Here is a 220,026-nt window from a genome sequence, read left to right as displayed (position 1 = left end):
TTGAGCCTAACCTTTACTAAATAATGGATTGTGGCTACGCATCATGTGACACCTCAGAAATTAGAAAAAAAATATGAAAATCCAGCAGCTGTTAAAACCGTGGTGGTGTGCACATTAGTGGACTCTGTAATTCACTACATTGATTAATGACAAGAAAACAATACAAGAGCCTAAGTGACTGCACAGGCCATTAAAATAGTAAACTATAGTCGGAGCAAGTATTTATATCCATAATCTTACTCCTGAAAAGGTTGGTACAGCATGAGTTGCTGTGATTTAGCAGATGCATGTCAAATGCACAGTATAGAAGACAGTTATAATAATTGACAGGACATGGGTGCAAAGTTTTTGTGTAAATAAATGTTTTTGTGTTAATCTTCTGTCTAACGCTGTCCTCTGTGCAACGAGATACATCATCCCTCATAGCGTCATCACAATGAGACCCGGGGGTGCAGCAGCTGTGACCTTTCAAAGTTTGAAATGTGACCTTTACATTTTCTCCATAATCACAGTGATTTGTAAATCGGGCTGGATGTGAGGGGTTCAGTTCACTTTTTTATTTTCCTAGAATTGTGTGAAAACTTTAATGGAGAAAAAAAGAAACGCAAATTGTCGGCATTATCATGCTTGTCCTCGTTATGTCGCTGTGGCCTTGAATGCATTGATCTGTGTTCCAGCGACATTCTTCAGCTCCATGAAAATGATAAAGGCAAGAAATATTTAATCAAAAATCAGACTGTGTTAAGGTTTTTAATATGTTTTTGATTTTGCCAAATGTCAGAAATTGGTGAATTTGCCTAAATACAGACGACAGAACACTCAGATTTTTATTTGTCAATCTGTAGTAATTACCTGACTTTTGTTTTGTGACATGGAGCATTATCCTGCTGGAAGGATTACACCAGCAGCAGCAGCCTGGACTGTTGACACAAGGCAGGTTGGGTCCATGGATTCATGCTTCATGGACGTCAAATTCTGAAACTGCCATCTGCTGCCTGAGCAGAAATCCAGATTCATCAGACCAGGATATGTTCTTTCCAACCTTTCCTCGGGGATGCTGCTCTCTGGATGTTTTTTGTTTTCTGCATCGTTCTGTGTGTGAAAATCCAGAAACACTCAAACCAGCTCAGCTGACACCAACAATCATGTCACAGTCAAAGTCACTGAGATCTCGTTTTCTCTCACACTGATCTTTGATGTGAACATTAACTGAAGCTCATGATATAGATCTGCATGAATTTATGCATTGCACACATGATGGCTGATTGGATAATTGCATGAATAAGCAGGTGTACAGATGTTCCTAATAAAGTGCTAAGATACTGTAAATCAGCATGTAACCACGATACCACGAGATTGTGTCAAGTAATGTTTTATCATTCTTGAAAAAGAAAGAGGAAGGAAACAGGATTGTGACTCCCTGAGTGAAAGGTTTCTCACTGGTACAACACATTAACCACTGCTGCAAATATCTACATTATTACAGTATGTACAAATCTTTACTGTAGAGAAAGTACAGGTCAGGTCTTATTAGAGCTGGAAATGTACAAATGATGGTCTCATAATGGTACATCTGTGAGCATGCAGCTTAATCTTAAGTCCTCCTTTTGCTGCAATATTAGCAGGAGAGCCGGTTAGAGTGGTTGTAATCTACATTGTGCTGTTCACCTTTGTGATGTGGAGGTTAGTCTACGCTGTGTGTTGCCTTCATTTTTATGAATTCAATTTTTGGCAAAATAACATGCTATTGCATTGCCCTTTTTCCAGTGAGTGTTGGCGGTGATGACTGAATTCTTTACAGTTGTGAACTATTTTCTCTTTCTGTATGTCTCCACAGTTTGCCTTGCAAAAGAAACAAGTAGGTCAAAGCGCCCGGGGACCCTGTACGCATTTTGACAGACTTCCAGATCTCCTGGAAGTTGGTCTCCAGAGGGGTGAAGGCAATATTTAGGGCAAAGCCCTGCACAGTATTCTCCTTCCTGCAGTTAGTGCAATACTGCAGCTGCAGCACTGTGTTTGAGAGAGGATTGTGTTTTCAATATGCTTTGTTTGGATTTAGTACAGTAGAGTTACTGCATAGTCAAAGCCTTATGGGAAAGCATCATCTACCTCGTCACTGTCTCTGTTTCCAGACAACAGCAACACAAACTTTGGCAATGGTGGCTGAGAGAGAGAGACAGAGAGAGAGAGAGACAGAGAGAGTGAGAGAGAGAGAGAGAGAGAGAGAGAGAGAGAGAGAGAGAGAGAGAGAACAAAGCAAAGGAAGTTGCAGGAAAAGAAATGTCTCAGCCAAGCTGAATGGCTGGGCATTTTGTCTCAGGGTGTCTCAATGGGCGGCCTACAATGTGTGTTAATTCATCCTTCACAAAGAGCCCTGAAGCGCGGCTTTCCCAAACCAGCAAACAAATCACTTCCCCAGCTCAATTGGTATTCTGTAGCTGCTTCTCCGGTCTTTATGTTGTTAAATGAACAGTGGAATAACAAACAGATTCAAGTTATAGGTGCACTTCACATACTGAGAGGTGACTTTGACTCAAACTTCTCTTCGTGCACACAGAGTGACCTGTCCTTCCTTGTTTTGGCCTACTACATTTTTGTTTTTACCCACGTTCATTTTTAACAACCCTGTCTCCTAGAAATGATGTAACTAAACTGCAACAGCTATACATTTAGTAGGAAACAGATGGATTATGTCCAGAGGCAACGTGTTTGTGAACTGCAGCAGAGTCACCAGGAAGTGGTTGGGGTGAACGGCAGGTGAACAAAGCACACGACTGACAAACCAGAGATTGAGATTCACGCTCACACACTCTGTGGTTCAGGCAACAAAAGCACTTTGGCTAAGTTTAGGGAAAGATCATGGTTTTGGTTAAATGGAAATAAACATGTTGTCTGTATTAAACCAGACCAGGATCTTTAGCTCAAACAAGCGCTGAGAGTCTCAGCAGAACCATAAAAAAGTGTAACATTGCTGGAGTCACTATACGTGGATGTTATTCTGTAACATCGGCTATTTTGGTGGAAAAATGTTTCAAAATGCTACAAAACATATTAACTGTTGCATTTTTGTTGCATAGAAACATCATTTTTTAGAAGACTGGGTGGAGACTGCAGTTCTTTGAATGGCCACTTGAGTATAAATCCAACTTTTCAACAGAAATAGTTTTTACCTTGGTGGAAAACGTAGCAGCCAGTGATTCATGAGTTTCCCTCAAGAATTAGTGGGAAGCAGAATAGAGCTGAGTGAATATTGGACTTGACCAGAAATACGACTCCAAATGAATAATGATGCTCTACTGTATAAGTGCAGAATGTGAATGTGTAGATAACTGTTTGCTAACACAGAGCTCAATCACCTTGGTTGGTTTTAAGTGGAAATCTTGAAAATTTCTATTTGAATAAATGTCTATTACATCACTCTCTTTTGTTAGATGAGGTAACACAATGATCACTGAGTCTATGGCCCGGTGAAGAGAGTTTTATATATTTGCAGTAGTATGAACTGGGTGTCACATTCGCAATAGACTTCACATTAAAAACATTTAACTTTACTTTTATTATCATTGAAGTAGTCACAGGAAATACAATATGTTTGTCGGTGAGCTTAGCACCGCCATCCTTCATCAGAAATACATCTGTAAAACAAGACGATGGTCATTTTGAGCGTTTCCTGACAACAGATCAGTTTGAGATACTGTAGGGAGTAATGGAAGAGCTGCAGGCTTCAACCCGCAGCCAGGTAACCAGCTCCATCCACCGTGCCCTGCTGTTTGCAGACTCACGCTGTGTGCAGTGTAAAATCTGATCACGGTCGCTCACGGAATGATGGATAAAGGCCAACTATTGCCTGATGTCTTTAGTCAATTTGTTTTGCTGCTCCCAGGAGTCTGTGACCTGTAGTATTTGGACCTACAAGTTCATATAGCAGATGAGGCTGAGCTACTTGCATCACAATCACTAAAACACTGATATATTTTACTTATTTCTCATTGTAGGAGCCTCAAGTTATAGAAAGCACTTACCAATTACCTGGAGACATCTACGGTTATATGTAAAGTCCTGTTGGAAATTATACATCTGCAAAATGTGTCTTTATGGTCCACATTAAAACAAGCAGGATTTTAAGTGGCTGTTTTGTCTGGAGGTGTGTCTGACGCTCTTAATGCTTCTCTGGAGAGAAAATGGCACTTTAATTTAAAGTATGGCTATAAAACGTAATGCAAACTAAAGTGGATTATTTAATTACACACCTACAACAAATGCTTGTGTAAAAAAACTGATCTGAATCAACCTGCAGGGATTGTTATTTAGATATGCTTCTTATATTCACTGCAGTAAAATCACAATGAAGCTGACATTCAGAAATTCCTGTACTTTCATTTTTTGAACCAAGGCTCGGCCCAGGGTTATTTTATATTGTAGTATGAATTATAAATGAACCAAATGGCCTTGCTTCATTATTCAGTAACAAACGGTGCAAGACAACTGTCCGTGTCCATGTTGATGTGTCATGGTTTTAGGGTTCTGGAAGAATCTTGTAGAGCCCTCAGTGGGGACAATGAATATTTAATTCAAGAAGAAAAACTGCAGTATATTTGATCTGTAAACTGTATTTTTTAATTGATCTGGTTATTGTTTTTGCCTAATCCCTTCTTAGCTATTTGTAATTTTTTATTAGGACCTTCCATAAAAAAAAAAATCTTGTCTTATCTGATAGCCGTTTGAAAAGCAAAACAAAACAAACTTCTTTATGTTTGATACTGTGATTGTTTTTTTCAGTACAACCTTTTATTAATTACTGCTGATCTTTCACCATTTGTGTTTGAGAGCAGGAGTGAAATCCTCTGCATGCTCACTTGATCCAGTGGCTTCCAGTTTCTAATGAAAAACATATAAGATCATTCAATTCCCTGTTGCTTTGAAATCTTTTGAGGTGTCCTGCTGGTGTTAATGTGACTGTGGCTGCTTCTTTTCCTCTGCACGTTGATGTCAGTCACACACTTCATGTGAGGGACAGAGTTAATGCTGCAGGTCATGTAGAGTTGTTTCACCCTTGAGTTACCCCTTACACTTTGTTTGTCTGTTCCCATATGAAAATGTAATTCAAGTATTGAATTTCCACATATGAAATATATGTACATATATAAATAAAAACACATGTGTCAAAATTATATATGAAACCAATTAGAAATTGGAACAATTTCATATGTTGAGGTTTATGTTTAACTAATACAGATATGTGTGTTTCCCTATCTATTCTTATACTGTGGACATACGTGTTGATGTTATAAACTGTTGGCTCCAAAAGTCTAACACTCACTTTCCCAGATGTGAAGATAGACATGTTTAAAATGAATAAGAAATGATAAAAAAACTAAATACAGTAAGCATAAAGACCTTTTATATTAATGTTGTTTATCCCCTTATAAGTGACATTCACTGAGAGATGTCAAATAAAGGTTAAATAAATGTCTGTATACTTGTGTCTCTGCATTTCCATGCATGCTTGGTTTTACATCATACTTTTTTTACTGCAGAGTTTTATAAAACCTATTGTATGTAAGCTATTTATATGGATTTTAATATTTCATTCACGAATATACTCTTATCAACAGAACACTTTGAAGATTACCATGCAGCATGAATTTGTTTACAGTACAGTATATGTGCATTTGTGATTAGTTACAGGGAAATCAACCCAAAGTAGATTTCTTTCTATCATAAACACATTTGTATTCCACTTTTACCGTTTCTTACATGCCTTACATTTTATGAATACAACTAATATGAATTATACACTAAAATATGTTCAATAATACATGCAAAGTGGACAGAGTTTAAATATAAAGAATATTGAGGAGAGGTGTTGTCCCTGCTTTGCATGAAGGTCATAAATACTTGATGTTTTTCCCCTTCACTGTTGCCTCACTGTCTTCCCCTTGTCAAACCTCTGAAAAGGTTTTTAATAAAGTTCTTATATTAACTTCGCTGTGATTGTTTGCTGTTTCTGCAAAATCCTGAGTTGCTGTAGAGTCAACAGAACCTGCTGCACTGCTGCCGTCCTGGAAAATGATGATGGATGATGGATTTTTGGTTAATAAAGCTGCGGCTGTTACTGCAGAGTAACTCCACACTGGATTATACGTTCCTGAGAGAGAAGTGACCCAGCGAACCACATCTACTGGATCTGCCTCTTAATGATTCATTTGAATAAAACATAGCACCGCAGTTCCCACACGCTGATAGGACCCTCTGTGTGTGCTTACAAATGTGATGTATCCTTCACTGTAAACACATTTCATTTATTTTCCTGTGGACACAGGGACTTTTGTGGTAATGCTGTTGATAGCTGCACAATAGTGAAGGAAAGATATTAAACAGAGAACAGCATCAATTAATCCTTGGCCTAAAGAACATATCATATATATATTTATATGGAACAACTGGGTTGCATTTGTGTATGATATTTGCTGTTAATAAAGGTGCCTTACAAACATACAGTGTGATTTAGCTCTCTGTAAAACTGGTCAACAACAAATGTTTTGAGCAAAGTTAACAAAGGTCTCCTTGGATTTATATGCAAGGTTTTAATATCAGGAACACACAATGGTTCTTATCACAAACACTGTCACAATGACAACTTAAAGCTAAGCTTAAGAATTTTACAGCTAATTGTGCTGAAAAAGAACCTGCACTGAATTACACTGATCAAATGGAGCAGAGGAGATTTAAAAAAAAAAAAAGGAAAAAAAGAAAGAAGATTAACTACATTAAGTGGCAAATGGATAAATGTGTTCCTCTGTCCCAAGGAAACAATTCAAGTTCATTCTTAATTCAGTGTTCAGTGGAAATTAATGCAGCTCTGGTCATCCTTGAAACCAGGAGAGATAAAAAGCAAGGATGTGTCAGAACTGTGTAACAGGCCTTTACAAAAACTGCAGGAAATAGGAAAAAGCTAAAAAATCCTGCTGTGATGAACAGGTTCAATTTGGATTCACTACGCCTTCATTATATTGGTCCGACCATATAGTGTATAGTTGTACAACTTCTAATGAGGTCCACTTTCTACATATATGTTTAAACTCTGTACATACAACATCTATGGCATGTCTGTATGACTGCTTTGAATGGGGGGGGGGGGGGGGGGGGGGGTACTAGAGTAGTGCTGACAATACTGCTCTCCCTGCTGAATCCAGTTTTGATATGGCCTGACCAGCCAATCAGATATAAATGAACTTTCAGTATTTGAATGGGGCATGTTTATCCTAAACATGCCCCATGGAAGAACAAGAACAAAATAAAATACTTTTCAGTTATTTTTTTAATTTTGGGATGAAGCAGCATGACCCCCCCCCCCCCATGCCCGTGCCTAGAGCTGGGCCCAGATCTCTCCTCTGATGCCCTCCCTGAGGTAACGTTTTGTCCTTTTCAGACCACAGGTGTAACGATAGAGGAAGACATGTGGTGTACAGATTGTAAAGCTGTTTGAGTAAAACTTGTTTGAGACTTGACATCAATCCCCCGCATCCCTCCTCCCATGTTTTCCATATTAGAGTGAGGGTACCTGCATGAAAGTACAACTCCAGCAGAAATCAGATCCAGTCATTCCCTCTTCACAGGCTGGATTAACACTTCATGTGACATGAGTGGTGGTCAGAGCTCAGACGTACTGTATGACGGGGTCATTCATATGGGCAGCAGTTGTATGAGGATATTGTCTTAAAGCAAAGTACCGCTTTTAAAGAGCTTGTATAGTATGTATCTAAACAATTTAACTGATCATGCATAGCCCATATCTAGGTATCCATTTGCTGTGTGAAAAGTACAGTGTGCAGCTTACAATATGTTTAAAGATGCTACTCATAAAAATGATTACTGTATTAAAAATACAATATGTAAACTGCACCCCCGGCCATGTCTGCTGTCATTTTTCTTTATGACATTAAGGCTGATCGTTCGAACAACACACAATTTACACTTTACACCACTGCAGCATTTTAAATTCAAATGCTGATACCAGCCTCATCCCTAAAGCTGCTCTGTAAAACAAACACCAGGGAGGAGCAGGAGAGACGGCAGCAGGGACAGTGGGAGGAGAAGCAACATTAATTGTCTTCATCATAGTCTCATTTGTATACACTCATTTTTTTTTTTTCCAAAGAAGCTCAGTGAACTTGACAGTACAGTGCACTTGTGCTGAAAACTGCTTGCGTAGCAGCTTTAAAAGCACCAGTGCACCAGCCTCGTGTCACCCTTTATTACCAGACAACAAAAACATACAAAGCCTGGGAGCGCCTCTCTGCAGCCACCTCACTCCTTAACTGGCTAAAGTTATGCACATGCCCGAAATGAAGAAGCACCACATTAAATCAGACCCTTAGCTTTTATTTCCAAGTCCTCCCACAACGCAAGGAGACAAACAACCTTGTGTTTAATAATGAGAGCCCGAGCTAGAAGACCTTTATCTCTGGAGGAGACTGCAGAAATAATGGCAGTAATTAACTGAGCGTTACTCCTCAGTGAGACCTCCTGAGAACCCCCACAGTTATTCCAGCCCTCTCTGTGCCACCTCCTCCTCTGCCTAAATTGACACCGCTGCCTAGTTTGACATGCTTACTCACAACAGTGGTTGTTTGCAAAGCTCCGAACAGGAAACTATTTTATTACAAAGCTGGGACTGCACTGTTCTTAATGCAGTTAACATTTTCTTTTATGCTATTTCACTTTACTTCACTATCTGCCTCAGCAATGATACAGAGCTGCAATGAAATACAGAATTCATTCTCGCATTATGATCACTTTAATCATTATAATGGCATGAAAAGAAACCGGTCATCACCTCACACATAACTTTTCATTTAGTGCTGTGTGACATGTTCATCTGCAGCCTTCGTTTCCAGGGGTTGCTGCTGCACACACTTTGTGCTGCTATGACAGGGTGCACTAAATCACTACGCCTCGATAATTCATGAATACGAGCAAAAAGGAAGGCGTGCTCTGACAGCTCGCACAGCTACTATACACAGCACATACAGTACATTAGATCAGCCAGGTCAACACCTTCATCTTGGCCCTTTGCCATGACGAATTGCAGTGCACACAGCTGCGGGGCATCGTTTTCTTCTTCTGGCCTTCGTGATAACATCTGCCCACATTGTATTGCTTATTGTATTGGATTTCAGAGACACGTCATGAAGCAACAATCAGCTTTGCACATGTCCTTGTAAGTAACATCATGACATGGGATTGTAACATGCATTGTATTTTCCTCCTTTTTTTTATTTTAAACTTGTGCAACCAATGGCAAAACACTGCACTTGTTTGAAAGGAAGTAAAAGTAGTAAATCACAAGACAGCAACTTGAAACCTCAGAGGCTGATTGTGAATTTGCTTGGAGGCCTGGTTTGAAATCAGCTATTGAGAGGCAGGTTATTTTTGACAGGACAAAGAGCCCATGAATGTCTCTGCTATCGATGGTGAAAATTGGTTCAGAAATCAACCTGACATTTCCCTCCCACTGCAAGTGGCTTTCTGCTCGAACACATATTCCTAATCTACTGTTCTGCATCATCGTTGCCCTGGCTGTCTCTTAATTGGCTTCCTGGAAACTGTTGATGTTGTTGAGTCACACATAGAGACTTACACTGTTCTGTCATTTCAATAGCATCCCTTGACTCCTTCATCCATATGATTCAACCAACAGTATTTTGTTATAACAATCATCTTTTTATGTCAGCTCACACACTGTCACCATCGGAGGACCAGTGTGTAGGATTTAGTGGCATCTAGTAGTGAGTTTGCAGATTGCAATCTTTCCTTGCAACACTTTCCAGGCGTGCAGGAGAAGGTGGTGGCCTCCAGGTAACAAAAAAAATGCAAAAGGCCCTCTCTAGAGCCAGTGTTTGGTTTGTCCATTCTGGGCTTCTGTAGAAACATGGCCTGCTCCATGGAAAAGGCCCATGCTCCCTTATAGGTTTGAAGGGCTCATTCTAAGCTAATGATATGATGATGAATAATAAAAACATATTATATTCCATTTATGTCAATAGATCCCCTTAAATCCTTCACACGGGTCCTTTAAGCCTCTTTAATATGAGCAAAATATATTCCTAATACAAACAATCTCAAATGTCTCTGTATCACTTCTCACTAAAGCTCGTCTGTTCGACAGCAACGCTCCTCCTTCCGCTGACTTCAAACTGAGGTGTAAGCAGTGAAATGAGACAGAAGACACGCTCTCCTGACAGCCCTCACATCACTGGCTTGACAACAGACGAGTACAGCGGGTGTGACAGGTATGATTTCCCTGGGGGGGTATTACAGGGGTGACAGATTGAAATAAAAAATGTTTAATTATTTCGCTCTTAAAGTAATAAGATAAAAGTAAGATTGAATTTCTTTTGATATTGGGACAGCATTGCAATCTTCATGATGTTGTATCTGTCATTTACTTATTTTAGGCAACAGGTTTAAACAACATGTTGGTGGCTCCACATATGAATTCTGCTCTTACATGTCTATATTCATAATACAGATGTTCATTTGAAATATTCTGCAGAGTCTGTAAACAGCATTTTCATCCTGTGATAGGCGGTTTAAAATACCCCTTAGCTCACAGGTGATGTTGCGGTATCTGGTGCAACAGATTATTCCCAAGCCTCTCAAAGGCCTGTGTGATCCATTCTTCTCCACATGACTGTCCGCCATGTCACATGACAAATAACAGTGTCATTTTGGGGCCAACTGGGAGAGTGGTGGGCTATATATGGAAACATGCAACAACAAAAATAGTTAGACAACAGGTCTGTGGGACTCATTCCTGCACCTGACAGTGATACTGCCTCACTGTCAAAATGATTCATCCAAGTCCTGACTGTGGTATAAATCACGTCTGGGATTGCAAATGTTACAAAGAAACCTGTTATCTGGCCATTAAGAAGGTGCTGAACAAGGTGGAAGTTCTGCAGCAGCAGCAGCAGCAGCAGCAGCACATTAACCTGTTACTACTTGTAGTAGCATCAATATATGTGTGCACAACTGTACACAAGCAATCCAAGCACTTGCAGGGTAGAGATGACACTCTGGCAGTGTCAGACAGCCTCTCTTTTCATTCGTCAGTCGACCGAGCAGAGGCTCAGTTATAAAGTGCATGTTGACATGTTAGCATCGGGACATCCCTAAAAAAAAAGTCTTGTGTGTGATGTGATTAACTGCTACTTTTTCCTGTCTTCTTCTGGCTGGATGATTATGAAAGATTTGAGCTAGGTTTGGAGGGGTCCATACACATCTCTCTGATGTTCAGAAGTGGGGAAGCCACAACAACAATTATTGTAAGGCCACACTCCGTCCGGCCCCCTCATTCATTTAAATCAGTCCATCGATGCAGCAGGGGCGTCGATGCAGAGGGCTCCGGTGAGGAAAACAGGGTGGCCTGCCTAAAAAGTTGAACCTGGCTCAGCAGTTATCTGATAAGGCAAAATGGACAAACAAATAAGTGCAAGCACATATACCTATTAGATTATTTAGTAATTACCAAGGATTCTGTGAAGTCAGGGGCGCAGAGGCAAGAACCCTCTGGAGGGAGAGCAAGGGGCCAGTGGCAAAGGCAGACCCCCTCCGGAGGGAAGGCACAGCAGCACAGGCCAACAGGCAAAGCTGAGAACCACATGCATCTACAATGGAGCTGGTAACTGGAGCACCAGGCAGGCAGCCTGATAGAATGGTGGTTCATCCTCAGCTAGGAATACAGCCCATCAGGAGAAGGCTGCCTCTCCTGAGGGCTGATAGAAGGCATGTCCTGCTTCAAACAGGTATCCAGTGACTCACACAGTCCACACAGAGACATCAACAAACGATCCAGCTACTGATATTAGAAACAGGGCTGATATACATTTAACAGCAGATAAGTCCTACCAATGCAACAGTTAACCAATGTTGTATATTAATGAAATATTAATAATTAGTTTGACCTACTAGTATTTCTGGTGCTGAATAGTGAGGGTGGCAACATTTATTTGTTTAGTCGACTAATCACACACATCGCTAATGGTGATGTCATTATTTAGTTTGTCTACGTTGTCCATTTATTGATTTGTATTAAATCATTTCATATTATTTTCCAACATGTACAAAAGATATTAATCTCATACAAGAAGAAGACATGCTTTGTACCAGATTTATCAACTTTCCATCTGCAGTCCTTTGTCAGGAAAATGAATGGGAATTTCATTCCCTGGACATGTTCTTGTTTTCCAATTCAAAGTCTGTATCTTTTCATTCACTGTTAATGGCTCAGGGCTGTGCAGAGGAGGTAGAGCTTTTAGAGCTTTTGTTGGAGGAAAATGGCAGAAGAGAGAATGAGATATGTAACATTGCCGTGATCCGAGCTTGTCCACTCCAGATTTCATCATATATGGGGTTATAGTTGGCGACCACATCTCCGGATTCTGGGGTATCTTGCACAGTATGTCACTCAGATGTGTTGCTTTACAAAAAATAAAATATTGATTGTATTTAAAGGGACCACATCAACTTCAAATCTCAATATATGTGTGTGTGCATATGGACACTCTGTGCCTGATCTTTTCTCATGAAAATCTAGAGAATGCACCAATAGATCTTAACACAGTTCATCAACCTCTTACTGCAGAACGTGTGTATATGCAGGTATAGGTCACACATACGTGTTCTAAATGTATATGTTGATATATTAATGCACTTTATTTTGTAGCCTATAGGTGCTCTTTAATAATGCTGTACAACATTGTCATAATACTCATATAACATTTTCAGCAGAACATCAGCTGAGTGTACTGAGTACACACTGCAGGTTCAGCTGCTTCTTTAATACAGAAAACAATCAGCTGTGCATATGGATACTCTGTGCATGCAAATAAGTCTAGAAGAGGGTGATTTACTTTTAATTTCTTTGTCTTTTGGCATCCAAGGTTGAGTGTGCTCGACTCAGAGTAACTTTCCCATCTTGTGTAGCTGCATCAGTACATTAAGTGCTGTTTTTCATTATAAGTGGGTCTGTTACATAGTGATTTCTGAACAGTCTGCGTCTGTGGAAGAAATTTGAGATGAATTCTTACCTGTTAACTTAGATTACCAAGCATCATAATTATCATTTCTCATTTATACAGAGATGTTACATTGCATTAAACTTGTATTAAGTATTCCTCAAAACGGAGTTAACTTTGTCACAACTCTTCACACGGTCAGCACAACAGCAGCCAGTACTTTGACACAAAATGCATTAAGTGCCCATGTTTTTCAAAATTCATGAACAAAATTCACAAAAACCTAAATTCAAAACTTAGCAAAACACAAAATAACTGAGAAATCTGACAAAGAGATTTGAGACAAAGTGAACAGAAATATTGAAAGTGTGAAAATCACAGCTATTTGAGCAAACACTTGAAACGCTCTTTAACAAACTCAGTCACCACTGTCATGTCATTCAAAGATAGTTTCCAGAGGAGACGGTTTTATCTCATTCAGATAAAGTAAAATAGGAAAGTTAGTCTTTTCTGTGAGATCAGCAAAACTCTAGAATGGAAATGTGGAGCTACAGTTCACACATTTCCTTTTTAATAAAAAAATGTAAAAAAGATCTAGTCGGACATAAATGATCTGAAGCTTTTTTTAAAGTCATTCTAACTTGTGCTGTTTTATTCTTGTCTGATTGTGTTGTTGGTTATGACTGTTAGGACAAAGTGTTGCGATACCGTTTCATCCAGTTTCCTATTATCTTTGCAACTTTACTTTGCATTAATGCTTTTTGTCATTTGCCAGTTTTTAGTTAGTTGTCAGGTCTGTTTAGCTGTACCGCTAACCCCAGCACATTTACATTGATGCTGTAATTGTCCATGCTGATTAATTTGCACTGTTCAAATAATACTGCTGAGAGAGGTCTTACAGCTGGACAGTCAAACTTTTATTAGCTTCAAATAATCAAACAAAAAAATGACAACCATGGCTTAGAAACATTTCTGAGCAGATGGTCGAATCTGAAAACAGTTTCCAAAGATTATTTATTTTATTAATAAAAATGAAAATTGCAATCAGTGTGATTAAAGTGACCTTTTCTCATGAACATCCAGAGAATTCACCAAGAAATGTTTACACATTTCATCAGCCTTATCCCACAGAATATATATCTCATGCATATTCTACAAGCACTCATCTGTGTGGGTGTCTAATTCTTATTAGTTCTCACGTCCATGACAAGGTTGAGCTGCTGGAATTGAAATGATAAATCGGTTCTGCAGTATCAGGAAACGTTTTCTTATTTCCACCTTTGACTCACAGAGACTCATTCTAACAGAGTCTGCAGCATCGTCACTAGTATTCAGTTTTAGTACATACAAAAGAATCTAATTTCACTCATGACATTTAACATGTCATTTCTTTCCTTATTAGTCTCTTAAATTTATCAGAAAACACAATGATGAATAAAGTTTAACAGTAAAGTAAGTATCACTTAACCGCTGTGTTAGACCCACACCAAGCTTGACATTATTTTCTGAGCTTTAACTGATGGCTTGGGATGTAATGCTATTTTTAAATTTAAATGGGTTATCTTCATTAGGCTGGTATGGATAGACTGTAATGCCAAAAGCCCAACACATAAGAGCACCCTTAATATTCATTACAGTTTACTTTGTGAGATTAGCTGAAATCCTGTGATTATTTCAAGCCAGATAATTTCTTTCTTTCTTTCTTTCTTTCTTTCTTTGATAGAATTAAAAGGTCTGAAAACATATTTTACTTAAATTGTATATTTACTCGTTAGCTCACTAACTGCGCTTTACCATTTGTGGTAGGCTGATTTCTCTCTACCTTTGGAGAGAGCTAGTCCTTATGCTAAGCTACACTTAGGGGTCAGGTTGTAGCTTCGTATACAGGTGGTATTGATCTTCTCATCTGAACTTTCTGAAAGTGAATAAGAGTTCAAAATGTCAAACTATTCCTTTAATTTTTTTTAGTCATGTTCACACCCTCCCTCTACGTCGGCCTGTCGGTCAAATCCACTAATTTGGTCTAGACTGAAATATCTCAACTATTGGATGGATTACTGCAAAATTTGATAGATATCCATAGTGCCCAGAGGGTGAATCCTAATAACTCATTTTCATCTAGTGCCATCATCTGGTCAAACTTTTAAGCCTAACTTTTTATCAGCCGCAGCCAACTTGGGTTTAGTTCTAATTAGCTAATGTTAGCATGCTAACACTAATATAAATGGTGAACATGTTAACTGTTGAAACTGAAAAACAACATCATGTTTGTATTGTCATTGTGAGCATGTTAGCATGTTGGTGTTAGCATTTGGTCGAAGCGCTGCTGCGCCTGTGTCCCGCTTCACAGATCTGCTGCTTTACTGTCGAGGTCTTGTTAAAGACTCATCTACTTTTCACATCCATTTTTCTAAGTGCAACAGTGTAGGAGGGAAAATCTTTTCTTCTCGTGTAACAGCTTCTATAAATGTCAGCTCGCTGCTGCTGGACAGAGTGACAGGTCTAATTTGTCAGTTTAACAAAAAAAGGAGTTCATTGTGTTCGTGTGACATTCAGCCACTCGTGTTGGAGTCAACGCTGCTAACAGTCTCCTGGCAGGCCATACCACGTTCCTGACTGACATTTAAACTAACCTCCTTGTTTGATCAGTGTAATGGGGACACACTCTGACTCGACACTGTAATTATATGACAATATAATTTCTCTCTGCACGCAGTGATTCACTGCTTTATGATTATTAAACCAGGAACAAGCTCCTCTCGTGTACGTTTCACTGAGATTGATTGTTTCATAAATGGTGAACTACAGAGTACAATTCAGCAGCATTAAATTAGATGAGAGATGATCATGAATGTGAGGGTGCGAAAAAAGTGGTTCTGTATGTGTCTTGACACAAATAGATTTTTAGAGAGAGATATCTACTCTCTACCACTCTCTGGAGCATTATTATTCCATGTTATCATTCACTCCCACTTTCAGTAATTTTCTCAATAATTTATTCTGTTGAAATTTACATAACACTTGTGCCAGCCTGTGATTTTACTGCATAATTTAACCATGGTTGACTAATTTATGATGGTGCAACTATCCAGTAATTAAGGTATAATCATAATTGTGCTGTTTCCTGTTTATCATTACAGTTGCATAGAGAGATTTTATCATATTATTTGATTTTATTATAAGTGATCGGCCTCTTCAGTGCATTTCACTCACACACAGCCACACTTTATTACAATATTACTAGTGTTGCACTGATACGACCATCCAGCCCCATGTCATCACTGGTTCTGTTCGTATCCAATTACATGTTCACAACCAACACACCAGGGTTTAATAGTTCAGGAACCTAATACCAAGACCTGCTGCCTCAATAAACAATCACCTCAGCCCATCAGCGTGCTCATAGCATCCAATTACCCAAATGTTGCTCTGCAGATCCTCAAATTGCTTCTTACAGCTCTTGAGAGAAATTTCCATTTTCATTAAATTTCCATCTTGTGTTTCTGCTTTTTTTTTTTTTTTTTTTTTTTGCCACAGCACCTGTGATCTGCTTTCTCACCTGCCGTTGCTCTCTGCCCTGTAGCTCTAGGTGCTACAAAGGAGGAGCTTCCTTTGAGAGATGAACCTCCAGCTGAACATCAGTTGCTTAGTGTGTCCATCTGCCTTTGATGCAGAAGAGAGGCTTTACTTTAAATATTTTATAGATACAGGCATTTTTTTGGTATATATATATATATATATATATATATATATATATATATATATATATATATATATATATATATATATATATATATATATATGTATTTTTTTTTTACAATGAACCTTCAGTAAAACATATGCATACACCCCCCCATGAACACAAGCCTCCTCAGGCCCAGATCAACCAGTTTTCATATAGGATCATGTATATTGCATCATGTGTGTTTTAACCCATTTTCTCTGTATATTTTCATTTCAGTTTGTAAGGTTTCATCAACTTCCCATTCCAATCACCCCGTTTCCCTCGGGAAAAAGCCGATGAGATTTCTCCATTGGAGAGTACACATTATACTGTACATACATAATACTGGAACAGAGTTTATTCCCTTCTTTCTCCTTTCAAAAGAGAAAAGCCATTTTACAAACATCTGTAAGATGATAGAGACATTCTGTACAGTCATGCTGCTGCTGCTGCTGCAACCCTTAAACCACCGGACACCATTTACCACAGATTGCCATCCGATTGATTTCTACCTGTGACATCTGTCGCACAAGGGTCAGAGGTCATCACTTACATCTAGATAGCATCAGCCTACTTGTATTTTCATTTATTGATCATGACATTTAAGTTGCCCAGATATTTAACATCCTTAGTTAAGTTGAAAGTGATCGACCATGACACTAGATCACAGGATAGAGACACCGATCGATGTATCTGAGGCAAGTTTTATAAGAGTGTGTCCTGAGCCATCAGTAATGCAATTTAAAAGTTATTTGTACTTTCAATTATTGTCCATGACTTTGCGGCTTGACTAACTCAAAAAATACACAGATCAGCCAGAACATCAAAAGCAGTCACCTGTTTTACTGTTGTGCCACTGCAGTAGTGTTTGAACATGGTTGCCTCCCTGATGACCAGCATATAAATTGTGTATGTATCGTGTATTCTAAAGAAGAACCTTATTGTTATTTGATGCAATGCAGTAAACTCTCTGGATGCTGCACTGTCACTCTGTCCAATAATCAATGCTTCCAGTCTGCAGTTACACACTAGCGAGACAAGTGAAAAGCGATTTCCCAGTGATTTTTAAAAAACCCAAAATGCTCCTAGTTTTACGTCAAAACAAATACTGTCATAAGACAACGCAGTTCAAATTGTCTGTCATTGTCAACATGCATTCTACCACAAAACCAAAGAAGATTTGTATTAACTAAACACAGCTTATGATTCCCCAATAACTACCTTATGTTGTCACCAAAACAACATATCAACATACAACATGACAAATGAAGCTGGTGTATGCGTGGACCATGTATGGGTGTGTGCTATGGACTGATCTACAGGTGGACTGTCCATCGGGAGCACCGGGAGAAATCCTGGTGGGCTGTCACATTGGTGAGGCTGGTCAAAAAATCCGAAACGTCAGCAACTGGAAATGAGACAATATGTTTACTGCAGCGCGTCAGTAGGCCTGGAGGAAATATAGGGTTTCTGTCCGCTGAAACGTTTGAGGGCTTTTAATTTGAAATAATTATGACTGAAAGAGTTATTAAAACATAATGCTTTAACTTTAACAGGGCAAACGGGAGCGTATCAAAATGAGGCATCATATCACTCTTCTTTTACATTTCACATTGTAGCTCTTTGTCATACCTTTGCATGGTAATAATTTGGGGTTCCAGTTTATTTTGGATGGTAATGGTGAGTTATTTATAAAGCAAAAACAACAAACATTGTTCAAAGTGCTGTACAGAGAGTTGAAATTATGGGATTATTTGATTGATGATTCCAATCAAACAAAAACAAAGGACAACTATGATGTCATCATCATAGTTTCTGACAGCAAATTTGATCAATTGAAGTCAATTGAATCCATATAGCTATTGATTTTTTTGGTTTGTTGGTTTTTTTTTATTTGCAGTGTAAACCATCAGGTGTAACTCCGTCCTCTGCAATTTCTGGATTTTAAAGAAAACTTAAATTTACACCAAATTTCACACCACATACCACAAAATGACAAATAACATAACTGTGAATGTCTGACACGATATGAACAAATGAAATCGCCGGCCCTCTCAGCTGCAAAGGTTTCACTCTCAAGACAAACAAAACAATCAACAGAAGAGCACGCACGCACACACACACACACACACACACACACACACACACACACACACACACACACACACACTCACTCAACCAACAAGGCATGACAACGTGGAGAAAGAAAGATACTATTTTGTTCATTTGAACTGATCTCTCTCCATAAAAATGTCTGTAAACCTCCATATTATTCTGAAGCAGGTTCACAAACACTTGATCCGTTAAATTACACATGGAGAAATGTATCCAGTGATACATGTCATTCTAGCATGCTGTGTCCACCTGCAAGTAAAACATTACAATCACTCCATCTGCTGGCAAGAAGTGTCTCTGCATGAAAATGACTAATGGAAAAGGTAAAGCGAAGAGAGAAGAGGAGAATAGTCACTGAAGAGTTTATACAAAGACAAGGTCACGATCAACCCTCTATGTTGGAAATGTATCTGGTAGTAATTGAGAGTACACAGAAATAAGCAATGAACAGGTGTTTTTAGTCATGCTGCTCATTCTGCTCAGGATAAAGATGTTCTGTGGGAATTACTTGAGATCACTGAACTCAATGTACTGTGCTGGAAGAGCAGGTCTAATCAGCTGCATTAATTGAAAACATCTGTTTGGGTGGTGTGTGTAGGGCCTTCCAGATTGGTAACAATAAATTGGTCATTAACCATGTTTGGTATCTGTTTGGACTGTGGTACAATATGCATAGCACATTTTGTGTTATGTTCTGGCCAAACAAGCATTTTCCTTTATGAAAACTCACTCATAATGACTGGATGGATGACCTGGATAAAAAACACATTTTACTCAGTGTTTCACAAAAACCATACCAGCGACGTCAATGTGCAACTTTCAGAATCATTGTGAACAAATAAAGAAAGAACAAAGGAAGCAGTGTTTTGTCCAGTTTTGTCTCATCTGTCCAAAGGACATTCTCCCAGAAGCTTTGTGGCTTGTCAATATGCATTTTGGTAAATTCCAGTCTCGCTTTTTTATGGTTTGCTTTCAACAGTGAAGTCTTCCTCGGTCGTCTTCCATTAAGTCCACTTTGGCTCAAACAGCGACGGATGGTGCGATCTGACACTGATGTACCTTGACCTTGGAGTTCACCTCTAATCTCTTTGGAAGTTGTTCTGGGCTCTTTGGTTACCATTCGTATTATCCGTCTCCTCAATTTGTCATCAATTTTCCTCTTGCGGCCACGTCCAGGGAGGTTGGCTACAGTCCTGTGGACCTTAAACTTCTGAATAATATGTGCAACTGTAGTCACAGGAGTATCAAGCTGCTTGGAGATGGTCTTATAGCCTTTACCTTTAACGTGCTTGTCTATAATATTCTTTCTAATCTCCTGAGACAACTCTCTCCTTGGCTTTCTGTGGTCCATGTTCAGTGTGGTACACACCATGATACCAAACAGCACAGTGACTACTTTTCACCCTTTAAATAGGCAGACGGACTGATTACAAGTTTGAAGACACCTGTGATGCTGATTACAGGACACACCTTAGTTTAACATGTCCCTATGGTCAAATTATTTTCAATCTTTTCTAGGGGTACCATCATTTTTGTCCAGGCCAGTTTCATTAGTTTGTTTTTTAAAATGATTCTGCTGAACCACAATTCAAAAGCAATGTCTGATTTTCATTAGTTAATTTTCAGTAATTTTTTTTTTTTATTTATTATTACTTTTGTCAGTTTCAAGTTATTTCAGTGACCATTGTGGGTTTTTCTTTCTTTAACGAAAGGGTACCAACAATTTTGTCCATGTGTGTATTAGAGGTGCTTCCAGTATTCAAAAAGCTGTTCCCATATTCACATTCAAGTGATTGGGACAGAAGTTTCTTGGACCTTTGGATGTCACTGTATAGCCTACATATATTGGAGAGGTTCATTTGAAGGCTGGGAAAGAATATATATACAGTAGTTATCTTAATGGGGATAAGTTTTATCCATACAAAAATCAGTGTAAAAATGACAAGTTGTGCTGCTGCTCCCAGCATTTATACTAAATTAAGATAACCATCTCCTGACTCCAGTTTCATATCTAACAAAGAATGAGACTGAAAAATATGGAGCTCATCTCACTCCTGGCAAGAAAGCAAATGAGTCTGTTTCCCAAAGTGTCTATTCATTTCACTGAGGTGACATACTGCAGATCTCCCAAGGCACAAGGATTGTTGCACATTAACAAAAGAATTTCCAACAGTTCCTCTGGATTTTCTTTTGTTGCCATCACTGTTTGAGTTAGCAGGATAATACTGAACTCATAAAACCCTGAAGAGTTTTTTTCAGTTCACAATCATGTTGTTTTTCAGTTCCAGATCTGGTGGAGTTTTACCTTTGTCCTCTGCTGTTACCCATCTACCCTCATTAATCCTGCTTTGTGAGACAAGCCCCAGATGTTGTGTATGAGGACATCCCACTCTGATGCCTTACACACAGGAGACAGGGTTGGCCCTTGGTGATATAAGCTTTGAAGGTGACATTATGAGGCATCCTTCCAGCTGGCAATGGTAGATAAGGTGAACCTGACAACTTTGGTTGCACTGTCTCTCTGCACCAGCTGTATTATACTGGTTTGACTTAAAAACAACAATTGACAATGTACATGTGACACAAAATTATAACAAAATATAACACAAAAAAGTCACATGCCAGAAAAAAAAACCATCTGAGGTTATTGCAAAAAGTGCTTACTTGTTCACAGGTCACACACAAACCGCAAAATAAAATACCCCAGTATTCATGGGAATGTGATGGAATGTCAGCTTTGGTTTGGTGTACAATAATTGCTTAAGTATGGTCATGGTGATTCTTCCTCAGGCACCCCTGGCTTTTGCGCATGTACTAAACAAAGGTCAAGTGTCTGGTGAGGACTGCCTGATAAATGCCTTCACAGTGAACAGGGTGAAAGAACAGGGCTTAACATGGATAAAATAAAAGTCAGAAAACTCAATTTTCTTTTATGGCACCAAAATGTTTGTAGTTTCAGCAGTTAACTACACTATGCACACATGGATGTAGCAGAACTACAAGCAAGACGCTAAAAAACTACTAATTTAATTTCATGTAGTTCACTACTGAAAATAGACCCAACACTGAATATAGACCTTGTTTTCTCGCAGACACGTTGACCTCTCAGAGCAGGAAAAACACGGGTGAAATAAATGTTGTTAACTATGGCTCACTTTCATCCAGCATCTCAATAAGCAATGCCCGTGAGCCATTGCAGTGTGTTCAATGTTATTAGCCCTTTCGTGTTGTGACAAGCTAAACGCCGGCTGTGGGAAGGTGTGTAGAGTTACACTAAACCTGCACACCTTGTAGAATCAGCACAGCATTGGATTCAACCGACAGAGGGCAGCAGTGAGCGGTGTGCGCTACATGTTGAGATGTTACGGTCAAAAATAGATCGTCGACTGTGCCGAGATAATCTGCTGGGCCCAGTCTTTCCCGAAACAATATGTGAAAATGAATTACATTATGTTGCCGCTGTTGTGATGCATCACACATTTAAAATCACAGATATTTAACTAGAGTTTTGCGGCGTGAGAAACGACGTCTATTTCAGCCACATTAAAATGCATTCATGCATGGGTCGTAACCGTGCTGTAACATTGGAAACTATCCTGCAGCAGTTTGTGTGGGGTTCTTTTTTTTTTGTTTTTTTGCCACGGTGGCTCTGTGTCACGGCGGCGCGCTCAAGAGCTGCAGACTCAGGAACGCGCGTCGTCCTTTGGCATGGAGGGGATCAGCAAGAGGGACGCGACTGAAAGGTAACCAGCTTTACAGGCTTTTCCTCGTTCAGGCCGGCGGCAGTGAGGTGGACCGCTGTATCAGGCGGCGTCGAGCATCGACGTGGCTCGCTTTATATCGGCATTGGGTGAAATATAGGCCCGTGGGACACTCGAATACACGGACCGCCCTCAGATCAGTTCGCCACCAGTAACTCTGAGAATACTTTGCATCAGCGTTAGCAAAGAGTGGTCCCGTTTCGTGGACAAAATCACTACATTGTTATTTGCTGTGTTGCTGTAAACGCTGTGTCCGCCACAGGCCTGTGCCGGTGTGAGTTGTGAGTGGGCACCCAGGGGAGCACGTATCATCTAAGTGTCAAAGCTACAGCACAGAGCAAAAATGTTGCTGCTTGTGACCGGAGAACATCCTTACAGATCAGTTAGTGTCATCGTGCTTCCTCTCGAGTTACACTTCTAATTTCTTTTCTTTCAAACTGGCTACAACCCGGTCGATCGTCTTAAGTTGAAGTTCCCCCGACACCTGATATTTTTAGGGTTGCTGACTGCAGACTTCCACACCATATGCCCGAGCCAGTTAAAGGAACAACTTTGACATTTATATGACAGGCTGTTAGAGAAAGTGACGTGTAGCAGAAAATCACTTTATCCTGAATCTGCACCTGGTGATGTAGGAGGGGCTGCAGCTGTATAACAAGATGGCCAGGTCAGCTGACCTCACACATCACAACCACCAACATGGAGACAAATCTGTATCTGAACAAAAGCAGCTCCAGATACTACACTGCTGTGAAAATTAAGTTTGTACTGTTCAAAACATAAACACTTATTTCTACCTGTTAACTGCTTTTTAAAAAGGGGTTAGAGCACTTTGATTGCTATGTCTCTTTAAATAATTGTGTTTGGCATTGTGATATTTAAATGATCCTTTATCTGACCTTGTAACCCATTATAACTAAGTGACTAGAATGACCAGTTGTAATTGCTTCTGCCTTAATTTAAATAACATTTGTTGTGTGGTTTTCATTTTCAGGCTGGTGTAAGGTTTCCTTCCTCTGCCCTCACCTCTACATACAGCAGGCTCACAGACAGACGGAGCCACCAGCCTGCAGGAAGAGTGCTGCCCAGCCAATGTTTCATATCGCCATTGTCCCAGTGCAAACAGTTGACTGCTGATAACTGCAGTCCACTCAGCTTGATTGGTTATAATCTAGATGCCACAGGACCCAAATACAAGAGTCTGCTGAAGAAAAGAATCTGAGGATATAATTATCGTTTTTCCTCGTCATCCTTGAAGTTTTCTTTGGTAGTTTTTTCTTGGACCAAGTGCAATCATGGGGGCCACGGGCTACGGCTACTATCGCGTAGTCATCTTCATCTGCATGTTCATCGGCTACTCGCTGTACTTCTTTAACAGGAAGACCTTCTCCTTCGTCATGCCCTCTGTGATGGAGGAGATTGAACTGGACAAAGATGACCTGGGTAAGGCAGCAACATTAACTGTGCAACAATTAGGTCTTTAATGAGACGCTTATTAGACAAAAACATTGTGCAATAACGTATAAATCTGGCTTATTTAAGCCTGCCCAAAAGTATTAACATGCGCTGGGGCAAAACTGCAGGAAACTGACATGAAACTACTTCCAGTCATTTAAAGTATATTCACCCAATGCTGTATTATTCATTGAAGTGCTCCAGTTGTCCGTTTCACCCTCACCCACCTTCAGCCTCCACCTTCTGTTTGTGTATTCATGTCTAATACAGCACTTTGCTATGTGAAGTGTTGTCTCCTCACCTCACTTGACTTCGATGCAGAGTTGTAACACTTTGCTAACAGCTCAAGGGAAATAACCAACAGTTGAGAGTATTATAAAAGACAAAGAGTCTGCAGCCATGATGGCACCTGTGAGTCTGTACTGAGGCACAGGGAAGTTTGTAACTAATGCCATCATATTTAACAGGGTTGGAGAGTATTCTATTACTTCTCCTATTACTTAAGGCTGATTTTATATTATTAGCAGTGAAACAATGTGATTCTCAGTTGTTGACGTATGTATAGTTCATGTTTGTTTTCGTAAAGTCTCTCTCTGCACATGTCTGCAGGTCTGATCACGAGCAGCCAGACCATGGCCTACGCCATCAGTAAGTTTATCAGCGGCGTGCTGTCAGATCAGATCAGCGCCCGCTGGCTTTTCTCCATCGGCCTCTTCTTGGTGGGCGGCATCAACGTGGTCTTCTCCTGGACCTCCACTGTGTCCATGTTCTCACTGCTCTGGTTCATCAACGGCCTGGGACAGGGCTGTGGCTGGCCCCCGTGTGGGAAAGTGCTGCGCAAGGTATTACCACCTCATGAAACACAGATTCCTAATTCAGTTTAGTTGTGATGTTCAGAGCCAAAGGAAGTCCCGCTCTCAACACGCGGGATCCTCTTGATGTCTGATTATTCTGGGCAGCTAGTGAAAGGGTGTAACCCCAGAGTGGGAGCCACCTGCTGCAAGACATATTCTGTGTGTTTGCTCTCTGTTCTCTGAGAAAGTGGAACTGTGTTCAGAGTTGTTTGCAGGAGTCCTGGCCTGTGCTGTCAGACAGTACTGATCCTGAGGCCGTAGGCAGTGCTGTCTGGTTTAAAGAGATATCAGCTGTATGACACACTAAGGCAGAAGTAATGATATCAGCAGTGTTGGAATTACATTTTAAATTTTTTTCGGATTTCTTTTATTTAAAATTTTGGTATAGTTGAGCTCTTAGAGCAGGGGACTTTATGCATTATAGGCAGGACTCTGATAGTAAATACTCTTGGAGCAAAGCCTAATGCGTTCTTCTGTATGCCTTGTGGCTCTTAAGAAGCATGTTCAAAAGGTGGGGAATAAATAGCCTTGGCATGTGTTCAGTGTGCGGTAGGGGATCAGATTACAGGACAATGTATTTTTAGAAGATCCTCAGTAAATCTTTCCAAAAGAAAACAACATCGACCAAAGGTGTTTTCCTTCTCTAGTGAGAGGAAAGTCAAGTCTTTAAGCAGTTTGCTTCAGCTCTGCAGCTCCTGCTCCACAGCTGAGTTCATCGCTACACGCTGTGGATTAATGCAGCGTTAAATCAGCCTGTGGGCTGCCTCAAGTGTTTGCCCAGTGGATTCTCAAGTTATGGGTTACTGGGCTGCTGTGTTAGGAATGTTTATGGCCACCCTCAGCTGTATTACATCATGATAGGGTGTGGCTCTGATGTCATTTAGCATGAAGCAGTAAAATAAGAGAAGAATGTGAACAGTGTTGCACATTAGAAGTGTTTCTGCTTCTTTAAATCCGTCTTAATTGTAATTAAATTCTGTGAAATGAGAATGTTCCTTCAGGAAAGTAGAGCATGAAAGTAAAGAACAATATGTGCAACATATGATAGTTGTAAACATGCACATGAGGGGAGATAAGTCTTCTTTCTTTGACTCTGCCTGTTGTAGTATTTTGGAAGTGTTGAATATTCTCTGCTTGTTCTTGTTTCTTTTCCTTCAGTGGTATGAGCCCTCCCAGTTTGGAACATGGTGGTCAGTGCTGTCCTGCAGTATGAACCTGGCCGGGAGTCTGGGTCCAATCCTGGTCACGGTGCTTCTGCAGTACTACGACTGGAGGGCTATCCTGACCATGTCCGGCATTTTCTGTGCCGCCTTCTCATTTGTTTGCCTGGTGTTTGTTAAGAATGAGCCAAAGGACGTGGGCCTACCCAGCATCCAGCCAGCAGCCAAGAAGGGGGCGAAGGGAGGTAAGCAAAGAAAGAGAGAATTACAGCAAGTAGAGAGGCCACTTCCTGTGTAGCGCAAAACATGTCAGTCACATGATGCCGTGTTGACTTCCTTTAATTTACAACTTCCCAACATTGGGTCTGTGTCAGTACCCTCACTTGCAGTACTGGCCCAAGTAACCATTAACACTGCAGGTGTGTGTGGGTTTATCAGATCATCCTGACCTGTTTTACAGCTCATACGTGGCTCAACTGAGGCCAGATGCTTCAGTTGAGCAAAAATGCCAAATACTCTGTTACTCACATTTGAGAAGCTGGAATATTTGCTGCTTTTCTTTGTATTACAGGATAATAAACTAAATGTCTTTGGGTTTTGGACTCAGGCAACAGCATCATTTTATCCCACCAGTGTGAGATACTCTTCATTTGATTAGCTGGAGCTCAGGCTTGGTTAAATCTTAAAGCTATCAATGTAATGTTATACATCAGCTGCACATCAGACACCAATATTCAGATCTTACCAACATCTTCAGACTAGATCTCCTCCATTGGAGATCTTCCTCCTCCATCATCACTGCTTAACCACCTCAGTGAGGAAGATTATGACTACCTACACAGTCACGACTATAACCCAAAATCTGTTACCACCATGCATGAAGTAATTATCCACATCAAGGAGAGCAGGTCATTGATAATGATTCGGATCCCAACAACAAACATGTCCACACACGTCCTACACACAGGCGGAGCAGTGAATCAAAATCTCAATTTCTCAGTAATATTCTGTTTTCTCCTGAATCTCTATTATTTAAAAATATCATTGCTAAAAATGTCAAATCTGGCGTGCCCCAAGAAAAATACTGTTCAATATGTAGTTGCAATATATACAGCATATTGCAACTACATACCACCACCATTGTATTAATTCTTCGAATGTCTTCTTATTCTTCACATCCATGAACAGATATTTACTATCTATTAGTAATTCTTTCCGCAGCAATGTCACAAGACTTTAGGATACCATCTTTTTTTATAGGGTAGACAGGGTCACATAATCATTTCCTTGTTAGTACATGTAACAAGTGGAACAATTTCAATAACCAACAACAAACTCTGCTTCTAGCTACAGCCTTTCTCATCATGATTACATCCCAGACAGTTTTCAGGGATTGCTAAAACTCTGAAGACTCTGTTCTTCTAACAGGACTTAGGACTGCAGCTGTGTGGTGATGCTTTTGGAGAATTCTCCTCAGATCTCTGCTCTTTGTCATCAGATCGTGGCGGTGTGGATGGCTGCAAATTACAAGATGTTTCGGGAGTTTTTAAAAGATGTGTGCGACTCTTTGTGTTTGGATATTTGAGAACTGATGTAGTATAATCAGTCAGATACTAATATCACCAACATATCACCATGTGACTGGTATACTGTGTAGAACATGTGACTAACATAGTTGTGTTAGTCTATGTAATTCTGCACTTACTATATCCTGAATGTATTCAACAATGATCTCTTTTTAATGTGACTCTTGAACGTACCACTCGTGTCTGTGCTCCCCTCACCAGGCAACAGTGAGAGCACGCTGAGTGAATTCCTCCTCTCTCCTTTCCTGTGGGTGCTGTCTCTGGGCTACTTGGTGGTGTTCGGGGTGAAGACGGCTGCCACTGACTGGGGACAGCTGTTCCTCATGCAGGAGAAAGGCCAAACTGCTCTTATGGGTACGTGTTTAATTGTCCTTTGCTTCTCATTGGTTTTTCATACAGTTGCAACGGGAAGTATTCACCAGAAGGCAACAGAAACTTGTCAGCACTTCCTGAAATTGTTTCAGGAAGAGGTTGAAGAGGTTATGAAGAGGTTATGAAGGCAATGCTCCACCAAGCACTGAGTTTGGGGGTTGAATAATAGTGCACGTGGACATTTGTCTAGAAAACTAAATGTTTTTCATTTAAACTCAAAATTATGTCAGCTTATGTTCTCAAAACTTCTTGTATGTATCAATAAATACTCTATTTAATTCTCTACACGTCATCATAATACCTTTTTAACTTGAGGGGTTGAATATTTCTGGTTGCAGCTGCGTAATGTGACTGGTTAAAGGTAGTGACCTCAGCTGTGTTGCTAACAGGTAGCACCTACATGAGTGCCTTGGAGGTGGGAGGTTTTGTGGGCAGCCTGGCAGCAGGCTTCATCTCAGACAGAGCAGTAGCTCGGGTGAGTAACAGACGCAAGTTAATTAGACAAAAACTTGATCGTCGATTAAATGACAGTGTTATAAACTTCCCCCCCTTTGACTTTCTCCAGCAAGGCTTGGGCACCCACGGCAACCCTCGTCACGGCCTGCTCATTTTCATGATGGCTGGTATGTACGTGTCCATGTACCTCTTCAGAGTCACAATCACGCCGGAAATCCCAAAGGTAATTCTCTGTTGTATTACCTAAAAATCGCTGTGTGAAAAATGTGAAATTTACATGACTACAAGAGTTTTTCTTTGGTTCAGGAGGCTCCTCTTTGGGTCCAAGTCATTCATCCTGTGTCCGTCCTCATTGGTGTGTCAGAAAAAGAGGTATGCTCAAAACTTCTTAAATTCAGGGGTTAATGGAGAAATCTTTCACCAACACAGTGGTTCACATTTTGTTTTTGTCCTTTACAGATCTGGATCCTCTTCCTTGGTGCTATGTTTGGATTTTCTTCTTATGGACCAATTGCCTTGTTTGGCGTGATAGCCAGTGAAAGTGCTCCTTCAAATTTCTGTGGAACCTCTCATGCTGTTGTAGCCCTGATGGCTAATGGTAAGCTGCAGGTGCACGTGACAAACTAAGCATCAGTATTACTTAAAGGTACCCTGTGTTTGTGGTAAACAAACATTAGTTACTTTTACATTGAATGGTTCTCACAAAAACAGTGTGTGTGTCCTTGAGGACTAACAAAACACGCTGAATGCATTTCCTTCCTCATAAAACATCCATGTGTGTGTATGCACAATACAAACAACAGAGGGCCCACTTGTGAAAACATTCTCCCATAGCACTACTTTTTGTTCTAAAGTTTACATGGTACCTTCAATATGATATTGCAGCATTGCCTGTAATCCATCTTTCTCTGTTACAGTGGGGGCTTTCATGGCGGGGCTTCCCTTCAGCACTGTTGCCAAACGACACAGCTGGGACATGGCTTTCTGGGTAGCCGAGGTGGTAATGGCCATCGCAACCATCGGGTTCTTCCTTGTACGCAACATGCGAACCAGAATGGGACGAAGCGCAGAGAAAATGGACTAATGCACCTGCCTGAAATGAGCCAACTGTCAATGTCCTCTTATGTGACTGGACAGACTGTGTTTTTGCACTGTTGAGTCCTCTGTGTGCAGAAGACTGCACATTAATACAGATCCAATTAGACCAAACTAAACCACGGTCAAACAAAAACTAATCTGACATTATGTCCTGACTTGATGTAGATGCTCAGGGCGGGTGTAGGTTGTTAAATCACTTTAAATTCACAATCAGGTCTTTTTGTCTCACACTTACTCGCTTTTGTTTCATACTCAACAGTACAGTAAGTACAGTAGATCGCAATTGTTCATCACACGATCACATTTTAGTGCTTCCTCTTGATCCTAAAAAAACAGTTTTCATATAGGGAAATTTAAAAGTTGCTTTATGACAGCTGTGTGCTAAAGAGGCGTGAAAGTCTGTAAAGGTTTGGGTGGATTTTGTTGAGATGAAACTAGTTGCTCACTGCATACCCTCCCTGCCTTCAATGGAGGTCGGTTATATTTAACATATTGAATGTTTACTGACGGTTCTGTAATTTATAGACTATTATTTGTCTAGGTATTTGCACAAATGTTGTAGCATGTATCATGGTCATCGATCATTTTACTGATACCTCAAGTATTTGTAAAATTGTAATAGTTTCATTATTTCACTGAAATGAAGTAACTGGAGAACATGTTATTTTTATACACAGTTCTGTGATAAATGATACAGATACACTATGATGCAGTAATCTGAGACCATGTCAGCTTTTGTGATCTGATGTGTTTTTAAGGGTCTATATAAATCAAACCTTTACTACAGGTGTTTAATCACTGCCATTGTAGTTGTGTACAACAGTTACAACCCTGGATTATATATTGTTACCTTTCTCATCTCTAAAATCTGCGAGTCGTGTCAACTCTATTAATAAGGGATCTACACTCAGTGCCACATTGGCAAATTTCTATCTTACAGGAATTGTACCATGGACTTGAAAGATTAAGGAAACCTAATAAATGTGAAGTGTACTTTGGTGATTTTATATTTAAACTGTCAGTAATTCAATTTAGCACGTACACCCTTACTGTGAGATTCGTCTGTCATGGACAAAAAGACTTAAAGCCTTCCACAAGCTGGGAGGACCATGTCCGTGTCTATATAACCCACATGGTGAAAGGACTTTTTTTTTCAAGTCCATCATACAGTAATACTCTCAAGCAACTCAAGAAATAGTAACTGCTGCCTGTGTAAAAGTTTGGATGCCATTCTATTTAAACTTCACTAGGTGGTGGAGTGAACTACTGATTTATTCTATCACAATGTATTGAACAAGATGATTATGTCATATTATTTCTTTTGTCCCTTTATTTTATACCCATATTTTTATTTTATTTATCTACATCTGAATAGTAACCAGTAACTTTAGCTGTGGAATAAATGTATTTGAGTTGGAGACTTTACACCACTGCAAACATCATAATAACATGTAGACCTTCATAAGGAGAAATATGCAGTTGACTGGGGCGTCTTGATTTCCAATTTGAGTTGCAAACCTGTAATTTTACCGGCTCACAGAATGATGCGTGCAAACAGACCCCTCTCGATGGGTGCACACTTCAATAACCGGAAATCACCGGTCATGCATTTCTCCATTCGCTGTAAAGACAACTGGAGATTTAACGTGTAAGCCAGCGGTATACACGGTGATAGGAAACATAAACTAGACAGGGGTGTGTTTGCAGTGTGGACTCCAGTAAATCATTTGACAGCTTCGTTGGTAAATGCCAAAGGTTCTCAGGTGAACGTTTCACGTACATTTCTCTTTGCTTTTTCCCCGGACCGATCACAACTCATGTTGTGAAAGCAGCGCGGAAGAGAACGTGGAACCGGAAGTGCATGGAAGATACGTAAGGACGTAAGACGTTATCGGTTTGTTTACTAACAAAGAAGCTTCATACAATTTTATGGAAACGGGTTTAAATGCATCATGATGTGAGCAAAGGTAAAAGACGATACAGAGAAAACAGCGGCAGATGAACGTCGGTTCAGTGTGAAACTGTCCATGGTGCTGAAACTGGTCGGTCATCTGGTTGCAATGGACACAGCTCCTATAACCATCATTTTGAGACTGGCTTTACAGGTGACTGAGAACACATGAATCTTAATATTCTTTAACATGGGTGGTTAAAATGCTTTAATGCTTCCTATAAAATGTTTTTGTGTTAAACCATAGACCTGACCAGTTAAAGAATGAATCTGACCTGTCTTTGAACTTGTCATCAACTGGGACATTTCTTTTAATATCTGCACCAAACTGCAATTTTTTTAAATAAAAGTTTAACCCAAATTATATTGATCAGCCAACAAGTCACAACAACCTCCAGAGTGTGTTCAGCCTGTGACTTTGATCTTTGTACAGTTGTACCCTAAATGAACTGATCGTTCAGTGGCTTATTACTAATATATAATAATATTTATAGTTCATATTTATAGATACTTAGGACTATATACATTGTATACATGGTTGCAAGAATTGCACCACTGCATTTATTATGCACAGTTGACCTATTGTCTAATGAATTGTAATGAATATTTTATATGTAGCTCTTAGGTGCAACTTTTTTCTTTTTTTAATTTAAATAGGTCTTTATCTGTTTTGTTTGGTTTAACATGAATTTTCTCTTGGAGAAAGTCTTACTAATATTACTATGAATACTGAATCCTGCAGTGTATTCTTTCTAGCAGAATATTTTTTCCTCTTAATAAAGTCTCATTAGTTAAATTTCATCTTATCCATTCTAAAGATGAACTACACCTTACCTTTTACTCATAATGTAATGTTTCTAGTCTTGTATCTGTAACCCAATTAAGTGACTTTTCAGAATGAAACAGCATAACAACTACCAACTGAGTTTTATTGGTTTGTTGATAACAATCATTACACAGGTACATCTATAAACAGATAAAAATAAACTGCACACTTGTACTTGATACAGATACCTAAAACCCACATGAATATTGCTACTGCTGGTATGCATTTGACATCTCAAATAAATGTACAGTTTGACTGTTGGCCTTTAAGAAACCAGTCTCAACAGTGTTTTTTATATGGTTACACACCTGATTAGCTTTACTAAGAAAACAAATTCCATTTTACCATCCTTACAATGTACCATTACACACTGCATATAGAAAGATTGAAAACCCTTTTCACAGCAGCTATACAAATTTATTGCGATGCTATCACAGAACAGAGACACAACCAACACACGCGATGCAGTTCTGATAAGGAGAGCTCCAGTACTAGGAATTTTAGGTTTATTGATCAGATTCGTTAAGAAAACTGCATGAGTACAAGAGTTAACATATAGGAACAAAGCTTACAAACATTCTAAAACACTGTTCTTCATTATAAACAATAAAACAATGAGTTGCCCTGTGACTTTGTCCATCCCCACCCCAGCACAGATTACATACACTGTCCCTTATAAAGCATATGGAATGTAATCCACGCAGGCAAGCTCCTCCGGTTGTTGCCCCTGCTCCTGTGAACGTCGTGCTTGCGTGTTGACATGGTAACCTGTCCTCCACCCTCCCCTCCTTCACATTTAAAATTGAAATGAAATCCACTGACAGTAACAACAATGACCGCAATATTTATGGCGATGCAAAATTGTGGGATGTGATGAAATTCCCGTCTCCAAATTGACTTTTTTCTTTCATTAAAAAAAAGTGTTCTCTACAATCAAACTACTAAAAAACCTGTATTTAGAAAATAGTTGATAAAAATATTCCCCTGAATTGTACAAGAAAAGAGGTACAGGGAGCACTGGTAAAAGACGTGGTTTGAGAGATGTTATTCTGCTGCCTCATCTTTTTCTTCAGCTGTGTCCGTAGCTGGTGCCTGTAAGACAACATTTAGAGTCAAAGTTACATTATCAAGTATATGAGCTTTATTTTTCTGTTTATATATGATGACATGAACTCTTACCTCTTCCTCAGCTTTGGCTTCGCCATTCTCAGCAGGGGCTTCTGGTGCTTTCTCCTCAGGCTTGGCCTTCTCTACCTCCTTAGCTTTTTTAGGCTTAGCAGGTACCTTCTGCAAACAAAAATATAAACTCCATTTGTCACTGACAATTAACAGTACAGAGTTCAATAAATCAGAAGTAATCAAAACAATGCCCCACCTTTGGCTTAGGTTTGGGCTCTGCCTTTGCAGGTGCAGGTCTCTGTGGGGAAGAGCAGCATTAACGTCGGCACAAAGAATACAGTGAACAACATGCATATTGTCTGTGTTATCTTTGCTTATTGTACTTGTAGTCTTTTACTTACATCTTTCAACCTGAGAGATCTCCTCTTGGGCTGCAGAGAGGGGCAACAGACACTGTGATTACTTTTAATATTCAGTATCAGACAGTCGTTCTCACTTATGTGATGTTACTGACCCCTGGTGGATGCACAGACTGTTTCATTATTTTAAGGATGAATAAAACATGGATCAATCCAAAGCGTGTTATTCTGTTTATTCCTTACCGCTGAATCACCTCCTGCAGCTGCCTGTGAGAAAAAAAAGAGACAGAATCAGGTTAATGAGAACGTCTGTATTCTACTGCGCCTATGGTGGGTTTAATTGCTGGAGGGGAATGGAGCATGGGCTTTAAGTATTAGTTATGTAATTCACAAGTGGGCGTTTCCAGACAAAATATTAGCCAATGGCTGCACGTCCAACTTCATACATGATTTAATTCAGACAGATCACTGTGATTGACTGAGATAAAAATCTTGCACGGTGGACCTCATTTGCATGCTCAGTACATAAAAACACCACGCTGTTGTATGTGAATAAGACCTACTAATTAGTCGGCAGGATTACAGCCACTGTATCAGTTAGAAATAATGTTAATAATAATGATAATAATAATAATAACAACAACAACAACGGGAAAATGTAGTTTAAACGGCATCAGGTTGTGCTTTCCCTGCTCCTGCAAGTGATTTGCCTACTGTAAAACTCCGGTGGAGGAGGGGGCGGACTCCGCCTCCTCACGACACATCCATTCATTGGTAATAAATGGGATTGCCAGTGTAGGGAGAAAACCGAGCAGTGTAGTGAGGGTTCCCGCCATCAATTTGAAAAGAGTCACTCCGAGATGCTCAGCGACTCTGTCGGTCTGGTAGCAGAATCTACTAGAACCCCCAGCAACAGGAGCAGCGCTGTGCTGACGGAGGCTCGCCATTGCATAACCTACAACTGGCCTGAGCCGACAATACACATAAAGACACAGGGCTATCGCGACGAACGCCTTCCCACAAATGCATTTTTCCATCGGTCAAAATAATGCACGGACACTACATTAACAGAAAAAAACCAAAACAAAAGACACATGCACGTTAGGTTTGGGAAACAAAGTCGCTGATGACATCATTAAAAGTGTTTTTGTTCCACAAGAAAGCCACAAACAGGACTTGGTGCCCGCGCAAAAATAACAACCCCAACATTACAGTTAAACTCCCACCAAATAACACGCTACTACTGAGGTTTGCGTTTTCAATTCGGGTCCCATTTTCCCTCCGAGAAACTTTAGTATCCAGCGTGACGACCCCCATAGGAAACAATCAATATGCCGCCAACTTTCTCTGCAGAAAAGCGACCGATCGACGGAGAGAACGACCCTGCTTTGTCCTACACTGCAAGTAAATGTATTTAAACACTAATGCAACTGTGCATGTCAACCACTCTGCGGTAAAAAAGAGAAAACCGGCACACTGAAAATCGCTTGGCACAAAGATAATCACTGCACAAGACATAAGAGCAAGAATCAGCCAGTTCAGAAAATCAAAACAGACGCTACATACCGACCAAACTCTGGGCTGCACGGCGCAACACTGTTGACATTCACTCGGTGCAGAAAACCAACATTTGTAGCAACATTTCAGCAACTCTGACCGCCAGCTGTAATCAGCCCGTTTCACAAATTGCACTCGTGGGGTACAAACACTGTATTTCTGAATGCATGAAAGATATCGGTCTACTCACTTTGCTCCTTTTAGGCATGGTTGGTTTGTGTGGGGGTGTTTTTTGAAAAAAGGAAAAAAAAGAGCTGAATGTTACTGAATACAGGAGAAAATTCAGTGGTATATTCTGGATAAAGCTGTACCAGTACAGTTTAATACAGCGCTGCGAGACTTAATGTTCCATTGGAAGAAAAACTAGCTCAAACCGGATTGGATTCTCCCCCTCCCTCCCTATTCAAACCGTTATAGTTTCTGCATGATTGACGGGGCTATGCCCCTCCCCCACCGCCCGCTGATTGGACGACACAGTGGTCAACAAGGAGATTTCAAATCTCGGCTCCTACCTGTGTGGGTACGTCACACGTCAGTCAACAAATATGGCGAGTTATTTGTCTTCACTGCAACCATCTGCTGTAGCAAGGCAAAATTGTCATCAAATCAGCCTCTCAGCTCGCTCACAAACGCTTTTATTTTCCCCGTAAATGACATATCTTGACGTCTGCAATCGTTGCTTTTTGCTGTATGTTAAAAGCAAATCCATTTCGCGTCTTTAGCCCTGCCGATAAAGGGAAATGTGGCATGTGTAATGGCAGAAGACTGAGAGAGGGGTGTGTTCTCCCCCAGCCAAGTCTTTTGTATTTTAGCTTTGGGTACAGCTATTAGCATGTGTTCTCTTGTGCAACCTTCCTCCAGTGTTGCCACCGTCCGCTTCCTCCATTGTGAGGGCGCAGTCCAAACATGACTTCAGTGGAAACAGCCGCGGTGGAGCTCCAGCGTTGTGCTGAAGTCATTTCAGACATTTCAACACGGAGACATTCATTCATTTCCCCTGAGTGAACGATACAGACACAACCCTGACACTGTTACTTCCTACATCCCACCATTGCCCTGAGAAACTGCAACCTACAACACTGAGCACTGTGTAGTTACTGCGGATAAACTGCCCAGAGAATCAGAATAATTAAATAACTTATATATTTTTACATTACATCAGAATAAATTCTGGCCATATACTCTGCATACAGATAAAAAAAGTATATATGCTGCAGTTAAAATAGATAATGTGAGATCTCTTCTATGTGTAGCTCTTACACACACCAATGCCAATTACCTTGTTTTTGATAAACTAATTTAAATGCATTTAACACATATGAAGTGTTTATTTTTCTAGAGAACAAAGGTTAAAATTATGAGGATGCTTTTTATTTTAACCTGGGCTTGAAAGCTCTATTTCTACATTATTCAGCTCTTTTCGAGTGCACACCAAATCGATGGTAAAAGCGCAATCACAAAAACAAGCTAGACAAACACTTTAGGACATGTTTTGGACAATGTCTCTTTATTACATATTATTACTGGGTATGTTTGGACATAATTACAATAACTATGATCTGTAGTATATTAGACATAAATATAATAATTCAATCCTGCAGAAACATCACAGATCAAATAATCAAATAAAAATGCTGTTCTTCTCTCCTTCTAAATGCATCCTCTTTCAGTTGGACATAGTTCACATAGTTAAGGAGACAGTATGCTCTAAACAATGCACTTATTTAAATTAATAGGAAGCACTTGAAACACAACAGCATTAATCTACTTGCATTGCAAGTCAAGTGAAAAAAGGAAGATGTTCTCAAGCAGAAGAAAATTTACTCAGCTCTTATATGGCCACAATGCAAACAACACAAATCATTTTCATTCAAACCTGCCAATTTTTCATTAAATGTTTCTCCAGTTCACGATTATTGTAGAGGATGCATAGTCACTTTTATTTTCAAAAGAAAAATTATTTTTTTTCTTTTTGAAATATAGAGAGTGTTTTTTTATTTTCAGTTTGGAAAAAATAACAACCATGTGTGAAGGTAATGCCAAAACTAATACTGTGAAGAAAAAGCAGATTTCTATTGCATTTGATTCACCTCAATACACTCTCACCTCAGACTGATCAACATTGTCATGTGATTGGTTGTAAGCAAGATAGTTCTAGGCAGTCCATCACTCTGTTAAGGCCTGAGGCCTGCTTCTTGTTTGAGACGTTCTGCTGCTACTAAAACCTGGAGCTCCTTTATCGGGTGTGAACACCATTAAACAAACAGACCTGAATTCACAGTGAACTGGCATTTCCTGCAGGGTTGCATTCAACAGCAGTCTGAGAACACACCAAATTTGATTTTGTTTGGAGTATTCTCCCAACCCACGTCACACCTGTCTGTGACAGTTTACTGCTAACAAATGTTAGAATACATACAGCTCAGATTTCTTGTTCTCAACCACCAAGGAAATGATCCAGGTTCAAAGTTTTACAAAATACTGGGCTACTTTCATGGTAGATTGGATATAAAGTTCTGGTGAATCATCTCTACAAAGATCACAACATTTTCAAAATCCTGTATGAAAATGATTTGCTGTTGTTGATTTGTCCAAACAGTGAACATGTGGCCTCTCCAAAATGCATTACTCCTCCTAATGATTCTTTTACTGTCAGAGACGCACGCTCATGAGGTCTACGTTCATTTAATGAGATCTGGAAATGATAATGTGGTGGTGCGGAACCCATGTCTGAACTACACTGGAAGATTCAGAGACGTACAGGCGGGGTTAAGTTTTCACATGTGGCAACAGCATCATACTTTCACACAAAGTATTTCAGGTAAACCAAAATGCTCATACAAGTCAGACACATTAAATTGAGACCCACACTTCCAGTTACAATAGACAAGGTTTAATGTAAAGATTTATTTAAGTGGGTTGCAAGTTTGCAGAAGAGACAAACAATCCACCACCCCCACCCCACTTGACACCCTGTAGATTCACCCAGTTTGTCTACATAAAAGGCCTCTGCCTGCTCCCTGTGGGCAGAGAGGTGTAAACAATTAGGCCAAGTCACATGCTGATGCTTGCTCGTATTATTATGGTAATGACATCAGAAGTTTACTTCAACGCACTGCCCCATTCAGCAACACAGGGGCAGGGTGAATGATGCATAAATTAGGTACCTGTATCTCTTGTTGCCACTTAAAACAACCAGCTTCATGGAAGCATCAGCAGTTTGCATCAGAATCATGGTCTGTAGTAAAATCTTGATGACAGCAACCAGTTCCACAAGTTTCTCCTCTTTGTATTGGCTACTTGACTGAGGAGTGTAGACATACACAGGGGTTCTTCACCATCTTTGGAGCTTCAGGGGAAACTCAGAGCTGGAGTCCTGCCTTACACGTTTTTAATGTAATCTACATTGAAACATACCCAAAACTTACTGAAGAAGGACATGAGCTTTCTTTTATGGCACAGATCTGGTTAGTGATGCAGATATGTGACACAGAGATAACTGTGGCCCTGGGATACTATACATTGGATAATAAACATGAAGGGCCCTATATGGCTGGTTTATGACAAAGAACTGTTATGAGAAATATCTTATAGCTGATGGAAAGACAGGCCTTCATACTCAATTCATCTACCACAAGGGCCATAAACAGGCTACAGTACAGTTGGAATAAAATCTAACACTATTATATGTAGTGGTGGAAAGTAGGTGGAAAGAACAAACTGTATTTAAGTGCAGTTTTATTACTGTGTTTAATAACAACTTTGAGGGCTGGTATATGAATAGATGATGAATGAGAATAGTAATGGGAGCAGTAGTAAAACACAATTATAATAAAACTAAATATGTCTTTATAGGAGTAGTCATAGTTCTTCACAAATACTGTATATTAGGCCCAATAAACTTTAAAAATATTCCAGCTGCATTACAGTGTGTTATACATCACTTGTTAGATCATTATATACCAATCACCAATTCTATGTGCAAAATATATAATAAGCTAAAATACATACATTCTTTTAAAATAAACTACCGAAAAGTACATGAAAGTAAAAATGTAATTACCTTTTCCACCACTTATATAGTTACATAGTCCAGTGTATTTATACAGTGCTGTACAAAGACCCATTACTTGATGCTCTTTAATATGATAAAATAAGGATCAAATATGGAAGAAATGTGGCATTAGGAGCTGAGCTGGCCCACCACACAGGTACAAGTACTGTTGGCAGCATGACAGCAACAATGATCTACTCTGTGCTCAAAATGACTGTGTGTTCACAGCACAACCTGTTTTTCCTTTATGTGAGCAACTTTTAAAATGGAAGGACAGGTAAGTAAGTGAGTTACTACTGAGTTAAAGTACTGTGGCAAAAACATCAAAAACCCCTTTGTATGATATGACCACGCAAGCTCTTCTACCTCTGAACTGAAAACCCACATGCAAAGTTGTGGTTTGCACAATAGGCTTTACAGGACAAACAAATTCAGTATGTTAAAGAATGTCCTGCAGTTCTCTGCAGGGGTCTCTGTATAGATACTGTCTCTCTCTCTCTCTCTCTCTCCCTCTCTCTCTCTCTCTCTCTGTCCATATATATATACTGTATGTGTGTGTGTGTGTGTGTGTGTGTGTGTGTATACATATATAAATATATATATATGTGATAGAGGGAGGGACAAAAACAAAGGAAAGGCAGGAGGAGGGAAAAGGCATTAGGAAGGTGTCGGATAACAATGCTGTTGTTGTGTTGAGTATGGAGGAGCCCTTCCATCACAGCTGCTGCCTGTTGCTGTCCTTTCCCTCCTCTCATTTTCCCTCTTGAATCATTTGAATACTGGGAGGAGAGAAGGAGAGACTGGAGCGGAGCTGTTAATTATCTGGAAAATTATTGTTTTAACTCACAGTTTATTTTATTTTATTTTATTTTATTTTTTTACAACTTCCCTCCCAGGATCAATACAGTACATCTATCAAATTCATATATTTGACTTTGAAGAAAGAACAAATAGAGCACTGAGTTGCCTCAGAGGTAACTGGAACAGAAACACATAATCCTCAGCGGAGGGTGACAGGAGATGAAGGTAAAGGTGACCTCATCCAAAGCTTCTTTGACAGAGGGCAACTTGTTCATCTATCGTCTTCACTCACTCATGCAATTTACACTTGTCAGTAATTACTGGTTCAGTCTTGTAGACCAGGAACAGGTGCGACTGAGCAACTGTGTTGTGCACAAACACACTTTTATCTCACTACACCGTCGGCCTGTGCACAGTCAGTTGTTAGAGAGGTGACAGAGATGACAGTGAATGGATCAGCTGCATGTAAGGAAAAGCTGAGTCTCTCCCTCTCCCTATTTCTTACTAAGTGGATTTCTCCCATGCAGCGAATGGTGGCCTTCCCATATGGAGTAGCGGGTAAAACCAGATTACACCAGTTTGTGTGCAAGGGGCTCCGGCACCACCACCAGAACTTACAGCATGAATCCACACAGACTAGTATTATAGTTCAACACTGCACAGCAACTGTCCGGGAATTTTGTGCCACCACTTCAAAAGCAGTAATGTGTATGTTATCAGTGTTTATTATTGAGATAATCAATATCAAAACCAAAACTTACACTCACAGAGACTGGTTTGTTTTCTACCATTACAGATGCAAAATCTAGTCTGTCTGAATTACAATTGTTTTCTTCCTGAAAATGATTTTTTAGGTTCATGTGCATGAGTCTTAAGAATATTTAATGATCATATATAAAAAGATGATATAGAAACAAAGTAGAGTGACAAAAGTTAAATGTCTTTGCTAAAAGTAAGATGTGTGTGTTGCATTGTCCACTCAGCAGTCACTGTGTTGCAGTCTAAGGAGGGGCGTGCCCATGACCTGCCTTTAACACAGTCATTTACATGAGAGAGAGGGCGGAGGCTTGCCCCAGTGGCAACATGTCCTAATAAGCTCAGTAACAATAAACCTTAGTCGGATTTAACCATTGATTAGCCAACTGCTGACACCACAAAAACAAATCCCACAATGGCGATTAATACATGCTCTGAAGGCGTGCCTTTTTGTTGGAAGGTGTTGCATTGTATGGTCTTATCTTATTCTCTCACAAAACGGGGTATTTGAATGGAACTAATCTACAGCTACAAACAATGACATAAAACAATAGGCTGGTTCAGTCAAGCAGCCAATGCAAGGATGAACAAGTATGATGACTTATGACTGATGATCCCTGACACAGTGGGCTGTCGCGGCAGAGGAGGCCTCTGAATTACCTCCATCGCAGGCCATATGCAGGGGATCAGAGGACTGCTATTGCTGACCCTCCCCCACTATCTACTTCCTGTTTTTCATGGTTGTCTGCTTGCTTCTGCCTATACAATACCAGCTGTGTCTGGAGACATTCCAGCCAATACTATACTGCTGCCCTCATAAAACCATGACTGTGGGCCAGAGGAGCTTATAACCAGAACAGTGGAAAGACAGCTCGCATTGCCAGCTTCTCCACTGCATCATATGAGACCTGCTAATCAGGAGGCTGTTCCACTAAAGGCCTTTTGACATGCTTTATCTACCAATTAGTTCTCCAGCTTCAGTAGACAGGTTTTTGTTATTTTAAGCCAGGTTTTAACACTGGAAAATAGTCGAATAAAAACACAACAACTTGAAACCAGGTGGTATAAAATTTGTTGAATATATTTTATATTTTCATAACATATAGATAAATAAATGCAGTCAATTGAGATGACAATGAATCCAAGTGAAACATGTAGTCAGATGTGAAAAGTAAGAAAGAATATTTACTCAGTTTTGAGGTACTTGTACTTGAGTATTTTCAAAATATGAAACAGTGTTATATAAAAGGACAGCGGGGTACAAAAGTCTGGGACCACTGTATATAGTGCATTTTGGCCACTTGGTCTTAATGCACACAGAGAACATGCGCTATAATGAGCTGATAATTGGTAAAGATGTATTATACTTGTCTGTAAAGCTTCTCCGCCATCCAGGTCGAAGCTCTTAGAAATGTATTATTCCTATAACCATGCAGTAATTCATGATTATTAACATGGTAAATACATTTGTAAAATGTATTTTCTAATCGTAATGTCTTCAAATCACATTGATGTCTGCAGTTAATGATGCTTTACTGTAGTTCATGTAAAACTTACCATATGGTCTATATACCAAATTTTTTAAGGGAAACTATCACATGGCAAAGCTGTTCTGAGTTCATGTGCTAATAAAGTAACAAATAAAAAGGTGTATTAAAATGCATATATATATATATATATATAATATATATATAAATAATATGCGTTTCTGGACTAATAGAGTGCAGTGTTTTATATAAGCACAACATGGTCCTCTAGTGACCTCTAGTGGTCAACATGTAAACCATCACTAAGTTATTCTCAGCTTTATTTGAAAGTGGTTCAGCTCAATGCAGAGCAGTGGAACTACATTCTTCATGCAGCAGCCTGTGCAAATGACCTTGGTGAGGATGATCTTGCTGCAAACATCCCACTGACAGTCATCAAGACTTATCACAGGTCCACAGGCCGCCCCACAGTAGGAGTGTCAAGTCTTGTTCACAAGTAAATTTCCTCCTTCGCTCATTAACCTGCTGAAGAGCGGCTGTGGCAGTGAGGAGACAGTGTGTTCGTGATCTGTGCTTAGAGCAGTGGTGTTGGGGCAAATGAGAGGCTGGTTAAAAATAACTGTAATAATAGTGAAAATAGAGTTCACCCTCTTCCCTATTTTCTCCCTACAGAGAGGTCAAAGGTCAGGATTCACTAAAATAAGGAAGATGCTATCAGTGACTCTGTTGTAAGAAAGTTACCTTTATGAGCCTGTTTACACTGACACTATAAATAAACCTGATTTGAGTCTGGGTCACTCATAAGCCAGGAGCTTAACTACTTTTTCTGTAGTCTGAAGAGCTTAACTCAGTGTTCATACACACTCGTGTATTTACCACAGTGGATAAAAGTGGACTGGTTGAGTGAATTGTCTGATAATGTCTAAAAGTTACTGTGTCATTGTGCTGAAATGAGGCCGTTATTAAGACTCACTCGCTGGTAAAAGTAGCAATAAATCTGTTTAAGAACACTCAAATACAGGTCAAAGTGCTGTATTCAAAATCTAAATGTAAATACATAAGTATTATTGGGTAATAACATACTACTTATTACCAAAAATGTCCCCTGTTTGATAACGGTTGAATTAATATCTGATCAGCAATTTAATATTGCAGATGGTCTTGGGGAGTTTTGTTTGCGTTCATTTTGTTTGCGTTTCCCAGAACACATTGTGTGTTTTCATCAGATTTAACAAATATGTCTAATGCGTTTCCTCATTAAAAAGCAGTCAAGCTGATTTTAAAAATATTTCAAGTTCCTGCATTGTTTACGCCCATATTTCTTTAAGTCTTTATTTACTGCCACTAATTGTCAGTCAGCAGGATTGTGTGAAACAATCAGAAAGCGTCTCTTCTGTTGTCATTGTGAATGAGCTCATTCATGTGTGTCCTGGTTTTTCATGCAAATAGGCCCCAATTATAAAAACACTGCTCCATACCAATACAAGTATTAAACAACAATTCACATTGTTCCTTTAGTTTCTTTAACATTCATAACTGAACAAAGTATTAAAAGAGAGGGAGAGAGAAAAAAAAATCAGTTTATAACTCATCAAAAATATCTTAGCATGTTAGCATGCTAACATTTGCTAAGTAGGACTAAACATAAATTGGAGCTGAGGTTGATGGGACTGTTGTTGGTTTTTCAGGTGTTTGATCAAGAACCAAAGTGTTGCATCAACTGAAATTGTGACGAGATTATGTCGTTAGAAGAGTGATGGGCCGCTGGTGAACCACGAGCACTAACTCATTTAATCTGCTTCGTAAGGACTGTGGGCGTGTGGGTGACTGTAACCAAACAACCTACAAACTGTCATCAGATTCTCATTCAAATATTGTTAAAGGCTGATTGGTGCACTGACGTAAATGTCATCACCTTTATCAAACTGAGTCCCACCCACTTCAAACCAGGGAGAAGAGCACATACACAGAAAGAGAGAGAGAGAGAGAGAGAGAGAGAAATCCACAAATCTCTAATGTAAAAAAGCAAAAGCTGCAGAAGTTGTCTGAAAACATTGCCTTCATGTACGACTCCATCCCTCATGATAAGAAGTTGATTGAGAAAATAAGTTTTCAAGGACTTTAAGAATCTTTATTCTGTTTTTCTCTTATTTCTCATTTTAGTTGTTGTTCTCCCTTCTGTTTTATTCTGTGACGGGATAAATTAAGATGTTGGTTGTACAAGAGTAAAGTGAACAGATGGAAACAGAGCCATGGTGGAGAATAAAGAACAGAATGAAACAAGACTATTTTTTTTATGAAAAAGCATTGAGTAATAAAAACAGACTTAAGCTGCCTGACTCACATCCGTTCGGGACAATATCACTCACTGACAGGTATAGTGTGGAGATAATGGCTTGGTTTCAGTGGCCAGACCTGAACCTTGCTCCCTGTAAGAGTTTCACAGCCACAGGTGGAGTCCTGCTGCTCACCTGCGGTTTCAGGAAATGAAGCTTTGATCGGTGCCACACACCTCGGCGGGAGCTGTCACGCAGTAAGTGTGTTTAACTGAAGATGCTGTTAAATCTGAGGATTATTTTGTTGTGAATGAAGAGGTTTGATGAACTGAGATGATTTATTAGTTATATGTTTTGATATCAACACTAGCAAAGTATGGAAAACCAGCATGTGCCGCATTAACCATCTGGTTTTACAGAGAGGAAGTAACAGTAGTTTGGTCATTTGGTTAATAGAAGATCGTGTCTCAAACTGAATAATATAGCTTATTTATTTCATGTGAATGAGCAACAACATCAGCTATTTTACCATTGTTAGCATACAGAAATATGAGACAGACTTGAAGAAGAAAGAAATGTTTCTTTAGTTCCTTTGGGCAATAACAACAAAAACACAGCAGGAGTAGCTTCCTGGATTTACATGATTTATCACTGTATCGTCATCGGAACCTGCCCACAAATAAATAAATAAATAAATAATTCATACAGATCATTTTAGTTTCTGTCCAGTAAGCTCTCGGGAGCTAAAGCAGATTAAAAAGATATGATTATCTTTACATATACTCGCCACACACCAAGAATGACCTCTCTGTCGCTAATTTCCTGGAAGGATTTAAGCCACGGTGAAAAAAAGCCGGGGGTTTATTGTGGCCTAACATAAGTGCTAAAGGTGACACAGTCAAGTATCAGCTCAACTAGACATCACAACTCAAAATGTGCAACTGCTGAGAAAAACCACTATGGGATTAAAATTCAAATAATGTCAGTCAGTATCTGGAGAAGGAAACGACTCTGTAACTGAGGACGTTGTCAGCAGGTGTCGTTGTGCCTCCACTTTTTCAACATCTGATGGCCACTGATTGTTTTTTTCCTGCTTTTCATTTGTGTTCATTTGCAACAACATATGTTCACTTCACAGACATCATGCACAGGGCACTTTTCTGGACATTTTAGAGGACAGTGAATTTGTTGCATCTTCTTTCATCTGTGTCTCTCTCTCTCTCTCTCTTCTCTCTCTCTCTCTCTCTCTCTCTCTCTCTCATCTTTCAGGATAACAACACTAACATGACTGTGTCCTGGAAATCATGGTCCAACCTCTTCTGCATCTGTTTATTACTGTTTGCAGCTGAAGGTCAGAATTCATTCTTCAAATGATAATAAAGTCTGTGTAAACCTGCTGAAGTGGATTTAGAAACAAAGAGTCTGTTTGATGAGGTGAAGAAGAATAACGTTTGTGCATTCTTCCAACGTTTGCAATTTGTTGTCCAAATACTTACAGATGAATATCTTCTTTCCTACACACTGTTTATGATAATTGAATATTTATATCTAGCATTGCACTTGCAAACTGCCTAATAACAGCAGTTCAAAAAAACCTCTGAATTGAAAGGTGTAACAATGAGGATTAGATTAAACTATAATGGTCTTTTATTCACTACAGCAGTATAACTTGAAAGCTTCTTGTCTGTACTGGATATTTACCTCTCACTTTTTTGTCAACTGATGCTCATCTGACATGAGGAGTGATTTTCAGACCTGTGTGGTGATGCTCTTCATCATCAGTGTGATTACCTTCTGTACAACATATCAGGTCACATCAGGTTTTACTTTGTCTTCTTCTTCTTATCTATCATTCCTTGAAAAGGAAAAAGCTAAACCAAACCAAAGTGTCCAATCAGTCATCAAGTGACTTTTTAAATTCTGCTCACTCAAACTAAAACGCAACAATAGCGAGAAAAACAACCGAGGAAACATTCACAAACTCTGTGAAGGATCGGTCCAGATTAGTGTTGTGTTTGAGTTTCAGTCAAAAGCCAACAACACAAAGCCAGTGCCCTTGGTAATATTTACGTACCTTGAGCAAACTCAAGCACCGAGTCTTACGTGCTTCGATAACATGCAGGCCCAACCAGTGTCCCGAATCAAGCCAGTTTTCTCAGACTACGTTCCAGAGTATGATTCACTAATGTTATTGCGTCACAGGCAGATTTGGGCTGCAGTTAAAAATATTTTCACTAACAGTTAACAATAGAATAAGACAAAAAAGAAAGAAAAAATCACACAATGCAGCAATTGTTCCAGTCACAATTAAAGTGGATAATTTAATGTTTATATACTGTATAGCTAACATGAAATGATCCAGATTTATCACTCCTGCCATCAATTCCATTACTTACAAAATAGAACAAAAATTAAAGGGGGCACTGATAATCATGTTGCAATAAAATAAATTTATTAATATGTATGTTTTATATGACCTAATATACATGTACTACACACCAGCAAACTCTTTTATCCCTATGCATCCCAACTTTGCTACAAACCTCAAACTGCAAACTTGACTTCAGGAGGTGGAGTCGGTCTAAAGAGCAATGACCAGTCAGGCTCAGACATCACAGCACAGATGACAGCAGCTCTACATGTTCAGTAAAGTAAAATGTGCATTTAAACCCAAATCAAGTCTTTAATGTTGCTCCATAATACAAGAAGATAAAGAAGCAAGATGCAGCAGCACAGGCGCCCCCCCCCCCCCCCCCCCCCCCCCCCCGCCAGGACTAAAATAAAGAGGCATGTGTCATAATAACAACAACCAAAGAATGACTTCAGCTGTGAACTTTATTGCTTGTATCTCATTCTTTACTTATCATCTCTGTATGTTCAGCGCTGGCTCAAGATTTCCATCTGGCGCCGGTGAATTTAACAGTGCTGCAGGGCACTAGTGCGCTGTTCAGAGCCAAAGTGACGGGAAAATGGGAAGTCATGACCTGGACCGTCGGGAAGCTTCTGGTTCTCACTGTCTCACTTCCAAACGGGAACTCAACCTCATTCCCAGGACAGTACTCCAGCAGATTCTGCTCCAGTGCTGACACCAGCTGTGTGGAATTCATCATCCATAACGTGAACCGCAATCAGTCCGGGTCGGTCGACTGCGCTGTGCAGGGGGATTATGGACAAAGGACTGCGCAACTTAATATTCAAGGTAAGGTCATAGACATATATCAGGCTGTAAGATACCTATATATGTTTGAGAGACAGCTGCAGCTTTGAAGCACGCAAAAAGGAAGATCCTCTCTGGAGCCATTGATGCTGAGCTGTATGCGCACTGTCCTCAACCAAATATTGTACTATTAGAGAAATCAGTTCAATATTTCTACATCCATGCTACAAAGAAACCTCTCTGTAAGGATGGTGTAGTGAGTGGGATGCACTGTGGAGGGCAGCAGTGCGCTCCTTTTATCCTTCTTCTTCACAGCCTCTGATCACAATAGGATCAAATATACAGAACAAGAACAGACATGCAGCCTGAGCTCTCTGAGCTATGTTCATGAGATACTGGGCTTAACGGGCGGAGTGTACTGATTAAAAAGAAATGACTGAAGAAGCTTTAAAGATCAAATAAAACGCCAATAAAGGCAAAAAAAAAAACCCCGGTATGTTCATCCCATCAATTTACAGTCATTTTCATCCACACTGAAACAAGAAGAAGAAACGGCAGATTAACGGCTTTTAGTTCAGGGAGAAAGAGAGTAACTACAATTTGCTTCTGTGATGGGGGAAGTCGAATTGTTGGAGAGTGAGGACAGTCTAACACAATCTTTACAGCCTGCATCAGAGAAGTGGAATTACACAACACAACAAAGTAAAACAAATACAACATCAGAAAAAATCATTTGAAGCACCTTTTCATTGTTATAAAGGAAGCCAAAGAAATTATTTAGGGAAAGCAAAACCAAAGAAAACTGCAGTTGGTCCACCACTTAGTTTCCAGTATCTGTGTATGTAACCACTTCTTCTGAGATGAATCTGTTTTTAAAACAGAGAGATATGACCATCACAGATATAGACCATAAATGTGTTGCAGTAGCTAACAACATGTTGTAGTGTCATGAATATGTAATATATGTCTGCAGGGATGCTTATTGTTCTGCAAACACTGTCTTATAAATATTGTAGCAGTGGGACATGTTTTGACATCAGATGATCAAAAATGGAGACGTGGGGCCTGAGAGAAAACCTCTGACACAATTGTTCTGATTAGAGTTACTCCCCCTTAAAACAAAATCGAGAAACATTTTGTTGTTACCACCAGAAGCAACACTTCCCCACGTCAGCTCTGCTCTGACCTCCGTTCATCAGTAGCTTTGGCCTCGATCTCTGGATTAGATTCCAGACGCAGGGGGAATAATGTGCAACATTCCCATTCCCCAATAAATAGTTGCACGGCAGTTTAATCCACAAGCCTCAAACCATTGCATTTACACAGCAGTGTAAAGTAAATCCAGCGAATAACTGCCTGCTCCCCTCCATGCACACACAGCTAAACCTGACATTAATCTGAAGGTAATCTCACTGTGAAACATCTGGGCTCCACTCCCTGGCTCTGAATGGATATTGATTGTGAAGATGCTGGAGCTCATGCTGCTGATTAGGACCTGCATGATTACAGATATATTCTCATCGCATGTAGCAAAGCCCGCAGCTAAAGCGAATAAATCCACTTAATAGACCTGCCAGTTGAGCAGACTGATTCCTTTTCTGCAAGGGAGGGATATTAATGATGAACACTGACAGTTCAACAACAGTTTAACAGCAAACTAAAGAAAGTCTCATATGAGAAGACACTTTACAGTGAATAGCATTATCTGAAATGTTAAGACTTGACATACAGTAAAACATTGGTAGATGTCTTGTTATTACACAGAGTAAAGATTTATCTAAAAACCCATTAAAATTACCAGTTATATTTAGCTTTGTATTTTTCCATTTCATGGAGTATTGTGTTCGTTCAGTCAGGGCACCGAGGTCACACTTACATGATCTGATTGGCATCAGCTGATTTATTCATGCCTCACCATCACTGCCTCATTCATCAGCCGCATGGCTATGGGCTGACTGAATTATCCAATCATAGTCATGCAGGTGTGAGTGGTGACCTTCATGACCTCATTTCTCATTGAATACTCAACTGACACCTTCATGCCAACACATTTTGTGGCCGCAGCTCCCTTCAACCCATCTTTAGTACTGTTCATTTTAAGATCCAATGTACTTTATTTATCCTGTATGTGTGTGTGTTTAAAGTGGAATTCATTATCTGAGGAGAATTCCTGTTGCTGCTCTGATTCTTTGAGATCCCTCTCGGGGAGTGTTACTTGCCAAAAATACCATTTGCAATAATTAGCCATCTTGACATAAATGTCTGTGGCTGAACAAATCCCACGGAAAGACCAAAACCAACAATGATTCCAAACATAATGTGCTATTGTTCAGCTCTGAGACCATAGTAAAAAGGGGAAGCATGTATAATATCTAACCTTTCTCCATTAACATGTCTAAAAATGACTAGACTATATTTTGTTGAGTGTTGTTGCGTCCCTACTTTATCCCTAAAGCTTCCCGTATTTTTCAAACCAAAAGAAATCTTTCAAGGTAACGTCCCGTTTCATTTACTCGCCTGTCAACCGTGTCATATCCCCTTTCTATGTGCCAGTGTTTTGGTTGTCTACCAGCAGCAGTCAAAATGGACTTTTTACCCAGTTTTAAACCACATTCTTACAATGAACATTTTTAGATCTTTCATGGTTTTTAACCATGAATTCGAACCAGATGAAGGATTTTGTTCATCAGATCATCAGATCAGATCATCAGATCTTAAATGATCAGAGAAATAATTTGAGCAAACATTAGCAACAGCTCAGCTCCCGGCCCCTCTGACATTAAACAGTGTCTGCGTGGATAATTCAGCTGCCACGTAAAAACCTCCTGAACGATTATATTGATGGAATCCAAAAGCTGACAGCAATGATGGTGAAACAAGTCCCATGATCCCAAGCTACTTCATGACATCATAAAACTCCGTCTTTTGTTATCGTTTTGATTGAGGGACCCCTAGTGGCAGAAAATTACATATTGTGCATTTAATTAAAAGAAAGGAATTTTATTTAATACAGATCAAGTTTGTTTAATTTATGTAATAAAAATGTCAATTCCAACTTCTGACTGGGAAAACAAAGAACAGAACGAACTAAACTCTAAGATAACACAAGGTGGTACCATGCGAGGGGGAACCTCCAAACTACCAGTGGAGGGCAGGTGTTATACAACCTGGAGACAGTGGCCAGTGGCACCCAGTTCCTCTGGCTCCACCACAACCTGTAGTGCTGAAAGACAACACACACACAGTAGCCCTGGGTCTTTCAGCCCCGATCCTGTTGGTTCTCACAGAGCACATTGTGTGGCGCACTAAAACCAAGAACTTAATGGGTCCACAACATACTCCAGCTTAAAAACATACTGTACTCCTGACTTAACCTCTCCATTGTCCTGGTCTCTGTTTGTCAGAGAGTGGTACAGTCAGCATCATGGGAGGGAACCTGACCGTGGAACAGGACCAGCAGGTGGAGTTCCAGTGTGTAGCAACTGCTTGGTTCCCCATACCCACTGTAAGCTGGAACCAAAATGGCCAAGCTGTAAACAGCAGCCTGTACAACACCACCAGCATGGCCGACGGGGATTCCATCAACTCCACCAGCGTCCTCAAGTTCCAGGCAGTCAGCAACACCACAGTGGAGTGTCAGGCAACTGTGTCAGAACTAAAAGACCCACAATCCAGCTCTGTCTTCTTGGTGGTTGGTAAGAAAGTCTTTAACAACTTCATATCTACAGTATCTAGCAAACAGCGTCCTCACACCCTTTCTGCCTCAGTGCTGTTTGACAAATTGAAAAAAGATATGAGCTAAAGGTTTTGTCATTTCCTTCTTTGGCTCCCTGTGTTGGTAAAAACAACATAAATTCTTTGTGGGACCCAGATACAGTGGAAATCCATGCAGCTTCAAGCATAATTCACAGGTTCAAAAAGAATGGGAGATGAACTTTCAGTGCACTAGAATTTATTTCAACACCAAAATATAGGAACAATCCAATCTATTAAATCAAACACTTTAATTACACATGAAGTTAAAAAGCTTTATTTTTTCTTTAAACTAACAGAGGAAAATACTTATGAAGAGCAAACCAAATAAATCAAATCCTCATCCAAGGGCTTGCTGTAGCACGACACATGCTCGATATACTGTACCGCTACATACTTAAATTTACACTGAAAATCCACAGTTGTTTTGGTGATCATAGTGAGTGGCATGGAGAATGCAGCTAAATCACATGCATAGACTGGCTCCATGCAGCAACACACCCAATGATAACATCAAAGAATTTCAACAATGTTCATAAGCATGAAACTGGAGATACCTCATAACCATTCAATAAGAGGGAACAATCTAGACTAGCAAACAGTTTTTAGGCCACAATTTAATTGTATTTGACCTTTTTTTAAAATTAGAATTTACTTGTCTCAAGTGGCCATTTCAGACACCCACTAAACCATGACAGGCTCAAACAAAGGGAGGGCTGGTTAGACACACTCGTCTGAGAAGAGATGGACTGAGAGACATTCCTGCAAGGAGGTGGTGTTCTCCATATAGAACCTATGTAGAACACCACCCATCACATACTGTACAGAGAGTGGCTTAAACTAGTATTACTCTCTTAAGGGAGTAAAGTAAAGGGGTAAAAGTTAGACACATTACTACTTGACTGATTTCTGTGATACCTAGATCTACTGCATGAATGTAAGTCCATGTCTTATGAATGTCTGAGAATCCACAGACAGACATTCTCTACACCTAACATTAACATATAACAGGCGTAACTGGAGAACACTCAATAAAATCAGGTTTTAATTGAGTGAAAAACCCATTCAACACATGAGGTATAGCAATGACATTACCAGCAATAAGTCTGAGTGTAAGGTTTCAACCAGGATGTGCACACAGATAGCAGGGATCATACTGTAACACTAACAGGAAGTAAGAGTCCTACAGCAATCTACAGTTTGCAGGAGAGAGAAACATGAGTTTAATGTGTATGACAGAGAGGTTTTGTGTTTTATCTATGGACACAGTCTGGATGGGAGACATATCATATATTAATGTAAGGGGTTATAGTGGGAAAGAGCTGCTTCTGGATCATCACCATCAGCTGAGTGACTGAAACCTCAGGATGGCTCAGAAGGTGACACTAAACTCTCATTAACATCTTCTGTTCGCGCAGTAATGACATATATTATAATTCACATATAAAAAAATAGAACATCACAGGCTTTTAATGTGCAGTGTGTTTTTATGTGAATATTGTGCTTCCCTCTTCTTTTAGATGTGTCCAGTATTTTGATTTGACTGTTTACTTTGACTTACTTTGACTTTAGATCTTAATTCAGTTTTTTCCTTCTGCAACAGTTCCCAAGCCTCCTGACTGGACTGTGCTGATCGCTGTGGTCGTGTCTTTTGGAAGTTTAGCTCTGCTGGTTTTACTCATCATTGGAATCATCTTCTGTTACAAACGCAGGAAAGAAAAACGTAAGGCCCTCATTATATCAGCTCATACAGCATGCTGGGAATCACAGACGTCACGGTAGTAACCTTTGTCCGAGGGTAGAAAGTCCTGGAAAATATTAATGGGAAGAATGGGACAGTATCCTCTTCATTAGATGAGACGAAGCAGAAATGTTGAACTCACTGGTTCTTTCTTAAAAATGGTAAATGTTTGCGAACTGAAATAGTTGCAGAACAGACTTTGAAAAAAGACTGAGTCACAGTTGCTGTTCAATAATTATTACACTAATGGCTTTTTAAGATTAATTTATAATTTATCCTGACATTAGTTATTAGTACTAAAAATCAAAACACTGACTAATAGCCCTCGGCAAGCAGTTATAAATGTCCTGTTTACATTATATAACAACCTCAAATATTTATTTGCTAATTTATTAAGTAATTTGTTATTTCCCAATCCCGCACAGAACGCAACTACCAAGATGAAATGAGGTGAGAAGCCACAAAAATGATAAATATTTAATAATTACTCCTGAAATCTTCCAGCTCAGCAGCTTCTGCATGTTCCTGCGTACAGTAACATGCTGTGTTGTCCGTTATTGTGTGTAGCAAGAGAGTGAGGACACAGAGCCAGAGCGTTGCCAGTGCAGCTGGACAGAAACAGGGTCAAGTGAACGCAGGATATGTGGCGGACGGTCGAACAAGTAAGACGAATTAGTGCAAATACACAAACACAAACATACACAAGCTTTAAATGACAATATTTGACAAATTGTTGTTCTATGTATCGCTATCATATATTACGCTACTGTTTTATACAGAGCCATTATCAACTTGAGACACAATAAAGTCCAAACTCTTATCTCTGGTCTCTCTTCTCTGTTCGCAGGTGTCACTCCCAGTGATCTCACTGACAGCGGCTTTGGCCAGGTAAATGGCTCCAATAGCTATGAGGTAAGGTTGTGGTGCTGTTCTGTTATACACAATGATGAGCAGTAGAAAATGTTTGCATACATGTACAGAGAGCCTTTTAGGTCATGAGAGCAAGAATAAGGAAGTAGGTCTGTGATAGAGATACTGTGTTTGGTGGAAACAAAGAGCAAAACTCTGTTACAACTTCAATTATTTACCTTTTATCTTAAGGTGGAACAAGTTGTACCAAATATATTTTGAGATGTATCTATGTATGAGCAGAGGGTCTTGGAATTAAAAAAAGAAAAAGAGGTAAATTTCAGTCCCCCCCGTTCAGTTACTAAATTGGTATTATGTAGGATTGTCTCTCTTTCAGCAGTAAGTCTATAGCTACGCTAGCAGCTCTGTGAGGCTGTACCTAGACACAGCTATGCTTTGAGCTAAATGCTAACGTCAACATGCTAACATGCTGATGTTTAGCAGGTATAGCGTTTAATGTTTATTAGTTAGCACTGAACATAAATGCTGTCATTAACACAGCAGGTGTTAAATAAATAAAAGTGTTGGACAAATAAACGTGTCCAACACGACCTGATGATGGCGCTAGATGAAAAGCCAGGTGATCAAAGTTTTTTCACCTCAACCTCATGGTGGCAGTAGAGCAAAAACCAGGGGACAGCCGTGGTCAGTGTGGTTCGACCTCTGGGGACTAAAATCTTAAAATGACAATCTCATGGTGGCCTCAGAGAAGTGAACTGACTGACCAGCACTGCTGACTTTGCCATTCATATAACCACTCATTAGTATGGCTACAGAACTTCTGAGTTGTTATTTGAAAGTAGCATATTGGCTATTGTATAATGTTATGTCTGCTCTTCCTCACACTGCGCCCAAACTGCCACAGTCCATACACAATCCTGAGTAAATAGAGTCACTAGATTAGTCAAACACACTTAAATCAAAATGTTCTCGAGATCTTTCTGGATGTCTCTACGTGCCTTTAGAAATCCTGAGGTGGTGATTTATATCAATCACTTTGCATGACTCCTGCAAATGAAATAAAAAAAATTACCGACCATGTGAATTTATCATATTTAAATCTGAAGATACTAATCACTGAATGTGTCATTTATCAGCCGTTGTACATATGGATAATTCATTCAACTAATGAATTTAAGTAATAAATGAGGGAGCTCATAAACAAATATGTTATTCAAGGCCGCAGTCACAGCTTGGTAATTTCAAGCTGATTGCCTTTTCAGTCGAGCAATATACAGTAGCTACATATTTTATGTGTTATATAAACTTTGTTTTGAAATAGGGAGTGTGCACTGTTTTAACTGCGGATCTATTTTGAGAAGAACATTAGATACATTATTAATGTGACTTGCTCTTGATTTTTAGATGCCTGATGTTGTGAACAGTAACCAAGCAGGAAATGGCTACAATAGCACCTACAACACTGTGGATGACTCAGGCTTCAGGAAACACAGACATGTCACCATTGTGTAAAGACACACAGGCCACAAACTACAAACTTGCACAGCAGCCTGAAGCCTAACTACCTTGGGCTCTAAAGATAAGAGAAAGGCGGGAAGACGGACCAAACCTGCCCAAGCCAGAGACTGATGAGCTGGATAATATGTCGAAGCTGGATGTAGAGGAGAAAACCAACATTCATGTTATTCTCTGCCTGTATAAAGTTGATTCAAAACTTTAGAAAGTATATCGAAAATGCATTTATATTGCAAAACGTCTTGACTGAAAGTGCTTTCAGTTAAGACAAAGCAGCACCATGAGAGGCCAAATGAGCGCAATGAACAAATGAATGGCAAACAACTGGAGCAGCAAACTCCTGTGTTTGTTCTCATATGGTGAACTAACAGGACTGAGCCTATATTTTTAATTCCTGTTTATCTAATTCATACTAAACCATATACAGCATTTTTATTGAGTGGTTATAAATCTGAATTAAATTATTCAAAAGCAACCATTTTAGACCTCCTTTGTTCTCCTACATCTGTAAATGTCTTGTTTTACTCATTAAATGTAATAGTTCATCCACTGCAGAACATATATTTTCCCTTTGTAAGGTTATAGTTACTGCATTTTCTGTGGAAATGGGAATGGATGAATGGATGGATGGATGGATGAATGGATGAATGGATGGATGGATGGATGGATGAATGGATGGATGGATGATGGATGGATGGATGGATGGATGGATGAATGGATGGATGGATGGATGATGGATGGATGGATGGATGGAACATGAAACTGAAATCTATCTAATCTATCTATTCTGGCTGACCCTCTGCTCCCCTTACATTTCAAGTAAGACCTTTACAACCTGACTGAGATGGACTAGATATTAAATGTTCCCATTGTGTCCAGTGAGATGAGCTGTTCACATGTCGCTTCACACCAGGAACATATCTTTTCCACAAAGGTAATGTAGCTACTTGTATTACATACCTATGACGTGTTGTCATGAAAATTCTTCTTGTATGTTCGAGATTCCTCCATCTTTTTTTATTTTGGTCCTTGACTTTGTAAGATCCTTTTGAATCATTGTGAGTGTGTTCAGTCGCATATTGAATTCCTTCCACAAGTCATGGATGCAAATTACAGATGCACTTTAGTACAGTGGTTTCCCACCTGGGGGTTGGTAAGCCCTTAAGGGGTCATGAGATAAATCGGAGGGGTCTCGACATGATTAACAAGACGGGAAAGCCGAAAATACACATTTCTGCCTCAAAGTTATTTTTCAGAGTCTGAGTCTGTGGAGACAGAACACACTGCTGACCTGATGGTGGCACCAGTAAACCAGTTTGTTGTTTTCCAATCACAATGAAACTCTCAGTTCAAGTAAACAATGTTTGAGAGTTAATGTTTACCTGAATTTTTGATCAATGAAGAATGTATGAGAGTTGAATCAGCAGATTTCCAACAGAAGTTTTGAAGTTCTTTAATGTATATCTTTTCAGATTTTCCCCTGATCTTTCATGATTTTCTTCTGAATCACTGGATTATTTTTTTTTTTTTGGCAACTCACATAACACAAGAAAAACTTACTACTAAAAACACTAATTCAAAAAGTTTGGGAACCACTGCTGTAGCACACTGCACGCATATCCTTTATAGAAATACATTCTGTTGTCTACTCTAGAATGTACCTCAGTAGTCAGGGTTCAGTCTCAGCAGTTAGTCAGCTGAATCCTGCGCTTGGCGAGAAAACAAATTAAACTGGATTTGTCGGCCAAGATGCACCAGCAGGGAACAAACTCACCCTGGTTGAGCCTTAGGATCAGATACAAGCCAGCGATGGCTTCACTCAGCGTGGATCAATTAGGTGACATGATGTTCACTGTGCTGTGGCAGAGGTCCTCATTATCACCTGTAGCTAATTAGCGGTTTTAATTTAATTCGTGATTGGACTTAATGTGGCCTTTTTTCGAATAGCCACTGCACATCTGAGATGAGGTTTGGAGGGTCTGCCTCTGGTTATAAGTTTGTGAATGAATGTTTCAGCCAACGAAAGTTGTAGAAGCCTTTGATTATTATGTTTGACTAATCAGCAGTTTCATGAGGGATCCTGGAAAAGTTCCTGAAGTGGAAAAGTCCCATCACTGAGGGAAATGGACATGTCTTTTGTGATACATGACACAGGCAGCAGGAGTCAGGAGTAATATCCACAGGCTAACAGGCTAACAGGCTAACTGGCTAACAGGCTAACTGGTACTGAGGCTACCGTGACTCTGGTACATGAATGAATGCGGCAAGTTGCGAAGCTCACAAGTGGTCTCTTGTCGGCGGCAGTTCAAGTGTGGAGTGCTGATATCAGTAGAAGCTGAGTCAAGTTGATTATACAGGCTTGTATACGGGTCTCAGCAGGGAGTGCATACAGCTATGGTAAGCCATGAGGGGCAAACCTGAATCAGTCAGCCACCACCTGCACTGCTTGAAGGAGTGTGGATGTGAGAAGGTATATACGGCTATTTCCTGGAGGCAGTTCACACCAGTTTAAACTAGATTTGCATTAAACTCACAAAAAGAAACAGTAGCAAATACGCGACCATTCATTTTTTGCCAGCACTAGCCTACAGATGGAACTGTGGACGTGACCCCCAGTCTCAGGTGTGACAGTCATGTGCTATGGACAAACAACGGGAGTGACGCAGGGGAGTGACACACGCGAGTGATGCAGGGATGTGTCAGCCTGCCACGCTGAGGATGAGTGTCCTCTGTCTTGACAGGGAGTGAGGCTGTACTCTTACAGCCTGCTGTAAAAACCCTTCAAGTCTGGGAAACCCAACACTAAATCCGATTACCTGCTCTGTTTATGTTTCCATATTGGAAATCACATTAGTGCCAGTGATGTTCTCCTCCATTTAGCTTCTTTTACATGGGTTAACTGGCATAAATATGAAAGAAGATCCTGTCTGTCTTACATTTTATTTTCTCTACTGTGAAACGATACTGCTTGATGTTACTTTAGTTGGGTGTTGAGGTTTTCTTCTGTAGCTTATGTTGGCCTGTTTATGTAATGCCTGCAATTTACGGCTTTGTAATTTGACTGTGTTTTGATCAAAGAATCAGTGTTCTTGTGGCTCTCTGAAATATAGATAATTACTTAAGCAGCAGGCTGACAGTGGCTGAAAGAGTTAATAAATAGAACCAATAAAATTAATGAATAGAGCTGTGGTAATTACTATTGATAAGCCATATATAGTTTGGCTTGTCAAGCCATGCTGGCTTTTAGGGCCCTTCCCTAAGCAGTTTTACCATTACATAAGGAATGTCTAGCAAATTAATCTCCCAAAGCAGACTTCAATCATCAAATTGGCTCCGTGCAGGGAGCTGGGAGGGCACACATGTCTCCTGCTGGCATAAGCCACAGGCTGGCAGGACATAATGGAAAGTAAAGTGCTGTATGTTGACCAGACACTTTTAATTTGTGAAATATTGGCCACTACTGATGATTTTCAGTAAGTAAAAGCAACAATATCACCTTCAAAATCAGTAACCAAGCTCTCAGTTCTTTCACCGGCTAAAACTTCTTCTTTTCTTCCTTCATAGATTTTATCTTTTAGTCTTCTGTCATAAATCTCACTGTGCTGCACCAATTTCTAGGAAATGTCATTGTGCAACACAAATCAAGGCTGAGGCAACAATTTATCTCGGGGAGCAAATTTGCAGTGCAGCATTGGCAACATGTATCACTACATACTGTACATAGCTCCTACAGAAATGAAGTGTGCAGAATTTATTTTATTTGTTATATAACCAGGATTGACTGAGGTCAGCAGTGATCAAAGACAACTATTTTTGATTTTTTTTACTACATCATGTTGTGACTCATCATAGCAATGCAAATAGGACTGATTTGCCTCATACAGTAAAAAACTTTAAAAGATGATTCTTCAGAGGAGCAATACTAAAAATAGCAGGTCTTAAGGTAGCAGCTATTGTGCTATAAATGCCTCAGTAATATTATCAGAGTCAGAATGAAGCTGGAAGACTGTCATACTGAGGGAGAAAGGGAGAGGGAGAGATGGGGTACCTGCCATGAATCTAATGGATAACCCTGCAACTTAGCTTGCAAAGAGAGAACCCAGCTGAGTGCTCACTTTGTCAGATTGTCGATACGTCTTCAGGACTTGGAGCCAGAGTAGATTTGGAGTTTAGAAAGAGTTTGCAGTTTTGATCCCTGCAAAAGCCAATATGTTCACCACATGCAAAGCACTGGGTTCATTCTCACTCAGACGCATGTGCACTCTCTGTAGATACATGTCTGTGCAAATCCAATATGCTGTAAGTGGTCGCCACATTTCCCATAAAGCCTCCTACTCCCTGATTCCAGGGAGGAGCTTATATTTGAAATGTATTTATTGTCATTTCCTGTCAAGAAGATAACTGTAATTTTAATGTCTCAAAATGAATGTGATAATAAATATTGGTGTCAAAACATGGCACTATAATGAAACCTCACGGCTTCTCAGTGTCCTGTTGTTCACATCATTATGCTTTTTGTATTTTTATGTGTCCAAGCGCTTTTAATGAAATGAAAACATGTCTGAGCAGTGTAAAGTAGTCCTGTGATTACCTTTGATTCTTTCCAACAGCAATAATGACTCAACATGCGCACAGACGTGTGTTTACCATAATTGAGTTCACCAAAATAGATATCTGCCTGGTTTCGGAGCTCTGAGTTGCTGCCCACACCTCAGATTTTTTTCAATACAAACAACAAACAACATTTCAGTGCCGTTATCAGGCTTAATACATACTGTAGAGTGTAAGACAAAAGGAACATGTTCCCAGAAACTATACACATTTTACACATTTTATCTGAGTGTCAATGGCTGGACTATCTTCATCCTTATTCCATGACGTGGTTGAATACTGTCAGTCCATGCGGCACAAAAGATACATTAAAGAGACTTGAAGTGAGTCTCATTATGATAAAGGCTACACAGTATTACCTGTCACAACAAATTTCCTCTTCAGACATGTTTTAAATTATGTAAAATACTCTGCTATGATTAATATTTTGTTTAACGCGGTTTTCCCACATAAAAAGTGAAAATTGGGGTTGGAGGTTCATCTACTCTTATTTCTTTACTGAAAAATCTGGAACAGGCCTTATTAGCTTCTGCTAATACAAACTCTCAGTCTCTGTACTGACAAGGGTTTGGGTTAATTTAGCCCCGCCCCCCACCCCCACAAGTTGACAGGATTGGTTCCTTAGGTTTGTGACATATGAAACCCTGGCTGTCTGAATCTGTTTTTATGTCATTGGTTCACTGCAGTTCAAGGTGGAAACACTCAGTCATGGTGCTGATGATTATTTCACTCATGACGTGTCTTGCATTGCATGAGAAAAGACACTGTATGGATGTTCACGAGGGGAAACACTTGATTTTTTTTGGGGGGGGGGTTAGTAACTGATTTTGTGGCCACATGGCGGCAGTGTAAACATGTCACTGTCACCTTTAACGGACCGCAGGGACTTAGTTAGAGTTTACGTAGGGCAACTGCATGATAGATGGCATTCATTTAGAGCTGCCATATAAATGTAAGTCCAACATTCACTTTTTGCTCTCCACCAACACCTGGCTCTTTAGTGGCCATCCACACCAAAGGTAATACAAAAGTTGTTGATTGCTCCAGGATTAGTCTCAAGTTTCAATAGCAGATCTATGAGTTTGAAAACTTATCACATGTCAAAAGACTGCAAAACGGTACGTCAGACAAGATACCAATCTGGAAAGTTAGCATGACAGCAACATTGCCATGATCACAAGGAAAACAGTAGAATTATGCTGTTGACTCTACAACATGATCTACTGAGACCGTTGCACTTGATTGGTCACAGCAGTATCTTCAACTTTTTTCAGTTTCAGCGTTTTTGCTGAATAACAGTTTTTTGCTGTTTAGCCAGAGCTTTTGCATTGCTGGAATGGTCCTTAGGCAATGAATAAGAGGGCTGCCTTTTTCTCTGAAGCAAGGTAGAATACAATGGGTTTTTACAGCTATGTACCTAAGGTCTCATTAAAGTTACAAGTGGAAAAACTAAAACAATGAGCTCAAACACACTAAATAACTGAGCTGAGAAGAACTAGAGACTTAGAGGTGATAACTCTGTGAGTTCGTCAAGACAAGCGATATCGTTCACATAGTAGTCATACATTTAGTCATTGATCCATTGTTAATATGAAAATATGGAATATAGCTGTTTTAAATATCAAGGTAACACTGCTAAGTGATAAAGTGTGAGTCACAAAGAAATCTCGACTTCCATTATCCCCCTGCAGACGAACAGTGGATTAAGGAAAACATAAACAGTATAATCCTGTATAACGTTCAAGCATTTTCAGTATATATATGTTTGTAGTGCAACAGAATCTGTAACCTGTTAAAAGTATGGAAACATTACAAAATGGCTGTTTATGATAAAGTGTCTTGCCAATTCTGGAGCCTTTCTCTTCTTTGAAGAATTGAACAAAAAGACACAGAACAGCTTTAAATAGAAAAACGCTTTTCTACAAGAAAATATGCAAAACATCAGCCCTTTGTGTACTTTTGACAAGCAGTGGGTTCAAAGACTTACAAACAAAATAAACCAAAAAATAGTGGTACACTTTTTTAGCAGTGGGAGCTGAGCACACAGGCTGCTCTGAACGCACACCACATGTCCCGCACTCACACAGCACACTGAGACGCTAATGAAGTTTACATTGGCCAAAGAGTTAAGAGCTATTACAGAGAATATGACTCTTGTTAAACGTGTGAATGGAAAAGTAATTAGAGAATAATCTGAGGGGCTGTGTAACAACATTTATCATGTGAAAAACATAACAATATGATAAATGGGCATAACATATTTATTAAATTCCATAATAATAATGTGAGCTCCCATATACACTTTGCCTGTGCATTGCTCATGAGTTAATCTTTGATTCAGGGTAGTCGATGAGATTCTGTGTCCATGGACAGTCCAAATAAATCAATTCTCAGACTGACTGGTGATCAATTAGTCCCAAAACGTGGATCCTGAGGGAAGCCGGCTCTGCTGGATCTGTGAGCAGCTGAGCGCTCTGATTAAAATGTGACTGATTTAGAGTAACTCAGCCTGATTAATGACTGTCCACAAACACAAACATGCACATGTGTGGAAAGATACAGGTGTCCTCTGCTAAATCAATAGAAGCATTTAAAGAGAGCTGCCGACCTGGAAAAACAAATACCTGCAAAAAAGCTTTGCTGCTGCTTTAGGATGCTGCACTTTAAGGCACAGGAGGTCTTTTCTACATTTTGATGATTTATGTTTACAAATTAATATGTCATACCTTTGAATTAATAACCACCAAATGATCAAACTCCTTCCCTCACATTAATGATTTGTGCTCTAAGCATTAAATAATTATAGCGGCAATAACTGAAGTTACAGATTGTTGTGTCAGTCAGGGGGGAGCACCCAGAGTTTCATCCACAGATGAGAAGCTTTGTTTGAGTGTAGAGATGCTCACAAATGATGGACTTAATTTTCTCAAATTAAAACTATTATCACATCCATTTGTCCGTTAACACGTCCTCTCTCATCTAGTTTTGACAGACGTTTCCGAGGAGAAATATAACAGTGTACATTGAGGTAATCTCAAATATGCCTCTTGGTTATAGTTTCATTTTATGGTCTTTAGATAAAAAATAGGCTTTAAGTTTTAGGTATGTTTTTGTCTTTTTTTTTAAGGTGGGATATTGCTTATCCCTCTGTGCTATAGAACTCCACTGTGGACTAATAGATTACACAAGGATATAAAAGAGCCAAACGGTTTCACTGGGTGACAAATGCTTTCATTACAGTCCATATGGCCTATGTGGTTTATTCTGAAACAGCTAAGCATTTTCATTCTCTAAACAGCTGAAAGCCTGGAGCCATCTTTCTACTGGGTTTACTGATAATAGAAAAAGACAATATAGCACCAGCTCTATGGTTACTGTTAAAATGACAGACAAATGTCTTCAAATGTGTCCAATATTAAGAGAAATTAAAAAAAAATTGAAATAACTGATTACACAGGTAACCTGTTCATTCATTCAAGTCAATGGTCAGAGGCTCACAGCCAGTCTGTGTAAGGTCTGAATCAGTGCTGCGCATTGTTACACCGCAGTCTTACTTAGTTCCTCTTTGTAAATCTGTTCAAGCAACAAAGGCTTTGTATCTGTTCTTGTTTTGGCTTTTTGCTTGAGGTCCTGGTCACACTGGAAAATAAATCTGATAGAAAGTCGCAGTTCTCTGCAGTTTTAATTTCCCCTCTGCCTACAATAGTGTTCCAGCTTCCCGCTGCAGCCGAGCATCACACTGCGACCATCAGGCTTCATCATCACCACCAGACTCACTGCTGGGAGAGGGCTTCATGCTGGGGATGGTGTAAGCCTGCTGATGTGCTGATGTGGAGCCCTCTGAATAGCACCTGCTTGGATGGCATGGTAGTTATAGCAGCAGCTGTAAAGCTTCAACACTCCCATCACCAAGGCAACAGTTTTATGCACACCATCTCCAAATCTCTTGCAGCCATGTAATGCTGCAGCTCCTACAGAGGGATCACAGGCCTCAGTAGCGTCTGTCACTCATGCACACTGTGGACAGTCTGCACTGGGACGTTCAAGTTTTTTGACCTGACTGTTCTTCAGGGCCTCAGACATTTTCTGTGCTCAGTGGTGGAAAATAACTAAATACATTTACTCAAGTACTGTACTTCAGTAAAAACTTTTAGGTACTTGAATTTTGCCCAGTTATTTCTTTACATTTCAGGGGAAAATATACATTTTCTGCACTACATTTATTTGTCAGCTGTAGTTACTTGTCACTTTCAAAACTGAAGCCTCTGCACACTCATGGAGGTGAAGAGTCCTAGAGTAACATGAGTGCAAATGCCTGTGTGAGTGCGGGTGTGCAGAAGCTCTAAGATTTCACAGGAAAATATATGATCACTTTATAAAATATGATACTTTTCTATTGGTCAAACTAACAAACTGTCTAACAAGTGGTTAAAATGTTCTATACTTCAACCACTTCAAAATACTGCTCAAAGTACTACTTAATATTGTAAAAAACAAAACAAAACAAAGAAAAACACAACTATTAATACTTAAAGTAGATTTTCATGACAATACTTTGTACTATTACTCAAGTAATATTTTGAAGACGGGACTTTTTACACTGTATTGTTACTCGACTCCTTCTTCCAGCACTGTCCTTCATGTCCTGATTGGTAGTTTCAGTAAAGATTTGTTTGGAATGTTGCTTTGTCTTTATGAAGCAGATTTACTACATATTCATGTGGCCTATCATCCCAACGGACGTGATTTAAAGGACAGTAAAGAGGGTGAATCCAATCAGTCATTTTGTGTTTCATATCTGGATCAATTTCCTGTTGAACTCTGTCACAAAATCCTAAATATGTCCACTGAGTCAACGGGCTACAGCAATGCAATATGCATGATTAGTGTGTATAGACACTGATGTTCAGATCCAGTCAGAAACAGCAACAGACCCTCTGTGACTCATTTGTACTGTAGCTATATGAGATGAAGCCAAATGCTCCACAGATATTCAGTGTTTGTGGTGCAGATTGTGATCAATATATTTCACACTAACTGGTCAATTTGTTCAGATTAACTTCTTGCTTATTCAAAGGGAGGATGTATTTCATTATTTTGCTTACAGTTTCATCACCCCACTGACAACAGAGACAGACGCGAGGCGGATTATTCAAAGGCGGGTATTCAGCGTATAGAGCTGGGGACGAGGAGACCCGCGGTGGGGAGCGCGGGGCTGTCCGTGCTATAAAAGCAGCCTGTGCGCGTGAGCGGAGCGTCTTAGAGAGGACTGTACCTTCAGGCAGCTGACCGGAGCGCACCGCTGATACCTGGGATCCACACACAGACACTCGCAGCGGAGCCATGAGTGAGGTAGGTGCTTCTTTAGGCTGAAAACACCTTTTTTCCGCTGAGAGTTATTCTTCAGCATCACGGCAACTGATTTAAGACAAAAGTTCTCAGAGCAGAAGCAGCAGGAGGAACTGGAGATATTTGGCGACGCTTAATTCGCGCTTTGAGCGACAACACGCACTGAACTCTTAATTGCTCATTTTTCCACGCATGTATATAATTGTGTGTTTGACCAAACGATGAGAGTAAAGAATGAAGTGTGGCTGTGTTTAAAAGATCTTTGGGGATTAGCAGGCTCCCCACATCTCTGCGTTTCACAGAACAACCGAGCGTTCCGGATTTAAAATGCCTGTGTAATTATAATATATTAATATAATAATAATGATTATTATTATAAAATCTGTGAGAACCAGTTCACAAGACTATTGAAAACATCTGTGCTGGTAAATGTGTCTTAACATGTCTTAACTTTGACATTTCAAACTAAAGCTCAATCCAGCATGAGCACATGCTGGATGAAGCAGAGGCAGTATTGACCTACAAGGCTGGTCTACGCATCACTTGATGAGGCTGAGCCACTACAGCTGGTACTTGGACCAGAGAGAGGTGATGAGACTCTGATAATGTCAGAGTGGAGATTAGAGAAAAGCAAAGAATCTTCTCTGAAAGACAGTCACTGGCAAAGAGAACATCCTATAGTCACTGAATTATTCAAGGCTTGCTGCTAACCCACAGAAATAAAGCACAGTGTGCACGAGGGAGCACAGGCTCCAGGAAGACCTCATCATGAGTTTGTTTACCCCAAGGAGCTGGACTGACTAAAAGCATAAAATATGTACTGTAACTCTGCCTCCTGCTCTACATGTTGATCTGCCCGTGGTGGATGACGTCCATCACACCATCTCCCCACAGTGTTGAGACGTTCTTCACTAATATGAAATAAAATGACATAAATTGCTATGATAACTGTAGAGCGTGGAGATATTACCTCTTGATCACCCGACATCTAAACTGCCATGAACACGGCGGCCTCTTCTATCGTTATGAATCTTTTATTGCAGACATGCAATGTCTTTTTGTACAGTGTGACACACGACGCTGACTTCTTCTCTACCCTCTTGTGTACTGCTTCCACAGTGAAGCTGGAGTCTCATAAATTAGACATTACACACAGGAGAAGTGAGGAAATTCACTTGCATCTCATGTCAGTGATGGATTCATGAACCTATGAAGAGCTGAGGCCAAGACAAGAGGTTGTTGCTCTGAATGAATAATTAAATCAAAATCAATCCTAATCCACACTCCAGTGATCCTCCTCACCTTTACTCTGTTCGGACTCGCACAAAGTTTTAATGCTCATCAGGATAATTGGCCCTTCAGTCCAGTTCGAACCATTTTCTATACAGAAGAGAGAAATCTGGCTTAATTCATCACACCCTTCAAAGCCTGACCAATTATGTAGCATCTTTACCATGTAAAAGGCACGTACAGGCAGTATAATAATATTATCAAAATTCATTATTATACTGTGCTGTGATTAACGTATAGAAATGAGGCCATAGCTGAGTCTGTGCTGCAGCTGATTCATCTCTGCTACTGTCCATAAACATCAGGCAGTTTCAGGCTCCTGTGGTGAGTGTAGCTTAAATATGAGGCCTGTCACCATAGTAATGAACAATTCAGCTTTTCCAGGCTGCTCTACTCAGCCAATCATGGGCTTGCACTACAGGCTGCATTTCAGCCATTTCACTGTTTATGCTCCATATTTAGAATAATCTTAAATTACCTGTTTGTGTAGATATTTCTGAGAATCAACCATCATGTGTTCTTTTGCCTTTGACATATATAAAAAAAAGCATCTTCTTTACCAATCTGATGTGAAGATTTGAAGGCAACGCACTGTCATTAGTGGCTGCTGTTGTGTTGTTTGGATGGAATGATGATCTGGAGACTTATTCCCCCTGTTCAAGCCTCAGGTTGTTCAACAAAACTATAATTAGATGGCACTCAGTGGAGAAGCTTCAGCCAACTGTGTGCACTTGCCAAGATGTCGGTTCTACCTTTTACTTTTTCAGCAAAAGATAATGATTTGTTCTGTGCCCCATCACCAGTTCATTTCTCACCAGGAGTTGCACCTGCACCAACATCCTGCTGCTCATGTTGGAATGTGGATGTTGTCTGTCATGCATCATCTCTTTCCTTCTGTATTTTAGTAAAAGAAAATGTCCAAAAAAATAAGAAAAAGGATATGAGTGTCAAACTCAGTGGCTGACAGATAGTGGAAGGTACAGTTTGTACAGTAGACTGTTACAAGGAGGCAGATAAACAGAGGAAAAATACAGCTAATGGTCCCAACAAGAATCATATGTGTCTCAATCAGCTGGAATCACATCCTGCAAAATAATCAATCTGTTATTTTTGAATTCACCTATAGTTAAAGCTTTAATCAGCGTCTTTGCTCTGTCCTGTCTTCACCCTCAGCGAGAGCTGGTCTGTGAGGATGTCACTGTCGCTCAGTCGTACTCGAATCACTGTGGTCACACGGAGTGTGAGCAGCAGCAGCAGCGCAGCCTGCAGGGCCCCAAAGGACTTTAGACTATTTAGACTGAAGAAGACTTTCATAATGTTTATCTTCCGACTGATTCAAGTGTTTAGTGGTGAGTTTACATGAACACAGAGCTTCAGTAACAAATATTAATTCAGGATTTTTTTTTTCAGACAGGTAGTAAACAAGTCAACAGATTATCTCAGTCTTTTGTTTGGAAAAAAACAAAAGGGAGGGAGCTGGAAATGTCACTAATAATTCCTCATTGTGCAGGAAACTGTGTGCACAAGTAGCCTACAGTAAGAGCCAGAAAGTTGGTCAGTAGACTGTGATGGATGTTTAGGAAACACAGTTGACAGTTTTCTGACAGCTCATGTTTCTTGCTCTGTCCATCCCCACATTTCCAGATGTCAGCAGTTGTCTTGGTGATGTACAATGTTGTGATGTACAGTCATAACCAACAGGAAGATGTCCAAAAATGACAAAAATAAGAAGTTCTTATAAACTGAAATTATCCCTTAATTTCCAGACATCTGACACTGTAGAATTTCCCATTCCATCAGTGTAAAACACGAGAGTAATAGATGTCACACTCTGTAGCACATGAAGGCTTTTAGTGGACGACTCCAGCTGCTAAAAGCTGATGCAAATAAGACTCAGAATAATAGAAGTGGAAATGTGAATTTCTTGTAATACCTCTGTAATTCTGCAGCTGGTTAATTGCAGCGCAGCGTGCTTAAGTGCTGCTTGACATTAGATTTTGTGGGATTTGACTGGCCTTCAGGATATAAAGTCATTTACATGGTGATGAACTGCCATCTGTATGTTGGTGGGAGGGCAGCGTTTGAATAATTAAGTGGCAATTCCTTAGTCATCAGTATAAAATCAGTCTGAAAATTTAATTATTGAAAGACTGCCATACGCAGAGTTATAATGTTTTACAGACGACCTGTCCTTCAATCAATGCATCAGCATTGAAGTGGTCTTTCACTGTTTCACATAGCCCATACTTTAATTACAGTGAGAGTGGTGGCTACGGGGGGCTACTTGGCAAAGCCATTTGTTTCATCATCCAAAGTGGACCAGAGTCCTTTTTATTAAATTAATGAGATAAGAGCGTTAAAAGTTGCTGATCAATGTAAAAAGGACAGCAAACTAAGATGGGGAAAGTGGTCGGGGATGGATTTTCCTTAAAACTCCCATTTGCTGACTTAACACTGATTAAGTGATTGAGATCCAAACTAAAGTGGTGGTTAGAAAAAAAAGCCCCGGCAAATCTAGAGGAAACGTTCAAAGATCATCTAAAGCGTGTTGATTTAATATGATTTTCTTTCTTATTGACCTGAAATATAAACACATTTTAATCTGCGACTCTCCCTGATTTGTTGTGAGGCATGTTGTCTGACCCTAATCCTGCTTTAAACAATGAGCAGAGATTACATTGAAATAATCTGTAATCCATCTAAACTGGCAGCAGGCTTTGGTGGTGGTGCCTTCACTCACTGTAACCCGGCCTCCGGGGTAATCCAGGCTTCTTCCGGGCTTTGCAGAGAGAAGACGACAGACATCAGTGAGTGAGGAGTGGGATGTGAATGGTCAAAACAAGAGAAAATACAGCAGATTACATTTAAACTACTAAATCGGGATCAGAGCTATAGTAGCATTATCACCTTTTGCATATAGGACCTCACAGAACAAGGCTCTTAAAATGTCACACATCATTTCTCTCAGGAATTGTGAGTGATCTCGCAGAAGGAAAAGTGTGTTTCATGACACACTTGAGACCACCACCTGATTTCAGTCTGCAATATTACACAGTCACCTTGAAGAGATACTAAAAAAATCTGTTAATTTACCTCTAAAGTGATAAAATCATCCAGTGTAGATTTCACTTTCACATTCCTCTGGTTTACAGTGAGGATTAAAACAATAAATCCAAAAACAGGATTTTAGAATCAGCTGTGTTAATATCAGAAGGAATAGTAAAAACTGCCCCGGACTTCACCTCACCTCCCCACCTGTCTCCTCACGCTGTGGCTGTCTGTTACTGACGCAGTGAGCCAGCTAATTAAAGCAGAGATCCAACAGACAGACACACAATGCATCCGAATAAAAATACCTCCCCATCATGAATGGTTTTGGCTCGAGATATAATGCACTTTTGTTTCTGTCACTGAAATGACTTACCACACCACTCAGTCTGAGCGCTGCCCTCAGTCTGTGAGCAGATAACATCAGTATCTGTGGAGCGTTAAATTCCACAGGGTGTTTGTTGTACCTGGTACAGGAAGGAATGTGAGCTGGATCGAATTGAATTCTGATGATAGTCAACAGAGCAGTACAAATGCTGCTTATTCCCCCTTTTAATTATTCCTTCAGTGAGTTAACAGTTGCTTTGTGAAAGAGAGAGCGAGAGAGAGAGAGAGAGAGCGAATACTCTCTACACTTTAATTTATGCTGCTGGGTGACCCACACTGCTAATGCATGCTCATGTTCTCCAGTAAAAACCTGCTTCTTTGCCATTAGTTTTACTTGAATAAGTCCAGCTGGAAGGCAAACTGTACCTTCCTAATATTGTAATGATGCTGTTTAACAGTCAGTTGCTGCTGGGTATAGCACAGCTGTTCAGATTTAAAGGGACATGTCAATCAAATTGCAAAAACAACAACAACAGCAACACCAACGACACAACAACAAATCTCACTTTTGGTACATGTGCATGCAGATGGTCTTAGATTTCTACCCCCACCTCAGCAGAGTGAAAATGAATGGAGCTTTGTGGCGGTCACAGCATTGAACAATCACATAAACAAAATCAACCACATCTATTGTAATTCTGCATACTCTGGATAATGCGCAGACCTCACTGGTACAGTTTCCATAGAGACTATTTCTTTGGTGTAAAATAGCTCTAGTGCAACCTGCATGAGAATGTGTTTTGTGTCTTGACCCTTTCAGCAGGATGACAACATTTGTCTGTGTCTTCCAGAATCATTACAAACTGCTATTGGAAAAATAAGCCTGTTTTTTATGGGGAAAGACTAAAGTTAGGGTTTGGTTGTAGGTTTACAGAAGGATCCTGGTTTGGTTTGAAACGACTACTTTGGTATAAGGAGAGTAGCTTTATCGTCACGGTTACAATGATAACCACTTGACTGGTTGGGGAACACCCGTGGACAGAAAGATGTTGACTGGCAGCAGGAATTGGAAATAAACAACAAGCTCCCAGGCAAAGCCCCAGGTTTGGTCACCTGACTTCCTCCTTTGCTCACAATGGACAAGAGTCATAGTTCGTACGTCCGCTGGAGAACTTTGTCACTGCACCATGAACATATGTCACTGCAGAGCGTGTGTTTTGGGGCAGCTGATGCTGTCGTTTTTTTGACGGTCTTGCATTATCCACAGTAACAGACACAATTGTTTTACATTTTGTAATTTTAACAACAAAATCCATTCACCTGCAGTTTACTGAGGTGTGAGCTAAACCCTAAAAAAACAATTAGTCAGTGAGATGCTCAAAAGAGATTTCTACATCAAGCCTCTCTACTTGGTTCAGTCTGTTGACATCTCATTAAATAAATACAATTAAAGTTAAAGTAAACTGTTGAGTAGCTAAACGCAATGCCACTGGAAAGTGTCTTATTGAACTTAGCCTATAGAAACTTAACCAACCATCCTCCAATTAAACTGAAGTCTGACTCAGTTTGATTAGTGGACACGTCAGCATGAGAGAGAATAAGGAAGTCAGCTTTCATATTCTAACTCTGCTGCCTAAAACAGGAGTCTTAATGCATGAGAAGAGGACAGGTCATTATTCCACATCAACATGTCTTCTATCATTAGATTAAAAAATATATATAAATAATAAAAACCTACTTAGAGTCAAAATAAGTCCCTGAAGAACAGGTAATTAATTAGAATTTCTTGTCAATATTTCTATATTACTGATATAAGAGGTAGATGAAATGATTACCCTCTTCGCTATGCACAGCTAATGTGTTGGAAACTGAACAGGATACATACATACAGGAGAACAATGAAACTCAAAGTCTTCACTTGAATTAATTAATCATCAGAGTCACCATCTTGCTAGTACCTGACTGGCGAGTTACATAAAAATTCACCCCCCGTACAGTTGTCATAAAGGGGGAAATTAGCTGTAGAGACAAAACATATAAACTATAAACATGCTTATTTCTGCTGTAAAGCTAGGTATTTTAACAGGGGAGTCTATGGGGATTGACTCTCTATTGGAGCCAGTTTCAAATGGCCGTTTGAGGAACTGTAGTTTTTGGCACTTTGGCTTCATTTTTCAGGCCTGCAGGTCGTTGCTTGGTTAGAATATGTTTGTATTCATCTCAGCAGTATTATTTAACAGCGCTGTTACTAGGGCTGTCCCTAAGTTCTTCTAACCGAGGGGTTGTCATGTTCATTTTAGGACAAGACTCTGCTGTAAAGTTCACTGTCTTGCTCTATCTAAAAAAAAGGTGCAGTGAGTCGACTCACATTTTGTGGTCTTCCTGACTCATTTTAAAACTCTAGAATCATGACAGCAGCTGTTTTTTCTGTTTACTTTTGTCACAACAGTGAGATAAACAGCAGAAATAGTGTGTTCACGTTACAAAGTAATGTTCCGGTGAGGTGTGCTTGCCTGTATGTGATTACAACACTTTGCCAGATGATGTCTTGTTGTGTTGTTGCTAAAAAAGTGCTGCCTGACTGCCTTCATTCAAATAAGTGAGAGGACAGAGCTAAAGTCAGTCTTAACACGGCCTTAGTCGTGTTTGAACAAGGGTTTGTTTTAACAAATGTTTTAGATCAATTATTCAAAAAAGTTCTATTTTAAACTTGGTTGTACCTGCGCTGGAAATACCTCAGTGTCCTCGACAGCATGTTGCATCATCAAAGAAACGTAGTGGAAAGCTGTTAACCTGCTTTTAAATTAGCCACAGAAGACTGATTTCATCAGAGTAGAAATTTTATTTTAATTACAGTGTACAGTCTGGTCCACCATGATTTACACCAGTGTGGCATTACACAGTGCTCGTTCATCTCTTAGAGGTGTCACTCTTCCATGCTGTCTTCCCTGTTTCCAGTCTGGTTCTGGGGAAGCTGCTAAGGAGTTGTAATGGTTCTGGATGAGCTGTCTGTGACCTAGTTTTGCTGTCTCCTCGTTAAATTGTTAATAGATCCTGAGTGCAGCATGGAGCCTCTCTGGGGAGCCCGAGCTGCCATAAAGAACCAAAAATAGCCCCCCACATACTGGGAAGGTGATTTATTTATTTTACCAATTCCCTCCATGTCCACGCCAACCCTTCATGCCAGTGCTGTGTTTTATGAACTCAGTCAAAGAGAAAAATACATGAGGAAGCAGTGATGGAAATCCTTACAAACTGCACCAGTACGACTCATTCTGTCTGTGAATGCTAATTTGAGACTTTGCTGACAGCAAAAATCAATCTGCTGTATATAATTCATTTGTATAGATGCACTCTCTCCAAGTATCACAGCTCCTGTTCTAAATCAGACACAGAAAAGATAAAAATGTAATGAAATGAACTCAGTCAACACAAAAAGTTTTCCTCTATTTCCATTGATTTCAGCCCAAAACATCACTGAAGATCACAGTGACTGAGATACTGCTCTCTAGGACCCGTTTCATCTCACAGCAGCATTTTAACAGCATTTTAAGCCATTTGAATCACTTTTCTCAGTTATAATATAATTCATGTGTGTCGTTTATCTCTTGTGCTCTGATGTAGGGTCATACCATATGGACTTACAGGACTGATACTGATCATTTGGACCCCTGGCTCTTTGTGACAGCTGCTCCATGTCACATATCTGAGCACAAGACCGAAATGCTTTATAAAAACATTGCTACAAGACATTAGCGCTGAGTCTGATCCAGAAGCTCAAGGGTGAACAAAATAATTTTGAGTGTTTATCAAGCTTTGTACATTGTTAGTCAGCCATGGCAGACAGAACCATGCGGCACATACACTGTGCAGAAGGACATCATCATTAGCAATGTAATTATCATCATTGCCATCCATTTGTCAAGCTCCCTCTGTCTTCAGCATATGGGAGAGGGAGCGGGCAAACACCACGGTTTCTCCTCTGGGACTGTGACAGCACGGCATCTCTGCACAAGCTGAACACAAGCCTCGCTCAAACAGCGGCAGCCAGCAGCTCTGTGTTAGGTTCAGTTTAGCTCACCATGTTATTGGCACTGAAGGCCTGGGAGGCTCATGAACTCCTCTCATCCAGCGTCCTAATGAGGAGCTGTCCTGTTTGGCAGGACTGAAAGAGTGTCTGCTCCCATGGATCAGTGTGTGTTTGTGCATCAGTCTGGAGTATATAATGAGTATAATCACTATTACAGTAAGAGCAGACAGTAAACTGTAGACTGGATCTGCACCACAAGGTTAAGATTCAAGGCTTAATACAATAGGATTAATGATGTTGTAACAATTAACAATGATGCTGACTCCACAGGTTGATTAGATACAATATCACCAGACAGGAAGAGGTAACTGTTCGAAATCCGAGCACATCAATTACCCAGAAATCATGTGAGTTGTCAGTATATGAAATATATTGTTCATAATGGCAGGTGAAGGAGGATGTGGACTTCAGTCACACAAAGGTCTAGGTAACACAGTGGATATTAGAGATGTTCAGTATGTACAAATGAACTGACTACAGTTAATCACCACTGACACTGAATTAATTACTTCCTCATTAAAATCAGATTCAATGACAGAGAACGCCACAGAAACAATCTTAATCTGGTCGTTCCATTGTAAATAGTTGGCTGCTGAGCTGTTAACCATGTGTGCAGTGATTGCATCGGTTAGGTTTGTACTGAACTGAATGAAATGGCAACAGACTGAACCACTGAACTGAAGACGGTCAGAATCAGAATCTTATGAGTCTTATGAGCAGTGATGTGTGATATGATAGTGCTGTACCCACCTGAAGTGCGTCTGAACGACACGTCTGTGAGCTGACGTGAATGAAATGATTCGATGAAGCCATGAACCAAATGCAGGCTGTTTAACTTCATCACAGCTCACTGTGAGACACAGCTGGGAACTGCAGTGACTCCCCTCTGTTCAGGAGACAGTTTTGTATTGTCACTCAATACATCTGTGGCACTGAGAGGATTTTCTGTCACTTTACACTCAAATATACATTTTTGTAAAAACTCAAGGGTCACAGTGAAGGGATGCAGTTCTCGGTCATGGTCACACTGGGTGATATAGGCTGATGCAGTGGTGGTATTTCTACATAAAATGGTGCTCAGTGTCGTTTAAATACATGGATAGTTCTGACATGTCATCACATCACACACCTTTTAACCCTGTGTGAGCCCAGCAGGTTCCTACTGGTTCCTCCACAAGCCTAGATTAAAAGCATTTAGTCCCAATTGGCTGCTCTCAAACAGAGCTCTGAGTTCACAGCGACCTGCCTGAGAGGCTTAGCCAAATCTCATCTTTCAAATTGAACTTCAAAACTCTTTTTTTAAAGACATAATCACTTAGTTTCACTTTACTTTCCTGATTCTTCAGCTACTTATCTCTTACTGTTGTTGAGTTTATTCTGGTTTCTAAAAATCTTTTGTAAAGCGTTTCACAAAGCTTCTTTAAATTGTGGGATTTTTAAAATTGCTGAAAACGTTCTTCCTGTTGTTCTCTCTTTCTAATTACACACAAAACAAGCTCCTGTGGCACCTGCTCCTTCGCCAGTGTTAACAATGGTGATAGCAGCTTCCCAGCTTGTTGTCCAGCTCCTGTGTCTCGCGTGATGCTTTAAATGTGACAGAGACGGGTTGAAGTGAAGGTCACAGCTGACGGGTGTGAGGGTTAATGAAAAGTGGACGGCCACAGACTGAGAGGAGTTCAGATGTTCTACAGTGACAGCTGATGCTTGTGCGCATCATTCTGAATCATTTGACCTGCTCTCGTTCAAGATTCCTGCATCATCGTTTGTACTGGAGCTCTGCAGACAGCACAGAGGGGAGGGCTGGTGACTCGTTGGGTTTATTTTGTCTAGTTGACACCGTTTAGTGTAGGTTTTTCTTGTGTTGTGCTTTCTGAGAATTAACATTTCCAATGTGTGTGGCAGACTCCTTAAAGTTACAGTGAAATGCAGTTAGAGCATCTTTAGCTCCTGCAATGTTTCCAAGTCAAACTGAATATGTGGAGGGAAGATTTGATTGGGATTGTTTAAAAGTGGTTTAGGAAATACAGTAGCTAATGAGACTGAGCTGTAGAGGACTGTCGGCCTCCACCCACACCTTCTCCACCCTCATTATTTCAGGTGGGAGGGAGGATAGAAATGAGCAAATTAGCCACATTTTCTGGAAATAAATTTTTTTGCCAAGTGACATCTGATAAAACACAAACCTGGCAGCTAGTTGGCTCAATTCACATTTAACAGGATATGTTTATGTATGTTGCGATGACAGGGAAAGAAGCCACCACTTTAACCACTTTACTGATCATTTTGTTCAGTTCAGGTTAATTAGCAGTCTCTGATTATATTGTTTGCTCACTTCTTTCCTTAAACTGCACTCAGCTGACACCTGAATATTTATGTGGCTTTGTGAGGAAATAATCACATCTAAGCCGACAGTGGATCATTCAGTCACTAGCGAGAGGAGCTCCACTGCTAAAGCTACAAACACCACTAAGAAAAACACTAAATATCTAAATAACACTAAATAAAAAAGACCTTTTTAAAATATATTTCAGTTGTATTTTATATTTTACTTTGTCTTTAAATCAGGAATCAGAGTCTTTAGTCCAAAAGATGACTCTTATGGGACACTGTAGCATACATAGCTAATGTTCGCTAGCATTAGGTAAAATCAGCCAGCTCCTGGTCATACCAGGACAGTTATCCATTAAACCATCCAAGAGGCTGCGCAGTGCTCGATATGAGGAAACATCATTCAGCTCTGAAATTCTACAGTGTATTTATACAACCACACCTGCTCAACTGATTTTCCTAAATAAATTCAGATATTCCTCCTAGAGATGCCAAGAGAGAGAAAAAAAAACCTTGGCTGCTAGAAGTGCGCAGGTGATGGGAGTCAGAGCCAAGCTTGAGCAAAGACTGAGATGGGCCATCGCAAACATCTGATTTGAAATTCTTCCACTGCCTCTGAAAAAATCCTCATGTGGATTTTTATGTAAATGCTCATTTCTTCTCGCTGTTTCCTTCCGTGTTTATCAGGCACTTAAAAAAATGTGCTGAAATTAGTGAGATGAAACCTGGATTTCAGCTGAAAAGGGGAAAGTGGAGGAAGGAAAGAATAGCTTTATATATTTCATATGTGACCTTTGACCTCTGACCTCTTAAATGGGAAAATCAGAAATTAAAACATTAAGTTTGTACACCCACGTATTTTACTGCATCACCAAGCAATATATGGTTCATATCTTCTCTACTAATGTAGTTGAATGTATTGTTTATCATACACTTCAGTCTTAATGTCACATGATGAAGATGAATCTGATGCCTCATTTCCAAATACATTTATTATTATGTTTTCTAGATATTCTTGCGTTAATTTTGGATAAATACAAACCACAAACTCCTTCTCTGATGCTTGACTTACTGGAGATGTTGGAGACAAAAATAATCTTACTCAGGATACTTTGATCACAACATAGTCCCTCACCAGAGACACAAATAGCACCCACACCTCCTCCCGGTGTGATCAGGAAGATTTTTTTAAAATCCCTTGTGAATCCTACAAATGTTTTATAGCTGAAATGAGATCTAATATGGAAGAAGAAGAAGTCTTTAAACTTGGATTAGCAACTCTGTAAAAAATCTGTTGTTGCATCAAAGGCCTTTGATGTGAGAGCTGGTTGGAGCTAAAGGCTAAAACAGGAGAGACAAAAAGGATGGAAGAGAAGGGAACAAAATGAATGTGAGAATGAAGGAAAATGGAGTCAAATGACAGAAACAATGCTTAGTGCATTTGTCTTGATTTCTCAATATTGCACTGCATCTTCTAACTGCACGGAGACAATCACTCAGACATTATTGTCCGTCCACCCTTCCTGCTGCCACTGACTGCTCACTTGTGTGCTGGTGGGTGGAGGTGTGATGTATGGCACCATCACTGCGTGGCACTGCTGCTGCCCCGCTGAACACCAGAGCACAATCAAGCAGATGAGAGTCAGCGTGTTGCTGCGAATCCCAGTGGCATTTACTCTCTTTGATTCTGCGTGTAAACAGAAAAACAGATGGCCTCGCTGCCGAACAAGTTTCTCTTCCACTGACTCTCGTGACGGCACATGGGACACGAGGAGGAAGTTTCTTCAGCCAGTTTTATTTTTGCTTCCTTCCCGCTTCGCTCAAATCCACCAAAACTGCTTTGCCGTTTGAAATTCATCGGGATTCATAATTCAATCCGAGCTATGATGGAGAGATGGTCCCTGCTGTGGAATACAATGTGCTATAAATCAAATCCCACCCACATCGCTCAGCTGTTTGAATTATGCTCTCATACTTGGAACACTTTGATTTTAAATGTTAAGTTAGAAGAATATCATCTCTCCACTAAAGCTCAGTGTAATGCAAAATTATCTTTCTCCAAGCAAACACGTTTAAGATGTGAGTGATGCAGCTGAGACAAACCCACACCGTGGTGTGGAGCGTCTTATTTTGGGAGCTGAGTTCAGCTGGCGCTGTTGCAGAGCAGCAGCAGCCTGTCAGGGGAGAACAGTTGGGAGCTGGTAGAGCAGAGAGATCATGCCTCTGCTGCAGAAACATGGATTATAGATCAGCGTGTCGCGTCCTGACTCCCTTCACACAGAGCAGAGGCTGCCTCTGACATGCTCACTGTTCACTTCGGTGTGTGCATGACTTCCCATGATGCTTTCTCTGGCAGGAATATGAGACATACTGTATTGTTGAAACTTGTTTTCTGATCACTGCGACTTTAAATGACCACAAACGAGCATTTTGTGGAAGAAATAAAAACCAAATCTAATGGGAGGAAAGTTTTTTTTACTCCCCTCTTCACATGTGGTGTTCTTCTCTCACCTTCAGAAACATGACGATCATATTTTCTTTTCTGTTGTCTTTGCAGAGACAAGCATCTGGAGCAACGACTGGAAACAGCAAACCATCTGCTGGCCAAGGTATTTTCTACCCATTATGCTCAAACCATGAAGAAAATACGCTGCAGTATTTCCACTGTGCTGTTTTCATCACATTAGTTACAATGTAATAGAACAAAACCTGCTAATTTCTCCCATTTTGTAAGAATGTACAACACAAGTCATCACCGTTATTGTTGCACATGTATCATAGCTGAAGTAGTTTAGTAGAACATGTAACATGAACATGTATTATAGCTGAAGTAGTTCTACTGATCAGTTCATTTCGCAGCTCATACTGATGTTAGATAATTACACGTGACAGTAATTCAGTAAAAGAGAATGAAAACATCTCAAATCCCCCCGAGGGAAAGCAACCAACTGTAGCAAGAGATGTTTAAATGTAATATTACCATTGTACCAATATACTGAAACTCTAATTCTACACTATTATACCTCACTGATTGTAATTTGAGTTTAATATAGTTTCTGGTAGTGGGGGATTTTTCACTGCAGTAAAATTAGCAATATTAAAATTTGAAGAATACTCATTATAAGTAAAAGTCCTGCATTCCAAATCTTGAAAATCACTGTATTTTATATGTTCATTATCAGTTTTATGATTTTTTTTTCTTTGAATTTTTGCACATCCACAGTTGGATACATAACAGCTCAGTAATACTTCCATAATATATCTCAAATCTTCACAAAAAGTCGAGTAACTACAGCTATTAGCCCATGTGATATGCTCCACGGCAATGCTCACAGTCATTCGCTGAACACATATCGGTAACACCAAGTTAGCCGACGGTATCATGTCTACAATAGCCGGTCACTATTGTAACATTATGAACCAAACAGTTACCGACACATGGAGGAGAAGAAAAGCCAGATCTAAGTCTAAGTTTCTGAAGCCTTTTTAGAGAAAAACGTGGTTTCTTCTTCAGTGGAGGAAATTCTGGAAGGTCGGTTTCACCTGAAAGCTGCCTACTGTCCCTGTGTGTTTATAAACGTGGGGAAGACAACCGGTTTAACAGGGGGGATTCACATGCACACGTACGTGCACTAACATACTACGAGGCCGGCTACCTAAACAAGCAACAGAGAAGCTCAGATCGCAACACACACGGGGGGTGGGGGGGGGTGTGTGGCTTCATTCTCTGCTCAGCACGCCGTGACTACACTATATCTTTACATAGAACATATTTTCTTGCTGTTATATTATTGTCTAAAATCTCATTTACAGAATCTTTGTTGAACAGTGTTGACCGTCTGACTTGACGATTATTTCTTATTTGCACAATCATACACTGAGAGTAAAAACCAGTGAAAGAAAGTAAAAAAAAAAAAACCCTATAGTAAGAATTTGCAGGAAGACCTAATTTTACAAACTAGGCCACGTTATTGTGGCATAATAATGTAATTCAAATCCCTTGAGTTGTAAACAGTAAAAGTGAGCTCACAGTTCTCAGCAGGATCCATTGTATTTCATAAATGGTGTTAAGTGCAGAACCATCATCCTGCTTAAATTAGAGAAAACAAGAGAAAAAGTCTCTAACGAAGCTCAGAGCAGCGAGTCTCTTTGTTTTCATGACGTCAGCTCAGGCGAGACGGACGTGAATCACTTTCCTCTCTGGTTTTTAGAATGAACAGATCCTTATGAAGCTTTGAGAAAAGCTGCCATTTTATCGTGAATATACATGTAGCAGGTTGTTGTGCTACTACAGATACTATAAATCCATAAGGCGCTTTCTGCAGTCTACACGTTTACTGAGTTCGGTTTCATGGCAGCATATGATACAATACACTGAGGGATGGCTCAATGTAATCTCCGCTCCTCACAGTCAACCCTCTCCTCACACAGTGGATGCAGCAGGTTAATCGGAGCCTCATTCACTGCAGAATGGCTCCGCAGCCTCATTCAGCACATAAAGCAGCTCCTGCGCACCTGGAGACTATGTGTCACCTCTCCTCTCTCTCTCTGGGGCTGCTGATAACACTGTAAAGACCTAGACTGAAATGGATTTCTGTCCCAACTTCTGGGATGATGAAGTGTGTTGCAGCTCAGGCTCAGTCCAGAGGGAAACACCCCGGCAGTGATTGGGAGGAATTTTAGGCAGATTAATTGAATTTGATGGAGGCGTGAATTGCATTCACTTGACATTTGTCCATTTTCATGCTCTTTTGTTCAGTCTCATTCCATTTTTTTTCCCACTTTCCATTGTTTTACTGAACCTTAACTCACTTTAATAGTGGCAGTATAGGAAATGCACTTTTTACATAGTAACATTGTTCAGCACATAAAAGAGAGAGATAGTCATATAACAACCGATGACTTATACTTTTAAGATTTTTCACACATCTACACACTGTCCCTCAATTAGTGTTGTGCAGAGGAAAATCCACATACTGTATTCTACACGTCAGGAACCCTCCAGTCCAGTTCCTCTTCCCTTGGCAGGTGGTCACTTCATCAGAGGCAGCGACTGATACATAAAGCCGTTGTTATTTCCTTGTCATTTATTTTGGCTGAGCCATCTCTCTGTGCCATTGTGTTACAATTCTGTGGGTTTTTCATAGATCCAAATAAACTGTAATTATTTTTGTTTGTGCAGCTGCTCCAAGTTTCCCTCTTTCAGTGGCAGCTCCAGTAACAACTGACTGGCCCAGATCTTCACAAATGTGTCGCACAATAACACTTGAGATTACAGCCTGAAAATTATTCTCTCAATATTTTGTAAACACAGGGCACCAGTGAAATACTTGCTGCGCACATACTGTTAGTTCCAAGGGAATAAATATGTAACAAATTTGCATCGAGGAGGGAGTTAGAGATAAATCACACTTTTCTTTTATTATTACATGGAACAAGCCCAAAGTTTTGTTCCAGAGCAGCATTAGAGCAATAACAATGTAAACTATGTTAAGAAGAAGCATTCTGTATGTAAAAACTTTACAGTATCATTTCCGTAAGTAAATTATTTTTACATACGTATATAATTACATTTTTTAAGTATAGTAAATTATATCATCCCTAATTTAATTATGATATCAACACTGTTACCCTCTTTTCCCTGTTTTTCCTTCCTTGTTACTCACTGGCTGAGCTCTGGAGTCATTTCACTTCCTGATTTAAAATACACTTAAACACAAAGTTGGTTCCTCCTCCTTTCAACCATATCAACTTCTTCCCTTGTAGTTACGTTTTTGTCACTGTGCAGGTTTTTTGTCTGAAGTGAAACCAATAATCATCTTTTCCCTTCATTTGACCTGAACGTAGTGATATTTAATCAACTTCAAAAAATAATACATGTAAGTTCCAGCTGTCAATTTACATTTAATAGTGAATTAAAAATATTTAATCAAAAAATAATTTATATTTGTTAAAAGGAGAACAAAAAATGGAAGACTGAATACATTTTCATCAGAAATATTATGAAGGATACTTTTGATGACAGGGAGTAAATGTGTCCTTGAGTTTCCACTGAGTAAAACTTACAGTCACTGTTTGGCTGCACAGGTCAGCTGTTTGTAGTTTTGTTGCTCAGTGTTTTCTCGACTGGGCCTTCATCAATCACTGTCCATGTTGCCTTAAATCTCACAGAAACCAATTTAAACATGACCTTTCACGAATCTCTTATGGAAATAATCACATCATCCATTGTGGCAAATTTGATTCATTCATGCAGCAGCAGAACACGTTACTGAAAGTGTGATGTTCCAGGCTCATAAAGTCTGCTGCCCTCTGTGGTGTAAAGGGCGTCGACCCTGTAGAGCAGTTGTGACTGTAGAGCAAGACGCTGTGTGTGTGTGTGTGTGTGTGTGTGTGTGTGTGCAGGGGAGACAGAGAGGTTTGTGGGGCTTCTGCGATCATGAAATATGAATTTGTTTTCATTGTCACATGTGTCATTCAAGGGCTTCAAAGTCAACCAAAGGTTCCAGCCAAACGTAAGTAGGTCATTTGGAAAAGTCACTGTTTTTGCTGGAACACACACTTTGCACAGCAGGTCAGCACAATCCTGCACGGAGCACTGTACTGCATGACGACTGTGCTGCTTGAATAAACTACTGACCTTTGGTATTAATGAGCGAATGATTAGCAATGTGTCTCAATACATCTCTTTTTCATTGAGACCTTCAGTTTCACCCTCCGTCTGCTTTCTGTGTGTGTGAGCAGCCAGCACTGGCTTGACCTCAGTCTTCACTGCACACTCACTATTCTGGCGCTTCAGCACTGACGATGGCTGTGTGTGATAATGTGTTTGTGATATTGAACCTTTAAATAAGCAGCATTTGTTTCTCTAGTGCAGTACGAGTAATAATAAAAGTAGCTTGACAATACAGTCTGTTGCAGTTAATCTATAAATGGAGGGTTAGAGCAGTTTATCTCCTGTCATAAAAGACCAGAGCAGTTGCCTTGTTAGCATTGTTGCTTCACACATGGGCTTCTGTCACTCCTTTAACACTGCAACAGCGTGAACTGCCTGTAAACCCTGCAATGAAATTTTATTGTCCTTGCACATTTTATGACTCCATTTATTTGTTCACTTATTTTTTAAATATAAAATAATTGTTGTTTTATAGCGTTTACACTCTCTGAATATGTGATGCAGCATCCTGAGCTTTACTGTGAGATAAACTCAAGAATAAACATGAGGAAGGAAATGTACAAGATTTGTAACTGAGTGGAATGAAAATAGAAGATCAGCATGAAATACTAACCATCAGTAGCCTTTAATAGTAAAGTGAGACTAAGACTAGGCGACCGTGCTTCCTCTGGTCACCACCATCATTACAACAGCTCAACAAGCAAGTCGTAAATACCTCCATCAAGCAGGTCATGTTATTTGTCAGCAGGATTACACAAAAAGTACTAAACCGATATTCACTGCAGTTGGTGGAGTGATGGGTCATATGCCAGGGAACAACCCTTTACATTCTGGGGCAGGTCATTTTTTTCTCTGAAGTCTGGTGTATGTAGTTTTACATTGACCTTGGCAGAGGTCTGCACCCTCCGACTGCTCTTCTAGTTACAACTGTGATTTTATTTGTTGTTGAGAGAACCGACATATCCAACATGGCAGCTGAACTGTAACATCAGCATGCTAACAATGCTGACATTGACGCTATTATTAGGTATATTGTTAATGTTATTGTTCTCCATCTTAGTTTAGCGTCTTAGCATGCTAATATTTAGCATTTCGTCATAAACAAGAGTATTGGTCACAATGAAATGTTTACTAAATGATGGTTCCAAAAATTACAAATGAGAAGACAGGATCACCAACATTATTACAATTTAGAATCGTAAATGTCTGCATCAAATTTCCTGGCAATCCATCTAGTAGTTGCTGAGGTATTTCTCAGTCTGGACTGAAATGGCGGAACCAAGAGATCATCAGACACAAAGGGAAGATGGAATCGCCGCTTGACGTCAGCAACACAGCTTGAACTGTTGTGATCATCACTAGCATAGAAAATAGTTTGAAGAAGACATTTATGAATCTCACTCCTGAAGGTTTTCTCACCCACTCTCCCTCTCCTCTCCGTAGATGAAAAGAAGAACAACCTCCCGCAGGACTTCGACATCGACATGGAGGACCCTGAGACGGAGAAGGCTGCTGTTGCCATCCAGTCGCAGTTCAGGAAATTCCAGAAAAAGAAGCAGGATGTGAAGTCATAGAGCGAGCGCCGTCAGCTGCGTCTTCACCTGATGTGGGCCTGGTCTTGCATGTCAATCAAACTGCACCGTCATGAACTGAAAAGGAAGGGTGGGGGTGGGAATTCTGAGGGTGGAGGGTGGAGGTTGGAGGTTGGGTGGTCTGGGGGCTAAACAGTATCTTTGTGAGAGTCTGTGTATAATTTATAACTTATAATGACTTATATACAAAAATGGTACATTATCATAATCTGGGTGTATGTATTTAAATCTTTCCGATAATTTTGCTATTTCTGTTTTTTACTTCGATGACACTTGTGTATCTGCAGTAGAGCTTAGCTAATAATAATGTTTCTTATGTCACCTGCAGTGTGTAACATACCCATGTAAACAAACTGACGTAAGCCTTCTTATGACGTGTCAAACTGTTGTTTTCTTTAATTCAGGGCCAAGATAAAACCACAGCATCTTTGTGATTGACACTTAAATTCTTAGCGAGGCGTCATAATCACCAGATTTCGGGGCTCTGCCAGAGGTCTGTTGATTTCCCAAAATGATCCCATACAGCTGCCAGTAGTTTCACACTGTGTGACTGTATGCTTTTAAAAACAAATCAACATCAATAATTTGTATTCGGACGCCAGAGAGTTCCCCTCCGTCATGTCTCTTCACCTGACGACATGAACCTCACTGAGTCGTGTGTCTCTGTAGAGAATCTAGATGTTGTGCTCGTGTTTCTGTCCTTGTTCATGTTCCAGTGTGATTTAATCTATATCATTGTTCAATTGGCTCACACATGTATACTGTACAAGCACACACACTTATGCATGCGAGCTTGCACAGATGTACACACACACACACACACACACACACACACACACACACACACACACACACACACACACACACACACACTCATATACACTCATACAGAAACATAAATAAAGAGTTGTAAAGGAGTGTTGAGTGACTTTCTATCATTTCACAGTGTTCAGGCTGCAGTGAGTCCTGTCCACCATATTATTTCAATAAGAGAGTTCAAATGAAAGTGAATAACAACATATGTTGAGATAAGAGAGTTTTGGTGATTAGACTCCATTAATGTGAAGCGTCTTCATTTAGCATAGACCCATATGGAGCTAGAGACAGGACAGGATCCCTCATAGCAGAAGCGAGTGATGGTGGTTGATGGAAGGTGTCCCCAGACATCATGGAGGTTACGGTGGCGATGGAACAGTAAGTCTGAAAGACAGACAGGCAGAATTGCAATGATACTGAAGAATGTCATCCTGTAATTGATTGGCTCAAGGAACGCAGGCAGAAAGATCATTGGTCAGATTTGGTGATGTCATGTGACAGGGTGAGTAAGAGAAATAGATCAGGAATATTAAGCCAACGTTAACCCGTAGAGGAAGAAGGCGGAGCATCAGGGAAGATCTTCCTTATTGAACTTTCACCAAAGCTTCGTAGGATTAGAGTTTGTGCAGCAGTAAATCAGACTGAAATAGATTTGATGTTTATACAAAAATCTGTTACGACTTATTAGAAAATAGGTCAAACAAGAGGCTGAATATGGATTCAGGATTAATTAACTGATATTTGATCTTTTCCCGGCAATGACCTTACAGCGACCTCAATCACTTTGATGCAGTAGATCACCATATACTGTCATCCGTACAGTTAGATCCTAATGGACCAAGCTTAGCAAACTGAGGACATCTCTGTGTTAGTGCAGGAAGTGCAGTAACAAGTCCTCATACCAATATACCTCATAACAGTGAGTGTGTCCTGAACTGTTGCCCCTATGGTTCACTTTGTTATTACAGCATTGAAGTTATAGGGAAAGGCTGTGGTCATGGTTAACACACACCAGCTCTGTATATCTTGTGCTTACACACACCTCTCTTACACTTTGCTGCAGTATAAGAAAATCAAATGATTCATGCTTTGCACATTTTTGCCTCAAACTGTCAAATCTCAGGTTTTCAGAGAATCCCCCAAGGAGCTGGGACAATTTTAACAAAGATACACTTTGACTTCGGCTTTGATCAAACTAACAGCAAGACTTCAGATAGATGTCTTAATGAACCTGTTACAGACGACTATTATTACGGAGGACTAATTTGCAGTTCGGCTCCCTTTTCTCCAGCAGAACATGTTCAACCTTTGGAAAAATTCAACAGTTACAAGAACATTTTACTAAGAAAATGCAAGAGAATAAAACACTTCCAGCAGCAGAAAATGTCAGTGCAGTGGAGAGCTGTAGCAGAGCAGAGCTGCTGTGGCTTCTTAACGTGGCAGGATGCAGTTTTCTGTGGACTCATCAGTCAGGTCAGACAGAAGAAAGCGACTGACAGTACTCACTGCTGTAGATTTCCTACAGGTTACTGCTCTCTCTAAAATCTCTATAACCTCTCATTACTCACTCAGAACATCGTTAGCAAGCCACAGATTAGGAGCCATCTTTTCTTCCTTTTTGTCATTTGGTGTCACTGATTGTTACCATGGAAACATGGGTCTTAGCTAAGAGGGTGGGGTAGGGTGGCTAATTAAAATAAGTCAGTTTTCTTGTTTGTTAAAACTCTCTAACTCGCAATAAACTAAGAGCAAATTGAACAACAGTCTAAAATATCTTTGTGGATCCAGCCACATACACACACACACACACACACACACACACGAGTCTCTGCTCCCTGTCAGCTCTGGGGAATCAATAAATACATGAAATAAATAAAGGAAGGCATGAACAATGCCAGCTGTCAGCTGCAAATTGCTCAGGGAGGTATCCGTGGCCCTTGCTCCGGTTTTGCATTGGAACATGCATCCATGTTTATTACTGTACATTTTCACAATCATTTCCCCAGCAGAGCCGCTGACAGCTTCACATTTCTCCAGCTGATCAGAGGGAAGAATTCAGTTCAGCCTGGACCTTATTTATGACAGCGGTTATTAACCACCAAGTGTGGCGGCCAGTAAATCTCTGTCACCATGCTTAATTTGTTGTGGACTTCAGAGGAAGACGGCTGATGTAGTTGTCACGCTGGGTAATACGACCTCCTGCTAAACCCCCGTCTTGTGATATAAAACCATGGAGGCAATTTAACAGGCAGGACATGTGAGGCTCAGGCAAAAGCTTCAGAATGGCAGCTCGGAAAGTTTTCAATTAATAAACCAGTTCAGGGAGGAAGTTCTTTATAAAGCTTAAAATGATATGACTACACACTTTACACCTGTGGTAAGATTTAGAAAGAATCTTTATGAGTTGCTGGTGTCATTTATAGAGGTGACATTTTAAATCCTCATCGGCTTCATTAAAGAAGAGATTCGCCCTCAGACAGTCTTAAACTAATGGATTTAATCAACCTGTTCAGCACATTTTGTAAATCATGGTTGTAATTCACTTTTACCCACTGTGGTATATAAAAGACATGTGAAAATGCTAAACCAGAGAAGACGGTATTCTTACACCACTTGTGCATCACCTGAAGGAGGCGCTAAGATGTTTTGGGCTCAGCTCAAGTGAAGACGCTGTCCTGGCTCTTATAAAGTAGCCATCAATGTTCATCAGCTTCTCTATCTATTGTTTTTTAAATTTTCATCTAAGATATATTCCCGACAATATTCTGTGAGATACAACACCCACTCTCACTCAGCCCTGCTCTGTCATTGCCTACATTTCCCAGAACGCCCTTTGAAAGCTACCGCATAAAGGGCAGAGATCAAGGCCTGTCGCTGTGCAACAAAGCATTTGAACAGGAAATGCTGCCACTTCAACTTAACAAAAGATTTTTCAAAAATGTTTTTTTCTTAGGATTCATCACTATCTACAATTAGTTTTAACAACCTGGAGAGGCTCCTCCACTTCCTGTTCGCACTTCATATCCATCAGCAGCACACTCAAAAATCTGTTTGTTTTTTTACTCTGCACACTGACTGTTCGGAGTGTATTTTATTTTGTCTCTGTTCCACAGAGAACACACTGCAGAATTAGCATGTTGTATGGATTTGACACACACCGGTTCAATTAATAATAAAGCCCCATGTAATACAACGCGTCTCTAGTTCCATTGTATTCTGGTGTTTTGAGGCTTTGGTGGTGGTGAAACTAATTTCTCAGCTTCCTCTTTTGCCGTTTCTTCTGACACAAAAATGACTTGATGTTAAGACTCCTGATCCAGGCGACTTGTAACCTTGTAAAATACTTGTCATAGGTGAAATGGTGTCTTAACCTATTCATTTTCCAATTTCTTCAAGTTTACAGCGGGCTGGAGAAATTATTGGTGGCACCAACCAAATAAGAGAAAAGGTCCAGAAATGCAAGACGTTAAAGGTTTCTGTGTAAATGTAGCTTTAGACCATAAAATGCTTGGGTCCTATAAAGATGTCAGGTTAATCTGGTCGTAACAGAGAGGCAGATTCCAATTTGCACTCGAACAGAAATTTAAGTCTCCACACAGCAGGCTGGTGTTGGCTGCAAGGGCTTGAGATGAAAGTTAAATGAGGAGGATGGATTAGAGAGCGACACAACTCTTTACAACACCGCCACCTGCAGGCGGGACAGCTACACAGTCACAGAGGGTGAGAACTCAATGATCCGAATGACCAACATCAGAAATGGCCGAGACACTGCCGACAATCTTCAGGACGTCTCTCACCGCGATCACGGTGAATCTACGGCGAGGCACTCTGGGTCTCCTGTCGACATTTAAGACCCAACGAACAGCCAGAGAGCAGACACCTGCTCTCCGCGCCTCCGCTTCACCTCCACACCATCATCAGTCACTCATGTCAAACCCGTGGAGGACACTTTGGGGAACAGCCATTTTATTAATCAAATTTGAACTTTGTGTTAGTTTCTCTTTATTCCAGTGTCACCATGGTGAACACTCATGTTAAAAATAAAAAGTGACATTTTTTTTTTCTTGTTAAAATGTATAATCATAATGAAGACAGTTAATCATAGAAACTAATCATAGAAACTGACATAATGACCTCACAGCATTTTGGATCAAACTCTTCTCCCTTCAGGCTAACTCAAAGAAACAGAAAGAACAGAAATGGGCCAGGGCAGACAGGAACAAAAACAGCTTCTTACGTATATCCACATTTTTTTTTTTTTTAGATATTTCCCATAGACATTATAGGTTTGGTTTGAAGGGGGGATTCTGCTGGATTGTCTCACGTTTTTTTTTCCCTGTAGAGAAGAATCACTGCAATGCAGCAACAGTAAATCTACTGAGGACAGTGAGAGCCTTGAAGACTCTACCTAGTGCACTGAGAGTAGGGGGATCTATCTGGACACACTTGAGTTGGGGTGTTGTGAAGTGCAAACCATTAGTTCTCTAAACCCTCCCTGTTCTAGCTAACATCATTTACCACCCTGGCAAACAAGCAGTGGTAAACTACACCTGAATACATAGCTGGAGTGTGTCCGGCCCTGTAAGTATACTCACAACATAGTTATTTTTCATCATTACAGTACAGTATAGAGCAATAGTTTTCATATACTTTTCATATCTTTTTTCATATTGCACCATCAGAGAATGGGACACAGAGAAAGATCAACAGAGACTCCATTTCCTAATTAAAACGAGATATGTGCAAACATGACTAAGGACTTTATTAACCAAATCAATTCTTCCCTGTAATATCCACAAATAAAAGTGATTTCTCTTTTTATATATATATTTATAGTAATAAGAATAATAAATCTTCACATTGGATCATTTCATAGTGTGACAAAATGCTCGACTGGGCTGTCCAGCCACGATCGTAATCCTCATTGTCTTTTAATTGGTCAGTCCCCATGCATCCATAGGAAATAGATTTTTTTTTTCTTCAAAAAAAGTAACAATTGGAGAGCAGCTGAAAAGTTTGGACTGGTGTCAATTGCTTTCATTCCAAGATTTCTCCCAAGTTTCATTCAATGTTTCAGAAGGATATTCCATAGGAAAAAAATGACTCCAAATCGTCATCTTCCACTCCAGAAAAAAAACATGTCCGGGTTCTTATGAAAACATTGTAGTAATGGTGATAATAGATCATTTGGTAATCAATAATTAATGATCATTAATAGCTGACAACTAACAATTAATAATCACTGATTAATTATAAAGAATTAACAAGAATCAAGAATAAATAATGCTCCCTCGTTACTCAATTAGTTTGGCAAAGCTCCGACTGGAGTCATTTCCGATGAGTGAATTTTTTCTCAAGTGAAACAAAAGAAATAAAAAGAAATACAAACAAGAGATAAAAGAAAGTTCTAAAATAAATAAAAGGAGATTAGTAAAAGTGACCCCGCCCTTGGAGGGAGGGGACATATATACAGAACTGCGTGGTGAAAGTCAGTTTACTGCACTTGAGTGTTAAGTCCAGTGTTAGAGTGAGTTTGTAGTCTCGCCCTAGGTGCTCCTGCTGTTATACCAGCGTGTAGGACTTTGCGTAGGGGTTGCTGCTCTGTTTGAGATGTCCTCGCGAGTCCAGCAGGGACTCCTGGGAGGTGCTGAGCTTGGCGGCCTGGGCCAGCTCTGAGCCCTCTCTGTGGGGGAGTGTGGCTGCAGAGCCAGGCTGCCACTGGGCCACTGGGTCCCTGCTGGCCTGAGGGGCCTCTGTGGGCGTTGGGGGCGCCATGCGAGAAGGTCGCTTCAGTGAGCGACTCTTCTGGGGCTCCAGACAGGCCTGACCCATGGCAGCTCTCTCCCCACTAGCTGTCCCCCTGGACGACCCCGAGCAGGACATGCCTCGGTTCAACAGGAAGTCCATGCGCAGGTACGGAGGAAGGTGAACCAGCTCGCCCCCTGCAGGACGACACAGACCATCAGAGTTAGATATGAGAGAACACACATGGACACATGCCTGTCAAACATCACCTCATCACCTTGTCCACAACTTTATTATTATTTATTGTTTATCACTTATTTTTGTCTCTTTGCCATTTCTTGGCTGATGAAAATTCACCTTTGTGAGTTTATCAAAGTAAAACCAATAGAGTTTATTAAGTGTGATCACACAGACACACAGGCTGATATTTGTGCCTTTGCCCTCCATCCCATCACTGCTGATTTCAATACACTCACAATATTAAACTAGAATATTTTTCAAAAAATGATTAAGTAATATCACAGCAGAGCAGGCAATTTATGTTAATCCTATCAAGCCTGATTTTCAACAGTATCACATTTACACACGAGGACTGCCACTTGTTAAATGTAGATTTTGCATATTTGTCACTTTTGTCACTTATCAAAATTCAATTAACATGAATTTCTTCAGCAACCAATGAACGGTATTTACAATAATCTAAATAATGTTTGTTTCAATTGTTTGTTTCTCCTGAAAAGAAGATGTTGGATCTGCCACACTGACAGCAGATATGGTTGAGGTCATTTTCTGGCAGCAGCGTCTCATTTAGAGCTGTTATACACGTAGGCACAAGAAATACATTTACAGTTTCAACAGTGCAGCTACAGTTTCCTTCCCCAGACTCTTACTTACCAATGTTTATAATGAGTTCTCACAAATTTTTTGTTAGTGTTTTGAAATAATAGTTGTCTCATATCTTGGAACGTCCTATTGTTTTTAATTCAGATTGAATTTTTTATTTAATGGCTCCACATTTTCTCTAAAAAAAAACTGAACTGAGACAATCATCAACTTGAATACATTTTTAACACTTCATTTGGATTCAGTGTCAGAGTTAGAGTCACAGTTAATGTTTGGATGTCAACATTAGACACAAAGTTAAGTTTAGTGATTAGTGTTATCAGCATCATAATGAGGCTGCTGGGTTTCAGGCAGACAGAACTGTGGTCTTTGAGCAGCGTGGCCTCACCCGGTCTGTGGGCCTTGGGCACGGCCATGTTCATGACCCGGCTGACGTCCTGAGGCTTGGGCGGGGAAGCAGTGAAGCGGCAGATGCCTGATTCGGACGGTGTGCTGGAGGTCAGGCTGTCGGTGTAGTCGTTGGTGCCCGCCGTCATCTGCTCTGAGGAAGTGTCAGAGATGAAGCATTCGGTGATGGTGAATTTGGCGTGGCGCAGCTGTTCCTCCATCTTGGCGTGCTCGTAAGCTCTGGCAAGCTCCTCGTAGGTAGAGGAGGCGCTTTCTGTTGACACCATGCTGCTCCTCGCTCGGTCTGGACGTGGGCCGGAGTTAGTGGAGGGATTAGTGACAAGAGTTAGCAGCAGAATTGTTAAAGTTGTAAAACAGCTGATACAGGTTTGTTGTTAAAGATGAGGAGCGGTGTCATAACGTTATAAAGAAGCTGCATCCAGATGAGCTGCTCACCTGTGTCCTGAGATGGGCTGACGCTGTAGCTGTCACTCTCCTTGTCAACTGAGCCTGCGACTCTGGGTGTGGGCAGCCTCCAGTCAGTGCTGAGAGTGTGAGAGGAGACAGGGGGGTGTGGCCGGTTCAGGGTCCACTGGCTGGCATAGCGGTTGCGGGCAGCCGGGCCGGCTTTGGCTGTGCGGCGGGCGGTAGGGTCTGAGAGGAAGGAGGAGAACGTGCTGTGATTATGTAAATCGCAGGAAGGAAGGTTCGATAAAGTGGAAGTGGTCATGGTCAGGAAGGTAATGGTAACAGAGCCCCTGCACCCAGTATCAATTCTGCAACCTGCAAAAAAAAACGACTTCTGGACACAAACAGAGATTTTGCCTGAAATAACTACAACTGCAGGTCACAGCAGACATGTTACCATGTGACAAATACAGGAGTAATATAAACAGACATGCTGGGGATAAAAAGTGGAAATAAAACCAGATAAACCCTCATGTCATACTTTCTACAATGTTATCAAACATGACACTATGTTTTTTGAAGGAGGCTGAAGGCTCCATGCAATTAATTATTTTGTGAATGTAAAATTTTGATTCTCTGACTCCGTCGCTCACTACAAAGAAACACTAAACTCAACACAGCAGGAAGTGAAGATGATTTCTCGCCCTGAAGTGGAACATAGACTCAGAGGCAACAGGTGGATGCTGGGGTGAAGGCGGGGCTGATGAAATGCTATAAAAACAGCAGCAGTAGAAAACAGCGGCAGAGCTCTCAGGTGAACTGTGAGGCAACAGGCATGCAGCAGAGGAGCGACAGCTGGAGAACACCTCCATGGTGCACTGGATATGTGTTGCAGTGACAGGAGTCTAACATGTGAGTGTACTGACGGCTCGAGTTGACTTCACTTTGTTCTGTACAATCACCAAAACATGCAGCAGTCACCAGCCGTAGAAAAGCCACGCGAAGGAAAAGTAACAACAGTAAAAACAAAAGTAAAAGCTGCTGGGCAAAGGAGCATGGCTGAGAAAAGAATAGAAAAAAACACAACCACATGTGCATTTTATGTTATGAAGTTAAAAAAAGGAGTCCGTACTGGACTTACTGGTTCCTGGTCTGGCATCGGACACATCGACCAGTGGACCAGTGGCCTGGGACAGGGACTGGTAGTGGACTGTGTGGGTGACTGTGGACGACTTCTGTTTCTGGGTTTCCCCAAAGTCATTATCAGTCAGTAACACAGTGGACCTGTCGTCTGTGGGACAGCAACAAAAACATAACCAGGTTCATTTCCTGTATGAAGTAAAAACTACAAGCTGCTTACTGTATAGCAGGAGTACACAACCAGCAGTGTGCTTACCAACAGTCTCCATGGTGTCTCTCTCCTCTATCAGGAGCTGGGCTCGGGGGATGTCGATGTGCATGCGGAGCGTCTGCTGCTGTTTGTTAATTGGCTCTGCTGGACGTGTGTTTTTACTGAAAAGCACAAAACAAAAACATGTAAGTTATCAGAAATTCTTGCCTCTGTTCGGGTGACAGTATTGCATTGTGACAGTATTGTGTATTGCGTAATAGCAAAGCAGTGAAGTTGTTTTACCTCATGAGCATCTCAGCCAAACTTTTTGCATCTGGAAAACAAAGAAAAACATCATGTGACTTGTTAGATACTGCGTGCGAGAGAACAGAAGCAAACATCTATCTATATGTGAGAAATAAAGTTGCCCTCATCTCACCTCGGAGCCTCTTCAGCCTCTGCTCCCGCCTCCTCCTCCTCAGCACCAGCAGCCCGATGAAGATTACAACGATACCCACCAACACACAGGAAATGGTCACCATCATCTTCAAACCTTCGCCGCCCCCTGAGTTGTCCTCACTCACATTGGGTGCCTTCACCAAAGGTGCGATGGTACCTGTGCAGAGGTCACATGTTATGTATTATGACAGACACTGGTGCTTCTGAATGACAGGTATCATACTGTATAAAAGCTGATTAAGACCATCAGGAGCTTAAAGCTTGAGAGTTCAACATCTGTTCCAAGTAATCATGCACAGCGTTCCACCACAAGCCGCTGTTCATATCAGCTCTTGACCTTTTGCCGAACTGGCAGTAAAACCTGGCTCTCATTCTGCCAAACTGCGCTTAAACAAGAATAAACACATTCTCAGCCTGATTTCTCTCTTCAGCAGCTGTGGGCTGTGATTGAAGGTGGCTGGTCTTCAGAACTGGTGGTGGCAGAGCAACACTGATCTCCCAGGGTACAATATGAGCTGGCAGTGCGAGCATCCTTTATTTCAAAGGAGGATCATGAACTTATTTCACTCTGGTGGTGGCATTCAGTGAGCTTGTGATGCAGGTGTCATAACCAGCAACACACAAACTGGCTGCAGCCACTGGAGTCAGCATGAAATGTGTTTTTTATTAGCCAATTCATCAAGGGAGTCTCAATCTCCTCAAGCCTCAAGCGCTGCCATTAACAGAGGAAGTGATTTATCCTCTTTGCCTAACACTATCACTGTTAGCCAGAGTCAGTATGTTACAGTTACTGAAACTTAGGTCTTTTATCACTGATTGAACTTGTTCAACAGTCAGTGTCAGTGTTCACTTTTCTACTGGCTCTGGAGCAGCTGGTGAATCAAACTTTCCCTGTCAGTTTCAGCAGGATATGACAGATATTTCAGTGACTCTGTTCTCTTAAGAGAAATGAGTATATCGTCGGCCTCATCCCATGCCCTTGTGTTAACTCACTTCCATCGTAGCTGAGTGTTGCAAACTTCACTCTCTTCTCAGCGTAGCCGGCGCTGTTGTAGACCTTCATCTGCAGCTCGTACCAGGTGGCCTCCTGCAGGTCGTACAGGATGTAGCTCTTGGTGAGGGAGGTGCGCTGTGCTGTGGTCCACGTGGGCGAGTCCACAGGCCGATACTCCAGGGTGAACGAGGTGATGGGGCATCCACCGTTATTCCAGCCGTTCAGGTTTATCTTGACCCGAGTGGCGTTGATGCTAGTGAAGAGCTCCTGTTCTTTAGAGTACTGAGGTTCTGTAGAGGGAGGGGGAGGAAAGCCTCAGTGTGTTAGGCCAGTGAGAACAAACCTTTGAGAAAATAAAAAACACCAAATCTTGGACAATATCTCTGTGTAAAATATCACTTACAATAAGCTGGAAATTGTATTAGTAAATCCAAGGACTGACACTGATAAGGGGCTTTTATATTGTATTGTGAACTGGTTAATCTGATAATCAATTATATATCAAACATTTTTATCTAATACTTTTTCTGGAGATACAACTACCAGTATATGATTTATTGTATTGTTTTTACCCATTCAGAGTGACATTATATAATATCTTAAACAATTATTAAACTGCATTTATACTGTGTTTATTACATTATCAGTTGCAACACAAGCCGAGAAAATAATCTGATGGGTATTTGAAGCACAAAATATTACAAACAAATAAATCCTCTGAAAAGTATGATTCACATCTGCACACATCATCCATGTTTCAACATTCAAATTTACATTTCAGACACATGAATACTCCACTTATACAGATTATTGAATAACTGTAATACAGCAATCGACGAAAACTAACCTTTCCCATGAGTCTTTGCTTCAATGATCTCACTGATGCGTCCTGGCCCCACTGCATTCTGGGCAGTGAGGGTGAACTTGTACCAGGTGCCACACTTGAGGTTCTCCAGCCGATAGGAGCGCTCACTGGGACTGATGGCAAAGTTGCCCCACTGCTCACTGTTGTCCTCCGAGTACTGCAGGATATAACCTGGAGGAGGACACAGGTCAGGCGGTGAATGTGGATCGAGACGGGAGGAAAACAGAAAAAGAAACAAAGCACTGAAAAAAATACACTGTGACGAGTGTCTGACCTCTTATAGAGCTGCCTCCGTTGTCTCCTGGGATCCAGGAGAGGGTTATAGAGGTGGTGGTCGTCTTGGTCACTGTGAGACGAGGCTGGTCAGGTGGAACTGCAAGAAAGAAAACAAACAAAGCTCTCAAACGACTTTGATTATGATCAGGACTACTCTCAGGACTAAAACAGTGTGAACTGAATGGTTCATTTGGATCAAGTTGTGTAAATGCATTAACTCCCATCCACCGGTGCCGCATCCTCAACATGTCACCTGTGTGCAGGTGTTTCAGATGGGCACCTGTTATTGAGAACTGGTACAGATGTGCTGTTGGTCCATATGTTGTCTTTCTTACCTTGAACCTGCAGGTTGAGGACGATCTTGTCTGACCCAAAGCTGTTACTGGCCACACAAGTGTAGTTCCCAGAATCCTCTGCTTTCACTGTGCGGATAACAAGGCTGCCATTACCGTGGACACTGCGTCGGCTGTCAATCACAACAGGTGCTGGGGTACCATTGCTGAAACATAGATGAGTTTATATTTAGCTTCATGTTTTCTGTGTTAGTGGTAACTTCGAAAAGACAAAAATAAATAATTTAGTTCATGTTAAAACCACTGTCTGAAACTGTTGTACTCACATCTCTTTGAGCCACTTGATGGTTGGGGATGGATCACCCACTGCTTTACAAGGCAGCACAATATCCCTCATCCAGGGGGTGGTTACTGTTCTGTTGAAGGTCAGAATCCGAGCTGGAGCTACAAAAGTACACACATGCTTCATCAGGCCACACAGGAGATGCCGCAACAAATAAATGTTGTGTTGTTTTTTAAATGATTTCACACTGAGTTTTTTACTTTTGTTGTCCTCTCTAACCTATAACCTCACTGAGTCAGAGATACAGGCTCAGGAGGCAGAGTCTGATGGGGGTTCTCCCTCCATCTGAGCAGTGGAGCAGAGAAGAGAGGACATCCATCACCTAGACCTCAGACAAGATGTGCATGTCCTGCTAGGGGCTGTGGGTCCTGCCTCCAGGCACCAGGGGGGCTATCGGCATATGCAATCAGCTTATCAGCTCTCACCAAGCATGTTAATGCTGACAGGGCCAAACACTAGGTTATTTACATGCAGCTGATGCTCCCCTGCCTGTCTTCTAATGAAGAGATACTGGGAACAAATGGATACTTTTTCGTTGGTGAAAACAGGTGAAGCAGGGTGAAGCAGGGTAATCCTTATCAAGAGATCATGCTAGTTTGAACTCACGCTGTGCATTTATGTCCTGGTAAACCCATAAAAATGCATGATGTAATCTACTGTCAGTGTTACTGACTTCACCTACCCTCAGCCATGGGTTTGACGGTGATGATTTCACTGCCGTTTCCACGGCCTGCAGCGGTGACAGCCACCACCCAGATACTGTACTGCCGGTTCCTGCTCAGGTTGGGGATGCGGTAGAAGAACACGTCTGGGGCCGCCTCAAACTCACTGCTCACCTGGGTGATGGAAAACATTCAAGACTGTGTCATGTGCTACTGCAGATAATTTTCCATCTTCACTTCATTTTAAAGATGGGTCTGGTGATATTCTGTATTTTTCTTATCATCAACAAATCCCACGAAAAGACCAAAACCAACTATAAATGTACCTCACTAACAAGTACTGTCTCTAAGCAAAGCCAGATATATCATATTTATCTGTGCCATAGATCTCTATTGTCCAAAAACTATTAAAAACACATCAATGAGTTATGTGGCATACGGCATGACTCATTTAAAATTATGCAGTCACCTTCATATTAGCATTCATTAGGAGCCATGTCTGGCTACCTGGTGAATCTAAGTCCAACATTCACTCTGTTTTTGGTCTCCTCCAGCTCCTGAGGGAAAATATCTGTCTCTTTAGCTGCTGAATTCTCTGTTGTGTTCACAGGCCTTTGGTGCTGGGCAGTTACAGGGATATTTAAAGCTTTTTAGCTGAGAGGTTTTTTGAATGAAAACGATGCTGTGAGCAGTGAGAGCGAATTAAAACAGTAAAGCTGTGAGCCATAAAACCAAAACAATGAGCTGAAGGACATATAAGGGTCCATAGAGCTCTGGGAAACTGCAGAGTTGGGTAATTATTCTCTGTGGTTTGTAAATACAACAGACTCCTTTCTCATTACATACAGTCTATTGATCCATTTATATTAATATATTATGTTATATTGATTATTGATGCTTTATGTTTTAACAAATGTTTGCTAAAAAAAAAAAAGTCCACCTGTGAAAATACTTTAGTAGCAAATAGCCACAGAGACAAGAGAGACGGACAGAGAGTGAGGAAGTCAGAAACGATTGAGAGACAGACTAACATACTGATGGTTTTGGTCTTTTCATGAGATTTTCTGTTAATCAGAGAAATATAAGGTAATGCGTGTTATGTCCTTTAAATTATGTTAATTAAGTTATATACACTTTATGGCTCAATGATCAGTTGACTCTGATTAGTTCACTTTAAATTCACCCAATTCAAAATGCAGTGAAACTGCAATGATTATAAAATCATCACAGTAGGATTTATTCTAAATTCTTTACACTTTTAATTCACAAACTTAAATTTAAGTTATTCATTTATTTTATTTGAAAAAAATGAACATCTCATTAAATAATTTTTCAGTGTGTTACCGTGGGGTGTGGGTTGGAGCAGAAAACTGTGTATTTCCTGATGATGCCGTTCACTTTGAGAGGAGGAAGCCATGACACAAACACCACTGAGTTGGATGCAGCTGCTGCTTTCACACCTGCCGGAGGACCAGGAACTGAAAGGAAAAGATGATCTAGTTGATATACTTCACACATTAAGACAATACTACTACTCACAGGATTTTTTTATGGTGCTACACTGATTATAAAACAAGACAGCTTATGGACAAATGTCTACAGGACCTTCTGCTTCATGCTAGATTTATATGAGATCATGTTTACCACAGGGATGCATTCATTAGCTTAAATATTCTCAATTTAACAAAAATGAGTGGGACTCTACTTCAGCATGAGTCTGAGGTTATCTGTAGAACAGCTTTAGTGAGACACAAGTTTGCATTACACATCATCTGATAGCTGCCCTTGTGCCTTTTATTAGGAAAAGTGACATCATTTTCGTACCGTCCTCCTTGGTGCGAGTGTAAATCTGTTCACTGCGAACACCATCTCCAGCTCTGGTGAAAGCCAACACCTGGATGCTGTAGTTGGTGTACTTCTCCAGTCCATCCAGCTCCAGAGAGGGCTTTGAGGTCGTAACGTTCCTGATCTCTCCGAGCTCTGATGGACAGCATGGGGGTGGGGGGGAGTAAAATGTGTGAGGAAAAAAGACCTTATCCAATGCTAGTCTCTTATTGTAAATAATCCAGTGATAAGACAAGCTGACACAGGTCCATACATGTGACTCATATATTATATAGTAAATCACATACATAAAGTAGTTGTCAGGCCCTTGGGTGTCATATCAGAGCTTTGGTTATAAATTCATATTCAATCACAAAGTTTAAACAGCCCTGCATCCCAGGTCTGCTGTGGTGGCGGGCCTTGACTGGCAACCTGCTACTTCGGCTGTTAGGGTTTAAATTATTGATGTCACTGCTCTCTGTACATATCCCTTCTTCATACCATTTACTCCTCCCTGCTTTCTCGCCTTTCACTTCTCTCCAGAGATTACGAGACCAGCTGCATCGCTTCTTCTGACTTTTAATGAGCAATTAAAACACCTGGAATACCCATCACACAGACATTTTACTACACGGTAAATGCATTTAACGCATGGTTGTGTGTGTATATGTGTGTGTTTGCTTATTCTCTTGATACCAAGACACAAAAATAATAACACTTCTACATCTGAAAGAATCAGACGATGAATCAATCAACAATAAATTCTGCATCTGCAGCTTCTTTGATAAATCAATATATATAATATTGTATTGTATTCTAATACGTAATATAACCCCGAACTCTTATTGTCTGAGCAGTAACAGTGTTTGCAACCACACTGATTCCAACGTCACTGGTGCAACCTGCAGTTAGAGAGGGCTTGTATCCCCCTCTGCTGGTGAATGAGATTATATTCTCTCATACTGATGAACTGCAGTAGTGTGAGATGGCGTGGTATGGAACAATAAACCATTGAATTGCAAAATGTGCATTGTACATGTGAAGTGTTAGGAATTATATATGTATGTATCTGCATTCGATATAAGCCAAACCATTTACAAATAAAGCATGTAAGTTCAGGTTTGAGCATTCACCCACTGAGCTACAGACTGTTACCATGCAAACTAATCCTGGCTGTCAAGTCCTGAGTGTTCATGCTCTACAGGCAGGCCAACATGATGTGACAGTGCAGGGGTCAAAGGTAATCGTGCTGTCACAACCGATCCTACTGACACAAACACGGCATGTGACAATGGCATGCCATGCTGTCTCACTTCCACAGGACCATGAAGACTTTTGGCCGACAGTAGAGGTTACCTAAATACCCAGAATCCACTGGAAGGAACTATAAGCTACAGTTTACTCATTACCATCAACAGCAGTCCGTATGAGGTTATTACTTTATTACTGAAACACAGTGTGGTGGAGATTTTAGCTCATAGCTTTTTACATTTTGTAGAGATTACTGGACAAATAAATACTGACTCACATGAAGTCAGCAAACTGGCATAAATTTGATGTAAGATAATTTTAAGTATTTATGCTGCAGTTTGACGCACTAGAGCCGCCAAGGTAAGTCACTATCTCTAGTCTGTTCTGTTTGGCAATCTCCAGTGGTTTTTTACATGCACTGGTAGTAAAATAAAGACTGGATGGCTGGTCAATAACCAAGGTACTTTAAGCCCTTTAGGGAAAATAATAAATCATTTAATATTTTCTATCTTTCCATTTTTTCCATCTAGTATTTTTTACGCAGTAGTTTGGCTGTCTTAGCTGGGTCCATTTTGTGTCCACTGTTGCATAATTTATGTTGCTCATTTATTCCATTTTACTGAATTTATGTGATGCTTTAAATTCAATATTTTCTTGATGTTTTCTAGCATTTTGGATCATATACATGGTGTGTATCAGACTGTAGAGTCTGACTGGTCCAGCCTGAAAGGAGACTCTTAATCATGCTGATCACAACCACCTGAGTGATGAATGTGATTTTGCCTGTATACGTTCCTCGTTCTGCTTTGTAATGTTGATGATAGCTGGTGAAGGTCACTTTTATATTGAAATGTTGCTGTGTTGAATTATATTTACTGAAGCCTTTCGTACAGTGTGCAGATCTTTTGTCTGAAATGTGTGTTTAGAAAACCTGCAGTCACAGAGTCTGGTAGTTGTATTCCAAGAACACTTCAGTTCCTGCTGAAAATGTCTTTATTTTTCCTAAATATTTTGATGACAGTTGGAGATTCCTGAGGACTGTGGCTTTTATACCTACTTATGTAAAAGAGTTAATGTTAATGTTTATGTGAACACTAATGCATACACACTGTATTTCTCTATGCCACAGACACAATGACTCTAATGGTTTTGTCTTTGAGTAGTGTCCAGGTGTTAGTGTGTACCTCCATCAGGCAGGTTGGCCCAGTAGATGACCCTGAAGCCCAGCAGGTTGCCGTTCAGAGCGTCTTTGGGAGGGGTCAGCCAGGACAGAGAGATGACCTCTGGAGACGTGGCTGTGGCCTGGACGTTCTCTGGAGGACGACTGGGCACTGAAGGGGACAAACCGGGGACAGAGAGGCTATGAGAACACTGGAGTTTCAGTAGACACTGCAGGGCTGACAACATGTGGCAGCACCCTCTGATCTCCACTAGGTTGTGATATATCCTCACAGATCCCTCCAAAATTAAACCTCGCTGTCTGTTCCTCAGAGCGCAGCATATTCACAGCTGAAGAATACACAGGGGTAAAGAGAAAATTAAATAAATACATCATCGTATGTTTGTTGCAGTGAACACTTTAAATATAATCTTTTTAAAATTAAATTCAGACTTGTTTTGTTATTTTTTTTATTTTTTATTATTTATTCATAATTTTTTTATTTATCATTATTTAAATTTTACTTCAATGTTTTTCTCATTATTGTTTTATACGGACACGGCGACTACACTGAGCTTGAAGCAATCTTCCCTCCAGTCTTACCGTCCTCCAGTGTGGTAGCGGCCACCTCTGTGGAGGAGGGCCCTGTCCCGGCGCTGTTGCTGGCTTGCACCACGACTCCATACTGGGTGAACTTTTTCAGGTTGTCCAGCACCAGGCTTTCTGCATTGTCCCCTGTAGTTTCCACGCTGATCACGCTAAACTGGTAGTTTCCACCTGAGCTGTACTCTCTGTAGCCCACTTGGTAGCCTCGGATGGCCCCGTTCTGGAGGTGTTTCTTGGGCGCCTGAGAGAGGAATGGCAGAGATTATGTGAGACAGTAGAGATAAATATCCCTGTACTTTTTTTTATAAAACATGACACTGACTTTGCACTCACTGCTGGTATCGTCCTAAGTAAGATAAGGAAAGCTTTAAATTACAATTTTTCCAATAACATGTTCGTAAGTCCAGGGAAGTGCCCTCTTTTCACCTTTGCACCTGACGCCTCCTGTTCACACCTGGCAGGCTGGCAGTAAAATGTAATGGGTTATCCAATCACATGCAGAGAGCTCTACAAGCCTGAATACACCCAAAATGCATTGAGGATGAATTCAGATCTGATTGGTCAATGTGTCCGAGATGGCAGCACATACTGGATTGTAGTGTAGCATGAATACAAATACATTCCAGACATACTAAAGTACAGTATGTGAATAGCATTATAATCCTTCCAAACACTGTTTTCTTTGTCACTGCCAATAACTCAGTAAAAGAACCAAAGTTGGCATCAGAAATGAGGCAGCACATATGGCAGCCAACAACAATCCTCTTCTGCCGCTGCACGGATGAGAGGAAATATCTCTGTTAAACAGCACTCACAGTTTTCTGTGTTAAAACAGAATGAGGCAAAGTAAAATGTGAGTCTCATGTGAGAAGTATATTCAGATTCATTCAGTATTCCTCACACAATCTGCATTACTCTGCAACACAATATCGAAGGTTTAAAGAGGGCCAAAATGCACACAATGGAAAAATAACCATTACATGTAGAAAATGTGTTACCTCACGTAAAGACTGTTAACGCACACACATGCTACTCTCTAACTGTTTATTCAGGAACAGCCAACTGAGCAGGAATGCTGTTTGCCTCCAATATCCTGCTTTAAATTCATACAGTAAAACAAAGTCACACCTGGGAGCTGACCAGCACAACAAGCAGCAGCAGGTTAATCGTTTAGTTCAGAGTAATTGATGTTGAGGAGAGAACAGAACTGATTTACTGTGCAGTTTTAAAATAGCTATTTTTAGCCACACAAACCAAACCTCAGCACTGTCAGCTCTGATTGTAATTGTCTGGACACAGCTACGTACGTACTCACACACACATTTTTAACCCACAGGGTTGGATTAACTTACCCTCCAAGTGACTCGGATGCTCTGAGAGGAGAGGGCTTCCAGCTGCACGTCCTGAGGTGGTCCATCAGGAGCTGAGATCACATCACCAACACATGCATCTTATTAAACTGTACACATCCAACAGCTGGCTCATAGATTAGAGTGAGAGAGTCTGGCTCTGGCTATTTTAAAAAGAACATGATGGTTGTATTCATAGACGGCTGCTCTGTGGGGGGAGACGAACACAGAGGGGTTCAGCCTCAGTCTATTGACCCTAGTGTGACATTTACTACTGAGGCTGCTAATTGAAAAGTTCTGCTTTTAGTGCGGGGTCAGCGTGTGTTCAATAATGCAACAGAGCCAATGGAGCTGATGTCACCAGGCTGGTAATGAATTGGCTCAGCTGGCCCTTTACCCCTTTTTGACTTTTGTCTTTCACTCACAACCTGCACTCACATTTTTCTCACTGTTTTTTTGTTACTCTGATTTGTTGGGTAATAACAAAATTAAATGTTCTCTCATTACTGTAACTGCTAATCGTTTGTGTATTTCAAAATAAGAGTAGACAGTGATTGTCTGTAACACTCGTGTGTGCAGAACAGACTTGAGGGTGGTTGCAGAAAGAAAAACATCATCCTCCAACGGTTCATCCTCACCTGCTTCATCAGTGGTGATGGTGAGCTCGTTGCTGGCCTCACTCTTGCCGATCAGGTTCTTGGCAAACATGCGGATGTTGTAGGTGGAGGAGGGGTGCAGGTCGATGATGGTGGCCTGGTTGAGCTGAGGTGAGACATCTTTGGTCTTCTGAGCGGTGTCCCAGGAGGCTGTGGAGGAGAGAGGGTAAGGTTTATTGGGGTTGCTGAAGTCAGGGGAAAGGTCAAATCCAGCTAAGTGCATTAGGACAGGCTATATTACATTTAAGTGCTGAGACAAAGGGAATGCAGGGATCAATTCACCAGCCAAAATACTCGATTTTCAATAAGCTTTGAGATTTTAACCTAATAATTAGTATTCAGTCTGAACTATGAAACTGAACTATGGTCATACCATCTAATAATGACAGAAAAGAGTTTTCTGTACCTGATTTGTTCTTGCTCTCAATATCGAAGCCTGTGATTGGGCTGTTGCCATCAAAACCCATAGTCCAACGCAAGGCAATGGTCCTGTCCTTCACTTCTCTGATCTCCACCTCTGGGGGGTCCGGGGGTTCTGCAAGGCACATAGTTGACAAAAATGTTGTTATTTCACTCAAACTGCCATTTTTTAAGTGAAGGAAGAAAAGTTCTGTTTGCAGTTTATGAAGGTGCATCTGTACCTTGCACTGTGAGCTGTATGATTCCTCTGTCTTCACCAAAGGAGTTGATGGCGTGGCAGGAGAAGAAGCCGGAATCCTCCCTCACCGTAGGCATGATCTGATGGATGCACAGGGATGAGATGAGGTTTACATTGAACTGATGTAAAAGAGAATATATCAGGTACATGTCCTTTGGTCTATTAGTGATATTAATGTGGATTTTCCTGAAGCATTATTTAGATGAGGTTCAGAGCCGTTTTGGCTGGTGACCCCTTGAATGTAGTAATGACTCTCATTAAGTTTCATTTTATTTCATTTAGTTCAACTAAAGATAGAGTTTTCTTTCTCAGGTTCTTTCATTAGAAGGATTTTTAGAGACCCGAGGAAGTAAAAGCATCCAGCGTTCCAGGAAAAGCGCTTTCTTAAATATCTTTAATTATCTGATTCATCTCGACACCCACTGAGGGGGCATTCTGACCACCAGGTTGGGAACCACTGATTTAGACTCACAGGAAATTCTTTGCATGTGCTTCACGTATTTAATAAACATGAGCAATCCAATCTATGGTCCCGACTCGCATTTTACACATTTTGTGAGTTGCACATGCTCCTACCTGCAGGGTGGAGATGACTTCATCGCCCACCTCCTTGACAGAAACCACATAGCGGCTGGTCTCAGGGTTGATGATGCGTTCCTCCTTCTCCCACCGCACCATGATGGGCTTCTCGCCGTGCGCCGTGCAGCTCATCTTCTTCTCTTCACCCTGTGTGGCCAGCGTGGTGTTGGGGTAGGATGTGATCATGGCTGGGACTGGTGTAAAAATAAGGTGAGGACAAAGAGAAGACGATATGTTGTAAGATTTATTTCACAGGTGAACCTCACAGATGTGTTGAAACAGCCCCAGCAAAGGACCAAACCAATGACGCCTTCATTTCAAATAATAATTAGTTTAAGATAGTGTTTGATATTATAATTAAATTAAATAATATTAAAAACATTATCATATGAATAAATGGTCAATTTATAAATAAACCAATAAATAGTTTTTTTTAATTTCATCATTCTGGTTTTCAATATGACAGTTTTAATTTTATTCCATCATATTCATTTTTTTTTCAAAATGATCCATTCTTTTAAAAGCCTTTATTTATCTAATGATGATTTTTCCTTGGACATTCTTCATAATGTCATTAGTCACCAGTCACCGCCCTCTCACCTTTCCACCAATCACCTGTCCTCGGCCTCTTTTAGCAAACTCAACAACTGCTCCCCTCCTGTTAGCTACAGCAACAACAACAACAACAACAGTAATTCTGACTCAACCAACTACAGGCTGTAAATAAACACAGTAACTAATCTCTCGACAGTGTTAGCAACAGCAGCTAGCTGTTTAATTCCTGAATAATTGCATTAGTCCCTTGAAATCAAAAGACATTAACTCAGAGAAAGACACACAACTCTGAAAAGCATAAACACATTCGTCTTTCTCTTTTGGTTGTTGTTGCTAACAGCAGCTAGCTTGTTTGCTAGTAAGTTGTTGAAGCTGCTGAGGAAGGCAGAGGGTGTATGAGTGGTTGAAAGGTCAGGGGCAGCGACTACATGAAAAAAACAGAAATAAAACAATAACAATAATAAATGAAAAACGCTGTTTTTCTAATTTTGTGTTTCATAATGTCATATTTATTCAATATGGAGCACTGGGGCTCCAGTAGTGTTGATTTATTGTTTAAGCTACGTCTCAGTTTGGTGAACAATCAATAATCAATGATGGCTTGTGGCATTTTAATCACAAGCAAATTTCCTGCTTTGCTATAATGCAAAAATACTTATTTGTCACTATTTGTAAAATTTAAATGTAAACCTTTTCAAAGGTTTTGGAGCAAAATTTGAAACTTTCTTAAATTAGAGACAAAAAGTATCATGAGCATTGTCAATAAACTGTGACTGAACTTTCATGTTGTGTTGAAAGCAAAAAGCAGTCTTGGTGTGTATCTTGTATCTGAGTGTCCTAAGTGGTACAGTGATGCTCTAACAACACTCTGAAGACACCACAATAAACACACACTAACTATATACATGCCTCATTACACCCACAGTAGAGTGTATAACAATCCCCTGTTCCCAGATGCTCACACACACTCAGACCCACATACACACACACTTTCGTGCATGCACACAAATGTGTGTGCTTGTTCTCCTTTTTTGTCTTTTGCACACACACGCACGCGCACACACACACACACACACACACACACACACACACACACACACACACACACACACACACACACACACACACACACACACACACACACACACAGTCACACAGGCACACAAAGCGTGACTCCAGTGATGTGATGGGAAGTGTCAGGCAAGAGGTTGCAAACATTTAAGCCTCATCTCTTATTCACTCTGCAGCCATTTGGGGCTCGGCTGTGGAAAAGAACGCTGATTTATTTTGCATGACAAGTATGAATTTTTTGTGAGACACATTTGGATAAGTGAGGGGGAAAAAATAACTGCTCAGGCTTTATGTAAACGTTATCGTTTTAGAGCACAGCTACTTTCATTTTGCCGTGTAAGTGGCTCAGAGGTGGCACAGAGCGATGTTGTTGACACACTGGCAGAGTGGGATACTGTGCTAGGTGACAAAAAGTGAGGATGGTGAGAAGATCGAGACAGCTCCACCCGTTAGGTGTGTAGAGCCTGTCTGTACTGTAAACATTAAAGCCATTTCAACATCCAGGATCTGGAGGGGAAACACATTAAAGCTACAGAAACAGCTTTTTTTGTTTCATAGTTCCCTTGTCTTTTATACATTACAGCTCAACAGATACTGTTTATTGATATGATGATACAATAGTCTGATAGTGGCTTAAATGTATAGTAATGACTAATAGTACAGAAGTGCTGCACTGCTGCAATAATCACAAAAACATTACTGGCAATATTGTTGGTGATTAAGTTTTTAAGAGGAAAATATTTGCTCAAAGAAAATAAAAAACAACAAAATATATTGTATACAACAACATTTTGTTTTATATTTGAAAAAAAAGGAATAAGTCTGAGCATTATCAGCTGGTGAGGTAGAAATGTGAACTAACTGGAATCGACCACTCATCTTAGGTTTGGTTTGCGTGTCTGTGTGTGTGTGAGTGAGGTGGGGGATTGGGGGGGGGGTTCTTTTGATCTCACAGCCAATCAGAGCAGTGGCTTTTCCTGGCTGAGCTGCTACACACCCGAAAGCAGCTCTTTAGTTGGGAGAACTACAGATAATCAGCATTCACTTATTGATTGAAACACAAAATAAGCATTTGATGTTTTTAGACTCAAGATAAAAAATATGTATTGTTTGTATGTTTTTATATATAAAAACATACAAACAATACATTTATAAACATATATAAATATATAAAAACATCCATATTTTAGAATAATAGAACACTGAAGGACACAAAAAGCAGACGCAATATGAATTTTCAAATTCACCCTATGACTAGAGAGGCACTGATGACAATACATGAATACATGCCAGCAATACAGCTTTTTACATGTTTTTGAGGTCAGACTGATGCATATAAAAGATAAATTTAAGCTACACAAACGTTCACAACAAACATTTTCAAAAATTGTCTGAAACGGCAGATTTTCCAACAGGCAGTTGAAGGAAATATTACTTTAAAGCTGTTCATTTCTTTTCCTGAATCTGTCACTAGAATTGTTGCACAGAAAATCATTTCCTGGATTATCTTTATTTTATTTCAATAACAGCAGCTCTGCAATTAATATGTTGCAACATTATATTGAATTTATTTTTACAGCAAACATCTTGAGACGAGACTAATGTCTACGAAGGCAGAGACACAAAAGCAAACAAATACCCAGCACTGGGAGTGTCTATGCAGCATGAGGCAGGCTCAGAGATGAGGCGCATGCAATTTGTATGTGTATGTGTGTGTGTGTGTGTGTGTGTGTGTGTGTGTGTGTGTGTGTGTCTAAGTGTGTTTGTACATGCATCAGCTTGTGCCTGTGCATATGTATGTGTGTGCAATGCGGGTGTGTTTGTGTGTGCAAGCGGCCCAGCTGAGCCAGCCCTGAGGCACACTTTGTGGCCCTATAATTGTTGTGTTGATGTATTTCTTTAATATTGAGTGGAATTATGGGAACAAGACAACGGGGAGGAGTAAAGAGAGAGAGAGAATAAAAAAAGGGTAAGAAAGAAAACGAGAGGTGAGATGGAGGAAACAAGGAGCATTAAACACAAGAAATGAGACCAGACACAGGGTTTAATCCTAAATCTTGCCCTATGTTGAGTCACTTTGTCCCTTATTATTATTATATCAATACTTTTCTGTATGCACATGTAAATATCTGGAAAGACTGGAGGGAACATTAGATACAATAATGTGCACAAATGAACCATAAGTAGATGACTAAACAGAGCTCGCTGTCCCGTAAACACGTACAAGAAAAACACTCATGCAATACTTCTCTTTAGAAACCAATGAGATGTGATGTGTTTGTGATGAACAGGGGAGGACGATGACAGGGAACAGTGTGAATGTCAGTGTGTTGCAGTCCCAAACATGTCTGTTTTTCATCCTAAGATTATTCCTTGAGATCTGGAGCTGTATCTGTAGCTTACATTAGTGTAAAGGGAAAATAAAATAAAATGTCAACACTGCAGCTTTTGTAGAACCAGAGAATAATAGTAGAGTGCTTTTTGTGTTTTTCTGCACAGTACAGTGTGTTTTCTATGTGGAGGTGAGGAGAGCCCTGTTCCTCCACAGCAACCCAGAGGGCAGTGATGATACGTTTAAGCCTGCAGGGGATTGTGGGGGATAGGCTGGCTGCTGATAGGCTACTCCCGTGAGACAAAAGCCCCCCCCCCCCAAACCCACCCTCCTTCTCCCAGGCTCCCTTTCACCTGGCCAGGTTACCATGCCAACCAGCATCGGACAGTCTCTCCTCTCCTCTCCCCACCTCTCCCCACCTCGCCTCCCCCCTCACTCTCTCTCTTCAGTCTCTACTCTTAGAAAAAAGGGCCATTTCTAGTAGCCAGGAATAGAACATGGACCTGCCATTGATTTTCACAGTAGTATATGATGATGATTATTACACAATCACGCCCTGAATGTCGCAATGCAGGGCCAAAAGAAAACAAAGCACACACACACACACACAAACACACGCACGCACGCACGTACACATGCGCACACACACACACACACACACACACACACACACACACACACACACACACACACACACAAAAAGAAAACATATCTACCTGACCATATGTTTCTACCTGACAGAGTTATGTGATGAGGAAAACAGAAAACAAAGCTATATGGCGGAGTCAGGAGAATAATATCACTACGTATTACATCAGAGTGGCTACTTACACTTACACAGCATCGCACAGGTTGAATGAAATGTGACGTGATGAAAAGGCATCACATTCATTTCAGCATCCTTTGAGCTGGATTAATTGTTATTAGTAAGAAAAAGTGCTGAAACATCAAGTTCCACTTTGGAAGCTTATCATTCAGTCCACCAAAAGATTGAAGTTACTGCTTTTAGGACATCTTAGATTGGATTTATTGAATTGTTGGTGATTTCTCTAGAGGGCACTATTTTCTTGATTGACTGATCAGCCATGGCAACTGTCAAACTGTCAGAATCCGTGTCTGAACTGAGGTTGTTTTTTTTAAACATTTTATTAAATGTTGAAAATGTGTAACGTAACTTTCCTAGTGTGCTATCTGAGTAGCTTCATCAGAGCATCTCAGAGTTGAGAGCAATGAGATGCTAGTCTACATTTCACCCCACACTGTCACTGGCTGCCTGGCAGGCCTGTGTAAGCCATAGGGCGCCCCGGCTCAATGGGTCCACGAGGGGCAGACAACAGACGACGAGCTGAGATGTGCATAGCTCCCTGCCCCGGAGGCGCACTGTAAATGGGCGCTGGGGAAGAGACGGTCTGGATGGGGGGAGGGAAGAGTGCTGCGTGGCGATCTCACAAAGATGACTGGTTCACTGGCTGCCTGCAATGTACTGAAATAATTCCCTTAGCTGCACAATTGGCTTGGACATGGAGCATGATACCAAATGAATGCCTGCAGACTGGGTGGTGCAGAGGTGGGAGGGAGGGGGATGGATTGCAGATGAGTAAATAAGATAAAAGAAATAGAGATCAGAAGAGGGGACTTCCTTATGGTTGTGTGCTCAGTGACCACAAGACCATTTACCACTTCTCTTCAGTGAAGCATCATTATGTGCTCTGCCCTCATCACTGTGTCTGCTGACATTATGATGTCTAATAGGCTTGATTGGTCTTAATTGGACCTGATAAACATTGAGTGGCTGTTGACTGACTCTGATAGTATCCACGGTGGACTGGTAATGAATTGACTGAATTGCATCTGTTTTGGAGGTAGGGATGCTTGACTGGAAATTGTATAAATATCATTTGTTTAAGCCTCCGACTGCAGTCGGGCTCAAGACAATGTAAAAACCACTACTGCTCATATAAATGAGCTTATGAAAGAAAAATAAATATAACATGTTTACCTATGCACACATGCAGCTTTGCAACTTGATCCTGGTGCAGTGAGTGTAAGTGATTTTTGCAGTGCAGTGGCAGTGTTCATGCAGCATGATACATGGTGTATTATGACGAGACATTAGCCTATGCACAGACACTCATAACAATGAAAGTGCCAAGCTAGGACATCACAATAGCTGCAATTCCTTTCCCGGGGAGTCCACCACAATAGCCTGGCAGAGTGGATTCTATCTAAACCACTGCATTAGCAGCCTGGCCCATTAGTCTTTTGTAATGGCTGCACTGTGCTGCACTACATCTGTGCCTTTACATTATGTCTTTGCATTACATGTGCAGCCCTTTGTGTGCAAACGTCTGTCCCTGTGTGTGCTTACGAACTTGTTTGATCACCTGTATCACATATATGACCTGGTAGCATCACAACCACCCATGTGCTTACACTGTACATCTCATTTGTGTTTGAATCTATTGATTTTTGTTTACTGATAAATCAAGCTTCATTTGGACAGCCAATAATACACAGTGAAGATCATGCTATCCATCACGTGGTTACTTCAGCATGTGTCAGCTTGTGTGCCCCCTAATTGGCTCCTAAGCCTCTTAAGTAGCTGCCACCACTCAAGTGGTGTAGGCTGGCCTGGATAAACAACATAAAAACAGCACAGAGTGTACAGAACATCACAGTGTCCGACATCACCGAGTATTACAGCCTCAGACGGTATAGTGCACTGCACAAGCTCAACACTGTACCTATTAAGCTTACGGAGAGGCTTTAAGGGTTAATGAGCTCATTGTCTGCACACTGATGCACGCGCACGCACACGCACACGCACGCACACACACACACACACACACACACACACACACACACACACACACACACACACACACACACACACACACACACACACACACACACACACACACAGGGGAGATAAGATGAGGTATGGCTCCCCTGGCACCCATGGAAATTGGGGTTACTACAGAGAAGGGACACAAATCAGGACAGCACAACTATCACAACAACAGCCTGACACTTCAGGAGCAGAGCATGCCCCTGAGGGACTGCTGACACACACGCACACGCACGCACGCCCGCAAGCACGTGCGCACACAAACACACACACACACAGACACAAAACGCCTGAAATACATGAAGAGATGATCAATAATCAGATCTTGTAGTGTGTGTCATCAGTGATCTGCTTAATATACAAAACTGTGACACCAGTGAAACCTGGTCCTAAATTCTGTGAGACAGAGATAGTTACAATACAGATGCAGTTTCCTCCACTGAATGACTACACCTAAAGAGAGTGGAGGGTTTCAGGTGGTGTTTTTCTGCACCACACACAGTAAGTCTTTATTTCCACATAGTCTGCATATGAGGGAAAAGTGGCAAAATAATATGACAGTCATTGTAAAATATCTCAGAAATGTGCACAAACTAAGCTGACATGAGATATCATAGGATATGCAGGAAGCCTGCAACTAATAATTATTTTCATTATCAATTATTCTGCTGATTAACTGTTTGGTGTATAAAATGTCAGAGTCCAAGCGACTACTTCAACCAATCTACCAATTTAAAAAAACAGTAAATCCTAAAACTAAAGAAGCTGCAATCAGAGAATGTTTGGTTTTAAAAAAGAGGTTTTGCTTTAAAAATTACTTATATGATTAATCAATATCAAAATAGTTACTGATTCATTTTCTGTCTCTGATAAGCAACATTATAATCTAATATTTAAGTTAAAATAAGGTAGGCTAATTAGTTTAGATGAGAACTGTAATGTGACAAATACCTAACCACAAGGCGTTTGCTTTAGTTTTGGTGCAGTAAAAAGGTTTTGGTGAATTTAAAGGCTAATTCATGCTCATTGTTCTCAGCAGTGTGCAAAGACAGAGAACTTCTCCACTTGTTCTCTGGTATATCACTACAGCTGTCAATGGGACTTGTATTTTCTTTGCCAAATCAACAGTCAAATACTATCTCTGAGCCTTCAGTTGCCTGCAATATTGTCAATATACTGTTAATTTTCTGAGTTGCCAAGACTTAATTTTGTGACATAAAAAAGGGAAAAGCAACATAGATGTGTATGTAAATAAATGGATAAAATGTCATCATTGAAAGGCTATAAGAAGTGAAAACCTGCTGTTTGAGTTAATGCAACATATTTTTAGCATCTATTAAATCATGGAAAAGTTATCAGTGGTAGCATCCTGAAGGGAAAACCAGAGCATTACAAAAAACTTCAAAAGGATATTTTTAAAGATATTTAATTGTGACTAACACTCGAATGAAATAAGGGACTGTACTGAGAATTGGTGCGTCTGTGTCTGTGTGCATGTTTGTCTATGAGGGAGCATGATAGGCTGGAGTCAGACAGGAGGGGTCATGTAGCCTATTTGGCTGTGGCTGGCAGACAGTGAGACACTCAGCAGGGAGCACTCTGCTCTGACTTGATAAGAGCCACAAGGGCAAAAGCCTCATCTAGCAGCGACTGATCAAAATGAGCACCCAGCCACAGAAGAGATCACACACACACACACACAAGCATGTGCACATGCACACACACACACTCTCTCTCACGCACACATTCACACGCACACACACATGCGTGCGCGCACACACACACACACACAACACACACACACACACACACACACACACAGAAATCTACAATCATGCACACAACTCAAACTCACAGAAGTGTATCTTTGTGGAATTCAGACATACATTATTTGTGACATGGTTGTTTGTGCTATAGAGGAAGTATGTGGACCTCCTCCCTGCTTTTAGCATCTGTATGGTGAATTAAATCATGTATTAGACTCTCATGGTTTATTAAGTGCTCTTTCAACCTGAAGAGGGCAGTGTTCCTGTTGAAAAAAGTGAAATATAGCTACATCATCACTAAAATGCCTCAGTCTCAACAAAAGAAAGTGCTTGATGTCTCTTCTCATATATGTAATAATCATGTTTGGACAGGATATATCTCAATAATATTACCTTAAAAGTCATCTGTTGGTTATGATCTCCATTAAAGCTGAGAAAAGTGAATCCACAGCTGTGCTGCATATGTATACGGTAATGTGAGCATGATGGGTGTTAGCTCCAATGCTTTCATGGTGTGAAGTGGCAGCTCATCATATAGTTTACATTGGATGGGCATGAAGGGAGGGACATAAATGTACATACAACAAGAGGGTTTTATAACATAAAAAATGGCTGTATCTCCTGTCAACATAAAGCTAGTATAAACTAGAGGCAACCTGCAGTATAGGAAGGAGCGGACTAAAGAAAACAGAAAAGACAGGCACAGGGAGGAGGGGAACAGACATGGATAAGCCATTCCTCTTTCAACCCCCTTTTCCTCCATCCCTCAGCCCTCTTTTCCACATGGCAGCTCCTGCCTGCATGCAGAATTCAGGACTTAATGGAGGGGAGCTAAGTCCTTGGCCACACAGCGGATAAATGCTGTACTTTCTCCAAGAGATGCGGTGGCGATGTCTGCGCTCGTTGCTTTCGTGGGATCCACTCAGGCAGAAAGCACAGAGCGAGCACCATGACGGCATCTTGCTGGTGGCCCGACTGTCACAGACAAAGCCGACTCCAGTTCAACTCACTTAACCTCTGTGCCTTAGTGTTAATTTTTTTCTTTAATATTACCAGTAGCACTGAGCATAACCACACTGGGAACACATTACCCTAAATAAAGACGAAATCTAAAGCCGACAACACTGAGATGCATGTTTCAAATTCACCTTCTTCGGTTCAGAAAGGTGCTATTTTCCCATGAGACTTACTTTTGACATTGAGATACATGGATTTGCTGACATCAGCGCCGACATCGTTGCTGACTCTACACAGGTAGAAGCCACTGTCTTCCTCCAGCACATGCTTGATGAGCAGAGAGCCATTGACCAGCACCTCGATCCGAAAGCCTGAGTTGAGGGCGATGGGTTTGAATTGAGGGACGCCGGCACCTGTCACAGAAGTGAGTGTTTATAAAGTGTTAGACTAATACATGAGGAAACATACACTGGCAACATTTATTTTTACCTCCATTCTCACAGAAATGTTTAGATAAAGTTTAGAGCTAGTCCTGACCCAATCACTGAAAGACTGAAGAACAATGAGGCCACATCATGTTGGCATACCTCTGCTCAAGGAGTCCAAATGCAATTTAGCAATTATAAGATCCTCAGTTAGTGCAACTAGTCTCAGTAGAATGGTTTCAACTAGGAGATAACACTTTGTCATATAGGGTTTGAGCAGGGGTATCCATGCTGTGTGACTGTGACAAGGTTAAAGATTTATGGGGAAAATGATTGTTTAATGCGTCTCTGATGCATTTTGGGTATTACACCTGAGAATCTACAGATGAGTGGCTACAACACCCTGTGGCGTGGCTGGCCTGCGAACAGGATTTAGAGTTACTTTGAAACAATGTAAATCAGTTACAACTTCATCGCTGGAGTTCCAGTTACTGTATGAACTGTCAGACTCTCAGGATGCCAAGACCTGTTTCTGCAAACGAGGAGCCCATTGTTGGACTGCATTAAGAACAGATTGGAACTTATCCAGTACCATGTTCAACATCTATACTCATTGCACCAACAGTCAATACACACTCACTGACCACTTTATAAGGTACATCTGTACAATCTAAGGAAATGTAATACAACAGCTTTGACATAAATTCTACCTTCACAAAGTTTTGTAATCTTTGTATTCTGTTTAATGTGTGAATGCAATTATATGTTACTAATTAGGTCATAATTATATGTGGCGTCATACTGGATGTCATTATATTGATTGTTGGTTTTTCTATTTTTTGTCCTACCTATTAACATAGAGAAGCTTGTGTTGTTTGCAGTTTAACTTAAGTATTTTTTAAACAAATTGTTCAAAGGCTGCATGAATCCCATATCTTCTCATACCACTGAATGTAATGTGATGCAGCTGACAGCTAAACTAAAATTATTAGTCAGGGTTCAGTGTTGTTTGTATCCTTGATAATAAAAATGCAAAATGCTAAAACATTTTAATGAAAAACACATGAACCTGTTCAGCATAACTTCAACAGCAATAGACACTCATATCATTGACAATCCTTTGTTTTCAAGAAACACAGAGACTGTATCCAGCCAGAATGAGATAATGCAGAATGAAATAGAAAAAAAGCTCTTCCTGGAACAACTGCTGTTTCTCATCTTACAGAGCTTGTTTGGACTTTTTATGCATTCAACCTCAAGGCTGTGGACATTATGTTTGTTGTGTTGGCATTCAAAAAAAAAAAAAAATCATCTACCGCAGAGAATAAGTTTGCTGTAGGACAAAAAATTTTAACATACAATTCAGCATGTTTAGCGATAGAGAAGAAGCGAAGTTATCCAGCTAAAAGTCTCTGAAACACTTTCACTAAACCTGGCAGGAACAGCTGTGTGTTACTACAGTATGTAACGTGTGAGTAACGATGTGTAGCTGTTAAATAATGAGATGAATGCTGGTTTGATTTACATGAGCCCAGTCTCATTATTTAATAGCCACACCTGGTGTACTCTTGTGTGTGATGTGGTGTGTTTACCTTTAGAGTACTCCCACTGGATGGTGGGGACAGGATAGCCCTCTGCTGAGCAGTTTAGTATCACTGCCTTTCCATAGATGCCGTCCTGGTCCTTAGGCTGCACCACAAATTTGGGAGGAACTGCAAGATGAGAAACCATTAGAGTCATAGGTTATATTATTGTAGTCAGGGTTAAAAGTCAAGTACAAAATTTAGGTCATATATGCCCTTAAAGAGAATAAGTTAATAATAAATCTGACACTGATAATCATCAATATCTTATCTGTCATCAGCAATGACACCCGACACAAGGATCTCTGCTTGTATCTCTGCGAACTTTTCCTCATCACCTCCGTCCCACCTCCATCATTTGCTTCCCCATCCTCACCTCGGACAATGAGCTGGCTCTGGTGCTCCACGGCGGCAGCCTGGTTGCGTGCGATGCAGGTGTAGTTGCCGTTGTGCATCAGTGTGAGATTGGAGATGCGCAGGGAGCTGGTAAAGTCTATGTTGTCTATGGTGACACCAAGGCTGGCCGGGATCGGCCGACCATCCTTCTGCCAGGTGATGAAGACGGGTTGGTCGCCAGACATGACCACGCAGGGGATGAAGACTCGCTGGCCGATGGAAAACCGAGGGAACTCAAATGGGTGGATGGTAGGTGGGACTGTGGAAGAGACGTGCAAATGAATTTTCCCTTTAGGGGTTTTACCTCAGGCCTGTGGGTTAGACGTCCATAATTTAGGTTTAATTTCAGCAAATGTTTCTCCAAATCAGTCGCCACCCGTGTGCATATAAACAAACATCAGGTTTATGACTTCAGTCTCAGAAGCACCTCAGCCTCTGATTCTGTCATGGCTGAGGTGCTTTATAAAGCAATCCCATGGGGATGCATTAGTCACATTTCTCTCTTTATCACCTTCTTCTCCATATTGGAACATTATGCTGTGCTTTTGCAGGGACGAGAGAAATATTTTATTACTTCTCACCATGTAGCGCAGCTGAGTTCTCTCTCAGACAACATGCATATAACATTCTCTCTCACTCTCTTGTGCTCTCTGGGGATACTGTAGCCATCGTGAGAACCAGATGCTTTGGAAAATTAATGATTTAAAATAACACTGGAATAAGCTGCACTTCAGCGCTTATTTAATTCACAACAAAATAGGGATAATAGGCTCCTGGGGATTCCCTCTCGGCAGCGGTGGAATGCTAAGCAGCTGAGAGGCAAATTAGCTGAAGCGGAATGGCGGCATAGCTTTGTCTACGCTGTGTGATTTCCCCCTTGCACACTCGTTAGCACGTCAAGACCCGCCAGAGAGACAGAGAGAGAGGTGGTGAAGGGGGGGGGTTGCCCATCCGACATTTCAAATTATGCAGCGTCATTGAAGAAAGAGAGCCATCTGAGGTTATCATCATCTGGCTCAGCTCAGTGCCACTGCATATTCAGATGAGCTCCAGATAAGCAGGCCAGGATGATGGAGATGGTGTGTTGCTATCAGCATCATGACTGTTTCTCTTTCCTGGGCTGTGATATACAAATATCCCTTTGCATATCTGTGTTTTCTGCTACAAGCAAAGGTAGATACTAAGGTGATGCTTTAATGTGTCTTTTAAATGTGATGTACAGCATGTATGCCAAATGGAAAAGACACATCAGGGTCAGCGTGCAGACTGATAAAGTGATTCTGTCTTAGTATCTGCAGACTGGGAGAGTCATAATGGACTACCCTGAATGTACTCAACAAATACTTGGGTATAATATAGTGTGTCATACCCCATCTCAAATAAATGGCCTAAGCTGCTTACTTGACATTTGCGATTGGTAATAATCATGATGGAGCACCTGAGATTACACACAGCTACAGCAACTAAATCTCATGCTATTTTTCTGAATGTAGGACCCAGGCTTATTATGAGTCAGTTACTGTAACTGAAGACGGATCAGACTGGGGTTCATACCTTTCACAGTAACGTAGACACTCTGGTGTGTGGAGAGCTGAGGCTGCACCAGCACATTGCACGTATACTCTCCTTCGTCCACGTCCTTCTGCACGTCAAACAGCTTTAGGGTTCCGTTGTTCTCGAAGGCCCGCTGCCGGTGGTTGTACGGCAGCAAATTGGAGTCCTTGTACCACTTGATGGAGTAGTATGGGTAGCCAATGACACGGCAGTGGATGTACATGTCCCGCCCAGCGATGGCAGTGAGGTTTTTCATTGGTCTGATGCTGGCAGGCCCTTGAAGGACACATTGGAGAGACAACTCTCTTAAAATGATTTTGAGGCGGGGGGGTGGTATAAAAGATAGCTGTGCTGTGTTGTGTGTGTTTTCAAGACACCACAAAGTTTAACAAAGTAACAAACAGAAACATTACCGAGATTTATTTAGAAGCGTCAGACTGCCTGATTAAGCGTCCTTGTAGTCACTTAAGGAAAAGTGTCTAGGCAACTCAAAAAAGGAAATCCTCACCATTCTGTTTTGTTTTCCTTCATATCAAATTTTCTTTTTGCCTTGTCAAACCAGGGACTCACGGGCCCTCCAGTCTGAGCTTGCACTGAATATTACCTTTCGCCTCTGACAAGCATTAGAGTGGACTGTTCCTTTTCTACACTCATGAAGCTATTATTCAAAACCATTACTTATGTTGCTGGCTTTCTCTCACGCTTGTGAAAAACCAACAGAATAACCAATAGGCTTCCATAGCTCAGTGTCTATCAGGGAAATGGACTATTAGGTTTCTCTTTAAAGCATTGCAGAGACAGTTTAACTAGGCTCTGTAGTGTACTTTGAGCACAAGCATATCCTAGGTTGCTACTCTCTTTAGCACGATTAAGAAGCCAACGATGTGAGAAACAGTCATTACATTTTCTCTGCAATGGCACCTGTGGAGATTTATCTTCATTGCTTGGCTGCATTCGGCATTCACGGACCCTCGCTTAAGGGCTAGAGGATCGCCCTATTTAGCCTCACAACATGCAAGAATGAACACAATCAAATTAAACCAATCAGTGTACAGAAAGTACCCCTCCCTCTCTGCAATATAGCAATGCTAACGGTAGTGCACCATGCATAGAAAGCTTGAGTGCCCCTGTATTACTGCTACATGACAACAGCAATCCAGCCAACCGTGTCCCTGTAGAGAGCAGATTGCACTACAGTCATACGCTGGAGCTAACATTAAGTCATCCTAATGGTGTCCCAATATAAAGCTATCAGCAGGTGTTGGGTAGGAAGCGGGGCATGAGAAAAGTTAATGTTGACACCAGTGACTAATGGAGGGAGGAGCCACTACAGGAGGCTGCAGAGGTACCAGCCCTATTCTGAGCAAGAGGAAACAGACCAAAGCTACAGAGAAACTAGCAACAACATCTGACGTCTAAAAACTCAAATGTCTTGACAAACTTAGTCAGGCATTCCTTCAACATCTGCACATCCATGTGCTTTAAATAGCCAATTAAAATGTACCAAAGAAGAATAAATCAAGACATGTTGATGTGTATATGTGATGGTGTGTTGGAAGAGTTGATCTGACAAGCACCTCTTACGTTTATTCGCGCCTGGTAGGAAACTGTCCCGGCCGAGTTGTTGCAGATACAGCGATACACCCCTCCGTCAGGGACCTGGGTCTGGCTGATGTTCAGATGGCTGACCACGTGGCCTTCAGCGTTGGTGTAGTGGGAGATGCGGTGGCGGCTGTCTCGTACCACTGGCTCGTCATCCAGAGTCCATGTAACCCGTGGCTCTGGTGTTCCCTTCACCGTGCACGACAGCGACACAAATTCGTTGATGTTGTAGACCTTCTCGCTGAATGAAGCCAGAATCTTGGGTGTACCATCTGGACAGTGGAAGGAGATTCACATGGAAATGTACATTTTATTTTTCTACACTGATTACTCTCATAAAAGCAAAAGCATATCTGAAGTATATCTAAAGAAAAAGAAAAAAGTCCTTTATAAATCCAGATTGATTTGGTTTTGGCTGCATACATGCTTGTCTGTGGTATAAAAAGCAGAATCAGAGTAGAAAGAAGATTAATACAGCTCCTTTTTCTGGCTCCCCAACATCATTGATTATCAATATTCTCCTTATATTGTTGTGGTCATGGGAGGCAGACACTGCAGCAACTGCAGCTCATGTAACAGCATGCATGCCTCTTTCAGAAAATCTAATAAAATGGGCTGGGCCTCAGCTGTACTGCAGCACTCAATACCACATGCACAGCCTGCATGAGAGCATGAACACACAAACATGCAGTTTGCATTCACATGCATGCACACAAACACCTGTACACACAAAACAAAGAGAGAACGCATGCTAATCCATCTAAAAATATATCTCCTCTCAGAACACTGCGAATTCTGACCTTCCAGTATGACTTGAACGAAGTCCTGGGCCGACATCTTGCCATGTCTGGCGAAACACTGATAGGCTCCTCCATCGCTCTTGGCCATACCAGCCATGACCAGGTTCTCCCTGTTCTGGCCTGTCATGCGGACGCTGTTACTGGGGTAGATGAGCTCTCCGTTGCGGTACCAGGACAGCTGGTACTCCTCGGAGCCAGTGACGCTGCAGGACAGTGACACCTGGCTTCCCACACTGCCCTTCACCTTCCGTGGACTCACCACGACCTTCAGGGGCTCTGTAGGATAGACAGTTCAGTGGCTGCTTTTAACAGAAGAAGAAAATATTTGTTCTTATTTGTTCTAGTAGTATTACCAAAGTATCATAATCATATTGCCATTGAAGGGTTAAATATGTTACCTGTAGCACCTTAAAAATCTGAAGGAGTATCTACAACTTCCCTGTTTTCCCCTGTTTTGAGGCATCACACCACAGATACAGATCAACCCCAATGACTTAACGACAGCCCCACGGGTACTGACCTTTTACCTGCAGCCTGCCAACCACCTCAGCATTGCCGTAGCCATTCCACACCTCACACACATACGTCCCCGTGTCACTGGACTGGGCTCTCTCTATCAGCAGGCCTGTCACACTCTGTCTGAAGCGCGTGTCGGGCTCCAGCGGCCGGTTGTCCTTCAGCCAGCGGTATTTGGGTGCGGGGTGACCGGAGGCTTTGCAGGGCAACTCCACTCGATGAGATGCCATCACCTCACGACGCCCGAAGCTGTCCAGGATGTGGGGCGCTGAGTTGGAGGGATCTGCACGGGGAGGGGGATAGGGAATCATTTATAAAGGTTTGGTAAGGGACAGCACTGCTGTTGAGAGACTCACAATAAAAAAGGTTGATATTGAAGCTGCAGAGGCTCAGATAGCTTGACTTTTAGTGCTAAGTATCGTTCAAGCTCCAAAAACACTAGATCCTACAGCACCCATAATGCAACTCACAAGCATCTTTTGCAAAGACCTTCCCTGCCTTGAAAATTCCTATGGTTTTCAAACGCCACACTATGTTCAAAGCCACAAAAGACAGAAAGCAATTGTTTTCAGAGGTTGAGAAAAACTCCTCATGACAAGTAAACTGAGCTTTATGATTCAAATTGGTAGAGTGTCCCTTTAAATGGTTTAAGGTAAGGGAGGGCCTTTTCTGTGTTGGCACAGCTCTGATGACCTTTATCGCATGTCATCCTCTCTTTAATTCATGTGTTTTTTTCCTGTCACTCTCTATTCTATTCACATTAGCTAGATCTTTTTTACCAGCATGAATTTATTTCCATATGTTCCTCTGTCACTTTGCGCAAAACAGTTTTGAAACAAACCAAAATCAACAGTTAAACTAAAAAGTGAAACACAAAAAGCAGAACAAGGTTTCATTGCATATCATGTAGGTAGACTGGTTTTGATTACAGATTAAAGAATAAATTGATGATGTCCTTTTCCATGTTTATACCATTTCTTAATTCTTTTTAAGTATATAGTAAAGAACCTTCATGAACTTCTATAATACTGGATATTCTGGTGTTTGTCTTACCTGAAACAATGAGGCGGGCACTATTGCTCTGCCGGGTCTCTCCTGTGTATCGATGCCGTGTCATACACCTGTAGTTGTACAGCCCGTCTTCCATTTGCACATCCAGGATATACAGGGCTCCAGTGGATGTGATGAGAAACCGAGACACTGGAAATAAATAGATAAATAAAACGTATGAAGTTACAGCACATTACTGATGTACGTTTCAACAGTTACAGTGCAGGACTTAATGAGACAATAAAACCAACATTTTAAAATGACATGGACACTCATGGCCAATCAATACCAAATATTACACCTTTATGTGACCTGTAAGTACTGTATATTGCAACTGGTCAGTCAGTATAACGTTGAAAAGTCTGGAAAAGCCATCTGTAGTGCGCAACTGCAAAACACACGTCTTTCAGAGTGCCTATTCTCAATAGACTGCTGAATCCATCATATCCTCATCATTCACTGATCCCCACTTAGATTAACAGTCTGGAGCAACAAGAGTTTTACAAAAAGAAATAATCAAGTGCAGTGTGGATTTTCACTTTTGTAAAACAGAATTAACACAACTATACACATTCTGAAGACAAAAAAATGGATGAAAAATTGATGACACACTGTGTGTGACACCTGAAAGGAACAAACAAAGGATCAATATTATCTGGATTTCATCACAGGAGATGGCAAGCATTTTATATCAAATTATATCCTACAGAATGCTGCGGGGAGAAAATGTGATGTGTGTGTGTGTGTGTGTGTTCATTTTTATGCACTACAATCACTACCTTACACATTCTAAAAGAAGAAAATACAGCAAATCCAATATTGAAGTCTCTTAGCAAATATTTGCAAGTCAAGTGAGGTACGCAGCGCTGTGTGATTGTAGTCACCAAACATCTGCTGCAGCCCATTTAGCTCAGCACAGCTCTGAGGCGCTGTGACAAGGCTGTGTGTTGTGTAGCAGTGTAACACAGCTCGTTATCATGTAGCTCATCGCTCTCCTCTCTCTCTCTTTCTCTCTTGGGGAAACTCTCTGTCTCTCTCTCTCTCTCTCTCTCTCTCTTTCGGTTTCCCTTTCTCTCTCTCAGCTCCAGACTAAAGCGCAGGGAGCTAGGGATCACAGAGCACTTTGATAAGGCATGGCTGCGCAGGTCGGCTGTGCTAATATCATGCTAATGTTATGCTAATTTGTGTGAACACATGGAAGTAGAGAGAGGTAGTCAGTGTTTATGAAGAGTGATTTGTGCTGTAGCTGGTGGCTGGTGGGGTATTTCATGTCACCGGTGATGGAGAAGCCTATCTGAGATGGGGATCAAATGGGGACGCGGAGTGGTGGGGGATTCTGGCAATATTGGGAGAGCTATCATAATGCAGACTTTATGGGCTGTTGAATTACTCTCATTTAGTCCTGCTATTTATCCTGCACAGATTAATACTGTTTTTACAGGCCTGTGCAGAGTGCATGCTAAAATAATGGAAAGAGGCTAATCTTATGCAGCCTATGATCTTTACATTTGGTCAGATCTGACTTCTACATTTATGTTTTGAGTATCACAAGAAGTCTTCGGTTGCAGACAGTGGATGGAGTCAACTACGGGCAAAAAAGGACTTCCAACATATTTACAGATTACAGTCATGGCGCAATAAGAAAGGGATGACTGAACGGACAAAGAGAAATGGGGGGAGGAAACAGAGAAGGAGAGGGAGGAATTCACAGAGGAGGGTATTGAGGATGCTATTGTGAGCAAGTGTTGACCTAGTTAGAAATGAGAGACCATGGATTTGATATCCTGAAGGGTTTTTTTCAGCTTGTGGTTGAGATGCTCTCATGTGTGACAGACAACCAGCGGTAAAACGAGGGGGACAGGGGAGGTAGCACACACCCATATGTGTGTGTCTGTAGTCCTTAATCACTTAACACAGAGACAAGACAGGAAATATTATCAAATTTGAATTTCACTGGTTGCGATTCACGTTCGCGGAAAGGAACAATTCAGCGAAAGCAGATATCAAAGGAAAGAAAGATGCAAGCTGTCTCTCCTGTCTTTCCTTTCCTCCTCTTTCTGTCTTCTTCCCCTTCTTTCCCTCTGAAAGTTGCCTGGCATCAAAAGTTGACAAGGCAGGCTTATGAATGAGAGGAGCTTTCATTAGAACAGACTGCCTGTCACTGTAACAAAAGGCCAGGGGTGGGAGAGGGGAGTACGCCTGTGTTTTCAATGTGCGTTGACACACACTCACACTCACACGTGTTTACATGTGCGAGTGTGTGGTTGTCTCTTGTCTGCCAGTGAAGCAAACTGGCTCTTTATTGAATTTCTCACTTACAGGCTCTTACGTATATGTTTGATCTATGAACACATTACACATAGGTTTAAATATAGTCTCCCACTGACCACATGTACTGATGTGATGTGGTGTTCGCAAAAATCACTTCAACCGCTTTTTTCACAATAATTTTCACACTTTTGGTATCTACTCCCTCAAGAAACTATAAGTAGAGGTAATAGTCTTGGTGCTGTTTATGATCCTGCTTCCGCTGTACAGATACTGTAAATCATCACCGAGTGTCTGAACCCTGAACTTCTGCACTCCTGTTTCTTCCTGACTTCAGGAAAACATGTACCAGGGAAAGTGCTGTGAAATTATACATGTTGAGTTTTTACCTTTTAGAAAGGTTGCCAGTGGTAAGAGTTCTGATATCAGTAGATTCTGCAGGGTACAGTTTGTAAACACAGTAGGAGGTAAATTAACACATGTATAAATGAGTAAAGCATTTTTCAGATGGTGCATATTTTTACACTGCAATGAGAACTGCAGGTGGTTGTGGTTGGTATTCATTTAAAACAGAAATGTTAATGTTAATTCTCCCTACCAACAAACAGAAGTGATTGTCTCCCACAGAGCTGCAGGCCTACAGTGCTGCACTGTATGTGCATGTCCTTTACACTGAGGGCATTTCTGTGTACGCATGAACCACTGCAGTTATCTCAAATCCCACTGGCTTGTGTGTTTGTATATTAAACGTTTTTGTGTGTGTGAACATACGGTATGCATTTCTATACAAGTGTGCATGCAAGTGAGTGTGAATGTGTTTATGCTGCATACAGCTGCATGGAGGAATGGTCAATAATAACGATCGAAGGCGCTCCACTATGCTTTTCTCTGCTCCACTCTGCTCCACCTACTGCATACTAACACCGCCTGAGAGACAGCCCGCACTGTTCTTGCAGTGTGTATGTGTGTGTGTGTGTGTGAGTGAGAGAGAGTGCATACTAGACATATGAACACGTGTTTGTGTCCACACCTGGATATATTAGTGTATATTTCTGAAACTGTGGCTCCACTTCACCCCAGGTGGCTTGCTGGACTATCAGTCGTGTCCTCTTCCCTTCCTCGGCCCACCCAGCTGCTTTGGCATCAACGGTGCTACAAACACAAGTCCCTTTCTGTGGATCCACACTCAATAGCTTCAATTAATCCCCATATAAGCCACACTGAGCCTGCAAGTAGACTCTTTGTTCATTCAAATTGGGAGGCTTTGCAGTTTTTCCACTGAAACCTAAATTGTTTGTGAGACATAATAGAAACAGTAAGAAAAGGCTAAATTATGCCCATATTATGCTGCGGTTACACTTTTCACTGAGGGCAGTTTGCACTTGTGTGGATGTGTCATCACTAGACACACAGGTTAACATGTCACAAGGACTAAGAGAGAAGGATTTCCGATGAGGTGGAACACAATGACACATGGTGACATAGCTGAGCACTTTGACCTATCCTTGCTGGGCGACCATCTGCCCTGACACATGTGAGAGAGACACTGAGAGTTACCTTGGCTCCCTGAGCCATTTCAATATTTGATAATTGAGACATGAGTGGAGGAAAGATGAAATGGGAGGAGGTAGAGAAGCGGGAGCAAGCAGGAGAGAGGGAGTGAGAGAGAAAATAAAAGATCAAGAGGGAAAAAGCACCTCTGGGATACAACCACTCTCTGTCATCTAAAATGACTTACAAATTAGCTTACAGCTATGCGCTCCCAGTAAAGGAAAAAAACTGACACAACTTTCATATGCTAATTCAGATCATGGTTAGGCAGAGCAATTATCAAAAAAAAATGTCAGCCCTGTCTGTCTGACAGATCTGAACAGGAACCCCATACCTCTGTGTGTCTGTCTGTCTTCAAATCAAAATCAAACCTAAAAGGTTTAGTGATTGTTTATACTATATATATATATATAACACAATGTTAAGACACTGTGACTGTGAAACACAATAACATACTGTTTTCCCTTTTGCAGTACATCATTTTAACAATAGAAAATGTTGTTGTAGTTCCACCTATAGTGACCTTGAACATCAAACCTGCTCTCCTCTGGCTGAAGAACTTTGAATTGTCTCACTATCAACACCAACAGTAACAGTCTGGATGCCACTTATAGGAAACCCATGGAGTCAGCTAAACAATGCAGATAAAAATTGCTTCCTCATCACTCTGCTGGCAGTGTCCCCACTGTGCAACTGTCTTGGAGTGTATTAGTGAGTGGAGTGTGGTCCCTGGAGACAGCTGGGGCCCTACAGTGTCACCATAACCTTGTCCACTAAAAGTCATCCAGCTTCACAAAAAAAAGAAAAAGAAAAGATAATCCACGCTGCAGCTGCTCACTAACAAGCCATCAGCCATCTGCATCTAGAACTGATTTTAATAAATGTTCTTGAGTGTGTGTTGGGTGGTTATGTGTGTGAGCTTTTGTTTCTCAGAAGGTAATTTAGCTTGAACCCAATAATTGGAGATGTAAGTCAGATATGTGTTGAAGGATCGTCATTAATCAATACGCCATAAGACAGAGTGTGTGTTTGGAGAATATCATTACTGAGGTGATTAGATGAGTTTGCCAAAGGTGTTGCACAGTTGCAACACCTTTGGCAAAACTAATAGATTGATGCACACACATCAACCAAACAACAAAGATACAATTTACACACAGATTTTTTTATTTTTTATTATTGTGATAACTACAAACACAGCTGACTGGTGGAAGATGGATTAAGATGATTTCTTTATGTTACAAATGTACAAAATGAATTATTGCATCTCTCCATTTAAGTCAATTTAATTCCTATTAAGTGAAATGAAAATTTAGTGAGCCCCGCCTTGTTAATAATCTGTAACTGCAACCATCATATTACCATATGCGACGCCTCACTGTTTCCCACTATGAGAATGTCACACACTGTCTGGCGCCAGAATTGCTAGTGTAGTCTGTGAGTAATAATGAGTGTATGATGAGCCCAGGAGGGCCGGTGTTGTAATTAGGCCTGGTCAGAGTTATTGGCAGAGTGACTCCAGTTTGATCAGGCTGGGATAAGCATCTCTATGGAGAGGGGGATCCCACCAATTTAGAGCCCCTCTAATAAAAATCATTTGTCATTCTTACAGGAGCCACGCTGACAGCTGCTGTGGTTGCCATGGCAACATACTGGCCACCATTCACTTAGCAAGCAATATTCCTAGTGCTGTAAATGTATACGGTCCAGTTAATGTGGCAGTGCCTCATATATGTGCAAGAACAGCTCCTACAAAGATTCTTGAGGCAAAATCTTGAATCTTAAAAGTGATATTTTGATTTATGGAAATTTTACTGATCGTCCTATTTATTGTTCATGTATGTTTGCAATCATAATTTAGATTTTCTGTATTTTAATTTTACTGTTGTTCTTTTCACTTTCAAAGAATGTTGCATGCTGCACAGACTTTAAAACCTTTCTTAGGTAAATGTTGAGCTATATAAATAAGATAATGAAAGTTGTGAGTATCTTATCTGTTTATGCATGCAGAGGTTCACTGTGGGATTTTCTTGGTTAATTTCCTGAATGTTTGTAGCTCCCATCCAAGGAAATATGATTTACCCCTTTAGACTCCATTCTTAAACAGAGTCTGCAAAAACAACAAATATTTAAAAGCACATATAAATGATCACAACTTCATTATAACACAGGTACTTAAAACCATCCCAAAAAGTGCCTGACCACAAAAATGCAGTGTGCAGATGGGAAGTTTAAACTGAATCAATTGATTAATCTACTAGTTGATTATCAAAAATTACTCACCAGTAATTTTGAGGACAAATTAATCATTTAAGTCATTTATCCAGTAAAGATGTCAAACATCCTCCAGTTCTAGCATTTCATATCTAAGGAATCACTGCTTTTCTTTGTCCTCTGTGAAAACTGAATCTTGGCTCAGTCAACATAAGGCATTTGAAGATGTCAGGTTGGGCTTTAGGAAAGGGTTTTTTTTCCCCACAAAATAACAATGACTTGTAAAGGTTTATGTCTCCACTTTTCAGACAAGCTGCTACTGATCCAGTCAAGGAGATGAGATAAACCAGACTATGCTCAACATTGTGTAATATAATGTGCCATAAAACATCACACAGACATTTAAGAACGACATGAAAAAAAAGATTAAATCTCTTCTCCATGAAGAATTTGAAGCACATTTGGAACCTAAGAAGTTTAACAGGAGTGCCGGAAAACACACACAAACCCAGCACCTGCCCTAATTTCTCATCACAGCTGGACTACAAACCTGAAGCAGCCTATCTGAGCAACCTACAGTATCTGCTTGCTCCAGAGTTGAGTCAGAGTTGGAAGCTGTGCATTTTTATTGCCGCTCCTAATCAGCAGCAGCATCCCTTTGCTCATTAACTAGACACATGCTAGCCTGAGGCTAACAGCCTCATATGTCAACCACAGATAAAGATGTCATCTTATGCTTGACTGAATAAACCGCTATTAAAACTAGATGCAAATGGACGTTGAACGATATTCAAATCAGGAGGCAACAGGGAAGCTTAAACCCTGAGGCGCTTGGCCTCATGGTTGCCCCACATTCCTCTGTCGTGTTAGAAGGAAGAGAGATTTTAGATCCTCTCTGTGTTCAGAGTGATGTTCCACAAGACATCTGAGATCTCTGTGAAACACAATGTTATGATAGCTGTTCATTTTGTAATTATCTCAAACAGTACTGCTAAGTTCCTGCTAAATTATTTTGTTGGATATATTGAATGTGAGTTTGCAGTTTCCTTTGACTTTATTTAACTGGGAAATAACATATTTGAACACCTGTCATGTCAACTTAGTATGAGAGCAACAGTGGTGGCCATTATCAACAGCTTTGTCCAGTGTAAATTAGTGTTCTTACGTTATTCAGACTGCAGGCACAACTGGCTGTGCAGACAAACCACGGAAACTCTATCTCATCAAATATAAACAGAATCAAACAATGGACAGAGTAAGAATGGACTTTATTTGTACAGGATTCATTTGGCAGACACTGACATACTATGACAGGATGTCTCTATTCTCCTCTAGACTGTTTTGAGGCAGCTGCGTGAGCACTTTTTTCTATCAGACAAATCTTTGTCTGCCGAAGTCAAAACTGAGGAGGGAAATCTCATCACAATAGCTTTCAAATCTGTGCCTGTGTGTCTCTATCTGCTGTGTGTGTGTGTGTGTGTGTGTGTGTGTGTGTGTGTGGCTGCATGTGTGGTGTAATTAGCCAGCACTGGAGTTGAGCTATTAAACCCCTGATGGTTGTGTGTTTACAATGCTATCATTGGCCTCTCTCTGGCCAGCACTAAATGAGCCAGTGTTGAGCCTCAGCTGTATAATCATGAATATTCATCTCTGTCTGTGAGAACCTCTGTGTGTATGTGTGTGTGTGTGTGCTGCACTGGCAAGCATTAAGGAAGCTATTACTATCTACTCAATCACAATCCGTCACTTTGTCTGGATAATAAGTCAAGCTGACAACAATTCTACTTATCGCCAAACCCCCAACAAAACAGGCTTTGTTTTGGGAGCAAGAAAGAGTTGAGCCTGTTTCCAGCCCTGCAGCTTTTCACTTCAATGAGCAAAGCACCAAGTCAGGGTTATCTTGTTGGGTCCCATACAATGTTCTCTCACTATTTTGTTCCCCCGTTCACTCAGGCCTGATGAAAGCTGAGGACTGAGGAAAAAACAGCAACCAACATCCTCTTCACAAAGGCCATTTTCAATGCAAAGTAATGCGGTTTTCATGTAAATGTGCAGATCACAACATGATCATTAATTACATTTCCTGAGTGAGAACACGACGAGCCTTCGAGCCCTCGCTAAACTGTGATAACCTGAGTGTAAAAGAGTTACTCCCACGGTGCCCTTCCCCTGAGACTTCATGGCACCACATTCCCGCTTATGGAAAAGGACTTAAACACAGCGCTCATTGGTGTTTCATGGTAATTTGCAGTGGCAAGTGGAGCAGGCGATGCCGCTCTGTGAGTGAAGCAGAGGGGGCAAGAGGAGGATTAGATAATCAAACAGTGTGCCACTTTAAATAATCTCTGCCTCCTCTGGGGGAGGTGAGACTTAAAGCTGGAGCCCTTCTGCTTTAATTGTCTGATTTTCTCGTCATTACTGTTGAGGGCCTTGGTAATTCAGACTTATTAAATATTCAGGAGCCACACCAGGGAGGGGAGGGAAAGATGGAGTGACAGGAGAAAGATGAAGGTATAGAGAGGAGGGAGAGAAAGAGAACAGAAGGAAGTTGTAGCAAGACGATGCATGTGTGGTCACTGTTTGATAAAGACTGACACAGATAGAAACTTTGATCCCAGCTGTGGAGAAAAAAAAAACTATTTTTTCTTTACTGAGAAAGTTTTGCACTTGATGACTTGATCCCCACATCACAGGTGTAGATTTGGGTGTGGACAGCAGGGACATGTTCCTACCAATGTTTTGTCCCTACGAATATTGTGATGATCTCAAATGATTTTGTCATTTTAACTCTATATAGGCTAAACTGGTAAGCTCTGCAGAGTTGCCGGTTTGTGCTTTTGCTGTAAAAAAGTAGGCCGCTTTAATAGAGTGGTGAGATGTGGGAAAACAAGTCTCACAACTCATGTAACTCACATTAATAACATGTGTAGCCATAATATATATTAAACTAACACCATCACTCACCCATATGAGACTTGCACTCATGTAAGCAAATGCTCTTTGTGTGCACAACACAAGAGCCTACCAACCCTAAAACCAAACCTACAGCCGTGCCTCACATTCTTTCCCAAAAACTTCACAGGTGGTGAAATTAAATCCCAAATTAACTGTTAGAAATATACTACAGTAAAGAAAAGTTTGTAATCTTTTACTTTTGACTTTTTGTTACATTTAAGTGGTAGGAAAACAGACCCTAAAGAGCTACAAAATGTGTTGATATGAAACTGAGAACTATTCAAGTTGCACTGTTTAAAAAAAAGAAGAGACTATCTGTGAAGCAAATGTTCTGGTTTCGAATCTCCAGTTTCAGAATGAAGGGAGCTCCTTATAGATGTGTTGAATGGAGCTCTCCATGGTGCTGAACTACACAACTGAGCCACAGACAAAAAGCAAGCCAAACATAACAACTGGTTTCAGTGCATTTACACAGTTAAACAAATGCAGCAATGGAAATCAGGGCTGTTTATACACTTAATGAAAGAGTTAGAAAGACAGAGGTATAGATAGATACTGATAAAATTAAACATCAGAAGTCATTTAAAGAAAATTTCAACATTGAAAGGAAAATTGAGAGACATGTCTTCCTCTGTATTACACTGACAGTACTGATCTATTAATGGAGCAAACTGTTCCCTCTCTTACTAATGGAACTAGTCTAGAATTCAACAAAGAAATCCTGACAGGTTACAACTACTGTGACATGCTGTGGGTATGAAAGTCTATAAATGAAAAGACTGCAAACCACATTACAGTGATTATGTTGAAGGAAGTGAAGAGACAGAGTGCTGCTCTCTAATGAGTCACCCTGTGTGATCATGGCCGCCAGCTACAGCCTGCATCTACAACACTGCACAAACTACATCTTGACATGACATTTACTCCAGTATTCAGTCTGTAAAACCATATTTTCCATAAAGAGACGGTCAGACTCCGCCAATGGAGCGAGATAATGTGACTAATCTCCAGTGCAAATCAGACTGTTTTAAGGTTTTCTTCAATCACGTCACATTAGTCTGATCTCCAAATGCAGTGATTTACTTCAAACTATTGGCTCGTTCATTAAAACCATAAGAAAATATATTGGAAACAAGTGAAATCATAAAAAATCTCTTATTCTATAGCCTTCTTGTAAATGGGTATAATGAACCAGCACAGTGTGTAATCAAGATTAGATGTAGACTATTTATTTGCAGCGGTTGAACAAACAAACAAATTCTTTACTTAAGTAAAAGTTGCAATAATAAAATGTAGAAAAAACATAAGTAAAAGTCTTGCATTCAAATAGTATTTGACTAAAAGTACAGACGTATTCTAAGTAAAAATAACTTCAAGTATCAAAAGTAAAAGTTTTCATTATGCAAAATGACCCCTTGTCAAACATATTACATTAATAGATTAATTCATTGTTTCTTAGTTTCTTGTGTAGGCCCAGATGTTCTGTTGATTGTGTTTTTGTGATCGTTTCTTTCTCCCTTGGATAAGAGATCTTAATCTTAATGAGATTGCCTGATTAAATAAAGATTAAATAATATAAATAAAATAAAATAAAACAAATGTCTCTGTCAGAATTACAGTATTATTTACTGTTCTACTGGATTATTATTATTACATTAATGTGAAAACAGAATTTTAATGTTGCAGCTGGCCAAGGTGGAGCTGATTCTAGCTGTGTTATATACAGCTGGGTGGGTTATTTTAGTGTAGAAGTACTGTACAGCATAGCAGGAAATTAAAATACTCAAGTAAAATACAAGTACCCCAGAACAGTGATTAAGTACAGTACTTGAGTACATGTACTCAGTTACAATCCAGCACTGGTGAATCTTGACAAATGGAAGTCCCTCTAAGTGACACAGACACTCGAATTCACTTTGATTTCACTGACCACCTTAAAATAATAATAAAATATCACCTTTGTTTCCCCTCTAGTCATTTCTGACTTCACAAAACTTAAAAAACATAACCTATTGGTAAAACTTCAGTGTCTATCAGTGCAACGCTGGAATAAAGATTTATGATGTGATTTAGTAAATGTGTTTCATTTCACTAAAAGAAATGCTTATATATTGTACACTCCACACTCAGAGAAAGACGCAGAGAGACAGAGAGGAGGGAGAATAAATCGGCATCTCTTCACCACTTCATAACAGCTGATTATCAAGCTGATTAAGGCTGTTTATACAAACTGCCGCTTGATTTAGCTGCTAATGAAGATAAAACTTATTGTCACAAAAACACACAGTATTTATAAGGACTTGTTGGCACATTATAATTCTGTATACATGTTGGAGTAATTATGGGTGCTGATGTAAACTGACTAAATGCTTAATCTGAGTCTTCTTTTAAGTTGACTAAACAAACGTGTTTCTCCATGAGGACAAAGAGAAGACTGAGGCCTGCGGGTAGATACTCAGCAGGACTGGCTTTTTACCCACTTGCTCGTAAAGGTTTCACAATGTGCCGTAGCAACAATTAGATTAGAAGGTCGTTTCGCCAAGACCTACATTCATTTATTAGTCCAGCTGGATATTTAGGCCCAAGCGGAGCCTGCACACTGACACACTTGTACATTTACACATGATCACTAAAGTGTGATGCAGATTATTTGAATTATATGGTTTTTCAAGGATGATTCGGAGACCAATGGGTTTTGTTAGGTTTTTTATGCCACAAAATGTACCATTATTATGTGGCATCTGATTAAAAAACTGTCACATTGCAGTACATTTAGGAGTTTAAGTGCTGCATGAAACCAAAGTGATATCTCACAATAACATAAAAAATGTGCAAGGAAATAAACATCACCATATTGACCATGTTCAAAAAAGGAGGTAAATATCCCATTTTTACTAAGGAATCAGAACTGAACTAATTTCAGTAAGAAGTCTTTAACAACCTGACTCCACACACCGTTTATTCCCTTTACATCTCGAGTGGACAGGATGGAGACACACCCCTCGTTTACAAGATGACTCGACTACATGTAATCAAATTCTCACAGCAGCCTCCTCCTTTCCCACAATAGCTTAAAATCACAATAAAAAAAAATCAACGCTTTTCAATTTCATCTCCCTTCCTTCCCTTTTCTCCTCTTTTGTCGCTGTCCCCTCTGTCTCCTTGCTTTTCATCTCTTGCCTTTCCCTTGGTGTTTCCCTTCCCTCCTCCCCCTTCCTCCTTCCTCGTCCTCCCTCCCCCTTCTCCCCGCAGAGCATTAGCTTGCAGTGGTCAGGCCGCTTGACAGCTGCTCCACCTGAAGAATATCAATCAATGTTGCTGTGGAGACAGAATCAGGCTCTTCCTTTATTTTATACCCTCTTTTCCCTCCATCATCTTGGTCTGGCATGTGGCTGTTTGTGGGCTAAAGATGATCCACTGTTTGGTTCTCTAAAGTTTAAATGATCATTCAGCTCATTCAAAGTGTTAAGACGTAGATGTTTAACTTCTTAAACTGATCTATTTCAGAAACAGTCTTTGACACCTTTTGCTGCTAATTTCTTTGAGGTGTGATCAATTGAGTTGCGGATGCAAACCCTGAGACATCTCAGACCATCACTCCAGATGAGCCAGGCAGACAGGCGTGGGATGGACGTGTCCATCACTGCTAACACATGACAGAAGAGTGAGCACTGTACAAATCATGTTGCTCAATATAGAACCACACTCAACGTGCTACTAATCAACATTAAGGACTCTTCTGTTCATCCATGTTTCTGTTATATATTTTTTAATATATTTAGCATTTAGGTCCTTGCAAGAACCCAGTTACCAAAATAAAACCTACTAGAAAAATAGATCCTTCTATTTTGAAAACATGTTGTGATTATATCACCTAGCAACAATTCCTCCTGGACAGCCAAATTATCAGGAGACCAATCATATTCCTCCCTCTAATTGCTCCAATCTACCTTCCCATACGGCTCACACTCCCACTTTGAGCGAATCCCCAAACATGGCCCCAGCTCTGCTGCTATACAAAACAGTCAGCAGTGGAACGACTCCCCACAGACATATCATCAGTGGTACTAGTGCCAGGCCCGCCAGTGGAGGGTTAAGTAAATATTGGGCGAAGCATCTGCTCTCAAAGTACCATCGTCTGCCTGTGCTCCTGCCTGGTCCCAGCCTGGTATAAATCACACACAGCAATTAGTGCCACACTGTCCCTCTGCCCTCGTTAAACAACTCTGCCTGCTGAGGAGGCCCATAAACACCAGACACCAGCCTGCATGGGTGGAGGAAGGAGGGACAGATGGATGGATGGACACTTGTGAGAAGGATCATTGTTTAAAAGAATCAGTTAACTTTTAAAATAACCAACGTGACCACTGTACATTGATCATGCTGGTGTTCCACCGCTAACACTTAACACACCAAAACAAGATTAAATTTAAGGCCATGCTATAGCTCTGTGAGGCCAACGTCAATGTGTGATGACAATGTGACAATGCTGATGGGAATGCCATTAGTTTTGCAGGTATTTGGTCATAAAATCAAAGTACTGGACAAATCGAAATTCTGACCTAATGACGGTGCAACAGAAAAAGTCAGAGGACCACCAAAGTGATTAGGACACATTGTCTGGGCACCATCGACATTAATGCCAAATTCAATGCAATTCATCCAGTAGGTCTTGAGACAAAACAGTCGACCTCATGATGACACTAGAAGAAAAGTCAACAATGAATGACTGTACTAAATTTCATGGCAGTCACTCAAATAGACATTTTAGTCTGTGCCAACTTTACCATCCCTTCATCCATGCTGCTAACATGGCTAAAAAAATCTAGTATGTCTAGAGACTGTTGAAGATGTTATTTCAAAGCTGGAAAAAGGAAAACCTGAAACTAATGTTACAGGTCTGAAGAGTTGGGTTGTGGCAAATCCGGTAGAGCAAAAATTTACCTCAAAACCTTGACGAGGAGCTGATTTTGAAGCAACAGCTGGAAGACTCTGCAGCTATTTAGATAACATGAAGGTGTCACTGAGATCCATGAGACCAGTGATACCAGTGATATCACTGGTTGTTTATGGAACACAGCAGAAACATTTATCATGTGACTGATCAGTTGGTGTCTGTGTTCGGTTTCTCATGTAGAGAGACCTGTGTTTCTTATTACAAGCTTAAACCAACGGAAGAAAAGATACGGTAAGTGAATCCAGCAGCAGGTGACTCAGTATTTTTTCCATGGCTATTTTAACTCATAAAGATGTGCAGCCTTCATCGCGGAGGAAGAGAAGGGTCTGGCAAAATACTAACTGTGCAATTAAGTGAGTGGCTGCACTTTGAGCCTACCTGAAAGGTTATTACTAAACAGACAAAAAGATGAACAGATCAGGACGCAGACAACAGGAACAATCACTTTCACTGACACCGTATGTTTGTAGTTTACAATTATTATTATGAAGTAACAGAAACTGCTTTTTCTGTTTCCTGGGAAAAATGATGTGTGGCATTCTACCGCTACTACTACTAATACTAAGACCAATAATTTCAACAATAAGTTAAATACAAGATGTGATGGACTTGAGACCTTTTTAATAAAACACAGAAAAAGGCCTTCCTTGCGGACAGGTACAACACTTTACTGTAGGCTGATCTCTACTCTAATGGCCATCAGTTAGGTACAGCAAAGATTAGCTATCCTGTTTATCATCATTGCAGTGCATGGTCATCACTGTGCTGCATGTTAATCATCAGTACAGATCATCAGTGACGATTATAAAAAACATCAGAGTCTTTTTTGAGAGTAAGAAAAGACTCATGAAAAGGATAAGAGCCTGACCACAACTGGATTTTTTTGGCCAATACCAATATTGAAATTAAAAACAAAGTATTTCACATACAGCAATGTTTGTGATGATTGGCATGTCTGGTTGTATAGATCCGAAATACTGTTAAATATTCATATTTATATTCACAGATATTTAAATCCAGTATTTTGAATATACACTTTAGTCTCAAAGATCAGAGGAAGTCTGAGTCAGTTTTCAAATAAATGAGAGTGCATACCTCCACCAAGGCCAAACAATCCTACACATGTCTGCCTGGCTCTGATAATAGAAAAATATAAGGAGAAAGGAGGTAGACTAATATCTAAACTGTACAGACGCATAGATCTCAACACCGTCAACATGTCTGATTTTTTTTTTTTTTAACATCAAGCTTCCGATATTATTTCCTGACAAAAATATGGCAATATTAATTAAAGTGATTTAAAAAGATATCCTGTAACCACCCCTTTAACCAGATCTGCCCTCAAATTTAATGCTTTCTTATCTCCACCAAGTGTGGTGCAAATCGGTTCAGTACTTTTTGCGGAATCCTGCTGACAAATCAACAAACAAAAAGATACAGGTGAAAACATACCTGATGGAGGTAATAAATAGCAAATAAAAAACAAAGGTTATAATTAAAATATAAGCCTGCTTTATTCCTGAGTTTATGACCATTACTGATGTAAACAAACCATGAAGAAAATCAGTCAGCAGGGTAGTGACAGATCACAGATTGTGTCTTTAAGAGCAAGGGTGGCCTTCTATTCTTATTTAGCTTATATGAATAAAACAGCATGAGCCAATGACGGTCTAATTTATGATGCATGCTCTAAAAAGTGATAATCAATGATCATTGGGCTGATCTTTATCATTCATCAGCCAGTGATCTAAAATACCCAATTAAACCTTCAATGTAATTTAGCCGACAACAGCTCATGAAAGGACAAAAACAGGGGCTGGTGAGAGGAGAAATGGCCATCAGCACCCCTATTACCATATTGCTCTAAATTACCACAATCACTGGGGGAGCATTTAACATGCCACAAGCCCGTGGAAAAAAAAAGGCCTACAAATAATGTCAGAACAAATGTGATTTACATTCTGCTCTCTTTGTGATTGTGCGACCAGTTGCTGTGTCCAGGGTAATTAGGAGGTAATGAGAGTGTTACTGGGCAGTGGGCACATTTAGAGAAGGAGAGACAGTAACAGACAGACAAGGAGAGCGCTCAGATGCTGAAGGACTCAGATGATGCTGTATGGGCAGACTCTCCACCACCACCACCTGACTGCCACTCATAGACGACAAGGCAGAGGAGAGGGGAAAGAAGGAGGTGGGGGATGGGGAAATATGGCTGGAGCAGGTTGGGAGTGCTGGCTAGCAGTGGTGCTACTGGTAAAAAAAAAAAAAGGATTGCTTGCTTTGTACACATGGTCTCCAGTATTCAATATATAAAAGAACTCTTTTACATCTTTATTCCCTCCTGTTTGTTTCTTTTCCCTCTTGCCTCGTCGGCTCTGTGGTGCCTGCGTCGACAAGAATTGGAGAAAGGAAGACAACTGTGCAACAGCAATTTGAAATATGCCTCCCTCCAATTCCCCTTCCCTCTGTCTCCCTCAGACTGAGACTGATTCTCCTGTTTAGGTGCATTGTGAGAGAGAGAAAGACGGAGAGAGAGGTGAGCTGGTTACTGTGGCAACCAGGAGAGTGACTCTTAGGCAATGGCATATGCATAGGGAGGGAGAGAGAGCGAGAGAGAGAGAGAGAGAGAGAGAGACAGAAAGAGAGAGGGAGATAGAGCAGCAGAGGGAGAGAAGGTGGAGAGCGCTGATGAAGGGATGTAGTGGAGGGAGGGGAGGGTAGTGGTGGTGGTGGTGGTTAGGGGGGATGGAGGAGGTAGAGTGCAGGAGGCAGATCAGAGGGAGGTGTCAGTGGGTTACTGCGCACAGAGAGATTCACCCTCTATTTCTACCCTGGCAGAAGAAAGGGAGGCAGAAACAAAAGGAGCTGTCTTTTGAATGGTCGCTGTGCTGGATTGGACTGTCAACGCTTCCTCCTAACAACCTCACTTAGCTTGCTGCTCCCACTCCCAGACACTTCCTTACTCTGTGTCTCTCTCTCTGTTTCTCTTTCAGAACAACGCATGCTTGAGTCTGTTGCAGGTGTTTTTCAGATCGAATTTTACCACTGATAAATGTTAACTGTTTGGGGTTCAACTGTTGGATTTGTGCATTTAAATGCCTTTCTATATAGTTTTCTTCTGACTATAATCTTAACACAGGGAGAAGCTGTACATTCTCACATCTGAGAGGCCAGAACCATCAAGTGTTCAGCATGTTTGCTTGATGAATAACTTAAAGCGACTTTGTAGCTTCTAAAATAAAGAAATAACACATTCTTCCTCTTACAAATGAAAAGTGGAAGTTATAAGCGATGAAATAAGCCCTTTCTCAGTTGAGTACATTCAAGGGTTTTGCTGCCTTATATAGTCTGGTATGAGGAGCTTATAGTGGCTAATGTTAGCTATAACTGACATTACTGAATCGGCTCACTGATTTGATGACTATTTTTTTAATTCTATTTTATTTTGGGGTGTTTTTGCCTTTATTTTTGATAGTACAGTGAGATGTAGACAGGAAAGTCTAGAGAAGGAGAGAGAGAGGGGATGACATGCAGAAAAAGGGCCGTGGGTCGGATTTGAACCCATGGCCGCTGCCATTAGGACTTAGTCCATGTGGTATGCGCTCTACCATTTGATGACTATTCTTTACTCGTGCTACTATTACACTATGCTGCAGCGGTTATTCTTTCATAAATGTCACCTATGGCCACAGTGGCTGTATTCCAAGAAAGGTTACATCGTCGTTTAAGCTATATATGTAACTTTAGTGAACAGCAGCCAAATGAGGGATAATGTTAACTATTAAAACATAGGGTAGGAGTAGCACAAGTAGAGAAGAGTCATAATGTCACTAATATGGCTCAGTGGCTGTTAAAAGGATAATTTGAAGCTATATATGTTGTCTTTTAGTGCAGTTCGTAAAGCCTACCACTCTCTCTTGATATCAGTTACACAGAAATAGCTGCTTAACAGTAGCTAACATCAGCTAATTAGTTTGTTTGACTGTAGAAGCATAACCCCTGAGTATACTGAACCAAGCAGGGTGCGGTTTATTGCTCATGAGTTCAACTATTGATTTTTAAGAAGAAGAAGAAGAAATGTGTTGATTCATTTTCTGTTGATTGTTGAATCCACTGATTGTTGCAACTCTAATTTCAATAATCTACCTGAATCTTTCCACAACTGCATCCCAGACAACTTGATAATTACAGATGTTTCCCCATATCTCAATATAAACTTTGCATTTTTGTTTAAATGAGGCCAATTAACCTATTAACTCTTTCCAGAGGCGTTATGACTTTGTTGGCCTGTGGTGAAGGCAAGAGGAGGATGATGGTGAATACCCTCTGACCTTATGACAGGAGCCCACAGAGAAACAGACTGCCAGAGACAAACAGAGCCATGGGGTGGGTGTAATGAATATGCTGCCCCCTATGGTGGGGATGACCTTATAAACAACAACAAACTGTCACTATGGCCAGGCCTGCTGGGAGCTGCCCTCTGTGCAAGGGCAAATGGCCTGGAATTCACTCGACAGGACTGTGAGAGTTTGCAGAAGAGACAGTTATTGGATGTTATAACACAGGACAAGCTCTGAGGCTGCCGGGGTTTATTGTACACTGCTTTTAACAAACAGTAAATCTCAGTCAGGAATGAAACATTTAAATTCATCCACACGTGCTCTGTGTTGTATGTTGCACACATCAGTCATTTCTGCATATTACCAACTGAGTGTTTATTTTCACTGAAGTTCTTTTTTTTATTTACCCAGGTAGATCATCAAAAGTCCCTCTTACTGTGTAGCGTAACGCTAAGTGACTGCTTTTATTATACAAGACATGCTACGCCTGCAATCGGTGTGATCTCAGCCAGGCGTTGTGAATCAAACAGCAGAGGAGAGACATCCTCGTGTTTCAAGGGGGGACTTTCATGTCACCATGAAGGAGACAGGGAAGAGCTGCGGTGGAGGGTTAGAAGTCAGAGCGAGGCATATGGCATCTTGAATTTTGGGCAATGAGATCTGACAGGTTAACAGAACATTTGGCAGGGATGGGGGGTCGGGGGTGTAGTGAGTGGTGGGGGTGCAGAGGGAGAAAAAGGGTAGAGGAGTTGTGTGTGTGTTTTGGGTGAGAGGGGTAGGTGGGTAAGGTTGCTAAACACTCCCATCTGTTCGTATCCCGAGGCTCTGCTAGGGCAGTTAGCTACAGTCTTATGCAGATGAGGTGTGGCTGTGCCGGCTCCTTCCACTTACATCGGAAATATTATTCAAATATATTTGAATAATATGAATGGTCGAATGGGAAAACAAGGAGCAGCAGGGTCAAGCTGTTTCCTAGGGACCGTTTGCTTTTTACCATCTGATGATCACAGCTCCTTCAGGATGTGTGAGTGCCGTAACTATGTCCTCATTAGGCTTTGCCTTCCTCTGGGCCCCGGCCCCATCCCAAGAGAGACATCTGCCTAACAGGGGTACTCTATGCACGCTGACATGCATTATTTGAGCTATGAGGATATGGTGGCATGCTAAGCTATCCTGATAATGTAATTGTGTCTTTTTATACTGTGGTTTTTTTACAGGTGATATCGAGATATAAAGGTACAGTACTTCAAAACAGGCAAGTTAAAACTAGTTACTATAATGTATATAAAACCTGTCTAAATACTCGGCTTCTAGAGAATTAACAGAATTAAAAAGATAAGTCCTTCTAGGGGTTCTAAGCATGTCTATAGTCTCATAAACACTGACTCCAACCTACACTACAGACCTCTCAGATTGAAAAGGGGGTGCTAAGGCTAATTGAGCAAGATCATTCCTTCACCCACGTCCCTGTTCTTAGATACAGTCATGTCATGTATGTACTCCCCCCTGCTTGATCACATATTCAAATGAGGATAAGGAGCTTTTGATGGAATGAGGGGGATAGGAGAGAGAAAAAAACAGTTCAAGAAGTGGAGGAAGGAAAGCAAAGCCCGGACTGATTCGAATCTGGTAAACTGTCAGAGAGAGGGATTACCCCACCAAATCCCTGGCGAAAATAGAGGCCCGAGTTATTTACTAGCCTTACAACCAGCTGCAAACCATCTGTACTTAATTGTAAGACACAAACTTTATGAAGATCAACTGGGGATTTGACTACAAAGCCTCTTACGCCACTGAATTGGTGTCCCTGCTTCGAGGGAGAGTATGGGAGGGTGCTCAAGACATGTCACATGTGCTTTGGAGGACATGGACTCCAATGCTAGACTAGGTCCTCTCTGGGCCACATCCTACTAAATACATAAATAAACCATGTGTATTAGAGTAAGGGGTGGAGTGCGAGGGTGGGGAATTAGGATGTGTCTCACAAAGCATATATGCATAAAGCTCTGCGTGCAAAGTCGAGAGCCTGTACAAGACAGACTGGTGTCAACACACACAAACTTACACACACACACACACGACTGCGAACGGCATCAAAACTTTTAATTGGCTCAAGCATGAATGGCTTTTAGCATGAGGCCAGTCATTAGGTCCCAATTAGGCATGTAAGTGGCCCAGTAACCTACGCTTAGCCATGGAAATCAGCATAAGGAAGACAATGCCTACACTGCTCGTCAGATATAAGCCCAGTACAAAACCTGCATGTGGCATTGTTTAATGTAGGTCGTTGTGCATTATGTTGTTCTTGGCAGCCATCTGAAGACAGGAGATAAGAGGTCCTGTCCAAGCCATTGAATGGCAGATAGCCAGGGTAATCCTATTTAACAAGATCTGGGCTGAATCTTGGGTGGGGCGTGTTGGTGGGGTCACACGAGGAGTCCGTCGGGGTCATGCTGTGGCTTTGTGGGTGGTGTGGTCCTAAGCATTGTGTATCTTAAAAACAATGTACACCACACTTTTCTGCCTGTGTCCGTGCCTGATTGGAAATATAAATGCATGTTAAGAGCCTGTGAGCAATTTCATCACAGTAAAGTGTGAATTCACATCGAAAATGTCATGGTGTTTTGCTGTTACAGATAATAAATAATAAGTCAAAAATAAGGAGGCAAGGCTTCTCTCCATGACTCCCTCACTTCTAGGAAACTCACAGATGGGTCACCCAAGAATATTGTGGGATCTAAGCTGCTGGCTGCTTTAACTCATTTATTTTCTTCCACTGCGCTAATTCCTCCCATCTCCATATGTTAAGGGTTGGAGAGGGAGCGGGGAGTGCGTGTGGGCTAGTGTGTGTATGGGCAGGGGTTGGGGGGGTGTGCCAGGGATTAGGCCATCCTGTCTGGACATACGCCTTGTGTAATCATGCTAGAAGGGCTGGTCATTGTGCATCTCTGTCCAGTATGGGTGTGTGGGCCCCAGGACACCCTGTCATGACCTCAACGACCACCTAAATAAAAAATTAAAAAAAACACTGCCCTGCACCAACCTACACACTGAATCTGACTGCAGCTGCTACTGTGAGCACCAACCAGTTAACCAGGGATGAGAGCCGTCTAAAAAATAACCCTAAAAACAAAGTAGTAAGAGTAATTGAGTAAGTAGGGTTATGTAGGGAATATCGTAAAAAGCTCTTTCTCATGTATCACACATTCAGAATTTGGTGTGTCCCAAAGATTAGTTGTTGCTGCAAATGCAAGTTAATGAGACTAATAATAATTTCACAACAAAGTTATCTGCATCGAAAAAGCTGTGAACTATGCTGTGAACAGTCAGCAGCCTGTAAATCACAAATAAACTATCAACTTAAAAACACACCCAGCTCCATGGAGGACCTGCAGCATTGTCCTCCACATGGTCACATCATAACTTGTAATAAACCTTCACCCCCCTCACCCCCCTCACCCACCACCCTCAATTCTCTTCCACCTCTCTTCATTAGCAGGTATAATCCCTGATGGCCCATCTGCCAGACGCCAAAGCCACAAAACACACACAGAGCAAACAAGGCTGGAAGAAGCTGTGGCCATTATGGGGCCGGTTTGAATGGGCCAACCGATCACTGACGTAGACGGTGTGTTTGCTCAGGCCCTACACAGACGCACAATACTGCTGCTACAGCGCTGCTACTTTCACACATATAGGGAACTATTTGAGCTGCAGGAGAATGACACTGATGCACCTGCCCCTGGAGAGGATAAGTGGATGTGTGTGTGTGTGTGTTTGTGTGTGTGTGTTTGTATTATTTCATTGTTGGTTTTTTTGTTACTTGTTTTTAGGGTACTTTTGGCAAAATGAATTGAGTCACAACTGCTTCACTTGATATAAACTTTTCCCCAAACAAACAGTGACTGAAACTAGACTGACCCAACTTCAGCCTCTGCACCACGGTGTCCTGTTACCATTCAGTGTCTAAAGGGCTTCGTCACATTAATAATGCATCACTTCACTAAATGTTTTGTCCCCAGGCTGAAAAGGGCGTTGGTTAGGAATCAGAAAAGAACTGTACTATGTTTATCAGGTCAGCTCAGCTTTTCAATGTGAGCTGAGAACCAGCACTGTTCTAGCAACACAGAGTGGCTGACACAAAATGGCTGCCTTGGACTGAAAGAGGCAGTAAGCCAGAGCAGCAGCAACAGCAACAGCAGCAGCAGCAGCAGCAGCAGCAGCAGCAGCAGCAGCAGCAGCAGCCTAGACAGAGCAAATCTCTCTCTCTCTCTCTTTTTTCTCTCTCTCTCCCTCTCTTTCTTTCCTCACTCTTATTGAGAAAAGATTAACAAATCACCAGCAAACCACCACTTGATTGCTTTTTTTCCCCCTAAGACTTCCACAATATCACCATCACACCAAGACATTTGGGGGTTGCAGTGTGACCCCCAGGCCGCCAAACCAGGATTACATTGTGTTAATGTAATCCTGGTTTGGGGGGCTGAAGGGATCAAGGCACTAGAAGACACAATGTAATCAGGAGGAACGTCTACACCCCAAGTATCAGACTGCAAGATAAATCCAGGCAGAGATTTATCCACATTGTCAATTAGAACATATGTTGGGACGCGTTAATTGACATATGACACACTTACTGGATGTTGGCCTCTCACGAAGGCTCAGCAGAACATTTTTTAATTTACAGAATTTACATTCATACACTCTTTTTTGTACAAATTTTTTCATCGTGGCATACAATTTTTCTTTTCTTCATTATGAAATATTTTTTTAAATTTGTTGCATGAATATATAAATGTGTCAAAAGCAGTTTCATCTCATAATGTATTCAGCACTGACACACAGTACATGCTTACAATAAATTTGTGCTGAGGACATGTGTGTGTGTGTGTGTGTGTCTATGTGTCTTTCCCTGTGACTAAATAGCTGCACAAGGTCACATGATGTCGTCTCCATTTTGGAGTGGTTTGCATGTGTGCAGGTACAGCACCTGGGACACACAAAGATAAACACGCTACACGTACAACTTTAAACCTGCACCTCCCTGACGCTGAGTGCACGGAGGTGACAGCTTAAAAAAAAAAAGAAATCAAGCTGAAGTGAAAAAAAAGAGAAGAAACTGGCTAACATACAGTGAGCTTAATAGCTGCTGAGAGAGAGGAGCTTATCTTCCCACCACAGCTAATATGAGCTTCTCAATTAGATGAAAGGCTCTCTCTCCCTTTCTCTAATTTTTTGTTCAATTTCTCCAGGCAATTTATTTAGGGTGGGGAAAAAAAAAAAAAAAAAAAAAAGGAACGAAGCCCGAACAAACCACATTGGCCAAACGCATGACGAGTCACAGCAAGCTCCAGCCAATCAGGCGGAGCTGACAGCGTAAACTCAGGCCCTCAGCAACAACATGACTATTTACTGTATGCAAGAGAAGAATCTATTTGGGGTTCATCACTGCTTGTCCAACAGCACACACACACACACACACACACACACACACACACAAGAACATCAAATCCAACTGACTTTATACTTGAATATTTTACATTTGTTTGATCTTAGTATAATATTTTTCTCCACTCTTATTATCAATAAATTTGGGACAATGCAATTTAAAAACAAAACCTGTAATGTTCATATCATTATCGATGGCTGCAGAAAGAGGAGTAGCACCTAACATGCTAATCGAACATGTTTCCTTTGCTTTCTGAAGGCAGGCAGATATTTTTAGACAGTTCATTCTGTATTCTGCATTATGGATTAACTCGGATTATGCAAACGACCCTTCATGCGTTCACTTATCAGTTTAATTTCTTTGTCCTCTGAATTATTTTTACACAAGCTCCCTTGGTATTGTATCTCTCTATATAGTTGCTATGTGGAACTAAAGGATTATGCAAGCAAAAAAAAAAAAAAAGATTTCCTCACCGGTTAGTTCACCGGTTAGTTCTCTTAATGTTTTCATGACTAGGAGTTTGCAAACAGATTAAAATCCTCTCAAGCCATTCAGATCAAACATATGAATATATCTTCCACAAAATACAATATAATTATTTTAAATCTTACATTTAAATAACGTCTTAGTTCTCACCACAATAAATACTCCTACAATAAACATAAATCTACCTGTTTAAGATTTCATTTTATTAAATGAAAAATAAAGATTTAACACATTCCTAAAACACTGTCAGCACTATTCTTTTAATTACAGTAAATGTAAATAAATCAGATTAATCCTCCATTTTAATAAATCTGAAATTATGCAGCTGTAAAATTTCATTGGCCTTGAAAATGCAAGAATTTGCTGTTTATATTTGTAGAAAAATTTTTCTATGCTATTGTGAAAAACATCAACATTTTTATTTAGATTAAAAATATTTTATCCTAAATCTATTTGTTTCCCATCTAATAGTAATTCAGCTGTCAGTTTAGCATAACTAAATGAATGTAATGAATATAAAACATCCATTTGTTGTTTGTAAGTTGAGTCAATGTAGTTGATAAATTAATAGTATGATGCTGGAAAAATGTTAAATAAAGAAAAAAAAATCACCTTGAATAAACACATGAAGTCTTCCCAGATCTTTCAGCCCAAACTGATTCTTAATCATCCTTTCTCACCATCTGCTCCTCCGCTCTTCTATCAGAGTCAAGGTTACACATCACAGCTTGAAAAATACTGCTGCGGGAGTGTAGCGATACATGACAGCGCACCTGGACAAAAATGGGTGAGGTGGAGGGGGGGAGGGGAGGGGGTGAGGGGGTTACAAATCTCAGAATACACTCTGCATGCAACATGCTTTACAGTACTTGGGGATATCACTTCCCTAGCTGCCTGAGACGTCCATCTATCAAGGTGATTTCCCATAGTGGCCTGTCTTGGAAATACCTTTCCACAGGTCACCTTTACACTGGCACAGGCTCCCAACTGAATTAATTCACTTCATTATTCGTAGTTTTGATTAGCATCACGGAGGAGGGGGAGGACTCTTTGTTGGTACTATCTCCTAACTGACTTGTGGGACAGCTAAGGTTGGCACCTCTCTCTTTACTTCTTGTTTTTTTTTTAATTAATTAATTTTTTTAATTTATTACTTATATCTAAATTCTTCTGCAATACATTTTTCCCATCCTGCAAGCAAACAACTTGATTCACCTGAATATTTACTACTAGAAATTCAATATTTAAATTATCATCCTCTCAATAATATGATAATAGCACAAGCCAAATTTTAGGCCTGTAGATCTTATGGATGTGAACAGCCATCAGTTACTGAAACGTTAAAATGTCTGTGTCAACAAAAGTAGACACTGGAAACAATCACACGTCAGCCAGGGTGATGTGGTGATGTCCAGTGACATTTAATTTCTTGCCTGTCCCTTATTATAAGAATCATCAGGAGGAGGTAAAACTGAGGGCCTGTATATCATGAGTCTGCATTAAAGCTCAAGTCATGATTTTTTTTCTTTCTGTCTTTCTTTCTTTCTTTCTTTCTTTCTTTCTTTCTCTCTCTCTTCTGCTGTAAAATGCAGAGCAGACAGGGACAGAAAGAGAGAGCGATAGGGAGAGAGAGAGAGAGGGATATAGAGAGGGAGGGAGGCTGTGAGTGGCATGCATGGACAGCCCCTCTGTCTCTCAAAGACACTGCAGCAGCTGCATGCACGCGATAAGAGCAACCATTCACAGCCAGCTCCCCCTTTTCCTCCTCCTACACACCAACACACACACCAATACACTCTTCTCCTCTCCCTCTCTGTCTCTCCACCACACACACAAACGTACTGACATTTATTTGCACATCAACCTCTCTGCAGGTTCTTCCACAGATGCTGCGATTTCAAGCAGCCTTTGTCGCCAGTCAAAGGTCTTCCCTGCAAAACATTTAGTTTTTTTGTTTTTTTCAAAAATTTTCTGTGACGTCAAAGTACAGCAGGGTTAAACATGGAGGAGATGGAAAGGTGGGGGGGGGGTCACCTTTTTTTATTATTGCTGACAGAGAGTAATTATGTAGCGCTCAGCAGGCAGGAATACAGCCATTACTACAGTACTGAGTGAGTGACGCTCATCTAACTGCCCACCACATCCACTGCTCAGTCTGACTTCACATTTCTTTATCTGGCTCTCTCTCTGATAATCTCACATAGCAGTGAGGGTTGGTTAAATGCCTGAAAATCACTGTCACTGTGCTGAACACAGGTTCTGTCGTCCTTGTTTAATGAGCTGTAGAAGTGGGAACCGAGTTCATCATCTCTGCACCAAAACTGCAACTAGACAGGAAGAGCATATCTGTGTGTAACTATCCCTCCAACACACACTTGTCCAGCCCTCTCAGCAGATCGATAAACAGCTTTCAGGCTTGTGCTTTACATACAACTTCTTTGTTATAAGAAAGATGCAATTAATCTTTTTTTCCCCAATATGTGACATGTGAGTATATCTGACTGCGACACCCACACCAATCACTTTGATCCACTGATAACATCCAGCCTCAAATCTATACAGTCCACAGAATGTCTAAGTGCCAATTAATTGGTGGCTCCTTCCACGATTAGCTCATGTTGCGCTTATAGCTAATCTGTATCTTGGCAGGGAGCCACGCATGACCTGGCATCTATCCAGGTCTGGGAGCCACGAAGGCAGAAGCCATGAGCTAGCCCAGCACAGCACCGAGCAGCCTGGAGAAGATGTGCCAAACTGCAGCGGCACAAAGGAGACCTCACTGTTTATCAAAGATTAAGCAGTGTTTAGTATCTCTCCCCCAACCCTCCTACTCCTTCTCCTCCTCCTCTTCCTGCCTGCGCTTAAATATACACACGCACGCACGCACGCACGCACACACGCACGCACGCACGCACACACGCACGCACGCACACACGCACACACACACACACACACACACACACACACACACACACACACACACACACACACACACACACACACACACACACACACACACACACACACACACACACACACACACACCTCCAGCTCACACCCTAATTGTTCCCAGCCCCAAGAGTTTAATAAAGAACAAATTGCGGTTATTGGTGAGCAAACAGCACAGTACGGAGGTGGGAGTGTGATCATTGCAGTGGCAGAGCATTAAAGAGAGAGAAAGGGCATCACCCAATTTAATTAATATCTCTGTCAATCTCAGGCTACGACTGGGGCAGGCTGCGTGGAGAGAGATGTAGTATGAACACATGGTATAATCCAGTGGTGATGCTTTACAGTGCTACTGGACTCGCGTGACATATTTGTAACATATTGATATTATAGCTGCATATATAAAGTCATGTTTTCTACCTGTAATGTTGTAATGAAGCATTCTTAACACTGCATTGTAACATCTGACTCAAGACACCATATTAGACCAGACCTATTTGACCTGTCAGAAATGTGTGCACATATTTTTGTTGTGGACAGTAACAATTATTACATAATGCAGTGACTCAGATTTACACATTCAGACTAACCATTGTAATACTACAATATGGCATCTTATTTTAATTTAATTTAATTCAATTTAATTATAATTTTAGGTCCTTTGTAAAGCACTTTGTGACTATGAATGTAGATAAAATTATGAATATTTTCATCTATCTATCTATCTATCTATCTATCTATCTATCTATCTATCTATCTATCTATCTATCTATCTATCTATCTATCTATCTATCTATCTATCTATCTATCTATCTATCACATTTTAAGTAATATAATTTTTATCTTGTTTTCATGGGGCTCAGTGAGTTTTTGTGATTCTGTTTTTCTTTCTTTTTTTTTTTTTTTTACCCTTATAGCTTATCACGCTGCCTGCATGCTGCCCAGCCCAAGTGTATCTACCCGTCATGTTCCCATAATTCTTTGTGGCAGCTGCAGCCAGATTCATGCACACAGGTATTGATTTTCTTCCCAGTTTTTTTTTTTCCTTCAGCGCAACCCTTTATTTATCTTGCTAAGCCCCTGCCACAGGGTGTGAGGAGAGAACCAGCTCGCAGCTTGTGAGAGGACACAGTGAATTCAACATGAGAGACGCTTACCACGTAACCTGGATTTATTTTCATTTATCTGTTATTTATCTGCCAGCACTGTTCTGCTGCAGAGTATAATCCTGCTCTGTGTGGGATGCATGTGTAGATATGCATGTGTATGTGTGTGTGTGTGTGTGTGTTTGTGATGTCCGTCCATCCGTCCATACAAACACTCCATTCTCCACAGGCCACCTGACCCATTTTTCTGTGTGAATAACAATACTCCAGCCAATCATGGGCAGACAGAATAACGAATGCTGGTAAAAGACTCTACATCCAGCCTGTCACACGTCAGAGTCCCAACCCTGCCTGTCGACAGAGCGAGGCAGGGATGGAGAGGGAGAAAAAGAGAGAGAGAGTTAGTTATCCTCTCCTCTCTCTCCCCCTCCTTCCTTCCCCTCCTTCTCCTTCTACATCTCAACCACACAGGGACCAGTAAAACCATTACCCACCCACCCCAGCCCCCAGCTCAAGGTTGTGCTGCGCCAATGGCTGCGCTTCCTACACAGCATTCTGAGAAAAAGGGCAAAACCGACAGCGAGCTGCAAGGCTGCTCCCAACAAAAGACGTTCATTATTATATACTACCTGTAGGCTACAACACACAGTATACGGCAAATGATTAACTCCAATTCTACCCTCTAGACAAATGTTTACAGCAGGGCAACAGTGATACAGGAAAGTCACAATCGCTCTAAAAATACACTTAAGCTTTGATGCGGGAGGGGAAAGAATTTAAATCCAGATACTACCTCCTTATTTTCATTTACACTGTTGTTACATGTTGCATCTTTAACTGTTAACACTGTGTGCCCAAACACACCTGCCTCCAAGGACCTCTCAGGGTTGACTGAGTGTGTTCACAGTGGCGAGGACGAGCTGAAAATGCAGAGGTCAGCTTAGTTTTGCTCACATCAACACTGTGCGACCCTAAATTCACAGACATTTGTATGGCTCCATACCAGCCCAGCTCTGTAGCTGCCTTGAAATGGAAGAGGAGGAGTGGAGGAGAAACAGTGGGCACTGTGGAAACACATGATAACGTCCAACAGTCTTTTGATAGTAGCTCTTGATATTTACTTCAAAGCCCCATTATATGCAGCCAATTAAACAGACATAGTGTGGCTGGCTCGTCTTCCTCTCGGCAGCAGCTGCAGGGATCGAGGCTGGCTGCAGAAATAACTCCAGCACACATCCTAGAATGTCAACAAACATGAAAGAACCTGTGAAACAATTTGGCTGGACTGAAAGTGTTAATCTGCAATATCCTGGAACAACTATCCCTTCACGCTACCGAACCCAGCACTGAGTGATGGTTAATAAGAGATATTAATCATCATTAGTGTTCAGTCAGTGATGTTGTGGAAGAAATAAGTAGATGTTTACTGATGTAATAGTTCATATATGTGTGAATGACATAGTAATAGAAACGGAGTGAAAAGAAGGAGAGTGAGTAAAAGAGGGAACGATTGAAGCGGAGGAGGAGGTGAGGGAGGGCTGGGCAGAGCAAAGAGAATCTGTGGTGTGATGGCCGACGGCCCTTGTGCTTAGCTCGTGTGTTGAATGAAAAGAAGCCCCACGTATGTGTGTGTGTGTGAGTGTCTGCAGTAGTGCTGGGGGGTCGGCCCCCTCTCGGCCCTACTGGTGCTGAATGCAGAGCAGGCAGCATCAGGCCAAGGCAAATGACTACAAGGCCTCTTCAGTGACTGCAGCACAGGCTGCACCTGGGGAATGGCCCTGCACAGCAACACAGCCGCAACCACACACAGTCCATCACAACGCATCCCTGAAAGCAGCACTACAGGAGGTTCACACATGTCCAGCAGGTATGGCGCAGTACGAGGTTTTTGTTTGGTTTGTTTAATGTTTTTTATGTTTTCTTTTTGAGTTATGGTATGATGATGATACGCAATCAAAATCTAATCACAGTGATCATCTGGGCCATTGATTTCCATCTCTCGAGATACAAAGTATTTAAGTATAGCCCAGAAGTACAGTATCTTTCAGGCCCATAAATGATGTATCTGCTATTTTTTTATTTTTATTTTGTACTTCGCAACCAATAAATCTATTGGGCAGGAATATTTACAGCTGAAAAATAAAAGTGTCACTACTCTCTCACAAACTATAGAGAACATATCTTTACATACACACAGCATTTCTGGACTCCAGTTAGCTGTCGTTTATCAGCTGGCATATATGCTGATATTGAAATAAATCTTCAGCGAACTAATGTTTGATGATAAATCAGTTGGGTTCTATTTTAAAGGCGATCCAGCCTTTAGAAAGGTTGGGACATGAGTAATCCACCATACAACAATCTTCACCAACACCAGCCACTGCAAAACAGCTCCCACGTATTACACACATACTGTACAGGACATGATCAAAATGTGGTAAAAGTGAATCACCACAAAACACAAATACATTAACTCTCATCTCAGATTAATGTCTGGCTATTGTTTTTCTCTATGACCTAAAACAAGAGGGGAAAAAAAACGGTGCTATTTTTGAAGCAAGCATGCTGCTTGTGCTCCTGGCCTTTGATTGGTCACTTGTGTTCATTGCATCAGGTTCACACCCAGAATAACCAGAAACAGTACATTTATAATAGTGGAGGTTTTCTTGACAACACATTTATATTATGTAAATACAGATGTTGTAGTGTAGTGTAGTGTATATGTACAGGTAATGTCGACCATTTTGGACTGCGGCAGGACTTTGGGATGAGGTCAACTATGCCATCTTCATCCGTCCTGACAATGGGCCTTCTTTAAGAGCCTTATTATACTGTGACAGATTTCCCTCTTTTGTTTCCATAAATCGTAGTAAACCAGTAAATCCATCACAATCAGACTTGGTCCTGATTGGCTCCATTCTAAACAATAAATGAAATCCTCTTAGTCGGGACAGTTTGCCGCCTTTGAACTGATGAATTTCCCAAAACTGGTGATGCACAAATGAATGTATGCAAGAATTTCATATTGTTAAACAAAGACACAAGTAGAAAATGACACACAACTGCTTCTGTCCAGTAGTTAGTCAAAGCTAAGCTAACAGACCCTGGTCATTGTTTAAACCCCAAACATTTGCCAGCTCTTTATCTTGTTTTCAAATCACACATTTTAACTAATTTAATTCATTCAAAACTCTAACAATCGGTTTTCCTGTACTAACAAGAGGTTAGCCCAGTCCTTGTTTCCACACATGGTTGAGTTACTGCACAGAAGAGAATACAAAACAATATTCATCTTCATTAACAAGTCATTTAGTTTAGAACTCTGTTTTTTAAGTGGGTACGGATGAGAAAAATGTTTCCTGCTCAGTGAAATAATTAAACTAGTTTCCAGAGCAAATCAACTTGTCAAAAAGGTTCTTGATACAAATGCAAAGGAAAATATATTAGAAACATTAAACAGTAAAATAAAGAGTCAAGTTTAAGAGTCAATAACATGAAGTGGATATTTTCTGCAGTGCTTCTATACTATAAAACCACTGCATCAGACAGTTATACTGACCTGTTACTTTTATTGGATGCCCTGACTAAATGCATTTTTCATCATTATTTTCCATTCTATTCTAATGGACACCAGGGTTCTTTAAGTGGTGCTTTGTTAGTCTACCCTGCAACAACTCAAAAGGGTCTACGTCCAGTGAGACTTACAGAGGGCCTGGCTGACAGGCGCTCCACATCATGCTACACCTTCCAAACTGAAAAGCCAATTCAATTATTCATGTCTGAAACAGAAAAGCTATATTTCACAAAGTTTTTTGTTTGAAGTCCGAGTGTTGATATTATTTTTATTCATTAAAAATTTAAATGTTGAAGCCTGGTCATCGAGATGAGGGGTTGAGCCATCTTGCGTTGAGCTGTCAGTTAGTGTGCGTAGACATGGGTACACACACACACACACACACACACACACAAAGTGCACTTAAAATGTGTACTAGAGGATGAGGGGAATGGACGGTGCGTCAGTAGGATGCGCGCACTGAGACGTGAATAAAGACCATTTGCTCATGGATTCATAGGCTTCCGTCATCCATTATTTAGCATGGAGAAGAGCAGTGGATTGGTGGCTGGATGATTTTTCTGACAGCGTTTACATGGCTGACGGCTACAGATGTGATGATTTTACGGCTGAAGATAAACACTTTGCTTTGACAGTGCAGAAACTTTTTCTATAAAGATAACTAGTGGGAAAGCTGCAGGTTTTTTCAAAAATCCAGCATTTTAAAATTCAGTTTCCTGCAAACTTGGAGCCAGACTATAAAACAACTGAACAATTTGGTGATAAGTTCAAAAAGTCCAGACGTATAAATGTATTCAAGATGAGAAAACCTAGGGTATAGATTCCATCAGCGACATCACCACTGTATATCCCCATATACCATGCTTGGGGCAAACCTATTTGTGGACAATTAAGAGATTGCTATAGATTTCAACATGGCTGATTTCACCTCAGTGGACAAATGTGAAACGTCAACAAAAAAAAAAAAAAAAGCAGTTGCTGGCCAGCATTTGCCCTCCATCCAAAAGCAAAATGACATTAGCTCTTGTCTATTGAGTTTGCTAAATGCCCCACATAAAGTGAATTTGCCCCCCAGGGCTGGGAAACAATCACGCAGGCGAGCGTTCCATTTAAGTGATTTGAATGATCGGAGCACTGCAGTGCTTCCTATCAGCCAGAGAAATGGGTCAATACACTGAGACTAAGTGACACGGCTGGCAGCCTGCTCTCTCATGGAAGACCGGGCAGAGGAAGAGGAGCGGGACCTCACTGTCATTGGGTCAGACAGACATGGCTACACAGACACACACACACACACACAAAATGAGCAGACTCTGATGGCTGGTACAAGGTAGGCCTTTTTGTAGGTTCATGTCAGAAGATTTGTACCGTTAACTCAGACCACATACACCTCTGATGTCACAACGCTCATCAAATGACCAACAACACTTGTAATTCTCATTTGGCCAAGATAAACTTCAGCAATGGTTTTACTAATGGTATTCTTGCAAAACAAAATTGTAACTTTAACTTTCATATCACAGTATAATTGTATCTCACTCCAGCAGTTCTGTTAATGTCACAGCATTTCTCAAAAATAAGGTCATGTTTTCCCTAAACTGAAGAAGATGTAGCTGTGTGTCATTTCTATTTTTACTCTTTCAACTTTTTTACTAATTTCACTTTAATCATGGCAAAAACAAGCCTAACACAGAAGACCATTTAGTACCAGTAAAACCATTCAGCAGATTTCCAACCACATCCACATCTGACCAGATGCCACACACTGACTCGACCTCATTTGTTTGTGATAAGTATACCAGTATCTATATGTGGTATGAATAGATTAATTCAATGTATCACAATTAAATCAAATCAATCTTCTAGACTGTGTTTATTATTATAATCTCTTGTAACTGTGTAACTGTGACATCAATGAGAATCTTACAAGAACAACTCTGTAAAGTGGTAAAGTGGATCCTCATCAGTACCTAAATACTGATGCCAAATATCAAACTATCAAATAATGTCCAAGACGTCTTGAACTTTTATCTGTAACATTATGCAGATGTTACTGTTGTAAAAACAGATGCCATGACTTACTTTCAGCGTTGATTGACATTGTGTCCTTCTCCCAGGACACAACAGTGATGTAGGCCTCCACTGAGGCAGGGATAATGCACTTGAAGACCGCCACATTGCCTCTCATGGCTTTCTGGTCCTCCACCCGGACAGTGTAGGGCTCTCGTAGGACTGGGAGGAGGGGACAGAAAGGTGTATTTTGTGTAAGATGGAAAACTGCTAATACTAAGCTAAGACAAGCTACGCCTCATAATGGACCATGATTGTTAAGTGCAGACATTCATGAGCAGAGAAACTGACCAGCCTTAATGTGGACATCTTGGCTCCTGATTCTCCCTGAGGGGTTCTCCGCTGTGCAATAGTAGGTGTTATCGTGGATAAGTTTGCTGAAGCTGGAAGGGGGGATGTGGAAGATCTGAAGGGTGCCATTTGGGTGCACATGGCGGATCCCTGGCACATCATAGATCTCCTCGCCTGTGGCCAGGTACCAGCGCAGTGAGACAGGGGGCACGCCTGCGGCGGGACAGGGCACCGATGTCCCTGTGGTGCTGGCAAACACTACCTCTTGCACAGATGCATTGACAAAATATAAGCTGGAACGTAGATCTTCACAGAAAACTGCCGGGAGAGAAATGAGATTACAAACAACTGTTAGACAAGGAATTGTTATTTGTTTTTGCTTCATACAAAATTTGAACATTGTATGTCAGAAGTTTTTAAATAATTAAACTGACAAACTGTCCCTTCCACTGTTAAACCCCAGCACGTATCACAATAACTATTATTTGTGAGAAAAACGTCCAGTCCTGCATCTGTGTTTTTCCCTGGTTGACCATTGTGTCTGTGCTCACTGCAGTGGAGGAAGGTTGCAGGAGTGTATCTCTTGTTGTCTTGAAGAGACGTTGCAGCAAAGCTCTGGGAGATGAGCAGTGGGAGTGGGATCACAGGCAGCACCAGACCAAGGATGTCTACAGAACATGTAGCCACACCCTTCCTCTAAAACATGCATATCTGAGTATACAACATATACACACGTATACCCAGAAATACACAATCCTTTTTGTTCAGTCCTTTTGTTTTTGTTGAGTTGTTGATGTCATGTCATATCAATTTTCTAATAATAGAATTTTTTTCCTGGTAAACGTGTGGAAGAAAAGCTTAAGTAATCATCCAGAACTCAAACAATACATGTATAATAGAAGTGGTTGAATCATATTGTGTGAAGAGGGATGATGAACATCACAATGGTGTTTTCAAGGTTTTTTTTTTTAGCTTCTATGTGTTTGTTTGTTTTTTTCAGTTGTTCTCACACAGCCAAACAACCATCCATTCTCTCTTGACAAACTCATTTGCATCTATGTTTTCATCAGAATCAAAATTAAAATAGCTTCCATTGCCTGAAAAATGTTTCACCTTGAATCTAAATGAGTAATCTATCATTACAGTATCAATTATACTGCTGCTGTGGTGTCAAACACTTAGTGAGAATCAGTTTCTGTAATTACAATTTGGATATTTAAAAAAAGCTGGGATGCAGTCAATTCGTCATGTCTGTGGGGAGTGTTTCCACGTCATCTTATCTAATGAAGCAAGTCAGTGTAATGTGATGCACTTCCACTGTAGTAAGTTAGTGTGCTGGATAAAAACTGACAATGCAACTCTCTGCTGTAATGGACAACCCACACTGTTGGCATGAAGCCAGGATATGTATACTGGCTGGATCCCAAGAGTGGATGACTTGTTTAATACATCCAGTACCTCTTAAATATTTTACAGTTTTAAGATGCTGGAGAAAATAAACATCATCAAACGTCATCGTGTGGCATAACTGCAGATGCCTGTTTGTAGCATATTTCTATAGATCTGCGATTATCTCTGCGTTCATAAAGGAGACAATAAGAACCTTCAAACTGAACAAATGAATGATGCCAAACTTGCTTCTTTTCTGATGGACAGTTAACTATCATTTATTAATAAAATAACTAGATAAATATATTTATTAATCAACATTTGATAGGTATCAGTACATCCAACAATAGTTAAGAATGCATGGCAGAACAGATTATTGCTGCTTGTTAAATCTTTGTATTTTCACTACAATGCCAGACCTACATGTGTTTGCTGAGCTGCACCGTCATTGTGAATCAACAATGTGGTACAGCAAAACAATCATTTATTCAGTATTCTGTCTGCACAAACTATTTCTATTCACACTGTTTTACAACCTGTGTGTTATGGGGTTTTCCATCAGTCTCATTAGTATACTACTATAACTACTACTACTACTAACTATAACTACTACTATAACAATTAACAGCTTAATTGCTGAGATCTGAGGATGCCTAAACTAACTGCTATGGAAAAGGTGAACATAAAAAACAGCTGCAGTTTACAGTGGGTAAAAGTTGAAGAAGGACACATTCTGCAAAGGTGCAACAGTTATGGTGATGCTTTTGATGTTTCCACTTGTTTTCAATTTTACAGTTTGTTCACTCATCTCCACAATTTAGGTAGAACACTTGTCCTTACCTACGATGGCCCTACAAACTTAATACATCGCGACTAAGGAAAATATGCAAATAGACAAAACCACAATCAGATGAAGGAACCATCTTGACCCGTGTGATGGTGCTGCACAGCAAAAAAAGCTGAGAAAACACAAGCAAGTTCAGAAAATGCTGCAAGTTGCACAAAACAAAAAAAAACAAAAAAAAAACTGATGGACAAAATCGAGTTGTTATCATGGTTTGTGCTGCAGGGCATTATTTACTCCATGATTTGGCTTGACACAATAAATATACACTCAATTTATTAGGAACACTTAACTAAAAGGAATGCAGCCTAATACAGCAGTACTGCACTAAATCCTCATTTAATGAAGATAATCATGTTCAGTTTTTCTTCCAATTGTTTTGTAGAGCTGTTGATTGAACTTTGTAATCATTCTCAAGGATGTAGTTTGTGGTGCTCTTGAACTGTAGGCTAAATATACTGTATGTATTAGACTGCATGACTGCATTCGTTTTAGCTAGCTGTACCTAATAAACTGGACACCAAGTGTACATATGGCTCCAACATTATCTAAATCATGCAGTCATAATTTAAAACTGAAATGAACTTAAACCACTCGTTTTCCATCCCTCTGATGAGTCACCGTCAGTGCATTTCCATATTTGGTTGTATTTTCTTTATTTGTTTGTTTTGTTTATTTGCAGCATGTTTCATTACGGTGGATTTGTATCTCAATTTGTTTTTAAATGCTAGTTATTAAAGATGTTCTTGTTGTTATTAAAGAATTTTTATTTGCTTATGTTTTGCCTGTTTGTGTGTCTTCTCTAATAGGTCCCATAGGTCCCAATGTAATGTGGCATATTGGAGGAATTGCATTTTAAAAGCAGATATTTGTTAGATGCCTGCTGAAATACAACAAGTTATGGGAGGCCGAGTTGAACCTTTGTGTGCCCGCAGTGTGTGTCCTGGATGAACAAAGTGAGGACTGTTAAATATAGTAGTATATATATATATATATATATATATATATATACAAGTAGATGTATGTTTTTTCTATTTAAATCAGTCACATCTGCAAGGAAAACCAAATTTAAAAAAAAAAGCTAATTTGCAAATGGTAATTCCACAGTAACAAACAAAGAGATGGGTGAAGAAGATGTACTCTGTGGGCCTTTAAAGCTAAGCGGTCTGTGTTGTATCTCTACAGTGTGTGCTCTCTGTTTATGTGGGCTCTCCCCTCCTGTCGCCAGCCTGCCTGCCTGTGCGACAGCTGCCAATCCCCCCTCCCCAGAGACCAAACATTTTAGCGCTCCATAAATTCCTAATGAGCGTGCTCAAATCACCGGCCACTTCCACCCACTGGTCGTTCAACCTGTTAGGACAAACAAACATCATGGCGTACACATGTTTCCGCACATTACTAGCGGCAGTCACTTCACACATGCAGTACTCAGAGGGCCAGGCCTGGAGGTGTTGAAAAGCGAATGCTTGTAGTTGTCGACAGCTACAAGACTGTAGTTTCTTATCTAAGAGCTGGCAAGAAGAGGCACAGGAGCCATGACATGGGCCGGTTCTGGGCCTGAAACCTGAACATTAATTACCTTCAAAACACACTGAGTGTTTGGGAGTTTAGATGGAGAGTCAAACACTGAGGTGTCATTTTACCCGTGTAGGAGTAACCTGTCAACAGTGAAGACCTCAAAAACTGCAGATAAACAAGCACTTGTTTTCCTGAGGTACGAATGAGGGTGTATTTTGTGTGACACTCTGTCATGTTTCGCTGATGACATACAGACAGCTAACCTTCGGCTTTACTGTTGATGTTCTGTCGTCACATGACTCAAAGATTAAGCATGGGTCCTTACTAATCATTAGCCTTCAGACAGACACATTATTTATTACTTTTATTACCTTGTCTTATTCCCTCAAAAAATAAGCTGCATTACTACAGAAAATATTCCAAAAAGCATCAAAATAACCAATTCAGATTCGCTCCCTAGCCATAATGATACATGGAGAACTTCTCAGGGGTTAATTTATGGCCATGTAATCACACTGAGTAACAGCTTGTCAGTGGTTTTCTCAAGTAGGAAAATCTGCCATCACGATGGTCATAAAATCTCAGCATCTGTTATGACTAGCGGGGAGCTACTGTGACTGTGAATTATCAGTGGAGTAAATATTTCACCACAATTTAGCTAATTTGCCTCCTTAACAGAAATATTGGCTCTCATCATCTGAGTGATGATCTCCCACATACCAGAGGGGCACACACACATTTCTGTTACTGTTAGATTCCTTGTAGTTTCAGGTCATTTACAGCGCACTGACTTATCCACACTAACACAGCTGATTTTCATTTGATTTGAGAAAGAGACAGTGGAGAAGGATTTACATCTCCACTGTCACAGGCTGTATAATCTAATATAACATAACACAATATGCATGTATATATAATTCAAACGTACATTTCACATGTTTTAGAAACAGACTTAAATATGGGGTTGGGTTTGGTATGCAGGCATGTGTGAACTTCAGATGGGACTCTCCACAAACAGGTCTTTTCTTTTAGTTTAAATTCAAAAATACAGTAAAATGTAATTTGAAGGTACAAAACTTGGTCATTTTTGAGACAGTTCCTAACTTTTGTTCTGGTTTCTGTGCAACATCAGTCCAACTTGAAACCTGCACTGCACAACTAATCTGGTGAAAAGTGATGAGACGTTATAAGATAAACCTGCTGAACATCTGAACATGGAACTTTAAACTACACCTTTGTGTTTTTTGTTAAGATTTTGTCAAATCAGCCTCATAAAAGCGTCACAGTTCCTGTTCACGCTACAGACAACAATCACCTGGATTAATTTGACACTTATTCAGAAGTTATAAGAAAAATTATATTTATATAATTTAATTTCATGTGTTCATTACTATTCATGTTCATTAACGTGCATCCTCGATGGACATCAGAGATCCTGCCAACACTGTAAAGAGCAGGTTCAGCTGATTGGAGCACAGATGTTCATGTTTCAATCTGAATTACGACTCTGAGAAGAAGTGGAGTGACATTTGTGAAAAATTGTGCACACATTATCTGTTCATTAACAAATAATTTATATTTGTTTACAACCCCAGTACAGTACTAAGTGTTTAACTAAAAACTTCGGGAGCAATCATGTTGTATAAGAGGAGGCCAGATTTCACTGTAAGCATCCATTGGGGACAGTGCAGGCAGTGTGATGGCTGCTGCAGTCGCTGACACTGTCTAAATGAGAACAAACAGCATCATGCAGCCTGTGGTCTGAGTGCATCTGAAAGGCGACTGTGCGAAGACGAGAGGCTGCTTTATAACTGCTTTTGTCTCAATCCGCTTTGCACCAACTCATAAAAAATTGACACCTCCACCACCTCCACCACCACCACCTATTTCTGGGTGGCTGATTTCTTAAGATGAGAAAGCCTGATGGACACAAAACCCCACCAGATCCCAGTAGCTCAGATAGTTACAGTGGGAGTGCATTTATTTTTCAGAGCACAGCCAAGGAAAACAGTGAGGGTGGGGGTTGAGTGGGGAGGCGGGAAAGCTGGAAAGCACTCAGACAGTGACACACAGGCCACTATTAACAGAGAGAGACATAACGAGAATGTAAAGGGAGAAGGATAGGAGGGATGCCATGAGAGAGGTCAAAGGTACGCTCCTTCTCAGTTGTATTCTACAACCTTCTTCAAATGTTTACTTTTCTCTTTCTCTTCATTTCCATGCTCTACTATGGCTGTTTGTATTCCTCTCTAGCCTTCATCTCTCCTTCACGCTTCTCTGACCCTGTCTCTCACATTCAGACTTGCTCCACCTTTACATGGAGATACAGGTGCAAAAAAAATGTGCAGGGAGAGAGCCAAAAAGGAAGTCTGTGTATCACCCTGAACCCAGCTGTCCACTAACGCTCCTAATCTGTATTTATCATCCGCTGGACCTTCAAAAACCTGAAAGCATCGAAGCCTAAAATCAAAGTGCTGAAGGAAACATAGAAAACAGCATTCAACACTCTGTTGTGTCGCGGTTAGAGTGTAAAGGGGACTGTTAGGTCAGGGTATTGATAAAAAAAAATCCTCCTTTATCACTTCACCCTGCTTGAACCATTCGTCAAATGATGCATCTGAATCAGGTTGATACTAGACACCCCTTACTGTTTATTCCCTGTGCCAGTTATCTAATAAAACAGAAATTACATAAACATCATTTGTATTTTAGGGGATTTTATTAGAATATTCAGTTGCAAAATAATAGCCCAAGACAAACTGGCCCAATTTATCCTAATGCTTGCTTGCAAGCAAAGGAGACAGTATGTGGGTGGCTGTTGGCTGTCATCAAGTGTTTGTGTACGGCACGGTTAAATAATAATCTCATTAACAGCTGTCATAAAATAGTAAGATGTAACACATACAAATGCACATCCCATAGATGTGCAACACACTGGTTTTGTAGAGGGACAAGGCGCACTTTTGAGGATCTATTGATAATACTGGGCACAGGAGTAAGATCAAAACAAAAGCAGACTGAATCTTGAAATGGGAGATAAAAGATTTATGTGGACCCTATCAATAGTCGGTCAGCCGTCAACCTGGTTGGCAGATTAAGGCTGTGGTCTGCAACACTTTGGTCCACATCTCATAGGATTTCTGTCTCGGTTGATAGTGCTGGATTTCTGAATTTTACTTTAAAATGAATAATCTTCTTTACTGCTTATTGAATAGACCTGAGAACTGTGATTAGGCTGTTTCTTTCCCCCTGTCATTTAAAGTTTCTTCTCTGTCCGATCCCACAGTGCAAACAGGAAAAGAAAGTCTGGATAATACAAGATTTAGCATTTTCATTTTATAATTTATTTCTCAATTGTATGAATCCTTAAAGTCTTTTCTATCTCAGTTTCCTTGATATGGCTTTGCCATCACAAATACAATATTATGCTGAAGGAGGACCAACCCACTCTCCTGTCTATCATGCCCACACACACGTGTGCTCTCACTAACAGGCACCATATGCCAGCCTGTGCCAGAGCCTGTCTTAATCGACATCAGTTTTCCACGAGTCAAAACCACAAAGACGAAAAAGTGATATTGTTCAATTATGAATCTCACTCATCTATAATAGATGGACTCTCTATCTCTTCTGTGTTTTTCTGACTTTGAAAAGCTCAGAGGAGGGGCAGGAGGGGGGGTCCTGTTAGGTTAGTGAAGCGGGTCCCTTCTTCTTGCTGTGTGAAATAATGCTTGGTACAGCCCCAGATGTCAGCACCTATTGGTGGCAGGACCTGTTGAAGCCTCTAACCGTGGATTGCAGGTGACTCCTAATGCAATCCTCCTATTGTGGAGCCTCTGCTACTGTGTTTGGAGCTCAAGGGCACCAGACACGCTTCGGTCAAGGAGAGTGCACAAGGGCGTGTCACACGGATGTGGGGGGATGAGTGTTAATGTCTGGTAGCCCACAAATATAAGGGCTTGGTTGACAAGCAAGACAGAGACAGAGAGGAGTCGACGCAGACAGTGACGGTGCTTGTTCAGAATATCATATGTAGGTATGTTTCAAATATGTTGAAACTGGACATCAAGACACTGGTTAGGACGTACATTGACAGTATCTTCAAATTTGAAAACACACCAGTTGATAAGATTCTCAACATCAAGAATAAACGAAGAAGTGTTTTATCTTCCATGTAATGTGTCGTCAGTAAGACCCACAAACCTCCACTCTGACAATGCCCATCAGTGGTTGCTTCCAAATCACCCAAGCAATTTATTTAAGTAAATATCTGATCAATACCGGTCCCACTAACACGCAACATAAATAGGCCTATGCATTAGCCCGTGCATTAGCCCACTGATGTGTCAGGGGCTTTTTTCTCAGCCTGTGTTTACCTCAACCAAACAACATTAATCAACCTTGGCTGAATGTGCTTGGGGGGGCTTCATGTTTTCTTGTTCAAATGACAAAAGCTCGCTGCTTTATTTTATTTCATTGACTGCTTGGCTTTCTGGAACAACAGCCTTATATTCACCCTTTCTTTTATGATTTTATCACACCGAATTAGCTATTAGCCACAACATGTCTGCCCTGCCCAAGGCCACTAATGTATTTAAACATCAGAGTCCAATTGGCTCTCAGCCACAGTGCGGCCCTCACCAGGTCAGGGATCTCTGTGGTGCTACAGTGGGCACCAGGGCATCAAGACATTAGGGCAGCTCCACTGGGGCAAACAAGCACTGAGCCACACTGACAGCTCATGGCAGGCGATGCAGGTAATTAAGGCAGAGCTCTGCAGAGACCGCCTAGGGAGGGGAGAGCGGGGGCTGGGGGAATGGAAAAGGGGGAGGGATAGAGGAGGGGGGGCAGGATGGCCTCATGATGACAGTGAGTAAGCATCCAACCCCCCCTGCCATCCCAACCCCCATAACCTCTCCCCTCATCCTCTCCTGCCCTAGGGGCTTACACAATAAGCGGTAAAGAGAAGTGCTGCGCCGAGCCGAGATGCACAGATCGGAGAACAGGGTCCCCTCACTCTCCCAAATCATTGGCTCCCAATTTGCCCTCATGAATAATGTTGAGCGGTGTGCTCAGTGCCATACAGCCGCTATGTAAAACCAATGATACCCTCCTTTGATGTCAACTCTCTGGAGGGCGAGAGGCGAGTCACTGTGGAGTGGGTTAGTTGATGCATATGAACGCTCATTTACATGAGCACCAACAGGAGAGGAGGGAGTTCCCACCTACTGGGTACTTTGAAGACCTTAATCAGTTACATCACCAAGGTGGAAATGGACAAATACTCCAAATCAACTGAGACAGAGGAAGCGAGAGAGAGAGAGAAAAAAAAGCGAGTGATGGCTAAAAGGGGAGAAAATCCTGTGAGTAAGTAAACAAGCTCTAGCTGCTGGCACCGAGGCTAATATGCAAAAGCACATCAAGAGAAAGAAGAGAAAGAGGTAAAAACAACCATATGAGACATTCATAATGCTCCATTACCCTTCCTAAGTGACACAGCATTGAAATGACAGCATGTACCCGATGTAGCAGCTTCTAATATTATTTCACATGAATATCAAAGTGTGAATCAGAGCTTGATGTAGATGCTGGTTACTTCAGAGCTCTGGAGGCACAGAGGTTAGCTCACATACTGCTTTATACAAAGCCAATTTAAAACCCATTACATACAGTAGCCATGTATGTCTGTCTTCTGACACATTACACTGAATGACATTTTTAGTCCATGCAATCCAAATGTTCTTAAATTACTCTCGGCTGAAGTGACCAAGTAATTGTAAATTATCACTGTGGTTTCCTTGAGCAGGTTTTTAGCCATTCTGGCAGCTTGGCTCTGCGGCTGGCAATGTCAGTTGGTCAGTCCAGACTGAAATATCTCAACAGCAATGAAACAGATTGTCATGAAATTCTGTGCAGTCATTCACGGTCCCCAGAGAGTTCCTACTGACTTTGATGATCTGCTGACCTTTTCTCTAGCACTGTCATCAATTCATTCACTTATCCTTTGAAATATCCCAACATCTGCTAGAAGGACTGGCACAAACTTTGGTAAAGAAAATGAAAATTACTGGTTTCTTTTAGTGCCACCATGTGATTGACACTCGAGGCTTTGAGAATCATCTCAACAACTATCAGTGATTATTTGTACAAGTCTGCATCTTAAAGGACTAGTTTGACATTGTGGAAAACATCTATGCTCATTTATTTTCTTTCCACAAGTCAGATAAGGAGATTGATACCACTTTTATATCTGTACAATAAATGTGAAGCTAGAGCCAGCAGGCATTTAGCTTAGCTTAGCATAAAGACAAAATCCACCTACCAACATTTCTAAAGCTCACTTATTGACATGCTATATCTTTAATCCATACAAAAAACAGGACAACCAGACAGGCTGTGTGTTACGCGTGTTGTGTGTGTCTTCACAGTGACAATAAGACTGAAGAAACAGTCAGACACATATCCCCCGTCATTGTCTGCGTAGTAACACGGTAGTTCAATGGTTCACAAACTGTAGTTCCAAAGGAAAGGACTGTCTGACATCAAGATAAAGTGGCGAAAATAAAATAAAGCTACACTTCAACTGATATTGGTTTTTTTTCTGTGGGCATTTTTTAAAGTGGCTCAAACTAGTTTTTTTTCCATAGCAGCACATCACTCAGCTTCTGTGCTCCTGCTGCTTCTTTAAACTGAGAGCCTGCTGATTTGAATCTACTGCAGGTAATAAACTGACTATATATAGCTACCTCACACAACCCCACGTCAAATAACCCAAACTGTCACTTTAAACAGATTAGATATGATGTGTTGTGTTATCTAAAGTAAGCTTGAGGGGTGCTGGTACTGTAAGCAGATTGTGCTACCCACCAGCTGCTTGGTGACATTAATGACATCAATATTCTCACCTGACTCTCAGAAAGAAGGTGAATACACTTATTTCCAAAAATGCTCAAGTATTCCTTTAACTTGAGCATTTTCATTGTTCACTTCCCCTTTTAAATAACTAGAAGTTGTATTCATGAAAGGCCAAAGGCATCAGTCACTCACAGTCATTGATGAATTAACTGTCTTACACATGACAAGAAAGTTAACACCAGCAAAGTGCAGTCTTGCCTGGTGGTGCCGAGACTTGGTGATATAAAATTTTAGTTCTTGTCTTCATTCAACAAAGTGCTGGAATATATTTTAAGTGCGCTCATTTTAAGTTAGAGCTGTTAGTTATTGACTTTCTCGTCTGAACAGTTCTACAGTACTTGACTCAAATTTGCATGTAATATATTGCAGCACAATAAACACTGTGCATGCTTTTAGAGAGGAAAAGAGTGGCAATATTTCTATTTCAGTAAAATTCCACCCACCTCTGCTTTCTGTACTGTCAAGTGCGACTCTGACTGAGCTGAGAGACAGAGAGAGAGGAGGTGGATCTCAGGTGAGCTGAGAGGGAGGACATTAAACCCAGCAGGGAAGGATGAACGGGGAGATTAGCTGAAGGAGGAAGGCTAACAGCTTGAAGATCATCTTCATAAAGCATTGTACTACTATACAGCACGGCATACATGTCATATCAACCTGAATATTCAGGTTTACTTTATTTCTTCTGTGACGTAGAGAAGAAATTGAGAGGAAAGTTTGTAATATATATTTATGTAATATGTTTTAATGAATAAATTTGATTTATTTTGACATATGACTGAGGGCATGTGGTGACTAAACATGTTGACATGAATGACTGAGAGCTGAAATGCAACATGGGTGGTAAACCACAGGCCAAAAACATGACTAGGAAATGTTTACTCAAGTTCAGGCAGCACTGATGCATTCAGCCTGTCTGCTGCTGTTTGGTTTGACTTGTTTTCCAGTGGAAAGAGCCCATTTAACGCACGGGTGACGTGTCCATTTCTGCCATGTGACCATTTTGTCAGATAGAAGATTTTGGATCATTTTCCTTGCATCAAAGAAAAGAGACAACATGTCTGACCTGTGTGTCTGCACCATTAAGCCTACCAAATATACAAACACATCTCAACTATAACAGGTGTGTGGGATATGAAGACTGTGCTTACATAACAAAAATGCAACCTTAGGCCTCATTTGAGGTTATGATCCTGTGATCCACAGTGAGATGCTGCATCAGTTTATAAAGGGGCCCATTTGGATGAAAATTTGCTATTTTAAAACACACTCTTTATCATTATAGAAAGAGAACTTTGAAAAGAAGATGGCTGGAGACTAACTCCGTTCAGTAGTGCAAAAACAGAAGATGGAAAATATTCTTCTAAAGCAGGACTACTTACACTGATTTACTTTATAGCCTCATAGAGAAAATTGTAAAATATGTTTTCTTATAACTTCATCATGGTGTTTAATATGCAGTGTATTAGCAAGTAATTACAAAAAAAATCCCAACGGTTTACTTGCATCAAAATGGATAAACAGAATACAGTGCTGCCTGAATCACTTATCACAATAAAAGAAAGATGCTTTAATAACTTACAACAGGAATGAATTCTGTTTAAATGCCATGTTATTTTTGTATTAACCGAGGGTGGTAAAAATGAAAGCCATTTGCAGGAGAGAAACAAAAAGGCGGAATGAGCTGGCAGTTGACAATGGAGGGCAAATCAAAGTCCTGGGGTTAAATGGGATTGTGGGTCAGATGACTAGACATCGTTGCCTTTCCGCTCACAGCCATCCTCAGCTGCAGAAAAATATCAACCCCCTCCTGCCCAACACTCTCTTCCTCCACCCCCTCCTACCCCCCCTTCAACAGCCTTCCATTTGCCTCAAAGGCGAGAGTATTTCATCTTCAGTAACCCCACTGCAGGAGAGAATCCTCCCTTACTGCTACAATGCAATCAGCGAACCAGTCGACGCAGATCTGTGTGTCTGCACATCTTAAAGTTTTTGTGCATCCAACTCTTCAATTTACCTTTAATCAGGAAGCAAAACAAGACTAAAATCACAGAACAGTCATTCTAAAAATACACCATGTGATACCACAGTGGCATTGAATCCCATAATGGGCGCACCATACAGAACCTACTCATTGAGTCCTACAGGAGGCTGTCTGTACAGCAGATTATAAATCACCCTGATGGATACACGGTCAACCGAGAGTAACAGACATAGGCAATGACTGAGAAAATGGCAGCTATCTGCATTAGAGCTGCACTCAATCTGCACACAGACAAAGTCATCCTTTATTAATCATCATGTTTTCGGTGATTACCAGACTACAGTACATCGCGAGCAACATTTCATTTATGTTCATAACCACTTCCCAGTGCAGCCCCACATACATCTCTCCCTGTCCTATGCCTGGATTGTGTGTTTCAGACTGCCTGCCTGGTGACAAGGGGGCTCTGCAAACACTGCTAGGCAGCAAAATACACATCAATGTATTCAGAGCGTTTACTGCCCGGGATTAATCAAATTATAATTTAATCATCTGATCAAACAGCAATTAGCATAATCACTTCTGGGAAAGGCCTGATAGAGTGGAGAGTGGAGCGGAATGGAGCTGGGGGCTAGCAACACTTTAATGGAACATTTGCCAGAATGTTTGAAAATGTTACACATTTCGAGCTACAGGAACAGAGCAGGATTTTGAATGCTAATCAGCACGGTTTGGTTATGCCTAATGAATACGTCCAGTCGGCAGCCACAGGGGAAGAAATTTTTTATGGTTGATAACGACTTTTATGATTTACTGTTCAGCTTTTCTTCACTACAACACAACAAAAATGGCAACATCACTTTATTTCTGAAACAATAAAATGATTTAATATTATTATGTTTAGTTTTTATGATTTGGTATTAACTGATATAAATATTATTATTTTTATTCTTTTTTATTCATTTATTTTTATTCCCATTCTTTCCATTGAGCCTGATGAAGCACCATCCTGTCCGCTAGGTTGCTATGTTTGAAAGATATTACAAACATAGCAAGCTGTGTTTGAAATGTCCTCTACCTAATTTGTTCTGAATATTGTAGCACAGGGACTTGACCACTTGAGAGTTTCTGGTTGAAAATGTTCTATGCTTTCATTAATTGCACTGTCAGTGCCTCACCTCCCCAGAAGTTGTTTGTTAAATTATATATATAATAATATTGTAAATAGCCCAGTTTACCAGGCTCCAGCCATGTTGACAGATAATATAGATAACAAAGCAGCTGTAGACTCATATCTTAAAGTTCCTCTCCAGACTTTGCTCTGTTTAACATGGTTTTACCACATAAAAAGTAAAAAAACAAAAAACACATCTAAGAAGCACATCTACATTTACTTCCTCATTGAGAAATTCTGGATCAAGCCTTGTGCCCCGCCCACCACCGCTGCCTGCGCTAGGTTGACTGGTGAAAGATCAGTGCGCAGAGGAAATAAGTATAGAAACTCTGCCATAAGTTTGAGCCTCTGTCAGACGCAGACTCACATGAAGAGTCTGTTGTGACCAAAATCAGCGACTAGCAGCCGTAGCAGAACTGTTAGCATCTTTTACTTGTTTATGTTCTTTGTTAGCTTGTAATTAGCAGTGGCTGAAAGATCATTATTGACAAGGTTAAAGGGTTTTTCGTGTGTTTTAACCTCGTTAACAAGGTTAAAAACTTGATATTAATTGGAGGGGATTTTTAAGGTTGAGAGTTTTCTGGCAGGATATTAACATTTCGCATGTAACAAATCACATTCTACTGTATAGTCTTTAACTTCAGCAAGGATAATCTGTTATGACTGGGGAATAAAGAGCATAAATAGGTGGGTTGCTACATGAGTCATTTATAACGTGTTATATAGGTACTGAACTGAAATGAAACGTGTGCTATTTGATCCCCTAAAGCTTTTTGCATGCGTCTTGAATTTTCAATCTCTAAAGAATTTCAGACACCAAATGCTGTGTGCTAATCATGGCAGTGCAAGACAGCTCTTTACTTTGTTGTTAGATTCACATACTGTGTGGGAAATGTTATGTGAATTGCCAGAATTGTCTCAAGGATACAACATTTAGAATTCACTAAGAATTTTGGTTTGACTCTGGCCTCACAAACATGGACGAAATGCTGTGTCTTGTAAGTGATATGACACTGCACATTATAAACAGAAAAGTAGTAGTAGCAGTATGAGATGTCACTGGGCTACAAATGTTTTATTGTATATTGCTGCATTATTCTGATTGTTACAATATACACAGACACATATATATAAATATATATATATATATATATATATATATATATGAGAGAGAGAGAGAGAGAGAGAGAGAGAGAGAGAGAGAGAGAGAGAGAGAGGAGTAGCACATGCTCACACAGATATTTCTCCAGCACCATCTGACTGTACATACAGTGTGGAGCTCATTTAAATGTACTCCGATAAGGATAAAGAATAAAAGAATAAAGAAAGGGGAGGATGTCTCTGTGTCAGCAAACTTCACTCAGTCTCTTCTTCTCAGGAATATACTGTATACATAAGCAGTATTAAATTTGGCACATATGAAGCTGATGTCTCTGTGCATGCAGACAGGTGTCTACATCCAACAAGGACATGTAGAAACCCCACCAGGCAGAGTCTCTGTGGGGGTTGTTTGGCAACAACTCCATCACCTCAGTAACCAACCTCTTCTGCCAAGAGTAGTATACTGTACATCGTGCAACTATAGTATTTTGCTTTAGAAAAACACATTCATGCCACCTTATCAACAAATGAGCCTAAATATTCACACCTAACATATGCAAAACGTGTACTGGGGGGGATACTGTATGTTCAAAGTAAAATCACTGAATAGCAACATTTGTGAAAAGCATGAACATTAAAATCACTTGGTAAGATAAAAAAAATTGCACCATTGGATTAATATTTGAATGTCAATACTAATTTCTAGTGTAATAATGAACACAAATGCAGATCTCTGGAGTAAAGTTTGCCTGTTTCACTGAACTTTATGAATGTCACCATGTAATTTTTGTTTGCATGTCAATATTAGTCCTAATGTGCAGATGACACCAGAGAAAGTCTCTTCATTCTTCCTACATTTTTTTTTACCTCTGGCTCTACCTCTTCATATTTTCATACCTGACAACAGCAGCTAAGCACATCTCTGTTCTAACTTATGTGAACAGAATAAAACTGTTTTCTTGTTTGTTTTTATTACCACTGCATTTATGATCTCAGTAAGACCACAACCACAACAGGCAAACATATCACAGGTTCCTCTGCTATCGAGCAGCTGCAGTGCATCAACTCAGCTAAGCTACACCTGCCAAACAGCCCCAAATCGTCACTGTATGGGTTTGTATGGAGAATAGCGAGTAACCATCTGTTTTTTTAGTTTATCTAAATCAAAAATAGTCTGCTGTGTGGTACATCTTTATCTGACATGTAAGACATCGAGTGTTATAACATAAACTCTCAATAGAATCCTTCAGGTTAATGTAGGAAACCCTGGACAGCGAGCAAAGAGCACTGGTCAGGTCCTTCATTTAAAGAATGACCTGAGCTCCACTTGGCTTACGTCTCGCTGTACCTGCGTGGCCACAGCATTAACCTACTGCCCTATTTTATAATGAAAGCCTACAGACACAAACAACACAACTAATTGCCGTCTTGTTAAGTCACTGGTCCAGTCAACAGATGCCTAAATCTTTGGTTCACCAATATCACTGTCTTACTGTACCATTACACATTCATGTAAAGCCATTTTGAACAAAAATTGGAAATACATGTCACAAAAAAATCTCAAAGGGACTCTAGTAAGAAGCTTTCTCATCTACCAAACTTAACTGTGTCACTCAAACTAAATTGACTCAAATTAACCAATAAACCAAAGCTCTCTGGTTTTAGATCAAAATACTGTAACAACTGATAAGTAACAAAACAAGCCGTGATTCTGACGTCCATGTGAGGTGGCAGATGTGTATGAATGCCAGATGTTTATAAGCATCTGTAACAATGTTCATCTATAAAACATTCACAAGCTTGAGAACCTCCTGCCATATGTTGTAATAACAGTCTTTCAAATGACTGCAATGTTTTTCAACCCATTTGCCTTGACCTTATTATTTCAACTTCAGATTTTGCTGACATTTAATTAATCATCACATTGTTCTCATGTCTGCTGCATCACTAATTATCACCAGCAAAAGCAGCAGTTTAACATTATTTAACCATGCTGTACAAGTATAAAAAGCTATAGCAACCTCTATTACTAAGTCTGACACTTGATACACAAAACTATGAACTATAACTGGACAAAATGATAAAGTGAAAGCTTTGTCTATTTCCTATTAGATATACAATGAAGATTGTTGTCTCCATCAGTGTCAAAGAGTATAACTGTGTGATATATGGGAACATGTCTATAATAGCCTTGTTTCTGCATGGAAAACCAGGCTGATTTGATATGATTCTTTGAGCTTTAGATACCACATAACACGAGCTGACTCCATGTGTCCCTCTTCCCCCTCTCTTCCTCCTCTTTTTCTGCCTCACTACACACTATCATCTCCTTAAGCATTCTGGTCTGGGTTAAATGAAACCTTTAACAGTTCAATGTGCATCCATTAACATATGCTTGAGTCTACTCTTGTCTGAACAGCCAAGCTCGGGCGTGAGCACACACAGTGGAGCGACACAAAAATCTTGACCCGATGGCACTGACAAATCCTGGAGTGATTAGTGAGTCCACGAAAACAGCATGTCACTAATACCTTCTGATATTAAGCCTCATCCATAATTAAACTAAATAATAATACAAAAAAATCTTCCTGAACCTGAACTGTGCTTCTTTAAGTGACCAAAAAAAAATGAAGTCAGCAAAGAATTTAAGTGATGACCTAAATTCCAACACTGGAAAACATGTTACTGAATGAGATGGTGTCACTAATATTTTGCGGCATTAGTATAATGATTAAACATTATATATAATGTGAAATTTTGAGAACAGCAGAACACTAAAAGTTTCCAGTCTTGTAAGGGAAAAGTCTGGTTTTAAAACTTTTAAAAACATAAATCAAAGACATAATTAATTAATAATTAACAAAACACGTTCAAAATGTGGGTTAAATGAATGTATGGATATTCCACCTCTGTCAAACATCATATTGTGAAGAGTACACGTTATAACCAGTATGCTCTGCTCAGCATTATAACACATCGAGTTGAAAATAATATAAAGAATAATCATAGAATAAATAATAAATAATATAAATAAATAATTCCCATTGGCCTACATTGTGTTGATATTAATGTGCGACTGAAGAGCTGAACTCAATTGTTGTTGGCTGATGTGTGTTGCTGTGACTCTGTCAACCCGTCGTGGCTCTATGTGAAGTGACAGATGTATACCAAAAGACAGTAGCCTGCGCAGGCCTAGTTTCCCACTGGCCTTAATGTGACCTCTAAGCAGTGCTGTTTTGACTGGTGATTATTGGTCAAAACAAAGTCGTGCCACCAAAGTTTTTACAGATTCATTCAGAGCGAATGTTCTGCAATTTGGGAGATACATTCATTAAAAACCTTTTCTCATTACACTGATGATAAATTAGTAGTCATTTCTTGGGGAGATGGTGTAACCCATGTCTTGAAACATACCCTTTCGATGAGTCAGGAAACTACAGAGATATTAAAATCAATAAGTTGATCCGACTGTAACTGGTAAAATGACATGGATGAGCATGACTGAATTGTGGTCATACATTTGACATCTTCCTCACAAACCCGGGACTCCTTTCTGAGCTTCTCGGGGTTAATATGGAGCACGATTACTCCTGATCAAAATGAACAGCCTAACTGCTGATGACAGGTACTCAGAAGCTCGGGTTCTGTATCTTTAATCCCCCAAAATCGTTTTTCAGCATGAAGCTGCTCTGAGACAGTTTCCTGTGTTCAGTCTGTTGCTATGATGTTCTGACCTGGGAAGAAATGTTGAGAGAAACTGAATTCTGCTTAATCATTAATCATGTTTGATGTCTGAATTAAGCCATACTGAAAATACTTGTGTTTTAATAAGCGGAGGTACCATTTCTCCAGCAGCCCCTCGCTGTCCTAAGCTGGAAGCTAAAAATACCCGTGCACAGTGATGCTAAGAGCCAATTGAGGAGCTTTGCTGTATATTTACACAGCTTATTAGTGTCCAATTGAGCATGTGTCAGATTTCCCCCCCGGCATAGCTGTGCAAAAACAACATTATGCCATTTCCCCAATTTTATCTCTTCATAACTGGAATATGTTGTTCGTATTCCATTTAGGTTTTAATAGACACTTTTGCAAGAGCACTTTAGAAGCTCAAGCATCACTGAAGTGAACTCTTCAGCATATTTTACTCTCTGCAGCAGTGAATTGTTTATATCTACTGTAGATGAGATTGAAAATGTGTCCTCAAATTGGCAAACGGCAATTCAGAGCAAAATGGAGTTGGTAGGTACTATTCATAAATGACTACTACTAACTCGAACTACAGCTGCAGTGCAAATAGGTGGATAGAAGATGTAATGTTTTAAATCTACTAACAGGCAATGCAAATACAAATATCTACATAAAAAGACAAAAGATAACATGAACAGACAAAAAAAATTAAATCAGTCTTGAAATAAAATGTTACTCCCATATCTACAGTATTATCAGGAAACAGTGAAATCTATCAGGAAGCATTGCCAGGGTCACCTGAACAGAGCACAGTGTTGCTCAAGCCCAAAGCCCACACTGCAACAACACTCATTACCCAGGTCTCCATAGAGACAACCTCAGCAGCCTGTACTGGACCAGAGCCCTAAAAGCCTTTATTTCAGGAAGCTACATCTCTCTGTCCAGAAGAGGCGCAAAATTAACCATTCTGATGGAGACTCTTCATTACGACTAATCTTTGCTGGTCTTCCGGAGAAAGCAGATATGCAGCAGAAAGAATTTGGTCTAAGATCAACAACACGGCCCTTTTATTTTGCTTACAGTCAATTTAGCATGCTACAGACACAAGCACAATACAAAGAGAGGATTGTCATATTGCACTCTGGATAATTTTAGTTTCTGCCACAAAACCAACATTTAAATCATTGAATCAATGGAAAAGGTCAGCGTCAAATGAACCGAGTCCGTCCATGTGAAAGGCACTGCATCTGCAGCAAGCACAAATGTAGCATTCACCACAATTACAAGTGCTGTTGCTGCCATTCAAAGTTTCCATGTAGATGTCTCTAGCAGCAGCCATTTTGCAACGCTGTTGCCTGGACCAAAGAGACTGAAAAAGCCATTCACAAGCAAAGCGATAGATCGTGCTCAGCAAACAGACGTTTCAGCACAGCACTGAGGGAGATTTGAAATGGACATCGGCGTCCTCTCCGTCTCTTCAAAATGTCTCGCTTCAATTACAGAAAAAAATGTTTGCTACACCGCCGTCACAGCTTTTACTCCATTCTCTCCTATAAATAACCACTGCCTTCATTGAACCCTTTAGCATGGCCACAAAATGGTTTTCCTGTCATCTTTGCTTGACGTATCACCATCTACTCTCAGTTCACATTGTGTCCACTTTTGATTTTTTTAACCCTTTTCCCTCCTTGTACCTTTCAAAAGATCTTCTAAATACCCCAATTTTCTTTCGAGCTGATTTCTGCCCCCCAACACGCGCACCTCCCACCCCCTACCCACAGCCCCTTGTCCTCCTCATACCCCCCCTTCCTTACACACCCTTGTTGTATTCGCTGTAAAAAATCAGTCAACCTCAATCCAAAAAATAAAAAAAATAAAAAAAATAAACAAAACACCATTGCTACTTATCAAATCTGTCTTTTGAGGATTTTACTGTGCACAAAATGCTTTTTGCAAGATGTGCACTTGGGCAAGGGTGATAGTGCTTGTCTCATTTTTTTTCCAATCCAAAATGACTCCATGTCTGTGCTTCTAATATGGCGGGTGCAATGCCAGAAAAAAGCACAGCCAACCTATTTAATCCTTTTTTCAGAGGACCCTCCATAGATCTAACAGAATGTATACAATATAGTCATGTTAATGTTATTTAATTTCATATTTAATTAAAAAAAATAAAAAAAAACTTATGGCATGCAAGTAAATACAGCACATTTTTCATCAGTATACCTCTTGCTTAAGGAGAGGATTTCTGAATTAAAAATTAACTTCATGTCAATTAAAAAAATATTTCAGTTTCATTAAGTAAATAATTCTTCTGTTTGAATGCAATTCATAGGTAGGTTTGAGATTTAAACAAACAAATACACCAGGTAAACGTGCAAATGTGTTACAATTAAATTATTTACTAAAAGATTTACTAGATAATTTTTCTCATAAGCCACATACATGAAAATGTGATTGAAAACTGTTAATTTGCATATTTAGCATCTAAAAATGATGTAGGCAAATGCACTTAGACTGAGGCCCAGTGCAGTTTGATGAGAGAGAATAAATAATTATTTCTGGTACCAACTGAGAGAGAAACTAAATAATTGTGAGATTTTATTTCAGGCCTTGAATTCTCTAAAAATTAATTGTGCAAAAACTAAACTAAAAAAATACGTTAAATGCCTTGTTCCTAGTGCAGTACAGGCTGCACCTATCACTCAACCTACATTTCTCCTCTCTCTCTCTCTCTCTCTCCCTGTATATATACACATATATTTAAGCAAAGCTCCATCTTAAATCTTCAAAATGCATGAGTGGTTATACGTTCTTAATCCCTATAAATGTACATGTGGATGTATCCAACCCCAAAAAGCCCATGCACTGCCTGTGTCAGGACATAGCAACAGCCTGTTCCTCCGCTCAATTCTCCAGGAAAAAAATTGAATCATACCTTCAGTGTGGAAATGCTTGCAGACTATTTCAGATAGTATTTGTACACTCAGTCCTCTGGGTTAATTAACATAAACTTGAAGTTTAACGGGCACAAATGCATCACCTACCATTCAAGATGCACTGGGAAAAGATAAGAGCCAATATCCACATGCCCCGCTCCGTTCAATATCCAAGCTTATGCTTTTTCTTCTTTTCTCCCCGCACTCTTTCTTCTTGTTATTTCTTCCTTTTATTTTTTTCAACAAGTCAATTGCAATGAAAGAAAAGGGAGCTTGCAAATATCTATTTCTCTCCCTCTCTCTCTTTCTCTCCCTCTCTCTCTCCCTCAATCCTTTACGTTTGGAGGAAGATGAAGAGGAGGTTTGAGCTTCTTCTGCTGCTGCTGATTGTCTCCTGGTACAGCGGGAGATAGTATATGATCCACAACTGTGCGTCTCCCCTTTGACGGACTGACCGCACCGCACCGCGCCGGGCCTCAGTGCAGCCGTCCCCCCGTGTCGGAGCGCTGCTCTGCGTGGAACATGAGGGAGCTCGGCTCGGTGCGCTCCGGTCCAGGTGAGCTGTGCCGCTGCTGCTGCTGAGTCAGAGGCTGGAGACGCATAGGACACACTGCCAATGCGCACACCCAACTCCACGATTAAACAATTAAAACAAAAAAACAAAAAAACAAAAAGACTCCAAAATCGGATTAAAGAAAAGAATCAATAAATAATAAATAAATAAATTAGAAGTCTAAGCACGGAAAAGAGCCAAACATGTCACCTCAGATACAAGAACAAAATGCGTAAAAGTTGGATTTTTTTTCGAGGATTAAAAAGCGCATGGAGTTGATTGTTAGCTGCGCTGAAAACTCATTCTCTCTTCGCCGCCTCTCTCCGTCCGGCGAGCAACAAGCACACGCATCTTCCCCCCGCAGCCGCACACACAAACTGCGCACACTGGTCCCTGCGCTTATAACCTGCCGTGCCTCAGAGCACTGTGGAATAAACCCTCGCCTCCTTCTCCGCAGCGGCTTTTCTCCCTCTCCATTGCCTTAAAGGTGCAGGGGTGGGGAGAAGGGGGGCGCACAGCTGAGCCTCTGAAGGAGCGTTAAAAAAAAAACAATCTTTCTTTTGTTTTATCACTGGGAAGACGGATCAAGGTGTCCCACTCTGAGAGGGAGAACTGTGCATTAACATAAGCAAGAGAGAATTAGCCCATGCAGGACATCCTTCTATGGTTTGTTGGCACTGCTGTGGTGTAGCAGGCTGGAGGATGGATGCTGAGGGAGGGAGGGAGGGAGGGAGGCAGGGAGGCAGGGAGAGGGAGTGATGTAGGCTACACCTGACTGGATGCTATGTAGGCATTTGGTGGGGAAAAATTCTAAATTATCTTAATTGGAGGAGATCAAATCCTGTCTTTTAATGTGTTTTCTGGATAATTTATGAGCCCTGGGGGCGTTTTGGGGATCCTGCCAGCCTTACCCTGCATTCATTAATTGACCTTGACAAATATAAGCAGCGACCCCCCCCCCCCCCCCCCCCCAATGCACCAGGGGGCATCTAACGGCAGCCATGTCAGACATCCACAGCCCCCTGCATGTGTTCACCTCCAATCAAACCAAAGAGGAGGCTGTGGATTAATATATGAAAACTAAATCTTTCAGCATTAAGGGAATAAGATAGTTTGATAGTGTAAACATATTTTATTTGAACTGGTTAAAGGCCTGACCTCCACGATTTTACAAATTAACAAATTGGAAAATAGCTGTACCTGAAAATGTGAACTTTTTAAATGATTATTTTTGCAATCTAAAGAGATGAATGGAACACGCACATAGTAAATGTTTATTTTTATCTTTCAGCGTGCCAACATCCATGTTATGTTTTTCAGGCATAGTGTTATGATTAGAAAGTCATATTCGCATTATACGTTGAATTTAAAATGATTTTACAGGCACTGACACAATAGTAACTGCAGTGACATCCGCTGCCATGTGACTGTTTGAATTTAGCGTGGCCCATTTATGTTCAAATATCAGGCGAGCCAGAGTTTAGCTCTCCTCCCAGATACAGTGTCTGTCTCTTAGACTTAGCATCCACATCAGACCGACACATGAACATGCTCTGCACCAGGAATACAGGACCTGTCACCGCCTGTCTGGCCCCTTGCATGCTTCCAGCCAGGCATCCCCAAAATAAAACACATCATTATCACTGACTCCAGCCACCCAAACCAACACGGCAGGGAGGAAAACGTGCTATTCCTCACACATTGTATACAAAGTATGTTTTTGTTTGTGTTGAATTTGCCTAATCCCTCTCCACGTCAGTCTCCATGGCTCCCAGCGGTGAGGGGGGTTTGTTGTTCATCCTGTTATGGTGCTGTGTTCATTGTAATGTGCACACCTCTTCCTCTACCTGCCTCTCCACAGCGCTGGTCTGCAGACTGGTACTCTCAACGCCTCACTACCCTTTTCAAATGGATTATTATTGGAAACCATCCAGTTGCGGGCAGCAACCTATTTAGACTGCCTGCAAATGTGGCAACTCATCAGATAAACTGGCAAACATACCAACACCTTATGTTATTACCCGCTGATATTTCCATTAGTTACAGTATGTGTGTGCTATACTCTTGGATTGCCGCCTTTTCCTATTATTACTATTAAGTCAAAAATAACTTGGATTTCACACAAAATGATATTAAATCCAGACATATTTAATAGCCACTGTGTGACCAAAGTCTAACAGACAAATAGTTCGTGGTTTGTGTTGTTGATTTGAAAAAATACAAACTCAAACACAAGAGTGCCAAATAACTTGGCACTGACCCATTTCCTCACCAGTCCCACTGATTAACTGCCCTTTTTTCTTTCTTTTTCTTAGTCTGCTTATGTCCAATCATTCAGCCATATGGTGTCATCCCAGTGGACTGCTGGGTAGAGATTGGATTAAAATCAGACTGTATGGTCATAAAGAGATCAATCCCTATTTCTCTAATCCCTACTTTGACTCTATGATATGTTATGAGGTTATGATGAAATCTAAAGTATTATCCTCTTTAAACCTTCTGTTATTTAAACCTTCGCAGACATTTCTCAGGCTTTTTTTGCATTTATAAAGGGATCTATTGTAAATCTGACACAAAAAGTTTCCAACTGCTGCAGAAAAATGGTGAATGTTTTCTTAAACATTAACACAGTTTTATAAGGTATAAACTGATTTGTATTACAATATACAGTATGAAGTTAATTTCAATGTATTGACACATTATGTGTTCTAAGAATACAGGTCGTATTTTTCAAGCTGTTCTGTTCTGTTATCTCAAGAACTGGTCAATCAAGTCGGAGCATGAAAAATGACCCCTTGTTTTCTTTTCTGGTTTCAGCTTCATTTTTCATGTAAGAATTGGACATTAGACTGGAAATGAAACAACAGATTGAGAGGCAGATGCAGTAATATGTTCACGCCACTTTTAGGCCTAACTTCGTGTGCCTAAAAACATGGCATGGTATGTATGAACAGACAACACATGGCTAAAATCACATTATCCCTCCCACAGGAGTGTAGAATAACAAGTTATGCTTTTACTACTCATGCATTCATAGGAGGGTTGAAGGAAAAGTGGGAGACGCGCACATAGAAACTGATTACATATCCCATTTATGAAAACTGCGAGGGATATGATATTACTCCGCCTCTTAAAAGCAGCTGTAATCCGGGTGGCGTATTTTGTTGAAATGCAGAAAATTCCAGCAAAAATGGCAGCAGTCACCCGAGCAAGACAAAGACACAGGCCAAGGAGACACACAGAGGATTTTCTCCACAAGAATTACTGTTTCAATTTAGTGAACAAATCGTCTTCAAGTGTAACAGATTAAGCAGTCATGCAATACTACTGTTACTTGAAGAAATTAGAGATGATAACAAACCTGTGAATCAGCATTACCACTCCAGCAGTTGTCAAACTCCTTGCCACATTACAACTCTTGACATCTGGTTCTTTTCAGACAGTAATAGCTTCCTCAATGGAAATACTGTAGTCTGAATTTAGTCATGTCCTAACCTTGGTGCTTATTGCACTGCTACAGCACACAAGTCAAGTTATAGGACCAGTTGCTTGCATCCACAAACTAACCCTAACCCTTAATCCACAAGCACATTTACAGAAACAAAAAACGCATTTTCCAAATGTGCAAGTTATACAGTATATAACTTATGCGATGCCAATCAGCAGATCACAAACATTGTGGCTAAATATCCTGGCTCTGTCCTGGATAGCTTAATCTTCCGAAATAGTGCTATCGACGACAAATTAGGCAACAGGACTTCTGGGGAGGCATGGTAACTTTAAGTATTGTTTTTATTCATTTGTTTGTATGGGGATATTTCACAATTAATGTATTGGCACATTATTATCCAAGAGCTCAATTTTAACTGGTGTCCCAACATTTACATTACACAGGAACATGTTACATTGTTTCAAGAGGGAGCTGAGCCGGAGGTCAAAGCTCTCAATTTACCAGTCGATCTTCGTTCCAACTCTAACCTTTGGTCATGAGCTTTGGGTAGTGACCGAAAGAATGAGAACATGGATGCAAGCGGCTGAAATGGGTTTCCTTCGTAGGGTGGCTGAGCTCAGCCTTAGAGATAGGGTTAGGAGAAACGACATCTGGAGGGAGCTCGGAGTAGAATCGCTGTCCCTTCATGTCGAAAAGAGCCAGCTGAGGTGGTTTGGGCATCTGATAAGGATGCCTACCAGGCACCTTCAATGGAGTTTATCCAGGCATTTCCAACTGGGAGGAGACCCCGGTGTAAAACCAGAACGTGCTGGAGGGATTACATATCCCATCTGGCCTGGGAATGCCTTGGAGCTGGAGAGCGTTGGAGAGGTGGATGTGGGGAACCTCCTGCTTAGCCTACTGCTACCATGACCCAACCCCAGATAAGCGGAAGAAAATGGATGGATGGACGTTACATTTTGACAATAGGCTACAGTTCTCTTATATGTTTTACTTCTACTTAAGGTGTGCCCAACGGCCGTGGCTGATGACGCGTTCAACAACCCAGTGCTGCTTGGACTGTACAGGTGGAGTGCTTGTATACACACGCAAAAAGTTTGCTGTATTATATACTTAGATACAGTAATTAGCTTGTTATATATCAACTGCAGCAAATGTTATATTGAAACTATTTTTCCCCTGTTGTGGGCCCATCTGACTTGGTTTGGTCAGAATTAACTTTTCTTTTTATGACGATGTGTTGGCACAGAAGATAAGGTCACAAGGTCTTCAGGGGTTCCTCGGAGAACCCTGGTCTTCCTGGACACCCCTGGAATAACGCCTGCAATGACAGTGTTCAGGCAATTGTTTGTTTCATGCTGCTGGAGACATAACTTAGAGGCCACTCACATCAAATTGACAGCAGTCACGAGTTGCTATTGCTGCTGACTGTTGTGCTTCATCGCCCTTAGTGATGTGCTTAGCTGTGCTTGCTCTTTTGAAATAATTTGAGGCACCTTTGTTTGGGAGGCTCATTCCATTGGTTTTTTTAAACCAGGTGTCGGAAGTTATGGTTAGAGTGCGGGGACATGCGCTGATTATGTGATCTGCCGCAGGTTTGGTACATCCAACATAAAATGAAAAAGCACAGCCTGCGCTTTCTGTGGACTGACCAAGTCACTGTTTACTCTCTAACGTACATACATCTGCCCCTAAGTCATGCCTTGCCTTTGTCTCTGCATTTTCGTACTGATTCTTTACCTCCAAGTGAGCGATTTTTGTTTGTATTTTCATAGTCTAGAGTTTTCTGTTTGTCAAGATTGTAGCAGTTTTTGTAGCCTCCTTTTGGAGTGATTTTCTGTTTGTATTTTGATAGTCTAGAGTTTTCTGTTTGTCAAGTTTGTAGCAACTTTTGTAGCCTCCTTGTAGAGTGATTTTCTGTTGGTTTATTCCTTTTGTTTTAGCAGTTTTGTCCCTCCATTTGGAGTGGTTTTTTGTTTATTAGATTTTTCTCTATAGCATAATTTTCATAGCTGTTTTTATTTCGTCCCTCGCTCACTTGGAGGTAAAGAATCAGTACGAAAATGCAGAGACAAAGGCAAGGCATGGACTGTGATAGTAGGCTGGGGTGCACGACAGGACGAGACACTCTGGCACAAGACAAGGGGAGACGCAGACTATAAGACACATTAGGGCAAATGGGGAACAGGTGGACACAATCAGGAATCAGGGAAGACACTCAGACAGGTGACACATGAGGAAGGGCAAGTGACCTGAAACGAGAGGAGAGTTAACCTTTCAAAATAAAACAGGAAATGATAAGACATGGAGACAGGACAAACCCAAACTTGACCTCACCGTGTGACAAAGGCCTAAAAATATCTCACACAGCACATATTGTGACAAACACTTTTCTGGTCATGAGCCTCCAGGCTTGATCAAAAATACATCTTATATCCACTGGTAACTATGGTGGTGATGAGTCATTTGGAAAGCAGTTTTATTTAAACTTTATATTCTAGATTTTAAAAATCACGTTCAATTTAATTATTTATTTCAAACAAATGTCCTGATTACTTTTACTTCTCTATGTGGTTTACGTTTATAGCTCATTTACAACATAATGTAAGTGAGTTCAACAAGAAGCAAGTGTACAGTGGGGAATAATATCCATTACACGACAAAGGGTTGGATTCCCCAAGGGAAATTTTTATGGCTCTTATTAACAAAATAATCGCAAGCATTTTGATTATATTCAAACAACCCAGTAAAATAGATATCTGCTAATGTCTTAAAGATGACCAATGATGGCAGATTCATTCCAATATGTGGCTCATAATGAATAAGAGGGCTTTGCTGCCTGGGTCAGACTGCTGAATAATTCAAACCACGTTATGGAAGTAGAAATAGAGGAACAGTGGGCGAACGTACATCTTGAGACCCTCGTTTTATTAGATCATCTTTGAATCCTTCTCTCTGACCATAAATTCTGAAAGGAACGTGAGACAAAGTCACAATTCAAGTTTAATGAGTCGACATGTCTGCAGAATAAAGAAATGGAGAAATCGTGTTCCCTTTGAGAGTAATTCCCAGCCATTAGAGGGTAGAAAGTGCTGTGTCTGCTTGAAAAGAAGCTGCGCCATACGCTTTCCACTGCAGGTTACACGAGAAATGACACTCTGCTCTCAAAGCCGGAGCAACAAAGAATTTAAAGGACAAATCCACCCTTGAATTCTCAGAAGATGTTCATAAACTGTATAGTAACTGTACCATCAGTCTTCTGATGTCACCTCTTAAGCCTTTACCCAAACATCTCGTGTTCCTATTATGTTCTACTGAGGTTAATGTTGATGGACAACTTGTTATATCTGTCTCTTGTATGTATGATGGATTTGTCACCGCAAAATTGATGCAAAACAGCAACTCAAGATAAAAGCTTTTGCTATTTCATTTCAGGCTTTATCACCAAACATAAAATTCATTGCTGTTTTACAACATTGTTTCCCACTTGAACTATAGATTAAGAGTCCACAGCCATTCTAGCAACTCTGTGAGGCCGTACTTTGGCACAACTCCTTTAAGCTAAATCAAGGGTGTCAAACTCAATCACAGAGGGGGCCAAAATTAAGAACTGGGTCCAAGTCAAGGGCCAAACGGGGTCAATATTTATTGAAAAACAGACTTAAGTTGACCATATTTTTTCATATATTACGAAAACTCGAGAGCTTGGACAGAATTAAGCTGGAAGAATATTATTCGTTCTTTCTGTACTCCTGCTCAAAAGAATTCTTATTGAAATCCGGTTGACTGCTGGAGATCTCGTGGGAGCAGGCACAAATCATTTCCATATATTTTAGAATTGTCCCACTGTAGCTCCCTTTGGACTAAAATTCACAGCATCCTGGAAACTGTATTTCAAACCAAAATTACTTTGAGATTGGAGATGATGTACCTGATTAAAATGGAGGAACTTGAATGGAGGAAGAAGGATATATTAAAGAAGAAATTTTTAGTGTTCATCATTTTATTCTTGGTGTCTACTAAAATAGATACATAATTTAATGTTCTAAAAAGACATTCCTCTTTGCCCATTTTTGTATTAGCCGGGGGTTTAGCGGAGTCAGGCACTGACTAGATGGCGATGGTGAAGCAGCCCACTCTGGCCTTTGACCACCAAAATCAAATCAGTTCGTCTTTGAGTCCAAGTGAGCGTTTGTACCAAATTTGAAGAAGTTCTGTCAAAGCGTTACTGACATATATTGTCCACAAGAATGGGACATACATACTTACAGACGGACCGACATCTGGATTTCTCTAATGTCTCTGACTTAAGGATGAACTGATCAGATTTTGGGGGTCAAAGGTCACAGGTGTGGTGACGACACAAAGCTCAGTTTTAGCCTTGTGAACGTGATATCTCAGTAACGCCTCGAAGGAACTTCCTCAAATTTGGTAAAAATGTTCACCTGGACTCAACAACAAGCTGATTAGATTTTGGTGGCTAAAGGTCAAAGGTCAAGGTCACGATGACCTCACAAAACACGATTTTGGCTTTGTGAACACAATATCTCCAGAACTCCTCAAGGGAATCCCTTCAAATTTTGCGTAAATGTCCACTTGCACTCAATGACGAACTGATTACACTTTGGTGGTCAAAGGTCAAAGATCAAGGTCACAGTGACCTCAGAAAACAAGTTTTAGTCATTTCTCAAGACATGACACAGCTTTTATGGCAAAATTTCACACAAATGGTTAATATTCTATATGATTCTGGATAAACAGGGATTTACCCTGATCTGAATTGTGGACAACCACGAAGCGGTAATTCTAGTTTCCAGTTGCAGCGGTTTACTGATTAATGCAGTGCCAATGAACTTTGGAGAGGTATTCACAAATTATTCCACTCTGCTAAAGATACAAGGACAAACTTTCCCTTGTATTTTAGTTGGGGTAGTCCTAACATGTACAATAGTTCTTTTTAGGAAGTGAGAACTAATTTAATGTCTGGTAGAAGCCTAGTTAACAAGGCTGAAAAACACTAGGTTTCCCTTATTGGTTTACATAATCACCATGCCTCATAAGGTAGTGACCAATTGAGTGGACAGGGCAGAGTTCTTTGATGGCCAACCTTAGCAGATCTATACATTGATTCAACTCATTGACTACTTTGCATCTCATGGCTCAATGCACTCCTGTCAAGTCTGGTAGAATGGACAGCAGGGTCATCCAGAGGTAATTCTATGGTTTATGAACTTACGTTGCAGAATTTGTAACCAAGTTGATTATTAAGACATGATTATTGAGAAAATCTAATTTGAACAGTTTGGCTCTATGGAATTGACTGAGATACTGTGGTCCATCTCATGGTTCAGAACTAGTACGTGTTATTATACGACAACTTTAAAGCTTCGATCATTCACATCTGGGTCATTTCAGCCTAGGCCCAGTACAAAACTAGATTTGATCAACTTTACTACAAGCTAACAAAGTGGTACACAAAATATTTATTTAAAAAATCATTTAATTTAAAGTTAAATCCAAGTTAATAATTCATTTAAAATCAAATCAATGCATTTTACAGGTTAAAAAACTCTTTGACTTTTCAACATACTTAAAGTGATATTCTTACCTATGCTATACAAAACTTCATTTTTCCTGCTCATACAGGTTCAAGAAATCAGTCCCTAATTTTTTTAAGCTTCCTTTTTTACATTTGCTCCTGCAACATCCTGTATTGGGCACATATTGGAAAAAAACGTGGATTGTATGGTTGTGCTTTTTCACCAGCAACAATTTGCTTAGGAAGAAAAAAAGAAGTGTACATTAATACTGAACATTAAAAAAGAAATTCTCTAGTTTTGGTAAAACATTGGCCACTGATACTAAGTTACTGGAATTATAAAACTAATATGTGTGTAAATGTTATTTCCATAGATTTCACTAACTATAACTGCTTTTAATTTAAAAGGTGCATATTTTCCCAATATATTAGAAAAAAGATACGGCAGTCTAACCTTATAAGTCATATTCTGTCGCAAAGCTTGATAAACTTTTCACTGACTTTTCATATAAATTCACTGAATCATCTGCACTTAGCTTGGAAGGCTTTCTATAATTTGGTACAGCGCAGCATTGGGATGAGTTTCTATTTGTCCATACTGTTTATGTTCATCTTATTGTGACTGTGAAGTGCACTGACCAGAGATCTGGGAAGCAAGAGAGGCTGACTGTCATTCACAGAGCAATAGTAAACATCTTTGAGTTTGACTTCTCTGGTCCGTAACTGTCCAACATGGGGTGGCAGCGTTGCTTAGTAACCACAGCACATGACTGACCTTATCGGTACGGTCATAAAAATGTATGAAGTCCTTTTATTCATTTTCCCTTCTCTGCTGTGCTCTCTCCCCCACCTCTCTCTCGCTCACACACACATACAGAAGCACACACAGTTCAGATGAACACATCCTAAATGCATTGTTCTTGTGTGTTTGTGTGTGTGAGAGAGAGCAGCAGGGTGGTAATGAAGGGCTATACCTGACACATGCCACAGACTACATCAAGAAGCATGAAGAGGGTGAAGTGGGGGAGAGCATCCAGTGACAGGAAAATCAGCAGTCACAATCCACACAGGGAAAGCCAGTGTGAGTGCAGGTTCACTTTCACTGAAATATTTCTATTATGCCCCTGAAGATAAAAACATGCAAGGATTGCAGATTCAAGAAATATAATATTTGGATTAACGTGTTGTGTAACCTATAATCTGGGGTGCTTTCAGTATCACAACTCTGTGATCTACTTAGTTGATGTAAATCTGTCTAGTTTACAGTGTCATAATCTGGGTTTAATCCCCAGCATAATATATTTATGGAACTGCCAAGGTATCATGCAGTGGTGGCACCATGTACGACAGTGTGGGGTTTTCCAAGGCCTTTACAAGCCAGGAGCAGCCCTGATGATCCCACAGAGGACATTAAGCACTGAGTCTGTCAGCTCATTGACACAGTATCACAGAGACTGGCTTCTTGCAAAGTGCTGCTCTGTTGTTTCCACAGGGAGCACAGATGTTAGCCTTACTGTCGCCGCCGTCACCATCTTTTCGCCCTGACAACATCTGCACAGCTGTGTTGTCGGCCGCCACGCACATGCAGGAACGCAACAATAAGCTCTTGAACTGTTGACAGCTGGGGGCAGGTCGGCGCAGATGGCAGGAAGGGGTGTCAGGGGACTGGCACAGGGTGGAGCGCGTTGCAGGTAGAGAGTGGGGCTCCCATCTGGCCTCGGTGCTGGCATTCTGCCCTGGGGCATCTTCAACGTTTTCTCGACAGAAAGCCTGTCAGGACTTGGAAGTCACCTTGTGCAAAACATTGTACTCTCTGGGCAGTTTCACTGGAGTTGAGGGGGGCGGCAATGGTGGGGGGGTGGGGGATCAAACGCTGCAGTCTGCACTAATTTCAACAGACAGTGGATGGAAAAGAAAGGTTACTAATTAATTATTCCCAAGGCAATGGCTCGCCCAACTTTTTAGCCTGATTATGGTCAAATTATATGTTGCTATCTCACAACAACCATGAGGTATTAATCTAACTAACTGTGTTTTGTCAAATACTCAGGCAGAAGCAAAAGAAGTTTGAAATGTGGTACGTAATATGAGGTGTAGAAGGAGCAATTAGAATTATATTTAGTCAGTGAAAGTGGCATTTATTATCCTTATATATGTATAAAGAGAATACAGTCTAGTATGTGGAAAGGATTGATTATTCTCTCTCCTGTGTTCTCTTTTTTGATGATATTTATTTGTATAAGAAAACACAGTGAAAAACTTAGCAGCTGGCAATGTGCCTAACAAGACATATATTAAAATGAATGTAGTTTTAATGTAGTTGTGCTTCAAGTTATTGGGCAGTGAGCAGTTATCTGGATCTCATTTACATTATGATTCATTTGGATGTGACATTTTCCACACTTGTCTCTGTAATAACATGGGTCTAACCTTAGATTAACGCTTGTGTTTTGTTGACACTGGCTTTAGTTACTCTTTTCTTTTTTGTATTTTTTTGTGGCTGGTGGGGTGAGGGTGGGGCCCACAGATCCCAATACTGTATGTTATGTATGTATAATTATGAATCATGCTTTCCAAAATAACATTTCTCAAGTAAACATTCCCTAGTTAAAAACTCTAAAACGAAGTGAAGTGTTAAAAGACAAAGTATGTGCAGTATTTGACTAGCTAACTAACTTTCTATTCAACCTCTTATAAACAAATCTTTATAACTGGCAACTGTGTAAAAAACACCAATCACAGTTAGAGAGCATATGACAACCCACTGAATTTAACAGCATTTTACAGCTGAAATGAAAAAAATGTAATGTGAACTTCTGAAACACGTCATCACTTCAAAAACATATTTATGAGAAATTCTCACAAAATTATTAAAAGTCATGATGTATAAAACTGATAAACCAATTAGAAGTAAGTTTTTCCAAGCTGCTAAAGAACAACACCTCAGAAGAAAGTCAATGTAATGAGCAAAATATCTGAACATGTTCAAAGAAGAAAAAGAAATTGAACAACTGCTGAATCCTGAAATTGTTCCATGTTGGTATACAATTTGATTTCAAACTGTTTAAAGTTATAGTATTGTCATTATTAGTAGCGGTAGTAAGTAAAGTTCTGTCTCTTTGAGAGTCAAGACAATGTTTTAGCACTGAGTAAAGACTCAAGCTTCGGACCTCCAAGACCTTCCCCAAAATGAAGCATCAGCCTGGAGAGTCTGAGCAGACCTCCAGAGCACAACGACTGTTGACTGCAGCACGGGCAGCATGCGACAGCGCCCAGTGGGGGCTCTGGGTATGACCTGGACTGGCTGTCCAGGGCAGAGAGCCAGCACTGAAGAAAAGCGCTTTATGGATGGAGCATGTGGTCAGGTCATCTCTTCTCCTTCTCTCCTCCCCTTCTTCACAGCTCCCCCTTAATCCTAGCCTGAAGCTCCCTCCCTCCCTTCCCTCTCCCTTCACTCCTCCTCCTCCCCCTCACCTCACCCCTCTCCCCTGTATCCAGCATATCACGAGGAAATGCCAACAGATGCCCAGTGTCTAAGACAGGCATTATGTTCTTAGAGGATGTCCTGGTAATTCTGCTTTTTGCCAGGCTGCTGATTATTACCATGTTGTTTAGAAATTCTGAGGATGAGAGGCAGTGCAGGGAAAACAGGTAGCCATATCTGCTGGCTGTGTCACGTGGTGCTGCAGTCCATGAAAAACAAGATCTTCAAGACCCAGAGGGGACATATGTCTGTTTGTAGTATATGACAAAGTGATGGGATTAACATCCACAGAATAAACAGACAGACTGTTAGATAAATAAAATATCATTGTCATTACTGTATTTAGTAATATTATCAGTGGTATCCAGGGGATAACTAAATGGTATTCAGGGATATCTAAATGAGAGTGTGCCAACAGCAGCATTTAGTGTTGTATTTTATAACATGTTACTCATCAAGAATTTAAAACCGGAGGAGCAGAACTTCATTTGCTATAAGAAAATGTGTCAATCATGGGGACTCTGGGAGAAAGTGGTTTGTCAGACCCTGAGGGGGCCACACTGACCTAAATACAAAATTGTCAACAGAAATCCTACACTGACCAACCAAAAGAGACACTGGGGAAGCAAACGTTTAACTCTGCAAAGACAGTCTCAGTTAAAATACCTCAACTGAGAAACCACATCTCCGAAGGCTCTTTTAATGCTTCATAGGACAAAGTCATGACTGTGGTGTAGGACCACAACAGTAAACAAGTTTAGGTTGTATGAAAAATATATATTCTCATCCCCACTACATAAGATGGACATGTTGTTAGTGAGCAAGATCAGGCTATAAGTAACTAGCTGGCTCACTTCTACTGTAAATCCCTTTGTTATTCCTATTGTTTACTTGTCTGAGGGGTTTAGACAGATGTTTTGCCATATTGTTTATTTCCGTATGTTTTTTACATAAAGGGTGAAAAGAGATTGTTAAGATTAAAGTTTAACCCTTCCAGTAAAGAGGATTTCTCTACAGTCAGATCATCAGTGGCGCTGTATTCATGGACTGAGTCACTGAGGACTGATGCCACCTTGTGGTCAGGAGTGGTGTTGCTGGTGAAGTCCAAAGCAAATCCTGCAATGTCAAGATTGAGGAGATCAAGCTGTAGTTCAGTTGTTCTTAATATTTCTTTTACATTCTTTACAGTGGATAATCTTTGGAAGGCTAATCCTAAGAAAAACAACTTGCTTTCCACTGATGTGTTTAGATGATATGCCATTATACTGTAACGAGCTGTAATTTGGAAGACTTAGACTAATTTCTAATTCTTACATGTTGGCAGGGACATGATGTTTACCCATCATCTTAAGCTGACATAAACTTTCCAAGGTTAGACATCGTGGTGCTATAATTAGAGTCAAACTGAAAACATGCAACGTATATTTTAATATTAAAATACACTGGGAGTAAACAGGGGGTGGACAAAATAACCAAAACACCTCACAATGTAATACAGTGCAATACAAAAGCATTGTGATAAATGTACTGCTTGTTGTTTGTTGAGACTCTGTATGAGGTATTAATTCACCTCTATAGTCTGAGACCCTGGCTTATAGAATTATTCTGTCTAACTGCAAAATTATTGTAGGAGTTCTTGTTAATTGTCAAACTTCGCTACAGGATTGAACAAAACGGTGAAAGTATTCTTGAAAAATGTGTTTGGCTCTTTCTTTGAAACACACTTAATCACTCAATAAAAATAATGTTTGGTGTAAAAGTATTTTGTCCTGCTTTAAACTAGTTTATCGAAGGACAAAGGACTACTGATCCAAGGATTGATGCTAACAGTAGTTATCACGGTATGTTATTCATTCCATTCGACAATTTGTAACAAAGATTAGAACATGCAGTGGTGAAAAGTAAATTTATTTAGGTACTGTACTTCGGTAAAGTTTTGAGGCACTTGTACATTACTGGAGTATTTCCATTTAATGTATTTATACAGTATAAAATTTTAAGTCTGCAGAATTATTAATCCTGTTATTAACTATTAATCTGTTAATTATTTATTTGATTAATCCCTGTTGAAATTGTCAAAACTATGAAGTCAGAATCATCACCAGTTCCCAGAGCCAGGGCCGTAGCTACTATTGGGGACACTGAGGTCACGTCCTCTGTACTATTTTTAGAAATTCGGATGATTTATGACGAGTTTGCATTCGGCAATGATACGTTATACATATTTTCATCTTTGTCCAGTATTTCAATAATTCTTAAATTCTGGTTACATCCTCATAATATACATTTTTCTGCCCAACCAACGGTCCAAAAAAACAAACATATTGAAAAAACTATTGTCAAAATAATTGGTGAATAATTTCCTAATTGTTTCAGCTCAACAAACAATATGATTATCTTATAAAATATGAACACTGTTATAGATTAAATTACCCAGCAGTATATAAAGTAGTTCAAATTAGCTATGGTTCATTCAGCAACATTAAAATTCTGCTTATGCATTAATGAATAAGTAATCTAAATATATGTTGCGCTTTTTATTAACTTTTACTGATGTAAAATATTTTAATACTTCTTCCATCATCAGCAATGAGCACTGAAGACATTGTGTTCAAATTCACAATGATTAGTAAATGCAAATGTGGTGAATACAAATGTGCATTATCTGTAGTCAGTGATAATCACATGACAATGATCCACCAATATTAATCTTTTAAGAAGTATTTTTTAAATGAATAATCATATCGTGATATAATGTATGATGTAATGTCACCCCAAATGTGAGTAAACTGTATTCTATAAGTAAAAAATGTATCTTTTTACAGCAAAATTTGAGAAATTTCATTTTCAGATTATTGTTCAAGAAATGGAAATTTTCCTGCAGCAACTCTAGCCAATAATCTGCATTTTTGTGTATATGTCTATATCTTTATGTATATGCTCTGTGTATAAAAGCAAAGCACCGAAGTGCATGTTGTGAGCTGGCCTGCACCCGTAGCTCAGTACTGGTTGACCTACAAAACCAGTGAGAGTGCTGATCTTCATCACAACCGCAGGACCCTGGTGTGTCGTAAAGACTCACGCTGATCTGAGAGTCTATGAGGCTTGACGCATGACATCGACCTCACGAAAGAATGGGTGGGGGGGGGGGGGGGTAAACACATAGCTGCCCAGTAACAGGGGCTCTCTTCTCATTGGCTACAGAAGAATGTTGCATTGATCATACTCTTTGTGCAAAGTGACACTTGGTTTTGATCCACGCGCACACAGGAAGGATTACAGTAACATGCTCACAGTCAGCAGCTTGTGTGTGCGCATGCACAGTCTGAAGCTTAGGCATGCACAAACACACACACTTTCCATCATCCTGACACACACACAGAAAATTACACATACACACATCTCATTTTCACACACTGACAAAGTGTTGGTGAGAACTGGGGCAGAATCACACCAGTAAGCCTCTTTTTTTCTTTAAATATCCTGTGAGAATTCAGTTTTTCCCCATCCAAGATTAGCACTTAGCCCCTAGTAACAGTGCTGTCATCGTGTTGTTACACATCAATCACCACGGTTCATACTTTGTGTCGACACTGTTTGCTTTCCTCTGGTTCAATAATTGGCTGCTCTTCACAACAACACCTTGGTCATGCCTTTAAATGAGAATGTGACAAAGAACTGAGATATTTTACATGATGCTGACCATGTCTGGTTCACAGCTCACTGAGTCATGAGAAGTGGTACAAACAGGTTTTCAATTTTAAAAGTTACTTAATCTTTTAATTCATTGTTTTTAAGAAAAATGTTTGCTATTGGACTACGTTTATAGTATATAACATAATGCCAAATTATTTTTAGACCAGCGCAAGTTTTTTTCCACATCAGTGACCAAAGAATTTATTTGAATTTCATTCATTTTTGCTCAGCAACGTAATGCCCCATCATTGTCTTTGTTACGGCAACATCGCCTATATAGCATATGTGTGGGATACTGCTGAAATGAAGTGTGACAGCACACACACAGCCATGATTGTTAAAGTATGCAGTACTCAGCATGTATTTATCGCGTGGTGACAATATATCAAGTTTCAAAAGTGAGTGAATGGGAGTTTCAGCTTCACTACATGGCTGATTCTAGTCCAACTCAGGACATAAATCCAACAAAATTCAAATAGGTTTAAAATTCCTGTAAACGCGTTCCCATGGCTCAACTGGAATGCGTACCACTTAGGCCCAGTCCTTACCGCAGCGGCCATGGGTTCGAGTCTGACCTATGGCCCTTTGCTGCATGTCATCCCCTCTCTCTCCCAAAGTTTCCTTTTACTCTCTCACTGTCCCTATCTGGATAAAGGCAAAAAAAATAACTTAAAAAAAAATGCCTGTGAACTTTTATTTGAATCATTCTAAAAGTATTTCTCTTACCCAGTATCAATAAGTAGACATTCACATTACTTCTAATGCTTTTAACCAATTTAAAGATGTACAAAAACCATGCAAATGTTTTAATATAGATCTAATATAGATATAAAATACAGTATTTCAAATACATATCAAATGTATATTAAATTCCTGAGCACTGTTACAGCCATGATTATTTTGTGTTCTCCACAAACTACTGTTTTATGTGCCAGACAGGTTTTGCCCACATTCTTAAGCAAGACTGAGCTCTATTTTCCTCACATACATAAGAATAAAGTCAGTACCTACAGTGAGAACTGCTTTAATATTCTTAATTTGGTCTTCACATATTTTAGTTTCATTGTTTTCACATTTAAACTTCTATATGGGGGGACCAAAGGTTCTACATAGGTACTACAATTATGGCAGTTGTCATGAGATCTTCTTTAGTTTTTAATACTCACCAGTGATTTTGTCACTGGGGCTACTGATGCCCTGCTCACTGCAACCAATCAACCAGCCTTCAACTGTAAAAAATAAAATGTAACCTTCTGCAGTAAAACTTAAACCATCAAGGATCGCCTCGGTTATGAGTTTCTTTTTTCCATATCCACTGTATATCGAGAACCAACTATAATTGTGATTCACAGTGAAGTTGACCTTTGACTATTTGGATATTAAATGTCATCACTTCATCATTTAATCATCATTTAGTGTTAAATTGTGTCATAATTAACGTATGAATTTGTGAGTTACGGCCAAAAATGTGTTTTGTGAGGTCACAGTGACCTTGACCGCCAAAATCTAATCAGTTCCTCCTTCAGTCCAAGTAAATGTTTATGCCAAATCTGAATGAATTCCCTCAAGACAGCTGTGAGATTTCACAAGAGGCCAAAAACATGATTTGTTAAGTCACAGTGACTTTGACCTTTGACCACCAAAATCTAATCAGTTCATCCTTGACTCCAAGTGAACATTGTCCCCAATTTGAAGGGATTCCCTTGAGGAGAACCTGAAATTGCATTTACAAGGACAAAACAGTGTTATGTGAGGTCACAGTGACCTTGACCTTTGACCACCAAAATCTAATCAGTTCATCCCTGAGTCCAAGTGATTATTTGTGGCAAATTTGGCGAAGATACCTTAAAATGTTACTGAGATATCGCGTCCATAAGAATGGAACGGACAGACATTTGTACTGACAGACGGACGGACAAACTGAAAACATAATGCCTCCGGCCCCGGCTGTCACCGGTGTGGAGGCATAAAAAGGTTTCAGCAAGGAGTTCAACAAGCTTATACTGACTTCACAATTTTTTGTGTACGAAACTGAACAGTGCCAGTTAGCTAGGCTAAAACAATATACAGAGCCACAGCACAACAAAAACATCCTAAATGTGAGCACATGCAAGCGTGCCTGCCTCATCTTTCATATATGCAGTGCATTTTGCCATCCAACTCTTCAGCCTCTCCTCAGCTGCAACACTGAGTCTGGAGAGCTGATTTAGGGATCTATAGTGAAAACACTGTTTGCTCAACACTCCGGGGTTCCCTGGTCTTCCCATGCTTCAATTGAGAGGCAACAAGAAAAAAGGCAAATAGATGAAAGGCGGTCCCCACAGTGGGAGATGATGCAACAAGGGTCCTCACGCTAAGCAGGCAGCTATTCAAATGAGTGGCTAATTGTTGCATCTGTTAACCCATTGAAGAGGTGTCAGTGCAGTATCATGGGTCTGTTAATTGGTACAAACAGGTAGCAGATGCAGGCTCTGGGATTGAGCATCTGCCAATTAGTGAGCCAACTTCCATGAGCAGTGATTAAACAGCCAAGCTGATGGAGGGAGATCAAAGAGGAGGAGAGGAGAGGAGAGTATAGGAAGCAAGGAGAGGAGAGGAGAGGAGAGGAAAAGTCCCTTTATAAAACCGTTACAACAAACCCTGTCAACCAAACACAAAAATGTTTCTCTGATCAGAAATTTACAATCAGCTCCACTCTGCCAGTACTCTCAAAAATAATCAAACATATAATCCTCACATAGACCTAGAAACCACCTTTTCCAAAGTTCAAACAGTGCTGACAGCCAAGGACACTGAAATAAATAAATGTAACAGGGTCTCAACCTGAGAACACAAAACACACTCCTCTCCCGGCTTTGGATACAGGTGCGCTTAATCTCTTTGTAGCTATTGCTACATGTACAACCCTCCAATGGAGGTCTGCTGTCTGCTTTTCAATGGGAAGCTTGTACAGGGACATACATCTAGACCAAAAAACTAAGTCCAGCTCAACACCTTCATCCCTGCCAAAGAGCGCAGGTTCAGAGACTTAATGCAGATTTGGTAGCCTGCTTTTTCTCTACAGCCAGAAACTTGTCCAGGTTTTCCACAAATGCTCTTGGGGATTGTGGTAGGGCAGCACAGACATCCTTCACAAGTCAGCCAGATAGATGCGGTGTTGTTCTCTCCCAGGGCGTCCACAGATGTTGCCGTCACCTTTACAGATGACCCAGTTCGGTGCAGCCAGCCTCTCTGAGAGTATCTTGCAGACTGCAATCTTTATGAGGTTGTTAGAAAACAAAGTTTCCTCAAACAACCACATGCCATGGAGTCTCATGCAATCTTAAAAATCTGCCATGCCTACAGTACAGAGCTATGAAAAGGGGTCAGTCCAATAAGGTCCATGACCTTGGGTGGTAAGAGGAAGAGCTGTTTATCATGGCCCAATCGCCCAGCTTTCCTCAGGAGCAACACTGAACACCCCACTAGCTAGAGAAAAAAATATTAACATTGTCTGTGTAACCGTTTCACCGTAGGTTCATGATATGAGAAACCATCATCAATAACACCCTGTCAAAAGTTTTCTCATGATCAAAAGAGACTCTGTAAGATCTCCACATATCAATAACTCTCAAATAAAGAAAATGTTGCCCATGATTTCTGCTTAAAACTTTCCTGATAAAAGGATGAGAACCAAAAAGTTTCCATGGTCTATGGTTCTGTCATCACACATATCCAACATATTGTATATGCTGCCTCATTCTCCACCTGCCAGTAGCTCAACACCCTCTTTCCAAGCACTTTAACCACATCCACTACATGCTTCAAAACTTTGTGTCTATTGCATTTGTTGCCTATGAGCAGACATGTGACTGCCAGTGAACATGCTGTTGATATCAGCTTTTGAGCACCTTAGGAAATAAGCTTTGGTACAGGTTCAGTGTGCAATGCCTTTTTGTGCTGTACATGCCTACAATCTGACTTTCCACCAATGAATATATTGGTCTAAGTCCTCTTCCCAAATGCTAAGCATACAAAAGTCAGAAGGTTTCAGGATGGATTGCCATCCAATAGTTGGCAATCCATCCAATGTCGCCAAGTTATTTCAGTCTGGACCACAGTGGTGACTAACCAACAAACTGACAGAATGATGCCAACCCTGGAGCCATGCTGCTTGCACAGCTAAAAATTAACAAATTGCAAAATCTGTTATCATTTTAAAACTAAACAGAATAACACTATTTAATAAGCAAACTGATTCATAAGTTGTACCTATATGTCTGGTTGTGCAAAAAACTGGCAGTGAGCCAGTCCCCCTCTCTCTCTCTCTCTCTCTCTATTTGTGTGTGTGCACAGCCATGCGTACTGAGCTATTCCTGAAAGGAGCTGCTCTACTCCTGTAACAATATTCTGTCTCAAACTTCTCAAATTTACTGCAGATCTCACACAAATATGATGAATCAGCTTGATGCAGTTTAGTTACCACACACGTCTGTGCATGAGTTTAATGCGGCAATATCATAGCTGATCTCAGAATGGTTGAAGCTGAGACACGGACAGCTTAGCAAGCTCCAGTCCTTGTCAACAGGACATAAGTCACTCCAACAAAAATGACAGAAACTATAGTTTCTCTGAAATTAAATATATTTACATATTAATAGATTCTAGTAAATTAATACATTGTAACATGATGCCTCTTAAAACATGTTGTTTTTATTTATATTAAAAAGTGAATAATCTATGATTTTCATGTCATTTGAGTTATTTTCTTGTTTTTTTCTAATCAGAAAGTCAAGTTATTTATTTGTAGGCATGAAATCACTCAATGGCCTCTGTGCCCTGGCATGTGGCCTTTGTGCCCTAAAAATGTTTGTGACAGGGAAGGCCAAATGGCCTTGGCCCTAAAATGACAAAAACAAGCCTGGCACTCACACACAGAGTGTAGATCAGGTTTGTCTGGTGTCAGCACAGTTCTGCTTACTAGACCTAAACCAAGCAGATAATAATCGTATCATCACCCGTTCCCTGCCAGCCATGAGTCAGTACTCATGATTGTTTCTCACCTTGGGAAAAACATTTTTTAAAAGATTTTGTTTCTGATGATGGCTAACTAGTGCTTGATATAAATGTGTGATGTCTCCATATTTAGTTCATTAACTACTTAGACCTGATCTAGCCTGTGATGTAGACTATGTGTGTACACTCAAAATGGTTTCATGCAAAGAAAAAGAGAGAAATCATGAGTCCATGATTTGACATTAAAACACTGGCTTCAGACTGTTATCAGCCTCTTGCTTATCAGCCTTTAAGATAACAGGTACTGGTCCTAAGATTTGTCTAGTGCTTGTGTCAGAACAGAAAAAACATTATCCACTATAATTATACATAAAATACAAGTACCTTGCTCACTCCTTACTCCATCCTGTGACTGCTGCAAGATTCCCCTCTCTCTGTCAGTGATGCTGATGTGGGTCAATCTCCTCTAGACGGACCTCTGCTTGGATCTTTGTACTGATTGACTCACCAAAATATGATGTGTGCAATTGTCCTTCTGCAAAATGTGAAAATCAAGTTTTAGTTTGATCATTCTGTGTGCATTTTCTGTGTCCATTTCATACACAATTAAGACCCTACACACCCATGGTCCACCCCATGGTGTTGTCACTTACTTGATAGGTTAAACATCCTCTCAGAACAATACAGGCATGTTCTATCTACGTGTGGTAGTAAGCCAAGCCAGTGAGTCAGCATGCACAATACCAGGGCCTTGATGCACCTAAACAGAGCCACAATTAATGTTATCAGCTACACCTGTGCTTTTGCTACAGTGCAACTCTGAGGGGGCAAAAGCTCTGCTGGTATGTGGATATTGTTGACCTCACATAATTCCCTGCATAGCTCCACCCAACTTTACAGAGACGTAATCAGTCAGAACACCTGTGTGGGCGTGCAGAGCTTTTAAGAAACATGAAGAAAAATAAATACACATTCTCCTACATTCAGTTGAGGATAATGTAACTCAATATGCCACTCAACAGAGACATTTCACTCAGTTTAACACTATAATTTTTAAGTGAACAGATAATGAGACTGTTTACAGCAGCTGTGGAGGTCTCCTTGTTGGTTTGCTAGCTTGCTAACATTCATACTTTTCCTTAACTTTCATACGTTTGCCAAGAAAATGCAGACAGTAACGACAAAGCAACGAAAGTAAAGCAATGAACATTTTTCTGAAAGCAGACACAACTAATATTACCAGCTCACCTGCTAACTGTGGAAGTCACGTTTTAATTTGACACCGTCCTGCAGTTCTTCCTCCGCTCACATCCTCACAGTTTGATTGGATGTGACGCACTAATCTGTTTCTCTGTCCCTGCGCTCACGCGGTCCACACAGCGACACTGACACCTGGTGGGAAGTTACTGGTACTACCACAGCAATAAATAACAACCAGTAACATGGTACCCTAAAATCTATTACCCAAACCGAGGTAGCTGTCACCTTCTGAGACGGTCCTAACACACACATATACCAACACATATACACACACCCACACACACACATATACACAGACAATTGTAGAGTTCAGTAAAACATCAGATATCACAAATGGTGCAGTATTCTGTGAGGTATTTTATCCTCAGTAATGTGTGGTTAATGTCAAACTTTTTAAATACTGAAATATTTGCAGGCATTGTAACATTTGCAGAAGCTTCCAAAAACTACTGTATACAGTATGTCACTGGGGTCCTATTTCAACAAGCATTTATAATGAAATAAGTTTGTAAATTAAACTAGAACAGATCTTTTTACATATTGTTCCCCGTTTGAGCTGGTCCTACAGGCAAGGTTTAGGCACTTCAGAATGGAGTGCAGTCAGTGAGGCCTTCATTCACCCCAAATTATGTCTGTCACAACACACAAGACTTAAATCGCAATTGATCGAGGTTAATAGGAATTTTATAAATCAAGTTTGCAGGGTGTCAGACCAGCTGTTGTGTTGAGGTAATGTTTGAGGTGGTGACGGCTGCAATAGGATGGCGTTGTTATACTGAGCAGAGCAAATAGGCGGGAGGTTTTCAGTTGACAGTGTTTTGAGGCAGAAGAGTGTGTTTGGTTGTCACACCTGTTGAGCGTGTTTTTATCCACACACCATCATTCTATTCTCTCCTTAATGTCCCAGAATTCTGAATGTTTTTTCAGTAGCCTATAAAATTACACTGTAGCAGTAGAGTTATTAAGTAATTGTATGTGTAATGATTGAAAATGAGTAAAGAGCAACAATTATATCAATATCTTTATTTGCAGATAAATTGAGATAAAGAGTAAAATTCACACAAAATGATGCAGCGGCTTGTAGTCGGCAGGAAGATGTCAACCTGGAACCTGGAACCTGGAACCTGGAACCTGGAACCTGGAACCTTCACGCTGACACTGAATTTTCAGAAAACATGCAAATTTTCTCGGAGGTTCTGGTACAAATACAATCACATTTCTTATCCATACACCCACTTGTGATGTCATGTGACGTCAAGCCTCACCACCGTCTTCATCCCATTCATACCACAAGAAAAAAAAGTTCTACTTTAAAGTTAAAGTTATAGTCCGTATAGCCCTCCACTCCACTGTGCCCAGCTGAGAAAAACACATGACATGAGTATGAGCACATGCACACGCATGCACAGGAGCATACACAGAGTGTGACTAACACTATATTCCACTTAGAGTAAGGTGACCACATTTGTAAAGAGTGGTTATCTGAGTTACCATAGCCCTTTTGTCTGCTCCAATCAGTCTGGTCATTCTCCTCAGACCTCTCTCATGAACATGTTTCCATGCACAGAGCTGCTGCTCACTGGATGCCTTTTTGGTTTTGGAGTATTCTGATGGTTTGGGTTTCAGATATACTCAAACTGGCCTGTCTGGATCCAACAATCATGCCACAGTCAAACTCACATTTTTCCCCCACGCTGATGTTTGATATGAACATTAACTGAAGTTCCTGACCTGTATCTGTATGTTTGTATGCATTGTACTGTGGGTACATGATTTGCTGATTGGTTAATTGCATTAAAAAAGCCGGTGCACAGGTTTTCTAATAAAGTGTTTGGTGAGTGTATATAATATGTCCAGGCCCTGACCTTGCGGATCCCCTCCAAGCATACTGTAGCTACTGTACTGAGGTGGGAGCCAACAGGTGGATGCAGGAATTAAGGTGGGTTTTAACCTTCTTGCAAATAGGTCTTTGGATGTGTGTTACAGTAGTGTTGAGTAGTGTGTGCCATTAGTTCCGCAGTAAGAGTCAAACTAACTGTCTGTGCTGGCTGCCAGGCTTTGCTCCATTAGCCAGTTACCTGAGCATTTGTCACACACCTATCAAACTGAAACTCAGCTCTTTGTGCAAAATTTGTTTTATTACAACAAAATAGCTTGATTTTGTTTAAATACAAACATCCAATCTGTAGTAATAACAAGTATTGAAAAATAATGAAATGATCGGTCAGTTTTATTTGTACAGTCCTCATTTTGTTTTTTTTGTTTTTTTAGATCTTCCTGTTCGGAGCTTCAGATTCAAAGTGCAAAGTGTGTGATAAAGTAACTGATTACTGCAAGAGGTTTGTCTTCATGTTGGTTGACGTTTCCATCACTCATTCTGTTAGGATAAAAAACAATGTTAGAAGTCTGGTGTGATGATATTTCACTTCTCATTAGGCTGACTGGATTAATTAAACCTAAAATCACTACATGTCACTCATGCACATTAGATTCAGGTAGCGTCACATGCTGTGACCTAAATTTCCCTAAACCATAACCCGCATTTACCAACACAGAGCTAAAAGATAAGAAAACATAAGACTTTGACCGCTAGTGAGCACAAGGACTATAGTGTCACTCTGCTTCTAACTGCTGTTTACAAACACATTGCCATAAAAATGCAATAAATGGAGAGTCACTGCTGTTAGTTATGCTGCATGCTGCCCACAGACAAAGATCCCCGAAATTCATGCATCTGACAACAGAAGACCTACAATATCTATAATAAACATTTATTAGAGGCGTACATCTCTGTACCTGCATTTGTCTATATATCCAGTCAGTAAAGTAGGTTATGTTGCCGTAGACTCCTGGCTTGTTCCTCCAAGCACATCCAATCCCCCAGCTAGTGTCCCCTGTGAGCCACCATACACCTCCCTCCTCGACCACCAGGGGCCCTCCACTGTCACCCTGCGGCATACAAAAGAAATATGTGTTTGTGTGTGTGTGTGTGTGTGTGTGTGTGTGTGTGTGTGTGTGTGTGTGTGTGTGTGTGTGTGTGTGTGTGTGTGTGTGTGACAGAGAAAAGAAACTCAGACTAACCTGACATGTGTCGACTCCTCCCTGCAGTTTGCCTGCACAGATCATAGTCTGAGTGACCTGTCCGTCTAACACCAGAGGACTGTTACAGGTCACTGTGTTGTAAATGGTCACCTGGGCCTGATTTAGTCTGTCAGGGGCTGGTCCTGAGAAAAATTAATAATTGTACACCCGCAGTTAGCTCAGCCAAGCGTTAAAAAGTACTGTTCCCTTACTTGTGCTTTAAACCTTAAAAGACAGGTGACCCCTGAAACACTTGAACAAATAATCTACAGAAAGGAAAGAAAACTAAGTGTTCAGAAACAGATTTGTTTGCTGGGTTCTGAGTCAACATGGTACACATTCTCCATTTCACTTCACATAGAAAGTTGGACATATTCACGTAGTGTTGGGCTCACCAGATGAGCGCAAGGCCCCCCATCCTGTGATCCAGGCTTGACGTTCGGCGGAGAGGTTCACGCCAACGTTGGGGAGACACACTGGCCTCACTGTGCCTGAGGGACGAACAAGCATGAGCTCAAGTGTTCTCATTATCAATACAAAGTGACAGGTCACATCATCATTTCTTGTAATGAAATATGAATTTTACCGTCAACTTACTTGTATATGTCAGTGGTGTGTCAAGCTTTAGCAGAGCAATGTCATTGTCATTAGTTTTTGTGTCATATTTGGCATGGTTAATGATTTTGTTCACAGTTTTGCCTTCGTCAGAGCTCATTTTGATCAAGCTCACGTCGCCAGAGTATACTGTCCACATATCAGGCCTGGAGTAACTGTCATGACAAACAGAAAGATGTGAAACAGACAATAGATTCTCCTCCTGAATATCTGTCAAAAATGACAGTTAAAAATCAAATGTAAAACAAGGCAAATGGCATGAAGATCATAAATGGCGTAAAGAGTAGAAGCTCACTCTTGGAAGCAGTGTGCAGCAGATAGGATCCAGTAAGGGCTGATGATGGAGCCTCCACAAATGTGTTGACCATGAATCTGGAGACTGACCTGCCACGGCCAGGCTCCATTTACAGCGTCTGCACCACCTACGATACGAGTTCTGGGGGCTTCTGAACTCTTTCCACATTCTACTGACGACAGAAAAGAGTTTACTATAACTCATATTTTATTGGGACAAAGAAAAAAAAAACTTTATTCAGGTGATATTTGGTGACTTGGTGACTTGGTCACAAACAGGAAGTCCCACTGTCTGGCTAAATCTATACTATCCACCGTCTTTGCACATATCACATGATTTCGTACATATTTCAGCATTGCAGTTATGTCCCAGTTGAAGCAGTAACTTACCAATACACTGAAGTGTGACAGCTGAGGCTGAGCAACGTTGGCTGCAAAGGAAAGGACAAAAAAAAAAAAGATATTTAAACAAGTAAAACAAATTATTCAGTATTTATGTATATCATATATCATCAGTTATCATCATATACCTGTAAGTGAGCTGTGACTGTACAGGTGACGTATGAATACCCCCAGGCTTCAGTTTCATGTATCCTTGAGAGGCCAAAGAACCTGCACCGATTTGCCTGTAGGTCACATAATCCTGGCTGTGGGACGGACACAAGGTTGATGTCATGTGATCAGTGAGGTAAGGCAAACACACTATTCCCAGCTTTTTAAAATGGACCTTTAAATAAAGTTTGGATGTTAGCCAGTCATGTCATCCAGCTTTACATGATATGATGTATTTTCCCCCCGAAGAAACTGTGTGTAAGTCTGCACAATGTGAGACATAATCATTTTCTCTTTGTCTTTGTTTGATTAATCAATTGTACAATTTTAAGCAAGTAATCAGGCCATTTGTGCCTCTGGAACTTTAGCACCATGCGACTGTCTAAGTATTGTTTCAGAAGTTTTTCCTTTCTGACAAGAATTCACTGTGAGGAAAAAAACCTATAAGCTTGTGCTCTCAAACACTCATAGGTTAATTCTTATACAGCGGTTAGAACAGAGTCTGCAGAAGTGGGACAATGTGAACAGTGGTGGAGAAGACAATCAGCACCTCCTGTAGCCAATCTGCTCACACACAGCTCTGCCATAGTTGTTGTCCCAGTTCTCAGCGCACACGGGCATCCACGTCTGGCTGTCCGGTGAGTAACTCTCCAGCATGAAGTTGGTCCCGTGAAGGCGAACTGTGAGGCGGAGAGGACAGCGGTTTATTCACCTGCTGTTGATTAAAGTAAATCTAAAAAAAACCATAAACGCCAATACAGGACGTATGTGTGGAAGATCTGGGTGTTGATTCTGAACACAACTTACAGCAGTTAGATTCATCCTCTCCACCTGAACAGTCCATGACACCATCACACCACTGCCAGGATGACAGACACTTCCCACCCTGTTGGCATGACTTCCCCAATAAACACTCGTAGTATACTGCAAACATGCACGCACACACGCACACACACACACACATACACACACACACACGCACACACGCACACACACACACACACACACACACACACACACACACACACACACACACAGTATAGAGAACACAGGAATTTCACACAAAATTCCGAGGATGACAAAAACCACTTTAGGCAGATACAAAGATCTTCAGCTGAACTTACAGAAGTACCAGAGCAAGAGGCAGCCCACTGCCAGGATAAGAACCCCAGCCAGAGATGCCGACAGGACATATTTCCAATGACATTTCTTTATCCCTATAAGGCAAGAGTAAAATTAAGTAATTGAGATGGCTGAGTTTTACATACCAGCGACTGCACACCCTTCGAGATTTACATAGAGTCAGACATGCAAATGGCAGGTTTAGAAGATACTGCACTGCAGTCTAAATTAGTGAATTCACTTCCTACATTATCTCTCTTAACAATTCAAATCACATGACAACTGGGAGAAGAGTTTATCATTTTGACACAGTTGAGCTCCACATGACCAAACACTAACGCTCATTTTGTGCTGTTTTAATTCCTTCTTGATTGTCCAAGAATTTTCCATAAATATTTTTCTGTTTCAAAACTGCGAGTTGGACCAGTTCAACACTGTTGTATTATTTTGACATATTAGGGAGGGGTGCATTAGAATTTTTAATGAAGCTGGGGAGGGCCTTTCTTTTTAAAAACTAGCATTGTTAATCAGTTTATCCTCCTTTTATGCTGAAATATGGGAAATGAAAAAACACTAAGAATTACCGTACCTGTCATTTGTCCTGTATTATGTGATGTTCCAGGCGTTACAGTGTGGTGGGTGTTGATGGTTCTGGGGGTTGTGGGAATGTAGTTAGGGGTCTGTTGTGGGTGGGAGGGGTATATCCCCTGCTGTGGGTTGTACGGACGGGGTATTCCTTCATCATGCCGGAATCCAATGTTGTCATAGGTGGGACCATTTGCCTACAAGTAATGAGAAAGAAGTTAAGCTGGTGTAACAATGACAGAGAAGGAGATAAATATGTGATTTGGCTTTATTCAGAAAAAATCATTGATTTTATGTGGTAAAAAAACATTTAGACACAGACATTTAGACAGGCTGCCTTTGACAATGAAACTGATCTTACCTGATTATTACTCATACTGAAACTGGTCATACTGCCCGATGTGGGAGACTGTCACACCTGGAAAAGTTTATGCAGTATTAAAGAAGAATGAATTACTGCTCATAAATTAAAAAGTAAAGTATATGATGCACCATGTAGCCAAACTATAGCTTTTGTTAGAGCAGTATTCATAAAACAAAAAAGAAAATTGATTGAACAAATTGTCCATTAAAATGTTGGCTCACATAAAAACTACCTAAGCACCTGAATACATATCACAAATACTCTCATTCCCCCAAACACCAAGAATCTCCAGTTTTTTAACAACTAAAATACTACAAATACAAAAGCTCACACCTGACCTGAGTCAGCTCACTTACTAAGAGTTCACAAACACATTCATCCACATCTTTCTCTATATTTCTACCGACCTTGAAATTCCCACAAATTCCTTCAGCGCTCTGATTCTCTCTTTTCTTCCACTCCCTGTTTCCCTCTCTGTCACATGCTCTCTCCGTTCCTCCATATAATCAACAGCCATGACCACACCTTTTCCCTCTGTGTGCACAAGCCAGCCTGTTGTACACCACTCCATTTATCTAACACTTCAAAATGACATGGGCAAAGAGCAGGTATTGATGGAGGAAAAGCACTGATTCTCATTATCATGTGGTCACAGCCAGGATTTAGGATAACGTGAATGAAGTGAAAACAATGAGCGCAGGTGTCCATCCAGCAGTGGCCGTCCATTGACTTGTTATTTGATCTCATTAGGAAAACCTGGTTTAGAAACTCAGTTCAGCAGTGTGATATACTGTATGTATATTGTGATTTACATGCATTATTGCCCTGTGCATCTTATCCTGTAGGTTTATAGCAGTGATAATCTCTAGCAGTCTTCAGCTCTACTATATTGATTTACAAGAGCAATTTGTGCTTTTGAAAATATTTCTTGGCTACATGCCTGAGCAGCAAATATGTATACATGTGAAATGTTTTAAATTCTTATTTTACTTCATGAAACCTTGCAGACTCAAACTGTAGACAATCAAGGACAAGCATGCACTAGTTTCTGCTTGCTGTAACAAAATCTGCTCTTCCTACCTAAAAGTTATGCCTAAGAACCATAAAAAAAAATCTATTCGGGAGTGGCAGCTTCTTAAGAATGGTAAATTCAAGTCCAAAACAAGTTCAGCTTAATGTTTTCCGGTTACCAAGGTTGACACAGTGTGACTGAGAGGAGGAGCGAGAGGAGTCAACAAGTGGCAAGTGGTAACTGCTTGTTTGACCTGGAGCCGGCATTCAGACCGAGCCTTAGTGGGAAAAACAAAGGTTTAAATCAAGTGAAAAGACGTAATAGAATTGTTTCTTACATTACCCATGCTATTGTCCATCCTTCGAAAGAGCAGTGTCACCTAGCTGTCTTTGATCAGTAACAAATGGGCAAGTGGGGTAGCAAATACTGATGGCCAAACTAGTTTCAGAGCCCGTTAATATTTAACCGGGTGTTTCACTGGCAGGAAAAGGACAGAATGAAAGACAAGAGTCATCCAGGAAGAGATTGTGAGGAACCTAATGATCTACTGACTGACAACAACCCTAATCTTAATATCTTATATATTTACATACTGTATATGAGCATATTGCATTTAAAGTAGATGGGGAATAGTCTTAGCTTGTACAAATAATTATGAAACTCCTGTATTAACATTAAATCACTTTTGTATCACTTAATATATCTGAGTTATTGTATAGATACTATATTAAATTACAGAGACGTGTTTCTGTCATTCAGTCTATCCACATTGTTGAGTGGGGTGGACAAAATTATAGAAACACTCATCACTGTTATGCAATAAAATTTAACAGCACCACAAACCGCCTTCAAAATGACCAACACCTCTCTGAAAGGGGTCAAAACACAAACTGGACCTTAAAACCTTCATGGAGGTAGGACTCGTTTCAGGTCAGTTAAATTTGACTGCATTAATCAAAGCTAGGTGTAGCTAATAAACTGGTAACTGAGAGTATATCTTCATCACCCTTCCTTAGCCCTGGCGGTGACTGTCCAAAAATATTTTGTTCAGTTGATTTACGTACCCATGGTTTGATAAGTTCAAATCTGAAACTGCATTCTTTCTGATAAGACACGTTTAATAGATATTTTTCTTTGCTTTAAATACCACTGTTGAAATTCTATTCACCTCTACTGCATCAAGGATACAGCAGAAATTTTAAAGATGACCTCTCAAACCCTCAGTGTCCAATATCTGCATGGCTTAATGCCAAGAGGGGTAAATAGAAAAAAAATACAGCCTTTTATAATATTGGTGAACTGATCCTTTATCTACCCGTTAAAAGATATGTGTAAATGCAATATGAGAGCCATAAAATTTAACCCTGACATGTTGCCTTCTACTGTAACATGGAATGGAATGCATTTAATCCATTTAACGAAAATGGCGGCATCCAGTGGCTAACTTGAAAATTACAATGCCAACTCTAAATTGCCATGTGTAATGTAATTTGGGTTGCATAAAGAAGTTCTAAAAACCCACTGCACACTGCCTGTCCAGCACCAAACATCAGGCAAACACAGTTAGCAACTAGATGGTGATAAACGTAGTGGTGCATTTAGCAGCTTAAGAAGCAGATGTTTCCTGCAGGAGTTGGTGGACACCAAAACCAGAGCTAAAACAAGAGTTATTATTGGACTTCTAGATTTGCCAGATGGACAGAAGCATGTTTCTAAATGAATGTTAATGGTGCTACATGTCTGCTGGATGTGTGTGATTTGTAAATGTTAGCAATCAGGTGTGCTAACACGTTCACCATGTCAACTTTATATATTTCTAAGATGTTCGTGGTTGCAGCTTGTTGCAGGCCCCCGCGCAGATGAAAAGCAGTTAATGCAGGCTTCACACACATTTGGTGAAAAGACTCTCAATTATCAATACAAGCTTCAAAACTTCAGTATCGGTCAGGTTATAGTTTCGCTCTCTTCTTTCTCTTTCTATCTTCTCTATTTCAACCACAATTCACAGCCACTTTTTAAAGGGGGTATATTTTTTTAGTAAATGTTGTATTTTACAGTGATTTAATGAATAACAACAACTATGAACTATGTAGTCAGTGATCAGTAGGCAATCCACATGAACAAAAATTATGTTTTTCAGAAAATTGCTGGAGGGAATGAGACACAAAGGTCCTGGACCACATTCAGGACCAGAATGCCACACCAACACGTCATTCACTGAGTCACCAGGAAGCTACTACATCCCTGGATTTGATCCAGACTATGCAAAGGCCTGTGTTTCTCCACTTTGGGGCCAGGCAGAAATTCTATTATCCACTTTTACTGTAAGAGAACACATCACATAATAATAATAATAATAATAATAATATAATAATAATAATCAAGATAACACTTGAAATCACCCTGCCTCTAAAGTTTAGATTACGCATACAAATGTCAAGACCGAAGCAATGTACCACCTTTGAAACTTTACACATTGATGGTCAGACTTCAACCTCATGGTCAGTCATAAAGATCAATAACACAAGAGTAGGTTTGGTTCATAAAAACTACAGAATTTATTCAACCATTTCAATACATAGTTAAATATTAATCCATTTTTTGCACAAGACGTTTTGACAAACAAAGGAGTGTTTTGAATCCTGGAGGCATGATGTCATGTGAGTGGAGTCCTACTTCGCTGTTTGATTAAGGCAACTGGCATTAAAGTTGTAACAGATGCATTCTTCTTGTAAAAGGCAGTCAACACACTTCAACCAGTCTATCAAGGAGTGCATCAGAGACATCACGTTTCCTACAATTTCTGGATTAGAATAGATGACGCTCCACCACCTCCGTTGCAGATGCCTGCCAGCCCGTACTGACCTGACTTCAGATTGTGCACCATGTGACCCACAATTCTCGCGCCAGACATCCTGACAAAGGAAAGAGAAATAAAGCGTTATTAATAATCCACAAAGTGCTCATTTTGTGCTTTGTGATGTTGATTTTCATAGATGGAATGTAGCAGCTACTCCAGATAAGAGACGCCCATTTACAATGTGTGAGAACTATGTATAGTATGATTAAGGCTACTTCATCTGTAGCAGACAGTTGTTTTAATGATCAAGGAGTGAATAAATAAACAAATTCTTATGTCCTCCTTTGGTCCATAAATGTATCAAACCACTAGTACTGCTTTTCTTTTCCAGTCTCCACTACTTGTTCTATGGAGAAGGTAAACTGAGATAAGTCACAGGTTTCCTGTTGTGGTCACTCCAGGTCAATGATCATGACCTGATTACAGCACAAAAACCTTGTCAAAGTTAGCAGATAAGTGATTTGATGTCCATAATGTTTAGTAGTAGTTTGATATCATAGTTTTATAAGAGCCTAAATTGCAAATATACTGCAGGAAAGTTATATTTTCTGTATAATTTTTTCTGAATATCTTCATCAGCTTCAGTTGATCCATTTGTCTCCTACTCTACTGGAACAGACTCAAAAATATCAAAACACAAATCTATGTCCACATCAAGGAAGAAGTAGAGGAAAAAGTGTGAAGATATTTTTAGAAAACAGGAAACACCCTGTTCCTCATCTTAGCTCAATCATTCCTAGGAAAAACCAAGTGGAGCTATTTTTGGTCTTTCCTCTTCACTCCAATGTCACATCCCTGTTTCAAAAATAAAGACCAGCCACTCTGTATCAGTCTCAGCTGCTTACCCAATTGGATGTCCCAGGGACACAGCCCCTCCATTAACATTGACTTTTGCTGCGTCAATGTCCAACATCTTGATGTTGGCCAGGACGACCACGCTGAAGGCCTCATTGATCTCCCACATGGAGATATCCTCCTTCTTCAACCCCGCTGCCTCCAGCACCTAACACACATTCACTCATGTTAGGATGTTCCGATAAAACTGCATTAGTGGAAGAAGCTGAGTGTAGGGCAGACAGAGCATATATTTTTATCTTTTTAATAAAATAACTCCAACTTTAACATTATAAAATTATATCATACTTCACCTCAGCAAGGCCTTATACTCACCTTTGGTACAGCATATGCAGGAGCAATGGGGAAATCAATGGGTGCAACCGCAGCATCAGCAAAAGCTATGTGGAAAAAGGTTAACATATTCTGTGACTTAACAAAAACCATGACAACTGTGTTAACTAGACTTAAAAGTGTGATGTAGTAACAAGACGTAAACAAGTACCAGTTTCCAGTTTCTCAACTAATACAGACAGGCATTTAAGTTTAGTGTAAACAGAAACTTTGTTAATGACTTGTGCAACAGTGCAGTTTTTTTTTTTCTAAAATACAACTAACCTAATATTACTTTGAATTAGCAAATATACTTCTCTATTAACTTGTAGAAGCCAATACTCCTGTATTTTCCTGAAGGCCTACCATGTGTTCACCTTAGTTAAGCTCTGCAACCATTGCCTAGTGTGTGTGTGTGTGTGTGTGTGTGTGTGTGTGTGTGTGTGTGTGTGTGTGTGTTTAGCTTACAGACAATCCTTGCCAGTGGAGTGACATTATGTCTCTTTGCAGCATCTGCTGTCATTAAAACGAGAGCAGCAGCTCCATCGTTCAGTGTGCTGGCATTGGCTGCCGTCACGGTGCCTGAAGAGCAGCAGAAAGTTACATATCCTTGCTTTTCGAGGAAACGTGTATGCTGATGCTCGCCAGGTGGCTTAATGAATGATAGAAATAAAGAGTAATGACAACTGCACATTTACCATTCTCTCTCTGGAACACCGCCTTCAGTTTGGGGACTTTGCTAAAGTCGACCCTCCTCCACTCCTCGTCCTCAGATACGACCACGTCAGGTTTGCCTACAGTAATCATATTAATAACAGATATGCTTTACTGTGTAAATGACCGATGTCACTGCATGGCCCGAAAGAAACATATATTTGCCAACTTGCTGTACCTCTCTGGGGAATGCTGACTGGCACAATCTCCTTGGCCAGAACTCCAGACTCATATGCTGCTTTGCTGCGGCTGTAGGAGCCGATGGCGTAGGCGTCCTGTTCCTCCCTGGTGATCTTGCAGTTCTTCGCTGTGTTCTCTGCACAGTTTCCCTGTTAAAGGCAGCAAGGCAAAAGAAATGGCAACAAGACAAATATTAATTTTAATTAAATTATAAATCGTCCTTATGTCATGACAATCGATTGGGACATATCATGATATACAAAAAGGCAAATAATTTTCCTTTATGAAAAGGCCCAGTCACTCCACCTGTAGGTCCAGCCCCAGCATCATCAGAAATACTGTACATTCAATTACTGGAGTAAGATGGAATTTTATGTCTAGTTTTCTTACAGGGGCAGGCACCGTTTCATACATTTTCAAAAGCATTCCGAAACTTTGGATGATGCTGTAAAAAAACATAAGCCCTAAAAATTTTCAGCAAGGCAACATTCAACTTAAAGTTGATGGTTACCATGTGGAATTTGTTGTAGACATCAGTGAGTCCATCCTTAACAATGAGGTCTTCCATCCTCACTCCTCCGTACGCTGGAGTCTCTCTGGCCATCACATAAGGTACGTTGGACATGCTCTCCATGCCGCCTGCCACCATCACATCCTAAAAATCACACAGAGTCAAAGTCACATTTTAAAGGCCACTTTATACTATGTGATTCCGGGTGCTGTGAGACCTAAATTGACAGTTGTGAGAGAAACGTAGTAAAATCTGTGGCTGTCAATCCAGCATAGTGGTCCTGGATGACAATTTGAGACACGCCCACTGACGGAGATTTGGTAACCAAGGACATCATGTGGCAAAATTCACGTCTACAATCGACTAATCAAAATACGGCATGAAATGACGCAGGTTACGTGGCCAATTTTTTTTAACTGCAGTTTTAATAAATTCAAATGCAATCTGGGGGAAACGGAGGACAACACACACAGACATACTCTTGTGATTATTTACTAAAAGTCCCATGTGTGATTAGTACAACTGTGCTATGCAAACACATGTACGTGCAGACATGTGACTCCTAACTCACAGACATGTGTACATACATCTGTGTGTACGTCCTGCCACTTCATATGTCCACCCACATGAGACTCTTAATGGCCGAGCTTGATCTAAACTCTCCGACCGAGAAAACCAACTGTTAAATCTAAATGTGGACACAATAACATAGTACGACTATTTGTTTTCATGTTTTTTTTTTTTTTTTTTTAAACTTATATGTACAGTATGTATGAATTTCCATCAGGTAGTTAGTATAATAATGATGTGGTGTGTTTTAACCACATTATTTCAAACCAAATACATGCTGCAGACATGCTGCAACAACAGGGTAATGCTTATGGCTACTTTTCACTTGTTTCCTTATTCGTGTACATTTTTATTAATAGAAAGTCACACATGCGCACACACACGTGCCTCTGCATGGCTGAGTTGTACTAATGAGACACAGAATTAACTCACATATATGCACACATGTGGGACTGAATGCATGTATTTATGTGCATCTGTAGTGACAGCCACAGTCTCCTGTGCATACAGTAGTTTTTCTTACAATACCACTAATTCCTGCAGTGGTGTAACCCAGCAAGGCAAAGTCTGTGGTCACCTGTCATATCCTAAGAGTTTATGGTAAACAAAGCTTGTGTTTGGTCACAATAAAGTCCTTCATTATCTTACATGGGAACTCATTTCTGTTTTTAAAATCACATAATTTAAATTCCACTTCATGGCAAAAGATGCAATGAGAGGGAATCTTCAGTCTAACTTTTCTTTTTTTTTTTTCAGACCCAACAATAATCACAAATTCATAAACTATGCACCTTGCATTAACTGAAAGCAACTGAAAGCTTCTATCAAGCTGCAGAGCTAGAGTGTATTTAAAGGCAATGCTACCTGGTGTCCACACATTAGACTCTGGGTTGCCATCATGATGGACTTCATCCCAGAGGCACAGACTTTGTTGATGGTTGTTGCTGGAGTGCCGAGGGTCAAGCCTGGAGAGAATGAGACATATTTGCATTCGCAAAAATAAAGAAAAATCTCTTGACCAACCCTCAGTTATGCTTCTGTATGTTTGTGTGCAACTGGCACAGGAGAGCTGTAAATTAGACATTGGTGTTATAGTATTACACAGTGATCTGTTATGTGTGATAAAAACACAACTGTCAATCATACCAATTATGTTTCTAACATATGTTCTCATTAGTTTCCACCCTTGCTGTGACTTTTAACATCAATAATGACATAAAAGTGTTCCACTTCAGAAGCTGGGTATACTTATCCAGCTGCTGGAGAGAAATTGTGTAGCTTTGCACATGCCTGTATAATCTGTGGCTTTCAAATTAGACATGTGTACAGAAACAGCATCACTAAGCTGTCAGCTGTATAGAGATGGCAGGACGACCTGGTTTTGTCCACCTTTTCCGAGACAGAACATGTGTATGTGGTTTCTGGATGTCAGTATTTTGGTGCAATGCCCGTAATATGAATGTGGCTAAAAAAATTAAACAGTGTGGCCACACCTGCACCAAGCAAGGCTTGTCTTGTGGGGGCCTGTCCTTCTCCTGCCTGAAGCACATTGCCCATGTAGACCTCCTTCACCTCTTCAGGAGCAATTCCTAAACACAAGAAGCAATAAGTCAACTCACTAAATATACACAGCCATCGTGAACTGATGCAGCAATCCACACACTCACATGAAACCAAGAGAATGAGAAGACTTATTTATAATATTTTTAAATTGTTCATCTGGTGTATTCGCTTAGCCATGCTTGCACACCTTTGCAGATGACGATTATCTGAGGCTATATCTGGTCCTACAACACATTATCATGCCCAGTTTAAGAATGAGCCCAGTATACAAGGAAGTCAATTTAAAATGCATGAAGCCACTACAGAATGAATGAGGAAAATACTTTTCTCTATTTCCAAGTTAACCACCTGAACATACCTGCTTTGTCTATGGCTCCTTTAATGGCAATGGAGCCCAGTTTGGTGGCTGGTACTGCTGCCAGGCTTCCTCTGAAGGAGCCCATTGGAGTGCGGACAGCACTGACAATGACGACATCCTGAAATCATATGCAACAAGTCTGCATTTAAGTGTTCAATCCAAGTATGCAACTGTGATGCCAGTTTTTAAATTCCAGTTAGTGTACTTACATTGAGTGAGGGGCGAGATGTGTAGGTTCTTGACAGGTACTTGTGAGCCTACAACAGCAGGATAACGACATATATATTTCATGTTCCATAGATGGTAGAGTGCCTATATCTACTGTATTATTTCCATGTACGCGTATAGTTCAACCTGAAGCTCTTTGACATCATTGAGACATTTTTAGGTCAAATGAATCCGTTTTGGACCACGTTAGCTAAAGCTAATAAGCTCTATGTTAGCAATGCTAATAATAAAAGCAGGCAGAAGTAGGGAATGGTGGCTAGTTTAGCTAGGTGACAGGACTCCTTTATAGCTTTTTATATTTTCAGTTAGCTAGCTATACTGTTGTTGTTGTAGTAGTAGTAGTAGTTGTTGTTGTTGTAACTGTTAGCTTCTTTCTTATGCTGTTGAGAAACAGACGATGCTGTTACACCGTGTACAAAAACGAAGCCAGTGACATGATTTAGCTTCACTAAATCACTCTTCGTCACCTGCCGCAGTGACCAGGTGTTTTCAGGCTGTTACATTATTACTATGGTCAAGGACAGACAGACACAAGCTTAGCTGACCTGCTTCAAGTTGTCCAAGGCCTCGTATTTACATGTAGTCAGACTGCTGCAACAACTAGCACCCGATGCAATAAAACAGAAAAAACGGTTGTTTTTACACACCCACACTTACCAAGCGTTTACAGATTTGAGCGTGCATGGTTAAAAGTCCACTGGGTGGCATTTTGGACTGAGAGACAAGGACTGACTCACACTTGAACCACTTCACCTTCAGCCATGCAGCGGAGGGGTAAATACATCAACCAATCACAGTGAGGGGTGTGTGCCCCCCCCCTCCCCCCCTCCGACGTCAAGGTTGACTAGGCATTATGGTCGTTGTAGTTTTACAACAGAGCCAGGCATATCCACATCCATACATTAGCTACACTCATTGTGGCTATACCGCTGAGGGGGAGGGATGGGAGTCGGGTGGGGTAAGTTGTTTACAATCACAGCTGACACTGGGCGAGAGGTCGCTGGTGTAGTAACAATTTGTACTGCCCTGTCAGACTAGTCTGTTGACACAAGCTGCTTACTGCTAATGACCTACCTTAATAAAAAACATTGTTTAGTAGCTGCTCAGGTCAGTTATGTGTAAGAAACAGACACACATCCCCTACAAGTGTGGTTGAAAGATACTAGCTGAACTGTAACAGCACTGGATGAGCAGGTCCAGAACTAAAGGGGTGAAACTGCTCCTGCTGCCAAGAGGATAAATTGGGCGAGGCCTGAGTGGGGCCTGGTTTGGGATGTTTTGCTTGCTTTGTCCTTATTTCCAGTTACACAGTAATAAGAATACAAATCTCTACCCAAAGATTTGCAGATCTGTGCTGTGTGTTTACTTTATTCCACACATGGCTACTGTGTAACCTCTGAATGGCTCAGTAGAAATTAGT

General features: G+C 40.5%; 7 protein-coding genes and 1 long non-coding RNA gene across 14 annotated transcripts; 3 read left to right on the top strand and 5 right to left on the bottom strand.

Moving 5' to 3' along the window:
• The first annotated feature begins 22,307 nt into the window (after positions 1-22,307).
• slc37a4b (solute carrier family 37 member 4b) lies at positions 22,308-30,610 on the top strand. Its single transcript, XM_056397370.1, has 10 exons — positions 22,308-22,604; positions 23,617-24,065; positions 24,687-24,919; positions 26,090-26,336; positions 27,879-28,031; positions 28,439-28,524; positions 28,615-28,728; positions 28,812-28,877; positions 28,965-29,103; positions 29,423-30,610. Exons 2-10 carry the CDS (start codon positions 23,918-23,920, stop codon positions 29,587-29,589), a joined length of 1,353 nt encoding a protein of 450 aa, XP_056253345.1. The 5' UTR covers positions 22,308-22,604; positions 23,617-23,917; the 3' UTR covers positions 29,590-30,610.
• Positions 30,611-32,462: 1,852 nt separating this feature from the next.
• hmgn1b (high mobility group nucleosome binding domain 1b) lies at positions 32,463-35,796 on the bottom strand. Its single transcript, XM_056397371.1, has 6 exons — positions 35,606-35,796; positions 34,102-34,125; positions 33,901-33,930; positions 33,756-33,797; positions 33,560-33,667; positions 32,463-33,472 (listed from the first exon to the last, which is right to left on the bottom strand). Exons 1-6 carry the CDS (start codon positions 35,621-35,623, stop codon positions 33,425-33,427), a joined length of 270 nt encoding a protein of 89 aa, XP_056253346.1. The 5' UTR covers positions 35,624-35,796; the 3' UTR covers positions 32,463-33,424.
• A 9,183-nt stretch (positions 35,797-44,979) lies between these two features.
• igsf5a (immunoglobulin superfamily, member 5a) lies at positions 44,980-56,300 on the top strand. Its single transcript, XM_056396567.1, has 9 exons — positions 44,980-45,046; positions 46,059-46,140; positions 47,671-47,988; positions 51,351-51,641; positions 53,303-53,422; positions 53,866-53,890; positions 54,008-54,102; positions 54,288-54,352; positions 55,715-56,300. The coding sequence occupies exons 2-9, from the start codon at positions 46,074-46,076 to the stop codon at positions 55,820-55,822; spliced, it is 1,089 nt and encodes a 362-aa protein (XP_056252542.1). The 5' UTR covers positions 44,980-45,046; positions 46,059-46,073; the 3' UTR covers positions 55,823-56,300.
• Positions 56,301-65,509: 9,209 nt separating this feature from the next.
• Positions 65,510-86,019, top strand: pcp4a (Purkinje cell protein 4a). Of its 2 annotated transcripts, XM_056396578.1 has the most exons (4): positions 65,510-65,788; positions 79,426-79,477; positions 83,351-83,383; positions 84,988-86,019. In XM_056396578.1, exons 1-4 carry the CDS (start codon positions 65,780-65,782, stop codon positions 85,116-85,118), a joined length of 225 nt encoding a protein of 74 aa, XP_056252553.1. In that variant the 5' UTR covers positions 65,510-65,779; the 3' UTR covers positions 85,119-86,019. The 2 variants fall into 2 exon arrangements, with proteins under 2 accessions (XP_056252553.1, XP_056252555.1); XM_056396580.1 differs by lacking the exon at positions 83,351-83,383 and having other exon boundaries at positions 65,617-65,788.
• A 3,877-nt stretch (positions 86,020-89,896) lies between these two features.
• dscama (Down syndrome cell adhesion molecule a) lies at positions 89,897-181,059 on the bottom strand. 3 transcript variants are annotated; one of them, XM_056397293.1, is made up of 33 exons: positions 179,961-181,058; positions 158,305-158,622; positions 158,026-158,175; positions 124,098-124,244; positions 123,049-123,327; positions 122,529-122,804; positions 121,704-122,000; positions 120,127-120,402; positions 118,553-118,831; positions 118,186-118,305; positions 116,402-116,581; positions 106,637-106,833; positions 106,044-106,140; positions 105,809-105,937; positions 105,385-105,552; positions 104,750-104,820; positions 103,395-103,638; positions 102,817-102,963; positions 100,382-100,537; positions 99,902-100,035; positions 98,578-98,731; positions 97,879-97,996; positions 97,595-97,758; positions 97,258-97,356; positions 96,966-97,154; positions 96,118-96,408; positions 95,105-95,281; positions 94,969-94,999; positions 94,732-94,847; positions 94,468-94,626; positions 93,384-93,581; positions 92,929-93,231; positions 89,897-91,894 (listed from the first exon to the last, which is right to left on the bottom strand). In XM_056397293.1, exons 1-33 carry the CDS (start codon positions 180,001-180,003, stop codon positions 91,515-91,517), a joined length of 6,087 nt encoding a protein of 2,028 aa, XP_056253268.1. In that variant the 5' UTR covers positions 180,004-181,058; the 3' UTR covers positions 89,897-91,514. The 3 variants fall into 3 exon arrangements, with proteins under 3 accessions (XP_056253268.1, XP_056253269.1, XP_056253270.1); XM_056397294.1 differs by having other exon boundaries at positions 94,477-94,626; XM_056397295.1 differs by lacking the exon at positions 92,929-93,231 and having other exon boundaries at positions 179,961-181,059.
• A 12,695-nt stretch (positions 181,060-193,754) lies between these two features.
• On the bottom strand, positions 193,755-202,902 carry LOC130182396 (uncharacterized). Its single transcript, XR_008829710.1, has 4 exons — positions 202,819-202,902; positions 202,224-202,330; positions 201,955-202,105; positions 193,755-193,995 (listed from the first exon to the last, which is right to left on the bottom strand). It is a non-coding gene; the product is annotated as an uncharacterized LOC130182396 (long non-coding RNA).
• Positions 202,903-204,947: 2,045 nt separating this feature from the next.
• On the bottom strand, positions 204,948-210,896 carry tmprss2 (transmembrane serine protease 2). Of its 4 annotated transcripts, none has more exons than XM_056397587.1 (14): positions 210,798-210,896; positions 209,441-209,497; positions 209,084-209,276; positions 208,497-208,589; positions 208,180-208,296; positions 207,923-208,052; positions 207,351-207,467; positions 207,211-207,251; positions 206,822-206,993; positions 206,509-206,681; positions 206,307-206,402; positions 205,912-206,054; positions 205,627-205,779; positions 204,948-205,207 (listed from the first exon to the last, which is right to left on the bottom strand). In XM_056397587.1, the coding sequence occupies exons 2-14, from the start codon at positions 209,468-209,470 to the stop codon at positions 205,199-205,201; spliced, it is 1,467 nt and encodes a 488-aa protein (XP_056253562.1). In that variant the 5' UTR covers positions 209,471-209,497; positions 210,798-210,896; the 3' UTR covers positions 204,948-205,198. The 4 variants fall into 4 exon arrangements, with proteins under 4 accessions (XP_056253562.1, XP_056253561.1, XP_056253560.1 ...); XM_056397586.1 differs by having other exon boundaries at positions 210,793-210,891; XM_056397585.1 differs by lacking the exon at positions 210,798-210,896 and adding an exon at positions 209,851-209,930.
• Positions 210,897-212,989: 2,093 nt separating this feature from the next.
• On the bottom strand, positions 212,990-219,401 carry acat1 (acetyl-CoA acetyltransferase 1). Its single transcript, XM_056398365.1, has 12 exons — positions 219,264-219,401; positions 218,588-218,635; positions 218,379-218,496; positions 217,951-218,046; positions 217,322-217,422; positions 215,888-216,031; positions 215,375-215,525; positions 215,181-215,276; positions 214,951-215,064; positions 214,486-214,550; positions 214,161-214,318; positions 212,990-213,370 (listed from the first exon to the last, which is right to left on the bottom strand). The coding sequence occupies exons 1-12, from the start codon at positions 219,312-219,314 to the stop codon at positions 213,250-213,252; spliced, it is 1,263 nt and encodes a 420-aa protein (XP_056254340.1). The 5' UTR covers positions 219,315-219,401; the 3' UTR covers positions 212,990-213,249.
• Positions 219,402-220,026: the final 625 nt, after the last annotated feature.

This window comes from Seriola aureovittata, chromosome 15 (assembly GCF_021018895.1).
Source record: "Seriola aureovittata isolate HTS-2021-v1 ecotype China chromosome 15, ASM2101889v1, whole genome shotgun sequence".
Classification (NCBI taxonomy): Eukaryota; Metazoa; Chordata; class Actinopteri; order Carangiformes; family Carangidae; genus Seriola; species Seriola aureovittata.
Note: the sequence above shows the minus strand (reverse complement) of the source record. Positions and strands in the feature narration are given on the sequence as shown.

Coding starts and splice junctions, on each gene's coding strand:
- dscama (XM_056397293.1), bottom strand. CDS start 180,003: ATGTGGATATTGGCTCTTATCTTTTCCCAGTGCATCTTGAATG. Junction 98,732..99,901: donor GCTCCAACCCACACCCCACG/GTAACACACTGA, acceptor TCCATCACCCAG/GTGAGCAGTGAGTTTGAGGC. Junction 97,155..97,257: donor CGGAGGCAGCTCTATAAGAG/GTCAGACACTCG, acceptor GTCCTCCTCCAG/GTTATATCCTGCAGTACTCG.
- igsf5a (XM_056396567.1), top strand. CDS start 46,074: ATGACTGTGTCCTGGAAATCATGGTCCAACCTCTTCTGCATCTGTTTA. Junction 51,642..53,302: donor CTCTGTCTTCTTGGTGGTTG/GTAAGAAAGTCT, acceptor CTTCTGCAACAG/TTCCCAAGCCTCCTGACTGG. Junction 53,423..53,865: donor CAAACGCAGGAAAGAAAAAC/GTAAGGCCCTCA, acceptor AATCCCGCACAG/AACGCAACTACCAAGATGAA.
- acat1 (XM_056398365.1), bottom strand. CDS start 219,314: ATGCCACCCAGTGGACTTTTAACCATGCACGCTCAAATCTGTAAACGC. Junction 218,636..219,263: donor CTCAAATCTGTAAACGCTTG/GTAAGTGTGGGT, acceptor CTGCTGTTGTAG/GCTCACAAGTACCTGTCAAG. Junction 214,319..214,485: donor CTGCATATGCTGTACCAAAG/GTGAGTATAAGG, acceptor AATGTGTGTTAG/GTGCTGGAGGCAGCGGGGTT.
- tmprss2 (XM_056397587.1), bottom strand. CDS start 209,470: ATGACCAGTTTCAGTATGAGTAATAATCAG. Junction 209,277..209,440: donor TCAGTATGAGTAATAATCAG/GTAAGATCAGTT, acceptor CATTACTTGTAG/GCAAATGGTCCCACCTATGA. Junction 206,994..207,210: donor TGTCACACTTCAGTGTATTG/GTAAGTTACTGC, acceptor TTCTGTCGTCAG/TAGAATGTGGAAAGAGTTCA.
- pcp4a (XM_056396578.1), top strand. Junction 79,478..83,350: donor CAAACCATCTGCTGGCCAAG/GTATTTTCTACC, acceptor GTGTCATTCAAG/GGCTTCAAAGTCAACCAAAG. Junction 83,384..84,987: donor ACCAAAGGTTCCAGCCAAAC/GTAAGTAGGTCA, acceptor TCCTCTCCGTAG/ATGAAAAGAAGAACAACCTC.
- hmgn1b (XM_056397371.1), bottom strand. Junction 33,798..33,900: donor GATCTCTCAGGTTGAAAGAT/GTAAGTAAAAGA, acceptor TCTTCCCCACAG/AGACCTGCACCTGCAAAGGC. Junction 33,473..33,559: donor AAGCCAAAGCTGAGGAAGAG/GTAAGAGTTCAT, acceptor GTTGTCTTACAG/GCACCAGCTACGGACACAGC.
- slc37a4b (XM_056397370.1), top strand. CDS start 23,918: ATGGGGGCCACGGGCTACGGCTACTATCGCGTAGTCATCTTCATCTGC. Junction 24,920..26,089: donor GTGGGAAAGTGCTGCGCAAG/GTATTACCACCT, acceptor CTTTTCCTTCAG/TGGTATGAGCCCTCCCAGTT. Junction 28,525..28,614: donor CAGACAGAGCAGTAGCTCGG/GTGAGTAACAGA, acceptor GACTTTCTCCAG/CAAGGCTTGGGCACCCACGG.